Here is a 248,726-nt window from a genome sequence, read left to right on the forward strand (position 1 = left end):
AGGGTCTGCTCTGTGCTAATCTGATGCTGACCTTTACTTGTATGAGAACCCGCCTTGTTGCTGACCTCTGCTTTACCCAACTACATGCTCTGTTGCCAACCACTGCCTGTCTGGGAACATCCTCTGTTGCTGACTGCTGCCTCTTTGAGAACCCCCCCCTTGTTGCTGATCCCTTGCCTGGCCAAATAACAGCTGTTGCCAAACCCTTGCTTGGTTATTTGCTCTATTACTGACTCAACATCTGGCTGACTACCTAAATAGTTTTGGGCTTGACCTGTCTCAACCACCTGCATCAAGTCCATATACCTTTTGTCACCTTGAAGTCCCCCTTCCACTCCAGAGTCCCTGGATGGTGAGCCAAAAGAGAAGCTGTTCTCACCACTATGGTCTCTAAAGCTTAATGGTACTCTACAGATGTCAATATAATTTCTCTGTCTTAATATATTTATTGAACATTTTTATATTAAAGAGAACCTGGGGTGGGTTCTAAGAATCCAATTAGCACACAGAGGCTGGGTCTGCATATAATACCCAGCCTCTGTTGCTATACTGTTTGCCCCAGTCTCCCCCCTGCGCTCTGCTGTGCCCCCATAAATCAATCGCCGTGCTGGCGACACACAGCTTGTCACCAGCTGGCTGTTTACCTCCAGTGGTGTAGCAATAAGGGTTGCATCGGGGCCCTTGGGTCAGAGGGGCCCTCTCTCAAGCACAGTATTAGCTCTCTATTGGCTCTGTGTTGGTAATAATCACTTCTACAATTGCTGTAAATAGTAGTAATCATGAACAAACTGTTTCTTATCCCCTACTTGCACCTCTGACACTGTTGTTGTCCTTTGCAGATTTTGGTGCACCGTATCAATTGTAATGTATAGAGTGCTGGGGGGGGGGGGGGCATGTAGAACTTGCACCTGGGTCCATAGTTCTTAAGCTACACCACTGTTTACCTCTGAAGTGTCAGTCTCTGCCGCTCCCCCGCTTCCTCCATAGCGCCGCTCCCCGCCTGCGTCCCTTCCCTCCAATCAGCGGGGAGGGAAGGGAGGCAGGCGGGGAGCGGCGATATCAGAGGCGGGGGAGCGGCAGAGACTGACACTTCAGAGGTAAACAGCCTGCTGCTGACACGCTGCGTGTCACCAGCACGGCGTTTGATTTATGGGGGCACAGCAGAGCGCAGGGGGGAGACTGGGGCAAACAGTATAGCAACAGAGGCTGGGTATTATATGCAGACCCAGCATCTGTGTGCTAATTGGATTCTTAGAACCCACCTTCAGTTCTCTTTAACAGTATAATAACTGTTTCTCTCATGGGAAACAAGAATTCCAATATAGGACAAATCAAACAAACTTCAGAAAACCACTGACATTTTCCAGTCAGTGGAAAAAAGCAGAGCCTGATCAGGTGTGCCTGCACAGTAGCACAGACCCAATCAGGCTCGGCTTTTTCTGCCAAAGCCTGAGTGGGTCCATGCTACTGTGCTTTGGGGGAACCTGCGCTACAACGGCTTGATGGAGGAGGATAGGGGAAGCCTCCCCCTCCTGAGGCAAGTATCTAACAGGTAAGGACTAAAAAAAAAAAAAAAAAAAAAAACCTTCAACCAATATTGCGGTTTTTTTGCATTGGTTAGAATGTGCTAACACGTTGTGGTGTAGTCTTTAAGTTTTGAGGACTCCACCCCAGCTTCACTCACTCCCCCTCCCCTCCTCCCCCTCCTCCCCCCCACCCCAACTTTACTCACTCCCCCTCCTCCACCCCAACTTACTCACTCCCCCTCCTCCACCTCTCCCCCTCTTCCACCCCAGCTACACTTACTCCCGAACGTCACTCACTCTCCCGTTTCATCTTTTACCACCATAGTTTACTTTAAATAATTTTTCCCCACACAATAGTCATCATGTTGGACAATGCAGTACAGTGTACATCCTGCAGCATGTATGCATGCCTTGATCAGCGGATTGAGGGTGTTTACTGTTGCCCTGGATGTGTGCGTGTTGCTCGGTTAGAGGCGGAAGTCGCAGAGCTAAATAAGCATCTCGCAACACTGAGACGCATACACAACATGGAGATGAGCTTGGATCTCACGATCCAGACACTGGATGGAACCCTTGAAGATGAGGTGGGTGGAGTAAAGCCGGAGCAAGAAGCAGAGGTAGCCGCTAGTTGGGTCACAGTTAGAAGGGGTAGGGGAAAAAGTGGCAGGGAGGCTAGTCCCGAGTTGTCCCTCACTAATAAGTATGCTTGTTTGCGTAATATTGGTGAGGACGACTCTGGAGTAGCAATGCTGCAACAGGATGTGCTCCTTAGCAACCAAGGGGCAGACTGCTGTAACGAGAAAGGGAATAGGAGTGCAGCTAAGGCTAGACAGGTACTGGTGGTAGGGGATTCAATTATTAGGCGCACAGACAGGGTAATCTGTCGAAGAAACCGTGAATGCCGTACAGTCTGTTGCCTCCCGGGTGCTCGGGTTCGGCATGTAGCGGAAAGAATTGACAGATTATTGGGTGGGGCTGGGGAAGACCCGGCTGTCATGGTACACATTGGCACCAATGACAAAGTTAGTGGGAGATGGAAGGTCCTCAAAAATGATTTTCAGGTACTTGGAGATAAACTTAAAGCAAGGACCTCCAAGGTGGTGTTCTCTGAAATACTGCCAGTGCCACGTGCTACATCTGAGAGACAGAGGGAGCTTAGGGAGTTAAATAAGTGGCTGAGAAATTGGTGTAGGAAGGAAGGGTTTGGGTTCCTGGAGAACTGGGCAGACTTTGCAGTCGGCTACAGGTTCTACAGCAGGGACGGGCTGCACCTTAATGGGGAGGGTGCAGCTGCATTGGGGGAGAAGATGGCTAAACGGTTGGAGGAGATTTTAAACTAGGATCTGGGGGGAGGCGGGAGGATAAAGTCTCAACATATAGACAAGATAAGGTAAAAAGACAGTGGGAGCCTAACATTATGGGGGGTGGAGAGGGGGGTGGGGACAGTGTAAAGATTAAGGAGGTTGGTAAAACTTCAAGTAGCCCATTTCAGGTAAACAAAATTGGTAAATGTGGTGGTAAAAATATAAAGTGCATGATAACCAATGCTCGGAGCCTTGCAAATAAAATAGATGAACTAGAGTTCATTCTGAATGACAAAGGCTATGACATTGTGGGAATAACCGAGACATGGATGGATGAAAGTCATGACTGGATAGCCAATTTAAAAGGATACAATGTGTTCAGGAGGGATAGAACAGGGAAAAAAGGTGGAGGGGTTTGTCTCTTTGTTAAGAATTCTTTTACAGCTGTCCTCAACGATGAGATGGAGGAAGATTGCGAAGATGTGGAGTCCGTTTGGGTAAATATTCATGGTGGAAATAAAAGTTGCCAATTGCTTATTGGGGTATGCTACAGACCACCTCATATTAATGAAGCTGCAGAACTGCAATTACTACAGCAAATTGAAAAAGCGGCAAGTAAAAATGAGGTCATAGTTATGGGCGACTTCAACTTTCCAGACATTGACTGGGGTATTGAGGCTACCCATTCTGGTAAAAGCAGCAGATTTCTGGCAGCACTACAGGACAATTACTTGACTCAAATGGTAACGGAACCAACAAGGGGGAATGCGTTACTGGATCTGATCATTTCGAATAGACCAGATAATGTAACAAATGTGCAGGTTCAAGAACATTTGGGAAATAGTGATCACAACATGATAACGTTTGATCTGGTGACTGATAGGCCACGGGGCAGCGGGACCACTAAAACTATGAATTTTAGAAAAGCAAAGTTCAATCAAATTAGGCAGGCACTAAGTTTGGTGAACTGGGATAATGTACTACAAGGGGACGACACTGAAGGGAAATGGCAAGCTTTTAAACGTATTCTCAATCAATATTGTAGTATGTATATCCCATATGGAAACAAAATGTCTAGGAATAAAAAAAGGCCTCTATGGATGAATAGAAAGGTTAGAGATAAAATGAAGAGGAAAAAGAATGCCTATAAGGTCCTAAAACAGGAGGGGTCCGAGGCTGCACTCAGCAATTACAAGGAGTGCAATAAAAATTGTAAAAAAGAAATTAGGCTGGCAAAGATCGAAGCTGAAAATCAAATCGCTAGGGATATCAAATCTAACCCAAAAAAGTTTTACAAGTACATCAACTCTAAAAAAAGAAAGGTTGACTGTATAGGACTCCTAAAGGATGAAGGTGGAAACTCAATGGTGGATGACCAAGGTAAGGCAGAGTTATTAAATGCTTTCTTTGCTTCTGTCTTTACAAAGGAAACAGCACTGTTGCAAATTACAGAGGCGGAAGAGTCTCAATCTTCTAACTGTAATATTAAATACTTAACGCAGGAAGAAGTAAAGGCAAGACTAAATAAATTAAAAATAGACAAGGCACCTGGCCCGGATGGCATGCATCCTCGGGTCCTAAGGGAATTAAGTTCAGTTATAGATAAACCCCTTTATCTTATCTTTTGTGACTCTCTTGCAACTGGCAGAGTCCCAGTGGATTGGCGTACAGCCCACGTTTTCCCATTATTTAAGAAGGGCAAAAAATCAGATCCAGGAAATTATAGACCTGTAAGCTTAACATCAGTTGTATGCAAACTATTTGAGGGGTTACTAAGAGATACTATACATGACTTCATAGTAGAAAATAATCTTATTTCTCAGCATCAACATGGGTTTACTAAAGACAGGTCCTGTTTGACTAACATGCTCAGCTTTTATGAGGTAGTGAATGCTAATATGGATATTGGGAATGCTGTAGATGTGATATACTTAGACTTTGCTAAGGCCTTCGACACTGTTCCCCACAAAAGTCTGGTGCAAAAGATGAGGATGCAAGGACTGGGGAAGAGTCTGTGTGCTTGGATAGGGAACTGGCTAATGGACAGAAAACAAAGAGTTGTGGTCAATGGATCATACTCAAAATGGGAGACTGTTAGCAGTGGGGTCCCACAGGGGTCTGTACTGGGTCCAGTGCTCTTCAATTTATTTATTAATGACCTAGTGGATACAGTAGTGAGCAATGTTGCTATTTTTGCAGATGATACAAAATTGTGCAGAATCATCAACTCTAAGGAAGATAGTGTTATATTGCAACAGGATCTGGATAGGATGGCTATATGGGCACATACATGGCAGATGAAATTCAATGTTGACAAATGTAAAGTCATGCATTTTGGTCGTACCAATGGTCTAACACCATACAAAATAAATGGGATACAGTTGGGAACATCAAACTTGGAGAAGGACTTAGGAGTACTCATCGACAACAAGTTAAATAATCATACTCAATGCCAAGCCGCTGCAGCTAAAGCTAACAAAATTTTGGGATGCATTAAAAGGGAAATAAAAACTCGAGATGCTAGCATAATATTGCCCCTGTTTAACTCTCTAGTAAGGCCACATCTGGAATATGGAATTCAGTTCTGGGCACCACATTACAAAAAAGATATTGCAGTTTTAGAGCAGGTGCAGAGACGAGCAACAAAATTGATACGTGGGATGGAAGGTCTCACTTACCAAGAAAGGTTAGATAAACTGGGTTTATTTAGTCTAGAGAAAAGACGCCTTAGAGGAGATCTAATTAACATGTATAAATACATCAGAGGGCAATATAATAGCTTAGCGGATGAGCTTTTTGTCCCTAGGCCTTCTCAAAGGACTAGAGGACATGATCTGCGCATGGAGGAAAAACGTTTTAGCCATTTATTTAGGAAAGGGTTCTTTACAGTAAGAGTGATTAAGATGTGGAATGCATTGCCACAGGAAGTCGTTATGGCAAACTCTATACCTGCATTTAAAGGGGGCTTAGATGCTTTCCTTGCGTTGAATGACATCCATGGCTACAATTACTAGGTAATGCCAATGATGTTGATCCAGGGATTTTATCTGATTGCCATCTGGAGTCGGGAAGGAATTTTTACCTTGTAAGGGTTTTTTCGGCTTCCTCTGGATCAACAGGGATATGTGAGGGAGCAGGCTGGAGTTGTACTTTGTACTGGTTGAACTCGATGGACGTATGTCTTTTTTCAACCAAAGTAACTATGTAACTATGTAACTTGGTCTGTTGCTAAATCATGCATCTACAGTGCTAATTTCAGAAAAGGATTAAGATCCCTTTTAAAGAGTTGTACATGTCATTGAGAGGGGACACTTTTTTGTGGATATGCAGCGGCATTTACAACACGATAAAGTGGAGTTGGGGCCTATAAAACAAATACATTGTTTAGGCCAGATATGCATACATTGTTTAATATAAACATTGCACTGCAGACTGGCAGACGTCCAACTAGCTACCAATTAAAATATATGTAGTATTACTTGAACAGTGATAAGTTGTAGAATAGATTTTAGGGTGTTTAAAGAGAGTCTGAAGTGAGAATAAATCTCGCTTCAGAGCTCATAGTTAGCAGGGGCACGTGTGCAGACGGGGAGCGCTTCCTGGTTGGGGCAGGGCTAACCGCCGCAGCCCTGCCTCGCGCGCGTCTGTCAGCGCGTATCTCCGCCTCTCCCCCGCCCCTCTCAGTCTTCCTTCACTGAGAGGGGCGGGGGAGAGGCGGCGATGCGCCGCTGATAGACGCGACTGGAGGCAGGGCTGCAGCCATTAGCCCTGCCTCCAGGAGCGACCAAGTCTGCGACCAAGTGTCGCAGTGGGGGGTTTGGGGGTGAAGGGACCCCCGTTTAGCGGCGCTATAGTGGCGGTTTAGCAGAGGCACGCGTGCCCCAGCTAACTATAAGCTCTGAAGCGAGATTTATTCTCGCTTCAGAGTCTCTTTAAAGAGACGCTGAAGTGAAAAAAAAATTATGATATTATGATTTGAATGTGTAGTACAGCTAAGAAATAAAACATTAAGATCAGATACATCAGTCTAATTGTTTCCAGTACAGGAAGAGTTAAGGAACTCCAGTTGTTATCTCTATGCAAAAAAGCGATTAACCTCCCTGGCGGTTTATTAAAATCCGCCAGGGGACAGCAAATACGTTTTTAAATTTTTAAATTTTTTTTTCATGTAGCGAGACGACTCGCTACATGATAGCCGCTACTTAGCGGCATCCCCCCAGCCCCTCCGATCGCCTCCGGCGATCGGAGATCAAGAGATCAAGAGATCCCATTCAAAGAACGGGGCGGGATGACGTCATCGACGTCGTGACGTCAAAGAGGAATCCGATCCACCCCACAGCGCTGCCTGGCACTGATTGGCCAGGCAGCGCACGGGGTTTGGGGGGGGGGGGCGGCTGCGGCGCGACGGATCGGCGGGTAGCGGCGGCGATCGGAGGTTACACGCAGCTAGCAAATTATGCAAATCGGCCCAGCGGGGCCTGAGCGGTGCCTCCCGGCGGCATAGCCCGACCTCAGCTCGGGCTTACCGCCAGGGAGGTTAAGCTCTACGACTTTGAAAGTCATGGAGAGGGCTGTTTTCTGACTTTTATTATCTCAACTGTTCCTGAACTTTTTACTTTTTCTCTGCCAGAGCAGAGGTCATTAGTTCACAGACTGCTCTGAAAGAATCATTTTGAATGCTGAGTGTTGTGTAATCTGCACATATTATAGAATTATGCAATGTTAGAAAAACACTATATACCTGAAAATAAAAATATGAGAATATTTTCTTTGCTGCTAATCTTCTAGTAATTATTCATAGTACACAACCAATTCACTATATCATTTTTTTTCTCTTCAGTGTCTCTTTAAGGGTTGAGTCCTATGAATTGTGAATTATTTTTAAGCAAGAAGTTTTAAATCAGGATGATACCATTTATTGGCTAACTAAAAATGAATAAAACTAAGCAAGCTTTCTGCCTTGCAGCCTTCGTCTGGCTTATATCCTGTTAGTTAGTCCTCCATTCCCTAGGTGTAATCTACAGGATCATGTACTCCTGTCCTATGACAGTCTGTACTTGTATTACTGGGCCTACCTAACCAGCCCATATTGCATGATCATGTATTTTGTACAATTTGCATGTATAACTTTGTTCTATGTTGTATAACCTTGTTATGTCCGTCAACCTTGTATCATTGTATATATTTATTGTCCAGCGCTGCGTGATATGTTGGCGCTTTATAAATTCAATAAATAATAATAATAAATAATAATAGTTTGCAAGCTGGTGGTACAGACAGCTTTATACATGCAACATCAAAAGGGAAAACAGATATTTTTTTCAAGCATAAATACATGTCACGAAGATGCCTTAATTCAAACAGACCATCTAAATGGGGTTAGAGGTTGTTAGCTAAGATAAGGATCCTTATTTACTCCATGCTCACAGACCTGGGATTAGGATTGACCCAGAGGTATTGTAAATTCTTAGTTCACAAGTTCAGCTTGAATGGCTGAGAAAGTTCAAATATCATCAGCCTCATACCAATATAAAAAAAAGTTGTTGTCCTTATTCCAACCGTTCTGCACAGCTTTGAACCAATTTATAAATTTTGTTTCTGCTATTAATCGATCATTTGACGTTTTGAAGCCACCCTTCAGGGCAGTGACACAAAGATCATCTACGCTGTGTCCGTTGAACCGAAAGTGTGTAGCAACTGGGAGTCCAGATTTGGTATCATTAATAGTGTGCCTGTGTCCATTCATACGTTTGCGCAGAGTTTGTCCAGTTTCTCCCACGTACATAACATTGGGGCATTTAGCACACATGATCAGATATACCAGATTGGTGGAACCACAGGAAATTGTACCTTGCACTCTGTACTCCTGTTGTGAACCTGGTATCGTTACCCTGTGAGTGGAGTAAATGTGTCTGCAGGTCCCACATATTTTTTGTCGGCAGGGTGATGTTCCGTTTTATTGAGGCCTATTCAAAAAACTCCTGACAATCATCTGTTTTAGATTGTGCAGTTGCCGATATGACAAGAGTGGAGGTTTAGGGAATATCGTTCTCAGTCTGTGATCCTTGTGTAAAATGGGATGAAGTTCCTTAGCAATCCTCCTTAAGATTTCCAGGTGTGAGTTGTAGGTGACAACCAAAGGGACACGTTCCTCTTTCTGGACAAACTCTGCGCAAACGTATGAATGGACACAGGCACACTATTAATGATACCAAATCTGGACTCCCAGTTGCTACACACTTTTGGTCCAACGGACACAGCATGGATGATCTTCTTGTCACTGCCCTGAAGGGAGGCTTAAAAACGTCAAATGATCGATTAATAGCAGAAACAAAATTGGTTCAAAGCTGTTCAGAACGGTTTGAATAAGGACAACAACTTTTTATATTGGTATGAGGCTGATGATATTTGAACTTTCTCAGCCATTCTAGCTGAATTTGTGAACTAAGAATTTACGATACCTCTGGGTCAATCCTAATCCCAGGTCTGTGAGCATGGAGTAAACAAGGATCCTTATCTTAGCTAACAACCTCTAACCCCATTTAGATGGTCTGTTTGAATTAAGGCATCTTAATGACATGTATTTATGCTTGAAAAAAATATCTGTTTTCCCTTTTGATGTTGCATGTATAAAGCTGTCTGTACCACCAGCCTGCAAACTAACAGGATATAAGCCCGACGAAGGCTGCAAGGCCGAAAGCTTGCTTATTTTTATTCATTTTTAGTTAGCCAATAAATGGTATCATCCTGGTTTAAAACTTCTTGCTTTTACTGATGGCTAACACGGTACAATACCCTACTGAATTATTTTTAGTGACAAACTGAATCAAAAGCAATAACATGTTTATCTTCATATATTCTGTACCAAAATAAAAAAAACTTGTAAAAAGGAAACAAAGTGACAGAATTTAAAATAGAATACATAAATTGTCACCTTAGGTACCCATCTTTTTAAATATGTATGCCATGAGGTATATTGCAGTTATTTTTGCAAATAAGGGCTCGTAATTGTTTCTAGAGTACAATAAGAAAAGGAAAATCACAATACAAAAAAAATACATATTTATTTCCAAATAATATACAGTATCATACCCATACATTGCACTAGGGGCATCATGTAAATGTTTGGATAACCAGGATAAATGTTCAAAAAAAAAATGTGGGTTTTAACTGCAGTAGCATTGTTTATTTTAAAACTATAGTGGATGGAAATAGAGAAATAAGGGTTTTTTGTGTGTTTTTTTTTCTTCATTTTTCCCTTTAACCTCCCTGCTGTTCTGATTATATGCGGCGTACGGCCGCGTTTTTTTTTTGTTATTTTTTTTTACCATGTAGCTAGCCTAGCGCTAGCTACATGCTTCCCCCCCCCCCTTCGCTATCCCACCCACCCCTCCAATCCCCACCGGCGCAAATAACCAACAGGAAATCCCGTTCTGAACAGGATTTACTGTATGGGCTATCCGTCGCCATGGCTGATTGGCCAGGCTGCGCAAGGGGTCTGCGGGGGGGGGGGGGGGGATGGCACTCTTTCGCGACGGGTAGTGGCGGATCGTCGGCGATCGGAACAAACAGCAGCTAGCAAAGTGCTAGCTGCGTGTTTGGAAAATAAATTATGTAAATCGGCCCACCAGGGCCTGAGGAATCCTCCGCGGCGTCTTACCTCGAGCTCAGGATAACTGGCAAGGAGGTTAAAATGCATAGAGGATAAAATAATTCCCCCCAAAATAACACTTCAAAAAAGCCTAATTTCTGGTAAAAAAACATGATATAGATAATTTGGTGTGATAAGTAGTGATTAAAGTTATTGGCGAGGGAATGGGAGGAGCGCTGAAATGTGAAAATTGCTTGCATCCATAAGGTGAAAACAACCCGCTGGCTGAATTGGTTAATAACTACAATTAAGGCTACATTCACAGTAGTGCATTGCGGCCGCATTGCGAGGAGGCTTTCCACACAGCAATACACCACTTATGCAATGTTCACAGCGGCCGGTGAATTGCAGTATAACTCATCCCAACGCACTGCATTCATGTTTGTTAACAGTGACGGTGAAGCAAACTTTTAATTGGTGGTGTGCTTCTAGCGATTTGGCTGTGCATTCGACCATTTGATTTGATCATTTTATTGAATAGAGTGTGTTCCAATATGCTCAATTGATGAAAAGTGGCTGATATCACGTAGATTTAACCAGCTTTGTCGATCGAGTAGGATGCAAGATATCGGTCAATCGCACAGGAGTCAGATACTGTTCACATGCTATTTGATCGACTCTGAATCGGTTTCTGCATTCAAAGCATAGAGACACAACATTGGTCAGATCGATTAGTGAAGATGAATCGCATACAATATGGCTTGTAGTTTGTGGGTCACTAGTCAATTGACTTTCGATCACCCATACTGAAGAAGATTGCCCAATTAAGTCAATCGCTTTGTCAATTGAATCAGAATCGCTAGATGTATGGCTACCTTTAGTGTTTCTGTTTCATTCATGCAGTTACAAGGACCACTGTGAACGTTGTCTCAAACGTAACTGGCACTGGAATGTAGCTTTTTTAAAAATTAACTGGCATAACTGGTAGTCTAAAGCTGGCCATACACGCATTGATTTTTACAGGGAGATTCTATTGCCGTTATTAAATCTGCCAGTTATCTGCTACGCAAAGGGCTGCATCGATCGGAATTTCAATCAATTCGCTGCAAAAATCAATTGCAATGAAGATTGGACCGGACCGTAAATTTCGGTCAATTGGACACGGCAGTTGATTGACGGTGCATAGCGTTGCACTGTATCAAACAATGCAACGCTGCAGTGAGATAGATTTTCAATCGATTTCATGGTAAAATCTATTGAAAATCTGTGTGCAATGTATGGGAGGAATTGATCCCTTTCTGATCTGATTCAGATAAGAAGAATCAATGTTTGCCACATTGGGCAAAAATCTAAGTGTGTAATGGCCACCTTAATGTTGTACTTTACATTTTAATTTCATCATGAATTATAATATTGGCTAGGATGTCCTAAATTTCTATAAATATACAAAAAAATGGTATTTAGGTTTTAGAAAGGAGACTGCACGAAAAGCAAATATGATTTGAGTTTGACAGAAGGCGATTATGAAACACGTGTACGATCTCTTCAGGAGTGTAGAGCAGTTCATTGGTATATGTGAAAATCTAAAATAATAACCGGCTGGGCCAGCTGGGAGTAGAATTGTGGATGCTATCAGAGCAGCAACCCACTCAGTATGTCAGCCTGCTGTCACAGCTGTACACAAAAAGAATCACAGCAGGCAGAAACAATCACACGGGGGCGTGGACGGATGCATCACAAGCCCCACCCACCCCCGTTCACTGGTGTGGAAACTACAGCTCAAAAGTGCAGACTTCATGCACCAGTCATAACAAATAAAGGAGCGAGCTTGCACGGCGCCTGCGTACATGCCAGCCCCCGTGACCGACCAAAATATCAATATGAAAGGCTCCCGAATGTCAGGAAATGTCTGATTTACTGTCACCAGCAGCCCACGCGTGCTCGCAGCAAAGTTCTGTGTCATGTGGCTACTGAGGCGCCTGGAAACAATGTTACCTTCTGTAGATAATGACGTCACCGACCCTACTACTCCACAGCCAGCAATGCTTCCTTGTAGTTTGTAGAGCGGACCTGGGGATTATTGCTCGAGCCGTAACTTTTTGTATGGTCATTTTGGTGTCGCCGTTTTCCTCACGGACGCCTCCCCTGACAGCACAATGCCGAGCAGAGCAGCGAATAACTGAGGAGCCTTCCACTCCATCAGCCACCCTGTATCCCACAACTCACTCCTTCATAAAACATGGAGGCAAAGAAAGGATCTGGAAGAAGATTGGTGTGTAGCCGGGTCTCTGGTAGAGTCAGTGTGTTTGGGGGGTGCACAGGCTGGGGAAGTATTGGGGGGAGGTGGCACTGTGGCAGGCATTGATGTAAGCTCTGTTGTTGTTGTCAGGAGTTTCCTAATGTGGAATTGTACAGGTCTTCTTGTGAATGGGAAGGGTGGCTGATGGGCTTGTCTATTGTGCAGATGGCACATGCTGGAGGCAGGGGAGCAGGCTGGGGGCTCGGCTGCTTCCTCGCATGGCTTTGTTATTATTTGTTCATGCTAGCAGTTGGTGTGAACGTGCAGCTCTCAGTGTCCCTGCTGGCTGCCTGAGCAACAACTTCCAGCTTCCTTTATGGGAGGAAACAAGCTGATCATGGTGCTCTTGCTTGGGAAGCTCTACAGGCCTAGAGCACACGGCTCTGCCCTCCGACACAATAAATCAGTAGCCGGTCACTGTAGGCGGCCTGGGGAAGACGTACAAATGTTGTCCTGGGCCAAACGTAAAAAATGTTGTCCTGGGCCAAGAGATCCCATTTCATTATTGTCTGCTCGTCCAGGGCCACTGCAAAGCTCCAGCCCACCTCCCCTGTTTATATACACAAAGCTTGCACATGGCATTTAAATGTCCTGCGTGGGAGCTATTAACCTGTGCAGTGCCAGTGTACTGTAGCCACAAGTTACCACCTGGTTTATTGTATATAGTGCTGAGCTGCTAATGTGGAACATCAAACATTACTAACTATCGCATATAGGGGCTTATCATGTTATGTTTTCATTACTCTAGGGCTAAATTTTGGAGGAAAAACGCCAGTTTGCTATTTCTGGAGCTAAAATCCATTTCATATGATTTACCTTAACCCATTTCTGCCTGGTACCTAATATTAACCACTTCCCTCCTGGTACCTAACCTTAAGCCCACTGCCTGGTGCTAAAAGTACATCTGAAGTAAGAGGTATTTGGAGGCTGCCATATTTATTTCTTTTTAAACAATATACATTGTTGGAACACCGTGCCAGGCTGTCCTGCTGACCCTCTGCCTTTAATACTTTTAGTCATAGACTCCGAGCAGACTGCATGCTTGTTTTGGGTGTGTGATTTAGACACAACTTCAAAAAAAGAGATCAACAGGACTACCAGGCAACTGGTATAGTTTAAAAAGAAACAAATATGGCAGCCTCCATATCGCTCTTACTTCAGGTGTCCTTTAAACATAACCATAAGTGCTAAATTTAACCCTGTAATTAACTGCCTACTCTTAAACCAAACCTGAAGTGAGCATAAACTGATGAGATCAATGGTTGTATCTGTAGTACAAATTATTTTCTTTCGCTTTAATCCCATATTATTATTTCGATTTTAAATAGTACAAATGTAGGATTAAAGTGTTGACTGCCTCAGGTGAATGACCTCTGTTTTTAATGGGCAGCCCCCATACCGATAAGTCTTGAACTTTTTGTTGGTTTCCTGCTATCAGAAGTGTTTCTCAGCCATAAAAGTGTTTGAGCTCTAGCGTGAGAATTCTGCAATGGCGAGGATAAAGGAACATAGGCTATGTTGAACTAATGCTGTACATACATACGTTTATCATGCTACATGTCACTTTAAACTGTACCATTACCGCTTAGGAACAAATGGGCTTTAGCGGTGTAATTTCTAATCTGAAACAATTTTTTAACATAGCATTTCTTTGTATTTCTTTATGAATGTATGTTGTACTTGGGTCCTTAGTAATTCAACACAGATTGCTTAAAAGAATCTAAGTGCATTCCAGTCATACAGTGAGGTAGATATAAAACATGGCCCAACGCTGCTGTTACAGCTCATAGGACCTCTTCATGAAAGGCTAATAATATAGCAATCAATGTACTGTGATAACAGATGCATTAATCTCATAAATTGTACCAGGAAGGAAGGGAAGCGGAAAGAATGATGTGGCAGAAAAATTCAAATGTATGTAGCCATTGGCAGACAATTCCTCTATATGACCAGGGTTACTTATTGGTAGAGCAACATAAGCTGCCAACTACGCAGAGTCAACTCCCTTGTAATTAGTTCCCAAACTTTTTGGGACAAATTATATGTGTTGGGGGGGAGAGTATTCTGTGATTGTCTTGTTCTGTCTTTACCATTTAAACCTACTAAGTAGGACAGATTGACAGGTAGGCTGTTTTAGTGGAACACCTGCATACCTAGAGGACACTGCTGTAAATACAGGGTGAACGTATTATTATCTTTATGTATTTATAAAGTGATGACAACTTAAACTCTATGCACATAAGGATTGATTTATCAAGCCTGGAGCAAGGCAAGCAGGAGCTGAAGTAGAGCAGTTGCCCATAACACCAATCATGCATTGAGAGGAAAGAAGATATCATTACCATTGGTTTTTGCTTTGCCAAAGTCTTCACTTTCTGCTTTTGATTAGAACCATGTAAGACTGGGGCAGGAAGTGAGAAAATCTCTTCAAAGCAGCAACAACAATAAAAACATGATAGAAGATCTAACTCATCCTTATTCTATTAAAGGGACACTTAAGCCAGGAAAAAAATCAGTTTTACTTACCTGGGGCTTCTACCAGCCCCCTGCAGCCGTTCCGTGCCTTCGCAGTCACTCACGGAGCCTCCGGTCCACCGCTGCCAGCTAGTTTTGTTTTGCTGACAGGCTTTAACAGGGAGTCGGCGGGCTTTCTGCACCTGCGTAGGCCTGGCCATGCATATTCATCTTCATGTGCCCGTCTTGCACAGGCGCAGGATGCTATTGCGGTCGGGAACGCAAAGAAAAATGTGTGGCCAGGTCTTGCAGCGAAAACAAAACTAGCTGGCGGCGGGGGACAGGAGGCTCTGTGAGTGACTGCAACTGCACAGGGGGCGGCTGCTGGGGGCTGGTAGAAGCCCCAGGAAAGTAAAACTGATTTTTTGTTTTTCATTCCTGGCTTAAGTGTCCCTTTAACAATATTTTCTGTTTTTGTCAGTATCGCTACTGGAGAACTTTCATTCACTATTTTGTTCTTGGTGATAGAAATGAGAGGAAGTACCTACTTGCTGCTCATTCATTTAACCAGCAGCTGTCTAAATTACTTTTTTTTTTTTTTTAAGCTCTTCTGCTACTGGGGTGAAGCTTTTTATTAGGTTAGGTTTTTCACTAATAATTGTATATTGAAGTAAAGCATTTCTTTATGTGAACAAGACCTGAAGATTTCCTCTGTCTGTATGGTAGCTGTAGGATCTAAATGTGTCAGGAGACTTGTGCCTTAGCAGACAGTGATGACCTATCTGGATGTTTTCCCCCATAGCGTGCCATTGGCCGGACTCAGTATGCTGAGCATGAAGACCTGTCAGATGTGGAGGACGTGGTCTGTGTCCGTGGCTTCAGCCTGGAGCAGAAGGTCAGCAGCAACAACTACCAAGGGGACTACGTGCAGGTCATGGAGGGCAAAGGTACAGACAGCTTCTGCTTTCATCGGTGTGGATGTCCAGTGATTGTTCAGTGTATTATTATTTTTAGGGGTTTAGTATTGAGTATCATTTTCTAACCATGGTAACAGATCTAGTGAACCTCCTTTCAGGGAGGCAGAATCACACCTTTGTCTAAAGTCTGTTGGCTGAAACCGGTCCAGTAGGCCTCGTTTCAGCAGGCAGTTTGTAGGGGCTATTCTGCAGATGGTGCTCTAGCTGTAGGTGTTGGCTTACCTTCTGCAGTCTACAGTTTTGGGACTTTGCAATCTTAACCCTACTTTTTTTTTTTTTTAATACAGTCACAGACTTTCCTTGAGTTTATGTAGAATACAGGTCTGAACAGCGTCCATAGTTGTTAACAGGAACTAGTTTAACTATCTACACACGGATAAACCTCAGAAGTCTTTATAAGAAGGTGAGGGCAGCTGGACACATGAAAGCAGAGATGAGGAGAGTGGTAGCCTTGTATTCCATAAGACTCCTCTGGGTGCAGGGAGCCACTTGTGTGCTTTAAAGGGAACCTGAAGAGAGAGGTTCATGGAGGCTGCCATATTTATTTCCTTTTAAACAATACCAGTTGCCTGGATATCCTGCAGATCTTCTGCCTCTAATGCTTTTAGCCATAGACCCTGAACAAGCATTCAGCAGATCAGGTGTTTCTGACAATATTGTCAAATCTGACAAGATTAGCTGCATGCTTGTTTCAGGTGTGTGATTCAGACACTACTGCAGCGAAATAGATCAGCAGGGCTGCCAGACAACTGGTATTGTTTAACAAGATCTAAATGTGACAGACTCCATATTCTTCTCACTTTAGTTTCCCTTTAAAGTAAACCAGAGACGAAGCATCCTCATGTATTTTACCATATATATCAGTGGGAACATTAGAGAAAACACCTACCCTGCTGCCTGCTCTCTGTTTCATTATTTACTGTTCAGATTGCTTCTTATCAGCCCAGATAAAATCCCCGACTGAGCATTCAGTCTGGCTTTGTTATAATGACTCAGCTATAATGATTCCTGAGCAGAGTCACAGGGGGGCAGGCTTGGGCTTGAAAAGACAGCACAGAAGACAGACTCAGCTATAAAGATTCCTGAACAAAGCCAGACTGAATGCTCAGTCGTGGATTTTATCTGGGCTGATAAGAATAAATCTGAACAGTAAATAATGAAACAGAGAGCAGGGTAGGTGTTTTCTCTAATGTTCCTATTGATCTATATGGTAAAATACATGAGGGTGCTTCGTCTCTGGTTCCCTTTAATAAAGTTATAATGTTTAACTGAGCTGAACTTTAAATAAGAGTTTATGGCACATGTGTCGAACTCCAGGCCTGGAGGGCCAGATCCATGCCAGTGTTTAGGATGGACTAAGAAAGGAATGTGTTCTACCTGATGGAGCACACCTTTCCTGATTCAGACCCATCAATTCATTTGAGCTGTATCAAAAATGTGTGAGGATCTCGGCCCTCGTAGTACCGGTTTGACATACCTGGTTTATGGTGACTGCAGCAGTTATTTGTGTAGGTTGTATTCACTGGCCATTGCTGTAGGATTTGTCTCTCTTGGAGATTTCAATATCTTTTGGGGTTTTGAGCCTTCCATACAATCCCTTACTGCCATGTGGCCATGCCTGAGCCTAGCGATTTTTTTTTTTTTTTTTTTTTTTTTTTTTTTTTTTTTTTTTTTTTTTTTTTTTTTTAATGCTGGATCAGAGAATCCAAATGCACAAACTAGAAAGTGTCTGGGCTGTGTGTGACGTCTGATCTCTGCAGCAGTGGCCAGCAGGACTGGTGTCTGCTGTGTAAAGCCATTAATGGGTTTCACTTTTTAAATAGCTTTTGATTTGAAGACTTAATAATACATTTGGTTGGTTGAGGCCCTCCAAACTATAATTTTCCTCACCAGTCAGTGGATTGTTTTAGAAATGATGTGCTACTGAGCCACATAAAGTAAAACCATCAGTAATAGAACTGGGTCCTTTGCAGCAGCCCTACATAACCATGCTCCAACCTCTGCATTGGTGCTAAGGCTACAGTACTGGTAAGCTGAAATGTGGTTGTGTGTGCCTGTGTATCCACCTAGATTTCCGGGCAATAATAGGAGCATACTTTTAGGAACGATCGTGAGTAAATTCTAGCGCAAGATATAACTGATATTGAAAATGTCGTAATATATATGCTTTCTCTGCCTAACACTAATCTAACCCACAGGGCTCATCTATTTTGTAGCCAAGCCTGTTCCTATCCTCTCTGGACACTTTGGCTATCATTCATAAAAGTGTGTTCGGTAAAGAAAATCAGTGCGAGAAAACACCGCATTCGGTATTTTAGACTTCTGTGTGCTCATTCATAAAAATGTGTACAGTTGCGATAGCAATGCTGTGATTTCCCGAACTAGGCTGGCTGTAGGCTGGCGTAACAGGAGAAGCTGCCTGAGTCCAAGGGAGCGGTATTCCCCGTCCTCATACCGCTTGCTCTAATCTTTATGAATTGACATTTAATAACATTTGTTAAGATAATCACCGCACAAGGCGGGAATTTATCGCTCTGCTCGGGAATGTCAGCTTTTCGTGCGGAAACAGTCTTTATGAATAGACATTTTGCTATATGCTTGGTAAAGTCAGCTGTTTTCAGCTGTTTTCAGCATTTCCGCATGCTTTATGAATGATAGCCAATGTAACTAGACTCTCAGTTGTTCTGACCACTGTCCCTACTGCTATATCAGTTTGGCTACAGTGTAGCCAAACTAATAACTGTTCCATGTCCTACCTCTACTGCTACATTCGTTTGGCTACAGCGTAGCCAAACTCTCTAGCGCTGCATGCGCTTGGCTATATGAAAGCAGAGTAGTCACAACCAAACTAACCTGCCCAGTGCACCATAGATGCAATCTGCATTGCAGTCTGTGACTGCAGTAGTGTAGTCTGTCGCTATCATGCCCAATATCCCTGCTTCCATCATAGTACCCCCTAGGATGCAAAGGATTACAGTGTTAACAATCCAGCAATGCATGCCATAAGCTGGCTGCATATTAGGCTCCCTGCACACTGCATGCAATTCCGATTCCGCTTTGTAATGGGTTTTTACATCCGATTTTTAATCTTTACTGCATGCTGTGATTTTTTTTGATCCATTTTTCTGTTGGATGTATTCAGGGAAAATCGGAATTGAAAATCAGAATCGGAAACGGAATCGGAAAACAGATGTGCATTGTGCAGGGAGCCTTACACAGGTTTGCTCTTTGCATCATTTTTTTCCCCAAAGGCTGGATTAAAGAAATACTGTAGGGGGGTCGGGGGAAATGAGTTGAACTTACCTGGGGCTTCTAATGGTCCCCCGCAGACATCCTGGACACGTGCAGCCACTCACCGATGCTCTGGCCCCGCCTCTTGTTCACGTCTGGAATATCAGACTTTAAAGTCTGAAAACCACTGCGCCTCTGTTGCCGAGTCCTCGCTCCCGCTGATGTCACCTGGAGCGTACTGCGCAGGTACAGACCATACTGGGGCTGCGCAGTACGCTCCTCGTGACATCAGCGGGAGCCAGGACACGGCAATGCAGGGCAGGCGCAGTGGTTTTCAGACTTTAAAGAGAACCTGAGCTGAAAATAAAAAGGGCAAAATAAACATACACAAGTCATACTTACCTCCTGTGTAGTCTACTCCTCAATCTCTTTTTCCTCTCCTGCGTCCTGTGATCAGTGGAATTCTCCGTCCTTCATTTTGAAAATGATTATTACCCCATAACAGCTTCCTGGTCAGCACACTGTTAAACTGTAATATTGCCCACTTGAGCCATAGGGAAACATGAACATTACCTTGCACATTCAGTTGTAACTGACAGCAGCTGATATATAACTGACAGCAACTGGTATATTTCAGTTCTGACAAAATATTGTCAGAACTGGAAGGGATCACTGTAAGAAGAAAATGGTTAGTGTAACGATCGGTGTAACACAGAGAGGGTCTGATTACCAGTGAACTGCAGTATCACCGAGAATACAGAATGTACCCGATTATTGGTGATCTGCAGTATCACCGATAATCAGATATATCTACTAACCTCTGGACACCTGAGATAACAAGTGAGTGTAAGATGCAACAGCATACTTTGAGTACTGCACCTCAGGAGAAGGTACAGGAGCAGTAAAGCGTACTGCACAGAAGTAGGTTCCTTCCGATGGCCTAGACTCTCCCGGGGGAGGAGCTAGGCTAATAGTAGGAAGGACAGAGCGTGAGTGACACCAGTGAGTGGGTGTCACAAACAGATCTGTGAACTGCCTCTAACAGTAAGGCCAGTTCTCGAGGTCGGGCAAGCCAGGTCGTTAACACACAGATAGATAAGGTACAGATTCAGGAGACAAATACGTAATCCAATAGACAGGCAGAGTTTGGCAACAGGGAATCAAAATAGTGAGGTACAGAGTCAGGAGGCAAATACAGAGTTCAGGAACGAGCAGAGTTTGGCAACAGGATATCAGAAATAGCAAGGTACAGAATTAGAGTTCAGAGGAATAGTCAGGCAGGCAAAAGGTCATAACAAATAATACAGATCAATATTCCTAATGCTAAGGAGTGAGGTCCTTGATCGTCAACACCTTTGGAAACTATGCTAGAATATAGATACAGACAAGGTCTGAGTGCTACCACGTAGCGATCGCAACGCCAGACACCAGAGAAGTGACCAGCACCCAGTACATATACCATAGCGCTCACCAGCGCGACCCCTAAGTGCTGGACCAATGGATGGTGGTAAAAATGTCAGCTGACCAGCTTGGTCAGCTGACTCTTCTCTGGCTGTCATATAAGCTCTGCCTCTCAGCGCGCGCGCGCGTCCTTCTGAACCTGTGTGGACTAGCAGTCCCAGCCACACCAGACATGTCTTGCAATGTACCTGCCGATTCGGGCGTGGGGGTCGCCACACCGCTCCCCAAGCTAGCGGCGGCTTCCCCGTGTCCAACCACCATGTTTGTAGTATTGCCATGCGTGCAATCCGCTGCGTCCAACGCGGACTCCACCGCTCTGCCCATGCGGCATGCGGCGGTTTCTTTGCATTGTGCTGCCCTGTTGGACGCGGAAACAGCCGCCTCATTCTGAGTACTTGCGGCAGCTTTTCCGCGTTTCTTCACAGTTAGCTTCTGAGAGGAACTGACGGTGAGGTAAGTATGTAATCATTTGCAGCTACATCATGTGTTTATTTTAAATAATTTTACTCAGTTCAGGTTCCCTTTAAAGTCTGAAATTCCAGAAGTGAACTGTAGGCGGGGCCGGAGCATCGGTGAGTAGCTGCGCGGGCACAGTATTCCTTTAAAGTTGGTTTCTTATTTCAGGATGAAATCAAATCAAAAGTGCAGAAAAATGCCCGTACATTTTTCAGCATTTAGTACAACGCTGTTTCCGAAACAGTTGGAGATGGTTTGGGTGTGCAAAATGAAAGTAAAAACCGAATTCAACAATTTTGAAATTGCGTAAACCCTATATTTATAGTGAACCTGAAACATGCTAGAGGAAGAAAGCAGGTACTCGCCTGTGTAGAAGAAAGGTCCTAGATCCCATAGAGCCTTCCTGGTACTTTCTCTCTCTCGTTGTTCTACCGCATTCCCCTGTTGCAGGTCGAATACCTCTTTGAGACTCCTTATGCATGCCTCGGAAGTACTCACCACTTCTAAAGATAAGTAGATCCATGCTGCAGACGTGCGACTCTGGGCTCCCCATGCGCAGTGGGGATGCACTTTAACATCTAAGTAGACCATCAGTTTATTTGTGTCACCTCGTTCAACCCCCCCCCCTTCCCCAGCAGTGCTGCGAACCCTCTTTAAAAGCTCCGGCACAGCTACGGTGCATGCTTTGTTCTGTCGGTGTGCCTCCTCAATTGCGTTCCTGAGCCCGAGAGTGTTCTGCACATACAGAGATGCATGCACAGAATGCACCCGGGCATGGCTGCCATGCACAGCCACTCAGGAGCGCGATTGAGGAGGCCGAGAGTGTTCTGCACAGATGGAGTTGCATGCATGCACTGAATGCCCTCGGGCATGGCTCAGCCTCTCAGGAGCGTGATTGAGGATGGGCAAAAATGGAACAGAGCTTGCACTGTAGCTGCGACCCATTCAGCTGAGAGCTGTTAAAGAGGCCCCACAGTAGCACTTAAGCCTTGTTTCCATGTGTACGCTTCTATCCGCTTCTTTCCGCTTTTTATCAGCACATAAATGTTACAGATGGATACATGTTGCTGAAAAGCGGATAGAAGCGCACAAATGGAAACAAGGCCTTAGGCCTCTTTTCAACGGACAGTTGATAGGCAGTGAAGTGCCTCTCAAACTATCACAACTGCTTGCTGCTGCCTGGTAACTGCTCACTGCTGCCTGGTAACTGCTTGCTGAGCACACGGTTCAACTGCTCGTGGAAAAGAGGCCTAAGGTGGGAAGGGCAAATCTACTGACTGGCCACCTGTTTTCTTTTGGCGTTGTTCGGTTGTGCTTTAAGGCTAGTTACACACCAGGACGTTGCATTTAGGGGACGTTATAGGGCACATAACGTGCCCCTAACGCAACGCCTGGTGCTCTCTGGTGTGGACGTCGGAGTGAGCCGCGTTGTGCAGCTCACTCTGGCGTCCGTGATGCCGTGATGCGTACTCTTGGACGCATTCGGCATCACGTGGTCCCGCCCGGCCAATCGCCGCGCAGAGCGGCCGCTCCAGGAAGTAAACACTGCACGTCACTGAGTGCAGTGAATATTAATTAGCCATGTGCCCGGCCGCTCTCCCCAACATGACTGAGCATGTGCAAGCAGTCTAACGTGGCGTAGCCGCAAAGAACGCACAGCATGCAGCACTTTGCTGCGTTACAATGTAACGCAACGTGGGCAGTGTGAACAGCCCACTTGTGTTACATTGCTGTGCGTTGGGGGAGCGTTGCAGGCTGCACTAACGTGCGCCTGTAACGTCCCTGTGTGCAAGCAGCCTAAAAGGAATGTTTAGTGATTTTTTTTTTTATTTATTTTTTTTAATTAAATAATATAAGGTGAAGTTTTTATTGAAAAAAAAAACCTCTGCCAAGCAGTCTCCTGAATGGTTAATGTGTTGTAATAAGACACATTTAGGGAGATTTGATCAAATAAGGTGGTGACACAATCAGGTGTTCATATGTGCTTCAAATCAAGCAGCTTTTGATTTATCTAAGGAATCGGGGTGGTGTTTCTGTGCCTCCCATTCCTGGACAGATGACTGCCACAGACCGCTGTCAGCGTGACTGCAGTGTCATTGTACTTGCACTAAGTTTTATGTTCACAAGCACTACTGCAAGGAGTGGTTTGGTACAAGCTATTGCCACACCCTGTTCATTCTGCGCAGCTGAGAGGAATTTTTATGAAAGAAAGTTGTAAGAACTGTGGTTTGTTTCACTGAGCTTGTTTTGTGCTGCGCTGCTGCATAGTTAAGGTGATAAATCTCACCACTGATGCCAGTGGGCCCGTGGCATATCTTTATGCTACCTACACACTAGATATCGGTCACCTGAAGCAATCCTGATCGTTTCATTTGCCAGTCTAGTGTGTACAGATTTCTTCTGAAGTTTGCAGCCTCCTTGTTAGTGATTCAACAAGTTGTATAATACTAGGCTGATTGCTGCTGTTCTTCCTGCTGAAGAGTGTGGTGGGATACCTTCTAATTCTTCTCTCCCCTCGACTCTCCATGGGACAGAGCAGGCTGCTTGGCAGCAGTGTGTTTATTATGCTGTATAGTGACCATTACAGAAAAGATCATAACAACCATTTAGATTAAATAAACTCTTAAACCTGTGCATGTAACTTTTAAGGTATCAATTCAGAGGTGAGTCATTTTGCAGGGCAAACCTGTAATGTAACCTCAAGCTTTTTGCATACTACTGAGCAAGACCGTGATACAAGCATACCTGAAGTGACAGGTAGAATGATGAAATAACAGACTGTATGTAATACGAATCCTACTTAGAACTTGCTTGTCGTCTTCATTTTTTTCCTTTGCTGTTGGGTTAAGACTTCAGTACTGTAAATCTCAGTTTCGCTGCAGTGCGATGAAGTAAGGGCTCGTACACATGCCCAATACGTCGCCCATCGGGAATCAGGCATTCATCCCCTTTGGTTACAACGTTGAGCCCTGCTGCACACAGCTGATGATGCACTGTGTTGCTATGTGGCGGGGAGGGAGGCGACGGAGTGACAATGAGCGGCACATGTCACGCAGCAGGCAATGGGATCGTTTGGTGGGGGAATTGGCGTTGCTGGGGTTGGTACATCCATCCGGTGGATCGCTTTCGGGTTGGGCGTCGAGGGTCATATGGTGCCATATACACACCTAATCTCCTGTCAGATTGATGGCCATATCGATCATTTGTTGGGTCCAATCTGCTTTTCAGTTTTCTGAACAATTTTGTATAGATTCAACGGCCAATATAATGGGACATTGCATGGTGTGTATCCGGCATAAAACCTAAATAAGAATTTCGGATTCCAGAAAATACCTATTTAGCATTAGCGATAAAGACGCCCTTGTTTATATCCTCTGTTTATTCCTACTTTATGTCCACCTTAATTGGAAAACTGATGTGAGAGAAATATGGAGGCGGTTAAAGTACACCTCAAGTGAGAGGGGTATGGAGACTAACCGATTTATTTCCTCTTAAACAATACATGTTGCCTGGCAGTCTTGCTGATCCTCTCCCTCTACTTATAGCCATTGACCCTGAACAAGCGTGCAGCAGATAAGGTGCTCGGATTGAAGTCAGACTGGATTAGCTACATGCTTGTTTCAGGTGTGATTCAGACACTACCGCAGCTGTAGAGATCAGCAGGACTGCCAGGAAACTGGTATTGTTTAAAAGAAAATAAATATGGCAGCCTCCATATCCCTCTCAGTTCAGGTGTCCTATACAGTTTATCTGTGTTCTAAATAGTCTAGTTGCTTGGATGTACTGCATATAGCTTTTTGTTTTTTGTCAGTATTGAGTGAGTCACACATCTGTCTGTAGCTGGCATAATAACATATATTCTGCAGACTCTTTCTGAGTTAGTGATTCAGTTTGTATTTGAGCTAGATGATCAGCACTGCAGCTAGGTTATTAGACACGAGATTACAGCTATAATTATTATAATTAAGTAAGGCTGTAGCGGGGCTCAGATGGTAATTTGAGCGCTCGCAAAAGACTGAGCACAAATTATGATACAAAAACAGCGTAATTTGACACTTAGCAATAGTTGGCAGCCGAATTGCATCTTACCCTTGAGTCCATGGCGGCCTCGAGGGGGAATAGTAATTGGTTCCACTGGAAAATTTGCAGTAGCAGGGTGAACTGTTTTTCAGCTTCACCCTGTGCCCAAATTTCCCTGCGCCCTTTTTACATGAATGCGATTAGACAAAGACCTTTATATTGTGCTTGAGCTGCAGCCAATAGGGCGTGCTTAGTGGGCAGCAGAAGTGTTAGGAAGTCTAGCCCAGGGACTCCTTACTGAAAAGGTGCTGGCTTACTGAACAGAGCGGAGATTCAGACCCAGGTCTTAACCATTACACTATCCAGCACTGACACCGTCTGTATTCTTCTGTCTTCAAGCTTTCTTGAGTATATGTGTTCTGAAGAAATCTGTCTACAGAAGAAAGTAGTGTTCAAATCAGGGCTGTGGAGTCGGAGGTGAGGAGTTGGAGCAATTTTGGATACCTGAGGTCTGTGGTTTTAATAAACTGAGGAGTCTGAGTCTGATGATTTTTGTACTGAATCCATAGCCTTGGATCAAATAGCTGCACAGTGATATACTGTATGTGAATAAATGTTAGATGTGGTGTTGATGTAGTTGGTGATTGTGTGATCAAAGAGCAAACATTTATATGCAGCAAGTGATTACCTCTGGCAAGTAAAAGGTCTAATTGCCTATGGGTCAAAATACACCATTTATTATGTTTGGTGTTCCAGTAAAAGTAATATATATGGTATGATAACAACATTTTTTAAAGGTATAGTAAGGTGTATGCATGGAAGAAACAGACCATATATAGTACATTTTTTTCCCTGCAAATGTATTACGGGTTTACTGTATTTGGTTTTATTCAATGGCCCTGACTTCTGAGGGTTCTGCAGGACAGAAGAACATAAGTAGCTCAACAAAACCTGGCCTGGGTTTATCAGAAATTGCCTCTTATGCTGGGAATACACCATGAGATTTTTGGCAGATAGATGGTTTGATAGTTTCTGACATGTTTGATCTGATTTTCGATAGTTTTTCTGATTGATATCTCATAGAAGTGAATGGAAAACGTTCGAAAAATCTCATCGTGTATTCTCAGCTTTGGGTTAAGTGTTGGCAGTCCTTGCCAGTCATGTCAGATCATAGTAAGGCTTTCACATTTGCAGTGATAGAGAGCTCATTTTTATCCTGCATTATCATAATGTTTTTTGTAGAAAGGACACTGTCTGAAAGTGGCAATAGACTTCAAGCTGGAAAAATGTTTGTGACTTGAGAGTACTGTCTGGTTATATATATAATGTATTTGTCATCTCTGGTAGGGAAAATTAAGAAATGACTTTTTACATTTCAGACTGTGGCCAAGAGGCGTATGGATACATAAACATCCATGTGTGCTTGTTAAACAGTTTCTTCTCCTGGCACTGAACCAATGGTCTATCTTTGACTATAATAATTAAAGACAAATAAACTCTGAAGAAAGGTTTGTTGAAAATGCTGTAGTGGAAATGAATTGCTCTGCTGCAAATCCACTGGCAGTCTGCAGAGTATAGATTCCAGGCCGGAAAATAAGTTCGAGTTGTTTTTCTGGTCAGTTTTTTTTCCTGCAAATTGAAATGAACAATTCTTGATAACTCTAAACAACATGACTTGGGTGGCACATATTTATGGCACTTTTTAGTGAAAGTAGAGTTTCACAAATTGCCCCTACAATGAAAAACTGTGCCATGCATGCTGGGATATGGGGTTCTTCTGCCCCGTCCAGATTTATGCTGCAGACTTCCACATAGGATAATTCATCTCTCCAGAGAATGGATTTCCATTGCTCTAGGGTCAAATGGTGTTATGCTTCATTCTAGCCAACACTTGGTATTGTGCTTGTAGGTTTCTGGCTTATGGTGGCCATACACGGTACAATAAAAACGTTCGATTTTCCCGTTTATTCGATCTAAATGATCGAATTGAATGAAAATTGAAAATATTTTTTTTTTCGATCAAGAAATTCGAACGATTATCCCGTTTTTTCTGGAAAATTGATCGGACATGCTGGAAAAATCTTTATATTCGATCTAATGGAATAATCGACCTAAATTATCTAATTGAAAAATTGTACCATGTATGGCCACCTTTAGGCTTGCTTGGGCTTAAAAAGTTTATTACTGAAACTCCTGATGAATAGTCATCATGCTGACACTGGAGGCCAGTGACAGTAGGAAAGTGGCAGTGAGTGTTGCAGCCAATGACAGGCTGGCCTATTGCATCATGTTTGACCTGTTGTTGCTCCTAAATGTTTCCACCTCCTCATAATGGAGCTAATGAATTGCCATGGCAGGAATTTGAGTAACTGATTTGTTTGATAGATTGTGTCATACTGAAATTTTCAAAGTCCTCAAGCTGTTCACGATGACCCATTGTACTGCAAATATTTTTTGCATACATTGCTATGTATATGCTTTTATGCCACTGGATATGGGTGTGATCAGTCAAGACCCTCCCAGAATAGAAATTTAAAAAAAAATTGTGTGTAGGGAGAAAAGCACATACCCGTCTTCCCTCTCATGATTCCTGGTCCTGCTCTGTTGCTGTTATTATAATTATCATCTCCCCCCTCCCCCCCCCCCCCCATGGCTGTCTCTTACCCATTTCATTATGGTGAAGTGTTTGGTAAGTGTCTTCTTAATCTTCAGAGCAATCCACGCTGTCAATCACTTTTGCCGAACCCCTGGGAATAAGTGGGTAAAGGCAGTTAATCTTAGCTGTTCCTTTACGTTCCTCTAGAGCTGATTGCCAGAATTGAGGGCTGTTGTAGCGCGGTTAGAAGATGTCTCTGGGACACTGCAGGGGGAGTGATACCTGTAGAAGTACTGATAAGTGATGGATCAGGGTACTAAGAGAGACATCCTGGGAGGTGCTTATAAACTTTTCTCCCTACAATATAATCTTAATTCTTAGTTTGGAGATCCATTCAAATTAGTGGAGGTGTTGGCTCACTTTTGACCAATTAGTGTTTGGTGGATAAATAGCATGTAGATGAAGTGGAAGTTTGCATTAAGATAGAGGTAACTGCTTTATAAATTGTGATGCTTGTGAAAGTGACATTACTTTGTTTTTCCTTACAGATTTTACATACGAATATGCTCAAAGAGAAGCTCTTAAAGTCCCACTTCTTTTCTTGACCAAGGATGGACTAGGTATTAAGTAAGTTCATAAATCTGTAACCTGCATTATTTCATGTATTATTTTTCATGACCATGAGTGCTGTTTGCATGCTCTTTATTGCATGGATTTGCAGATTCCAGTCATATATACAATATCCACCCCATATGACCTGAGTACCATTTATCAACAGCATGGAATTCCACTTTTACCTGGTCTCAGGGACCCTATGAGTCTCTCAAACCATTCCCAATCCCTCTGTGCAGCCGAACTCTAATCTTCACCTCACTATCCCACCCCTCTGTGACATATCTTAAAGCGTACCTAAACTGACATGTGACATGATGGCATAAGTATCGGTATGTATAGTACTAATCCTACTTAGAACCTGCTTCTCTCCACTTTTTAGTTCTCTTTGTGAGTGTCAAAAAAAATCTGCATTTTGTAGGCAAGTGAGGCAATCATCCTGCAACAGAATATGCAATTAAAGCTTTCTTGAAAAGTAAACCGGAACAAAACACTTTTTTTTTTTTTCTGACTCGATCAATACTGATAGCAATACAGTGCTCTCAAGCTCCAACATTAGTTATTGCTTTTTGTTTGGAGTTGAATCAACCAAGTTTTACTCCACACTGATATGGCTGCTGTGCCCACTTAACAGTCACAATTTAGCCCCCTACAATGAAGATAAGACTATGAGACATCAGGACAGCTGCAACTACACATAATGTAAGAGTGAACAGAGGCGCCAGCAGGATAAAAGGTTCTAAAAGGCTTAAAATCCCTCAGGAGGTGGTGGTGGACTCGCCTTCCCGAAGCAGACAAGATACCGTCAGTTTTATGACAACAGGTTTATTAATATACTCCAAAACAAACAGTGCAACGCGTTTCACGGGTATGTTCCCGCTTCCTCGGGCAATAAACAGATAGGAGTACACAGTATAGTCTCAAGGTCACGAATAGCGCCTCTGAGACATGACAGAGGCGCTATTCGTGACCTTGAGACTATACTGTGTACTCCTATCTGTTTATTGCCCGAGGAAGCGGGAACATACCCGTGAAACGCATTGCACTGTTTGTTTTGGAGTATATTAATAAACCTGTTGTCATAAAACTGACGGTATCTTATCTGCTTCGGGAAGGCAAGTCCACCACCACCTCCTGAGGGATTTTAAGACAGACAGACAGACACAGAACATTTATATCGCGCTTTTCTCCTGGCGGACTCAAAGCGCCACAGCTGCAGCCACTAGGACGCGCTGTATAAGCAGTAGCAGTGTTAGGGAGACTTGCCTAAGGTCTCCTACTGAATAGGTGCTGGCTTACTGAACAGGCAGAGCAGAGATTTTAAGGCTTTTAGAACCTTTTATCCTGCTGGCGCCTCTGTTCACTCTTACATTATCAATATCCACCCCAGGTGGACGGGTGTTGCCCCTTATCTCCTTATCTACAGAGAGCGACTTTTAATTCTGAGTGAGGACAGGTCTAATCTTCTCACCTGCCTATACAGTGGTTACCTAAGCGGTAACCCACGTTTGTGAGTATATACATTATATACTTTTCATTTCCAACCCCTAGTTTTGCATACTACACTATATTGGGCTCTCGGTATTTCTTTTGTCTTTATCATTGCAACTACACATACTATTAATTATCTCATGCCTTTATTATAATTTCAGGTTTGCTTTAACTAAAATGTATCTCCTGCTGTAATCTTCCCCCCTAGCTTGACAGTTTTTGCCCATCTAGCTGCGCCTATCTTATATTGCATAATTCCACAGAGTCAGTATGGTACCGATCTGCTTGGCCACATGTACAGGATCTTCTCAAAAAATTAGCATACTGTGATAAAGTTCATTATTTTCTGTAATGTACTGATAAACATTAGACTTTCATATATTTTAGATTCATTACACACAACTGAAGTAGTTCAAGCCTTTTATTGTTTTAATATCGATGATTTTGGCATACAGCTCATGAAAACCCAAATTTCCTATCTCAAAAAATTAGCATATTTCATCCGACCAATAAAAGAAAAGTGTTTTTAAAACAAAAAAAGGTCAACCTTCAAATAATTATATTCAGTTATGCACTCAATACTTGGTCGGGAATCCTTTTTGCAGAAATGACTGCTTCAATGCAGCGTGGCATGGAGGCAATCAGCCTGTGGCACTGCTCAGGTGTTATGGAGGCCCAGGATGCTTCGATAGCGGCCTTAAGCTCATCCAGAGTGTTGGGTCTTGCATCTCTCAACTTTCTCTTTACAATATCCCACAGATTCTCTATGGGGTTCAGGTCAGGAGAGTTGACAGGCCAATTGAGCACAGTAATACAGTGGTCAGTAAACCATTTACCAGTGGTTTTGGGACTGTGAGCAGGTGCCAGGTCATGCTGAAAAATGAAATCTTCATCTCCATAAAGCTTTTCAGCAGATGGAAGCATGAACCCACTTTTGAACCAGAAACCGCGGCAGAAGCGCCTGACCTGGGCTACAGAGAAGCAGTACTGGACTGTTGCTCAGTGGTCCAAAGTACTTTTTTCGGATGAAAGCAACTTTTACATGTCATTCGGAAATCAAGGTGCCAGAGTCTGGAGGAAGACTGGGGAGAGGGAAATGCCAAAATGCCTGAAGTCCAGTGTCAAGTACCCACAGTCAGTGATGGTCTGGGGTGCCATGTCAGCTGCTGGTGTTGGTCCACTGTGTTTTATCAAGGGCAGGGTCAATGCAGCTAGCTATCAGGAGATTTTGGAGCACTTCATGCTTCCATCTGCTAAAAAGCTTTATGGAGATGAAGATTTCATTTTTCAGCATGACCTGGCACCTGCTCACTGTGCCAAAACCACTGGTAAATGGTTTACTGACCATGGTATTACTGTGCTCAATTGACCTGCCAACTCTCCTGACCTGAACCCCATAGAGAATCTGTGGGATATTGTGAAGAAAAAGTTGAGAGATGCAAGACCCAACACTCTGGATGAGCTTAAAGGGACACTTAAGTCAAACAAAAAAATGAGTTTTACTCACCTGGGGCTTCCAATAGCCCCCTGCAGCTGTCCGGTGCCCTCGCCGTCTCCCTCCGATCCTCCTGGCCCCGCCGGCAACCACTTCCTGTTTCGGTGACAGGAGCTGACAGGCTGGGGACGTGAGTGATTCTTCACGTTCCCAGACACAGTAGCCCCCTTTATGCTGCTATATGGTATATGATATATCCTATAGCAGCATAGATGGCGCTATTGTGGCCAAGAACGCGAAGAATCACTCGCGTCCCCAGCCTGTCAGCTCCCGTTACCGAAACAGGAAGTGGCTGCCGGCGGGGCCAGGAGGATTGGAGGGAGATGGCAAGGGCACTGGACAGCTGCAGGGGGCTATTGGAATCCCCAGGTGAGTAAAACTCATTTTTTTTTTTTTTTTGACTTATGTGTCCCTTTTAAGGCCGCTATCGAAGCATCCTGGGCCTCCATAACATCTGAGCAGTGCCACAGGCTGATTGCCTCCATGCCACGCCGCATTGAAGCAGTAATTTCTGCAAAAGGATTCCCGACCAAGTATTGAGTGTATAACTGAACATAATTATTTGAAGGATGACTCTTTTTTTGTTTTAAAAACACTTTTCTTTCATTGGTCGGATGAAATATGCTAATTTTTTGAGATAGGAAATTTGGGTTTTCATGAGCTGTATGCCAAAATCATCAATATTAAAACAATAAAAGGCTTGAACTACTTCAGTTGTGTGTATTTGAATCTAAAATATATGAAAGTCTAATGTTTATCAGTACATTACAGAAAATAATGAACTTTATCACAATATGCTAATTTTTTGAGATGATCCTGTATAGGTGTCTTTTAGTCAACACCATATTGGTGCTATTTTAGATTTTTAATAAATGTTATATTTTATGATATATAGACAGAGCTTTGCTGATATTCATTATAGCTTTGGGTAGTATTATCCTCTTTGACATTTTGTAGTTTGATCATTTTTGAGTTTCCCCGAGTATAGCTTAAATTGCTAAAGGTGTCCAGGTTTATTATTTTGTTTTGGCTACATCATGACCTAAAAGATAAATGAAAATGTTAACAGAGCTGTAAACGTAATGCCATATGACATTAACTTCAGATAAGGGAGACAAACCGACCTGATTGTCCAGCCATCCTACAGTTAGTAGGCATTGGTACATATGCCAGCAATATTTACCTCCCAAATTACAGTAAGTGACGATTAACCACTTGAGGACCACAGTCTTTCTACCCCTTAAGGACCAGAGCCTTTTTTTCCATTCAGACCACTGCAGCTTTCACGGTTGTAAATGGACAATAGTGTGGGAAAAAAAAAAAAAAAATCAAAAAATTGTCGTTTACAGAGAGAATTCTCCCACCCAGCATGGGTATGTGTAAAAATACACCCCAAAACACATTATACTACTTTTCCTGAGTACCGCGATACCACATGTGTGACACTTTTTTGCAGCCTAACTGCGCTAAGAAACCCAACGTCCTATTCACAGGTCATTTTGAGGCATTTGGTTTCTAGACTACTAACAGTTTAGGGCCCCTAAAATGCCAGGGCAGTAGGGGAACCCCACAAATGACCCCATTTTAGAAAGAAGACACCCCAAGGTATTCCGTTAGTAGTATGGTGAGTTCATAGAAGATTTTATTTTTTTGTCACAAGTTAGTGGAAAATGACACTTTGTGAAAAAAAAATCAATTTCCGCTAACTTTTGACAAAAAATAAAATCTTCTATGAACTCATCATACACCTAATGGAATACCTTCGGGTGTCTTCTTTTTAAAATGGGGTCACTTTTGGGGTTCCTATACTGCCCTGGCATTTTAGGGGCCCAAAACCGTGAGGAGTAGTCTGGAAACCAAATGCCTCAAAATGACTGTTCAGAGGTATAAGCATCTGCAAATTTTGATGACAGGTGGTTTATGATGGGGCAAATTTTGTGGAACTGGTCATAAGCAGGGTGGCCTCTTAGATGACAGGTTGTATTGGGTGATCTGATGGATAGGAGTGCTAGGGGGGTGACAGGAGGTGATTGATGGGTGTCTCAGGGGGTGATTAAAGGGGAAAATAGATGCAATCAATGCACTGGGGAGATGATAGGAAGGGGGTCTGAGGGGGATCTGAGGGTTTGGCCGAGTGATCAGGAGCCCACACGGGGCAAATTAGGGCCTGATCTGATGGGTAGGTGTGCTAGGGGGTGACAGGTGGTGACAGGAGGTGATTGATGGGTGTTTCAAGGTGTGATTAGTGGGGGGAATAGATGCAAGCAATGCGCGGGCGAGGTGATCAGGGCTTGGGTCTAAGGGTGTGGGCGGGCAATTGGGTGCCCTAGGGGCAGATAGGGGTCTGGTCTGATGGGTAACAGTGACAGGGGTGATAGGGGGTGATTGATGGGTAATTGGTGGGTGTTTAGAGGAGAGAACAGATGTAAACAATGCACTTGGGAGGTGATCTGCTGGTGGGTCTGCTGGCGATCTGATGGTGTGGGTGGGTGATCAGATTGCCCGCAAGGGGCAGATTAGGGGCTGATTGATGGGTGGCAGTGACAGGGGGTGATTGACAGGTGATCAGTGGGTTATTACAGGGGGGAATAGATGCATACAGTACACAGAGAGGGGGGGGGGTCTGGGGAGATTCTGAGGGGTGGGGGGCAGATCAGGAGCCCCCAGGGGGCAGTTTAGGGCATTAAAAAAAATAGCGTTGACAGATAGTGACAGGGAGTGATTGATGGGTGATTAGGGGGTGATTGGGTGCAAACAGTGGTCTGGGGGGTGGGCAGCGGGGGGTCTGAGGGGTGCTGTGGGCGATCAGAGAGAAGGGGGGGGCAGGATCAGTGTTTGGTGCAGACTAGGGTGGCTGCAGCCTGCCCTGGTGGTCCCTCCTGGGACACTGGGACCACCAGGGCAGGAGGCAGCCTGTATAATACGCTTTGTATACATTACAAAGCGTATTATACGCTTTGCAGGCGGCGATCGTGGGGTTAACAACCCGCCGGCGCTTCCGAACGGCCGGCGGGTTGTCGTCGCAGGTGGGCGGAGCCAGTTGCTGGGGGAAGCGCGCGTCACCAGTGACGTGATCGCTCCCCGCACATGCCGAAAGGACGCAACGCCAATGGACGTATTGCGATCCTTTCGGCGTCCACTTTGCCGCCGCCCATCGGCTGTGGGCGGTCGGCAAGTGGTTAAAGTGATCATTAACCATCTGGTCAAAACATAATAGGGCATATTAGCAGAGGTGTACCTAGGGCATTTGACACCTGGTGCTGGGTATTATAAGACACCCCCCTCCCCTCCCCCAAAAAAAGGTAAGGAGCGAGTGCGGCATAATAAGCGTGCCATGCCCGGTAATGCCAAGTATAGGTAGCATAGTTGCCCCCAGTATATGTAGTATTGCTGCCCGTAGTATAATTACCTTAGTAGAGCTAGTATAGTTGTCCCCAGTGTAGCTAGTATAGTTGCCCCCAGTGTAGTTAGTATAGTTGCCCCAGGATGGGGAAGCAGCGCAAGAAGGAGGGACAGTAGTGGGGTGGGGGGCCAGAACCCCCTCACCTGGGACCTCTCTTTCTCTCTTTCTGCACTTTTCCCATCCAGATATACAGGTGGCAGGCAGGCACGATAGACAGGGAATACCTCACGTAACTCCTGCATTCCAGGCGCTGGAGCGCAGTGTCACCGTCGCGTGCCACAGGTCTCCGCCTTGAATGCCGCTCACTGTGCTTCTACTAATCAGGAAGCTTCGTGGGCGCCATTGAAGGCGGAAACCTTTGGCGATGATGACGCTTTGTTCCAGCGCTTGGAATGCAGAAGTCAGGTGCAGAAGGAGGTGGCCCAGGTGAGGGGAGGGGGGGGTTCTGGTCCCCCTACCCGCCACTGCCCCACCTTCTTGCGCTGCATCCCCTCCTACTCATGGACTCTGTGGGAGGCCTTTGTGCCAACCCCCTCCCTGTCAGTCACCCGGTGTGCCATGCCCCCTGGCGCCCAATGGAAGGAACTCCCCTGCATATTAGCAATAACAAAGATTTACCAGAGATTTGAGCTCCAGTTCCTGAGAGCCGAGGTCCTCTCACATTTTTGGCGCAGCTCATGGGACAGAATCGGGAAACATTTGGTTCCTCAAGTAGAACACATTTCTCTATTTCTCAGTTCTCAGTCCACCCTAAACACTGGTATGGATATGGCCCTCAAGGACTGCAGTTTAACATCTATGGTTTATACATAAGGGAGTGCCCTAGTAATGGTGCCATATACTGTAAGTCATATATATTATATATATATATATAAGCTTTAGTGTCACTTTAAGTGCATTGCAAATGATGCTGTGTGGCTAAAAGATACTTCTTATGGGCGTTGTCTGTGGCTGTACCATTTATTGCTTTTAGGCTGCTTACACACTAAGACGTTACAAGCGCACGTTAGTGCAGCCTGTAACGCTCCCCCAACGTACAGCAATGTAACACAAGTGGGCTGTTCACACTGCCTACGTTGCGTTACATGTAACGCTGCACGTTCTTCTGAAAGTGCAGCATGCAACGGCGTTACGCCGCGTTAGACTGTTTGCACATGCTCAGTCATGTTGGGGAGGAGCGCAGAGCGGCCAGGCACATGGCTAATTAATATTCACTGCACGTTGTGACATACAGTGTTTACTTCCTGGTGCTGCCGCTCTGTGCGGCGATTGGCCGGCGGGACCACGTGATGCCGCATGCGTCCAAGAGTACGCATCACGGACGCCAGAGTGAGCTGCACAACGCGGTTCACTCTGACGTCCACATCGAAGAGCACCAGGCCTTGCGTTAGGTGCATGTTATGCGACCTTAACGTAGCACCTAACGCAATGTCTTGGTGTGCAAGTAGCCTTAAGCTTTGATGGTCTCATGATGGTATTTGCTTTCAGCTGAGATTTTTATAATCTTGCTATTCGGTACAACACTTTTTATGAAGGCTTATTAATATATTGTGTTTTTTGGGCCTGTAATGCTTACAGTCTGCTATATTTGGTTGTTCTGTTGCACATATTTATGGATCAATCTTTTTTTGCTTGCTGCAGAATGCCAGACCAGGATTTTACAGTTAGGGATGTGAAACTTCTAGTAGGTAAGTGATATACAACTGTTAATTTTCTTGATGATACAGTAAACATTTTTTGCACAAAGTAGTGTAGAGGTGGCTGCAAGGGTCGCCTGTAAGAATTAGGTTGCTTAAACCGGTTCCTAACCTCATGCCGAGCATGGCAGAGGGATTAAAGGAAACCTGTAATGTGCCAAAGAAAAAAGTTTCACTTACCTGAGGCTCCTGCCAGACCCCTGCAGCCTTCTCTGAACGATCCTCTAGCTCCCCGCTGTGGCGCAGTTTTGTTACAGCCGACTTGCAAGTTGATGGCTACTGCACCTGCATGGCCCTGGCTGTGCACGTCCTCGTTCACGCTTGTCATACTGCACCTGCGCAGGATGCTCCCGGCGAGGGGAACAAGGATTCGCGTGGCCAGGGCCGTGCAGGCACAGTGGACGGCGACTTGCGGTAATGAAACTGAGCCGCAGCAGGGGACCAGAGTATCGTTCAGAGATGCCGCAGGGCAGCTGCAGGGGGCTGGTAGAAGCCCCAGGTAAGTGAATTTTTTTAATTAATTTATTTTTTGGGCACATTACAGTTTTTCTTTTAACCAGCTAACCAATCAACCAACATGAATACAATCCCAACAGTCTCTTATCCATTGAATTGGTATAGGAAAAAAGCGATATCAGATCTATCAGGACTGGCCAGAAGTTGTTGCGGGCTAAAGATGTTAAGTGTGTAAAAATGGTGGTAGACTAGTGGCGGCAGAAGAAAGGAGGGAAAAATATTACATTGTTCTATTTTGGAAGAATGTTGTCAATGTCACCCATATAGTATTTGATAAAGTTTCGAATTTCAACCTTCTTATTTATATTTCTGAAGCTAAATATGGTTTATATTCATCAGAATCTTTGAAGTACATCCAACACATCCAGATGTTGGCAAATCTTTGGTCTGTGATTCTCAGCATCTGGGCTAATTTCCTCAGCCTGCATAATGAAGTTTCTTTTCAAATCTTTCTTTATAGGTTTTTTTTTTTTTTTTTTCTCTTCCGGGTTCTGTTCTTTATCTGTTATGTGTAATGGAGCTTTTAGCAGCGTAGAGAAAATAAGCTGAGTTGTTTTGGGATTCTGTAGGTAACTAAGCAATACGCCTTGGATGGTTTATTAAGGCTGCTTTCACAGTGGGACGTTAAAGTCCCACGTTACAGCAGCCTGTAACGCAGCCCAACTCACTGCAATGAAAAATCAATGGGCTGGTTCACAGTGCACATGTTGCGTTTGAGTATAATGCTGCACGTTAAATGAAAGTGCAGCATGCTGTGCGTTATACTCGTATTTGGCTGTGTTAGACTGTTTGCACATGCTCAGTACTGTTTGTATGTTTTTTGGTTTTTTTTAAATGTGCCGCATGCGCCGTGTTCGATCCTTTTGCATCAAAAAGTATGCATCACGTACACATCAAGAGACTCATAACGCAGTGCAATGTAACATCCAACTTCAAAGCTAACATGCGTTGCGTTGGGCACGTTATGGGACCTTAACGTCGCATCAAATGCAACGTCCAAGTGTGAAAGAGCCCTTAATCAGCCCAGCAGATAATAAAATGCTGAGTATTACTTCTTATGTCATTCTCATACTGTACCATTTTGCTTTGCTGCATTAATACAACCCAAGTGCACAGGAGAACAGTAAACAACCTTAAAGAGGAGCTGTCAGCCATACTATCTCAGAAAAAAACACATATATTAGTAGATAAATACTTGCTCTACTTACGTAACATATGTATTGCACTGTCCACGTTTTGATTTTATTGATATTTTTTTTTTTACAGTAAAAAATAGCCATTTTAACGGTGGCTATTTTGAAGCCAATCCGAATATAATTTCCTCCCTTACTCTCCTTTGCCTGATTGTGTATACATTGCCTGTCCTCCACTATAGAAAGTGCTTTGTCTCAGCATCAGAAATACTGGCCACTCAGAGAGGAACAGCGGTGTGGGAAGGGGAAACGGGAGGGAAAGAGGCTTCAGCCAATCAGGCTGCATTAGTTAAGTCTGAGGGGAAAGTAGAGAAGCAAAAAAAATGACAACCCAGCATGCCATGCAACTTCCTTTGTGTGCACCAAATAAGAGTCAAGTAAACTGGGGAATGATTATTTATCAAGAAAAGTAATAGTGATTTTAACTTTTGGATTGCCTGGTTAGCATCCTTATTACTTGTTTACCAGATAAAAATAAATAATTGATTTTATGCCCGACAGTTACACTTTAAAAGTTCCTGGCTCACAGCACAGATTGATAAAAGTGAAATAGCAGTCATGTACAGTATATGAAGTGTTACTACACAAACTAGAGGAAAAATCCAGTTCATTAGTAATTATTAAATGTGAAGGTAGAGCGTTAGAGAGACGGCACATTTATTAAAAGTATTTGTATTGTTTTATACAAGAGAGCAAACAAAGAAAAGGAAATCTTAAACAAAACTGACAGTGCATACCAGTAATTCCACTTACAATCACAGCAATATAGTTAGCAGCAGCATATGAGTCAAAGTACAAAACACTGTCTTCATAACAACATGTTATACAACAACTGATTCAAACATAATTCAAAACAGTGGGATTGGTATTAAGGTTTGTAGTAACTGACTGAGAACATTGAATCCAGAGACCCCACACTTTATTGGATTTATTGTATTGAATATTTGCCAGGTTGGCTAGTAGAGCAGCGTTAACTAAATGTATCTGAAGCTTAAAAGGAGCTTCCTCTTTATTTCCTGGCTCCAATGCAATTGCCTGGTTAGCATAGAAAAAGAACAACCTCACCAATAGTTTCCTATTGTGGCTTATTGGGTTTTTTAATTTATTTTGCATAAAATATACTTCTAGAGAAAACACCTTTTAACACCCACATTTTGACAGCATATTTTTCCCATCTTGTTTGAAGTATTCTCTTACTCAAGGGAAGAGTGTGAATAGCTAACCTTTACACACCTGCCCACTATTTCTTATTGAAAGCTGGTCATTTCCTCTCCCTGCATGAGTAATCAGTTGCGCAAAGTGACTTGCAGCAAAAGGTATACATGATGGATTCGATAGGGATGATCAATGAGATGTAAATAATTTCTCCTATACATTCAAATGTCATGTAAGTTATATGCACCTTGAAATTCGATCAGAATAACTACCTGTCAATATTTATTGGTCCAAGGACAAGCTGCATACATATGAATGCAAAGATAAATTTGCATCACATTGATCATCCCTTGCGTTGGCATCAGGATTGAGGGGTTATGTTTTAAAAGGTGGTAAGTAGAAGTGTTAACTAGATGCTGGATTTCACCTCTGTCATTCTCTTGTACCATGAAAGGGGTTGGACAATGTAAACACACATAGGCCTGAAACACACTAGCAGCACTTTTCTAAGTGCTTGTGATTTTGTAAAGCTCTTGCTAATGTAATGCTATGGGCTATTTTTAGAAACGCACATCCCTCAAGTGAAATCACACACATAACATTACATTAGCAAGAGCTTTACAAATAAGAAAGGCTCAGAAAAGCACTGCTAGCGGGTCTCAAGCCTTAAATACAGTTCACATGTGTTAGTGGCTTTGCTGTGTGCTAGGTTGCTTTGTTTCTTTGACTTTAGTCTTTCATTACCTAAATTCTGTGGAACAAATTTTTCATGTTTCTGCAAAAATATCACCCTATGCATCTAGAATTGCTGGTAATTGCATAGTAGTTGCTGCAGTTTCTCTAGTAGGGGACAGAATTCAGCAGTGCAAAATAAAGGTCCCCTAGCCCAGGAGTTTGGTCGTTCTAGATAAGGCTGGGAGCACACTTGGTGGCACGATTTCTTAGGATTTTGCAGTGCTCTGCATTTTTAAGGTGTTTCCTGAATGTAATTTTTCACGGACATTTGCAATTTTTCCAGTTGTGGTGCAATGTATTTAAAGTGGACCTGAACTTAGAACTCCTCTCTGCTCTAAAAGATACTCAAAAGCATAGTAACCTTTAGGCTGGTTTCACACCAGGACGTTGCGTTTTAGGGGACGTTATGGTCGCATAACGTGCCCCTAACGCAACGCCTAGTGCTGCCTGCTTTGGACGTCGGAGTGAGCCGCGTTATGCAGCTCACTCTGGCGTCCGTGATGCGCACTCTTGGACGCATGCAGCATCACGTGGTCCAGCCGGCCAATCGCCGCACAGAGCGGCCGCTCCAGGAAGTAAACACTGCACGTCACTGAGTGCAGTGAATATTAATTAGCCATGTGCCTGGCCGCTTTCCGCTCCTCCCCAACGTTACTGAGCATGTGCAAACAGTCTAACGCGGCTCTGCCGCTTACAAAGTACTGCATGCAGTACGTTATATTATGGCGCAGCGTTACACTGTAACGCAACGTGGGCACTGTGAACAGCCCATTGATTTTTCATTGCTGTGGGGTGCGTTACAGGCTGCTCTAACGTGCGCCTGTAACGTCCCACTGTGAAACCAGCCTTAAGCAAAAAACATGTATTTGTTACAGCTGATACAAATCCTAAAATAAATTTGCAGTTTATACTTCCTGATTCATGGCAGCAGACATATTGTTTCCAGCCTGTGCTTTCAAATGGGCTTATCTGCTGTGGCAGTCATGTGACACAGGGGATCAAATTACAACTGGTGACTAGACACAAATGAGGGGGAATTAAACAGGCTTAAAGAGAATCTGTACTCTAAAATCCTTACAATAAAAAGCATACCATTCTATTCATTATGTTCTCCTGGGCCCCTGCTGCGATCCTGGCTTGTAATTGCCAGTTTTAGGCAGTGTTTACAAACAAAAGACATGCTGCTAACCAGCTTGTGATAGGCTGAGAGGAGCTCAGTCTGTGACTCACACAGAGCCTGCAGGGGGCGTGGAGAGGGTATGTATAGCTTCTATCCTATCACAAGCAGAGTAGCATATACCTGCCTGAGTGCCTGAGCCCGACAAAGCCGTCAGAGGAAAGAAGATAAGGTTATATAACAGAGATAATACAGCCACTGTGCAACTAGGAAAGTCTGCAGTAAGACAGACAACATTAGAACAGGTATAGGAACTTATAGGATAGAAGAAATAAGGCTGAACATTTTGTTACAGAGTCTCTTTAACTCTCTAAATACATTCAGGGTGCATTTATCTACATTTTCCTTTTGTCCTGAGCAAGAGTTCAGGTCCACTTTAAGTAAAAAATGTATAAGCAGAATGCCATGTGAATGAAAAACACAAGCAAACGCATACGATAATAATACGATGTGCAATGCCCGAGTGGGCCATTGTCTTCAATAGCCAGTGGAATGTTGTACGTTTTGCTGTCGCCGGTTGCAAGAAATGAATGTGAAATTACACATACTGAAAGTCTATGGGCTGCATTGCAAATCGCAGTTATCTGTGATATGCAATGTAACATTTTAAAAACTCACATGTTGGATCTTCCTACACAATGTATGTGACTTGCATGCGACGCACGCACGTAGAGTCCATAAACAGGAGGAAGCTGAGGAGAGGCTCATCTCCCATATAGCAAGGAAAATTGACATTTTCTGCTAAGCATGGGCTGCTTAGCAGAGACCCAAGAAGCTCATCTGTGCATTAGAGTTAAATTGTCACTCAGTCATCACAAAAAAAAATCTGTGTGTGCAACTTTACACCACACATGGGATCTGAATGTGCCTGGATTCATGCACACTCAATATTCTGTGGGTGGTTACATTCACAAAACCCTAGAATAATGGCTTTTGCTGCATGACAGTGCCCTCCAGTGGCATTTCAGCATAATGCTCTATATATATCAGTTGTTCAGAGCCTTTAATTGTCCTTGACATTTTCATGGGGGCTGCTTCTTCTGGAGTCATAGAAGAAGAAAAACAGAGTTCAGAATTTCACATTCCTGGGGACAGCTGTACTGCAGCAGAGCTTTAAACCTTTCTGCCTGCATCCAAAAGGAATTCATTTAAAAACCGCAAATAAGCAGTACACTAATGACTTAAACCTCTTCATAGGACTGTACATGCTGCTTAGCAGAGCGTGGAGGATGTCTGTACAGTGACCACTGGAAGACAGACATCATTTGTGTGTTCAATGGTTTAGGTCTCAATCATAAGCTGTCATAACTTCTGGCTGTATTGTGAAATATATTATCTTAATGTGCAGGGCGGAAAAGAGATCTAGGTAGTCAAAGCCTGCTCACTCACTGTTCTAGGACATCTATCACAAAAAAATTAGTAAAAAATACACTTAAATATATATTTTCCTTAGAGTAAAATGCACTATAACCCCCCCCCCCCCCCCCCCCATGTTCCTGTTATTTATAGTAGGCAAATCTGACAGGCTTTTAACTAGTCCATCTCCTCATAGCGGATTCTCAGTTATTTCTTTATTTACAAAAGCACTTACTGATCTGCAGTTGCTCAGTCCAACTAAGTAAGGAAGCTTGCTGACCTCTATATAGATTCTTTCCAAGGAGTGCTTTTGTAAATTATTAAAGGTAATGGAGACAGACTAGTCTAAAATCTATCAGATTGTTACTACAGGCTGTAAAAGACTCTGGGAGAAATAGACCCTTTTATATTTTTTTTATTTTTTTTATTATTATTTCACTATTTCGGAATCACTGTTGTTGTATAGATCTTAGAAGAAACGCTTTGTTTTTCCTTAAATGCTGCGTGTGGGGTATCGTAAGTTTCCTTCTTGTATACAAATGAAGAATGTTAAGAGAATGCACCTGCTAGTTAATGTGCTTTTAGTTGAAGCTTCAGTGCCATAGGCTAATCTTGCAGTGTCTGTTCTCCTGCAGGAAGCCGGCGTGTGGTTGATGTGATGGATGTGAACACACAGAAGGGTACAGACATGAGCATGTCACAGTTTGTTCGCTACTATGAGACACCGGATACTGAAAGGGAAAAAATGTATAATGTCATCAGCCTGGAGTTCAGCCACACCAAACTGGAGAAAGTAGTTAAGCGACCAACGGTGGTAAGAATCACCTTTTTTGTATAAAATCATTTTTCTTTACTTGACAAGAATTTTAACAGTTTGCAAATGATGCACAAAAATGGATGAAAACCTTTTGCCATGCAAACTGAAGCAGTACATGATTATAAAATGTTTTGCGTGAGATTTATGACCTAATGCTGGATTCACACTGGTCTGTTGCATAACACATGCATTTTAATGATTGTGAACTTCAATGGAGACTGGACATACATTAAAGGAAACAATTAAACAATTACCTTGCGCTGGAGGGGAATAACTGTCTGCTCAGCAGCGTGCAAGAGTGAGGGATCCCTTCAACCCTCAATTTTCAACTAAGTTACACTTCAAATTTATTCAAGCACGCGCTCTGTATAAAAGTCAAAAAACTCTTTATTAATTCAAATTCACATAGAAACCATTAGTAACGGAATTTCCTACCTTCTCTCACACTCACTTCAACCTTCATTCATCCACACCATAGAAGGGCCCTTCTATCAAATATAAAAAATTAATAATATAAAATTAATAGAAAAAGGGGGAAGATATTCTCCTATATATGCAAAAAAAATGAAGAAATCTAAAATTGTAGAACGTTCATAACTGGCAGATAAACAGGCTGTCACTTAATCCGAAATACGGACAGCACAAATGAACGGAATAACGGCCCGTTTTCACTGGATTGCTTTTCACTATTGAACAATGTCCCATATGTTCATTCCATACCTCTAATGGGTAAGGGCTGTCCGGCTTATTCACACTAAAATGCTATTCCAGTTCTTCCAAACTTTATAATTGTCAGCTTCCCCTGGACATTGGACAAATGCAGGGGATTGTTTACTCAGTCTATCCGTGCGTTTTCACTGGCGGTGCTCACAGCTGTAGATCCTGAGCTGTACGCTCTAAGGTCATGTGTGTACCGTACTCCCGCTGAGCTTCACGTATAGCCGTTACGTCACTTCCGTGTTGAAGATACTGGACTCGCCCGGCCACACTTCCGTACTACTTCCTCTCACTCTATTGATTTTCGGGTGACGTCACCACTCACGGGGTTGCTGGAACTTGGTTGCTAGGTGACTGCTGCGCGCTCCTTGCAGTACACCTATATTCCTCGCTCTCCCCCAATCTTATTAAGAGTTGTCAGGAATAAATCCTCTACGCGTTTCAGCCACTAAACGGTGGCCTTCCTCAGGAGGGGTTTCATCAGTCTGATTAATAAGATTGGGGGAGAGCGAGGAATATAGGTGTACTGCAAGGAGCGCGCAGCAGTCACCTAGCAACCAAGTTCCAGCAACCCCGTGAGTGGTGACGTCACCCGAAAATCAATAGAGTGAGAGGAAGTAGTACGGAAGTGTGGCCGGGCGAGTCCAGTATCTTCAACACGGAAGTGACGTAACGGCTATACGTGAAGCTCAGCGGGAGTACGGTACACACATGACCTTAGAGCGTACAGCTCAGGATCTACAGCTGTGAGCACCGCCAGTGAAAACGCACGGATAGACTGTGAGTAAACAATCCCCTGCATTTGTCCAATGTCCAGGGGAAGCTGACAATTATAAAGTTTGGAAGAACTGGAATAGCATTTTAGTGTGAATAAGCCGGACAGCCCTTACCCATTAGAGGTATGGAATGAACATATGGGACATTGTTCAATAGTGAAAAGCAATCCAGTGAAAACGGGCCGTTATTCCGTTCATTTGTGCTGTCCGTATTTCGGATTAAGTGACAGCCTGTTTATCTGCCAGTTATGAACGTTCTACAATTTTAGATTTCTTCATTTTTTTTGCATATATAGGAGAATATCTTCCCCCTTTTTCTATTAATTTTATATTATTAATTTTTTATATTTGATAGAAGGGCCCTTCTATGGTGTGGATGAATGAAGGTTGAAGTGAGTGTGAGAGAAGGTAGGAAATTCCGTTACTAATGGTTTCTATGTGAATTTGAATTAATAAAGAGTTTTTTGACTTTTATACAGAGCGCGTGCTTGAATAAATTTGAAGTATACATTAAAGGAAACCCGAGGTGAGAGTGATATGGAGGCAGCCATATTTATTTCCTTTTAATCAATACCAGTTTCCTGCCTGTCCTCCTGATCCTGTCTCTTAATTCATTTAGCCATAGACCCTGAAGAAGCATGCAGCAGATCAGGTTCTCTGACTCAGCTGATTCAGGCTTTACTGGATTAGTCATATGCTTGTTCCAGGGTTTTGACTCCTACTACTTACGCCAGAAGATCAACAGGGCTGCCAGGCAACTGGCATTGTTTACAAAGAAATAAATAAGACAGCCTCCATATCCCTCTCACCTGGAGTTCCCTTTAATACAAAGCGAGTTAGAATAACGCTGTTTGTTACAACGCAGAGTGAGTCGACATGTAGAATCGTGTAGAATGGAGCTGCTGACACTGGGGAAAGTGTCGTCCTAGAGTGCGAGCCTTTATTGAACAACGTGGAACCGACAAACGTGTATAGCTGACTTAGTACTAAGGACCATTGTGTGTCTGAAACATGTCGGCTATACACATTTGTCGATTCCACGTTGTTCAATAAAGGCTCGCACTCTATTGGATCATTGTGCGGAACTTTACTTCTTTCTATGGACTTTGGGATTTGAGTTATCTGGTTCCTGCACAGATTCCACACAGAGGAGGTTGAGCGGACTTCACACTGAATTATTGTTATAAAGGAACCTGCAGTATAGTTAGACATCATATCTGCCACATCAAAAATCTTGATAATGGTCTATAAATGTGGCATTAGTCTTTAGTCATAAATTGTGAAGATTGGGAGGGCATGAGGTGACTGTCAACTTTCCTTTCATAAAATAAAGCAGTAGATATGATCAGTGCTAATAGCATGTAACTTGGAAAAGAGCCTAAGTTTGTTTCATTCTTTTCAAGTTGCCTGTGCTTTGCTCACAAACCTGCTATATTTTTTATCTTGCTGATCATTTTGTGTAGAGCAGCTTCTGCTCACGCAGTAACATAATTAATTTTACTTTCAGCTGTTTGCTGGCGCTTTTATTTGTCTGCTTCAGTTTTTAGAACTTAAAATTATTTGTTTGCTGAAAGTCAAGGGTGTCAAACGCAATCACATAGGAGGACAAATTGTTTATTAAGATTTACCATTTATTGTCTAAAACTAAGTGGTGTAACTATAGCAACCATCGGGGGTCTGATTCTCCCCCTTCTGCAGAGTAGCGTAGTGAAGCGGTTTAAAGAGAATCTGTATTGTTAAAATCGCACAAAAGTAAACATACCAGTGCATTAGGGGACATCTCCTATTACCCTCTGTCACAATTTCGCCGCTCCTCGCCGCATTAAAAGTGGTTAAAAACAGTTTTAAAAAGTTTGTTTATAAACAAACAAAATGGCCACCAAAACAGGAAGTAGGTTGATGTACAGTATGTCCACACATAGAAAATACATCCATACACAAGCAGGCTGTATACAGCCTTCCTTTTGAATCTCAAGAGATCATTGTGTGTTTCTTTCCCTCTGCAGTTCTCATGCACTGAAGTTTCAGGCTGCTCGTTTCTTCCTGCAAACAGCTTTGCCCTTGTCTAATTCCTCAGTATGTGAAAGCCCAGCCAGCTCAGAGGACGATTTATCCAGCTTGTAAAAGATAAGAGAGAAGCTGCTCTAATCTAAATAATACACAGGCAGTGTGCATAGAGGGGCCTGGAAGGGGGAGTTCATAGCAGAACCACAACACTGAAGAACTTGGCAGCCTTCCAGACACAGGCCGACAAGTCTGACAGGGGAAAGATACATTGATTTATTACAGAGACAGTGATAGTATAAAGTGCTGCAGTAAGCCAGAACACATTAGAATAGCTGTTTGAACTTGTAGGATGATAAAAAACAGGATGCAATTTTTGTTACGGAGTCTCTTTAAGGCCTCTTTCACAGTGGGACGTTAAAGTCGCACGTTATAAAAATTATAACGCAGAGTAACGCACAGCAATACAAAGTCTGTGCAACATTCACAGTGCACACGTTGCGTTGTGTGTAACGTGTAGCAATATTTAGAAGGTGCTGCATGCTGTGCGTTTAGCAATAAATTTGCTGTGTTATGTGTGTTGCACATGCTCAGTAATGTTTTGTTTTTTAAATGTAACGCATGCAAAATAACGTCCAGTTTCATAACCTACATGCGCTGCGTTAGGGGCACGACTAACGTCGCACCAAATGCAACGTCCCACTGTGAAAGAGGCCTAAAGGACAACTGAAGTGAGGTATATGGAGGCTGCTGTATGCATTTCCTCGTAAACAATACCAGTTGTTTGGCAACCATGCTGATCTATTTGGCTGCAGTAGTGTCTGAATTGCACACCTGAAACAGGCATTTAGCTAATCTTGTCACATCTGGCAATAACATCAGAAACCTCTGATCTGCTGAATGCTTGTTCAGGGTCTATGGCTAAAAGTATTAGAGGCAGAGGATCATCAGGGCTGCCAGACAACTGGTATTGCTTAAAAGGAAATAAATATGGCAGCCTCAATATACCTCTCACTTCAGTTGCCCTTTAATATTTACATGCTCCAGTGCTGCTTCAGGTCTCCTCTGATCTTCCTGACAGCCACATACTCTGTGCTGCATACCTCTGTGTCCAAATGCCTATCAAGTGATTGGGAGGAGGTATGGTAGCGTAGACCATGCAAATTTTGGAAAGAACAGAAAGAGACCTGACGCAACGCTGGAACAGGTAAATATTACATTGCGCTGCTCTACAATGAGGGGGAGGTGTGTGTGTGTGTGTATGTGTGTGTTTTACCAGCCACACAAGGGAGTTTGAATCCTAAGGGGGGTGAACATGGGTTGTTGTTGGCACCCTTGTTCAAACTGACAATGTTTCACCCAGAAACGCTGTCAGCAGTGTGCTCCTCTGGATGGGAAGGCATTGTGCGGTTATGATGCTTTTACTGCTTTCAGTGATGCACATTTGAAGCTCTGGCGGGCTACATAAAATGGCAAGGAGGGCTGCACTCGTCCCACTGGCCTGGTGTTTGACTCTAGGTTTTTGTGCTGTAAGGTTTAGGTTTGCACATGGTGGTAATATGTACCCCATAGACTTATGACATTTAGCTGACATTTTATATATATGTACATATTTAAAAAAAAAAAAAGCCTGTATGCCCTTTGTGTAAAGAACTGGCGTTTAATGCACTCTCTTTACATTCATGTAGGTGGATGCTGTGGACTGGGTAGATAACATGTGGCCTCAGCACTTAAAAGAAAGACAAAAAGAAGCAACAAATGTTATATCAGAAATGAAGTATCCCAAAGTAAAAAAGTAAGTTGCCTGTTTTTTATTACTTTTAGTTTCATATTTCTTCCTCCATCCTTACCCAAGCACAAACATTGTATCATAAGTTGAAACAAATTCAATAGCCATGGTTCCATTTTTTTTCCCCAGGAGATTTTTTTTTTTTTATGTACAAAATTACTTCCCAGCACCTAATTGAACAACTAAATAAATGCTAAATGTTAAATATTACGTTTTTACTTTTGTTGAATAATTTCTTCCTAGCTGAGGCTTTTTTTGTCAGTAAGAAAGCATCTCCTGTAAGAAAACATGGAAAAAGTTTTTAGTGAATCTACCCCACTGGCCTTTAATCAATAAACTGGGGTAAACCAAATAGTGTGTGTAAAGTAATGTATGTAAACTGTAATGATCGGTGTCAGCACACAGAGAGAATCTGATTATTGGTGATCTGCAGTATCACCAAGAATACAGATATATACCTGATTATTAATGATCTGCAGAATCACCAATAATACAGATATAGTACTAACCTCTGGACACCTCTAATAAAGTATATAGTGAGTGTTTGGTGTAACAGTATGACTTTGAGTAACCCACCTGAAGAGCAGGTGGCCCTAGGCAGTACAGGAAGTATTGCTATAGAGAGTACAGAAACCTTCCAGCCGCCTGAGACTCTCCAAGGGGTGGAGTTAGGCTGAAGGTAGGAAGGACCAGAGAGTGAGTGACACCTGGAGGTGGATGTCACTGACAGATCTGGAGACTATCTCTTAAGTGGAGAGAGATAGCTCTTGAGGTCGGGCAAGCCAGGTCAGCAACACACGGACAGACAAAGTACAAAAGACAGAAGGCTGATTCGGTATCCAGGGCAGGCAGGGTTTGGCAACGGTATATCAGATATGTGTGGTACCGAATCAGAAAGCAGAGGGATAGTCAGGAAAGCAACAGGTCATAACAAACATCAAACAATGCCTAGTCTTGGGTGTGAGGTCCATGGTCTCTACACCCTGGAACTAGTCTGATGTATAACAGAATAATAACACAAGTTCCCTAGTCTTGGGTGTGAGGTCCGTGGTCTCTACACCCTGGAACTAGTCTAAAGTATAACAGAATAATAACACAAGTAATCTGGCTCAGTGTGAATTCCCAGGTCCTCCTGGTTCAAACACACTGTAGGATCTGACTAAAGTTTGAGTGCTTCCACGTAGTGATCGCAACGGCAGACCACCAGCAACTGGCTAGCAAGCTGTACATATAGTTGCAGGACTCTGCCGCCCCGCCCAAGCCACTCAGCCAATCAGGAATCCAGCAGGGATCAGCTAATCGTCCTGATCAGCTGATACATCTCCTGTTGGTGTAAAGGTCCTGACTTCTGGCGCGCGCGCGCGTAGCTCTCCATCATTCTGTGTGAACTAACAGACCCAGCCACACCAGACGCACGCTGCAGCGCGCAAACCGCCGCGTTGGACGCGGAAACAGCCGCCTTGCTGCCAGTACATGCGGCGGCTTTTCCGCGATCTCTTACATAAATTAATGTTTGTGGCAGACATACACCGTAATGCACAATACTCTAGATTGGAGGGCACAGGCATGGGTGCACTCAGGCTTACTGCATAGAGGGGATGCACGCTATCCATAATGTCACTCACACAAGACAGATAAGATACGGGGAACAATGCACGGCCATATGGAAATGGGTAGAGCTATCCAAAGCAATGGGATAGGGGAGGGGTGATGGGAGAGGGAAACAAAATGCCACCCTCAACCCAGAAAACTGGCTAAGGAAAAATCTTAGATAGAGGTATATGTAAAAAATAGATGGACTTAGAAGAGGCCCAGGGGTGAAATCCGCTGTCCTCTGTGGCACTCAAAACGCTTCTGCAGCGGTACTCTGAATCGGTCGCACCATGGTCCGACCTAGGGAAGAGAGAGAAAGGAGAGGAAAGAAAGCTAAGGAAGGGTGAAAAAGAACAGGGAAAAAAGTGAGTCCCCTTCGGATTACAGTGTGACCTGGCCGGTTAGTATCCTGATGGCTGCTTTTGCCCCAGAAAATCCGGATGGTGCGGACCAGTTGGCGGGCCAGGTGCTGTTCAAGGAGACCAGCGCGAATGTTACCCCACTGGCAGCGGAAGAATCCTGACACCCTTGCTGATCATGGAGGGGCTGGAGAGGTGGCATGGCTGCAGCAGAACACTGCTGCCTGCCTCTGATGTCCTTATTTCCGGCAGCAAAGAGTTGGGGCAGCAGGCAGATGATGGATGGAGCACGGGACCGAGGGTGCAGTGGAGTAGCAAGGTTGGCCGGGCGCTCCAGCGGTGAATGGAGCAGTGCTGTGAGTGGCCCCGCCAGGCCATCGGGGATCCTGTGTGGCCTACTGCGTGCAGCTGAAGAGCTCGTGCGACGGCGATGCTGTAGAGACGAGTCGGCCAAGCAGACCCGCAGGAAGGATGGTGTAGCTTCTGGGTGGCCACGCTGGGAGCCAGCAGGGGATGGTGCATGCTTGCTTTGTGTCTGGATCCGTGGCGGCCTACATGGAGTCATCTGGCTGGTATGTCTGGAGTGCGGGGGTCGCTCTGCGTGGTCATCTTCGATGACGAGCTGTGGGGCCGTGGTGGGTTCCACACGATTGGCGACTCCGGTGGTCTGGCAGCAGCAGGTCCCTGCTCCCTTGTTTCTGCAGCTGTGCTTCCTGGGCCCTGCACGTGAGCCTTGAACAGCTAGTGTCCGTGTCGACTTGCAGTCCATGACTGGATGGCTGGTGCAGAGTGAGACCAGCATGCCTGTTTCCTCCACATCCAACCCCGGCGTGAAGAGAGGCTTGGAGGTGAGTAAAGTGAGAGATTACGGAAAAAAAGGCTGGAGACTTGTGGCTGCAGCATCCAAGTCCGGCACCATTTTGTGTACTATCGCACGTATGGTGTGCCACAGAGGTGTCATGTTTGTTTTTTATGTCCCCAATGTGTTCAAGTACCCGTTGTTTCAGAGGTCTGGTGGTTTCCTCAATATGCATCGTTTAGGGTTGATCGGAACAGCCAAATTCCGATTTTGTCGAGATTTGGTGTTCTGCAGAAAATGCCAAATTTCACATTTTGATTTTTCGTGTTCCAAAGGCATTTTCTATTGAAGTCAATGCCATAGATTTCCACGGTTAATAGCAAACCCCCTGTACATGCTATTGCCACCAGATTTGCCACACATGTTAGGGGGATCAATAGGAACATGGTAAAAATAATTTTTGAGAAAAGGCCATGTAGTTGTTGAGAACATTTTTAAAGTTTCATAGGAAAAATGTTTTTTTAAACTGTTTAAAATTACACTTTGCTGTGGTACACTCTACTGCATTCCGAGTTCTGTATACACATTGTATACATTTCATGAAAACTGAAAGCGTGGGGTTACTCTCCCCAAGCTTCTTTAATGCCTTGTATCCCATACAGGCTGGGATAGCCAGAAAAGTGGTGGCTGGACCACGTGGGGCTCCGCATCCTGAACTATACCAGCCCGCATGGTCCATGATATAGGGGTGGCTCTGGAAGAGACTGACAGCCAAGCCTCCTCCTCTTCCCCAGAGCCCTTGTCCAGTCCATGGACAAGGGGCTCTTCCCCAGTCCATGGACAAGGGGCATCTAGCGGTCCCCTTTTAACAAGTGCCCCCCCCTCCCTTACTAGGTGAAATGAGTATAGGGGTACTGATGAACCCACTTACCCATTTCCATGGTTCAGGGGGTACAGGGGACCAGGGAATTTCATATGGGGGGAGGCCTGGGCCGCCTATTGATTTGAAAAAACACTTGTTCTGCCATTCTAGTGTGGCCTTCGGGGACCAGGGAATCCCTGGCGGCCATTGCGTTCATGCCGTGGTTGGCAAAAATTCTTGTTCCTGAAGGCAATTTTTGCATTTACAGAATGGAACCCGGTACTTGAGTAATTGTTGTTGTTTTTTTACATTTTTACAGCTGAATTCCAATGCAAAAATCTGAACGGTTTTGATTCTGAGTTCATAGTTACAACAGATTATACTTACATTTGCAGACATAAACTACCTCTGGAGTATTCCGTTGATGAATGATCTAATTTCGAAAGACCATCCATTAGTGGTGCACGAAAATCTTTTCAGAGTGGGCATGTGGTCACACACTTTATAATGAACACATTTATAGGAACCATTAGGTTTAGGAGGCAGCCATGTTGATTTGGTCGGTCCTTACTCATTGATGGTACTGTGTATCAACATATATGCCACAGATTACTAGTGCACCAGTACATGATCACGGGTCTCGTAGGGAGATGTTTAGTTAGAGCTTTATCCTGATCTAGGAAAGGCCAATCATGTTTGATGATGCAAAAGGTCATGTGAGATTGGTTGGAGAATGACCCCATCAACTCCCAAGTATTTCTAGTGCATAGAGATTCCTACACACACGAGTTGCCTTTTTATGGGGCCAACAGACCTGATTAGTCTTTGCACAATAGGGGTAGCGCCCTACTCTCATTTGCAGGATATTAGAAAAGTGGGGGAAAATAGGAAAGACCCCCTTATGAATGCACATCCCTATTCAGGATACCTACACGAAGTTGTATATGTTGGGTCATATCAGGTGGTCAAGCGTACCAGTGCACATTATTGATGTTATAACTACTAATAAAGTTAACCGTTTTAATGACTAGTGTCATAAAAAGCCACCCTTTGTACCTAAAAGGTTCTGACCTGTTGGACCAAGTGTTGAATCCCATTTACCTGTGCACAGTTTGGTTGTTTGCAAGTCTATTGATTTTCTCATTGGTGTACCGAACATTACATTCCACTGAAAGAGTATGGCCTATTTGTCAGCCGGACTCCCCTCAGTTGAAGCCCTGACTGAAGAAGCCAGGTAGATGTTCCAACTCAATGCAGACTCACAAGAGGGAGCACAGACAAGTAGGTCACATACAGACATTGAACATGAATTCAGTAACATTTTTCAAACATACTAGGACTATACTCTGTCATCCTGGGGGTTTTCCAGTTTTAACATATACGGTACTTGAACAAACAAATTACTGTGAGGAGTTTGAGGAATCTTGCTAAACCTCATTCACATACAGAGGACAATTACTTTTTAACAGGTTGGGACAAACTTAAGACTAAACACACCCTGGAGCTTATGGAATACTTAGGTGACTATGAAATAAAAGTGACCAGTGCGACTAAGAGTAAATTGTGTGAAAAACAAAAAGTGATTCTTTAATTATCTGGCCTATTTTCTATGTTTAGAGTCCAAACTGCAAACTGAAGTCACCAACTATAGGGAAGATATCAAATATAAAAAACAGAAAAGGTTCCATAGGGACTGGCAGCACTTTAAACTGAATGGGGTTTATTTCTGGGCAAAACTATCAGGAAGGGGAGGTTTTTTAGGGCAACCCCCAGAGCCACAGACCATCGCCGACCCCCTCCCCTAGCTGAACCTCCAACAGGCACACCAACTGAGAAACCGGGCACAATGGGATTTATACAGCAAAATGGAGGGGGTAAGATGAGCCATCAGTGGTAGTACCCAGAGAAAAACCAAGTGACAAGGAAGAAAGCATGCAGATGAGGTTGGTGAATCTATTAAATGTGGAATTGTCATATGTACAGATCAATGTGTTTCAAAGGGGCATTGACCTTTCAAATTTTTGTCCTTTGAATGGAGCAAAGATGCACCAAGATAATTACTTTGCTAGAAAGTTGGTACTGATGAAAACCTATGAGACACAGAGCGTACAAGATAGGATAGCACAAGGAGAAAGAGAAACCATCAGTATTTGAAACAAATGACTAGCATAAAATGTCACAGGGCCCAATATACTTGCACCCCTGAAAAAATTTAAAGGGAACCTAAAGCGATAAAAAAAAAACAGTTTAACTTAACTGGAGCTTCTACCAGCCCTCTGCAGCCACTCTGTGCCCGCGCCGGTCCAAACGGATCCTCCGGTTCCCCACGACTCAGTTTCATTTTTCGGCGACTGAGCCTCTGCCACTAGCCACTGTGCCTGTGTGTTCCTGGCCTCGCGCATCCTCGATCATTCTCCCTTCACCAGGAGTGTCCTGCACATCTGCAATATGACATTTTTCTCATACTGGCACATATGCAGGACCTCCCAGTGATGGGAGCGTGATCAAGAATGTGCGCGGCCATTGCTGCGCAGGCGCAGTGGCCCTCCAATTCAACCATTCGCTGAAAATGAAATGGAGGGGCTGCAGAGGACCGGAGGATCAGTTTGTCCGGGAGCGGGCACAGGTGTCACTCTGCATAGGGCTGGTAGAAGCCCCAAGTAAGTTAAAAAAAAAAATGCTACAAAATTGCTTTAGTCAGTGATGATCACCAGATGAAGTCCGAATAGGTTTTATTCGGATTTCATCCAGGTAATTAAAGCACCTGTGCGGTTGGGCGAGGTGGGGTTGAACTTGCCCGGCGGGCGTCTTCTGTGGTCCGTCCCACGGCGCCTCCCACGCTGTGTTCCGACAGTCACGTGACTACAAACGCTTCCTCCTTCAACCAAGAGGGAGGAGGTGTTTGTGGTCGCGTAACCGCGGCTTGCAGCGCATCGTGGGAGGCGCTGTGGGACGGATTGTAGTGGACGCCTGCTGGGTGGGTTTGGCCCCCCCTCGCCCAACCGCACAGGAGACCAGGGTTCGAATCTCGGCTCTGCCTGTTTAGTAAGCCAGCACCTATTCAGTAGGACACCTTGGACAAGTCTCCCTAACACAGCTACTGCCTATAGAGCGCGCCCTAGTGGCTGCAGCTCTGGCGCTTTGAGTCTGCCAGGAGAAAAGCACGATATAAATGTTATTTGTCTTGTCTGGTCTTGTAAACTGTTCTGTTTTTGTTTTTTTTTTAAATCGCTTTCGGTTCCTTTTAAGAACCAGTTTGTTCTGTCCATTCATATGACAATTTAAGTATTTCCAGATCTTTGTCAACAAGGTGGTAAAGGATTTGAGAACCTTTGAGCGACAAATGGGCCACTTTACCGGCCTTGATAATCTGTCGGCAAAGCAAAGGAATGCATGAAAGCAACTCTGCGAGAATAAGGACACAATCATTAAGCCTGCCGACAAGGGGAAGGGGAGGTGGGATATTAAAGTGATGAATACAAGCATGTATAAAGATATGTGTACAAAAAAAAATTAAAAATAAATAAATCCTTGTTGACCGGACCTGAATGCAATGTTAAGAACTAACCCTCTCCGTGTAAATCAAAAAAGCCCTTCAGTCATTGCTCTTGGAAGGGTTAAACGCTGGGGCCTTACAAAGAGGCTACTATAATTTGCTGTAAATAATCGACTGAGCCCCCAATCATCTCTGTTTTTACACATTACCAAGTATTCTCAAACAAGCCCTCACCCCACTGGCAGACCAGTTGTGTCTGGCAGGAAGAATCTCACTGATACCACCAGTCAAAACATTGACCGCTTCCTAAGACCATTAGTTGAAGCATTCCATCTTACCTTTGTGACATCATGGAGGAGCTTACCAGATTTCGGGATTTGAGTGCGTCAAAGACGACACTCTTAGTCAACCTGTATGTCGAGGCCCTGTACAGCAATGCCAGGCACCACCTCAGCATCCAGGCAGTGTCATATTTTCTACGCAAATGGGGCACTCACCTATCTGCACACACCGACTTCCTCCTGAAGGCCCTTGAATTTGTCTTGGTCCACATTGTGTTTGCTTGGGGGGGACCTTCTACAACCAGCTCAGGGGCAGCGCGATGGGCACTTCGTGTGTGTGGTTGTATGCTAATCTTTTCCTGGGCTTTTGGGAGGATTTGTTTGTGTTCAGTAAGATTTGTCCTCTCTTACGCCTCGTGTAGCGTTTTGGGGCAGATTTATTGAAGACATTTTGATCTTGTAGGAGGGCCCTAGGGATCTGTTTATCGATTTTGTTGCTGTGTTAAAGGCAAACGATACTGGTATGCACTTAACTTACAAAATTCACCAGGACTCAATCACCTTCCTCGACCTTACCATCTTGAGTTGGGGGGGAGGGGGCCGTGATACCCTGGATACCAAAATATCCTAAAAACCCACGGCAACATATGCCCTTCTCCGTTGGGAGAGTGCTCACCCGAAATCATCAAGGGCAGGGATCCCAATGGGCAGTTTCTAAGGGTAAGGAGGAGTATTTCATTAGAAAAGTCTTTTTTGAGAAAGAGAGTGCTCTTTTGAAACAGAGATTTAGATAAAGCGGTTTCCCAAAGGGGTTTTAGAGAAGGCATACACAAGAGCAAAGTACACAGAGTGTAATGAAATTCTTTTCAACAGACCTAGGGATCTGACTACAAGCAAAACCTCTGAGATTAATAGGGTAGTTCTCCATCATCATCAATGTTTGCATCATAGAATTATTGGCCTGTCCTACATCAGGATTAGGAGCCAACTAAACATCTCCCTGTGAGGCCTGGGATCATGCACCGATACACTCGTAATCTGCAGTATATGTTGATACTAAGTACTGTACCTTCAATAAGCAAGGACTGACCCAATCACCATGTGCTGTGGCCAAGCGCCACAGACCCTTGTTGCTTTCTCCAATTAATTGCCTGATGAAGCAGGATTGAGACCTGCGAAACGTGTTGCACTTTGGAGTATCTAATAAATGTGAATTACAGTAATGTTCTATAGTCTGTTTTTTCTAGGAGGGAGCAAAGTCTACCAAACCTCCCCCTTTTAAACTGTTTTTAAACGTTTTTAACCTTGTTGGCACCTCTGTATACAAATTTGAAATCTGTCTAGTCCACCCTAGGTGTAGGGGTGTAAACCCTTTTCTACCCATCTACAGAGAGCGACTTCTTAAACCTGAGTGGGGTCAGGTTCTAATTCTCCCCACCCGCTTTGTCAGTGGTTGCCTGTGTAGTAACTCTTGTTTGTGAGTATAACCTTTGATATTCTCATTTAAATCTACATAAGTGACTACATACTACACTATAATTGGGCTCTCAGTTTTGTTCCTTGTTTCTTACTTTCTCCTTTGTGTAGACTTATAAACTGCTAAGTTAAGCAGAGAGGAGATTATTTTACACCAAGCCATATTTTGTTGCCATAGTTTCCAGCAAGTTTCCTAAAGTAATTCCAGCAGCTACAGAATGAAGATGAGACAATGACTTAAACAATGATTTATAGGTTTTTGTGATATAATAAAGTAACTCACTAGATTTGTCACTCAAGGATGGTTTTTTTTTTTTTTTTTATGCCTGAAATCGTTAATAAAAGTTACTTTCACTATTTCCTGGAATCTTCAGTGACTGCACCGACTCTGCATTCAGCTCTCAGCTGTCATGAGATTTCCTTTGTTTGCTGTACAGCGAGAAGTAGACAAGACTATTTGCTCAGCAATTGAGCAGGGAGGTTTTCTGTATGACAGCTGCATTAATTGGAAGCAGCAGAATGCTTCTCTGCCTCCTCCTTCTTGCACAGCTGTCTGATTGAAGTAGATATGAGCTACTCCTGGAATATGGCTGCTTCCAGTACTAGCTGTGCTGTAATCTGGAGGGAGATTGTAACCATTGAAGAAATGACATTACTTAGGGACCAAAGCAGATTGGATAACTATATAGTGACATGGACACAACATGGAAAGTGGCAGTTAAAAGCTAATACTCATGACCTAGGCAATAAAGACTGCTAGTCCAGCACTGGTCTAAAGGTGGCTATTAATGATACAATCCCACAGATAATCGATCAATTCTGACTACAATTCACAATTCACTTGTAGTCGATCGTAAATGATTGGTCATGCCCACTAGTGGCCAAAAACCTACTAACCAATGCAATCAGATTAATGGAATGTATTTGTTTTGTGGATCAATTCCATCAATTTGACCAAATTGGTTAGCAGTTTTTTGTCTGTTAGCGGAAAGAACAATTTTTTGCGATTGATTATAACAGTGATCGGAAATTATTAGTTGTCTGTAGAATTGTATAGTTAATAGCACTTTAACTAGTGACGAGACACTGCTTTAAAATGGACAGATAGGATACAATTTTTACAGTCAACATCAACTGGGAGATGCTTGTGGTGATCACACATACAGTGGCTTGCAAAAGTATTCGCTTCCCTTGAAGTTTTCCACATTTTGTCACATTACTGCCACAAACAAGAATCAATTTTATTGGAATTCCACGTGAAAGACCAATACAAAGTGGTGTACAGGAGAGAAGTGGAACGAAAACCATACATGATTCCAAACATTTTTTACAAATCAATAACTGCAAAGTGTGGTGTGCATAATTATTCAGCCCCCTGAGTCAATACTTTGTAGAACCACCTTTTGCTGCAATTACAGCTGCCAATGTTTTAGGGTATGTCTCTACCAGCTTTGCACATCTAGAGACTGAAATCCTTGCCCATTCTTCTTTGCAAAACCGCTCCAGCTCAGTCAGAGTAGATGGACTGCATTTGTGGACAGCAGTTTTCAGATCTTGCCACAGATTCTTGATTGGATTTAGATCTGGACTTTGACTGGGCTATTCTAACACATAGATATGTTTTGTTTTAAACCATTCCATTGTTGCCCTGGCTTTATGTTTAGGGTCGTTGTCCTGCTGGAAGGTGAACCTCCGCCCCAGTCTCAAGTCTTTTGCAGACTCCAAGAGGTTTTCTTCCAAGATTGCCCTGTATTTGGCTCCATCCATCTTCCCATCAACTCTGACTAGCTTCCCTGTCCCTGCTGAAGAGAAGCACCCCCAGAGCATGATGCTGCCACCACCATATTTGACAGTGGGGATGGTGTGTTCAGAATCATGTGCAGTGTGTTTTCCACCACCACATAGCGTTTTGCATTTTGGCCAAAAAGTTCCATTTTGGTCTCATCTGACCAGAGCACTTTCTTCCACATGTTTGCTGTGTCCCCCACATGGCTGGTGGCAAACTGCAAACGAGACTTCTTATGCTTTTCTGTTAACAATGGCTTTCTTCTTGTCTTCCATAAAGGCCAACTTTGTACAGTGCATGGCTAATAGTTGTCCTATAGACAGATTCCCCCACCTGAGCTGTAGATCTCTGCAGCTCGTCCAGAGTCACCATGGACCTCTTGACTTCATTTCTGATCAGCGCTGTCCTTGTTCGGCCTGTGAGTTTAGGTGGACGGCCTTTTCTTGGTAGGTTTACAGTTGTGCCATACTCCTTCCATTTCTGAATTATTGCTTGAACAGTGCTCCGTGGGATGTTCAAGGCTTTGGAAATCTTTTTGTAGCCTAAGCCTGCTTTAAATTTCTTAATAACTTTTATCCCTGACCTGTCTGGTGTGTTCTTCGGACTTCACGGTGTTGTTGCTCCCAAGATTCTCTTAGACAACCTCTGAGGCCGTCACAGAGCAGCTGTATTTGTACTGACATTAGATTACACAAAGGTACACTCTATTTAGTCATTAGCACTCGTCAGGCAATGTCTATGGGCAACTGACTGCACTCAGGGGCTGAATAATTACGCACACCCCACTTTGCAGTTATTGATTTGTAAAAAATGTTTGGAATCATGTATGGTTTTCGTTCCACTTCTCTCCTGTACACCACTTTATATTGGTCTTTCACGTGGAATTCCAATAAAATTGATTCATGTTTGTGGCAAAATGTGGAAAACTTCAAGGGGGGGCCTTAACTTTCTCATTAACCCTTGCAGAATAAAGAACAGTTAACATTCTTAACCACTTGAGGACCACAGTCTTTTCGCCCCTTAAGGACCAGAGCCTTTTTCTCCATTCAGACCACTGCAGCTTTCACGGTTTATTGCTCGCTCATACAACCTACTACCTAAATGAATTTTACCTCCTTTTCTTGTCACTAATACAGCTTTCTTTTGGTGCTATTTGATTGCTGCTGCGAGTTTTACTTTTTATTATATTCATCAAAAAAGACATGAATTTTGTCAAAAAAATGACTTTTTTAACTTTCTGTGCTGACATTTTTCAAATAAAGTAAAATTTCCTATACATTTGAGCGCGAAAGTTATTCTGCTACATGTCTTTGATAAAAAAAAAACATTCAGTGTATATTTATTGGATTGGGTAAAAGTTATAGCGTTTACAAACTATGGTGCCAAAAGTGAATTTTCCCATTTTCAAGCATCTCTGACTTTTCTGCGCACCTGTCAGAAGATTTTTTTTTTTTGTCACAAGTTGGCGGAAAATGACACTTTGTGAAAAAAAAACAATACATATCAATTTTCGCTAACTTGTGACAAAAAATAAAATCTTCTATGAACTCATCATACACCTAACAGAATACCCTGGGGTGTCTTCTTTCTAAAATGGGGTCACTTGTGGGGTTCCTATACTGCCCTGGCATTTTAGGGGCCCTAAACCGTGAGGAGTAGTCTTGAACCCAAATGTCTCAAAATGACCTGTGAAGTCCTAAAGGTACTCATTGGACTTTGGGCCCCTTAGCACAGTTAGGCTGCAAAAAAGTGTCACACATGTGGTATCGCCGTACTCAGAAGAAGTAGTATAATGTGTTTTGTGGTGTATTTTTACATATAACCATGCTGGGTGGGAGAAATATCTCTGTAAATGACACATTTTTGATTTTTTTTTTTACACACAATTGTCCATTTACAGAGAGATTTCTCCCACCCAGCATGGGTATGTGTAAAAATACACCACAAAACACATTATACTACTTCTCCTGAGTATGGCGATACCACATGTGTGACACTTTTTTGCAGCCTAGGTGCGCTAAGGGGCCCAACGTCCTATTCACAGGTCATTTTGAGGCATTTGTTTTTTAGACTACTACTCACGGTTTAGGGCCCCTAAAATGCCAGGGCAGTATAGGAACCCCACAAGTGACCCCATCTTAGAAAGAAGACACCCCAAGGTATTCCGTTAGGGGGTATGGTGAGTTCATAGAAGATTTTATTTTTTGTCACAAGTTAGTGAAAAATGACACTTTGTGAAAAAAACAATAAAAATCCAATTTCCGCTAACTTTTGACAAAAAATAAAATCTTCTATGAACTCACCGTACTCCTAACGGAATACCTTGGGGTGTCTTCTTTCTAAAATGGGGTCACTTGTGGGGTTCCTATACTGCCTTGGCATTTTACGGGCCCAAAACTGTGAGTAGTCTGGAAACCAAATTTCTCAAAATGACTGTTCAGGGGTATAAGCATCTGCAAATTTTGATGACAGGTGGTCTATGAGGGGGCAAATTTTGTGGAACCGGTCATAAGCAGGGTGGCCTCTTAGATGACAGGATGTATTGGGCCTGATCTGATGGATAGGAGTGCTAGGGGGGTGACAGGAGGTGATTGATGGGTGTCTCAGGGGGCGGTTAGAGGGGAAAATAGATGCAAGCAATGCACTGGCGAGGTGATCAGGGCTGGGGTCTGAGGGCGTTCTGAGGTGTGGGCGGGTGATTGGGTGCCCTAGGGGCAGATTAGGGTCTAATCTGATGGGTAACAGTGACAGGTGGTGATAGGGGGTGATTGATGGGTAATTAGTGGGTGTTTAGAGGAGAGAAGAGATGTAAACACTGCACTTGGGAGGTGATCTGATGTCGGACCTGCGGGCGATCTATTGGTGTGGGTGGGGGATCAGATTGCCCGCAAGGGGCAGGTTAGGGGCTGATTGATGGGTGGCAGTGACAGGGGGTGATTGATGGGTGGCAGTGACAGGGGGTGATTGATGGGTGATTGACAGGTGATCAGTGGGTTATTACAGGGAATAACGGATGTAAATATTGCACTGGCGTATTGATAAGGGGGGGTCTGAGGGCAATCTGAGTGTGTGGGCGGGTGATTGGGTGCCCGCAAGGGGCAGATTAGGGTCTAATCTGATGGGTAACAGTGACAGGTGGTGATAGGGGTGATTGATGGGTAATTAGTGGGTGTTTAGAGGAGAGAAGAGATGTAAACACTGCACTTGGGAGGTGATCTGATGTCGAATCTCCGGGCGATCTATTGGTGTGGGTGGGTGATCAGATTGCCCGCAAGGGGCAGGTTAGGGGCTGATTGATGGGTGGCAGTGACAGGGGGTGATTGACGGGTGATTGACGGGTGATTGACAGGTGATTGACAGGTGATCAGGGGGGATAGATGCATACAGTACACAGGGGGGGGGGGGGTGTCTGGGGACAATCTGAGGGGTGGGTGGGGGTGATCAGGAGGGAGTAGGGGGCAGATTAGGGACTGAAAAAAAAAATAGCGTCGACAGATAGTGACAGGGAGTGATTGATGGGTGATTAGGGGGGTGACTGGGTGCAAACAGTGGTCTGGGGGGTGGGCAGGGGGGGGGTCTGAGGGGTGCTGTGGGCGATCAGGGGGCAGGGGGGGGGAAATCAGTGTGCTTGGGTGCAGACTAGGGTGGCTGCAGCCTGCCCTGGTGGTCCCTCGGACACTGGGACCACCAGGGCAGGAGGCAGCCAGTATAATAGGCTTTGTATACATTACAAAGCCTATTATACATTGTTTCAGCGGCGATCCGGGTGCTAGTAACCCGCCGGCGCTTCCGAACGGCCGGCGGGTTACAGCGAACGGTGGGCGGAGCCAGTCCCCGGCGGCTGATCGCGTCACGAATGACGCGATCGGCGCATAGCCACTCCCGCAGCCACCCCCTGCCGATGGGCGTATTGCGGTCGTTTGGGCCCGGACTTTGCCGCCGCCCATCGGCTGGGGGCGGTCCTTAAGTGGTTAAAGATAACCTAAAGTCAAAAAAAAAAGAGATTAACTCACCTGGGGCTTCCCTCAGCCTCCTGCAGACGATCGGTGCCCTCGCAGCTCCGGTCCGATGGCCCAGGACCCGCCGGTGAACACTTCCGGTTTGGCCGTCACCGGCCGACAGGCATGGGAACGCGAGTGATTCTTCGCGTTTCCAGCCTGTATATCGAAACCGGAAGTCGTCGCCAGCGGGTCCAGAGGCATCGGACCGGAGCTGCGAGGGCACCGATCGTCTGCAGGGGGCTGAGGGAAGCCCCAGGTGAGTTAATCTCATTTTTTTTGTTGCCTTTAGGTTCACTTTAAGACGCATTTAAGGCTAATGTCCTTGTTCAGGCTGTTGGGGGTGACTGCGTCCCCAGCCTGTCCATACACTAGGCCTCCTGCCTAAGCAAGGCATTTCTGTGGTCCCTTCCTTTCTGACACTGCACTACTTCCAATACCTGCCACCCCACCTCACTGGCATTATGGACACATTTCAGAAAATGTCTCGCTAGAGTATATTCCCTATTTATTTCTGCTCTTTCTCCCCCGTCTTTTACAAAGACTCCTGGTTCCGTATATTACTTTTGTGTTCACAAAGTCTATGCGCATGTCAATGGTCTGGCGCACATAGGACAGGCCACAAGGGCATTTGATCAAATAAACCATACTCTTAAGGTGCGTACACACATGCGACTATATAGTCGTTTGAAACGATCGTTCCCCGATCATTTCAAACGACGATCGTTTAAAAAAAAGCAGCCACTGACCATTAAGTCTAACGACGGACAAGCTAGATCGTTAAAAACGAACGATCTATCTTGGCGGATTTTTTCCAACGACGATCGTTTGCAAAAGTAGTACATCGTTGGAAACGGTCGATCGTACTAGGCTTGACATGTGCATTTGGCTATTTCTCCGTGGAACTTTTCATTTTTATGCGCAAGCACAATAGTTGCTTTACGTGATGTAACGTTCGTTCTAACGATCAGATCGTTACACACCTTTAAAAGCTAACTTTACTTAGGCCGTTCTTTCGTCAATTAAAAGGTTTGTCGTATGTGTTTACGTAGCCCGCGCGTACAGGCAGTGGCGTAGCCATGGAGCTGTGGGCCCTGGTGCAAGTTTTACATAGGGCCCCCCCAAGCACTATATATGTAACACTTGATACGGCGCAACAAAACCTGCCAAGGACAACTAGTGTCAGAGGTGCATGAAGGGAATGGGGAACAGTTTATTAATGATCACTACTATTCAAAGCATCTATAGAAGTGATTACTACCACCACAGGACCAATAAATAGCTAATACTTTGGTTGAGGAAGAGCCCCATGGGGCTCCTCTGGCCCAAGGGCCCCGATGCGGTCGCTACCTCTGCAACCCCTATTGCTACGTCACTGCGTGCAGGGCTCGCGCATGCCCACGCACCATGCGTGCACATGCCCGCCCCTCTGGCCCTGCCCTCCTCCTGTCCCAACAGCCACCTGCGTGCCGCGCATGCATGGCAGTAAAAAAGCACGGACAGAGGGACACAGAGGAGGATGCAGGTACACAGGGGGTTTATTTATATAAGACGCTTATGCTGGTCTGATGAACTTAAGTTCCTGAGGCAAACAGATGGTCTGGTTAGACGTTGGTGTCAACCCATGGACTCGACCTGCCAGTTAACAGTAGAGGATGTGGTAAAATGGGAATTTCATGGTTTAAAATGCAGCTGACACATCTACAAAATGTTTTCAATAGCTTGTGAGGTACAGACTAACCAGCAAGCTCATGGTGAACCAGAACTCATTGGAGTGTGTGAGGGGCTACAATGATACTAAAAGCCCCCTTACTAAAATACTAAGGATAACAAAAGTTTGCTTTCTTAAAACAGAATTTGCAATAATTCAGGTTGGAGTGAGCTTGATATGTCTCCCAGTGCATCACTGCTGAATATATGCAAATTTACCATTGTTGCCCTTGGAAGCTAAACACACCTCCAGAACCGCTGGAATGCAATGATGTGTCAGCTTGTTAATTTGTACAGAGCTATAATAATCCAACATGCATACAGACTGTTTCAGATTGTTTGATTACCAAATTAATCCATGCCATGCACTGATGAGGATCAAACAATCCGAAACAGTCTGTATGCATGTTGGATTATTATGGCTCTGTACAAATTAACAAGCTGACACATCATTGCATTCCAGTGGTTCTGGAGGTGAGTTTAGCTTCTAAGGGCAACAATGGTTAATTTGCATATATTCCGCAGTGATGCACTGGGAGACATCTCAAGCTCACTCCAACCTGAATTATTGCAAATTCTTTCTATTTTAAGAGAGAAAACTTTTGTTATCCTTAGTATTTTAGTAAGAGGGCTTTTAGGACCATTGTAGCCCTTCACACACTCCCATGATTTCTGGTTCACCATGAGCTTGCTGGTTAGTCTGTACCTCTCGGTGTTACAAGCCCTACTCCGTAGAGCCAAATGACTCCATGCCATGCACTGATGAGGATCAAACAATCCGAAACAGTTTGTATGCATGTTGGATTATTATGGCTCTGTACAAATTAACAAGATGACACATCATTGCATTCCAGCGGTTCTGGAGGTGTGTTTAGCTTCTAAGTACAACAATGGTTAATTTGCATATATTCAGCAGTGATGCCTTGGGAGACATCTCAAGCTCACTCCAACCTGAATTATTGCAACTTCGATGGCTTGTGAAATCCATGCCACAATAGCTTGTGAAGTCCATGCTACCTTTAACGATATGCCTGCTGCTTTACCTCTGCTTTTATAGATTAGTGGATGAACCTCTTACTAGCTGCTGAATTTTCCAACAACATGGTCCAGGTGGTGTTATCCAGATTTGGCCTGTGTGATGGCTTTGGGGGAGGGGGGGAGATGAAGTTGGCATTTGAGCCATTTCTGGAGGACTTTGTTCCTGCCCTTCTTGCAGTCTTCTATCTTGCTTGAAGAATCTGTGGAAGAGGTCTGTCCTCTTCGAAGCCTGCTGCTGTTTATATAGTCAATTAGACCATGCTGGTGGGAGACCTAGCCAAATCTATAAATAGAGCAGCAACCAGGGGAAGCCTGCAAGTTGAGCAGAAGAGCTTGAGGCGTACAGACCTCTTCTACCCATGTTGCTTGCAGTATTTTATCAGTGAGACAGAAGTTATACTATGAATCTGGAGAGGCTGGTTTGCACCATAAATCCTAGGTTCAATGATTGGGTACCCAACTAGCCACTGGGGATTTGCCTCATAGAGCCTCCGTGTATACCAGTGTTGGGGCGAGAGCTTGGGATCATAGGGAGAGCGCTATGTCGCCCATCCATTTTGGAGCCATACGAGAAATTATTTAAGGTGGTGGGGCTATGCTGTGGTTTTTGTTTTTTAAATTTATTTTATTAGTTTTGAGCCACGGGGAGGCATGTTTTGCATTACAGAAGAATAGCTCCTCTGTGTTTTATCTGCTCTGTGCTACTTTTATAATATTGTAATAGCCTTTTAACCTTTTTACTGCTGCGTACGAGTTATCTAGTTAGAGATGACACAGTGCTGTGGCGCCGCAGGTTTACTCTGAATGTTGGTCATGTGATGGCGTGAGTGCATGATCATGTGACTTTAATTGGGTAGTAACAAGAAGTAGAAGGGATCCATCTGGTCCCATTTGTAAAAGTAAGCCAATTAAGTACAGTACACAGTGCACAGAGAGAACATTCCACCTCTCTCCCAAGGGTACCCGCCTCTTTTTACTCACCCCCCATATACCGGTAATTGCAGAGCAGCCACAGTGGAAGTAACATATGGTATCTGTTATAACTGGCTTCTCTCGTCTCCTCTTCCCTGAGGTCTGGTGACTGTGCACCAGAGCTCCCTGTATGCTCCTGTGCATGTCACATGACATCGGGAGACTATGGGGGGCTGCTGGTACATGACGACCAGACCACAGGAAAGCGCAGACTAGAGAAGCCGTCCCACCCCCTGTGGCGGCACTGCATATAGTATGGTAAGGAAAGGAGAAGCATGAGCTGTTGGAGTTTGGTAAAGAAGATACTAACTGCACTTTGGGGAAGGAGGCGGATACTGGCTGTATGGGGGGGGGTTACTGGCCACACTTTGCTGGGGGGGAGGTTACTGGCCATACTGATTAGATACTAGCTGCACTTGAGACAGAGAGTTTAATAGGTATAGTTCAGAGGTTTCCCATCTCCTCCCTGCCCCCAACGCTGCTGTGCACGGACCCTATGAACAGATCACACAAGAACTTGTCAGATATGTTCTTGTGGCAGCGCTCCCCACCACTCCTCCACATGCACCTCCATGCTACTGCGCATGTGCGGCCATGCTCTTGCAGGCACAGTATGGCTGCACTTGTACACCAAGAGGAGCATTGCCATGAATTTTCAGAGATGTGAGAAGCCTCTGCAGGAACCAGGGGCTTTCCTCTTTTTAGGAAAGTATCTCACTTTTTTAAACCGCCTCGGTTGTGCTTGAAGAGGGTCAGATAGTGGGGTGAACCTATATACACAAGGTCGGCTTATATCCAAACATGCATGCAATTTACTGACTTGGGTAGTGGGTAATAGTGCATGCATGGCACATGCATGGCAAACATTTCCTTCAGTTTTCCCCACAGAAAAGGACAGACCAGGAACTGCTCACTTAAAACTTTTCTAACTAGTTGATTATACTGTTTGTGATGACAAGTGGCTTTACAGGTCCAAAACCTTTGTTGTCATCTCTGAAGGAAGACTGGCACAACCTGATAACTGGATTCAGCCTGGTCATAAATGGCTGTTTCTAGCCTGGCACTACTTGACTGCAGTTAGTCTTCTCCTTTGTCTACTGTGTAACTTTCTGGCATCTTGATGCATGGAAATATAGTTTCACTTTTTCTGTATTTATGCTAGTACATCCATGTTTTATGAATGCATCATTTTATATTGTACTGTTATGGTGGCTAATTTCTACATTTTATTTTTGTGCTCACAAAGTACAAAGAAAAAAAATATACCATCCTTTCAGTGTATTGGTTGTAGCAGGAACTAGTGTCCCATCTAGCTAGGACGCTGTGCTCGCTCACTGTGTGTTTGTACCTGTCCTGTGTATTTGTCTGCTAAAGGGTGGTGGCTGCATAGAGGTTATGAAGCACTAATATCGTCTTCCTGACAGCATTGCGTATCATTTCGTCAACCCCAGCCCTGGATGTGGTTGCTAGGCAGCGAGCGCCGATGTACTGGAGGTGTCTCTGTTTTGCGCCAGCCTCTCGTTTTCCAGAGACTGTGCATGCCGTCTGCATTCTGCTGACATCTTCCAGCTCATGGTGTTTAGGGAGGAGGCGTGTAGAGCCACTGCTAAGTGAATTCTTTCCAAGGCAGTTGTGACCAATCATTCTTTCTGCTGCAGAGGTAATGGAGACTCAGGAGGGCTAATCCTTGTGGTGTTAATTTAGTGCTTTGCGTGTGGGGGGTGGGGTGTAAGGATGCTGCTCCTCTTGCTTCTAATTAATATTGATGGCTGGAGACCAGCAAATTAATTATCCTGGCTTTGCGCATGTTATAGGCTGTATTTGATCTGTTTGGAAACAGTCAGTGCGATGCCCGTATGGAATGAGTTGACGTTTGCAGTTTTCTTTTTCTCTTTAGAGCTACAAATACTGCAGACAGTTTTGCAATAAATTCCAGTTTAGGTATTGTGTGCATTTATTATCCCAGTGTTTTTTTAAATAGTCATAAGTGTGTATTCTCTGTATTTGCTATGTGATACATGAGATGTCTGTTTCTTGAAGGTCACAGGGAAGACTTTAGCATGCATGTGATTTTTAATTAAGCATCTTGGAAATACTGCATTCTATCACTCCGTGCAATGTGTAGCTGATTCTTCTGCGCGCACAGGACAATGGCAGTAATTACTATGATGTCATCTGCTGTACATCTAGTTTTATACTCCTGCAAACAAAGCAAACTACCCAGTTGACCAGTACGGTGATGACACAACAAATGTGCTATTAAACTTCTACTCTTGCCTGTGCTGGGAGATCTGTGCTTTTTCATGTGAGATTGGAAGAACTAGCAGACCCTGCTGAGATTTCATGTACAACAATGATGGATGGGACTTGTGGTGGCACAACATCCAAAAGCCACAGGTCATCCAAGTTTGGCCTTATTACGTCATGTCTTATAGTCAGTGCATAACATGCCTCTCTTGTACTGTATTTTACAAAACAAGATTGCAAAAGTCTTGAAGATGCCAAAACTGCGTAAGGTTGGCAAATACATAAAAAATAATAATATACCTCTGTAATATCAAATGCTCAGGTCATTTAAGGTGCTTGTAGCCCGAAAGCTTTTCTCCTTTTCTTTTGAGATTTGTAGTTGGCCACAGTAGAGGTCTCAGAATTGTTTTTTTTTTTTTTTTCTTTTTAACTGACATTTTATACCCAGCAAAAGAAACCTAAGGTTCTGTTACAAGTAGCAATGCTGTTGGTAGAAAGTGCTGATCATCAGTCATACGTTGCTTTCTAGTAACTCTCCCTTTTATGAATTGTTTACAAAATGACGGTACTCCATAACACCCTGTGCATCTGTGTCATTTTTCTCTTTCAATTTTGTTGCCTCTTTGAGACATTCATTGCCTTGACATTTAAAAAAAAAAAGTTGTAATAAGGTACATCCCTAATGCTGAACTACTGCTTCTTGCAAAAACGGCCTTTCTACTTTTTTTTTTTTTTTTTAGAAGGCTAACACTGTCCATTGTGATGTGACTGCATAGGAGCTTGTGCTCTCCAGCAAACGGAAACCTGTCTCCTCACAGGACTGACCCTTGGTCAAACTTTATCCACCATTTGCAGCCATTGCTTCCCCCCTGATTTAAGCTCCATACATATCTGACCAGCAGGCCAGCTTTTCCCTCCTTTTGCACACACTCTTGTGTTATACCCCTGCTTAGTTACTTTGGGTTCTCTCTTTTCTCTGCATCATCCCCACTTGCGTCCCATTAAACATAAACCCAGCTTTGCACACATTTTGATGACTTGCCCTGCTCACTTTCCCCTCTACAGATCATAATTTGTGCTGGTGGGGGGATGGGGCATGACAACGCAATGTGAGTGTAGGGAGGCAGAGCTGGCCACTGCATTCAGGTCGAGCTCTGTGAAACAGAAATGCACAGAGCATGCATGGGGGATAGTGGGCTATACTGAGGATCAGGTACCTGATGGCACTGTTAGAGCCACATAGCTATTTCAGTGTGACGTTATCCCAAAAAGCCGATGGGGAGTTGGTGACAGAAGGAAGATTGCTGCTAATTACAAAAGCACCTAATGCAGGGCCAGGTGTGAAGCAGGAATATAAATAGGACCCCACATTTCATACATTGTTGTTTCTTACTCATTTGGGTGACCTTGTTACATACTGTGCATCACTTTTTCCACATTTTGTTGTGTTACAGCCTTTTTTCAAAATGGATTAAATTCATTTTTCCCTCAGAATTCTACACTCAACGACCCATAATGACAACGTGAAAAACGTTTACTTGACGTTTTAGCAAATTTAAAACAAAAACGTAGAAATCACATGTACTGTACATAAGAATTTACAGCCTTTGCTCAATATTTTGTCGATTCACCTCAAGCCTTTTTGAACAAGATGCCACAAACTTGGGACACCTATCCTTGGCCAGTTTCGCCCATTCCTCTTTGCAGCACCTCTCAAGCTCCATCGGGTTGGATGGGAAGCCTCAGTGCACAGATTGAACATCTCTGTAGAGATCTTAAAATGGTTGATTCAAGTCTGGGCTGTCACTGGACCACTCTAGGACATTGACAGAGTTGTCCTGAAGCTACTCCTTTGATATCTTGGCTGTGTTCTTAGGGTCGTTGTCCTGCTGAAAGATGAACCATCACCCCAGTCTGAGTTTGAGCGCTCTGAAGCAGGCTTTCCAGGATATCTTTGTTTATTGCTGAAGTCCTCTTTCCCTTTATCCTGACTAGTCTCCCAGTTCTTCCTGCTGTGAAACATCTTTACAAAATGATGCTGCCGCCGCCATGCTTCACTGTAGGGTTGATATTTGCCTTGTGATGAGCGGTGCCTGATTTCCTCCAAACGTGACCCTGAAGAATATAAAAGATTAATTTCCTAGTGATACAAAAGAAAATACCTTTAAAAGGGAAACTTAAATGAATGTACATCTATACACCTCTTGACATGATTCTTGTATGTAATAATCCTATGAATTACGGGCTGAATTGGAATGGACTGGGCCTTGCTTCTGCACAGGGACCCCTTCACCCCCTACCTGCTACTCTTTCTTTATCCTATATACTTTTCCCACCCTTTACTCTCCCTCTGTCTTCGGCAGGTGGCAAGAATTCATCATGGGTACTATGCACCTTACCCCCACAGTATATTGTTTTTTAACCTCCTTAGCAGTAAACCCGCCTCAGGCTTGGGGCTGGAAATCTGCAGCTGAGAGCGGTAACCCCGAGCCTGGCTCATGGTAGCCGCTGCGAGGCTACCAGCGCACAGCGGGCGTTTCAACTCGCCTCCCCCGGGATCCAGAGGCCGGCAGCCATTCTCCATTCTGTCCTCGGAGGCTCTGGATCCCTTTGGTGAGATCGCTGTCTGTTGTAATGACAACAGCCGGCAATCTCACTATAGGGTTACAGCACCACCTGGAGGACGAAGGGAGAACTGCAGCACTGGATCCCAGGAAGGTGAGTAAGGGCCAGTGCACACCAAAAACCGCTAGCGTATCTGCAAACGCTACCGTTTTGTTAAGCGTTTTTTTAGAGCTATTCTAGGCATGTGCAGAGTAATTTTCTACACATGCCTAGTGCTTTTGGAGTGTTTTGGAGTAGCATATTTTATTTTTTTGTTACAGTAGATCTGTAACTGAACAGCTTCTGTAACAAAAATGTTTGGAAAATCGCTCTGATCTAGAGCTTTTCAGAGTGAAAATCGCCTCAGAAATCCGAAAAGATGCTGCAGAACCCGAGTTTGCGTTTGGGGAAAAAACAAATCGCTCTGGTGTGCACCATCCCATTGAAATACATTAGCCAAGCGGTTTTCATACCACAAGCATTTTTAAAAACGTTCAGAACCGCTCTTGTTGTGCACCAACCCTAAGTTCTGCGGCTGCTGCAGCTTAAAATCAGGAAGCAATCATACCACCAGGGAGGTTAGCTGCATAGGGCAATTATGACCATATTTGTTTCATTGTAAAAATCTGTTGATTGACTATTGTGCAACCCTGTTTATAACTATATTTATATCTCTGACATCTTCTAAATTTTTTGTATTAATAATATTCTGTCATTGTGACCCATTTATGTGTTTTAAACCCTTTTCTGTTCCTATGTACTTTTAATAAAATCTACAATATAATTAATTCTGATTGAGACATTCTATCAATGAATTTGTCCTATGTTTTGGGTTATTGTTATATTATACAAATACAAGATTTCCAGGACGTCTCAGGACAGCAACCCTGAGACTTGTCTCCCTCCATTTTATATTGGACAGGACGCTAGTTAAAAAATTAACATAATGAGATTAGGCAGGAACAGGCAACATATATAAGGCAGCATTCCCTTACCCTCCTCAGTTGTTTTCCTGTCCAGCAGGATGCTGGTTCGCTGGAGGGGCTGGCTACCCATGAGAGAGCTTCAGGAGCCGTGGCTGCCTGGCTTCCCGACTTGCGCTGGTCAGTTGGAGCCATGCGCAGACACTGGCCGCTCGCATCTGCCTCTCCCTACATTGTGCGCAAACGGAGGATTTCCGCCGGAAATGACGGAAAGGACGCACGCATCACATGACGGAGTCATGTGATCGGCTGGGAAGAAGCAGGAAGCCAGCCCGGCGTGCGCTCCAACGACTATTCACCGCTGTAGAGCTAGTCTGCTCAGAAACAGCGCGGAAACGGCACGGATCAGGTAAAACCTTCAGGTGCATAATCTTAATTTGGGGTCAAAACCTGGCAAGGGGATACATTATCAAAATCTAAACTATGTGGAGTTCCCTGTGAGGGCAATCTTCTCTTTGGTTCCAAGCTAGACGAGATTTTAGAAAGATCCTCAGACAGGAAAAAGAACTTTCCCGTCAGAAGACGTAACTTTCGGGCAAATCGTTCCTTTCGTGAGCGGGAAAAAACGGAGACAGAGAATAGATCAGCTCCCAGAAGGAAATGGCCCCCCAATAGAACCCACCGTTCAAAGCCCGGCCTACCCTATACCCCTTCCAATCAACAGCCAAAACAATGACGCCAGGATTCCAGTGGGAGGCAGAGTATCTCATTTTTTCGAACACTGGCAGGAACATTTTCACAACAGATGGCTATTAAACATCATTCTCCAGGGGTACAAGCTAAAATTTTCATACCCTCCACCAAGTCAATTTTTTGTAACTCCCCCACCAAGGGATCAGGTTCAAAATCAGGCTCTACAAGCAGAGGTAGTGTCACTGTTATCCAAGAGGGTCATTCGCCAAGTTCCCAAATGTCAGGAGGGTCAGGGTTTTTACTCCCCGGTTTTCCTAGTAAAGAAGCCACAGGGAAGCTATCGATTCATCCTCAACTTGAAACATTTAAACAAAGCGGTCCGATACAGAAAATTCCGGATGGACAACATCCGCTCAGTCCTAAATCTCCTGCAAGAAAATTGCTTTCTGGCATCCCTGGATCTAAAAGACGCCTATCTCCATCTGCTTATACATCTAAAATCCCAGTGCTACCTGAGGTTTGCAGTGGTGTTACAAGGAGAGGTAAGACATTTCCAATTTAATTCTCTCCCGTTTGGTATTTCATCTGGTCCATGGCTCTTTACCTAAGTTATGGCAGAAGTTTTGGCAGTTCTTAGACTTAGATCTGTTCAAGTGATTGCTTATTTGGATGACTTACTTATCTGGGGTCCATCTTTTGATTCAGTAAATCTCCAAGTGGAGTTGACTCTTGAGTTCCTGATCAATTTGGGGTGGTTGATTAATTGGGAGAAGTCATCCCTACTCCCCAGACAGTACATGGAATTCTTGGGGTTTGATATATGTTCTGTCAGTAAAAGACTGTATCTACCATCACGGAAATCTTCACTGATATTAAATTCTGTTCTTTCTTTTCAGAGCTCAGTCACCATCACTCTGAGAAAGGCTATGGCATTATTGGGTACCATGACAGCATCCTTTCCGGCAACACAATGGGGTCAGTTGCATTCCAGGACCTTGCAGAACTGGATCCTATCAAAATGGGACAGAAGCCTAAGGTCTTTGGACAAAAAAGTGACAATTCCCTGGAGAGTGAAACAGTCTCTAGACTGGTGGTTAGATCATGAACATCTGAATGTAGGGAATCTCTGGGAATTTCCTCAACAGACTCTGATCACAACAGACGCGAGCTCCTGGGGATGGGGAGCCTATCTGGAGCAACTGCCGACTCAAGGTCAATGGTCTACACTAATTTGCAGCAGATCCTCAAACTACAGAGAACTGCCGGCTGTTTGGGAAGCTCTTCAGGCCTTCTCCCTACCTATCTATCAACATCATGTTGTAATCAGGACGGACAACAACACGGTAGTGGCCTACCTCAACCGTCAAGGGGGGACAAGGAGCAGGTCTTTGTGGAGTCTAACCTCGAAGATTCTATTTTGGGCAGAAAGGAATTTAAAGTCTCTGAAAGCAGTTCATCTGAAAGGAACTCTAAATTGCATAGCAGATTATCTAAGCAGGAAGAGGATTTATCAAGACGAGTGGTCTCTAAACGATCAGGTTTTCAAGCAGATCTCTCAGCGGTGGGGAACACCAGAGGTGGACATGTTCGCAAGAAGGAACAATGCCAAATGTCCTCGATTCGCCTCCCTGTGTCCACAGGACAATCCCTGGGTCCTGGACGCCTTTTCAGTCAGTTGGAACAATCATCATCTTTACCTTTTTCCTCCCTTGGGGCTGATTTCAAAAGTACTGAGCAAGATTCAACGAGACCAGGCCCAAGCAATTATTATTATTATTATTATTTAGTATTTATATAGCGCCGACATATTACGCAGCGCTGTACAGTGTATATATATATATCTTGTCACTAACTGTCCCTCAAAGGAGCTCACAATCTAATCCCTACCATTGTCATATGTCTATATTATGTAGTGTAAGTACTGTAGTCTAGGGCCAATTTAGGGGGAGCCAATTACCTTATCCGTATGCTTTTGGAATGTGGGAGGAAACCGGAGTGCCCGGAGGAAACCCACGCAGACACGGAGAGAACATACAAACTCTTTGCAGATAGTGCCCTGGCTGGGATTCGAACCAGGGACCCAGCGCTGCAAGGCGAGAGAGCTAACCACTACGCCACCGTGCTGCCCACCGTGCTGCCCAAAAAGCAATACTGGTAGTACCATTCTGGCCCAAGAGATCCTGGTTTGCTCTGCTACGAAGTTTAGCCTCAGATCACCTGATCCTGCCGGATCGCACGGACTTGTTGAATCAGGGTCCGGTTTTGCACCACAATCCAGGAATCCTTCATCTTTCTGCCTGGAGCCTAAGTGGCAATTATTAAAGAAGAAGGGATTCTCTAACAGGTTGTCTGAGACACTTATCCAGAGCAGGAAGAAAGTGACAAGACAAATTTACGCTAAAGCCTGGGATACCTATAGCAACTGGTGTACATCTACAACTAAAGACCCAGCCCTCTCTTCTTCAGTGCTGGAATTCTTGCAGGAGGGATTCCAAAAAGGCCTAAGCTCTAGTACTCTGAAAGTTCAGACCGCGGCATTGAGTGTTTTCTTAGAGAGAAGGCTGGCGGAAGAGGAATACGTTGTCCGCTTCTTTAGGGCACTTAACCTCCTTGGCGGTATGAAAAATACCGCCAGGAGGGAGCGCAGCAGTTTTTTAAAAAAAAAAAAAATTTTTAATCATGTAGCGAGCCGAGGGCTCGCTACATGATAGCCGCTGCTGAGCGGCATCCCCCCGCCCGCTTCGATCGCCTTCGGCGATCTCCGATCAGGAAATCCCGTTCATAGAACGGGATTTCCTGGAGGGCTTCCCCCGTCGCCATGGCGACGGGGCGGGATGACGTCACCGACGTCACTGACGTCGGGACGTCATTGGGAGTCCCGGGCCACCCCTCGGCGCTGCCTGGCACTGATTGGCCAGGCAGCGCTGGGGTCTGGAGGGGGGGGGGGGCCCGCGCCGCAGCAGATAGCGGCGATCGGGCAGGGGCCGGCGGCGATCAGAGTGCTGGCGCAGCTAGCAAAGTGCTAGCTGCGTCCAGCAAAACAAAAATTATGAAAATCGGCCCAGCAGGGCCTGAGCGGCACCCTCCGGCGGCTTACCCCGTGTCACACACGGGGTTACCGCCAAGGAGGTTAAAAGACTAAGACCTGTAGTACAGATAAAAGTACCAACTTGGGACTTGAACACTGTGTTGCAAGCTCTATGTGAGCCTCCTTTCGAACCAATCTCGGAAATCTCAGAAAAACATCTCACCTTGAAAATGGCATTTCTTCTAGCCATAACTTCGGCACGAAGAGTGGGAGAGTTACAAGCGTTATCTATCAATGAACCATACTATATCATTTCCGAAGATAGAGTGACTCTTCGCCTAGACATCTCTTTTTTTACCTAAGATTGTATCCAAATTTCATACATCACAGGAGATCCTGTTACCAACTTTCTGCAGTAACCCATCAAATCATAAAGAGGAAAAGATGCACTGTCTAGATGTGAGGAGGTGTTTAATACAGTACATTCAACAATCTAAGTCATGGAGGAAGTCCAACGCCTTGTTGATTCTCTTCGCGGGGAAATGTCGTGGCAAACAGGCCTCTAAATCATCCATAGCAAGATGGATCAGACAGGCCATTGCATTATCCTACGTCCAACAGGGAAAGCAATTACCTGGACCGGTGAAAGCGCATTCAACTAGAGCTGTGTCAACATCATGGGCAGAGAGGGCAGGAGCTACTATAGAGCAGATATGTAAAGCGGCTACCTGGTCAAGCCAAAATACGTTCGTTAATCATTATAGACTTGACTTATCATCCAATTCTGATTTATGTTTTGGTAGACGTGTGTTGCAGGCTGTGATCCCTCCCTAATAAAGTTTCTTGTTTATCTTCTCAGGGTTGCTGTCCTGAGACGTCCTGGAAAGACAAACTTACTTGTGGTAACGTCTTTTCCAGGAGTCGGAAGGACAGCACCCTTGCTACCCACCCGAATAATATTAAAAAAAATTTTTGTTGAAGCATCATTCTGTGTGGAGTCTTTTTTATTACTGAGGAGGGTAAGGGAATGCTGCCTTATATATGTTGCCTGTTCCTGCCTAATCTCATTATGTTAATTTTTTAACTAGCGTCCTGTCCAATCTAAAATGGAGGGAGACAAGTCTCAGGGTTGCTGTCCTTCCGACTCCTGGAAAAGACGTTACCACAAGTAAGTTTGTCTTTCATATACCTGGACTACCAGAACATGGAGAACCTGATGCTCCATTTTTTATCATTTTTTTTTTTAAAGGGACTCCGAGCTCTAAATAAAAACGAGTTTGGTACTCACCTGGGACTCTCTGCAGCCCACCGTAGGTCGAGAGGTCTCACGGCGTCCATCTGGCTCTTTTCCCAGGGCCTGGCCAGAAATGGCTCCCCGGGGGCTCCCGGCGACACTGGACCCGAATGTCGGGCTTCTTCTTCCTGAAACGTCACGTCTGTCATCATCACGGTGGCCGGTGTGACAGTAATGCGCATGCGTGAGTACTGACATTCTTGAAGATCAAAAGTGGTGAGAACTAGACATGGTAATACCAAATACTTCAGCAACTGAAAGCAAGATAAATGTCTGGGGTATCAGTACTGGCCATACACCATACAATCTCTGTTGTTCAATCTTACCGCAGTATGGAGCGGCCCGTCTTCGCAAGTACTCAGGCTCCCAAAGAGTTTCCGAAGTCACCTTCGCCAGCGGAAGGAGCAGTATTTGACCAATTTAGTCAAATAGTGCTCCCGTGGACGACGCAGCACCGCAGCCACCGGGAGAGGAGAGGGAATGCTCATTAGGACTCAGAGCCTTCCCTCTCCTTAGGTAAATATATGGTTTCTTTTTTTTTATAAAGCGGTTCCCAATGACTTTAAAGAAGAGCTTTAGCCTAAACAAACCTACTGTTATTAAGTTACATTAGTTATGTTAATTAAAATAGATAGGTAATATAATCTCTAATCCACCTTGTTTTAAAAGAACAGGTTGATTTCATGAGGGCAGCCATCTTTTTGGTTGAAAGGAGGTGATGGAGCATGAGACACAGTTCCAACTGTCCTGTGTGCTGATCACCCCTCCCAGTTGCTAGGCAACGTGAACAACAACATAGGAGATCCCATCATGCTTTCCACAGCATCAGGGGGGAAAAGCCCGGGCAGTTTTCTTTGATGGGGCGGAGCTTAAGCTTTTGTGCAGCTAAAAATAAGGCTTATGTAAGAAAAACAAAGTTCTGATGCTGTGAATCTGTTCAAGAAACACCAAGCCTTTTTTAGTCCTGCTGAGTAGATTTTTAGTCTGGAGGTTTACTTTAATAAGTATGTCATAAGGGTATATTACTATTGAAGCTATAGTACTGTTCTTTTAGCAAATAAGGATTTGTAATTACCGGTATTAATGGGGTACAAACACAAAAAACACATCTTTATTTCCAAATAATATATTGTCGACGTACATTGTAGTAGGAACATCATTTAAATGTTGTACAATAATCGGAATCCAATACTGCTGCGCTTGTAGTTCTCAAAGATCCAACAGTAACACAGGTAAGGGAAAAGAACACAGGGGGGCAAACATAGGGCTCCGCCCTTGGACGCACGCACAGACGCTTGGGAAGCAAGGTTGATCCACTACACCCGGCCGGCGGACGCGCTGATGTTGCGGTGCAGTATGTTACTGTGATATGCTGTTTATCAAGAATGCACACTGTAAGCAGATTTTTAGCAGATTTTTAATGTTTAATAAATAGGATTACGCTATGTTCACTTTTATACTGGCTCTAGGAAGTTTATTCTGATGGCAATGGCAGCCGGGGACTGTGTTTGAACACAAGAATACTGCTGATGAGCAGCCAATTCATAGGGAGAGGTGGTGGCTGTCCCGGTGCGTTTGGGGCTTATTCACCCTTTCTGGTAGTGTGTGGAGTTGCACTGAGGGTGAATTCAGCATCTACGATACACCCTATGTTTGCCTCTCTGTGTTCTTCTCCCTTACCTGTGTTACTGTTGGATCTTTGAGAACTACAAGCGCAGCAGTATTGGATTCCGATTATTGTACAACGCCTACACAGAGGACACTGCTTGCAGGTCGGATTGCAATCAAGTACTTTTACTATATTGTGCGCAGCATTATCATTGAATTTCATTTAAATGTTGTGATGGCGGAACAATGGGCAAATAAAATGTGTGCGACTTATTGGCCAAATAAAATTGAAGGTGTTTACCAGGCTTAACACAGCTTATAATCCTTGGCACCTGATCTGGTGCACCTGATTCTAATGTAACGTTTACACTTGTAGTAAATATAACAGCGTACTTTCGTTTCAACATCTGAATCTTGCCTTTTATGCTTATTTAAATTACTGAATGGACTACATTGGGTTGATGTGGCTCTGTAAAATGTATAAGATATAGGCTTAACCGTTTTAGGCAGTGTTTACAAACAAACTAACCAGCTTGTGATAGGCTCACATAAACAGAGTGTGTGAGTCATACAGAGTGTGCAGGGGGCCTGCAGAGGGTGTGTATCGCTTCTATCCAATCACAAGCAGCCCTGCACATTCCACACATTCAAGCCTTAGCCCGACAGAGGAAAGGAGATAAGATTTATTACAGAGACAGTGCAATTAGGAAAGGCTGCAGTAAGCCAGAGCACATTAGAACAGGCATAGGAACTTATAGGATAGAAGAACTAAGGCTGAAAAATGTGTTACAGAGTCTCTTTAAAATGAAGCTGAAACATTTGATTGTTGAAAGTTAAAGGGAACCTAAACTGAGAGGGATATGGATGTTTCTTTTTAAACAATACCAGTTGCTTGGTAGTCCTGCTGATCTCTATTGCTACATTAGTAGCTGAATCACACGCCTGAAACAAGCATGCAGCTAATCCAGTCTGACTTCAGTCAGAGCACCTGATCTGCATGCTTGTTCAGGGGCTGTGGCTAAAAGTATTAGAGACACAGGATCAGCAGGAGAGACAGGGAACTGGTATTATTTTAAAAGGAAAAATCCATTTCCTTCTCAATTTCCGGTCCCTTTAAAGTGAATGGGATCCGCTATTTAAAAAAAAAAGAAGCAAATACTTACCTAAGGAGAGGGAAGGCTCTGGGTCATATAGAGCCTCCCGTCTCCTCTCTCGGTGCTCTCTATCCTGTGCTGGCTCCCCCCCCCCCCCCCCCGTTTCAATCCCCTGCCGAAAGGGTATTTGGAAGTCTTCAGGAGCCGTGTCCTCCCGAAGACGTGCGGCTCCATACTGCACAGGCGTTAGCGTGCAAGAGAGCGTGCTTGCGCAGGCGCAGTACAGGGCCGCCCTTCTTCAGGAGCACTCGGGCTCCCTGAAGACTTCTGAAGCCTCCTTCGGCCGGGTAAAGCAGTATTTGACTAAATTAGTCAAATACTGCTACCGGGTGAGCCAGCACTGGAATGAGGGGACCAGGAGAGGAGCGGGAAGGCTCTATAGGACCCAGAGCCTTCCCTCTCCTTGGGTAAGTATGTCTAATTTTTTTAAATGCAGTTCCCATTCACTTTAAGCCATATTTCTATAGGATGTACTCTTTCACATGGCTGCAAAACTCTGTATTGAATCTTATGAATGTTTCATGGCACAGATATATTGCAGCTTGAATGTGGCTTAATATAGAGCGCAAAGGATCACTTTTTACTCTCCATTTTTTACTCTCCAAGGATCCCGATCACTTTTTACTCTCCATTGTCATTTCATGGTTACTATAGAACAATATGAATCCTAATTTGCTCAGTTTTGTACAAAATCAAAATGTAAATATTAGCCTATAGTAGTTAAAAGCAAGTATATTGTTAATTTGGTTGTTGCAAATTCTCTGAGCAGCAAACACTGAATTATGTGTTTCCATCGTTCTCCAGTACACTTTGTGCATTTTTGTTGTTGTGCTCTGAATCTACAGATTTATGTATTGATTCGAACAGATGATCTATTTCACAGGTACTGTTTGATGAGCGTGAAGGGCTGTTATACTGACTTCCATATTGACTTTGGTGGGACGTCTGTGTGGTACCATGTTTTTCGGGGTGGCAAGGTAGGTCGGCCCATTCTTTTTTTCTCCTCTAAGTAAATGTGAGCTGCAAAAGTAAGATAAGCTGCAAAAGGAGCTGCAAAAGTAAATCCCCATACATACGCTCAAAAGCGGTCTTTTATGCAGCACAATTATCAAACAACTTTTGTTGTGAAACAAGTTGAAACAACCAGAAAAAGTTGTGTGCTATTGTTCAAACAACTGACAAGACTGATAAGATGTCAATCCAACTGTTGGATTGAGGTCTTCTCAGTTGTTTGAACAACAGCAAGCAACTTTTTCTGTTTCTTCCTACTTGTTTCACAACAAAAGTTGCCGCATAAAAGACCGCTGTTGAGCGTGTGTATGGGGCTTAACCAGGGGGGCCCCAGGCTTTGCCACTACCCCGGATCCCTACTCCACTGAGCTATCTCATGTCTGACCGTCCGTTTTACCTCTTGCTAGATTTGGTACTGCAGATACAGGTGCATCTTTTTAATTTCCGACAGGGCTGTGGAGTCGGTACAAAAGTCATCCGACTCAAATGCCAACTTCGACTCCTATTATGAAACCACCAACTCCAGGTACCCAAAATTGCTCTGACTCCTCGACACCGACTTCAACTCCACAGCCCTTGCAGCGGTATGAAGTGGGTACAAAAATCATTAGACTCCTCCGTTTATGAACCCACTCTGTAACGATCGGTGTCAGCAACCAGAGAGAGAATCTGATCCTTGGGGATCCGCAGTATCACCAAGAATACAGATATACCCGATTATTGAGGATCTGCGGAATCGTCAATCAGATATGTCTAACCTCTAGACACCTGAGAGAGTGTGTTTGGTGCAACAGTAACAACTCTGAGTGAAGACCACCAGAGGAGCTGGCGGCCTGAGACTCCTGAGGAATTCACCCCTGACTGTGGGTGATATTCCTGTAGCCTGTGGACCCCTGAGCGAGGGACCGAGGCTGGGGTTGCAGGAAGCCCTGCTGCTGATATAAGGTCTTGCCCTGAACTGGGCTAACGTAATACAGTAGTAGCACAATCCTAGTCTTGGGTGTGAGGTCCGTATTCACAACACTCCGGAACTAGTCTGGAGCATAACATAAAAGACAATACAGTTCCCTAGTCTTGGGTGTGAGTTCCGTGATCATCAACACCCTGGAACTAGTCTAACAAATAATACAATTCAATTAGTACTTTAAGCTATCAACAGAATCTGGCTAAGTGTGAATTCCTAGGTCCACCTAGTTCAAACACACTGTAAGGATCTGACTATGGTCTGAGTGCCTTCACGTAAGTGTTAGCAATGGCAGACAACCAGCAACTGACAAGCAGCAGAATATATAGTTGTTGGACTCTGCCGCCCCGCCCGAGCCATTCAGCCAATCATGAGTCCTGCAGGAATCCGCTGATCTTCCTGATCAGCTGACACTTCCCCTGCTGGTATAATGGTCCTGAGTTCAGGCCCGCGCGCGCGTAGCTCTCCATCTGCCTATGTGCACTAACAGACCGAGCCACACCAAGCGCACGCTGCTGCATGCAAACCGCCGCGTTGGACGCAGAAACAGCCGCTTTGCTGTCAGGACATGCCGCGGCTTTTCCGCATTCCACCATACTACCAGACGCGTGTCTATGCGTGCAAACCGCCGCGTTGGACGCGGAGTCAGCTGCCTTGCTCTTGGTACAGGTGGCGGCTTTTCCGCGTTTTCTCACACACACATTCTGACTTGTCGTGGTACCCAAAAATTACTCAGACTCCTCAACTCTGACTCCACAGCCCTGGTTTCCTGATCGTTATGATAGATTGGTCATGCCTACTAAAGAAAAACCTGCTGACCGATTTGATCAGATTCATGGTATCAGTCCAAAAAAAGTGATTGAATCCATCAATCTGGTGAAATTGGTTAGAAGGTTTTTGGCCTGTAGTCATGCCAATTGATTGTTTCCGATCTATCATAACGATGATCAGAAACGACCGATCATCCATGAGATTTTGTTGTTTCTGGTTACCTTTAGAGAGGTTCCAGCCCTTCTACAAAAAATAAAATAAAGTTATAGCCAACGTTCCACTGTACTAATGATATCCCTGTAAATAGGGGCATATTTCCAACATTCGATGTGTAGGCATGGGCTGATCATACTTTCCATTGGTCACATAACATTTCCTATCTCTCTTACAGGTATTCTGGCTGATTCCTCCCACTGTATATAATTTGCAGCTTTATGAGGAATGGCTATTATCAGGGAAACAAACCGATATATTTTTAGGAGACAGATCACAAGGCTGTCAGAAGATTGAACTCAAGCAAGGACACACCTTCTTTATCCCATCAGGTAATAGCCGCTGTGCTCAAACAATTGTGGTCATATTCATGACATAGGTGAATAGTGCAGTGACAATGTGAAAATAGCAGTAGTTCCTTTCAACCATGGTCTGTGTATGTAAATAGAGAGTGTAAGCTGCTACAGGCAGGGGTCAGCCTCTCCTTGTGCTTTTTGGTATTGCTGTATATCCCTATTATTTCATCTCTGTGTACATTTTAGAAGGCGTGCTGCACCACTGTGTATATGCTGTATTTTTATTTTTATGTGAACATGAAGGACCTAAAAAAAATACTCACTTATATAGAGAGAAGGCTCTGGATAGCATAGAGCTTTCCCAGTCCTCTCTCTGTGACCTTAAAGGAATACTATCGATTTACATATTTTTTTCAATTGACACAGGAATTGTTTGGGAAGTGCTGCTAAGTATTGGTGTATACATTTTAGTAGCAACGTCATTGTTTACTGTTATCAAAATACATTCAAACTTTACTGACGCCAAAACTGACGGCTGACTGAGCCATGAGGAGAGGGGAAATTCCCCTCACACTTGATCAGTTAACTCTGTGTAGCTCTGTGTGTGACAGAGACAAAGCTCCCAACAGCTGCAGATCCTGTGTCCTGTGTTTCTGACTGACCTGTCTGAAGAGAGCAGAGGAAATGTAACTAATTGTCACAGCTTTTCATACTGTTTTGTGCTTTCAGAGTTTGATATGTTTGATATTTTCTTTCTGTAGTCTGATATGCAACTCTGGCTGTGCATTGAAGCAGACACCCCTTCTGCAATTGATTTGTCCCAATATAGCTAAATCCTACCCTCAATAAATTACAGCTTTTGCCTCTGATATTTAACATGAAAAGTAGGAAGATGTTTACACAGCTACTTAGACATTATTTGCACACTGTCATTTTAGAATACTTGGGTATCAATAGTATTCCTTTAATCCAGTGCTCCCTCCCAGTTAATGTTGTTCGACCTGCAGGTCGAATAACTCTGAGGCTAGGTTCACAGAGGTCCGTTGCATTATAATGCATTATTATCGCTTTGAACTGTAATGGGGACTGGACATAGACTTAAAAACAAGGCCTGCATGCAGCGAGTTAGAATAATGTGCTCAGTTACAACCCTGTATTGTGAACAGGACCATAGAATTGTATGAGCAGTGAGTTAACTATGCAGAATTATTCAGCAACACAACTGACCACTGTGAACAGGGCCTAAAACCTTACTCACCGCAATGACACAGGAAGACATCCAGGGATTCATCTTCCTGCTGGTGGGTTAGATGACGGGCGTGAACGGGAAAGTGAAGCGATCATGTTACTTTGCAGGTGTCGTCAGAGATCTTAAAGATCCGGTCCGCCGTACCAGGCGTTTATCGCCATGCGACATTCGCATAATCGTGCACCTGTACCCATGTCGCGACGCCGCGTAAACGACCATCAGAAGTACTAGTCATCGGAAGTACTAGCGTCCCTGAGTACTCCCAAAGGTGAGCGGATCCGTACTGTGCATACGCGGGTCCAGGTGGCTTCTGAAGCCTGCCGGAGTCACTCGAATTTTGAATGGGGGACAGTGGGGGAACAAAGACGTGGAGAGAGGACCAGGGAAGCTCTATGGGATTTATTTATTTATTTTTTACATTGCTTCAGGTTTGCTTCAAGCTGTGTCTGTTGTACAATGCCGCAAGAGTCCTCTAGATTGTAGGTTAAAAAGCTGTGATGTAGTTTTTTTTCAACGTGCAACAGGAAACAAAATCTAATCAACATTTGGTTTGACTATACTTTTGCCTTTAAACACTAAATCAGTTGACAAAGCTATCCTTTGTTACGGATTTTTCAGGTATGTAGTCCAGTGCATGGTTAATCAGTTGTAACATACAGGTGCTAATGATCAGCAGGGAAAACCTGTGCAGTAGGTGGAAACTCAAATCATTAGATCAAAATCAGCTGTGTAGGAGGAGTGAAACTGGGTCACCAAAGAAAGTTAATTGTAAAAAAAAAAGGCTGAAATTTTACAGAAGACAGGTATTTCTCATGCACTATTCTAGCCATTCTTCAGAAACGCAAAGAAATGGACGATGACAAAGCCCCCAAAACACAGGTACAACAGACTATAAACTTAGGAAGAAGACATACATTATAAAATTTTCTAGGCATACATTATACAATTTGTGGTTGAGAGGTAAACATTCAATGTCTTCTAAAATATTGATTGTATACCTTGTCTAGCACTTTGCACCATTAGTAAGTAGACAGAATTATTGTGTCTAGGGATGGCAGTTCACTGCATCAAACGTGTTTTTAAACCCACGTATATTGACATTTGCAGGATTGTGAATCTGTGTGTCCACGAGTGCTTGAAGGTTTGCTGTTTTCCCCTCTACAATGCAAGATGTTTTTCATTCCAACTCTCGATCCCTGGCCAGAGTTGCTCCTTCCTCTGCTTGGTGTACCAGCTCTCTCACCTAGCAGAGGAATTAGGCTGATGTCACCGCCAGTGCACAAGTAGCAGGTGAATGGGCTGGTGTGTAGCTGATCAGCTTTGCTTACAAAGTTACAGCCAAACAGCGGCCTTTTCTCCTACACATTGCCCATCCAACCCACCCATCCAGTTCCCTATGCTCTCTCGCAAGTAATGTCAGTCTGTCTCGCTTGAGGTGAGTGGGTAGGCAAGCCAGGCAGGAGAAGGGGCAGAGATTGGGAGCTGGAGATCGGGAAGCTGTTTGCAGTGTGGTTTGCCAGGCAAACATAAACCCGTGTTTATATTGGAATTTGCTGGTCCATAAACCTGCCAAGTCACCAGCACTAGTTTGCAGGTTTGTCGGTCATGCAACAAACCACAGTGCAAAAAGTGTGAACAATATACTAACCAGATGAACTGCACCGCAAGAAGTGCGCCCATCACGAATTGTGTAATAGCAGTCTCACTGCTGCAGTTGATGTGGCTTTTGACCTTTTCCACAGTGATCTGGTATGTAATTAAAAAATAAATAAATAAATAAATGTCTGCTGTGTTAAGAAAACTGGACCGACCATCTTTATTGTTTGGCTGCACCTGAAAGAAATTTGTTTGCCAAAGGCCTGAAGAGCAGAATTTGGATGAGAAGAACCACCTCTAGTGAAAAGTAAAATGAAGGCATTCTAGAAGAGATGGTATGGCCCTGACAAAGCCCTGATCACAAGATCATGGAGTTTGTCTGGGATTACATGAAGCAACTGAGACAGTTTAAATTTATAGCCCACAGAATTGTGGTCAGTTCTTCTAGATCAATTGATCAAATGCCACTATTAACATTTTATTCAGCACAATAATACAGGTGTAAAAGGCTCTGACACATTGGAGAAGCATTGTTTTTAAAAAAACACTCTGTAGTTTGTCAGGGCCTAATGTGATAAAATTTCAACAGTGATGTAAAATAGGTAGAGAAAGACATATTAGGAGGGGCCCACATTTTCTAATGGGAGTTTGCCTAGTTGGGCAAAATCTCCAGGTGATGAGGGTCCAAAATGTCACCTCGAGTGCCTTTTTTACCATAAGTTAAAAAAACTCCTTGTGGAGGTTACAGGAGGTAGTTCAAACTCTGTTTTGTGCAAATTTTTAGAAGAAAGACTGTGTCCAGCCAGACCCTCTTCAGACAAAAGCTATCGATCTTGGATTGAAAATGCTTCAACTGCTGCCCTGTTAGCCTTGCTCTGTATCATGCAGTGCAAAACTATGGGACCAATTATCTTCTTGCCACTACAACCCCAATCCGTGCAATAAAACGTTTCACAGCGGATGCTCATTTGATATTTTGTTGATTATTCAAGTGACCATAAATAGGTTATTGTCTAGGCTCCTTTTCATCAAATAGAGGTTTTCATGATTTTCAGAAATGTTTGCCCTCGCCTCCTTTGGTGTAAAAGACAAAAGTGGATAGGTGATGTGAAGCCTTGTACACACACTAGATAGTTCTCTACTAACCAGTCAGGGTTGCCTCTACTTAGTATCAGGGGTGTATACAGTGGTTGCTGATCCCTCTCCATGCGTCGCCATGCAATCTGCCTGGTGGATTGTCTTGATCGAGCGCAAGTCAGGGGTGTTTATCTCCTACTTGCTCTTCTTGCTCTGTGCTGCTCAATTGTGCACTGCACCATTGCCCCCTCAATAGCTACAGAATGCGTTGCTAACCTCCTATGTAGTACACACTGTCCAAGATCTCCTCTTGCCCTCACATTGGTGCAGAAGGTGGGACAGAAGTCCCCAAACAGACTGGCATTCACAGCTGTACTTTTACATGACATACATGATGATGTCATAGCGCTATTGTTGAGCAGAAACTGGGGCCTAATAAACTGTTACAAAATGGAGCACCTTGCTTCTTTATTTTCTCCAAGATGGAAGTCCTGTATGGTCACCCTTTCTGCTTGTATTATCTCATTGTGTTTAAAGGGAACTAAGCACCCTTTTTTTCCCTGGAATTTCTTCTGGTTTGTAATACTATAGAAGCTGCCATATTCCACCTGCCATTCTCTCCATCCTTATTTACAAAAGTCACAGATGCTATCTTCACACATTCCCTCTGGATAAGCTCTTTGAAGAAGTGTCCTAATTACCCACCCCCCTATGTTGATGAAAAGGTATTTACTTCTGGGTAATGTGTGCAATAATCCATTAGTTCTTAGCTGCTTGAAACCTCTGCGGTCGGGCCGTCTGGCTGAAGTAGGCTAATAAAACCTGTGCCAAACTTTAAATGTAAAAATGAAAGGTAAAATTGAAGTTGTTTTTTTTAATAATGAGACACGTTGGCATGTATTTTTAATGTGCCGTTGAGATGTCCTGGGTGCTAAAATGGTGCTTGGTTCACTTTAAGCTACGCACTTATTAATGTCCAGGATAATCAAAGGTGATAGTTTTGGGCAGGAGTTTTAGGAACAGATCCCTGTACAGACACATTGCTTGGCTAAAGCAATGCACCCTGCTCTAATCTATGGGGGGAGGGAGTAATAAGCAGCAGACAAGCAAGTGGAAATACGCTCAATCGCATACATAGGGCTTATTTGTCACGACTGATTGCTAACTGATGTCATGGGACAGGTATACTAACACTACATTTTGCATGAGTGACAGATGCTCTAGCTCTAAAAGTTTGGCATCTGTACATACCTTTTTAGAAAGGTTACATGTGACTGAAAACAAGAGTGACCTGTGTTGTGACTGCAGTCTGTCAAAGCATGGAACACCCTTGTTGCTTCTAATCATATTCTTCTGCCTAAGCTGCAGTAAAAATGTTGGTGCTTGTTTTTCTTTTACTTAGAACAGTGATGCCATGTAGAAGCGTTGCCACAGACCCTTTTGTTTATTTGGAAGTGTGCTTTTAGCAGTAGGACTTTTAAAGGATAGTTAAATATATGAATATGGAAGACATGATTGCTAATTGCTTCCTGATTGTTTACCTTGTCTGCCACCTTGTACCCTTTTAAGGTGTCCATTATCCCTACAATCTCTTGAACGTTCAACTGCCTGATGGTATTGAATTTCTGAATCGGAAATGATAGTTCGGGCCCATCAGCAGAGGGTAGAATAAGCAATCCGATCAGACTAATAGAATTGATCCGAAATTCGGATGGACTAAGGAAAATGAATAAGTGGGAACAATTGTTTTACTGATCCTAATGGGCACCTTAAGATATAGGGTTAGTTAATCCGTTTCTAATACTTTTTGTTTGCATGCAGATTCAGTGCAAATTGTATGCAGCTTGGAACAGGGCGAGTCAGAATTGGCAGGAAGTGAAAATGCTTGGCGTAAACGGCGTACAATTTGCATGCAAGTCAAAATTATTTGCATCTCACTTGACTCTAAATAGATACTAGACGGTATTTCAGCAGAGCTGTCATCTAATCCCCATTACATCCTTACCACCGCTGGTTTTGTACTGCATGAGTTAATACAAATCAAGAAGTTCAGTCACAATCGTCCACTTCATCTCCCCACCGCTCACAAATAGAATAACCAACATTTATTGACAACCTACCTTTATTTATTCATAGATTCTGATTTCTAGTCTATGAAAAATGGTTAATGGGCAGTACGTGGGGGGCCGGGGTTAGCACTCTCGCCTTGCAATGCAGGGTCCCTGGGTCCCAGCCAGGACACCATCTGCACGGAGTTTGTATGTTCTCCCCATGTCTGCGTGGGTTTCCTCCCACCCCCCCCCCCCCCAAAAATACAGATAAGTCCTCTGAGGGACAGTTAAAGAGAGTCTGAAGCGAGAATAAATCTCGCTTCAGACCTCATAAATAGCAGGGGCACGTGTGCTATAGCGCGGCTTAACGGGGGTCCCTTCACCCCCAAATCCCCCTCGATACACCCGGGGAGCGCTTCCTGGTTGGGGCAGGGCTAACCGCCGCAGCCCTGCCCCACGCGCGTCTGTCAGTGCGTATCTCCGCCTCTCCCCCGCCCCTCTCAGTCTTCCTTCACTGAGAGGGGCGGGGGAGAGGCGGCGATGCGCCGCTGACAGACGCGACTGGAGGCAGGGCTGCAGCCATTAGCCCTGCCTCCAGGAAGGGAAATTCTGCGACCTTTCTACGACACACTTTTGCGGGGGGTGGGTTGGGGGTGAAGGGACCCCCGTTTAGCCGCGGGATAGCGGCGTTTTAGCAGGGGCACACGTGCCCCTGCTATTTATGAGCTCTGAAGCGAGATTTATTCTCGCTTCAGAGTCTCTTTAAAGGGGCACTACAGCGAAAAACTGTAAAATTTAAAATATTTGCAAACATATACAAATAAGAAGTACATTTTTTTTTCCAAAGTAAAATGAGCCATAAATTACTTTTCTCCTATGTTGCTGTCACTTATTATTATTATTATTATTATTTATTGTATTTATAAAGCGCCAACATATTACGCAGTGCTGAACATTAATTTAGGTTACAGACAATATTTAGGGGTGACATACAGCAATATGACAATACAGGAATACAAGAAAGACCAGATCATGCAGCACAGTATGAGTACCAGGTAATGCTTAGTCAGTCACTGGATGGAGCATGGACATTAGGCAAGTTAGGTTCATTCAAGTGCATAGCATGGGTTCACAGTAATGGAGGTGCATGATCAGGTAGGACACAAAAGGAGGAGGACCCTGCCTAAAGGCTTACAGTCTAGAAGCAGAGGTAGAGATATGAAAGGTAGGGACCAGAGTTCCGTTGTGGGTTTAGAGCAATTGTGAGGGGTGGTAAGTTGAAAAGGTGAGTTTTGAGGGCCTTCTTGAAGATGTTGAAGGAGGGGGCTGCTCTAATGGGTGGAGGTAGAGGGTTCAAAACTGTTGGAGCAGCTCTTGTGAAGTCCTGGAGGCGTGCATGGGACTGTGTGATGCGGGGGACGGTCAGGCGAAGTTCATTGGAGGAACGGAGTGAGCAGCTAGGTGTGTACCTCCTGAGTAAGATCAGAAATGTAGGTTGGACAGGTTTTGTAGAAATCTGACAAAAGTGATAAGTTTTGGATTAGTCCATCTCTTTATAGGGGATTCTCAGGGATATATTTATTTTGAAAAGCACTTAGTAAATGGGAGTTGCTCTGTCCAACTGCCAAAACACTGTGTAGGGCGCAGGGAAGCTGGCCAGCATCATTGTTTAAATCCTTTTTAGGGAATATCTTTATAAAGAATAAAAGCCTGGCTGAGAATCCCCTATGAAGAGATGGACTAGTCCAAAACCTGTCACTTCTGTCAGATTTCTACTGTCTACTGTAAAGTGACAGCATTATAGTAGAAAAGTAATTTATGGCTCATTTTACTCTGGAAGAAACTTACTTCTTATTTGTATGTGTGGACATATTTTACATTTTACAGTTTTTCGCTGTAGTACCCCTTTAAGTGATAAGACACTATACTGTGCACAGCGCTGAGGAAGATGTCGGCGCTATGTAAATACTAAGTAATAATAGTATATGGCCACCATTGCATACTTTGGTTGAAAGAAAAATTACAATTGAATTTGGCCCATGAAAACTTCATCTCCCAAAAAAAAAAAAAAAAAAAAAAAAGCAAAAAAGAAAAAAGTCTTTTGAAAGCATGAGGTAATTTCCTTTAAATTTAAGGTAGAAATACTTATTGACTCTACATGGCAATCCAGCACAATCCATGGATCAGTACTTTACTGTTTTTGGAAAAGTAAGTCTAAAGGCTCATACACACATCAGACCATAGTCTTTGGAAAATGAAAGATCACAGACCAATTTTACCCCCTTCCATGTAGTATGAGAGCCATACCTACACAGTCTATTCTATGGAGCTGAACTCCCCATCAGACAGAAATCTTTGCAAGATGCTGCACACAAAGATGCTGTAGACATTCAAAAGATCAGTATCTGCAAAAGATCTGTTCCTGCAAAAGATCCGTTCCTGCAAATTGCATTCATAGTCTATGAGATCTGCAGATAATCATACACACCTTGTTTAACAGACATTCATTTGCAGATCAGTTCCACCAGGATGGATTTTCAGATCTGCAGATGATTGTCTGATCTGCAGATGAATGTCAGTTAAACAAGGTGTGTATGATGAGTTGCTGGGCATGTGATGTTGCTAGGAAGTTTTAATATCACATTGCAAATTTTCATGTGAAAAACATGCATAAAAACGCATGCGTTTTAAAAAATGCATGCGTTTTTTTATGGATGCGATTTGCAATGTGTGCTAGTGGAAATAGGCCCGGACGGAACAATTCTATCATCCGATGCGATCTTTTAACACACTTTTTATGATCAAATTGTACAGAAAACTGTGCAGTGTGTGGCAAAAATCGATGTAAAATGATTAAAACAGAAAATGTAATCTATTCAAAAGTTGAATTTTATGATAAAATGCTCTAATTGACCCATTTATGGGAACAATTGATAATTACCTTCTGATTAATTATGATTGTAAAAAGTGCGTTTGAAACATCGCATCTGATGAAAAAATTGTAGCGTTAATGGGCACCATAGAAGTGGCCACACACCATACAATTCTTTTTACATTTCTTTTCAATTCAAGCATTACAATCCATTTTTCCGATTGATTGTAACGTAAAAAATCTGACCAATGTACCACAATTTTTCCACAAATTATGAAACAAATTGGATTGAAAACGTAGAAAAAAAACATTACATACATTAATAAATTGACAATCTTCCCTATGCCATTCAATTTTCATTAAAATTGATCAGAAAAATCCAACACTCCCAATCGACTTATGTAATAAAAAAAAGTGAGATCGGTTGAATATCTCACTCATAAAAAAAAGCTTTACATTTTTCGGGACAGCTGATTGTTTGTTTTTATCGAATTGCTGTAAAATCGTATAAATCGAATTGCTGTAAAATTGTATAATTTTATTGTATCGTATGTGGCCATCTTGTGAATATATCTAGTTCAGCCAGTTTTTTTTCCTCATAATTGATCCATTAGCAAATTCCGGTTTTTGTGAATGCTTGTAATGGCTGAGGCAGGTCTGCAGCCATATGTGACAGGAATGCTGTGATCAAGCCTTTGGCTATGTGGAGATGGGTGCCTCCATAGTACCTGAGCTCCATCTGCTTCTGGCTGCACTCAATGTCCCTCCCTGTGCCTCTAGGGTTCACTGAGCCTTGTGAGCAGCCCTTATGAAATCCATACTGGCGCGTGAATGTTTTGCTGAGTATAGTGGAAAGCATTTAAAAACTGCCCTCTGCCAAACAGTAAAGTGTCAGGGCGCATGGCAACACTTAACAATGTTTCAGTGGTGTGGCACTGTAAAATAATTGTCTGATTGGTAAACACATTTTGTATTATTCTGATGAAACATTTTTTTTATTCCTTCACATTCCTTGCTTTGGAGAAGGCGATTACAAAAATAATCAAACATCTGATCCTTGTGCCAAAAAACACAAAGCTCTAACTGATCTGCTTGTGTATATCTTGTGCTTAGTGTCTAATAAACTCTAATCCTTTCGCACTTTTTTTTTTTAACTTCCTTTCCCTATGAACTGCCCTGGAATTGCTTCCTTGAAGCTCCTCGCATAGCTCTGACCGTGTTTAATGGCTCAAGTGTGTGTTTTTCCCTTCGGGTAGGGGGTTGGGAGAGTGAATCTTTTCATTCTTACTGGTCTGAGAGTCCGCCTGTTTTCTTCCTGCTGGTTAGCTGATGAGAGGCAGCCTCCCTGCATTACATATCTTGCTAAGGAAAAAAAAAGCCCCACACATTTCTAGCTGCAGAGCTGAATGAGAGCACAACGTGGAGGAGGGAGAGCAGTTTTAAGGCCATAACCTGTGCCATGAAAAACAATGTGCGGCTCTCTATTGATCAAGTTGCTGGAAGAAGCCAGCTTTCTCCTGCCGCAGGCCACCTTTGCTCTGAAGACACGTTCTATCTGCGTCTGCAGCCCTCCTCACAGCTGCCTACTTTCTGATTTCAGGATGGATCCATGCTGTGTACACTCCGGCAGACTCTCTGGTGTTCGGTGGCAACATACTTCACAGCTTTAACATTCCCATGCAACTTCGAGTTTATGAGATAGAAGACAGAACACGGGTAAGATGACTGTATTGTTATGGGGGCAATCATGAGGGAATGGTCCATTCGGAGGAAATCTGTCGGTTTTATTTCAGTTAAATCTTAAGGGTTTCACTCCTCGTGGATAAATCTAATCCAAAACCAGTAATTAGCTGAACTTGATTGTTACTATTTGTTGAGTGGATATTATTTATTCTCATTGGAGCATACAAATGTGATGTCACATGAGATGCCAAGGATAAACTGACATCTGTTTTCCCTCTGACGGTTTGTCCCAACGCATGGAGTGTGATCCTTGCTGCAGGACCGCCGTGTAATGAATTCAACCTTCTATGACCTTTCCTTACAAGTATATATCCTGACCTAAACAAAGACCGAAAAGTGTGATGATGATGATATTCTGTGGCCATGTGACATTTGATCTCCCTGTTGTTATGTGTGTATTAGATGCGTTAAAGGGTTTGTGAGCCTAGCTTTACTGAAGGAAGAAAAAAAGGCCTAAATTTAGCAGCGCTGCTCCTATTTAAGCTAATGATTTTCTGACTATCGCTAGAAAGGAGAAAAGTGGTCTGTAAAGTATTACCGAGGCACTTCCACTGATGACAGGCGAAAGAGCAAGTCTCGCCTAAATGTAGAATATACTCAGAATCCCAGCATATAAAAAGCAAAATAAAGAAAAAGTACCCTTTCCCCAGGCTTACTTCAGCATGTGTTTCACATCACATATTCTGTAACAGGGCAGGGGCTGAGCTGAGCTATCTACACCAATAGATCTGCCCTGTATCCCATTCTACTCATCTGCCAGTAGGCAGTGAAATAGTTTTCTAATGGTACTTGGTCACAGTGTTGTATTTCGTGTATATATTATATATGTTCATACATTTTTATTTAGGCTGAATGCCTGCATTAACTTAATCACTTAATGCTGTATTTGATTTATTTCTAATGAAATCCCATTGCCGTAGAAAGCTTTAATGACTGGTTAGATGTTGCCATGGTGGCTGCCGGTAATTAAATCATAGGGGTAAAGGTGCAGACAGAAGACAAATGTACCCACTATCTCAAAAAGAGACATCATGCTGCCGAGACTGCTAAAGATGAAATGAACTTTAGCATCAAACAGTCATTTACCCAATTACAGCTGCTATGCTGATGATGTAATTCCCATCGATTTTATGTATTTTTTCCCTCCCTCTTTAGGCAGCAGTTTCTTCATTTTTAACCTTATTGGTGTATTGCCACTAATGCTTCCTACATCAGGGGTACATGTTCTCAGGGATAGTGAGTGTTATGGCTGCTATTTGTCACTCATACATTAAATGGACATGATATGTGATTATTGTACTTTTCTGGAGTCATAAATATACAATACGTAGGTTCTTTAGAAGCAATGTAAAGGGGGTAGGACTGACAACATGGCAAGTGTTCATGGTTACAAAATAATTGTAAACATGATAATGCTTAACAAAAAAAAATCATAATGCAAGCTTCCAGAGATCTACTCTCTTTCTTTAAGCACGTTTATAAATAAAGGAGTCTGTAAGGAAGTTAGATCACGGTTTTGCTAGTTTTTCTCCTCAACAAGTAGTTCTCTTACCTGATGTGAACTTACTGAGATCTGCAGCTCACCCCTGCCCTCTATCTGAATTACTCCACGATGCAATTATTGTATGAAAGTTTTCTGAAGCCCCTTATGGTCTCACATTGTGTCAGCCTGCATAAGAGCCAGAAGACTGAACCACCTGATCTCTATCCATCTAATCTGTGGCTTGTCTGACGTTTTATAGTTCCACATTACATTAATTTTTTTGTGGCGCTATACATTGCAAGAAAAATAATGGCAAATGCTGGGCTTGATTCGTTTTATTTATTGGCATATAATGATTGCCCATCAATGGATTGCTGCAAGTGACGAAACTGAGTAAGAAAGCCTCTTGGCCTATGCCAGTGATCTGCAAACTTGGCTCTCCAGCTGTTAAGGAACTACAAGTCCCACAATGCATTGCAGGAGTCTGACACCCACAGTCATGATTCATAAAGGCAAATGCATTGTGGGACATGTAGTTCCTAAACAGCTGGAGAGCCAAGTTTGCAGATCACTGGTCTATGCAGATGATTATTCTTGCAGCAAGGTAGGAATTTCTGGACAGTCTCATTGTAATTGTATCCTTAAAGGAAACCTAAACTGAGAACGATATGGATTTTTCCTTTTAAAATAATACCAGTTGCCTTACTCTCCAGCTGATCCTATGTCTCTAATACTTTTAGCCACAGCCACTAAACAAGCATGCAGATCAGGTGCTCTGACTGAAGTGAGGCCCAGTGCACACCAAAAACTTCTAGCAGATCCGCAAAACGCTATAGGTTTTTTAAGCAGATTTTCAGAGGAATTCTAGGCATGTTTAGAGAGGTTTTCTAAACATGCCTAGTGTTTTTGGAGCGTTTTTGTGTAGCAGATTTCATATATTGTTACCGTAAATCTGTTACTGAACAGCTTCTGTAACGAACGCCTGGAAAACCGTTTTTCAGAGCGGTTTGAGCTTTTCCTATACTTAACATTGAGGTAGAAACGCATCTGCAAACCGCAAAAATGCTGCAGGAGCCACATTTGCGGTTTGCTAAAAACCTCAAACCGCTGGTGTGCACCATCCCATTGAGATACATTAGCCAAGCGTTTTCACAGGCGGCAGCAGTTTTGAAAACGCTACCAAAAACGCTTGGTGTGCACTGGGCCTCAGACTGAATTAGCTGCATGCTTGTTTCAGGTGTTTGATTCAGCCACTACTGCAGCCATAGAGATCAGCAGGACTGCCAAGCAACTGGTATTGTTTATAAGGAAACATCCATATCCCTCTCAGTTAAGGTTCCCTTTAACAAGTAAAAAGAGGACTGTTGCCAAGGCTGAAAAGAAGAGAAATTTGAGTTTACTTTCCATTTAGAAAATGCATAGCTGGCTACAGATGGGTAGACGCGGCTGCTATATAAGTGTCCGTGTGCCGCTACCCTTTGGTTGATGACACTGTTGGGTAGCCTGTGATTGGTGGCAATTTGCCGCTTCCCTATGGTTCATAGCATTGAGTCGAAACTATGTGGTCGGTGGCGATGTGCTGCTTCCGTATGGTTGGTGGCATTGTGTCGCTACCATGTGGTTGTTGGCAGTCTGTCGCTACCCTGAGGTTGGTGGCTATGTGTAGCGCTACTCCCTCAGCTTAGGAGATTGCAGCAGACATATTTAGGCGCTTAGATCAGCTATGTCTGTAGAAATTTCGTTTTACAAATTAATAAATATCTGGATTAAACAACGGCTTTTTATGCTTGCTCGGAGTTTGAGTAACTTTTTTTTCGTGTGTGTGTGCACATCCAGGCTAAGCTTCTAATCTTCTCTTTAAAATATATTTTAAGCATTTTGCAATTGAATAAGTAGTAAAAGGTATGTGAAAAATGTACTACAAACATTTTGAATATTGTTTTTTACTTGTTAGTGTATTTTTAGTGACAACTGGGAAATGTATTACCAAGGGAAAAGGTTAATTGCACATGGGCTTATGGGCACCATACAATTCACTTTTTCTCCTATGTTTTCTCCTAGGTGACATTTTCACATCTATCAATGGAATGCCTTTTTAAAACATGTCTGAAGTGATTTTTAAAATAAAAAACTAATACTCACCTGTGGAGAGGGCAGGCTCTGGGTCCTCTAGAGCCCGTTCTCCTCGTTCCCCTGCAGGCTCCTTCGTTTGAATCTCCAGCTGCGGGAGAATTTGGCAGTCTGCGGAAGCCCTCAAGCTTCTGAAGACCGGCTGCTCTGTACTGCGCACACGTGTGTGTGCGACAGAGGTCGCTCGCGCGTGCACAGTACAGAGCGACCCGTTTTGGGAAGCACGAGTGCTTTTGAAGACTGTCAGAGCCCACCCAACGTGGAAGAGAGCAGTGCACGACCGAACAGTGGCGGACTGCCAACGGGGGAGGCTGTGGGGGAATGCAGAGACTGGGAGGAGAACGGGAAGACTCTATAGGACCCAGAGCCTTCCCTCTCCTTAGGTGAGTATCTGAAACTATTTTAAAAATAAAATAAAAAACAGATTCGCTTTAAAGTGTACCAGAGACGACCGTTCTTAAAGATTATTACTTACCCGGGGCTTCCTCTAGCCCCATAAGCACAGATGCATCGCTCGCCGTCCTCCGTTAACTGGCAATCAGTTCCGGTATTCTGTTAAGTGACGTCAGCAGGGGGCCTTCTGCGCAAGCGTGGACCTTCTCCACTAGCACAGAAGACCCACCGGTGACGTCACAGAGTCTGGGCCCGACTGAGCAGAATACCAGAGCTGATCGCAGCCCTTAACGGAGGACTGCAGGAGGACAGCTAGTGACACATCTGTGCTTATGGGGTTGGAGGAAGCCCCTTCTGCTTGAAGGGTAGTTCAGGAAGTGAATGATCCACTATTTTAGGAATTCATCATTAACCCTTTAGCCTGATTTCAGTAGGCCTGTATGTTGCTTCATAGCACTTTATTAGGATTATCAATTGGCATTTATGACACAATTTTGGATGCTTTTTTGCATATTTTTTTTTTGTTTTGTTTTGTTTGCATGAATTTTTCACTGCACACTTTTGCATTCAGTGCTACTGCCACTTGCACATATATTTATGAACCCAGATACATGAACAGTTGATTTTATACTTTTTCTATGAAGAAGGTCTCCCATTTTTGTTTTTAATGTAGTTTTATATTTTGGAAGTGGAGATAGTAATGATAATAATGGAAGGTGCACCCTTTATGTCATTTCTTATATGTGTTACGGCCAGAACCCGAAGTGTGGCCACTTCTAATTTTGGTCGGCCACTTCGGGTTCTGGCCGGCCAATGTGCGAAGTGGCCGCAGCGCAGCGGCCAATGTTAGAAATGTAATGTTTACGCCGTCTTGCTGCGGCCAAATAGATGACAACTTGCTTAATTTAATAAAATATAGCCGGCGGAAATGTAATAGATGAAGCCGCCGGCTTTCGCACAGCCTCTCTCCTCTTCCCCCCCCCCCCCCCTTCTCTCTCCTCTCCCCGCCTCCCATACAATATACGTAGCAGCCGGGGACATGCAGCCGGAGAGTCCTTCATCGCAGCAGGGGCAGCAGAGTGGGGAGGCTGCAGACATCGCTTCTGCCAGCACCCGCTCTGCAGGAACGGCAGGATTCCCCTGCCGCGACGAACGACTCTCGGGACACGCATGTCCCCGCTGGCTGCTACTTATTGTATTTATTGTATGGGAGGCGGGGGGGGATCAGGGAGAGGAGAGAGGCAGTGCGAAAGCCGGCGGCTTCATCTATTACATTGCCGCCGGCTATATTTCATTAAATTAAGCAAGTTGTCATCAATTTGGCCGCAGCGAGACGGCGTAAACAAAACATTTCTCACATTGGCCGCTGCGCTGCGGCCACTTCGCACATTGGCCGGCCAGAACCCGAAGTGGCCGGCCAGAACTAGAAGTTGCCACACTGCGGGTTCTGGCCGTAACATAAACATAACTATCGGTTTGTTTTTGTAGTAACTGCAATGTTATGTGGATGGCACATCCTTTTTTTTTTTTCTCTATAGTTATTAGGATGTAACTGTGCACAGTGCAAAATGCAGAGCACACAGTACAGAACCAATGCACTGTTGCCACAAAATTATACTGTTGCCACCAAGACACTGTTGCATACATTTTTGCAGACAGCAAATGTGCTGCTATTTATCTTGGAATGGAAGATCTGAATGGAACGTGTCCATGCAGCTTCACAACAAAAAGATGTGCGTTAAGTTAAACCACAATGGAAAACCTCTGGTTATAGTGTGCATGGCACATAACAGGTGACCTTATGCCTAACATGAATGTTTGCCTCTTTTCAGGTGCATGCCAAGTTCCGCTATCCTTTCTATTATGAAATGTGCTGGTATGTCCTGGAGAGATATGTTTGCACTTTAACCAACCGCTGTTACCTTAATAAGGATTTTCAGAAGGAATCAATGTTATTTGGTAAGTTTTCTGTGAGTTATTTGATGATGACTGCATACAGTTTATCTTTATTTTACATGATTTGTCAGGGCTTGTATTGTGATTGAAGCTGCCATAAAGCATGCACAGATTCTGAAATCACACTTCTCCTTCTGCACCAGCTCACAGCTGCCTCGAAGCAGAAATAAGGTTCTCCAACTAGTAATGCTCTGTGTCAGAACTTGAAAATAAAGATATATATGTTTTGTAGTAGAAGACCCTGATTACCGTGTAATGTGTGTGGTTTCTTTTACCTGCTGTCTTTGTCAGGGAGCCCAGAGCAGTGAGGAAGGAAAGATTGAATGTTAGATAGCTAAGTAGTGGGAAGTCTCAGGATTGTCCAGAGGCTTGCCAGATCCTCCTCAAGCCCACCGCTGTGTGCAGGACCCTCTTGTTCTTTATGGAAGCTCTCCTGTCTGAGTATGAGTGCATCCATGCTGCACATGTACCAGTATGGTCTGTGCATGCCCAGTACGGTCTTGTGCATGCCCAGTACGGTCTGTGCATGCCCAGTACGGTCTGTGCATGCCCAGTACGGTCTGTGCATGCCCAGTACGGTCTTGTGCATGCCCAGTATGGTCTTGTGCATGCCCAGTACGGTCTGTGCATGCCCAGTACGGTCTGTGCATGCCCAGTACAATGTATCTGCTCATTCATGAAGGAATAGGGAAGCTTCTGGATGACCCAGAAGCTTTCTACTACTAAGGTAAGTATCTATTTTCCTCTGCTACAGGTATGCTTTAAGAAAACAACTACTATTGCTTAAAGAGAACCCAAGGTGGGGATCTTAGAGTTAAATCTATACACAGAGGCTGGGTCTGGCTATAGGGCCCAGCCTCTGTTGCTAGTTGAATCCCCTGTAAGTCCCCCCTGCGCTCCGTTCTAGCCCATAAATGACAGCCGCGCTGTCGGGTTCTGTTTACCTTTCTAGTGCCACTCACGCCGCTCCCCCTGCCTCCTGCAGAGTGCCAGTCCCCGCCCGTGTCCCTTCCCTCCAATCAGCGGCGAGGGAAGGGATGTGGGCGGGGATCGGCGCTCTGCAGGAGGCGGTGGAGCGGCGTGAGTGGCACTAGAATGGTAAACAGAGCCCTCTGCGACACGCTCAGTGTCGACAGCGCGGCTGTAATTTATTCTCTTTAAAGCGGATCTGAACACAGAACTTTCTCTCTGCTCTAAAAGATAAGCAACAGCATAACATAAAAAAAAACATTTCCCTGTTACAGGTTATAGAACTCCACCTGAGACTCTGCAGAGTGGTTACTTCATGGTATCTTGGGAGCACAGAAAGGGTTAAACTCCTGTGTCTACACATTAACTCAGTTGGGCAGAGTCGGCAGACAGCTCAAATTACACAAGCTCATTACTTGCTGAGAAGGGAAAAATGCACAGGCCGTTCTCTATAAACACGCACAGGGTGGACTGTGCATTTCTCTGTTTCCTTGTCTCCTGTGCAAGATTTTTTTTCTTTTTTGGGGGAGTGGGGGGCGACTTAAATGCAATATTTGCTTACTCCGATAAATGTCTTTTCTCAGCAGAGTGCTCTGGCCATTACCAACTGGTGAACACAACAGCCTATTTAAAGGTAGCCATACACTGAAAAATGGCCACCAGATTCTAACAAGGGATAGATCCCGCTCTAAGAGAAATATGATTAGAGAGGGATCTATTAGATGCTTAGATTGAAAGCAACAGCAGGGCAGGGTCATCCCTTTCCATAGAGTATTCTACATATATTCGTGTGCTCCTTTCCTATGACCGCCTCGTACTTATACTACACTACAGACTACTGTATTACTGGACCTACCTAACCAGCCTCAGTCTGTCAGCCATCCCTGCGTGGTGGCAGTGGTTTCTTAGATTATTATTTTTTTATTTTTTTATAAATTTCAAGGTGAAATCTATTAAAATCTATTTGCAGTGTGTGTCAGTAATAGATCCATCTCTGATCAGATTTCGATAATCTGTCTCTTGGTTGAATATGGTGACCATCTGTCAGTATAGGCACCTTTAGGGCCTGTTCATGCTGTCGGCATTGCTGAGCAGTGCACATTGTGTATACACACAATGCACCACTGACCTTGCTGGAACTTTTAATGCATCAAAGGGAACTCTAACTAAACTCTCAGCTATATACTGCAGGCTCAGTCTGACTTTTATTTTTTAAGATAAAACTGTAGTAGTATAGTGCAATCTGTTATGGCCTGTTCAGACTATGTGCGTTTCTAGCCGTTTTTCCAGAACGTGTACAGGCAGACTTTCCGCATAGAAATGGCTACTAATGTTTTCTAATGGCCTCGTTCACATGTATGCGTATGAGACGCATACGTTTCTCATCCGCATTGCTGCACGCAGTTCTGTGCGTCACGCATAGAAACGGATGCAATGAAAGTCTATGGACGCGTATCAAAAACGCGTACTATTGCGCTTTTTAGCGTACGTTTCCCTCTGTGGTTCCCATAATTCTTTTTTTCCTCCCCGGGTCACGTGTGTGTGCAAAACGCAATAGAAAACGCATTTGAACGCAAGAAAAACGCATGCATTTTTCAACTTGCATTTCTTTTCATTTCAACGCGTTCTACAAACGCAGACAGTCTGAACAGGCCCTTAGTTGGGGCAGACTTAGTATGCTAGTAGTGAGATCACAACAACAGATAAATATAACCGATCCTCACCCAGAGGTAGCTGCAGGTATCCTCGCATTTCTTGCAAATGGCTCTGGTGACCGGAATCACTGGACTTTTCAATCACTGTTTTCCATTATAGTTGTTACCGCTGCCCTTTCCACAGTTCACACTTTACCTCCAGAGTTTCATAAAAGGTTAGTGAGGCTGTCCGTCACAGGTCTATAGAGGATATTCAGATTTCCTCAAGAGGATACAGGACAATTTTAGTGGTTTTGAAGTAAAGCAAAATACAGAAAACTTGTAAATAATATATGCTTTATTCATTTGTGTCCTAGATTCATCAGGAAAGCCCAGCACAGAAAGCTTGTCCTCAGATTCCTGGTTAGAAATGGAAGACGAATCTTGTGATGCGCACACGCTGGATGAGAAAGATGACCATGGTGAGAAGATATCCAAGCTATCTGGTGATGAACCATTAACGCCCAATAGCACACAGTCAGATGGCAAAGAGGCAGCAGAAAAGAAACAAAAGGCTACCTTAATGCAGTACTTAAAAAGAACTTTATCTAATGACTCAGATGAAAGCTCCAGGTCTGTTGTGCATAGTGATTTCCCGAAGACCCCAGCAGAATCCCCATCTACGGAGATGGCTTCCCGGTGGACACACCTCACAGAGTTTGAACTGAAGGGCTTGAAAGCCCTTGTGGAGAAATTGGAGTCTCTTCCTGAAAATAAGAAATGTGTCCCAGATGGGATAGAAAATCCACACGCCCTTCTGGAGGATATGAAGGTTGGTATATTGTTGTCACATAAGGTAATCTGATGAAGAAACACTGTAAACTGTGGCCATCATTATAATGAATGGTGTGTATTGTGTAGTTAAGGGTTTGGTTTCCAGTACTGGTTGATGTATTTTATGTCATTTTCATATTATTTCATGTTTTGTGTACAGTTTAGTAACAGAAGGTAAAACAAATGGGAGTATTTAAAGGTCAGTAGAGTTTGTATATGTTGTTGGCTGTGTGATATCCGTTCCACACGTAGAGTGCCGTCATGGGCACAAGCCAACTGCAGGGGGCCGGTAGAAGTCCCAGGAAAGCAAAACTGCCATATTTTTAGCGGACTTAAGTATCCCTTTAAGTTTGACTGCATTTGCTGCATGCTTGTTTTACATGTGTGATACAAACACTACTGATGCATGAAAGAGCAGGATGCCAAGCACCTGGTAATGTTTACATGGAAATATATATGGAAGCCTCTATATTCCACTTTAGTTGGACTTTTTTTTATTGCTGTGAACAGAATAAAAGGACATGGCTTGCATTGATAACTGGCAAATTGTGTATAAGTTGGAATACATAACTCTACAAAAGGGAATGATTTGCACAGATCTCCATTGTCCTGAAGTGATGCATTAAAGGACAACTGGCAGTCCTGCTGATCCTCTGCCTCTAATACTTTTAACCATAGACTCTGAACAAGCATGCAGCAGATCATGTGTTTCTGACGTTGTCAAATCTGACAAGATTAGCTGCATGCTTGTTTCTGGTGTGATTCAGACATTACTCTAGCCAAATAGATCAGCAGGGCTGCCAGGCAGGAAATAATTATGGCAGCCTCCATATTCTTTTTCAAACATGTGCGTTGTTGACCTGACTTGAACAATTGGTACTTGAAAAGTTGATCTGAAAAGGTTGTTGTATTATGTGCACTTTTTGAGTTAGTGCCCTGATGTGTGTGTGATCCTTGGATATTGATTTCTAAAGGTCTGTACACATGCTAGACAAAAGTCGGTGCGTTCAAACGAGTGACGTCGCACAAACAACGTTTCCAGGCAAAAAGAAATAACACGTAGTTAAAACAATGTTTTATACACACCCACCAATATTCCCAACAGTTATGTCGTTTGTAAACTGTGTGCTCGAGCGGAAAGTAACCCTTCGCAGGAGTTGTTCACATGCTCTGGAACAACGTCCTTTAAACGACTAGTACACACTGGCTAAGTGCATGATATCTGCCCAGGAGTCATCCGAGTTGATCCACCAGTTGGATAGGGCAAAAAACCCAATATTGGACTATCTGTTGTTTTGTTTTGCTACATTTTTTACGATTATTGTCCAAAATTGTAAAACCTGTAGTTCATTGGACGTTTCAAATGACTTTTAGCTAATGTGTGTACAAGGCTTATTAGTAATGAGCGCCATGGATGTTACACTAGGGCAGTGATGGCTAACCTTGGCACTCCAGCTGTGGTGGAACTACAAGTCCCATGAGGCATTGCAATACTCTGACAGCTCTAAGCATAACTCGGGGAGGCAGAGGCATAAGGGGATTTGTAGTTTTGTCACAGCTGTAGTGCCAAGGTTAGCCATCACTGCTCTAGGGCCTAGGCTTGTGTATATGCACACTTTAAGGCCCCATTCACACCTCAAAGCGCAAAACACTGGCGAGTACCGCCAGCGTTTTGCGGGAGTGATTTTTCCGTGATTAATGTGGAAAAATCACTGGACACTGCAGCAATTTGTTTTTGTGATTAGCGCTTCTATAGCACTAAACGAAATCGCCGGGAAATTGCCTGAAAATGATGCAGGCTACACGTTTGCATTCGGCGATTTGCGTTAATCGCCGGCGAATTAACGCAAATTGCCCAAGAACGGGCCCATAAGGTATAATTTGCACTAGCGCTTTAACCATTTCCCCTCCCCCGGGATGAGTAACTATGCCCCTGCAAAATGCCACAACTCTGTGCAGGGGCATAGATACTACGTCCCTTCCGCCGCGTCCCCCAGGTCACGACCGCCCCCACCCCGCGCTTGGTACCACCGCTCATTACCGCCGATCGCCCGCTGCTAGATCAATGAATGGGAAAACAAATCCCATTCATTGATCTAAGTTCCCCTGTGAATGGCTGCAGCCATCTATTCAGACTGCTCTGCCATTCATGAATCCCGAGCACGTAGTGCTTCCGTTTCTGTACTACAGTATGGAGCTGAAGTCACCACTAAGGGCATCTTGTGGCCAAATTGTAATATTACATCCCCTGTTTTTTTCTCAGTTTATCAACCCTAGTTACCTTTTTTTTTTTTTTTAATTAACCCCTGACCTCCCACACTCCCCTAAAGTTACCATTTTTTTTTTTTTTTTATAAAAAAAAATAAATAAAAAAAAATACATAAATAGTTACCTTAGGGACTGAACTTTTGTAATATGTATACACAAACTGTATACTACAATTACTTTATAAATTATGGGCTTGTAATTAGGGATAGGCGCAAAACTTAAAAAATGCACCTTTATTTCCAAATAAAATATTGGCACCACACATTGTACTAGGGAGAAATTTTAAACGTTGCAATAACCGATACAAATGGGCAAATACAATGTGTGGGTTTTAATTACGGTAGCATGTTTTATTTTGAAACTATAATGGCCGAAAACTGAGAAATAATGAATTTTTTTCATTTTTTTTTCTTATTATTCCCATTAAAACTGAGTTAGAATAAAATAATTCTTAGCAAAAGGTACCCCCAAAGAAAGCCTAATCAGTGGCAAAAAACCAAGATATACATGGTTTCGTTGTGATAAGTAGTAATAAAGTTATAGGTGAATGAATGGAAGAAGCGCTGACGGGTGAACATTGCTGTTTTTTTAAGAGGAAAAATCCTTCGAGGTGAAAAGGTTAAAAAGCGGTAGCGCTGGAGCGTTTTGCCAAAATCGCTGGCAAAACGATGTAGTGTGAATGGGCCCGAAGTCTGGACAGGGGTTCCGATCAGTGATTAGCTCCAGAGAAGTTACAGTAAGCTGAACATTGCATACTCTAGTGCAGTGATGTCCATATGCTTCTAGAGATGTCGCGAACCTCTGATTTTCGGTTCGCGAACCCATTCGCGAACTTCCGCGGAAGGTTCGGTTCGCGTAAAAGTTCGCGAACCGCAATAGACTTCAATGGGGAGGCGAACTTTGAAAAATAGAAAAAATTATGCTGGCCACAAAAGTGATGGAAAAGATGTTTCAAGGGGTCTAACACCTGGAGGGGGGCATGGCGGAGTGGGATACATGCCCAAAGTCCCGGGGAAAAATCGGGATTTGACGCAAAGCAGCGTTTTAAGGGCAGAAATCACATTGAATGCTAAATTGTAGGCCTAAAGTGCTTTCAAACGTCTTGCATGTGTATGCATCAATCAGGGAGTGTAATTAGAGTACTGATTCACACTGACACACCAAACTTACTGTGTAACGCACCGCAAACAGCTGTTTGCGTAGTGACGGCCGTGCTGGACTGGTGCTCAACATGGCCAGAGTGCAGGCCGTGGCAGTTTTCCAGCCCATATGGTCGCCGGGCTGTGGTAGCTCAATGATAGAACAACAGTGATTGTCAAGATGATCAAATTTGGTCTGTCCACAATGAAGCAATGACCTTATTATCTTCTTGTATGTAGGTAGGCATAGGTAGGAGTCCCAGTATAGGTAGGTAGGCATAGGTAGGTCCCCTAGTATAAGTAGGTAGGTGTCCCCGTATAGGTACGTAGGTGCCCCAGTAGTTAGGTAGGCATAGGTAGGTGTCCCAGTATAGATAGTTAGGCAGGGCCTGGCTGGCACAGTAATAACAATTACCAAGGTCCAGCTGCAACAGATAGGGCTGTATAGTGTCAGTGTCAGTGAGCAGCACACAAAAAAAACACATCAGGAAAACATTAGAGCTCTCAAAAGAGCTGTTGAGGGGTGCTATTTTAGCAATAGCAATCAGCCAGGAGCAAGCCAAGAGCCTAACTAATCTTTCCCTAGGAGAAAAAATCTGCAGCAGCTCTTCCTAGTCTGTCTATTTGCAGCAGGCACACGAGTGAGTGTCATGGCCAGCGAGCCTGCCTTATATAAGGGGGGGTGGGGCTCCAGGGCTTAGTGTAGCCTGAATGGCTACAATGTGCCTGCTGACTGTGATGCAGAGGGTCAAAGTTGACCCTCATAGTACATTATGGGGCGAATCGAACTTCCGCAAAAGTTCGCCTGGTCCAGGCGAAAGCGAACCACCAAAGTTCGCCTGGAACCGTTCGCGACATCTCTATATGCTTCTTGCCTTACAGCTTCTCAATAGCAGCTGCTGTTTGCATTGCACTAAAGTGCTGTTTAATTGCCCTTGATTTTTTTGTTACAGGTTAAAGAGACACTGAAGCGAAAAAAAATGATGATATTATGATTTGTATGTGTAGCACAGCTAAGAAATAAAACATTAAGATCAGATACATCAGTGTAATTGTTTCCAGTACAAGAGTTGAGAAACTCCAGTTGTTATCTCTATGCAAACAAGCCATTAAGCTCTCCGACTAAGTAAAGGCCCATACACACGTCGGATTTTAGCGAACGACCCGTCGTTTGAACGTTCCGTCGTTCGGACGTTTTCGCGTCAAATCCGACGTGTGTACAGACTATCGTTCGGGTGATAAGACTGGTTACCAGCGATCCGCCCGGCGGATCGTTGGTAACCAGTCTTATCACCCGAACGATGGTCTGTACACACGTCGGATTTGACGCGAAAACGTCCGAACGACGGAACGTTCAAACGACGGGTCGTTCGCTAAAATCCGACGTGTGTATGGGCCTTTAGTCGTGGAGAGGGCTGTTATCTGACTTTTATTATCTCAACTGTTCCTGGACTATTTACTTTTCCTCTGCTAGAGGAGAGGTCATTACTTCACAGACTGCTCTGAAAGACTCGTTTTGAATGCTGAGTGTTGTGTAATCTGCACATATTATAGAATGATGCAATGTTAGAAAAAACACTATATACCTGAAAATAAAAGTATGAGAATATTTTCTTTGCTGCTAATCTTCTAGTAATTATTCATAGTACACAACCAATTCATTATATCATATTTTTTTTTCGCTTCAGTGTCTCTTTAACCTAGCTGTAAGGTTTAATATACAGTCAGGTTTTTTTTTTTTTTTTTGCGTTGTAGGGGGTTATTGAATCATTTGTATCTTTTTTTTACACCACAGTACAGGGGAAGATATAAACTGTAACATATAAAATTATACAGCACATCAGATCGCATCCTCCCCTTTCTTTCCACTCCCCTGCCTCCCTCCCTCCCTTGTCCAGTGCCATAGTGTTGTTCATTCGTGAGATAAACAGTCAGGATTGTCAAGAACAACTAGCACCATGGTATTGTACAATTCTTGTATCTATATGTAATGGAAATAGGGAAGATTCCTGGATTTCTTGGAGCACATAGTGAATGATTTCCTGTTTAAGCAGGATAAACATGTTGGTTTTGGTGAAGATAAGCATAAAGGGAGGGCATTTCTGGCAACTTTTTTTAGTAATATTTGTAAACTGCCTTTTTTAATCAAGTATTGAAAGTTTACAGTTTTGTATTCTGTGGCCTCTTATGAATGAAATACTGTTTAATGACAAGAGTCCTAGAATGCCTGCTTTACCTCTGGATAAATGGCTCTAGTGATCTGCTTCTCTAGATTTTCTTAGGGTCTTTTGAATGGTCTGGCACTTCATGCTGTTTGAAAGCAGAGAAAGGAGCCAGATTGGCAGCTAGATGAAAACGACCCCGGAAAAACATAATGTGCTCCAGTACTTGTTGGCCTCTTCAGATGTGCCTCTTCAGTGCATGATGCTCGGAGGCTGCTGAACACGAAGATGCTGAAATGTTTTGTTTCTGAGTTGTACTTTTGCAGAATGCATATTATGGGGGAAAATACATCCTTTGAAAAGTATCTTCAGGTTTGGTCTTCTAGAAACATTTGAAGGAGTTTTTGGCACTTGAGTTGATAATGAAATTAAAATAGTAAATGCAGAAAAACTGTCTGCCGAACACACTGTGCTTCTTCCCCCTGCAGACAATGGCATTGCTATGTGAATATTCATACACTTGGGCCCATATGCAATTCACTTTTTCTCCTCAGTTCTCTCCTAAGAGATAATTTCATCTTCTCTTTAAAGTAACTTTTATGCTTTTTACAATTGAAAAAGTAACAAAGTAGGTGAAAAATTACTATCAAGATTATTTTCTTTTCTTGCTCGCTGGTGGTTTAAAGGACATTTTATGACAAGGTGTGAACATATCACTTGGGAGAAAACTCAAGGGAAAAGGTATATTGCATCCAGGCATAATCTTTTATTTTCTATAAATGTGGGCTTATAAACCTTTTACTGGCACCCAGGCAGTATATAAAGTCAATGGTGAATCAATTGATCAAAACATAAACTTTTTTTTAACTCTGTATACACTCGGTACTACACCCAACCAAGTCAGGCATGCTTCATCAAACCCATCTATTGTTGGGTTCATTTTGCTATATTGTTTGATAAATTATTTATTTTGTGTATTAAAAGTTCAATAAACAGAGAAATTGTGCATACCATTGTATTATATATATCTCATGTATTACCTAAATACCTATGTACCCCTAGCTACTTTCAGCCGTGAGTGCGTGCGTGCGTGCGTGCGTGCGTCTGTCTGAAACCTCTCCTACCCTATTCATCCATCTCTACCCTTCGGACAGACCAGTCATTTATTTTTCGACAATCATTTTCTTCTACCTTAGGCCTTTCCTTTTCCAATCTATTTTATTGTCCACCTGCCATTTCCACCTCTGGGGCCGTTACTGCCTGTTCCCATATCTCTTCAGATTTAAATATTTTACTTGGCCCTGCCTCTTCCCCAAGCCTGATTCAGTTAGTAATTAGAGTAAGGATTGTTTTATCCAGTCTTTTATACAGGATGTAGTTGTAGTTTTCCAATTCTCAACTATTAGTTTCTTTGCAGCTGAAGAGAGAATATAAAACAGGTTTTCCATAACTTTGTTGTTTTCTTTAATCCTGAGCCCAAAAACCGTCATTATGACATCTATTTCTTATTAACGAAGAAAATGTATACAATATAAACATATCTTCAAATATATCAGAAATCATCAATGCATTAACAGACAGTACATAATATATGTCATTCCAATAATTGCTGCTATTCTGAACACAGTTATACAGCTTTCTCAGTTTAAAAAAAAAAATGTAATAACCCTCTCTCATGGAAAGAACAAGTAACAAAATAAAGTTTAAAGGTAGGGCTCTGATGTACCTATCAGCAGTGATACTGAGGTAAAATTATTACTATAAAAGGAGGTGATTGCTCCCGCCTATCACCTCAAGTATGAACCAACTGGGGGCCCCGCCAGTTTTCAACACCAGCTTTTTAAGGCCCAAAGCCGATTCATGTTCTTCTTATATCAAGGAAAGACTACAGCATCCACCGATAGGAAATATCAAAACTATGATATCCATATCAAAGCCCAATCTACAACTTAAACTCAACTAAACAACAATAGCAGCACCATCTGATACATTCCCTTTTGATAACATCCAAATCCACTTTTATATCTTAGGGTTTTTTTCAATTTGCATGAGGGGTCACACAGAGTTTCAGCGTTAAGAGTAGAGAGGACGCTTCAAAATCTATCCAAGATGTAAAAAAAAAAAATCTATCCCCGATGTAAAAAAGTCTGAGTTCCTGCAATTTTTTTCTTAAGATACCATGTCGTGTATACAAAAGATTTCAATATATTACAGAATTCAATTCGTGTGGTATATTTTTTAAAAAATGTCCCCAGGTCTTGAAAAAAGCTGCTGTAGCCTTAGACTTGCGTTGTTCAGTATCAAACTTAGATATGTACATCAATGATTTTACTGTATCTATTAGGTGTTTTTGTGATGCGGGGAGGAACTGATCCAAAGTCTCAGAATGCATTTTTTGGCTGCTAAAATAATATGTTCAATGCGAGACAAGCAATCATCTTTTTTGTGAGTAGAAGGATCAACACAGTGGAATAGGGCTTCCCAATTACCATATTTACGGTGAGAAGTGGTAAGCATAGTACACATTCTCCAGACCTTAACCCAAAATTGTTGTATAGATGGACATAGCCATAGTAAGTGATATAGGTCTGGGGAGGTAGTTTTACATTTTGTACTAGATAATGTGATTCTGGATGGGTACATTTAAAATTGAATGCATAATAACCTTAATATTTTTAAGCTGCATCTCTCTCCATTGTTCTCCCACAATCACCTTCCTGACCTTGTCCCATCCCAAATCTAAATAAGTTGTTAAGGTGTCAACTGGAGCATCAAAGCAGTTTGCCCAATAGACCAAATGTCTCGTGGGTTGAGTCTTAGCCTTAAAGCAGTAGGATTAGCCATACTATGCCAGGGAAAACACATATATAAGTATATAAATACTTCTACTTGCATAACACATGCATTGTACTGTCCATGTTTTGATTTCAGTGAATGTTATATAGTAAATGAAGAGAATTCTGTTCCTGGTGAGAACCATGTCTTTTGCCCACAGTTTAAGCTAAATCCTGATGTCATTTCTGCCCTTTACTTTACAGGCTTAAATTAATTCTACATTTATTTTTTGTATGCTGTGAGTACAAGCCAAAACTAAAGCTTTTACAGAACAGAAAATATGGGACCTACTATGTGCACTGCTAGAATGAAATTAACCAAGTTACCTGTTGAATTAAAGTTACCAGACTCTCTAAAGATACATCACAGTATTTTATGTGTTTTGTCTTTAGAAAATGGGACAGGAATGCTACTCTGGAAAGCCTGGTTATTAGAACAAGAGCCTATTCCTTTTAATACTTTCAGTGACCAAAAGAAAATTGTTGGGAGCTGGAACAGAGTTCATACAGTGGCTTGCAAAAGTATTCGGCCCCCCTTGAAGTTTTCCACATTTTGTCACATTACTGCCACAAACATGAATCAATTTTATTGGAATTCCACATGAAAGACCAATACAAAGTGGTGTACACGTGAGAAGTGGAATAAAAATCATACATTATTCCAAACATTTTTTACAAATCAATAACTGCAAAGTGGGGCGTGCATAATTATTCAGCCTTTGATCTGAGTGCAGTCAGTTGCCCATAGACATTTCCTGATGAGTGCTAATGACTAAATAGAGTGCACCTGTGTGTAATCTAATGTCAGTACAAATACAGCTGCTCTGTGACGTCCTTAGAGGTCGTCTAGGAGAATATTGGGAGCAACAACACCATGAAGTCCAAAGAACACACAAGACAGGTCAGGGATAAAGTTATTGAGGAATTTAAAGCAGGCTTAGGCTACAAAAAGATTTCCAAAGCCTTGAACATCCCAAGGAGTACTGTTCAAGCGATCATTCAGAAATGGAAGGAATATGGCACAACTGTAAACCTACCAAGACAAGGCCGTCCACCTAAACTCACAGGCCGAACAAGGAGAGCGCTGATCAGAAATGCAGTCAAGAGGTCCATGGTGACTCTGGACAAGCTGCAGAGATCTACAGCTCAGGTGGGGGAATCTGTCCATAGGACAACTATTAGTCGTGCACTGCACAAAGTTGGCCTTTATGGAAGAGTGGCAAGAAGAAAGCCACTGTTAACAGAAAAGCATAAGAAGTCCCATTTGCAGTTTGCCACAAGTCATGTGGGGGACACAGCAAACATGTGTAAGAAGGTGCTCTGGTCAGATGAGACCAAAATGGAACTTTTTGGTCAAAATGCAAAACGCTATGTGTTGCGGAAAACTAACACTGCACGCAAGTCTAAACACACTATCCCCACTGTCAAATATGGTGGTGGCAGCATCATGCTCTTGGGGTGCTTCCCTTCAGCAGGGACAGGGAAGCTGTTCAGAGTTGATGGGAAGATGGATGGAGCCAAATACAGGGCAATCTTGGAAGAAAACCTCTTGGAGTCTGCAAAAGACTTAAGACTGGGGCGGAGTTTCACCTTCCAGCAGGACAATGACCCTAAACATAAAGCCAGGGCAACAATGGAATGTTTTAAAACAAAACATATCCATGTGTTAGAATGGCCCAGTCAAAGTCCAGATCTAAATCCAATCGAGAATCTGTGGCAAGATCTGAAAACTGCTGTTCACAAACGCTGTCCATCTAATCTGACTGAGCTGGAGCTGTTTTGCAAAGAAGAATGGGCAAGGATTTCAGTCTCTAGATGTGCCATGCTGGTAGAGACATACCCTAAAAGACTGGCAGCTGTAATTGCAGCAAAAGGTGGTTCTACAAAGTATTGACTCGGGGCTGAATAATTACGCACACCCCACTTTGCAGTTATTGATTTGTAAAAAATGTTTGTAATCATGTATGATTTTCGTTCCACGTTAGCACTTTGTATTGGTCTTTCATGTGGAATTCCAATAAAATTGATTCATGTTTGTGGCAGTAATGTGACAAAATCTGGAAAACTTCAAGGGGGCCGAATACTTTTGCAAGCCACTGAAGTTGTGCTCCCGGACTTTTGAAAGCATTCCATGATACCCACCTGGGAAAACTCGGACCCGAGAGTATGGTGATGCTACACCACTTATTCCCAGGTCCTGTATCATGTCCGCATATCCTGGACATCCTCTGGGACAATGCTGTTGGCTCTGAGCCCTCTCACCTCTTAGTCCCTTTAAAGGCAACTGAAATGAGAGTGATATGGAGGCTGCCATATTTGATTCCTTTTAAGCAATACCAGTTGCCTGTCAGCCCTGCTGCTCTATTTGGCTGCAGTAGTGTCTGAATCCCGTCAGAAACAAGCATGCAGCTAATCTTGTCAGATCAGACAATAATGTCAGAAACCCCTGATTTGCCTATTGCTTGTTCAGGGTCTGTGGCTAAGGGCTCGTTCAGACTATGTGCGCTGCCATGCGCATTTTGGCAGTGTGCATAGTGTGCAACATGCAAGAACGGTAAAAGGGCATGGACAGCCCTTCTACCGTTCCCATTGTATTGAGCTGCGGAGCAGCGCTATCGCGCTGACGCTGCATTTTCAGGAATCGCAGCTCAGATCCCATTCACTGTAGTGAATGGGATCTCTAGCGCAGCGCATAGTAGCGCAGATGGCGTGCGATCGGACGGGTTGCGTTCCGATCGCACAGCCATCTGCACTAAATGATGTGAACGAGGCCACAAAGTATTAAAGGCAGAAGATCAGTGAGGCGAATTGGTATTGTTTAAATGGAAATAAATATGGCAACCTCAACATGCATCTCACTTCAGTTGTCCTTTAAAGGATACCACAACTGAAATGTGACATAATGAGATAGACATGTGTATGTACAGTGCCAAGCACACAAATAACTCTGCTGTGTTCCTTTTTTTTCTTTCTCTCTCTGAAAGAGGTAAATATCAGGTATGTAAGTGGCTGACTCAGTCCTGACTCAGACAGGAAGTGACTACAGTGTGACCCTCACTGATAAGAAATTCCTCTTTTTATCTCTTTCTTGCTCTCAGAAGCCATTTTCTGCTAGGAAAGTATTTTATAGGTGGAATTTCTTATAAGGGAGGGTCACACTGTAGTCACTTCCTGTCTGAGTCAGGACTGAGTCAGCCACTTACATACCTGATATTTAACTCTTTCAGGCACAGAAAGAAAAAAAAGGAACACAGCATAGGTATTTGTGTGCTAGGCACTGTACATACACATGTCTATCTCAACATGTCACATGTCAGTTGTGGTATCCTTTAAGGTCTTTACCCACAACGTGATTTTTTTTTTTCAGCAACTTTTTTTTTTTTTTTTTTTTTTGGCATCATACTACCTATTTTATGACGAAATCATCGTTTTTCATGATATCTTTTAATTAAATGATGTCAGCCTCTTGAACTCCCTATACATACTCCCCACCCCGCTCTGGGCTGATTTCTCGGCCAACTGGCCAACCTGCCACAAGATCATAACTGATCGTCCCTCTTAAGTCTTATGTCACAATTTCTAAATGTGTGTTGGTGCTCTGTACATTGTCATTTCCCTGCCTGTGTGAGGCTGTGTACTTATTTATTTATCTACCTGTCTTCTACTTGAGCTATGTAATTGTGCCATGTACCAGTAATTGTGCCAAATCCAATTTTGAGCATGACCTAGTCATGCTTGGCAAAATAAAGTAATTGTATTTTTTCGACGTGACCGTCATTTTGGATCATTGAACAACAATCCTTCAGATACCCGTTGACGGCTGTGGACAATTTACTGTGATCATTTAAAGTATTGCTTAAATGATCGTTCGCACTGTTGTAACTTCAATTGTGAAGATCGATCGGGGAGCGATCACTGGTCACCGTTGACCCCCAATCCATCTTCAAATGGGTACTTAGCTCTAATGCTGTTTGGTCATAGCGCTCCAGTGCTCTCCATTCTCTCCCTTGCTCTTGCCCCATCTCACCGCAGGCAAATGGCATATGGTGGGGTGGATAAGTAGGAAAGCCATGTGCTTGTTTATTGTTAGTAAGGACGGATCACTAATTGTTGTGGTTAGGCAGCTGTACACATGTTCGATACTTGGCAGATCTGTCGCAGAACGATTGTCTCAGCAGAGCCTATGTGTGTACAAGTCCTTATTTCTGCATGCATGTATATGTTTTGTGTTTAGGTAAAGGTTCCTTATTATCGCAGATCTCTCTCCCCCCCTCCCCCCCCCCCCCCCCCCCAACAAAAACCATGGTGGTAGCAGGCAGAAAGTATCATTTACTGTGTAATGCAGTACATATGAGAAAGTATAATTAGTTCATTTATTCAAAAGATTTTATAAAAAGGTGTATGTGCCTGCTGCCAGGGAAGGGTAAAGTCACCTATATGATTTTGCATGTACACAAATTCATTCTGTATAATAAACAGAAAGTAGAACTCCTTGTCTCATGAGACAACAAAGAAAATGTAGAACCTTTTATCGTCACCATTTTAGTGTTGAACATGACAAAAAGATGGGTGCTATATCTGATAACTTCCAGTACCCCATTTTTTTTTAAAATGGGGATCAAATTGTGTGGTGAGATGTATTAAAGATGCATCAAAATCATACAGATTGATTTATATTAAAACAGGATTGGAATACTCTTTAGTTTCTCGTTTTATTGAATACATGAAATTGCTTATATTGGTTACTGTATATTAAGATTTGTTTATTAGAGCTTTATGGTGTTTTGAGAAGCCTTTCCATGTGCACTAATGAGATAGAAAAGCACTGGCATAATAAGAACATTTTTTGTAGTTCGGTAATGAATACAAAAGTGTGACAAAAAATGAGTGTATACAGAGCTGTATGACAGTAATGAACTCATTTTATGCATACCCTTTATTATAATATGCTACCAAAAAAGTGATAACTATCCTCGGTAAATCGCAGCTGTGCATGAAGGCAGCCAAACAGCTAAAGGATATTTGTAGATTAGTAGGGAAAAAGTAGATTAGTTGAATCTAAACACTTCGGATAGCAGAATTTTCTCTGATCAAGGCAGTTTGAAAAACTTGGTCATGAAAGGATTACCCTGGAGACTTATATAAGGTGCCACTGCTGACTGTTATATCTTAGCAGCGGACACATGGGAGATTTTGCTGGCCTAAAATGATCATTTGTGATAATCCTCCTCTGTGTGAATGAGTGGTTTCCCAATGTTGGACTGTTTCTTTTCAGCAATCTGATGAGTTGGAAAATCTTCCACTGTTACTGCAACTGACAGAGTGAAGCCCTCTGCAATGGGCACCTGTTGCCTGGATACATGAAGGACTTGCTGAAGCTGCACCACATCTCTCACAACCTCAGATCAGCAAGTTCTATAAACTTGGTCACTCCCAGAGTGCACCTCAAAAAATCTGGAGATAGAGCCTTCTGTCATGCTGCCCCTACTCTTTGGAACTCCCTGCCACACCCAGTAAAAACAGCACCATCCTTGGAGCTATTCAAATCCAGACTGAAAAGCCACCTGTTTAGCTTGGCATTTCCGGACTTATAAAATTCTTCCTCTGTACTACGATGGTCTGAGCCATGCTTATGCGCTTTGAGTCCTACGGGAGAAAAGCGCTTCACAAATGTTATTTGTTGTTGTTGCATTCCAGCTACCATTGAACACAATATGACTTTGTGGCTATAGAGTGATGGGGACCTGGATTTTGGCGTACACTAGCGGTGCTCGACCAAGAGATAGCCAAGCACTTGGTTATTATATAGCTGATCTTGCATTTAGTGGGTCATCAGATCAGCAGAGAGGATAATTGTGATACTCCTTCCCCCACTAGACCTCATTCACAACACCATACTGCGCACCAGAGCAATGAGGATTGTCAACGATCCTTCACATCCAGGCCATCATTTCTTCTGTCGGCTCCCGAATGTTCCGGGCCATGGCTACTCAAGACCCGTACCCACTACACAATTTCTAAGACTATTTTTTTGAGTGATGAGCAATCGTTCTCGCGACGTGGGTACAGGCACTTGATTACATGAACAATGGCCATCAGATCTTTAAGATCCCCAATGACTCTGCGCAAAGTATCGCGATTGCTTGACAGATGTTCCCGTTTGCCCAGCAGACACAAGGTTTGTGCCAGGACTGACAGGAGACCTATGTGTAATTGTAATACAGTTCATAGAGCAACAGATTCAGAAAGGAGCTTTGGATACAAGTGCTGTAGTAAGAAGTCTGCATTAGCAGATTCAATGTTAATCTAATGCTGAGTACACATGTTAGGTTTTTTCGTGCGATTTTTACAACCCGATCATTTTTTCAGCACGATTCCACACTCGATTTCGCACTCAATTCTCTTATCTTCATTCATTTTTTCTTATCTTTTTCCATTCACTGCTATGAGAAATCGATCAAAATGATCGGGAGCAATATCGGACATGACGGATTTTATCTATCTTTTCCATCTGGCGCACGGAAAATTGTAGTGTGTTCCTAGCATTACACACTGTCTCTTTTACGCTGGCCACTAATGGTCCAATCAATCTTTTTCATCCAATCTTACCATTTCTATGTAATATAAGGGAACTGCCTATATTATTCAATATATTTATTCAATTTACCCTTATACTACAAACATTTTGGTAAAATTGGATGAAAAAGATTGGATCATTAGTGGCCACCTTCCCACTATACGCTAATAAACTGATGCGTTTTAACTTTCCATAGCAGTGCATTGTGAAAAAGCTTTATTTTTCAGGATACAGTGTGAAAGAGGCCATAGAAAAACACTTAGGAAACATGGACAGTTACCTCCACCTAAACTGCTCATCAGTTGTCCTTTCAGTTAAAGAGAAACTCCGACCAAGAATGGAACTTTATCCCAATCAGTAGCGGATACCCCCTTTTACATGAGAAATCTGTTCCTTTTCACAAACCGACCATCAGGGGGCTCTGTATGGCTGATATTGTGGTGAACCCCTCCCACAAGAAACTCTTGAGTACGTACTCTTGGCAGTTTTCTGTCTGTGAACCTTGCTGCATTGTGGGAAATAGCTGTTTACAGCTGTTTCCAACTGCCAAAAAAAGCAAGCAGCAGCTACATCACCTGCCATCAGTAAAAATGTCACCATGTAATAAATGTCAGAATGTAAATCAGGGATTTAAAAGATTTTACAATGGGCAAACACTGACTAAATCATTTATACATAATTATTGTAAAAATGAAGCACTTTTTTTATTAAATTATTTTCACTGGAGTTCCTTTTTAAAACTGGAGGCAACGGATACAGTGTAAAAGGAGCTTTGCACTGTGTCAGTTGCTCTCAGTTATAACTGAAAGGACAGTTGCTGTGCATTGTAATGTTCCCCTATGGCCTCTTTCCCACTGTACGCTGCAAGACTAATGCAGAAGAAACTACGACCAAGAATTGAACGTCATCCCAATCAGTAGCTGATACCCCCTTTTACATGAGAAATCTATTCCTTTTCACAAACTGATCATCAGGGGGCGCTGTATGGCTGATATTGTGGTGAAACCCCTCCCACAAGAAACGCTGAGGACCATGCTCCCGGCAGTTTCCAGTCTGTGAACCTTGTTGCACTGTGGGAAATAGCTGTTTACAGCTGTTTGCATCTGCCAAAAAAGCAAGCCGCAGCTACATCACCTGCCAGCAGTAAAAATGTCACCATGTGATAAATGTCAGAATGTAAATCAGGGATTTAAAAGATTTTACAATGGGCAACCACTGACTAAATCATTTATACATAATTATTGTAAAAAGGAAGCCCTTTTTTATTACATTATTTTTACTGGAGTTCCTCTCTAACTGATCAGTTGTTCCATAGCAGTGTATTCTGAAAAAGCTTTCAGTTAAAACGCATATCATGTGAACTGACCTTATAGGTAAACATGGACATTACCTTCACCTGGGCTCAACATGTTTAGTTACAACTGACATAAACTGATTCAGTGTGAAAGGAAGTGGGGGGGACTGTACTGTGAGCCAGTCATGTTCCTCTGCATTCCACAATGCTGTCAGTATAGAATGATTATAGAAAAGAAATAGTGGAATGAGGGTTTAGTTGTTTTAAGTCCAGTCAGCAAGCAGGGAAAGGGGGTTTGCCTATGCTCTTTTTTCCAGGCTTAGAAGGGAGAGCAGAGAGCTATTTTTTTGTTGCTTGGTGATACGAATTACAGGAATGACTGTATAGAAATACAGATCTTAAAGGAATAATGAGCCGAAATGAAATAAATCCGCTTTTACTTACCTGGGGCTTTCTCCAGCCCCTTGCAGTAGTTCTGCACCTGCGCAGGAAGCCACGGACAACGTCGGTTTGATTGACAGAGGCGATTCCTGCAGGCGCATTAAGCGGAGCGGTCAGCGTGGGACAGTCGGCTGCAAGGAGCTGGAGAAAGCCCTAGGTAAGTAAAGCGGATTTTTTTCATTTTGGCTGATGATTCCTGTAAAGTGGATCTGAAATGAAAAACTAACTATAACAAGTAACTTTTCTATATATCTTATCTAAAGTTTAGTTTACACAGCAAATCTAGCTGCAAACAGCTTTAATAAAATATGATTATTTCTTCCTGTGATACGACAGCAGCCATGTTGTTTGTAAACATTACACAAAGGTAAGCTTTTCTGCATCTTCAGCACTCAGCCTAATCCCCCCTCCTCCTCCCTCCTCCCCTCTGCCTCTGAAATCTCTGGCTAGTAATACCTCACTCTCCTCCTGCCCAGACTGAGCTCCCATGAGCCCTTGCTACTGTCTGAAAATGCCAAGGCTCTCTAAAAGGCTGTGGGTAAGGCTTGTTTAGTTTATAGGGAATTAGAGTATTAAAACAAAGTATTTGGCTTGAGGAATGCCCTATAAACAATAGGAAAGGAACACAATTATGCAATAAGTAAAAGTTCATCTCGGATCCACTTTAAGGCAGGTAAGAAATGTTATAGATAATGGCTTCAATTCATCAAGCATTACCGCATTCGGTAATGCTGAGAACAGCTGACTTTACCGAGCACTTAGGAAAATGTCAATTCATTAAAGAGGAACTGTAACGACAAAACGGCCCCTGGGGGGTACTCACCTCGGGTAGGGGAAGCCTCAGGATCCTAACGAGGCTTCCCACGCCGTCCTGCGTCCCTCGGGGGTCTCGCTGTAGCCCTCCGTACAGCCGTGACGCAATATTTACCTTCCTGGCTCCTGTGCAGGCGCTCTGATGGCTGTCGGCGCCGAAGTAGGCGGAAATACCCGATCGCCGTCGGGTCTGCTCTACTGCGCAGGCGCAAGTTTCCGGCGCCTGCGCAGTAGAGCGGACCCGACGGAGATCGGGTATTTCCGTGCCGAAAGTCGCCACAGCGCCCCCGCTGGAGCCAGCAAAGGTAAATATTGAAGCTACAGTCGGCTCTGTCGCCGGCTGTTCGGAGGGCTGCAGCGAGACCCCCGTGGGACAGAGGACGGCGTGGGAAGCCTCATTAGGATCCGGAGGCTTCCCCTACCCGAGGTGAGTACCCCCCAGGGGAGGTTTTTGTTGTTACAGAGTCTCTTTAAAGCTGTTACCGCATGAAAAGCTGAAATTACCGAGCAGTGAGGTAAATTACCGACTTGTGCGGTAATTACCTCAACACATGTCAGTAAATGTCAATTCATCAAGGTTACAGCATTTGTTAACCCATTCGGTGATTACCTCCAGCTCTCCGCTGTCGGTAACCAGCTTTGAATGCCTTCCGTGTTGATGTCCCCATGTTTGACAGGAGCAGGCAGCCAATAGAAAGAGTCCCTGTCTCTTGCAAGTGCTGCTGATAGGTTGCGCAGGCTTCTCGGGTGGAACAAGCTTTTAGACCCCCCAGGCAGTGAGCAGAGATGAAAGTACAAAAGATGTTTACCTGACACCCTTCGGTAGTGTGTAACCCCTTGAGTGCCTGTTTGAATATGTGGAGATGCTAGTGGGAGCTGGTAGGGAAATGACCTAAATAGGGCATGTGTAATGTTTCTTGGCAGTTCATCTAAGCTGTGACAAGTAAATAGAATGTTAAGACCAATGGGACAGATTCAGAGCAGATTCAGAGTGAGCAGAGACAGTAGAACGTGCACATCTAAAGGGAAGTCGGGGATGCCTATTTTTTTTTTTTTTTTTTTTTTTTTTATTGTAATGCCTTCACTGCACACAGAACAGCGTTAACTACACAGAATTGCTGTTACCACTTCAGTGAATTACCAAACCTCTACCACACATGAAAATATTGATGTATTAGCACACACACGTCTAAAATACCGAACACAGTATTTTAACGCAGGGCTGTGGAGTTGGAGTCGGGGCAATTTTGGGCACCCGGAGTTGGAGTTGTTGATTTCATAAACTGAGGAGTCTGGAGTCGGAGTTGTATGATTTTTGTACAAAACCCACAGCCCTGTTGAGTATTAGGCTAAGGAGTCGGAGTCGAGGAGTCGGAGTCTGAGCCATTTTGAGTACTCGGAGTCGGAGTTGAAATCGTGGTTTCATAAACTGAGGAGTCTGAGTTGGAGGCGGAAGATTTTTGTCCCGACTCCACAGCCCTGTTTTAACGACTTAGTTTTTGTTATAGAACAGCCTTTGGTGAATTGAAGCCAATGTGTTTCAAAAGCCTGTTCAGCTGTCCTCCTGTGTTTGAGCTTAAAGGGACTCCGAGCAGTGCAGAAACTATGGAAAAATGCATATCATTTTAAAGCTCTCTTTCTCCTCTTTCCAATGATATATAAACCACCGCCCTACGCCTTTTAGTTTTCGCTATTTTCGCGATTGAAATTGCCGCGGCCGCGATTTCAATTGCGAAAATAGAGAAAACTAAAAGGCGTAGGGTGACGATTTAGGTGTCGCCAGAAAGAGGAGAAAGAGAGCTTTAAAATGATATCCATCTTTCCATAGTTGCTTGTATTACACAGGACGACACTTTCCCCAGTGTCAGCAGCTCCATTCAGCAGAATTGAGCTGCTGACTTTAGGAAAAAGTCGCTCTGTGTAATACAATGTAACTATAGCCCGCTGCGTCCCCGTTCGCCGCGCGTGCGCCACATTCGATTCCCCGCTCGTCCCCGCCGGCGCCGCTTATCTTCCGCTCGATTCCCTGCCATTGTCCCCTCGCGGGGAGCGAGCAGGGAATCGGCGGAAGCAAGATCCGTCCTAAAACACATAAACCAGATATTACTGATGATGATTCAGATATTACTGATGCATAAAAGATCAACAGGACAGCCAGGCAACTGGTATTGTTTAAAATAAAATAAATATGGCAGCCTCCATATACCTCTCACTTCAGGTTTCCTTTTACCCCTTTGTGTGCTTGTGAAGCTGAGCAGTGTGATATAAACACTTTATCCCTTTCACAGTTGTATAGTAAACATAGAAGCAATGCGGGTAATATTTCAAACTGAACTACAGTCTGGCAAAACATACATATAAAGACCTGTCTCCCAATTTTTTTTATCCTACTTGACTTTGTCGCAAAGTAATGGCATTTTTGGAAAAATCACAATTTACTCCAGGTTACAATCAACTAGTACTGGAAGCAGCCATCTTGCATAATAATATAATATCCAGTCAAACATGTAAGGTAGGCGCTGGTATGTTCCTTCATGCACAGCATTCTAGTGTTGCTTGAATACAGAAAGTCCCCAGTGTTAAGCAGGCCATACACTGGCCCGATTTGCGCCCGTTTCGACAGCAGATTCGATCACTGGGATCGAATCTGCTGCCAATCGTTCACGCTACACGCCGAATTTCGATCCATTTCGTCCGATCCCGTCGATCGTGCCGTGCGGAAAATAACCGTCGATCGCCCGCGGGTAAAGAGCGCATCGCTAGCGGCGTTCGAGTGCCCGACGACCGACGCAATAGAGCCCGCATACATTACCTGCTCCGCCGGCGCGACTGCAGTCTCCCGGTCACCGCTGCTCTGTCTGCGCTCTGGTCTCCAGGTCCGGCATGCCTCACTTCTTCTAGCCCGGCAGGAAGTTTAAACAGTAGAGCGCCCTCTACTGTTAAAACTTCCTGCCGGGCTAGAAGAAGTGAGGCATGCCGGATCTGGAGACCAGAGCGCAGACAGAGCAGCGGTGACCGGGAGACTGCAGTCGCGCCGGCGGAGCAGGTAATGTATGCGGGCGGGCGGGGGCAGCAGCAGCAGTACCACCACAACAGATTGTGAACGGTTTCAGGCTGAAATCGGTTCACAATCTGTTTGCTGTAAAGGTAGCCATACGATCCCTCTCTGATCAGATTCGATCAGAGAGGGATCTATCTGTTGGTCGAATCTGATGGCAAATCGACCAGTGTATGGCCACCTTAACTCATATCACCTCTCCTGCTCTCAATGTCCCCTTATCCTGGAGAGCTCTGCATGATTGCACAGCTCAGTGACTGTTCAGGCCTCCAGGGGATAAAGTTCTTAGAAGTTATAATAGTGTGGCTAATCTATAAGAGATTGTCAACTGAACCACTAATGGAGAAAAAGGGGAATTTTGACTGTGTATTTTGTACACAGTGTCTATACAGGGGGGTTGATAGTTAGAATGATATCTATGCTGCAGAACTGGAGAGCAGTGTTATGTAAGTGTTCTGCATGCAAATATCAACTCCATGTTTTTGACTATTTTATGTAGTCAAAGCAGTTTGCTTTTACTTTCCTTGGACTTAACACAACACCCTTTCACCTTAACCGTTTGCAAATGTTGGAGTTGGACAGATTTTGATACATATTTCTAATGCAAACAATGTACATTTTCATTAAGGCAGGGAACACACTTGTCTTTCAGTTTTCTGCGCGCGTTTTTCTGCATACTTTTTCTGCACACCAAGTGTGTTTCTATGCAGGAAAACGCACACGTTTTTTCACAGCAGCTAATGTAATTGATAGAGAAAACTGACGTGCAGATTCTTGATGCAGAATGTCATTTATTTTTTCTGCGTGTGAAAAACATATATGACGTGTGAACTAGCCCATTGATTAACACGAGTTCTCCGTTTTTCTGTGCAGAAAACGCGCACAAAAACAGTCAAGTGTGTTCCCTGCCTAATTAGCAACATACATTTTTTTTACAATAAATATACTAAGGCTCAGTTCACATTGGCATTTTCAGCCAAATCGATCCGGTGAAGCGTATCCGGTTTCCGCTTCAACAGATCTGTAAGGCTTGGTCACACTGGCAAATGGATCCATTTTTATTCCATTGCACCTCCTTGTTGCGAGTGGGTGAGGGAGGGTGCAGCACCTGGGCGGTTGAGGGAGGGTTAAAACTTACTCAGGCTTCCATCTTCAGTTGCTGCCGGGTAGTTTCTTCCAGGCTTCAGTTTCTTCTGCCTCAATTGCGTCCCACCTCGCGTCACTTGACTACGCTTCCTCCTTCAACATGGAAGGAGGAAGCTTGTTTTAGTCACATGACATGAGGTGGGGCGCAACTGAGGCGGAAGAAAACTGAAGACTGGAAGAAAGACGGAAGCCTGGGTAAGTTTAACCCTCCCTCACCCGCCCACCCGGCTGCTGCACCCTCCCTCCCCCTCCCGCCCTCTCAGGTACAGCCCGGTTCGCCTCCCCACATCCCCTAGACCCCCACCCCCCAGTGGATTTTGCCCCTTAAAGAGACACTGAAGCGGAAAAAAAATTATGATATTATGATTTGTATGTGTAGTACAGCTAAGAAATAAAACATTAAGATCAGATACATCAGTCTAATTGTTTCCAGTACAGGAAGAGTTAAGAAACTCCAGTTGTTATCTCTATGCAAAAAAGCAATTAAGCTCTGCGACTTTCAAAGTCTTGGAGAGGGCTGTTATCTGACTTTTATTATCTCAAGTGTTATTGAACTATTTACTTTTTCTCTTCCAGAGGAGAGTTCATTAGTTCACAGACTGCTCTGAAAGAATAATTTTGAATGCTGAGTGTTATGTAATCTGCACATATTATAGAATGATGCAATGTTAGAAAAAACACTATATACCTGAAAATAAAAATATGAGAATATTTTCTTTGCTGCTAAACTTCTAGTAATTATTCATAGTACACAACCAATTTATTATATTTTTTTTTTCTGCTTCAGTGTCTCTTTAATGGTCTGTTTCTGCACTAGTTCTCCCATTGCCCCCAAATGCAGTGCTTAAAGGGATACTGTAAGGGGTCGGGGGAAAATGAGCTGAAGTTACCCAGGGCTTCTAATGGTCCCCCGCAGACATCCTGCGCCCGCGCAGCCTCTCGCCGATGCTCCGGCCCCGCCTCCGGTTCACTTCTGGAATTTCAGACTTTAAAGTCTGCAAACCACTGCGCCTGCATTGCCGTGTCCTCACTCCCGCTGATGGCACCAGGAGTGTACCGCGCTGTCACAGACCATACTGGGCCTGCGCAGTACGTTCCTGGTGCCATCAGCGGGAGCGAGGACACGGCAACGCAGGTGCAGTGGTTTTCAGACTTTAAAGTCTGAAATTCCAGAAGTGACCCGGAGGCGGGGCCGGAGCATCGGTGAGTGGCTGCGCGGGCACAGGATGTCTGCGGGGGACCATTAGAAGCCCCGGGTAACTTCAACTAATTTTCCCCCGACCCCACTACAGTATCCCTTTAATCTTCAGTTCCTGGTCCGCTGGACTCAGCAGTCTGGAAAAATTGGTGCTGCAGCAAACTTGCGGTCCGTTCAGCGGAACGTACGGAATGGATCCGTTTGAGCGGACATATGTGAAGGGTTCCATTAGTTAACATTGGATCCGTTTGCATCCGTTCCATTAGGACAGTATCCGTTCGTTCCTCAAACGGACTGTTTTCTAACAGAAGTGTGAACTGATCCTAAATGTATCTCACTGGCTGCTTCCTGCAGCTTCTCTTCCAGTCAAAAGTACAGAGTGCAATATTACTGGGCAAAAAGGAGGAGTCAGCAGCAACCCTCCCTGTGAGTACATATAACCTAAGAACACTTATTACCTTCTTTCTTTACACTGGGGATGAGCTGTTTTTTTCCAGACTGAGCAGGGAGGAACTGTAGCTGCAGTGTTGGCCAAATAGTTGATCTTTCCCAGCAGGGAGAATTGGTGGGTGGGATTAGGTGATCTGTTCTGGGCTGGGAAAGCAATTCTTAATCTGCAAGTAACTAAAGGTGCCTATTAACAGTACAATTCCGCAGCCAATTGATTGTTTCCAGTTGCCACAGTAATCAATTGGAAACGATCGGCTGCGCACATTAGTGGCCGAATTCCAGCAATCCGATCCGATTAATGGGATCAATCCCAAAAACTGATCGATTCCATTAATCTGAATGGCTGCGGCGTTTGGAATCAATTGATTGGCGGTGAGATTGTACGGTTAATTGCTAGCTTAAGCAAGCATGCCAGCCAGGAATCTGACATATTTCTAGCAAAGAGTATAGATGTGCAATGCACTAAACGTGTCTAAACGTAATTAATACAAATTTACTAATATGTATATTCAAAAAGGAGTATGGATACATCTAGTATTACAGAAAATGGGTACTCATAGATATGACATGAGCTTACAATTGCTTACCACTTATTATTGTAACTACAGTGTGCTGCTAGTGTTGTCCCTGAATGGATCTACAGGATCTTCTAAAAAAATTAGCATATTGTGATAAAGTTCATTATTTTCTGTAATGTACTGATAAACATTAGACTTTCATATATTTTAGATTCAAATACACACAACTGAAGTAGTTCAAGCCTTTTATTGTTTTAATATTGATGATTTTGGCATACAGCTCATGAAAACCCAAATTTCCTATCTCAAAAAATTAGCATATTTCATCCGACCAATGAAAGAAAAGTGTTTTTAAAACAAAAAAAGTCAACCTTCAAATAGATAGCGGCCATAAGCTCATCCAGAGTGTTGGGTCTTGCGTCTCTCAACTTTCTCTTCACAATATCCCACAGATTCTCTATGGGGTTCAGGTCAGGAGAGTTGGCAGGCCAATTGAGCACAGTAATACCATGGTCAGTAAACCATTTACGAGTGGTTTTGGCACTGTGAGCAGGTGCCAGGTCATGCTGAAAAATGAAATCTTCATCTCCATAAAGCTTTTCAGCAGATGGAAGCATGAAGTGCTCCAAAATCTCCTGATGGCTAGCTACATTGACCCTGCCCTTGATAAAACACAGTGGACCAACACCAGCAGCTGACATGGCACCCCAGACCATCACTGACTGTGGGTACTTGACACTGGACTTCAGGCATTTTGGCATTTCCCTCTCCCCAGTCTTCCTCCAGGCTCTGGCACCTTGATTTCTGAATAACATGTAAAAGTTGCTTTCATCCGAAAAAAGTACTTTGGACCACTAAGCAACAGTCCAGTGCTGCTTCTCTGTAGCCCAGGTCAGGCGCTTCTGCCACTGTTTCTAGTTCAAAAGTGGGTTCATGCTTCCATCTGCTGAAAAGCTTTATGGAGATGATTTCATTTTTCAGCATAACCTGGCACCTGCTCACGGTGCCAAAACCACTGGTAAATGGTTTACTGACCATGGTATTACTGTGCTCAATTGGCCTGCCAACTCTTCTGACCTGAACCGCATAGAGAATCTGTGGGATATTGTGAAGAAAAAGTTGAGACGCAAGACCGAACACTCTGGATGAGCTTTAGGCCCGGTTCACACTTGTGGTTGTTTGCCAAACGGACCGGATGACCTGACCGGATCCGGATCGGAACCGTACGGTTCTGATCCGGATCCGGTCAGGTTGCATCAGGTGTTCATCAGGATGCGATCCGGATCCGTTTGGCAAAAGTAACGTAAAAAACAAAAAAAAGTTGGGGTCTGGGAGGTCAGCAGAAGGGGGACCTGTGGAATCAGGCCCTCTGCTGTTTAGCACTCACCTCCACCTGCGACATGCTGCCAACATCTCCGGATCCGGATCCAGCTGTGCTGCTCCACTCCAAAATGCTTGCCCATGTGTCCCCATCCAATATCGCCGCAACAATCCGCATAGGAAGTGGGGTAGAACATCCGGATTTCTCAGCCAGTGTGTTGTGCGCTCTCCGGTTCCCATTGGTTTGTATTGGCCGGATGGTGCAGTCCGGCTCCGCCCCGGATACGGCTGCCGGAGGAGCCGGATCAAAAAATAGCGCATGTTGGAACGGAGGCCGGAGTCCGGATCCGGCCCGGATCCGGTCCGGCTCCGGTCCGGCAGAACGGACGCATGTGAACGGACGCATAGGCTTTCATTGCTATGCCGTGCGTCCGTTCCGTCCGTTCTGCAAGCGGTGCGGCTCCGGCACGGCGATTCCGGACGGCCACCGCTAATGTGAACCGGGCCTAAGGCCGCTATCGAAGCATCCTGGGCCTCCATAACACCTGAGCAATGCCACAGGCTGATTGCCACCATGCCAAGCCGCATTGAAGCAGTCATTTCTGCAAAAGTATTCCCGACCAAGTATTCAGTGCATAACTGAACATAATTATTTTAAGGTTGACTTTTTTTGTTTTAAAAACACTTTCCTTTTATTGGTCGGATGAAATACCGTATGCTAATTTTTTGAGATAGGAAATTTGGGTTTTCATGAGCTGTATGCCAAAATCATCAATTTTAAAACAATAAAAGGCTTGAACTACTTCAGTTGTGTGTATTTGAATCTAAAATATATGAAAGCCTAATGTTTATCAGTACATTACAGAAAATCATGAACTTTATCACAATATGCTAATTTTTTGAGAAGATCCTGTAGAACGTTTTTCACAGATGCCAGTATACTGTGTATACGGTACACCACCACCTCTATAGTGTGTGTGTGTGTGTGTGTGTGTGTGTGTGTGTGTGTGTCTCGGGGGTGCTTGATGGGAGAACCATGGGTGCACTGGCACAGACAATAGACCTAGTATACAAGGTATAAAGGCTACTGTGAAAAGGAAGTGTATGTTAGCAGTAGGTAGGGTGTTATATAACATTCAGCTCTGTTTATTTTAACTCTATGGCTGGACTGTTGCCCTGAGCTTATGCCAGCATCGGACATATAGATCACTCATGCTTTCCTATGGGCCCTTTCACACTTCTGTCTTCAGGGTTTCCTGGTTTGTCCAATGCATTTCAATAATGTACAATCCCAACCTGCACAAGTTTTTTTTTTTTTTTTTTTGAGACGCAAAAGTGTTGGCATTCGTCCTCTACAACGCCAAGTGAAGCAAATACTGCGATGGCCCTCCAGAGTGGTACAGCGTATCCGTACTTCATGGATACCCTACCAGTCTGGCAAGCTGTAGCCATGCCTTACTGCTATACTGATCAAGGAACAATTTGGGCGTTAATATATTTGTTATATGTACTTTGAATTTGTAATGTAACGTTTAGTGAGAAGGTCTACATTCTATGTCATGGCACAACTTTGTGCAGAATAACTGTGCAATCAGCAGAGATAAAGAATTTTGCTTTTTTTTCCCTTTAAATTCTTAGTTCCTAACAGTTTGTTTTTGATATCTCTTATATTTGGCAGTAACACTGCAGTAGTTTTGTTGTCTTTGTAATTTTTCTAGATAAGATGTAGAGTAATGCATATGCAATATGTCTACTATGATGCTGGAAGTTAACAAAACTTTCCATTGCACAGACTGTACTCAAGGAACACGCAGATGATGACCAGAATCTGGCCATTTCTGGAGTACCTGTTGTGTCTTGGCCCAAGAAACTTCCCAAGGTGAGCTTAAAATTGTTTACATTTTTTTTAAAATATATTTTTCCATTTATACGGAAGGTTACTCGAATGATTATGGAACCTCCACAGTAGTCCATGGAACCCCAGCTCGTACAGTTTTTACCAGTGAAAACCCCTTTGAGGTGCTCAGTATAAAGTTTATGTATGGGAGAAGTGCACTTCTAGTCAGTCCCAGCTGGTATTTAAAATGTAGATGACAATTAACAGGCTTCCATTAGGTCCATAATGCTTTGCAGCGGTGATGGCTGGTGCAGTGATTGCTCCACAAGGATAACTGTCTTGTCGGACTTTTCAGGCCTGTAACATCCTTGCAGAAAAGTAGTCCGCTAGCCATTCCCCTACTCTCTGCTGTCCAATATACAAGGCTACAGCTGTATTGGGCATAGCAAGTAAATCGAGCCATACTTGGTAGCTAAAGATTACCTGTATATAGCTGAATCTGTTAGCAGTAAAACATAACAAATAATCATATTATATTTCAGCAGCAAAAAGTGTTATGGCCTCTTTTTTTTGCCCTCTCCACATAGGGTAAATTAGAAATATTTAGAGTTAGAAAAAAAATTAAAAAGGGGTACCATTTTTTTTTTATTATTCATGGTTTTACCAAAATTCAGACAACGCTCAGACTGGAATCTAGAAATTAATTTTAGGGAAGATGCTCCAAAGACCAGCTACAGGAAACTGGAATTGAGTCATACTTAGAACCTGAGTTGTTATAGGTATCCCAGACCAGGTATAAGGTACTTCCTGCAGCTACTGGAAAGTCCATCATACAACATTAGACACTTGTAATGGATTCAGTGTAGTGACAATCAATGATGTTCTAATTTACCAAGTTGATGCAAAATGTGTTGCGATCTGTATGCGACTAGGAACTGGAGCGATTTTAATGCAGTTGCTGCCATTAGATTGGCCCAAGTCAAAGCTCACATCCACTTGGATAATTTGCATCACACTGATGACCTCTAATTAGGCCTTGGTTTCAAGAAAAACATAGAATCTAATGAAAAGCTAATAAAAATTAAGGCTACTTTCAACAAAGGTAAATCATTTAATTGGTTGAACTTTTTTTTTTATGTTGGAGACCGATCCTTTATTTAGGAGAGGGTTTGCAAATGAGAGAGGTGTGATATTGACGTTTTCTATAGCTTTTATTATGTTACTTGGTACAGATCTGTTGATAATATCTGTAGGTAAACAGCAGCATCTGAGGGAATAACCTATTTCACCGGGAAATCCATTGCATGCCAAATGTAAGGCCTTTCAGAATGTTAGCATCAGGATTAACAGTGGAGAAGACATTCATAATTCTTTCCAGAAATAATGAAAGCCGTAACAAATAATCTTTTTTTGGATTGCAGCCTTAACACAAAAAAGCAGCAATAAAAATCCTTCAGGTCACTCAAGCTTCTTAGTGACTCCTACATCATCAATTCTTACCCCTACCTTCTGATGACTCATGCTGTCTGCTCTCCACCTAGACCGCATTGTTCATCAGAAGGGGAAGAGTGAGGAGGGATCATGTGGGAATCAGAAACTTGAGCCAAGACCTCGGGTTTCAGTAGTTTATTTGAACTGCAGTGTAATTATATGGCAAGAAGGCCGAAAGGAAGGGCATTCAATGTAAGAAACTGAATCTTCTTGTAGTTAAAGCAGAACTATAAAAACAGAAAAAAAAATAAGCGTTTCACTTACCTGGGGCTTCTGCCAGCCCCCTGCAGCCGACCAGTGCCCTTGCCGTCCTGGACCGTTCCTCGGTTCCCCCGCCGTGGCTCTCATTTTTTTCTAGCAATGGCAGTCAAGCTGTAAGTCTACCTCCATTGTGTCCTGGCTGTGCGTATCCTAGTACGCGTTCCTGTAGCCAGGAGCGCCCTGCAAAGGCGCAGTACGAGAACATCTCTACTGCGCCTGTGCAGTACGCGTATGGCTACTGGAGCGTGAATGAGGATGTGCGCAGCCAGGGCATCGGCGAGTGACTGTGTAGTTAAACACTTCTGTTTAACATTAAACACTTCTGCTTCAAGATGTAGAATTGCATCAGCATGCATGCAGTTGGTTGCATTGCCATAGGTTTGGCTAAGCTTTACAACCAGACCTGTTGTTTGATAGACTACAGGAACATGCCATCAGCTCACATTCACCAGTAGATGGCGCTGCCTGTGAATTTATTGATAGACTGCTTGCAGTGGTACTATTGGTACATTTTATGAAGGAGGCTGGGTTTTTTATTTCAACTTCTTAAGTTTAGTGATAGTCTTGTAAAGTTTGCTCTATCTGTTTTCTTTGACAATGTTGTTTAGAACACTTTCACATGCTGGTAAGTGAGAAGGGACATTTTAAAATTCCACAGTAAAATGATGGTAAATGATAGTTGTTAGTTTCCTAAAACCTAAGAAACAATTTTCTAATTAGATTAAAAAATAAAAAATGAAGGCCGTGTCACACAAGTCATTCTGTTGTTGTAACATCTCTCCATATATCTAGGGGATGCAACATGTAATTAACCTATTGGCATAATTTGTTATTTGAAAGTTTTTGGTGTTTTTCCTTGGCAGCAACACTGTCACTGGACAGTTTTCATTGCCCATTGACTTGCATTGCTGCATGATCCGTGTGGTAGGCACTAATCATGCAGCAACGCTCTGCAGCCTTTGCCTCGACATTGCGGCGGTTTGGATACTTAGACTTGCATGGCCCTTGCGGTGGGGAAGCGTGATGAGGGGCAAAGCAGTGCGCTAGTGTAAAAGGGGCCTACATCAGTCTGCTTTGCGGGAGTATAGATGGTCAGTGAGATGGGGAAATTGTTGACTTGCATGGAAGTTCAATGCAAACTGTTTGCAACTTTGAATTGAACTAGTTAATGCACTACCTACTGATCTGTACTGGCACTCCTCCTGGGTGCATACAATTTGCATGCAAGCTGGAATTATTGTCATCTCATTGACCATGTCCATTCAGGAGCAAAGAGACTGCAGAAAAGCCATGCACAAACAGGTTGTTGTCATTGAAGAACTGAAAACACATCTGACACCATGGAAAAAAAATACTTTTTCATCTTTGTACTATGCATTTTTTTTATTAGCTGTATGGCTGGGTTTGCAATGTTGACTTCCTATGCTGTCATGGACCGATTAGTAGTGTTTGAGCTGTCTAAATTCCTCCCACTATCCTAGCATCACCCATAGGAAGAGGTCAGGGAGGAGCTTGAGGTATAAGCCAGCCTTTTCCTGTGAGCTGTCCCTGCCCACAGGAGGGAGCAGAGGGAGGAGGTGGGTGGGGCTAGGTGATGACTGTGTAGAGGAAGAAATTCTTCTGGCAGCTCTAGTGGCCAGTTCAGAAGTTGCCGGGTAAATTCCAGCTGAAGCGAGGACGTGCTGAACTGCATCCTGCAGCACATTACAATGCGCGCTTTGCATAGGGGGGCCCAGATCTTGGTAATTCAAACCCCCCCCCCCTCTCTCGCGCGTGCACACACACATTTTACAGCCAAGATTTGGATATAAAAAAGTCAGCTTATCTGCTGTGATGTATGGTAAATTTTGTGTTCTGGGAATACAATACAATAACATTTGTAAAGCGCTTTTCTCCCATAGGACACAAAGCGCAGGGAAGGCACCAGCCTCTGGGTTCAGAGCTGACTAAAGTGCGGAGGGGGCTGCCTGCCTAATACTGGGGGCACAGCACATCTGGCTATCTATACTGGGGAGTGGGGGCTGCTTGCCTAATAGACAAGACACCGAACGTTTATATTGCACTTTTCTGCTGGCGGACTCAAAGCGGCAGAGCTGCAGCCACTAGGGCATGCTCTATAGGAAGTGGTAGTGTTAGTGAGTCATGCTCAAGGTCTTCTTGCTGAATATGTGAAGTGGTGGGGGTTTCTTGACACCCTGGAGAAAAAGACACGGGAGACAAAAGAACGCTAGCCTTAATAGTGCAATATGTTTAAATGCGGGCTAAATTGCCCCCAGGGGGAGGGTGTAAAATTGCACCCCCACCCCGTGGACTCGCGAACCCTTACTCTTTACGGACAATCACACAGCCACAGGTAGATCTGCCTACTTACTAGTGACTAACCGCTCATCCAGTAGGGAGCAGGGACTGCCTGCAGTACCGCTATAGGACATTAGGTGTCATCATGTGGTGGTGATCTGATGGTGACTGGACGTCGGACGCAGGCAGCCCAGGTGGAGTCAAAGAAGGTGATTGAGCTTGTAATCTTTCTTCTTCCATTTGGCTGCACCGCGCGTCACCAGCTCCCTAGCGGTTATGTCCTTCTGCTCCCCTTTTCATACTTGCCAGTCTGCGCCCCAAGGTGTTAGCACTGCCCAAAAAAAGTCCCTGCTGGGGGTGAAGACTTACTTAATACTGGGGGCTCATCTGGCTACCTATACACATTTGGGCACCCTTTGGAATCTTCACCTCTAGTGCTGGATAATCTTGATCTGGCCATGTTGCAGCAAGTTTACAACATGAAACCTCAGAACAAGTCTCGGTTAGATCTTCCACATCTGAAATGGACTTTGTACTGGAAGAGGTTGACATAGTGAAGATTATAAAGTGTAAACAATAGCTTCCTAGGGATAGTCCTTGGGAACTTTGTTAGGATAGAAATTCATTGACTGACTTATGTTGGACCTCAGTTAAATTCCATTGCATCAGCCTTCCAGAGACTGACAGGAGGAAGTACAGGAGTCTGTGTTCTTTTTTTAACTTTGGCTCACTTTTAAGCACAAACATTAAGATGTAGGTTTCCTCAAAAGAATCAGTCTACATAATAAAAGCACTAATGATATGATTAATGACATAAAGCAGGGATGTGGTCTAAGGAGATTAACTGGTTCAGTTATTCTCTTGTCTACAATGGTGTTTTTTAATATCAGTCTGTTTTGATGAGTACACCATGCACAGGCTACAAATGTGTCCAGCTCAGGCTCATAATTGGTTAAAATGATACCAGAGCCGAATGAAGTAGGAGAAACGGGGAGCAGGGATGTGCTAGCAGCTGTCCTGATGCTCACCGCTCCCCCCGTTCTCCACTCTGCCCCTCTGATCCTACTTAAAAGCCCCCCTGGTAGCTCCTTTCGGGTCGCCAGAGTCAGCATTAGGGCGCAGGCACGACTGCTTCATGCGCGTACTGCTCCTGGCCGCGGGTGCGCTCTGGTATCCTTTAAATACTTGTGTAAAATACATTTTTGGCTTGTTTTTTTTTTGGGGTCATCTTTCATAATTGTGGTACAAGCTGGTGAAGTAATATACAAATATTTTCACCTTTTTATCAGTTCTCATCACCGCCTCAATATGTTTTCATAGGAGATGGCCTATATGGATGTGTAATCTGTTAATCCACTTTTAAAAACAAACAAAACCTCTCTCTGTTTAAGCCAGTGGCCTCAATTTACGGAGCTTTACCAAACACTTTATCAAACGTTTGATAATTTTCCTCATGGGTAAAATCTAATTTTGAATTCACTAAGGTGTTATAGATTTATCGAATGTTTTATCGATGAAATGATCAATAAATCTATAACACCTTAGTGAATTCAAAATTAGATTTTACCCATGAGGAAAATGATCAAACGTTTGATAAAGTGTTTGATAAAGCTTCGTGAATTGAGGCCAGTGTATACTAGTTCAGCAACCCGGACTGTGTCATTGCTGTGTCTGATGTTCCTGGATTTATTCATGAATTAGGTGGAGAACTGCTCCTTCCCAAGCCTTCCTCCATACATGAGCTCTGGATGGACCGCACATGGCCGGCTGGCACTAGCTCTCCCCTATAACCCCTCCCCCATGACTAGTCCACTATTCTCATATTGGAAACAGTAGGTATGCTGGCAAGTGGCCTACAGGAAACCATGGTGAGTGGGCAGTGGCATAGCTACGGAGCTATAAGGCCCCAGTGTGAGTTTTACATTGGCCCACCTCAAGTATTCTTATACATAATAATTATAGAACATTAATCCTGCCAAGGACTGCTCAGCTTCAGCGTCACAGGGGAAAACAAGGAAGGGGGACAGTTTAATGATGATCACTATTTAAAGCACATATAGATGTGATTATTACAGTACCTGTATAACACTAATGAAGAGCTAATACAATGGGTAGAGATGGGGAATTCCTAAGTAGGTAACACAAGTGGTGGCACAGGGGTAACAGAGGAGACACAGGTAGACAAGAGATGCACAGCGGGGACAAGAGGTGGCACAGGGGTAACAGAGGGGACACAGATAGACAAGAGATGCACAGGGGGGGCAAGTGGTGGCACCGGGGTAACAGAGGAGACACAGGTAGACAAGAGATGCACAAAGGGGACACAGGTAGACAAGAGATGCACAGGGGGGGGCAAGTGGTGGCACCGGGGTAACAGAGGGGACACACGTGGACAAGAGATGCACAGGGGGGACAAGAAGTGGCAGAAGGGTAGCATGGGAAACAGATAGACAAGAGATGCACAGGGGAGAAAAGAGGTGGCACAAGGGTAACAGAGGGGACACAGATAGATAAGAGATGCACGGGGGGGGGGGGGGGGAGAAGAGGTGGCACAGGGGTATCAGAGGGGACACAGATAAGAGATGCACGGGGGGGGGAGAAGAGGTGGCACAGGGGTATCAGAGGGGACACAGGTAGACAAGAGACTCACAGGGGGGACAAGCACTCCTTGCTCTTGTGGTCAGAAATAGTGCTATGTTGATATAAAACTTGCATTAGACCTCTTACACTAACAAACTTAATTGTTTTTAAACAATAATAAGGCGTACTGCATTAGAGGCAAACAGCCTGTGAACGTGGTGGTACAGTATATGGCCTACACATGGCTCTAGACCCGTATACGACACTCACCCCAAGCCCCGCATAATCTTAGGGCCCTTTTACACTTAAACAGTTGCTCTCAGTTAAAACGGAAAGAAAACTGATTTTCAAAGTAATGCACATGTTTTCCTATGGCACCTTTCACACTTAACTGAAATCTTCTTCCCAATGCACTGCTATGGAAAAAACGCGCACCAACGCGTACTAACGCACACTAACGCATACCAACAGATTAAGTGTAAAAGGGGCCTAAGGCTGCCTCTGGTGGAGCAACATATGGAAGAGGGGAGCTTCTGCAAACATTTTATTGAATTTGATATGCAAGTATGTATGGGCTTTAACCAATCTTGTGGCACAGCACAGAATAATCAACTGATCCCAGACTCTCTACCTTCTCTTCTGTAATCTGATGTGAGCAGGAAATACCTCAGACTTTGTTTCCATGCCGAGAAAGAAGTTGGGAGTGGTGAATGGTTGGCGATTGTCTCGATTGACTTCACACACGGCAATCTTTATTCCTTGTTACATGGACAGATGTTTTCTCAGGGAGCAATTCTTACATTGAACAGGTTGGTGTAACCAAGTAAAAGTTTACACACAAACATTAAAGATCAGGTGTTGTTCAGCTGCAGGAAACTTCAGTTCAGAACTGTTGAATGCAACATCTTGGGTGGAAAGTTGGCTCAACTGCCACAGTGGTAGGTACTGGGCATAAATATAAACTCTGTGACCTATTACAGGAAAGCGGGAGTGGTAAGGGCCCCTTTACATTTCAAGGGAACCTTAACAGAGAGGGATATGGACAATACCAGTTGCCTGGCAGTCTTGCTGATCTCTTTGGCTGCAGTAGTGGCTGAATCACACACCTGAAACAAGCATGCAGCTAATACAGTCTGACTTCGGTCAGAGCACCTGATCTGCATGCTTGTTGAGGGGCTTTGGCTAAAAGTATTTGAGACACAGGATCAGCAGGAGAGTCAGGTACCTGGTATTAATTTAAATGGAAAAATCCATATCCTTCACAGTTTAGGTTCCCTTTAATCATTTGTTCTCCGTTATAACTGAAAGAAAACTGATTTTCAAAGTAATGCCAATGTTTACCTATGGCTCAGTTCCCATTCTACGCATTTTAACTGAAATCTTTTTCACAATTCACTACTATGGAAAAAAGTGCGCCAACGCATACTAAAGCACACATATAAACGCATTAAGTGTAAAAGGGCCCATGCAGAAACCAAAGGCACATAGAGACACCAGATTACTGTTGCACAGAAGAATGATTGTTGGTGAACATTCCAGATGATAGATTTTGGAATGATTGCTGAAAAGACAAGATGCTTGGCTACAGCTGACCTGCCTGTTCAGGGAGAGTGTATGAGGTGGTGAACAGGAGCATCCTGCAGTGGGGGGGAAGGAAGACTATAGTGTTAACTTCCTGTTTAGCCATCTATCATGAATGATGATCAGAGGCGTGTCTAGAGGGGTACAGGCATGACTCGTACCATGGGGGCCATGCCTGCCCCGTGCCTTACTGTCACTCAGGCCTCAGATCAGATTAATTCTGTTACCTAGGGAACATGGCTACTTAATTTATGTACGAAGGGCTCAATCCGCTAAGTGTTAGGCCCCATTCACACTTGCGGTTCGAGTCCGCAAGTGTCCGGGGGCTGCAAAGAGACCGTACGGGTCTCTGCGGTGGCCACAAGTTGCGCCGGATGCATGTATCCGTTCCAGCTACAATAAAGTAGCCGGAACTAGATACATTGTAGTGCCGGAAAGGCACCGCAAGCATGGGGGATACCGGCGTGTAGTCCGGGCTCCCCAAGTGGCATAGGACCGGTGCTGGAAGCTTCCGGTCCTATTGACAGTGTGATGAGAAACATCCGTTTCTCATTGCATAGTATGGCTGCATGTTCGGGGCAGGATCCGGCCCGGGTCCGCAGCCGCACCGGGACGGACTGAAAAATGGAGCATTGTTGGAAAAAAGCCGGATCGTCCCGGAGCTGCGTTCCCGGATTGGATCCGGACGTCGCACGAGTGTGAATGGATACATTGATTAACAATGTATCCATTCACCATCCGCTGTGTACGGAGTGTTCCGGGTCCGGGGAAGCCGGACCTGGAACGCTAATGTGAACCGGGCCTTAGGAAATAGGACCGAGAGGGAATAAGAAGAGATATTTCCAATAAAGTAACTTCAGCAATATCCAAAGCCAAAAACCCCACAGGCAACCATAACGCACGCACACGAGAAAAGGATGCTGTTTTCAGAGGGGAAGGGGGTACAATTTCAGTGTTTGCTATAAGCTCTGTATTACCCAGATACACCCCTGATGATGATGATGAAATAATGCCTTAGGATAGGTACACTATATTTTCACCCGGGACTTTCAGTCTTATCTAAAGCTCTGTACACACGCTCAATCACCTTTGTTGTAAAACGAGCGATAACCGGCGATATGCGATGTCTGTGATTTCAACAATGTCACAACAGTCTACCGATTGGATTGTTAGTGCTACACTTGAACAACCATAAGTGCGTAACCACATTTGAGTTTGAAAGGAGCGATTGTATATTATTCAATATGAATGACTAACACTGATTCTTGGCCTGACCCATTGTTGCTTTCGGACCATGGTGGTCAAACTTAAGCCTGGTACACACTTTCAGTTATGATAGGCCAATCACTGACCATCACCTCCATGTATACTACATGGAGGTGGCGATTGGCCAATTATAATTGAAAGTGTGTACCAGACTTTAAGGGCTTGTTCACACCTAGGGCGTTTTCGCCTTTTTTTTAAGCTGTGATTTTCGAAATCACCCTAAAAGCGCTTGTGCAATGATTCCCTATGAGAGTGTTCACATCTGAGCGGTTCGTTTTCGATCCACTCAGCAAAGTGCTGCCTGTACCATTTTCTGAGTGTTTTTCCTCAATGGAAGGTATAGGGAAATCGCAAAGCGCTTGAAAAAGTATAGCAATTTCTCCAGCGCTTTTAAAGAGTAACTGTCAGGCTGCAGAAGCTAATTTAAACCTCTATTCTCCTGTGTTAAACAGTTTAGAAGGAAGCCAGAAAGGCATTAGTGAAGATAAAAATCTCTCTTACCTTTGATGTGTGCTTATCAGAAAAGCTAATTAGACCCAAGAGGACGCAAGCCGCATACTATACTGCAAAGCATTCTGGGGCCCTCCCCTCGGCTGCTAATGAGACGTTACAGCAGCTTGTAATCAGTCCAGCGCATAGCACTGATAAATCTCCGGGCAGAGTACACTGCAGGAGTCAGCTATTGTTCCTAGCCACATGGCTCATTAATATTCACTGCACACTGTGTTATTCAGTAGGAGCTTTTCTGTGATCAGGAAGCAGGCAGGACATGACGACACATTTGACAGAAAAACATGGAGCCTGCCATGAGCTGTCAGGAGCATCTATCTCTGCATATACTATATACAAATTCTTTGAAATCCAAACGTGGACAGTGAAATGCATATGTAATGTAAGTACAGCCAATATTTAGCTACTGCTATATGTGTTTATTTTCTCTGAGACCTTATACCTAACAGCTCCTCTTTAAGAATAAATACATTGTATGTATTCTTTTCCGGGTCAAAGAGTTCACTTCCTGACTTGCGTCAGGAAGTGAAAAAAACAAATCACTTTGCAAAAGCGCTTCGAAAAACGCTTTACACAAAATCAAAGCACGCAGGTAAGCACCAGGAGGGGAATAAAACGTGCAAAAAAAAAATAATAATAATCGGAATTCGCTGCCATCAGCGATTTCGATTTTAGATGTGAACAAAGCCTAAGAGACAATCTGTCATGCATACACAACTATGCATGTGGTAAGGATGCTAAGAAATAACAGCACTATACTGAGCCCTAGCCTAGACCAAAGCTGTATAGATTTACAGATACCGTGTTTCCTTGAAAATTAGACCATGTATTATATTAATTTATGCTCCAAATGTTGTGCTAGGGCTTATTTTCAGTGGATGTCTTAAATTTCTATGAACACACAAGTTCCTGTGCCGTCTGTCCTCCTGCCTTCCCCACTGTGCGATCTCTTCCTCTGCTGGATCCACCTCTTGTGTGCCCCTGTGTCCCCCTTGTAACTTTAGTGTACTCCTCTGTACCCCAAACTCCTGTGTCCCCCTGCATCCTACTCTTACCCCTAGCTCCATGTCGTGCTGCCCCCCAATCCTCTTCTCCCCCCCCCCCTCCCCATGCTGCTGTGTCCCCAATCTTCATCCTATGGGTAAGAAGTACAGCAACTTGTTTTTGTAATGGAGCTGATGATCTTGTGGGCAGGACCATGGCTCTGTCATTGGGCCGATCACTGCACTCCCTGATTGACCCAATGACAGAGCATTGGTCCTGCCCATGAGACCATCAGCTCCAGTAGAAACACAATTTAAAAAAAACACAAAATCCAGGCTCATCACCTCAAGCTAGGACATTTAAACACTTGTAGATTTAATGGGGAAGTGCTGGAAGAGGTGTGACAAGCAAAACAGCAAAATGAACTTCTGCACACTCACGCAAATCCTCATGCGAATCTATTTACAAAAATCATGCCGCAATAAATGCTGTCCCTACAGCTAAGTTAAAAGCTGGGATCTTCGTTACAAGAATAAAGTCTCTTGCGTAGTCACATAAGCCATGTAGAGGTAGCCCAGTGTGGTATGTGTCCTAACTCTGGCCCTGTAACATGCATAGCACAAACATGCAGGCATTCAGCGCATCAAAACCTATCTAAGGAATAGGAGCACATATCCTTAACGTCCTCCCTAGGACAGATAATGCATCTAACTATTGCTGCAAGGGAGCTGCTAGTACTTACATATGTACCATGCGAACACACCAGCAAGCTGTGTGTTAAGATCACTAATAGGGGAAGAGGGAGAACACTAGATAAAATCCTAGCCACAAAGGATCAAATACAATTTAAAAAACACAATATCTAGGCTCCTCACCTTGAGCTAGGACATTTAGCCCTCCTTTCCACGGACCGCTGATAGGCAGTGAGATGCCTCTCAAACTCTCTCAACTGCTCACTGCTGCCTAGTAACTGCTTGTTGCTGCATGGTAACTGCTTACTTCTGCCTGGTAACACAGGCACACCGCTCAACAGTTCCTGGAAAGGAGGCCTTAAGGCCTGTTACACATATAACGCGTGCAGGAGCCGTTCTCCTGCACGCGTTTTATTAGCCTGCGGCTGTCGTCGGGAACCTGCGGTGCGATGCTGAGTGGCGGCGGTAGTATCAATTAACCCGACGGGGAAACGCCGATTCCCGACGATAAAATGCGCCGGGATGCGTCGTACCGCAACGCATCGAAACGCAGCAATGGGGAGGTGCTGGAGGGGGTGTGGCAAGCAAAACATCAAAATGAACTTCCGCACACTCATGCAAATCCATTTACAAAAATCATGCAGCAATCAATGCTGTCCCTTCAGCTAAGTTAAAAGCTGGGATCTTCGTTACAAGAATAAAGTCTCTTGCGTATTCTGTCCTATTCCTTAGATAGGTTTTGATGCGCTGAATGCGTGCATGTTTGTACTATGCATGTTACAGGGCCAGAGTTAGAACACATACGCATAGCCGGCCTTTGACCGGAGCGGTCGCTCAGGGCGCCGGCTTCCAAGGGGGTGCCTATCGCTGGTTGCCTATACTGAGGGCACCTACACCTGATTTCCTATACTGAGAGCATGTGGCGTGATGTGTCATGACTTCAAAAAGGTTGGGAACCACTGTCCTAGGAGATATCTCAGGAGAAAAGGTGAATTGCATATGGGCCTGTGACTGTGTGCGTGCGCAGAGGATGAAGGGGGAGCACATAAATCAGGTTTCGCTCAGGGCGCTGTGAAACCTAAGGCCGGCCCTGCACATACGACACTGGGCTACCTCTACGCGGTGTATGTGACTACGCAAGAAATTTTATTCTTGTAACGAAGATCCCAGCTTTTAACTTAGCTGTAAGGACAGCATTGATTGCTGCATGATTTTTAGTTTCAAAGGTATTTTATTGAAATAATCAAGTGATTACAAGGTTGCTTTTCATAAGCCCTTAACATAGGGCATGGTATAACTAGAACAATATAAAGTGTGAGAACACAGTCCACTTACAGCAAGAACAGCAGTGTATCAGGTACATATTTTAGGTTAGCTACAAACAGTCATATATTATGAATTTGAAGTTTGAAGTCCGGGTTAATGCACTGGCCCGTCAAGGGCACTGCGGAATTTTATTTCAGAAGGAAAGGGCACAGGAGCGAAGACCTATCGTGTGTGAGCACGAGAGCCAGGGCTGCCAAGTTCTGGTGAAGGCATCTGTGGTATCGTTAATAATGGCTAACGTTCGTTCAGAGATTAAGATGTCGGTGATGATGTGATCAGTGAGATCAATTGATAATGTTGGTTGCCTCCACTGGCGCGCAATGTGGAGTCTAGCTGCCTTGGCTATGTGTTGGGAGAGCCTGTGCTGAGGATAACTCCAACCAGGGGGCCTATCTCCGAAAAGTAGGAGCAGGGGGTCCGGAGAGAGAGGTTTTTCAAGAGCTGTGCTGAGGAAGGAAGTAACTTGGGACCAGTATTTTTTAACTTTGGGGCAGAACCACCAGATGTGGTCAATAGATCCGGGCAGGCCACAACCTCTAAAACATAGGTGGGAGTTGGTCTGGGATATTGCATGCATTTTAATGGGAGTTACATAGGTTCTGTGTAATATTTTGTAGTTGGTTTCAATGTGGGAAAAGTAGCTACTGCCTTTTGTAAGTGTTAAGCAACATTTGGACCAACGCTCAGTTGTTGGAGTGGTGCCTAGGTCTCTTTCCCATTGCAGCATTGTACGTGTTTTTATGAATTCCGTTGGTTGGGAGAGCAAAGAGTAAATATAGGAGATAAGGCCACCTTCTAAGGGGTGTAGAGCACACCAGGCTTCATACGTGGTCCTAGGTGGGAGTGTGACATTGTTGGGACAAAGCGATTTTATGAAGTGGTAAATCTGGATAGCATGGAAGTACTCAGAGGGCGGGAAAGAAATAGCTTCTTTAAATTGCTCCCAGGTGGGTAGCTTATCGTTTATTAGGCTCCAGACCAGGGGGAAAATTGGGGTTACCAAACAGAAGGGAATCTGAAGGGGAATAGTTGATTGCAATCCTTTTTGAATTTTGAGTCTGTTCCAAATCGATAGGGAGTGTGCAGTTTGCTGCATGATTTTTGTAAATGGATTTGCATGAGTGTGCGGAAGATCATTTAGATGTTTTCCAGTAGAAACACAAGTTGCCATGCTTTTACCCCTTACTGCAGCTAGGGCTTATTTTCGGGGTAGGGCTTATATTTCCAGCATGCTCAAAATTCCTGCTAGGGCTTATATTCAGGGGATGTCTTAAAGAGAATCTGTATTGTTAAAATCGCACAAAAGTAAACATACCAGTGTGTTAGGGGACATCTCCTTTTACCCTCTGTCACAATTTCGCTGCTCCCCGCCGCATTAAAAGTGGTTGAAAACAGTTTTAAAAAAGTTTGTTTATAAACAAACAAAATGGCCACCAAAACAGGAAGTAGGTTGATGAACAGTATGTCCACACATAGAAAATACATCCATACACAAGCAGGCTGTATACACCCTTCCTTTTTAATCTCAAAAGATCATTTGTGTGTTTCTTTCCCCCTGCAGCTATCTTCCACTGAAGTGTCAGGCTGTTTCTTCCTGCAGAGTGCAGACAGCTCTGCCTGTATGTAATTCCTCAGTATGTGAAAGCCCAGCCAGCTCAGAGGAGGATTTATCCAGCTTGTAAAAGATAATAGAGCAGAGAGAAGCTGCACTAATCTAAATAATACACAGGCAGTGTGCAGAGAGGGGCCTGGAGGGGGGAGATGCATCACAGAACCACAACACTGAAGAACTTGGCAGCCTTCCAGACACAGGCTGACAAGTCTGACAAGAGAGAGATAAGTTAATTTATTACAGAGATGGTGATAGTAGAACGTGCTGCAGTAAGCCAGAGCACATTAGAATAGATTTTGGAACTTGTAGGATGGAAAAAAATGGATGAAATTTTTGTTACGGAGTCTCTTTAATTTCAGGGAAAAGGGGTACTGTTATCTGTATATATAAAAATACACATACTTCCACAACTGGATTCAAATGTTGTGACATTCGATTAAACATATTCATATTCCTGAGTGGAAACGAACAAATACACCAGCGAGAAATTGTGACAACCGTGACATATATATTGATGTTGGTCTTTATTGTAGACATGACATATGTGTGTGTGGTGGTGGCTTTGTTGGTGGTAGTGGTAACAGTCTGGCATTGCCGTGTGCAGAGCAGCCAGCGCTCCGTATCCCTGTGCAGCTGCTGGAGCAGATGGCGGTAGCGGCGGACTGTGTTCCGTTCTCTGCTGGATGGATGATGCTTTCTAGAATGGTTCCGTTCATCCACAGCACACACTCCTGCTCGCCTGCGCTCATACCTGCCCTTCCTCTGTTCTGCTGGCAGCTCTGCCAAGCCCAGCACGCTGATTGGCGAGCAGCAGGTGGCAAACCCTTTCCTGGGCAGAGCTCATGAATAATCCCTAAGCTAGCAGCCCTCCTCCCCTTTGTGCAAGCAGTGTGTTTCTCCGGCCCTCCTCCTTCCACTAGCCGTGCAGGCTGAGTCTGCAGTGTCCCCTGATCTATGTCACACTGGGCCCGGATGAGAAGACATGGCCCTCTCTCTCAGCAACGATGAGGAGGAATACGATTCCGAGCAGGATCAGGTATGTGCCGATGGATGGATGCCCTTCACATGCTGGCAGCGGAAAGTTGCGGGTCGCGCAATAGGAAGAGCTGCAGGAAACGGGGCTTCAGTAGAAATTGCTTTGGAGGTGGGGGAGGGACTTAAAAGGAGCAATTAATGATTGCTTGCTTCGGCTTTTTTTTGCTATAAATGTTATATGTTGGTATAATCCGTCTATACAGCACATCCATACACGTGACATCATCGTAGCTGAGACAGCTCTTCCTTTGGGTAAAAGGCAATCTCGCCGCTGTATCGGGTGTTGTGACCCGTGTCAGGATTATTGGTGAACGTATCATAAAATGCAACGTTGGCGGATTCATTATTGTGCACATCATGAATATTTAATGAAGCCCAGGTAACCGTTTAGGATCGGGATGTGTGTGGCTTTCCGTACACATTGCATACCGTACAGGAGCATATCTTTTACTTTCCAGTGCATCGTACGATCTATGAAGTGCAATGGAGGAGACTTTTGTTTATTCCAAAATTACTAATTTGGCTAGGAATTTCAGAGCTCAGCATAACCGATGTAAAGAAGAACCACAGGATCAGAAGATGTCAGGGTGAATCAAAGGTTGCATGACAAATAGTCTATTCTGTCAAGATTGGACAATGATCTGATATCTCCTGGTCACTCCCAGCTGTGTGTTTATTATATGTCTTGTGCTTGTTGGTAATCATGTATGTTTCACATCTCTTGTAATTGCTGCTAATGCTAGGTACACACCAAGCAATTTTCTGACAGATTTACTGTCAGATCTATTATTTCCAACATGTCTGATCTGATTTCCAATTGATTTCTCGTTCACTTCTATGGACAATCGATCGGAAATCAGATCGGACATGTTGGAAATAATAGATCTGAAAGTAAATCTGTCAGAAAATTGCATTGTGTGTACCTAGCATTAGGGCTGGTTCGCACTGCAAGCGCCAGTGATTTGTTCATATAACCCTATGAGGCTGTTCCCCCAGCAGCATTTTGATTTGGTTTAGATCACAATCGATCCACATGAACATTTTTGGAAGTGATTCAGCTTGATGGCATGTGCAAAAGCACACATTCCTTCAAAAAGTGCTCTGCAATTTGCAATGTGAACTAAGCCTAAATGGGTGTTTATCTAAGATCTCTTGCGATCACTGCTACTCAAGATTGCACAAGTGTCTGGCAACTCTTGTGATCGTTTTAACTATGTAAGTCTCTTAACCCCTGTGAACACTGCTGTTTTTTGTCAACCAACTTTTGTCACATTTGGGTTCCCCGCCAACAATGGCCTCGATTCATAAAAGTGCCTGCGAGCGGGGAAAGTGGAGCGGGGAAACACCGCTGTCGGTATTTCCGCCTTCAGGGTGGTAATTCATAAAAATGTTGCCTGTTCTGACAGGCGTGCGGAGATACTCCGCTGTAGGCAGGCGTTAGGCTGTCGGGAGACATGCGGAAGCCGGAGAAGCAGGCGGAATCCCTCCGTGCGGTGTTCTCTCTGCAGCTGCTTGGGAGGTCTGTCCCATTCACTGCAACGGATTCCGCACGCTTCTCGCCACATCAGAGGTAGCGGTAATACCCGTCCGCATACCGCTACCTCTAATCTTTATGAATTGACATTTGTTACTTTTGCTGTGATAATCACCGCGCAAGGCGGTGATTGATCACTCTGCTCGTGGATGTCGGCTTTTCATGCGGAAAAAGCCTTTATGAATACATATTTTGCTGTGTGGTCGGTAAAGCGAGCGGCTTTCTGCATTTCCTCATGCGGAAATGCTTTATGAATCGAGGCCATTGTGTATGTTGCATCTCCTGTGATCGCCACTAATCATGCTTGTGTGTCACATCTCTTGTGCAAGTCACCAACTGTGAGTGTCTCATATCTCCTGTGACCACCCCTAACTGTGTGTTTACATCTCCTGTGATTGTGTGTGTGTGTGTGTGTGTGTGTGTGTGTCAGTGTCACATGCCCTGTGCTTGCTACTAACTTTATGTGTGTGTCACATCTATTGTGGCCATTGCAAACTCTGTGCATCTCCTATGCCCTGTAGTTGCGCGTGTGTGTCTGTGTGTGTCCCTTACACCTGCTGTGAGATTGCCACTAATTGTGTATGTCATGTCTGTAGTCATTGCCAACTTTGTGATCACTGCTAACCATTTGTATCTTACAAATCCTGAGTCCTGTGATAATCACTAACCGTGTGTGCCACCGTGTGTCGCTGCTGTGTGTGTCACATCTCCTGTGGTCAACATTGTGTTTGTGTGACATCTCCTATGTTAGTTGCCAGCTGTGTGTATCTTACGTTTGCTGCTGTCGCTGTCAACTGTGTGTCTCACATCTTCTGTGAGTGCTGCTATCTGTGTGTGTCTCACATCTTCTGTGAGTGCTGCTATCTGTGTGTGTCTCGCATCTTCTGTGAGTGCTGCTATCTGTGTGTGTCTCGCATCTTCTGTGAGTGCTGCTATCTGTGTGTGTCTCGCATCTTCTGTGAGTGCTGCTATCTGTGTGTGTGTCTCACATCTTCTGTGAGTGCTGCTGTCTGTGTGTGTCTCGCATCTTCTGTGAGTGCTGCTATCTGTGTGTGTCTCGCATCTTCTGTGAGTGCTGCTATCTGTGTGTGTGTCTCACATCTTCTGTGAGTGCTGCTATCTGTGTGTGTCTCGCATCTTCTGTGAGTGCTGCTATCTGTGTGTGTGTCTCACATCTTCTGTGAGTGCTGCTATCTGTGTGTGTCTCGCATCTTCTGTGAGTGCTGCTATCTGTGTGTGTCTCGCATCTTCTGTGAGTGCTGCTATCTGTGTGTGTCTCGCATCTTCTGTGAGTGCTGCTATCTGTGTGTGTCTCGCATCTTCTGTGAGTGCTGCTATCTGTGTGTGTCTCACATCTTCTGTGAGTGCTGCTATCTGTGTGTGTGTCTCACATCTTCTGTGAGTGCTGCTGTCTGTGTGTGTCTCGCATCTTCTGTGAGTGCTGCTATCTGTGTGTGTCTCGCATCTTCTGTGAGTGCTGCTGTCTGTATGCGTCTCACATCTTCTGTGAGTGCTGCTATCTGTGTGTGTCTCACGTCTTTTGAGATTATCGCTGTGTGCGTATGTCACATCTCCTGCATTTGTTGCAAAATGTCTGCCTTGCATCTCCTGTGGTCACCGCCAACTATATTAATCTCCAGTGGTTGCCAACTGGCTTTGTATCTCATACATCCTATGGACACTGCTACCTGTTCTCAAGGCATAGTGCCTAGTACAGTGATGGCTAACCTTGGCACTCCAGCTGTGACAAAACTACAAATCCCATCATGCCTCTGCCTCCCCGAGTTATGCTTACAGCTGTCAGAGTATTGCAATGCCTCATGGGACTTGTCGATCCACCACAGCTGGAGTGCCAAGGTTAGATATCATGGGCCTAGTAGGTGCTCAGTCTTGAAGCACATCTTTGTGGAAGGGAGGGTGGAGAGGACATTCTTGAGGACACACTTGCACTGCAGAAAGCCATAGCGATCAGGCATGATTTCCTTTAATCCCTTTACCTCCAATATCACAGCTCAAGGAGCACACCGATTTGAACTTGACACCAGCTCCAGCTGGTGGAGATGGCCCAAGGATCTGCAATATACAATGGCCTATGTGTCCCTGACCAGAGGTCTTTAGTTGCCAATCTTGGGAGTACACACAATTGTCAGTTGTCTTCCTAATACACGGTAGCAATGCAACCACCTGGTCGATGCAGCAATTCCTCTACCCATACACTCAATCACACCATGAGGAATACGACTCCCCACATAGGTGGGACTACAAATCACAGTAGGCAGATGCACAGAGGGCCATTAATTGGGCTTGTCTTGTCTGCTCGGTATTCCCCTCAGGTGAATTTGCGATATATACCTTTCCATGGGCTCTCATCCCATAGCAATACCTCAGTGATGATCAAAATTTATCATAGTGCAACACCATAATTAAAATCAGACCTTTATTATAAAAGAGCTGCTCCACATACTGTCGGTTTATTGTAAGGCATTCGGGTTGTTTTGGAATGGGCTCTAGCCCGCATGGTCTTCTGGTCTGACCCTCACGTTGCATTTCACCACGCTTCTGATGTCCGTTCTATAGTACTTAAGTTGAAGACTTCAGATTAAAGCCCCATACACCCAATAGACTTTTGATGTCCAAAAGGATAGTTAGGTATAATTTCAGTCAATTTTGGTATGAATCTTAACAGGTATTCCTGTACTTAATATTTGACATGGCTTAGGAACAGATTTTCCCACCCACTTGCCTCATTCCTGCTCACAATGACAACTCTCCTTCCCTCTGCCTAGGATAGTCCGTGCCTCCTGCAGGAGCCCACCATGCACAACTGTCACATGCTGCTAGGGAGGCTGTCACCCCAAATTATCAGAAATTATAATTTTAGCAATCAAAAACTAATGTCTTTACAGTGCATTTGAGGCATGAGGGCAAAGAAAATGTTTAATTTCAGTGCCTTCATGCTAACCTAGAGTTTGCTAAACACCCAAACCAACCAAATACTTAGGTGGATTATCTGCCCCTTGCCACAATGCTGCTGGAGCTTTTTCCATGCTGTATCTTCTGAGGAGGTAAACAGTCAGTGCAGCAGCATGGCCTCATACAGTCACTGCAGGGTGGGATCATGGGACACACCACTCACCCCTTCCATTCAGTGGAGGGGATGTGGTTCTTGCTGCCATGAAGCTTCACCTCCCATTCTGTCATTGGGTGTCATGGCTATTGCATAATGATGGGTGAAACACCTAAGGACAATGTGGAGGACTTATGGAAGGGGGTGTGGCTGACCTGCCACTCAGGCTTTCTCCTGTTTCCTATAGGAGGGAGCTGTGAACTCCAGACAAAGGCAGTGTCGACTGTGAGGAGGAGTCCAAGGGGCGAGTGAGGTCTACTTGGTGAATTAGAACCTAAATATTCAGCTAATGATCTGTGAAAGCTGGGATTGTTGCCCACTGAAACCTGATTGCTTTTGTTTCAATTTAGTGTTAAATATGAACTCTAAGACTCCTACTCACTCTCAATTAATGTTGCCCGAAACAGTCATGGATGATCTTATCCATTTAGGATCGCCATATGGACAGGTTGCTTGGCTATCTGTCAAGATTTTTCCAAAAGCTGTCCTTTGAGTGAATGGAGCTACTGATCACCATCAGGGGCATTATTTATTGTAGGTGATCAAAGCATTGCTTGCTACCTAAAAAAGTCAGCAGAGTGACAATCAAAGGAGTGGTGATCTATTAATGAATTGCCATTTCTTAATTAACTGGCCCCATAGGTGCCAGTGTCAAGTGCAGAAACCCAGTGCAAGAAGAAATCTTCAATGGCAGCTTTTTGAATTCTCCGGCAGTCAATATGAAATCTTTCTACCCATATGGTATGTGGGTTGTTGATACTCTGAGTGGCTGTAGTATTTATAGTCAGAGACAAATATTTTCTGGCTGTCCAATCTGATGGCACATTGGCCTCAATTCACTAAACTTCTCTCCTGTCTTTAATAACTCTTCTAGAGTTGTTACCATGGTGATAAGGCATGTAGTATTCAGGAAACATTTTACCTCAGGCAAGCCTAAAGTTAACTCTTCTGTCTTTAAATTAACTCTCCAATCCTTAAAATAACTCCAGAGTTAAAGACAGGCTGTTAATTAGCTGCATGTGAAAATAACTACAGAAGAGGTAAATTAACTACAGGAGAGGTAACTTAAGGAATGACGTGTGGAGGTAAGTTTTCTCTTGCCTTATTATCTCCAGCATGATCTTAGTGAATTGAGGCCATTGTCAACTACGTTTATAGCCAATCACAAACTCTGGGTATTTGTAAATAATTTACATCAAAACAGTGCTTTGTATCTCCCAATAGAAGGTTTGTTTATCACCACTGAGGTAACAGACATAGCTGAACAGCAATCTTTGCAGTTTCTCTAGTGCTAGCGGTATGTCTGAGATCTGCCCTTTTTCTTTCCTAGCCAAAGACAGACTACCAATATGTGAAAAACAAAAGGTGTGCTACAATACATGTAGAAAGCCTTTCCTGGAATTAAAGCAGCCTACCAAAACTGCAAGAAGAGGCAACCACAGACCCATTTAATTATTTCCCATAGAAACTGCCAGTGATCTGTTGACAATAAATGTCAGATCAATTTCAGATGATTTATTGATTAAAGCTTTGATCAGGCATACATGTCATTTGTATTGACGGTTGGGAGGAGTAGTGGTCAATAGCCACACAGCTTTATGTGGTGTATATATCCTAGATTCTCAACATTTGGTACTGTCTGGCATGCAAAACCTTCACATTTGACTTGAAAGCTCTCAGTAGGATGGCAGGCCAAAATAAATCGGAGAACTGTATAGGGGAGTGAGGTGGCCACTAGATATTAAATGACAGCTAAAATGTGAGGGATATTAAAGGAATGCTGTAAGGGGGGGGGGTTGAACTCAACTGGGGCTTCTAATGGTCCCCCGCAGACGTCTTGTGCCTGCGCAGCCAGTCATGCTCCTGGGGTGACGTCGGCGAGGACGCGGCCGCACAGGCACAGTGGGTCATAGGCCGTACTATAGTACTCTTTGGATTTAATTTTTGCATGCATGATCTGCTTCAACACATATACTGGACCAAAAAATAGGGTTGCCAGAAATGGATCCTCACCAAGGGGCTGTTGTGGGTCATGGTATAGGTTTTCATGGAATATTTTCATCCATTTCACTTCTTTCTGAAATCTGCTGGTTGCTTATTATATCTCTACATCCCAAATTATTCCTGTGAGAAGTCTGGAAAATGGACAGTGACAGAAACTCTTCCTGTTTCACTTGGATGAAAGGTTGTTTTTGTCTCCAAGTTAATGTATGAAATTAGTAGTAAGAGTTTTTATACAATCCCGTCACTGCCGTGTTTTCTCTCACACAGTTTTCCACAAGGGCTGCCAGCTGTTGTGATCATTCTCTCACTATATGTGGGGAGATTGTTGTCCGATTATGAAGAGATGTTCTGACTGCGCAGCAGCTTACACTATTATGTTCAGCTTGTGTCTCCCAAAAATGATTACGGTAACTATTATAACAGCCCCAAAGCCTGCAGACGTTTCCTGTGTTGTTTTTCAGGAAATGTAATCGTCCATTTTAAAATAATTTCTGTGTCTTTCCTTTTCTGTAGCTGGAAAGCATCTTTCTCACATAGTTTTCTGTCCAGTCCTGTGAATATTGAGGGATGGATTCTGCAGATTCTCTGAATACTTGCAGATCTTGACATCTGAGCATTTCTTAAAGGACAACTGAAGTGAGCAGAATATGGTGGCAGTCTGTTAAACAATACCAGTTGCCTGGCAGCCCTGGTGATGTATTTGGCTGCGGTAGTGTTTGAATAACATCAGAAACAAGCATGCAGCTAATCTTGTCAGATCTGACAGTTCTATCAGAAACGCCTGATCTCCTGTTCAGGGTCTATGGCTAAAAGTATTAGAGGCAGAGTATAAGCAGGAGAGCCAGGAAACTGGTATTGCCTAAAAGGAAATAAATATGGCAGCCTCCATATCCCTCTCGTTACAGTTGTCCTTTGAATTTTAAATGTGCTTCCCCTAATTGTCTACCCACATGTCTGGTCACCCCCTCTGCTCCAGGCTACACAATTATGGCAAATACTGCTGGAAACCATAGCTGTCTATGATGAAAAGGGACCAGGATGGAGCTGAGCCATGGTTGATCTTAGGGGCCCATTCTCACTATGGCGATTACGGCAGTGATTCCCGCTAATTGCCAAATCGGTAGCACTTTTTAAGGTGCTAGCACAATTATAACTGTATGACAGTGATCTCACTGCCGCGATTGTGGGCATTCCGCAATTAATGGCAATTGCGAAATGTGTTGACTGCAGCATTTTGCCGCGATTCTCGAGCGGTAAAAAGTTTAAACAAGCGCTGATCATGATTGCTGGAGATCGCAGGAGTGTACAGCGATCACCTGATGACGGCGGAAGGCCAAAACTAGTCGGACGAGAGCGGGCATCGCTGCACAACTGATCGCAAGTAATTACATTCAGTACCACATTGAGTGGAAAGTGTGTTTTGCCAAGAGGGTCTCTACTGGAGTAGGACCCTTTGAATGTGAGTGTTTTAATTGCGTTCTTGTACACCCGTACTTGAATAAAAGTTTGCCTTGTGAACTTTCCACTGAGATCCCTTTTTGACTCTTTCCTGTGCACTGAGTTGCAAATTTAGGAACACTACAAACCTATATGGGATCTCTGGAGGTGGAAGAGGCATATGGTGATAATCTGTTGAGGAGCATATAGCGCTACTGAGTGACTTTGACACATTGTATATGGTGACCAGGATACACCCTGCAGTGGCTGCTGTGTGACAAGTGGATATTAGCCAAGCTATCATCTTGGGGCGCCACTCACACAATAGTCACTATTTCTGTACAGTGCTTTTACCCCACTAATCGCGGTAAAATCACCCGCACAAAACTTTGTAATGAGAACGGCCCCTAAACTAACTCTGTTACAATTACTCAGTGAGTTTCTGTTGCCTAGGCATTAGAAGGGGACCAACAGATTCCCTCGCGTGTCTATGCATACAGCATGTACAATCAAGTGTGGCTAATACAAGATGACAGTATAGTTCATAGTACGCACATAATATGGGGCTTGGAAGAAGAGGATAAGGGTCAGCATACTGGCCACCAACACATGATTGAGTACAGTGACAGTCTGACATGAGAGGTGATGGACCAGTCTATGTATATGTGAATCCTCAAAAACTTGTGCAATTTCTTTATGAATCACATCTTTAAGTGGAGCTCTGCCTTGTTTTCTTTTCTCGCAGAATCGAGCAGTGGGAAGACCAAAAGGGAAAATTGCCACCTCTCCTGCTGTCAAGTTATCTACTAACAGGACCAGCGCCGGTGCGCGCCGGAGAAGGACGCGGTGCCGCAAGTGTGAGGCATGTTTACGTACAGAGTGCGGAGAATGTCACTTTTGCAAAGACATGAAGAAGTTTGGTGGACCGGGGCGGATGAAGCAGTCGTGTATAATGCGTCAGTGTATAGCGGTATGTATCCATGTATATAGCTGCTTGCATGGGAAGGCAGAACTTTGTGACTTGACCCCAGATGTGCATATATGTAATGGGGGGAGAAGCATGGCATGCAGGCTTGGGATATTGAAATGGTTCCTAGAATGCTCCGAAGAATTCAACAAACAACAAGCAGTGTACTGGGGTCTGATTATCTTTTTCTGTTTGATTTCCTGTCTATTAGATAGGTCAAGTTTGTGTTTATTCTGCTGTACTTACTTTGTTTTATGTACTATTTTTAGTGGCCACTAAAGATAGCAGGTGCTAAAGCATCTAGGGATTAATAAATAGATGTCCTTAAACTAAACTTGCCTTTCACTAAATTCATGATGCTCTGCACTATATACAATATAGCAGAGAGGGGGGGGGGGGGGGGTATATGAATATAGCTTTCAGGAGGCAGTGTGTTCAGTTGTAGAGCCAGTAGCAAATGATTTAGCAGCCAGCTTCACTGACAAGTAGAGAAAATGCGAATGTCAAGCACTAGCTGTGATGTGTAAAGAGGCACCGTAGTTACATAATAGATGGGAGTAAATTATTCAAGATACCCACTTTTATGGTAATTTTCCTGGTTTCACATCAGAAACACTTTCTATAGCTAAATATTGCTGTAACCCCACCTTCCCAGTGATGCTTAGCCTTGGCCAGTGGTCTGCAAACTTGGCTCTCCAGCTGTTAAGGAACTACAAGTCCCACAATGCATTTGCCTTTATGAATCATGACTGTGGCTGTCAGACTCCTGCAATGCATTGTGGGACTCGTAGTTCCTTAACAGCTGGAGAGCCAAGTTTGCCGATTACTGCCCTAGGCTGATATGTGGAATTATCACCCCAAAGCATTTTGGGAGACCAGGTACACTTTGTACTGGCTTTGGAATTTTCAGAAACAAACATTCTGCAGAGATCACCTGCCAGTACTAAAGATGCTGCCGCCTGTAAACAATTTCAAAAAGTAAATCAGAGAGCGGAAAGATTTTACATTGGGCAAACACTAACTAAATCACTTATAAATTAATATAGTAAAAAAAACAGCAATTTTATTTATTGTTATTTTGACTACGGTTCCTCTTTAAGAGATCACGACTGCCTGACGCATTGTTTACATACTATAGATCTGCATCTTGTTTTAATATTGGCAGCCAGTGCAGAGACATGTGCTGCTGTGTTATCTTTCTAAATCATGTTATTTCTGATAACTGACTCACCAGCTTCTCCATTCTGAGTAAAGGTCTTGTCCTGTAGACTGCAGATGATGATGTGACTCTGCTGTAAGCTGCAGCAGTAAGCGGTCATTTGTCAGACTTGGCAATGCGCGTTGCACAAATAGGGTAACGTGCGCTCATGGCTGTGAAGTCGGAGCAATTTTGGGTACCTGGAATCTGCGTTGGTGGTTTTATAAACTGGTGAGTCTGATGATTTTTGTACCGACTCCACAGCCCTGTGTGCGCTTCTTCTCTGGCATTAGTACCTGTAGAATTGCCATGCATTGACTGCGCACTGCAAGTTTACCACTGCCTTGTGTGTCAGGCCCTTGGTTTCAAAGTACACCTCAAGTAGGGCTGGTCAGTGAGATTCTAATAATTTTGACTTTATGCCAGCTATATGCAGCTTGAAATTGGACTAATCAAATTCAGCAATAGCATATCCAAACTGCTAAAAAAAATGCATAAAATTTGCATAAACTGTGAATTAACTGCCTCTCATTCACCATCCCTAATCTCCAGCAAACACTGTATTTTCCATTTCAGTGGAAATATTCTGTCTATTTTCTTATTGCAGTCTGTTACCCCCTTTGGGAGTCTCCCCTTATTTCTATAGTTATACCAGAGATGGTCAAAAAAATAATGGGTACTGTTTTTACTGTGAAACTGAAATTTTCTGTAATGCGCTGAATGATGAAAACACTTATTTATTTATTTGTTTTTGCTGCTGCCATGGGAATACATATATGCATACCCATTGGCTATTTGGTAAAGAGGAGACACTCACCGGCCCCTTATCCCTCCTGCTCCCGGGCTGGCCGCTATAAATTACATTGGTTCACTCGCACTATGAGGCACGGCAGATGGATGGGGAAGAAGCACGTGCAGAGAGAACCCACAGGCTTGCTGTTCTGGGTCACAGCACGACTTTATGTCAGAGTCGCTGGTTACAATGTAAATTCTAGCAGCCAGCTTGGGAGCAAGGAACCCTTAGATAAGGGGCCAGTGAGTGTTTCCTCATTACCACATAGCCGTGGATATGCTTATAAGCGTACCCACAGCATCTGCTCAGGGCCTCTCAAAATTGACTTTTGTACGATATTCAAATTTTTCCAGGTTCGCCAATATGCTTTGGCTGTACCTCGCTTTTGAGTACAGACCTTTTGTGGGTCACGTTTGGAAATGTGCAGTGTTATAGATGTGCTGTTTTTTCTTTTTTTCCAGCCTGTTTTGCCTCATACGGCCGTTTGTTTAGTGTGTGGAGAAGCAGGAAAAGAGGATTGTGTGGAGGCACAAGAAGCAAAATTCAATGTCATGCTGATGGAATGCTCCATCTGTAATGAAATAATCCATCCAGGATGCCTTAAGGTACCTTACAGTAGTTAAAGATAAAGTTATTAGTTTGCTGTACATATTTACCGTGAGTTGATCTTGAGTAATTGTGCCACAGGGCAATAAGCTGGCAAAGTACTTAGCGCTAATACTTTGCAGAGATAATGTCCTGGCCTTAATTCTCTCTTTTAGCAATTTACCGTTCTTTGCATTCTCTAAATGTACTATTTGTATCATTCCATGTAGATTGACTTTGTTTTGTAGTTTGTATGTTACAATTGTTTGTAGGGATGCTGAAATATGACCACAGTAGCCGCTCTGACATTTGTGTATTAAACTGCTGTATGATTTGTCTGTATATTAAAGCAAGAAATGATTTATACATTCCCGGAGAATTGGTAAGTTGCTTCTGCTGCACGGGGCGGGGTTAGTGCTATTTCGTCCGGCACGCATTCATATCCGGCATCATGCAAACCCCTCCTGTACTGGATATTGGGGGTCTTACTGTAAATAGGGCCTCGCGCTTTCTGTACGTTACCTGTACTTTACAGCGGTGAAAATGCATCTAACTAGAAAAATTATGGTGAGGGGTGTGGCTTAAAGTGTACCGGGAAGCTTCTGGATGGTCCAGGGGGTCTCCCTACTTCCCTCCTGCGCTTTGCTAGGATCCCAATATTGATGTTAGTGGAAGCATATAGTCTAAATATACAGCAATATATAGCCAAGTTGAACATTACTGTCGGCGACGCTCCCCTCCATGTACGAGTGCAGGTGCAGACCATTGCTTGGCAGTAGCATGGAGCTCCTCATGCATAGGGATATGGTTATGCACATGAGGGGTATGGGGGAAGCCCCGGGTAAATCTTTAGGTAGCGATGTCTCTGGTTTCCTTTAAAGGGAACCGGCAGTCCTCCTGATCATGTATCTCTAATACTTTTAGCCATAGACCCTGAACAAGCATGCAGCAGTTCAGGTACTCTGACTCTGCTGACTAAGGTTTTACTGGATTAGCCATATGCTTGTTCCAGGGTTTTGACTCAGGTGCTACTTATGCTAGAGAGATCAGCAGGGCTGCCAGGCATTTTGCATTGTTTACAAGGAAACAAATATGGCAGCCTCCATATCACTCTCACCTCAGGTTCCCTTTAACTAGCATGCCTGGAGTACAGCTCAGGATTGACATGTAGCTTGATCCCATTTGTGTAGGTCAGAGCACCTCTGGTGACTTGCATTGCACGCCGCTGTTTTCTAAGCAGTGTTGTGGCAAAGCCTTTATTTATTGTACCCTCAGATGTAGAAGCAGAAAAGTCCTGGTTCATCAACCTTTCTCTCTGGCAGTACGATTACTGTTTATTTGGCAGCGTTCCATTGTTAAATAGTCTTTCAAAAATTTTCAATAGCTTTCTATGGCTATAATTAGGTTTTTATGCAAGTACAAACATCTGCTCTGCTGCTTCAACTTATTAGATACAAAGAAGTAAATAATGCAGAAATCATGACTTCTGCCATATGAAAGGACCTCCGTGACGCAGAGCATAGCGCTGATGTGGAGGATTCTTTGCAGCTGCTGTGTCAGAATGTTACTCATTTATTTCCCTTTTTTGTAATTGCTAAACTGCGAGGGCAGAAACTGCAGCAGGATATGATTGGAAGGGATACTCAAGGTTCTGGGTGTCCTCTTGTAATCCTATTGTCTCTGGATACTGAGCTGACCTTTGGGTGGACAGCTAAATACGAACATGAAATACATTTATTTGAAGTGGCTCAGCCTGTCAAAAGAATTGTAATTCTCAACCAGTCTTGTGACCCAGGCAGCCAAGCCTTATACAGGAACCTCCCTTTTCTGCATTGCAGTACGGATTGGCCACAGACTCTCCTACTTCCTGTTGATTGGGCAGTAATGGGAAATTATCAAATTGATATGCCCAGAAATGTGGTGTCCTTTATCAGGAAATGTAAAACGTTATCAAAATGAAAGACAATGCCTCTATAGTGCTTTGGCGGCTTCCAGGTAAGGGGCTGTGTCACTGTAGGTTTTGGGCACTCCTCTCACCTGGCCCTGCACAGTAGGGTGTCATGGCTTTACTTGCCTGGGATGCAGTACCTGCTTCAGAGATGGGGGATGCAGCGGTTGCGACCGCACTACATCCCCTGGGCTAGAGAGGCCCACTAGGGACCCGCCTTCAGTCATCTTATTAACTTTTCATTGGTGCTATGCTGGTAATGAACACCTTTATATGTACATTGCATAGTGGTAATCAGTTGTTTACATACTCTGATCTCACCTCTCTGACACTGTTGCTGTCCTTGGTAGGTTTTTGGGATCCATATCAATAGAGTACTTGGGGCTCCATGTAAGACTCACACTGAAGCTCAAAGCTCCTTAGTTACACCATGGAGCTTTCATGCTGACTGAACATTTCCTCACTATTGAGGGACTGGTTCCTCCGCCCTCCCTTCTCCTCTTCACTCGGTCAGAGCCCATAGTCACTGCAGTGCAGCAGGAGGAGAACGAGACTACTTTCACCACTGAAACCGTACCTCTTGCTAATGTCACTGATGGCCATAATGGTTGTCACTTTGTAGGATGTGTAAAACACGGGAATCAACTGAGAGAAGAGGAGGAATTTAGGGGTTATCAGTATTTTGGCAGCGAGAAAATTGGGAACAAGCGAACTGCTGCCACAGGTACTTTAAAAAAAGCAAAACAAAGCTAAAAAATGTTATTCACTCTTTCATCTCTTCATGTGAATTGGGTGGCTTCTTACACTTATCACTGTAGGCCACACTTGTTCTTGTAGAAGATTAGCTATTTATATCTATATTTGAACGTGAAGGTGATACCTACTGTTCAACACTCTTCTTACAGAATATTCTTATTTACATCATGTGTGAGCCAGACATGTCCTAGAGAATACATTGCAGACTGCCACTTCATGTTCACTGATTGCATGCTAAAAATACATTTAGTGATGGTACTTGTGGAAGAGGATGGCACTTGAAGCAAGACGAGTGCTGCCATTCAGCTTCAGATGTGACTTTCTGTGTGGAGAAAAATTTTAATGCATTATTTCCATAGGTAAAGGAATCTGATGGAGTGGTGAATGATGAGCTTCCAAACTGCTGGGAATGTCCAAAATGCAACCATGCTGGGAAAACGGGGAAAGTGAGTATATAGTTATTGCATGTGACCTATAGGTACGCAGTCTTTTTATCCCTGCTGCTGTGCAATTAGTACACTGGCTCAAGGGAGAGCTGCACAAATATCTGCCTGATTACCTCATCTCTGTTATAGGGCATAGATTTATACTTCAATCAAGTTTTCAGTGTTAGCTGTGCATGTTCTCAGCACTGAGGACTGGGCGTCCATGTGGTCAAAACCTACTTCATTCTTCTCAAATGAGATGGTCCTGTGTGATATCTGCAGATTTGTGCAAAGCTTAATTGGAAGCAGTAACTAGCTAAAATATATAGAGGTGTTCCAAAAGAAGAGGAGTGAGCCAGGAGCATCATGCATTTAAACTTGCAACTTGTCAGGCACAGCAACATACAGTCTTGAAGAAGTCCATATTGCTGGGCGAAACAATCGTCTATCCGCCGCACCTTCCTTTATGTTGCTGTGCCTGAAAGTATACCATTTTTATCTGCTGTTATTGCTTTTAACATCCTAAGAGTATCCATTAAAAGTTGCAATTTGGACGCGTGACGCTCCTGCAGTGCTCCTCTTCTGATGGAATATATGCATACTGGTTTTCTGTGTGATCTGGAGGTTGCACCACAGTGTGCAAAGCAATGTGCATTCATCTCTATCTCCCTTGCCTTATTTAAATGTATGGAGGAACCAGATTGAAGGGAGCTTTTTAGGTAGGAGTTAGAAGTATGAGGTGTTTGTTTGAGGCAACTAGTGAAGGGGCTGATGGAGAAAAGCTAAATGTGTAGAGCGAGAAAAATGGCAGAGTTCAAGATGCACTGGAGAGGTGGCAGCCAATGTACTGCTAGGCCACGGAGCAGGGTGTTGAAGGTACTGCAGTAGTGTACCCAGCATATGATGATGACAGGGCCTAGCAGTCTTGAAGGATTTATGTTCTTTGGTTGTTATTGTTATAAATTGAAATGTCAGGCAGGGAACATAAATTAGAAGGCAGAAAAATTATTATTTTTGTTTCGACCATATTGAGTTTAAATGTCATCTCCTCCTTCATTCCTCTCACTAGCTTAGACAGTCAGGAGAAAGAGAAGTCAAAGCAATAAGCTCTTGAGTGGACAGAGAGCCTGAACACATGCCTGACTTAAGTCGGCAGAGGTGGCTAATAACAACCGACTCAGCCAATATCTACTCACCCCCAGTGATGCTGATCCCATTGTACTCACCGCTTTCCCGCCTGCCGCATGACTTCACACGCCGCTGGTTGTAAATCCCCCCCCCCCCCACATAGCAACACAGCGCGTCGTCCGCTACACAGCTGACACGCGTGTGTGTGCAGCCCAGACCAGCAGTCGCTCAAGGGGATTCAGTCCTGATCTCCAACTGGTGACCTGTGTCAAAGGTGTGTACACACCTTAAGTGTCATCTATCTGCATGTAACTGATACATTAAACCAAAAAAAGACAATGCACTGGACAAGATGATAGTTTGATGGAGTAAACAAGTTTTCTAAGAACTGAGCCCTGCTTGTGATTCCTTAGCAAGAGAGGATCAGGGATTAAAATGGGTTTAGAATGGGCAACAGTGAAGGAGTAACAAGAGGGGTAGATGGGGGAGTACCAGATCTGCACGTCTCAGCATGATTAGCTTCCTGTTTACAAATGAAAATTGAACCATTGCTGCTGTGTAGAATGATCAAAGCACACTGGCCACCGCTAGCTGTACAAAGATGTAAGTCTGAAGGTCACCAGCCTGTACAAGATTTTTCGTACTCAAACTCCATTAGATGTTAGATTTGCAAAAAAAAACAACAAAAAAAAACCCCCAAAATATTGAAACCAGCCAAAAAAAACCTTAGTGTATAAATATTTATGGAACATTGATTGATTGAGAAATTTGAGTTTTCTCAATCGGGGAGGGAGCAATGGGGGATGGACAGTCTTATAGTTTTGCGCTGCATCTGTGAGTACAAAGCTAGTAGGGGTGTCTGTTCAATTGATTTTTTTTTTAAAGATTTCTGCCAGCATTCATGCACCATTAGCAAGGTTATTTTATTTGTTTGCAGTAAATGGAGGGATGTTTGTAGTGATTTTTTTTTTTTTTTTTAATTAGAAAATGTTACTTCCATTTCATGATCAGCAGAATGATTTCACTGGGGTACCCCCTTTCACCCCAGTGTTTTACCGCTCTGTTGGGAGTCATTGAACTTCTGCAGTAATATGAATTACATATTTGAAGCTCCAGTGTACAAATCCATTTAGAATAGCTACTTTCCTGGACATTCAACACATATTGGTCACAAACGCTATACAGTAGTGCCAGTTTATTTTGTCATTCATACTGTATACACAAGCTTGGCCATTTGTTCATAGGCATAAGATATAAAGTGTTTTGTGCTTTTTCCCTTTTTGGCCTACAAGCAAAAAAGAGGTCCAGGATTTAAGTACGCTTCCAACCTGCCTGGGTCGTTGCTGAAGGAGCAAAAGATGAATCGAGATAATAAGGAATTAACTGAACTAGTAAAGAAGAAAGAAAGGGAAGAACCCCCCAGGCAGACCCTAGAGGAACCACCCAAAAAGAAAATCATTGAGGGAATTGTGAAACGAAAACCTGAGGATGGCCCCTTTAAGAGGAAACGGCCTCTAGAAAAAAGTACAGATCCTGCCGTCAGGAAGAGGGTGAGTTAGCAACTAACTTCTGCTAAGTAATATTTTTAGCAGGCCTGTTTTGCAAGGATGGAGGTGACATAAACTAGTAAGAAGAATTAGCATGCCCACCTTTACATCATAAAGTCAAAAGCAATAAATCATTTTCTTCTGAAAACAGCCAAGCAGCATGTTCTGCTTTATGGAAAGCAGAACTGGGTGGATGCTAAAGCATCATTGCGCTGCAGGATCCGATAGAACGAGACCTCAGGCAAGGGAGATACCTATATGCACACTTAAGATTTCAGGAGGAAACTGTCAATACCAATCACAAGTATGGACATAGCTTTAGGGCTGGTAGATGTGGACAGACCAACTTTAGGGCTGGTACATGTGGACAGATCCACACAGTCAATCCATAATCCATTGTTTTCTTGATTGGTGATGAATTAAAGGGAATACCAAAATAAATGTATGCATGTGTACTATGGCTTTCGTCCAAATCCTGTTGTAACGCAAAAGAAAAACAAATCTCTGTCCAGGGCCATTGCTCTTTGAGGAGAACGTGTGTCCTGTAGCAGATCATTTGGTAACTGGTGGCTGGCTGGTAATGTGGGCGCAACAAAAAGAGCAATATTTATTGCAGCTACAGTGACGCCCAGTGTATAATTTCTGCACCAGGGTTCTTGTGTGAGCAATTGGCTGTGGCGGTGTAGCAGAAATTGGCGCTCGGCTACACCATAGCTGAGCGCTAACGGGGTTAACTTGGCGTATAGCTGAGCGCCAGATGTATTGAAGGTCAATAAAGGAGGGTAAGTTACTGGGTGCCTGGGGTCTGGTCATTATGTAGCTGAACCCCACTTTGGGGGTTTTACTTTCGTGTTAGGAGTGTGTGTGTTGGATGTCAAGGATAGGGTTAGGAGTAGGGAGGAGGGTTAGTGTGAAAATTGGGTTAGAGTGAAAGTACAAGATCTGTAAAATTACCAATATAACACATATTAGTAATATCCGGTGTCCCAATTCTTGTGCGTGTTTTTTAGATCTATAAATTAGATCAATTTTAAAATTTAAATGGCGCTTCTATTCATTTGGCAATAACTTTATCATTACTTATTACTTTTATTTGCCATTTCAACTGGTTATTACAAAATTAACATTATGTCCCTAGTACAGTGTATGGTGAAATGAAGGTGTATTTTTTCCATTCTGTATTTTGGTTTTCTCATTGTACTCTCAAAAATATTAATACACTCTCATCGCATGCATATTTACAAAGCTAAGCCCCTAAAGTAACATTTTATTTGTTCTCTTTTATATTCATCATTATAATAATTATAATTAATTAAATTAAAAATATTTTTTTTATGCATTATGAAATGCATCCAATACATGACCCCACATAGTCTCCTGGTTACTTAGAACGCTGAATCACAGTGTTTAGCGTTAACAGGAAATCTGTTTACAAACCTTTAATGAATGATCACAGCCTCCAGCGGCAGATGTGTACCAGGGAAGAGTAAGGGGTTAATGAAGTTGCAAGTACACAAGTACATAACCTGAATTTATCATCTGTGATCATACTAACATATAGGATGCTACCAGATTAACAGTCATCAACCATATTTCCCTAGAGTGGGTATTGTCTACCAGCCAACTTTTATGAGAGTTACTGTATTTTTTGGAATATAAGACGCTCCGGACTATAAGACGCACCTAGGTTTAGAGGGCAAAAATCGGGGAAAAAAAAATACTAAACCTAGTGCGTCTATGGTACAAGGGCGTCTTATGGATCTTTTCCCCTAAAACTGTCTCTAAGCTTCCTTCAGGGCCAGAGATGTTCGGTCCCTAAAGGGTTAAACCGCCAAGTAAAATGCCTGGAGTATGTTTCGTGTAGAAGTCTGTGCTAATGATGGCGTCAGTGTTCGTTGGTAGTATTTTGCTGGCTTCCAGTTAACTCTGTGGTAGAAAGTAGCTGAAATGAATTTCTGGTGAAATAACTGTAGCATTTTCCTGACATCCAGGAAGTACCTTGCTTCCAAAACCTCAAAGAAATTCTCACTAAATGCCGCTAGCATTTACTGCTTGTTTTATTTGTGTTTATTCAGGAAGAACAAACCCCCAACACTGTGCCAAGAGTACATGAAACCTATTCAGCTCTCCTAATAGGGTTCAGTCATTTGTTGTCTTAAATACTCAACCAAGCTGGTAAAAAGAAAACCTCCACTTTTAATCAAGGGGGAATCCGCATGCCATGTTATTGGAGGTCAGGCTTGCATTTTGCTCATATCAACCCTAGAGCTGCAATTTAAAACAACTGATTTTGGTCCAGGACTGTGAAAGTTGTCTTAATAATGCCAGTATAAACCGGGATATGAATTGTGCTTGCTGTGTGGTGTGAAGGAAGATGCATGCTGGGATATCAAACATGATCTCAGAATTAGAAGTCTACTATTAGCAGAGAGCAGTGAATCTTGTTAATGACCCTTCATTTTTACAAGTCCTGAATCATGTGCAGATGGTAAAATAGTGACATTGATTTTATTGTAAACTCACTTTTTTTTCTTTTTTCTTTTTCCAATGCAGTTAAAACTTGTGAAAGATGAGAAACTCCTCAAGAAAAAGGTACATTATGTTACAATATAATTAATCTCAGTAACCGGATTTAGTGGCTTTGAATGTAATTTTCTTTATATTGGAATCTACATAATAGATAACATGAACATTGACTTATCATGATAGGTTCATATGCTGCGGTTATCCCTTCTGTCCCTGACAGGGTTAAGGTTTGGGTTTCAACCATAGCTGGGCGATAGCTGAGACTGGGAGAAAATATGCAGTGGGGCGCAGCAGTTTTTAATTTTTCGGCGCAGCAGTTTATAATCTTTCTGTCCCTGTGTTGCTGGAGAGCATTTTTTTTGGGTAAAAATGCTCCCATTGACTTGCATTAAAAGATACATCCGAGAAAGGGAAAAAAAAACAAAAACCGCCAAGTTGGCATCTGCTGCGCGAGCACATGGACACGACGTTCGCGATCGCGCTCACGTAGCCTGGAGCATTCTGTGCAGGTGCAGAAGTACTGCGCCTGGGTAGAACGCTCCTTGCTATGGGAGTGCGAGCGACGCCCTTGCACAGACGCAGTAGACACCGACCTGGGAAGGTCGGCATCTGCAACAGAGGGGATCTGGGGACACAGGAGCTGCGGCAAGGGACAGATAGGCTGCCAGGGGCTGAAGGAAGCCCCAGGTAAGTAGATCTTTTTTTTTTTTTTTTTTTTTTTTTTGCTCGGAATGTATCCTTTAAGCCAGAGGATACACTTTCTGCTTGCATTTTCTGCACACCTTGTGTGTTTGTATGCAGAAACATGCACGGTTTTCGCAGCAGCTAATTCATAGAGGAAACTGATAAAATATGTGCATAATTATCCTGCAGGGTGTTTTTTTTTTTTTTTGTTTTTTTTTCTGCGCTCGAAAAATGCATGAACTAGCCTATTGATTAACTTGAGTTCTCAGTTTAAATGTTTTTTTTTCTGTGCAGAAAACACACGAGAACAGTCAAGTGTGTCCCCTGCCTAAAATTGTGTGATTTTTCGAATAAGTGTAATGCTGAGAATACACCATAAGTTTTTTCAGCAGATAGATGGTTCGATAGATAATTTCCAACATGTCCAATCTTATTTTCGATTGTTTTTCTGAATAATTTCTCATAGAAGTGAAATGGGTAATGAGGCTACCCATTCTGGTAAAAGCAGCATATTTCTGGCAGCACTACAGGACAATTACTTGACTCAAATGGTAACGGAACCAACTAGGGGGAATGCGTTACTGGATCTGATCATTTCTAATAGACCAGATAATGTAGCAAATGTGCAGGTTCAAGAACATTTGGGAAATAGTGATCACAACATGATAACGTTTGATCTGGTGACTGATAGGCCACGGGGCAGCAGGACCACTAAAACTATGAATTTTAGAAAAGCAAAGTTCAATCAAATTAGGCAGGCACTAAGTTTGGTGAACTGGGATAATGTACTACAAGGGGAGGACACTGAAGGGAAATGGCAAGCTTTTAAACTTATTCTCAATCAATATTGTAGTATGTATATCCCATATGGAAACAAAATGTCTAGGAATAAAAAAGGCCTCTATGGATAAATAGAAAGGTTAGGGATAAAATGAAGAGGAAAAAGAATGCCTATAAGGTCTTAAAACAGGAGGGGGCTGAGGCTGCACTAAGCAATTATAAGGAGTGCAATAAAAATTGTAAAAAAGAAATTAGGCTGGCAAAGATCGAAGCTGAAAATCAAATCGCTAGGGATATCAAATCTAACCCAAAAAAGTTTTACAAGTACATCAACTCTAAAAAAAGAAAGCTTGACTGTATAGGACTCCTAAAGGATGAGGGTGGTAACTTAATGGTGGATGACCAAGGTAAGGCAGAGTTATTAAATGCTTTCTTTGCTTCTGTCTTCACAAAGGAAACAGCACTGTTGCAAATTGCAGAAGAGTCTCAATCTTCTAACTGTAATATTAAATACTTAACGCAGGAAGAAGTGAAGGCAAGACTAAATAAATTAAAAATAGACAAGGCACCTGGCCCGGATGGCATGCATCCTCGGGTCCTAAGGGAATTAAGTTCAATTATAGATAAACCCCTTTATCCTATCTCTTGTGACTCTCTTGCAACTGGCAGAGTTCCAGTGGATTGGCGTACAGCCCACGTTTTCCCATTATTTAAGAAGGGCAAAAAATCAGATCCAGGAAATTATAGACCTGTAAGCTTAACATCAGTTGTATGCAAACTATTTGAGGGGTTACTAAGAGACACTATACATGACTTCATAGTAGAAAATAATCTTATTTCTCAGCATCAACATGGGTTTACTAAAGACAGGCCCTGTTTGACTAACATGCTCAGCTTTTATGAGGTAGTGATTGCTAATATGGATACTGGGAAAGCTGTAGATGTGATATACTTGGACTTTGCAAAGGCCTTCGACACTGTTCCCCACAAAAGTCTGGTGCAAAAGTTGAGGATGCAAGGACTGGGGAAGAGTCTGTGTGCATGGATAGGGAACTGGCTAATGGACAGAAAACAAAGAGTTGTGGTCAATGGATCGTACTCAAAATGGGAGACTGTTAGCCGTGGGGTCCCACAGGGGTCTGTACTGGGTCCAGTGCTCTTCAATTTATTTATTAATGACCTAGTAGATGCAGTAGTGAGCAATGTTGCTATTTTTGCAGATGATACAAAATTGTGCAGAATCATCAACTCTCAGGAAGATAGTGTCATATTGCAACAGGATCTGGAAAGGATGGCTATATGGGCACATAAATGGCAAATGAAATACAATGTTGAAAAATGTAAAGTCATGCATTTTGGTCGTACCAATGGTCTAGCACCATACAAAATAAATGGGATACAGTTGGGGACATCAAACTTGGAGAAGGACTTAGGAGTACTCATCGACAACAAGTTAAATAATCGTACTCCATGCCAAGCCGCTGCAGCTAAAGCTAACAAAATTTTGGGATGCATTAAAAGGGAAATAAAAAATTTGAGATGCTAGCATAATATTGCCCCTGTTTAACTCTTTAGTAAGGCCACATCTGGAATATGGAATTCAGTTCTGGGCACCACATTACAAAAAAGATATTGCAGTTTTAGAGCAGGTGCAGAGACGAGCAACAAAATTGATACGTGGGATGGAAGGTCTCTCTTATCAAGAAAGGTTAGATAAACTGGGTTTATTTAGTCTAGAGAAAAGACGCCTTAGAGGGGATCTAATTAACATGTATTAATACATCAGAGGGCAATATAATAGCTTGGCAGATGAGCTTTTTGTCCCTAGGCCTTCTCAAAGGACTAGAGGACATAATCTGCGCATGGAGGAAAAACGGTTTATTTATTTATTTTGGAAAGAGTTCTTTACAGTAAGAGTGATTAAGATGTGGAATGCATTGCCACAGGAAGTCGTTATGGCAAACTCTATACCTGCATTTAAAGGAGGCTTAGATGCTTTCCTTGCGTTGAAAGACATCCATGGCTACAATTACTAGGTAATGCCCAATGATGTTGATCCAGGGATTTTATCTGATTGCCATCTGGAGTCGGGAAGGAATTTTTCCCTTTAGGGGCTAATAGGACCATGCCTTGTAAGGGTTTTTTCGCCTTCCTCTGGATCAACAGGGATATGTGAGGGAGCAGGCTGGTGTTGTACTTTGTACTGGTTGAACTCGATGGACGTATGGTCTTTTTTCAACCAAAATAACTATGTAACTATGTAACTATGGAAGTCGATAAGAAAAGAGAAGAAAATCGTTTGAAAATAAGATCGGACAGTAAATCGACTGAAAAATCTCATGGTGCATTCCCAGCATAAGGGTATAGCCAGCTTTACACCTTATCAAATGGATTACTTCTTTCCTTTTTAATTACCCTTCAGATTGAGTCATGTAGGATAAAATGTCAATAGAATAAATTGTATATTTTTACTGCTATTGCATTATAATTTTTTAGTCAGTTTGCCTATTGTAAAATCTTTCCTCCCCCTGACTTACTTTCTGAAATTTATCACACCTTTACTTGCTGGCAGGTTCATCACGGCGGAAAGTTTGTTTGTCTTCAAAAGTGAGCAGAAATATTACCAGAGGCCATATGCAATTCCCCTTTTCTCCTAAGTGTTTTTCAGCCAGTGCATTTTAAGCCAGTTGCAAAGTGCTAAAAAGTTATTTTAAATAGATGAAAATGATCTCCTAGGAGAAAACTCAGGAGAAAAAGTTTAATTGCATATGGGTCCAGGTCTCCCAGAATGCTCTGGGAGGAAAATGCTGCATAATAAACAGTATAGGCTTAACATCACTGGGAGGGTGGAGTTACATAACATATACTGTATTATATAGGAAGTGAACCTAGGAAGAGTTTATGATGCTGAAATTAGGATAATTACCAGTAATGTACAAGTGATTATTCTGAGTATTGTACTACATTGTACTATATGTCACTGGGAGTTCCTTCTCAAAGTGTACTTGAGACTAAATTAAAGTGGTGCATTTATGCTTGGTGCTTCCACCAGCCCCCTGTGGACTGTGGCCTCCGTTGCTATCCTCCCGGCTGCTCTGGTCTTTCGCTGGCCAGGCCTGTCTCTTCCTTCAGTCGGCCCAGTCATGCTGCACTGCACATGGCCAACCGCGCTGCCCCCATCGTGGTCCTGTCTCTGGGAGTGGTCCAAGTTTGCTTAGTACTAATTGCACAGGTACAGAACGCTCCCAGTGACAAGACCGCGATGAAAGCATATATATGGACAGGCCACGCATGCACAGTACAGCATGACTGGGCCAGCTGAAGGGAGGAGACCTAACAGACCAGCAGAGGACCAGAGCGGCCCAGGAGGATGGTGAGGTAGCCCATGTGCCACAGGGGGCTGGAGGAATCCCTAGGCAAGTATAAATATGGCACTTTGATTAATCTCAGGTTTCCTTAAATGGAGTTAAGGAAGTTTAGTGAATCCACCTCATTATATCTGTACATTTTATGTCACTAGTGAGTCCATTTTTTATGCAAACCCACTATGAACTCCACCACCTCACGCTAATTATGTCCCTCTTATCCTTGTGTTTGCTTGTGGCTGCGGGAGAGCGGGTAGGATTTGTAGATGTTTGGCAGGGCAGAGATGAATTGCAGTGCTAAATGACAGGTCACACCTAATGCATGCACAGTATTGGCACAGTATTGCCATGGTGCTGTGCTAGCGTCAGACTGCATAGAGGCATAATGGACTGTGGTATGTATTAAACATGCTGCCTTTTTATTATGTAAAATCTCAGGCATAGCATTCTCCCCCTTCTTCCAGCCTGATTCACAGCATTTGTTTGCGTAATAAGTGCAGGTGTGGTTATGCGACTGTGTAAAGAACATGGAACTAAGCAAATGTTTCCTCATTTTTTTGGGCTGGCATTTTGTAGTGTAGTTAGGTGCTGTTTTATCTTTGGTCATGATTGTTTACTTATTTCTGTATCCTGCTATTTGAGTATTGACCATTTTGTGGATTCATAAAGATATTTGCAGTGTACATCCTACATTAACTTGTTAAATTTGTTGGTTTTACACTTTTTTTTTTTTACACTGTGATGCGATGGTCTTGCTGCGATCGCTTGTCCCTGCAGCAGAGTGCACTGACACTCTTTCATATGCATAGCGCCGCCCCCTGTTCAGTGATGTACTCCCTGCTGGACAGGATGTATGTCACTGGGATTCCCGTCGGTCCATGCATGCGCTCCGGTGTCTACACTGCGTTGCCCCATAGACTTCCATTACCCCAATCACTATGCATTAAGTGTAGCGCTAGCGCTAACACGCTGCTGCCCTGGCATCGGCTCAGATACTTCCAGCACACCGCAACAGATCGCAATAAGTGTGAAAGTCTATAGACTTTCATTGCTTTTGCGCCCCCTTGCCATAAAATAGGGTAACACAACACAGGATTTAGCTCCAAGTGTAAAAGGGGCCTTAAAGATCTTTTAAAGTATAGTTTTTCAAAAATTATTGTTAATATCTTTAATTACCCCTTTTTTCAGTCTGACTGGTTTGGACTGGATCGGTTTTTGATCTTTCAGAAAAAGGACAGTAGGGTGTGAGAACGCGGAAAAGCCGCCGCAAGTACTCAGAGTAAGGCGGCTAATTCCGCGTTCAACATGGCGGCTTACGCGCAGGGACCTGCATTTACTGGCCTGACGGAACGCGGAGAAACCGCCGCATGCCCAGAGAACAGGGCGGCGGATTCCGCGTCCGACGCGGCGGTTTGCACACATAGGCCTACTCCTGTCTGTACTGCTGAACGTGGAGAAAACGCCGCACGCTCAGACAGCGGTGCGTCAGATTCCGCATCCAAAACAGCAGAGGCATTACAACACGTCTGGTGTGGCTGGGACTGATAGTCCACACAGGTTCAGAAGGACGCGTGCGCGTGCGAAGAGGCAGAGCATTTATAACAGTCACAGGGGTGTCAGCTGACCAGGCCGGTCAGCTGACAATTCTTTCAGTTTTCATTGGTCCAGCACTTAGGGGAGGTGCTGGAGAGCGCTTGTGTATATATACTAGGTGCTGGTCATTCCTCTGGTGTCTGGCGTTGCGATCACTACGTGGTAGCACTCAGACCCTGTCAGTATCTGTGTTATATTAGACCAGTTTCCAAGGTGTTGATGACTACGGAACTCACACCTTAGTCTAGGAAATTCTGTTATCATCTGTGTTATTATCTAGACCAGTTTCCAAGGTGTTGATGACCACGGAACTCACACCTTAGTCTAGGAATTGTTGATTATTTGTTATGACCTTCTGCTTTCCTGGCCAATCTTCTGATCTCTGATTCTGTACCTTTGTCATTCTGATACTCTGTTGCTGAACTCGGCTAGTCTTAGGATTCCGCATCTGTCTCCTGTCTCTGTACTTGATCTGTCAGTGACACTTCACCTTTGGTGTCACTCACTCTCTGATCCTCTCTACTCTCAGCCTGGCTCCGCCCCTTGGGGAGTCTCAGGCCTTGGAAGGAATCTGTTCTCAGGGCAGTACCTCCTACTGCCTCGCACCCACTGTAGGGTGCTGTCCTCAAAGTATTACTGTTGCACCAAACACTCATTTATTACTCAGGTGTCCAGAGGTTAGAGATATATCTGATTATCGGTGATACTGCAGATCATCTATAATCGGGTATATATCTGCAGTCCCGGTAATCAGATCCTGTCTGTTACACCGATCGTTACATAGGGTGAATAAGTGGCTATTACAGTCACCCTGCAGCACTGGAGTCCCAGGTTAAATTCTTGGCCAGGGCATTGCTGCATAATGTTTGTATACCTTATATACTCGCGTATAAGCCTACTTTTCCAGCATCAAACATTTGCAGAAAAGTTACCCCCTTGGCTTATATGCAAGTCAGTGGAGCAGGTTTTGTTACTGGCAGAGAAGCGCAAGGATCGTGCACTAGTGATCCTGCTCTTCCCAGCTGGCTCACTGCTGTGTCTGTGTCCCCCATGCCCTGCAACATGATGTGCAAAGTGCGCTGCTCAAGACTACCTTTGTCCCCTGGCTTGTGGAGCAGAGCATGCAAGCAACCTGTCAGCAGTGCATTAATCAGGGATTCTTTCTGTGTCGCAATCTCTGTGTCTCATATCTATGACACCCTCTAGTGGTGTCTTGAGACACAGCTGTATCATCCTCGGGGCACATCTGGCTTTGGGGAGGAAGGGTGGGCTGTGAGCCCTTTTGGACAGCTAGGCCCAATGGAGCCACAATTTCCAATTTTGAGGAATCACTGGTGATTCCCAAAGTGCTAGGCTAATGGAAGCCTATTGCCTTGCTTACACTACCACGGCTGCGATTTGCTGAAATTGCGGTACCTGCAGTATTTTTAGAGCGATTTGATTCAGGTAATGGAGGGCCCAACATCATAGTTTCTGAAATCGATCCAGAAATTGCTCTCTGCTTTTGAGAGGGATTTGTGATTTTTTTTTTATTTATTTTTTTTTTTTTTTTAGTTGATTCTGGGCTCATGTGACATAAATATTTTACCATACTTCTGGAAAGCGCTGTGAAAAATGTCAGAGCTATACAGTTGCCTAGGTTGTGCAGATCCTGAGTGAATAGTGCTGTTTTCCCGTGATAAGCCCAGGAATATCTGCTTGCCTCTCCCTTCTCCATAGGTAAACACAGCCAGCTAGAGCGAACCTATGTTTATGAACATGTTTGCAGATGGTATGCCTCTGGCGATTTGAACCTCCTTGCATGACCTTCACATAATTTGAAGGTTACATTTATTTCAAATGCTTTTTGTCTGCAGAGAACCCACCTTCAGTATGTAAGCTCTGTAGCCTGTAAGATAGCTAACCCTGACACCTGCGCCCTCCATCCACTAGAGATTGCTGTTGGGAAATTGGAGATGGAATATTAATGTGGTACACCTGAATGCCCTTCTCCCATATGTGGCTGAAATTACCTAATTCTATCAGCAAGGTTAGAACAGGCTACATGCTCCCAAGATTACTTAAAAAGGGCACTTTCTGCTGCTCTTTTTGTTTTTAAACACGTCCAGTTTTCGAGAACATGAGGGTTAATGGTAAAGTGATGCTAAACACACTGTAAATGTGTAAAAGACAGCTGTTATGATTTCAGACTTTCAGAGCTTTGTGTAGAAAAAAATTGTATAAATGAAAAATGAAGATGCAGCTTATTAATTCACTTTCAAACCAGCTGTACTAAAATAAATAAATAAATAAAGACAGCTGTGATCCGGTTACTATGGTTAATGTCGCCAGGTTGTTAGTTGCTAAGCATGTTAGAGCTGTCATGCAGACTTTGTTTTTAGCTGCTTTCTTGGAAATGTAAAAGCGATGTACTTGATACTTACTCATCTTTTGCATTCTGGACTTTAAATGAGTGTCTGAGGTAGGTAGGGATGTTAGATGCCAGGTGCTTTCAGATATATGTGCATCGGGAACATATACTCCAGGGTTATTCGGGCTGTACATAGGAATGAGAGAAGGGTGAATTGTGCAGGCATGCTGAGCTCTCTCTGAATGCCTTTTACTGGAAAGACTACGTCATACACAAACACTGCAGCTAGTAATTGTACCGATCTGGAAGTAAGGAGTTTCCCTGGTCAGATGAGAATCAAGCAAGCTTGACTTCTTAAACCCCCACATGGCAGCAGCCTGGTCTTGGTAATGGTGCAAAGGCCAAGTACTGACGTCACCAGGATGGGGGAGGGGTGGACATGAGGAATTAGGGGGCATGACTGAACCAGGAAGTCCAGCCAAACAATGGGGCCCAGCATCACCTCAGTGATGCCAGCAGCCTACACTGCTGAGGTGAGAAAGCTTTTACAGTATACAGTCTTGCCGCCACTTTGCTGACATCTAAGTGTCAAATAGTGACCCTTTCCAATGAAAGCAGCTCCGTGGTGTGCAATATTCATGACTCGCACCAAAGTCTTTCTCCATATACATTAAATAAAAAAATTTATTTCAAAGCAAAATAAAAATAACCTTGGAGTCAGACATGGTGCAGTTCTAATTGGCAAAAGGCACTCTTGCAACTTGTGTTGTCCTAAACAGTTGTTTGTAGCTATTTTTTGGTGCCTTTTCACAGTGTGTGTAGGTGTCTTCAGATGTCCACCAGCTGCTTATTAGCAATCGAACATGCTGGAAGACCTTTCCTTTATCATTATTCCCCACTGCAACACCTTCTACTCTCTCCTGCCTGTCCCCACCCCTTTCCATAGAACAGAAGACACTGCTCAGCAGATACTTGAGCAGCATATTTACATTGTAAAAATTGCCTGGAACGCAGGTCTGTGGAGTCTGTACAAAAATCATCCGACTCTTCAGTTTATGAACCCTCAGACTCCAGGTACCCAAAATGACTCCTTATTCTAATACTTACCAGGGCTGTGGAGTTGGTACGAAAATCATCCGACTTCTCAGTTTATAAAAACCACCGACTCCAGGTGCCCAAATATTACTCAGACTTCACAGCCCTGCTGAAATTATCAACAATGATTGTTTTGGGTGATCATTATTGCCAGAGTTGTTTGCAATGTGTAATGCTTTCATGGGTTTGCTTTACATCACAGGATTGTGAGACAGGATCAGTTTAGGTGAAAACAACTTTAGAAATGTATTATATAGTACATTTGTGGGAGTCAGAAGCCAGCAGAAGACCGTTATCAGCATGAGGGATAGCAGCTGTCCTAACACACCATCCTACAGTTTATAATGTGTTGCATAGTTTGAAGAGGGGAGATTTACTGTCTGAGATATGCAGGGAATTCTTACTGTGCTTGTTTCAGACATGCAGTCATAGGCACACAAGATCTAGTCCATCCCTCGAGTGGGATTGGATGGTTGATGTGAACAGAGCACAATGTTAGTGTGCATTTCCGCTCATTAGTCAGTCTGAGTATCTGTGTGACATGTTGGGACTTTTGCTTCTTGCTTCCAAAGCCTTTTTGTTTATACGTGTTTCTGTTTGTACAGTATTTTTCTCCATTGTCTGTCATTTTATGTGATGGCTGTTAGTGCATAGCCCCACAAGAAATCGTGTTGTCGGTGAATGTTCCTTCTGATTCAGGTTTTTTGTTTGGGGTTTTTTTTGCATGATATCTTGATTCTGGTTGTTGGGTTTCTGCAGTGATGTGTATATACAGTTAAGCTCTCTGTACAAATAGCCTGTGGATATGTACATTCTACTTCCAAACGGATAATGAGTTTCTGCGTAGCTGTATCCGGCTTCGGCTTCTTAAATCCTGTTCTTAAAGTTGGTAAATCCCAGGTGCCATTCTGCATTAATGAGTGCCCCGATAGAGACACTTAACTTGCTTGTAGATGGCATAACATTGAAGCTGAAGTCTAGTTTACCATTTTGCATTATATTAACAGACGGTCTATAGTAGTGTTAGATATGATAATAATGAATTGCCTTCCTTTGTTTTGTTTGTACGGCTTAGCTTACACAAGTGATTTCCCAGTATTTTTAAAGCCTTCAGGATGCTCCCATGTGACATCCCCACTAATATCAGTGTGCCAGTACATGAGTGGTGCTGATGGGCATTCCATGTCTGAGTAACCCTAGTATGCACCAGCCAGAAAGTGATGAGTCCATACAGATGTGCCTCCAGGGAAATCTGTGGGGGTAGTCTTAATGTTTCAGTATTTGGTGCACAAGCAGTTCATTGGCATGTTTCCTCACTGTTAAATTTTAAGGGCCCATTCACACTGGGGCGATAAGTGGGCATTTACCACTAATCGCCGGTGATCGCTACCACTTTTTAAAGCGCTAGTGCAGTGCAAACTATCTCCGGCAATTTGCTGTAAACGGAAACGCACTTCATGCAGCATTTTTTTTTTATTTTTTATTTTTTTTCAGAGCGATTGCAATGTATTATAATTGTGAATAAATGTACGAAAATTGCAAAATGTACAGTGTTTTTTTAAGCGCTTATCGTAAAAAATCGATTCGGCAAAATGATAGGGATAATCACTAGCGTTTTTCGATCATCAGTGTGAATGGAGCGTAAAACACTTATGTAAACAAAGCCTGGCATTGTTTGTTAATCTGCTTTGTAAAGTTTTGTGTACGTGCTCTAAAGCCTCATCTACACGAGGCGATCCGGCGGCTCGATTAGCCGCCAGATCGCCTCTTCCGCATCCCCGCGCGTGCGTCGAATTTGATTCCCCGCCGGCGCCGCTTATCTTCCGCTCGATTCCCTGCCATTGTCCCCTCGTGGGGAACGAGCAGGGAATCGGCGGTGGCAAGATCCGACCTGTCGGATCTTATCAATCGATAAGTAACATCGGCACTTTCCATTTGGATCCATTTGTGCCAAGAATCTATGTACATAGCCACCTTCATCTAGCAGTCAGGCTTGTTTCCCATCTCTCCTTCAGACCAGGTGCGGCCAGCGGCAGTAGACAGTGTAGCTTCCCCTCTGATTGTATGCTGTGGTCCAGCTGGAGCTCGGGATGGATGCGGTACCACCATAGACTATATGGGGAATGCATCTATCTGCCTGGGATTATTGTGGATGACACAAAAGTGCGGTCCATTTCCTGCAACGGATCCAGTGGATCCATTGCAGACTGACAAGTGTGAATGGCTCCTTTTATATAAAATCGGAGCTGTTCACTGTCTGTTTTACAATGAACGGAGAACAGATAGAAAATGTCCATTCTCAGCTCAAGTATGAACACATCATCAGTGGTGGAGTCACACACCTGTCTAGCAGGTAAAAAAGTCATTCTACTGCATCTAGCATACAGACAGTGAAGTCACACAACTGCATGTAGGAGGTAGCCAGTGAAGTTGGACACCTGCATCTGACTCCACTGTCTGCATGCCAGATACAGGTGTTTGACTCCACTGTGTGCATGCTAGATGCAGTAGTATGACTCCACTTTCTGCCTGCTAAACACCTGCATCTAGCATGCAGACAGTGGAGTCACAGTCTGAACACCTGATTAGGATAATAGATGCTGAGTCAGTGCTTAAAAAAAATGACAGCAGAGAATAACTGATACAGCCTCAAAGAAAATCAAAAATATTCCTTGTTTTTATCTTCGACTCCAAATTACCCTAAGGTGTATAATAAAACGGCAGCTTTATTTGATATCACTCACTAAAAGTTGGCACAGACTTGAGATGGTTGTTGACTGTGTAATGCACAATGTGAGAACCATCAGGACAGACCAGTATAAGGGATTTAGTAGTTTATCCTGGCCACATTTGTATTCATCTCTGTGGAGAGAAGGGCGACAGAAACCTGGACCTTCCACTGTGTGGGAAGACGTTCTGGCCAAACCTCTTTGTTTCCTTTGTTAGGGAGGTAGTCCTAAAATAAGTAAATTGTCTTTTGTTTATAATTTTAACAAAATGGTGGTTCAGTTTAGTATGGCTGTGTGTGTGTGTGTGTGTGTGTGTGTGTGTGTGTGTGTGTGTGTGTGTGTGTGTGTGTGTGTCTCTGTGTGTGTCTCTGTGTGTGTCTCTGTGTGTGTCTCTGTGTGTGTGTGTGTGTCTCTGTGTGTGTGTGTGTGTGTGTCTCTGTGTGTGTGTGTGTGTGTGTGTCTCTGTGTGTGTCAGTAACAAGTTGTGTTCCCGCCAATCATTGCCATATGTGTTTGTACACTTATCTTTGCAACTCAATGATTCTTGAACTTTTGTTTCAGAAGAGACCCTGGAAGACCCCTGAAGAACGAGCACTCCTAGCCAAGACATTAAGGCGGATTAAGCAGGAGCCAGATGACGAGGTGGGAGAAGCTGTCCCAAAGTCTAAGGAAAGTGACCAGTCCAGGTCTAGTTCACCTACTGCAGGCCCAAGCACCGAGGGGCCAGACTCTAAGGAAAAAAAGAAAATCAAAAGGAAAAGGAAAGTTTCCAACAAAGAACTAAGCAAAGAGCTGAGCAAAGAACTGAACCAGGAGATACAGAAAACAGAAAATAGCCTGGCCAATGAGAACCACCATCCTATCAAATCCGAGCCAGAGAGTGATGAAGAGGAGCCCAAAAAATGTTTGAACTCCAATGGGGAACCTGTGCATCGGATTAACAAAGAAGTGAATGGCACTCCAAAAGACTTCAAACATCAGTCTCTTCCAAGCCCAAAGTCAACGCCAAGGGCTACGAATCGTCCTCCTCCTTCCTTGTCACCCCCTAAATGTGTGCAGATGGAACGCCATGTAATACGGCCTCCCCCTATCAGTCCCCCTCCAGATTCTCTTCCTCTGGAGAATGGTGCAACCCATGTAATGCAAAGAGAGGTCTGGATGGCCATCTTTAGCTACCTCAGCCACAAGGATCTGTGTATCTGTATGCGAGTCTGCAAAACCTGGAATAGATGGTAAGCTGGCGTTTAGCTAGTCACTTAAAGTGAGGTGAGAGGCATATGGAGGCTGCCGTATTTATTTCCTTTTAAGTAATACCAGCTGCCTAGGTTGTCCTGCTGAACCTCTGCCTCTAATACTTCCAGCCATAGACCCTGAACAAGCATGCAGCAGACCTTGGCCTCGATTCATCAACACTTAGCAAATTTGTTAACAACAGTTTGGTAAAATACCGAATTTGTTAACTTCATTTCAGGATTCATCAAAGTTATCTACAGCTGTTAGCGAACATTCGGTAACGATTCGGTAACGATTCGCTAAAACGGAATAAAGTGCAATTCATGAAAAAGAAAGTGGGTGTGGTTTAGCGTTACATTTAGGATTAGTTATCTCCTTCACTGCTCTGTCGTTATTACTGTCAGATCACTGCTGACAGAGAAGATGGAGCCATTTGAAGTGGTTATGTATCAGCTGAGAGTGATTCAAAGGCGCAGAAGGGCAAGAATAAGGTCTGCAACCATATAAAATTGTAAGAGAATAGAATTATTTGCTATAACACGACATCTGCATTTCTCTTGAATCATCTTGTAAGAGAACACAGGCAGTGTCAGGGTTAACTAATTTGCTAGCTGCACTATAATTTTTTAGAAAAGGCTCCTATCAAATTGTGGGATTGTCCCAACCACTTTCAGAATCCTGGTCCAGGTGTTAAGCCCTATTCAGAATGTTGCTACGTAGTGCTCAAAGGACTGCCTTTTACCCAGAATTCCATGGGAATCTTATGGCCTTGTGTTAAAGTACCACTGTAAAATGGAAATATCGACACGTTACCGAATTGTTATCGAATTCACACCGAATGAGGAAAAACTTTGATGAATACAACTAGAAATTGCTAAACTTCGAATTCGGTAATTTAACAAACTGGAAAAAGTTATCTCAAAGAGAATGATGAATCGAGGCCAAGGTGTTCCTAACAATATTGTCAGATCTGACAAGATTAGCTGCATGCTTGTTTCTGGTGTTATTCAGCCACTACTGAAGCCAAAGGGCTGCTAGGCAACTGGTATTATTTTAAAAGGAAATACATATGGTGGCCTCCATATTACCCTCAGGTTAACTTTAAAGAGTGCATGACCTCTGGAGGTTTTTTTTTTGTTTTTTATTATTAAATCACCTGAAATTTGAACGATATACTTTTACTTTGTTTTTGCGCTGAGTATAATTAACCTTCTTAAAACAAATTATTTGCCATAATTAAGCCTCAAGTGAGCAACTGTGGTTTCCCATGATGCATAATTCTTGAATATGCACATTATCTCTTTATCCCCCTAAAGTAAGGCTCACATCCAGAACTGCTGGTGTATAGCAAGCCTATAGCTTATACATTTTAGAGAGCCACATCACAACATGGCCACATTTATAAGCTATAGGCTTGCTATACACCAATGGTTTTGGATGTGAGCCTGGCTTCAGGAGCATAAAGAGATAATTAGCATTTTCGAGAGTGATGCATCATGGGAAGCCACAGTTGCTCACTTAAAGTGAACCTGAACTCTTGCGCAGGACAGCAGGAAAACAAAGAGAATTGTACCCTGTATGTATTTAGAGATTTTAGCCTGTCTAATTCCCCCTCATTTGTTTTTTTAATCACAAGTTGTAATTTGATCTCTCCACTGAGTCAGCTGACTGCCACGGCAGAGATTGCAGATAAGCTCATTTGAAGGCACTGGATGTCAACAATATGTCTGTTTCTTTGAAAGCAGGAAGTAGAAACCATGTAGAGCAGATGTATTGTAGGATTTGTATCAGCTGTAACAAAGAAATGTTTTTCTTTAAAGGTTATCATGCTGGTGCGTATCTTTTAGAGCAGAGAGGAAGTTGTGAGTTCAGGTCCGCTTTAAAGTGAACTTGAGGTTGGAGAGATATGAAGGCTGCTATATGCATTTCCTTTTTAACAACACCAGTTGCCTGGGAGTCCTGTTGATCCTCTGGCCTCAGTCATGTCTGAGTCACAACCCTGAGACAAGCATGCTGCTGATCTAGTCAGGGTTGTTCAAGGTCTATGGCTAAGGTTTTAAAGACAAAGGATCAGCAGCACGGCTGTGGAGTCGGTGCAAAAATCATCCAACTCAGACTCCTCAGTTTATGAAACCACCAACTCAGACTCCAGGTACCCAAAATTGCTCCAACTCCAATAAATATGGCATCCTCCATATCACTATTACCTCTGGTTCCCTTCAAAGCTGAATTATCACAAATACCTTCTGTTTTAAGAAATGGGAAATGACACTTCTCTTTTTAGTAGGAGGACGTTTCAATTTCTTTTAGCCCCCCCCCCCCCCAGTACTTTTTTTTTTCTGGGTCATCATGAGCTATCTGGGTGTTACTTTGTTTTCATGATGTCCCATTCCTCAGATATTACCACTTCCTATATTCTTGCTGTTTCTTCTATTAGCCATCAGCATTAGCTGGCCTTCTAAACCTAATTCCTCACTTTCTAATATAGAATTCACTTGTTTTTCAATCACTGCCCTCTTGCAGTCAGCAGAAGCTGGATACCAGGACCTCTCTGGCAAGAAAACCTGGTATACACTTCAATTATAATTGGCCAATCACTGATCCGTTTTACCAACTCCATGTAGTATGTGGGGTTATCTACACAATTTGCTCATTGAATTCATATTATCTGTTAACCAGCACCAGGCTTAAGCTGAATTTCTTGTGTGTCATCTGAAATGTGTTGTCAATGAAATGTAAATAATTCTGTGTTGATGCAAATGTGTGCAATTTGAAAATGGACCAATTACATGCAATTACTGCTGCTTAAAATGACCATAAATTGACATTAACACAGAATGATTTGCATCTCTGTTCTCAGTCTACTCCTTTGGAGAGCCACCTAGAAGCTGGTCACATGGTTTGCATAGATGAGGAATTAATTCCACAGAGGGCCAATGGGGAAGCTGTGTCAAAGAAGAGTTCTTGGAAGGTTCAATGATTAAAATATCTCCCCAGATAGAGCCCAGCTATAACAAGCTGCAGGTTTTTGCCCTTCTCCCATTCAATACGGACCTAAGTGTTGGTTGGAGTTGCTCTTTAAGTACATGTGCACCGCATCTGTATGTGTGGCTGCTTTGTCTCTGTCTCGCATGACCTAGATATTTGTATGGATGCTGTAGTGGTGCACCTGAAAGCAGCTGACAGCAGCGCTATACACAGTGTGTGCAATCTCTAATAGATGCCAGCACATCAGCATTTATAAGCCAACCGCCTCACACTGTGCATGGCTATATATAGACCCTACGCTAAAAATACACCTGGCTTTTTAATAAGGCAGCACACGGCTCCTGTGCAGCATCTGCCTGAGGCAGTGCATAAATAAGATAGGAAGAGGTCTTCTATCACGCCATTACAGCAAAATCTGCTTTCTATTCACCATATTGTCATTTCTTACAATAAAATTCAATACAAATGAGAAATAGAAAAAAAGAAATGCTGCACATAAATAAGATACAATAAGTACAATTAACAAGCTGACACAGCATTGCATTTTCAGCAGTTCTGGAGGCATGTTTAGCTTTCAGTGCTAACAAAGGGGTGATTTACATATTCAGCAGTGATGCATTGTGGGAGACATCATATGCCCACTCCAGCCTGAATAATTGCAAATACCTTGTGTTTTAAGTAGGCTAAATTCTGTTGTAAATAAGATAGATGTTTCTTCTATAGTCTCATCAGGTATAAGTATAGGTCAGTACTCTGCAAGTATTCTGAGATAGCTGTGGCATGGATGATGATGTGATATGAACTATATGCTATATTATCTGGGTCCTCAGAAGCTGTTACAGATCGCATCCTGTTTAATTCCCGTACGGGAGTGATGTGACATCAGGACAGGTCACCCTGTGCAGGTTACCTGCAAGCAGTGCTGGCAGCCCTCTGTAAATATACACACAGTATGGGAAAAAGGATTTCAGCTGTAAGGCCTCGTTCACATCATTCAGCGCAGATGGTTGAGCGATCAGAACGCAATGTGTACAATCGCACGCCATCTGCGTTACTATGCGCTGCAGATCCCATTCACTATATCTGCGCTGGGATTCCCGAAAATGCATGCAGCGGTGTGATAGCGCATCGCACTGCTGCGCAGTGCATATAGGAATGGTAGAAGGGCTGTCTATGCCCTTATACTGTTCTTGCGTGTCACACACTATGGGCCTGATTCACAAAGCGGTGCAAAGTGTTTGCACGCCAGTGAAAAGCCCTTTATCACGCCTAAACTCAGTTTAGGCATGATAAGAAGAAACTCTCGCGAATTTTCCGCGCGCAAAATTTTGCGTGTGCAGCGCACTGCACTTCGCGCGCAGTGCCCATTAACCTCCTTGGCGGTAATCCCGAGCTGAGCTCGGGGTATGCCGCCGGAGGTCGCCGCTCAGGCCCTGCTGGGCCGATTTCGTTTCTGAAAAAAGCAGCACACGCAGCTGGCACTTTGCCAGCCGCGTGTGCTGCCCGATCGCCGCCGCTCCGCGCCGATCCGCCGCGTGCAGCGGCGAAGAAGGGTCCCCCCAGCCGCCCGAGCCCAGCGCAGCCGGAATAAACAGTTCCGGCCGGCGCTAGGGGCTGGATCGGGCGGCTCTGACGTCAGGGCGTCGACTGACGTCCATGACGTCACTCCGCTCGTCGCCATGGCGACGAGGAAAGCGAAACAAGATAGGCCGCTCATTGCGGCCTATCTTGTTACTTTCGATTGCTGGAGGCGATCGAAAGTACGCTTCCGGAGCGCCCTCTAGTGGGCTTTCATGCAGCCAACTTTCAGTTGGCTGCATGAAATATTTTTTTTTTAATTTAAAAAAAACCACATTGCAGCCTCCCTGGCAAAATAAATAAACCGCCAGGGAGGTTAAGGCCTATGGGACTTTGCGCGCGGGACTTTGCGCGCGATAATCAGCACAAAGCGGTGCTAACTCAGCGGTACAAAGGTTATCATGCCTAAAGTCTTTTAGGCGTGATAACTGAGTTATCACCGCTTTGTGAATCAGGCTGAATGTGTGCTGACAAAATGCGCACGGCAGCACGCATAGTCTGAACTGTGATTTTCTCTAAAGTGCTCATAAAAAACCCACACCATGCAACCTTGCTTCAGATTCTATGTCCCATTGAGCAAAAGATTGGATCAAGCAAAAGAAATATACAGCCCACTGACTATCGAGCAATCCCAGCCCAAAATCGATCGCAGGCAGATCGGGCATGCTGGAAAATATTGATTAAAATACTGTGTGTGTGTGTTGTCCTTTCAGTCCACTTTCAAATGATATCCATTTGGAAAAATGATTGGATTTTGAAAAAAAACACATAGCAGTACGTGTGTATGATGGCTTTCTTTTATAGCTGACCAATGTCATATCCGGAAATGGATCTTTTTCTCAATTGGGAATAGAATCTAAACTAAAATTGCATGGTGTGTACTAGTTAAGGCCATTGAGTTGGAAATAATTTCAAGTTCATGATAATTATGCACATTTTTGTATGCAGCTTGAAATCAGATTCTACCTCAGCAGGATTTGATTTTCATGTACAAGCTGTGTATATTTGCATACAAAATTTGCATAATATACCAGTATGCATCAACTCAAAATTATTTGCATCTCCTTGCTCTTCCTTAGTGTGTGTCAGCCTTAAAGGGGCCATTCACTAATTGTTTCAATAGACCAGGCACTGGATATACACATCAAATCTAATGAATATCTATTGAAACTATGGCATTTTTGATCAGGTTAAAATATAAAGTAGTTTAATATTTAGGTGGCACTGCTCTCTGCAGCAGTTTCCTTCTCCCATCTGCTTCACTCTCCAGCTTGTATTCCCTTATCTGTGATGTAATATCGGTGCCATCAGCAGAACATGGATGTGAGGATATAAGAGCTGGGAGGTAAAGCAAAGCAGATGGGTAGATGGAGGGAATTTCTGCAGGGCGAAGTGACGGGTAAATATAACTCCACTTTATGTGCTGCTCTACAGTATTTTTAATGGAGGAGCAATATGGGGGAGGGGGGGCGGAGACTATGCTATCCTGGGGAAGACAATGACACCAATGATGGGGAGATGGGCAATAGGGTTGAGGACATGTCACTGCTGGGGGTTATTGCTGTAATGATGGGAGAAATGACACTGCTAGGGAGAATACGGCTATTAGGCCATTATCTAACACTGCATACACTGGGTAGATCAGTGCACAACTTTGTAACTTTTACTTGGACATTAGGCGTACTGCACAGACACAGTATGAGAAATCTTTATACTGCGCCTGTGCGTCCTTCTCCCGGCGACGGTAGAACGAATGAGGATGCGTACGGCCTGGGCCGCGCAGGCGCAGTGACTGAAGAAAGTGAAACTGAGCCGCAGCTTTCTGGTGGGCAGAGTAAGTAGAAACCATGTACTAATTTGTTATTTAGTTATTGTGGCAAGCCAGACCACTAAACTAGATCATGTATCAGCTTTACACATGCTATGAAATCTGGCTGAGACAGGACAGCACAGTCTCTGCTGAAGATTTTCTGGAGTGTGTCTGAGCCTATATTGTAGAGATGGTCAATGAGATGCAAATAGTTTTGACTTCCATGCAAATTTAAATGCAGATTGTATGCAAATTAGAATTGGACCAATCACATGTACATTTTGCCAATGTGCACGGTCCTTGTCCCATGCTGCATACAGTGTGCATTTAACTTGCACGCAAGGTAGATTTATTTTCATCTCATTGATAGTTGTATAATAAGGCCATGGAACTGTTTGGAGGGACATGACCACTGCTGGGGGTGGCCCTGCACTTGTTTAGGGTGGCATGATTGTTGGTTACATTCCTGGATTCAGGGTGTGACAGTCTGATTAACTCTTCCCTCTACAGATTAATGTGGTGGGCTTGACATTTGGTTCTGCTGTATATTGGTCAGATAATTCCTGTGCAAGCATTGTCAGTGCTATTATAACATAAGATATCTTAACCTTTTTCTATTTTTTTTCTTTTGCATTAGGTGTTGTGATAAGAGATTGTGGACGCGAATAGACTTAAACCGCTGCAAATCCATAACGCCCCTTATGCTCAGCGGGATCATCAGGAGGCAGCCGGTGTCTTTAGATTTAAGTTGGACAAATATATCAAAGAAACAACTCAGCTGGCTCATGAACCGTCTTCCAGGTACTGCAGTGCCTGCCTTCCATGCATATAATGTGCTATGGAATACTGATCCTGGAGGCTACTCATGACTGAGGGCACTTGTGGTGTCCTCAGTGCCGGACACATAGTTGGGGAAGATCCTGTAGTGGATTGTAAGCCTGCCTGCTTACATGCCTGGTGATCAGCATCCCACAGCCATGTGCAGAATGCAGGAGAGGAGCATTAAAGCATTGCTTCTCATACAATTCAGACCCCATTAACTGCCTTTGGTCTAAAGACTCTGTTGAGTAAGACTTTACGTAAAACATATTTTAAACTGTCTTTATTTAGAATGAGAAATGTTTTCTTCTGTGTGTTTGCTTTGTATGGCTACATGAATAATAGAACATTAAAGGAATACTATCGAACTTCATCAACTTCTGGCAGTAGCATAAATCAAAATTCCATCAACAGTCTGAGCGAACACAGCATATCTTTTTGCTGTGCAGTGTCTTATTTTATTTATTTTTTACCTTATAGATTGCGTCCCCTGAGAAACTGACGGGGAATGGGGCAGCTCATTATATGAAAGGGGATTCCTATATTACAGTGTAGCAGTGACCCACCGAAGTAGCCTGCTATGAGGAGTGAGAGACAAGACAACCGCTCTCGCTCCTACTCTGCCCAGCCAATCCGCCCCAGGAGGCTTCCGTGTGTCGGGCTGCCGCCACATCATCATTGCTGTTTGCTACGCAACGGCAAACACAGTAGCTGGAGGAGGGCGCGTCATGATCCTTCCTCCCGTTCACGCCCTCCTCCAGCTAATGTGTTTGCCATTGCGTAGCAAACAGCAATGATGCGGCGGTGGCAGCCCGAGCCCGACACACGGAAGCCTCCTGGGGCGGATTGGCTGGGCAGAGTAGGAGCGAGAGCGGTTGTCTTGTCTCTCGCGCCTCATAGCAGGCTACTTCGGCGGGTCATGCGCTGAATAATGCGCTATGATGTGGGGAAAGTAGGATAGGCACTGCTACACTGTAATATAGGAATCCCCTCTCATATAATGAGCTGCCCCATTCCCCGTCGCCGTCAGTTTCTCAGGGGACGCAATCTATAAGGTAATATAAATAAAATAAGACACTGCACAGCAAAAAGATATGCTGTGTTCCATCAGACTGTTGATGGAATTTTGATTCATGCTACTGCCAGAAATTGATGAAGTTTGATAGTATTCCTTTAAAGAGACTCTGAAGCGAGAATAAATCTCGCTTCAGAGCTCATAGTTAGCAGGGGCACGTGTGCCCCTGCTAAACCGCCGCAATAGCGCCGCTAAACGGTGGTCCCTTGACCCCAAACCCCCCACTGCGACACTTGGTCGCAGACTTGGTCGCTCCTGGAGGCAGGGCTAACAGCTGCAGCCCTGCCTCCATTCGCGTCTATCAGCCGCGCATCGCCGCCTCTCCCCTGCCCCTCTCAGTGAAGGAAGACTGAGAGGGGCGGGGGAGAGGCGGAGATACGCGCTGACAGACGCGCGTGGGGCAGGGCTGCGGCGGTTAGCTTGAGCGATGTGATTTTATAAAAAATCCCACATGGCATTGCATTAGCAAGAGCTTTTTCAAATCACTAGCGCTTAGAAACAGCTGCTAGTGGGTTTGAGCCCTCGAGCACATTTCTCCCAAAGGACCCCAGCGCACATGAAGGCCTAAAGAAATGTATTGCCCCAAAATATCCGATCAATGTAATTTAGTTTAAATTTTGACCCAAAATCAATATACTATCAATCATCGATGGAGAAGTTGATTAATAGGCCATAGTGTTGCATCGCACTGTGCAACACTGCAGTTTAATTGATTTTCATTAGATTTCCTCCTGACATCTCTCCTGTATAATAAAACCCCTGTGTCTCTGCGTCCTGTCCCTGTGTGTGTGTGTTTCTGCTTCCAGACTTGACAGTTTGCTATCTGTGAACCTCATTGCATTGTTGGAAATAACAGCTTTTTCCAACTGCCAAGCAAGCAACATCTCCCTGTGTGCATATACGGCAGACAGCGGTGGAGGACTGGCGACCGGGACGCATCTATGCTCGCGTTGCTGGGGGCGGGGGGGGGGGGGGGGAGGGGGACGCCGCCTTTAGCCTGTAGACAATTAGTGAATTGTGAACTACCGGTAAGTTCTGCTATTTTTTTATGACCTTGTGCTCTCCTGTCTTCCGCAGCCCTTCGGGATCTGAATTTATCCGGTTGCTCTTGGATTGCCGTTTCTGCACTTTGTAGTTCCAGCTGTCCATTGCTGAGGTCGCTCAACGTTCAGTGGGTAGAAGGGCTGAAAGATGCACAGATGAGAGATCTCCTGTCTCCACCCACAGACAATAGGCCAGGTATGAGGTGAAATGTTACTAAAGGTACAAGGATACTGTTTTGAAAGAGGTTATGCCAGTAATGTTAAACAAGAAGCTTACAGTGATCGTGTGTGCAGCCCCAGTCTCTGGTCCAAGCAGAATGGGCTGTGGAGAAAAATGCTGGGTATCCTCTTCACATGTTGCATCAATTCCATTTCCTCCTCCATTCAAGGACACTATAGTCAAGTGACTGTCACATGACCTTATTGCTGCTAAGCAGAGGAGGAGATGGCCACACAGGGAGCCGAGGTAAAGCGAGGTGTTGGCACAGGGGGCAGATAAATAACAGTCACTTCCTGTATGCTTCAAAGCACATTCTGATGGAGAGGGGAGCACAATAATGGATACTGGGCCAGATTTATCAAGAGTGTCTGAGACAAAACATCTTAAGAAATCATTAGATGGTGCAAATTCCTTCTAAAACTATTGTAAAATAGGAGGCGCTAGAAAGGTCTCTCAGACGGTGCATTGTGTGAGGGGAATTGCTGTTGCTGAGATAACCAACACACCTGCTGTATTGATAGCAGCAGGCTCTGAGGAGGAATTGAGCAGGTGGGAGGAGCAACACACAAATCATTTCTAGCCTGCACTCTGCAATCATGTCCATCCTGCAGTTCTACATCTGTAGAACTGCTATCAAGCACTTCTTAATCTGCGCCAGTTTAGGGATGAACTTGCATTTTTCTTAACTGTAGTGCAGCTTTAGAAATTCATGATAAATTGCCACTATTACCTAGGATTTAAGAAGGTTCTTATTATCATGCAGAACTGTTCTCCCTGCTGGTTAGAACAGATTAAGAAGAAAAAACTGCCGGTAATACGTTGATAAATCTCCCCCACTGTGTATAAAGCACCATTGGGAACTGAACAGTTAAGGAAGCAAAAAATGAATAAACTATTATTTGGGAGGGGCACCAATTTGGGGCACTATACAGGGAGTGAATTATTAGGCAAATTAGTATTTTGACTACATCATCCTCTTTATGCATGTTGTCTTACTCCAAGCTGTATAGGCTCGAACGCCTACTACCAATTAAGCATATTAGGTGATGTGCATCTATGTAATGAGAAGGGGTGTGGTCTAATTACATCAACACCCTATATCAGGTGTGCATAATTATTAGGCAACTTCCTTTCCTTTGGCAAAATGGGTCAAAAGAAGGACTTAACAGGCTCAGAAAAGTCAAAAATAGTGAGATATCTTGCAAAGGGATGCAGCACTCTTAAAATTGCAAAGCTTCTGAAGCGTGATCATCGAACAGTCCAAGCGTTTCATTCAAAATAGTTAACAGGGTCGCAAGAAGCGTGTGGAAAAGCCAAGGCGCAAAATAACTGCCTATGAATTGAGAAAAGTCAAGCGTGCAGCTGCCAAGATGCCACTTGCCACCAGTTTGGCCATATTTCAGAGCTGCAACATCACTGGAGTGCCCAAAAGCACAAGGTGTGCAATACTCAGAGACATGGCCAAGGTAAGAAAGGCTGAAAGACGACCACCACTGAACAAGACACACAAGCTGAAACGTCAAGACTGGATCAAGAAATATCTCAAGACTGATTTTTCTAAGGTTTTATGGACTGATGGTATGAGAGTGAGTCATGATGGGCCAGATGGATGGGCCCGTGGCTGGATTGGTAAAGGGCAGAGAGCTCCAGTCAGACTCAGACGCCAGCGAGGTGGAGTACTGGTTTGGGCTGGTATCATCAAAGATGAGCTTGTGGGGCCTTTTCGGGTTGAGGATGGAGTCAAGCTCAACTCCCAGTCCTACTGCCAGTTTCTGGAAGACACCTTCTTCGAGCAGTGGTACGGGAGGAAGTCTGCATCCTTCAAGAAAAACATGACTTTCATGCAGGACAATGCTCCATCACACGCGTCCAAGTACTCCACAGCGTGGCTGGCAAGGAAGGGTATAAAAGAAGAAAAACTAATGACATGGCCTCCTTGTTCACCTGATCTGAACCCTATTGAGAACCTGTGGTCCATCATAAAATGTGAGATTTACAAGGAGGGAAAACAGTACACCTCTCTGAACAGTGTCTGGGAGGCTGTGGTTGCTGCTGCACACAATGTTGATGGTGAACAGATCAAAACACTGACAGAATCCATGGATGGAAGGCTTTTGAGTGTCCTTGCAAAGAAAGGTGGCTATATTGGTCACTGATTTGTTTTTGTTTTGTTTTTGAATGTCAGAAATGTATATTTGTGAATGTTGAGATGTTATATTGGTTTCACTGGTAAAAATAAATAATTGAAATTGCTTATATATTTGTTTTTTGTTAAGTTGCCTAATAATTATGCACAGTAATAGTCACCTGCACACACAGATATTCCCCTAAAATAGCTAAAACTAAAAACTACTTTCAAAAATATTCAGCTTTGATATTTAGTTTTTTGGGTTCATTGAGGACATGGTGGTTGTTCAATAATAAAATTATTCCTCAAAAATACAACTTGCCTAATAATTCTGCACTCCCTGTAATGGGGGTATTTCTATAAGGAGGCACTAAAAAGTGGAGCCCATAGTAGAAGACTCAAGCTTGTGCAAAGATCATAGTTAAATGCCAAAAACATAATAGGCCTACTATCTCTCCATGCACAAGCAATCCCAGGACGTGCCAAACATGCATTCATTAACTGTGGAGGGGAGATGGGGCAGAAGAGTGGGTGACCTGTTTGATTGAAAGAAAATCCAGCGTAGCTGTTAAATATAGATTACTGGCATCTTCTGTGCAGACATAATCATCCAATCACACCATAAACAAACTTCATGTCTGTATGAATACTTTAGTCTGATGCTGGTGACAACTGAATGGAATTGATTTTGACCTTTATAAAAGTTGGTAATGAATTCTACACTTTTTTTGGGACACATTAAGTACTCCTGTGACCAAATTGTCCTGGTTCTATGACAATGTACATTTTCTTTCATTTACCAAGTTTTCCGTGTCTCCTCACAGGCCAAATAGACAACCGCAGCAAATTGAGGAACGTTACAGACCTTCGTCTAGCAGGGCTGGACATCACTGATGCCACACTGCGCCTCATGATCCGACACATGCCTCTTCTCTCCAAACTGGACCTGAGCTTCTGTAACCATGTTACCGATCAGTCCATTAACCTGCTCACTGCAGTGGGTACCTCTACCAGGGATTCCTTATCAGAGATTAATTTATCAGGTAAATCCCAAGAGAAAGCTGCATCACTGAGGAGATTCTGCAACTGTGTTTTCAGAATCTAAATTGTAAAAAAAAAACAAAAAAAAAAAAACCTGGCGCTTCTTCCGGCCCCCTGAAGTCTTCCTGGTTTCTCTCCATTATCCCACACTCCGCTGTTCCTCCCATGGTCAGGAGCGCCTATGTGCTTGCGCATTAGTCAAAAATTGCTACCGTGATTGCGCAGAAAGCTCCTGGCTGCGGGATCGTATGGCCTAACCTCTCCCTACTCTAACACAGAACCCTCGTGTGGTGGTGCCTAACCTTGACGCCCCACCACCTTCCCTGTGGGCAACTAACCTTAATTACGAACATAAGTAACTAACCTTGACCTTAGTTTCATGCCATAATTGGCTGGACGTTATTTCACTTTAACCACTTCCCGACCGCCGTATAGACAATTGGCGGCCGGGAAGTGGACCCCGCAAGGACCGCCGTATTGACAAATGGCGGCGGTCCTTTTACGGGCATGGGCGGCGCGATTGCGTCATTCGTGACGCGAACGGCCGCCGGGGACTGGCTCCGCCCACCTCGCGCTGTAAGCCGCCGGCCGTTCGGAAGCGCCGGCGGGTTACTTACACCCGTATCGCCGCATACAATTTGTAATGTTTACAAAGTGTATTATACAGGCTGCAGCCACCCTATGTCGCACCAAAGCGCACTGATTTTCCCCCCCCTGCCCCAGATCGCCCACAGCACCCCTCAATCACCCGCCCACACCCTCAGAACGCCCTCAGACCCCAGCCCTGATCACCTCGCCAGTGCATTGCTTGCATCTATTTCCCCCTCTAATCACACCTTGAGACACCCATCAATCACCTCCTGTCACCCCCTAGCACACCTACCCATCAGATCAGGCCCTAATTTGCCCCGTGTGGGCTCCTGATCACTCGGCCAAACCCTCAGATCCCCCTCAGACCCCCTTCCGATCACCTCCCCAGTGCATTGATTGCATCTATTTTCCCCTCTAACCACCCCCTGAGACACCCATCAATCACCTCCTGTCACTCCTCTAGCACTCCTATCAGATCAGGCCCAATACAACCTGTCATCTAAAAGGCCACCCTGCTTATGACCGGTTCCACAAAATTCGCCCCCTCATAGACTACCTGTCATCAAAATTTGCAGATGCTTATACCCCTGAACAGTCATTTTGAGACATTTGGTTTCCAGACTACTCACGGTTTTGGGCCCGTAAAATGCCAGGGCGGTATAGGAACCCCACAAAGTGACCCCATTTTAGAAAAAACACACCTCAATGTATTCTGTTAGGTGTATGACTAGTTCATAGAAAATTTTATTTTTTGTCAAAAGATAGCGGAAATTGATTTTTATTGTTTTTTTTTTCACAAAGTGTCATTTTTCACTAACTTGTGACAAAAAATAAAATCTTCTATGAACTCGTCATACACCTAACGGAATACCTTGGGGTGTCTTCTTTCTAAAATGGGGTCACTTGTGGGGTTCCTATACTGCCCTGGCATTTTAGGGGCCCTAAACCGTGAGGAGTAGTCTAGAAAACAAATGCCTCAAAATGACCTGTGAATAGGACGTTGGGCCCCTTAGCGCACCTAGGCTGCAAAACAGTGTCACACATGTGGTACCGCCGTACTCAGGAAAAGTAGTATAATGTGTTTTGGGGTGTATTTTTACACATACCCATGCTGGGTGGGAGAAATCTCTCTGTAAATGGACAATTGTGTGTAAAAAAATCAAACAATTGTCATTTACAGAGATATTTCTACCACCCAGCATGGGTATGTGTAAAAATACACCTCAAAACACATTGTACTACTTCTCCTGAGTACGGCGGTACCACATGTGTGGCACTTTTTTACACCCTAAGTACGCTTAGGGGCCCAAAGTCCAATGAGTACCTTTAGGATTTCACAGGTCATTTTGCGACATTTGGTTTCAAGACTACTCCTCACGGTTTAGGGCCCCTAAAATGCCAGGGCAGTATAGGAACCCCACAAATGACCCCATTCTAGAAAGAAGAGATCCAAAGGTATTCCGTTAGGAGCATGGTGAGTTCATAGAAGATTTTATTTTTTGTCACAAGTTAGCAAAAAATGACACTTTGTGAAAAAAAAACAATTAAAATCAATTTCCACTAACTTGTGACAAAAAATTAAATCTTCTATGAACTCACCATACTCCTAACGGAATACCTTGGGGTGTCTTCTTTCTAAAATGGGGTCATTAGTGGGGTTCCTATACTGCCCTGGCATTTTAGGGGCCCTAAACCGTGAGGAGTAGTCTTGAAACAAAAATGATCCGTGAAATCCTAAAGGTACTCATTGGACTTTGGACCCCTTAGCGCAGTTAGGGTGCAAAAAAGTGCCACACATGTGGTATCGCCATACTCAGGAGAAGTAGTATAATGTGTTTTGGGGTGTATTTTTACACATACCCATGCTGAGTGGGAGAAATATCTCTAAATGGACAATTGTGTGTAAAAAAAAAATCAAACAATTGTCATTTACAGAGATTTCTCCCACCCAGCATTGGTATGTGTAAAAATACACCACAAAACACATTATACTACTTCTCCTGAGTACGGCAATACCACATGTGTGGCACTTTTTTGCAGCCTAACTGCGCTAAGGGGCCCAAAGTCCAATGAGCACTTTTAGGCTTTACAGGGGTGCTTACAATTTAGCACCCCCCAAAAATGTCAGGATAGTAAACACACCCTACAAATGACCCCATTTTGGAAAGTAGACACTTCAAGGTATTCAGAGAGGGGCATGGTGAGTCAGTGGCAGATTTAATTTTTTTTTTTTGCCGCAAGTTAGAAGAAATGGAAACTTTTTTTTTTGTCACAAAGTGTCATTTTCCGCTTACTTGTGACAAAAAATAATATCTTCTATGAACTCACTATGCCTCTCAGTGAATACTTTGGGATGTCTTCTTTCCAAAATGGGGTCTTTTGGGGGGTATTTATACTATCCTGGAATTCTAGCCCCTCATGAAACATGACAGGGGGTCAGAAAAGTCAGAGATGCTGGAAAATGGGAAAATTCACTTTTTGCACCATAGTTTGTAAACGCTATAACTTTTATCCAAACCAATAAATATAGGCTGAATGGGGTTTTTTTTAATCAAAAACATGTTTGTCCACATTTTTTGTGCTGCATGTATACAGAAATTTTACTTTATTAGAAAAATGTCAGCACAGAAAGTTCAAAAAATCATTTTTTTGACAAAATTCATGTCTTTTTTGATGAATATAATAAAAAGTAAAAATCGCAGCAGCAATCAAATGGCACCAAAAGAAAGCTTTATTAGTGACAAGAAAAGGAGCCAAAATTCATTTAGGTGGTAGGTTGTATAAGCGAGCAATAAACCGTGAAAGCTGCAGTGGTCTGAATGGAAAAAAAGTGTCTGGTCCTTAAGGGGGGTAAAGCCCGCGGTCCTCAAGTGGTTAAGTGTGATCCAGGCAAGTTATTTGGCTGTATATATGTATTTTCAATGAATGGTATGGAGAAGAGCAGCAATAAGTCTCCCGTGAGGGAGTAGCACTTAGCCAGACAAATTGCCACCACCACCAATGCTAATCCTCCAAGCAGGGGCTTCTGTAGCAGACAGGTGACTTCCATGTAGACAGGATGACGGTCGTCCAGTCATTTTATAATTTTAGCGTTATCGTAGCATGTTGGCAGCCACATTCTGACAACTGGAATGCTCCTTTCCTGCCTGATTCTTTGTGGGGGAGGGTATCCTGTTGTGTTGTTACTTTATATATTTAAAAAAAAGTATGTCTGACAAAAGCAGAAGTGGAGATATCTGCACAACCAAATGGTACACATTATTCTGTTTTTACTTTAGATGATAGTTGGCTTGTAATTCTCTCTCTGATGCCTGTAGCTTCCTAGGAAAATGGCATTACTTAGTTCAGATATACTTATGACTACTTTGATTCAACATGTCAGGAAAGCATCACTCTTCTGCATTTCATTTGTCACGTCAGCTAACCACCTCTCTTGTCTTTACTTGCAGACTGCAATAATGTTACAGACCAGTGCCTGACTTTCTTTAAACGCTGTGGCAACATCTGCCTGATCGACCTCAGATACTGCAAGCAGGTTACTAAGGAAAGCTGTGAACAGTTTATAGCTGAAATGTCAGTCATTGTACAGTTTGGACAGACAGAAGAAAAGCTCCTTCAAAAAATTAGCTAGTTTCATGGGAAACACAGAACATCTAGATTACTTTCCTTCAAGCTGCACCTGAAAGACAATATTGGCCTTAAAAGAAGAGAGGTTTGAGGTCCAGCAGCCTCTGTAATATCCAGTATTCCTCCAATGGTCTCTCCAGCACTGCAACACACCAGCTGTTAAGGTTGACACTGGAACAAGGGTTTGACCTTTCAAGAACGATTTTGGTTTTTTTAATGTTGAAAATCCAAGGGCATGAGCTTGGTATTTATTGTATTGGCTCTTAAACTGTTTAACTTCTGAGCTTTGGAGGTCTTTAGAAGTGGACCATGCAGGACACGGAAGCCTTCCAAAAGCTGGTGAAAAAAACAAAAATACTTTGTCATACATTATGCAGAAATATTTTTCTATTCAAGTGTTTGAAAGTTATATTTGCAATGTATGATACCAGTGTACTTTTCTGGCGGGATACTGACTGGGTTAAACGGGGGGAGGGGACTGCCAGTCTTTCCATGTACAGTTACCGAAGGCAGTGCTACCAACTTAATGAGCCCACATTGTGACCACTTCTAAAGCATGTTTAAATTTAGCTTTTTACATGAGACATGTGCATGCGGAGCAGACATGTATGTTTATTTGTTTGACACACCCTCTCTGCACACCGGGATCCAGCATAGCATGACATTTTGTGGCGGCCTGTTGAACAAATCTATTGTAAGGCCAGAAACCCACTAGGAGCGCTTTTCTGAGCGCTTTGTGATTTGAAAAGCTCTTGCTAATGTAATGCTATGGGTGTGATCCCACTTGAGCAATGTGATTTTATAACCATCCCCCATAGCATTGCATCAGCAAGAGCTTTTTCAAATCACTAGCGCTTAGAAACCGCTGCTAGTGGGTTTCTGGCCTAACACGGCAACCCCACCAGGCAGTCTATGCTATTGTGCCATTGCGCTAGGGCCAGACTGTAACACACTTGCCTTCAAAAGTGCCATTGTTGTAAGGTGTTTTTTTCTTTTAAGCAGTTTAACTGTTCACAGGACAGAGCAGAACATGTTTACCACCATTTTCCTGGCTACAGATTGTTACGTGAGAGCCAGATCAGGTACAAAGAAGAACTGGGGTCTCTTCAATCACCACTTTTACATCTCCTTTAGTAAGATTCATACCCCTTGCACTGGAAACTTAAGAATGGGGTTATTACTATATAGGAGATTGAACAGGTAAATGCATTTACATCGATGCATTGCAAGCCTATCCCACTCCGAACATATGGAGTCAGATGTATACTTTTTTAATGTAAGTAATATTGTTGGAATTAAAGTGTATCATGTTTATTTATGGACACATTTATTAAATTGTTTTACTAAAGGGTTTGAGTTTTATTTATCGATTGGGTCAGTGGTGTGTGTGTAGCTTTTCAGTTTGGACTTACGGTAAATGCTTCCAGGGATGGAAATGTGCTGCTTGGGTGTGGCAGATTTCCAAAGTGTAGGGGCAGCATGACTGAAGTCCCTGTCTCCAAAGATTTTGGGATGGACTCTGGGGGTGACCAAGTTGTTAAATCCCTTTGATCTAAGATTGTGTGTGTGTGGGGGGGGGGGGGGGGGGGGGGAGGGGGCATGCACTTGCATAATCTGGGCCCTGGATTCCTCCAGGATTTGTTGCAAGGATTTGAATGTCAATAAGATAATCTTACATAGAATTCTCCATTTTATGGGTACAAGATGTGGAGCAGTTTAAGGGAGCTGCAGCCAGCTTGGGCGTGCTCAGTAAACTAAAGACATAATTAAATCGACAGATATCACGCACACACATACACACGTACACGTTACCTGATGTCTGCCACCTCTTCTTTCACCTGTCTTCTTTAGCCAAACTTGCTGATTTTTCATGCACAAAGTGTGAACAGGTGATCTTCCATGTAGATGTATTTAATTGAAGAGTATACCTAATGACCCTTGTAGGCCCCTGCATGACTCTCTCTTCATACCCATCTTCATTCCTGCTTCCCTTGCTACAGCCTGCTCTGCTCTTCCCCTCAGTATAAAGGTGGGTTGTAGTATGATTGGAGCTCAGGGCAAAGGCAGAGGATCTCTGAGAACAGACCTGCTCGAATATGCTAGCTGCAGCTGAATTAGATATTCCTAGGCCTGCACTCTTTACGGGCTGCTTTTACTGTTAAAGGTCATCTGAAGTGAGAGGGGATATGGAGGCTGCCATATTTTTTTTCTTTTTCTTCAATGCATATTGCCTCTGCCTCTTACTTTTAGCCATGGATCCTGATCAAGAATGCAGAGCAGGTGTTTCTGACTGAATTAGCTGCATGCTTGTTTCAGGTGTGAGATTCAGGCAGTACTAATACATGAAGGTTCAGCAGGACGCCAGGCAACTGGTATTAAGAGGAAATAAAAATGTCAGCCTCCATATTTCTTTCGCTTCAGGTTTACTTTAAGGTAACTGCAAGCTGCTGACAGACTGAAACTTGTATTGACAAGCAGTATATCTGCAGCAGCAAACATACTCCAGAATGTCAGATATTAAAGTCAGATTATGTGGTGATCAGCAGCTGGTTGCCCACTGCTCGAAAGTGTACCGAGGTGGGACCCAGAGGTCCCTGCTCCCTGACATGCCCCTGTGTCCCCCTCGCTCCGCTCTCTGCCCCCTCAGCACCGTGCTTGTCAGCAGCTAACAGGCTTCTGCAAAACGCCCGCTCTGGCAATAGGAACGCCCCTTCCCCAGCTGTCATTGGCCCTACACTGACTCTCCTTTGCCCATTCCCCACCTCCCTGATGAGACTCGCAGAGCTTGCAGCATAGTGACCCCAGGGGCGCAGCCTTTTTTTTTCTTTAAACTCTGCAATTGCAGGGAGAAGGAGCAGCAGTAATGTAGCTACTGGCATAAGTCTATGAATGTGTCATTGAACAAAAACAATAAAACCGTAAAAACTTAAAAAGTAGATTTAATTATAAAATAAAACTGGAATATCTTAGTCATTTTTAGGAAAAGGAGGATAGATACAATTGTTTATGTCATTAGTTTATTTTCACCTCGGGTGTCCTTTAAGCTCTTGTGATTTGAAAAGCTCTTGCAAATGTAGCGCTATATGTGTGATTTCACTTGAGCAATGTCATTTTTTTTTTTTGAAAAGCACTTGCTAACGTAATGCTGACACCTAGAAAAGCTCTTTTAGTGTGAACCAGCCCCGTGTGAGGATTAAATATACTCTGTGCAGCTGTAACATCTACATATCAAGCTTGTTTGCATCTCTGGAATGATACCGGGTTGGCCGGGTTTCTGAGGTTTTCTCTATATGCTCTGCTCCTACTATCCAAGTGACATAGCAGCATCAGTGTTACAGATCTAAAATCCTAATCCACAGTGCCCAGATGGTACCATTCTGCGTAACGATAAACTGGGCTTCTGCGGTTCATAACCCTGCATACACCCAGTTTTCCATGTAAATGTGAATACAGCTATAAACATGTACAAAGCCTGTAGCTTGAAACAAGCTTTTGGGATTGTGTTGATGATTTGTTACATGTTCTATCCTATGGAGACAGTAGGAGGATGATGACTAGTAGGGTTATGTTGCAGAAATACTGTAGCATTAGAGGCAGAGCTCAGCTGCTCAGCCAGGTCACATTCCATATCCTTTGCAGTACAGTTTTGCACCAAAACCCATGCTTGCTGCAGTCTTGCACCTACCAATACAGGATTCCATTTGAGTTCTGAAAACTAGTGACACTGTTAATAGCAAAGCGACACTCACATGTGGATGTATGGTTTCTGCTGTAATGCAGGGATTCTGGGAAATGTATTGTGTATCACATAGTCACTCCTGCCTGACCAGCAGCTGTATCCAGAGATAAGGAAGGAGGCTACAGTGCAGTTCCAAGCATATACAGTGGCTTGCAAAAGTATTCGGCCCCCTTGAAGTTTTCCACATTACTGTCACAAACATGAATCAATTTTATTGGAATTCCACGTGAAAGACCATTACAAAGTGGTGTACACATGAGAAGTGGAATGAAAATCATACATGATTCCAAACATTTTTTAAAATAACTGCAAAGTGTGGTGTGCAAAATTATTCAGCCCCCTGAGTCAATACTTTGTAGAACCACCTATTGCTGCAATTACAGCTACCAGTCTTTTAAGGTATGTCTCTACCAGCTTTGCACATCTAGAGACTGAAATCCTTGCCCATCCGTCTTTGCAAAACAGCTCCAGCTTAGTCAGAGTAGATGGACAGCGTTTGTGAACAGCAGTTTTCAGATCTTGCCACAGATTCTCGATTGGATTTAGATCTGGACTTTGGGCCATTCTAACACATGGATATGTTTTGTTTTAAACCATTCCATTGTTGCCCTGGCTTTATGTTTAGGGTCGTTGTCCTGCTGGAAGGTGAACCTCCGCCCCAGTCTCAAGTCTCTTGCAGACTCCCAGAGGTTTTCTTCCAAGATTGCTCTGTATTTGGCTCCATCCATCTTCCCATCAACTCTGACCAGCTTCCCTGTCCCTGCTGAAGAGAAGCACCCCCGAGCATGATGCTGCCACCACCATATTTGACAGTGAGGATGGTGTGTTCAGAATGATGTGCAGTGTTAGTTTTCCACCACACATAGCGTTTAGCATTTTGGCCAAAAAGTTCAATTTTGGTCTCATCTGACCAGAGCACCTTCCTCATGTTTGCTGTGTCCCCCACATGGCTTGTGGCAAACTGCAAACTGGACTTCTTATTCTTTTCTGTTAACAATGGCTTTCTTCTTGCCACTCTTCCATAATGGCCAACTTTGTGCAGTGCACGACTAATAGTTGTCCTATGGACAGATTTCCCCACCCGAGCTGTAGATCTCTGCAGCTCGTCCAGAGTCACCATGGGCCTCTTGACTGCATTTCTGATCAGCGCTCTCCTTGTTTGGCCTGTGAGTTTAGGTGGACGGCCTTGTCTTCGTAGGTTTACAGTTGTGCCATACTCCTTCCATTTCTGAATGAACGCTTGAACAGTGCTCCGTGGGATGTTCAAGGCTTTGGAAACCTTTTTGTAGCCTAAGCCTACTTTAAATTTCTCAATAACTGTATCCCTGACCTCTCTGGTGTGTTCTTTGGATTTCATGGTGTTGTTGCTCCCAAGATTCTCTTAGACAACCTCGTCACAGAGCAGCTGTATTTGTACTGACATTAGATTACACACAGGTGCACACTATTTAGTCATTAGCACTCATCAGGCAATGTCTATGGGCAACTGACTGCACTCAGACCAAAGGGGGCTGAATAATTGCGCACACCCCGCTTTGCAGTTATTTATTTGTAAAAAATATTTGGAATCATGTATGATTTTCGTTCCACTTCTCACGTGTACACCACTTTGTATTGGTCTTTCATGTGGAATTCCAAAAAAATTGATTCATGTTTGTGGCAGTAATGAGACAAAATGTGGAAAACTTCAAGGGGGCCGAATACTTTTGCAAGCCACTGTATGGCCCATGAGAACAGTCTTCATTCCAGTGGTTTGCTTCTGTTAAGAGTTTATATTTAGTTATCCTAATTGCTGTTAGAATTTGCATTATTCAGTTTTAAGTTCCACCTTGGAGCTTTGTTTTCATTAAGGGCTGGTTCAGACGGACGTCTGCGTGTCGTCGCGTTTGGGGTGTTGCGGCGGCTGTGCGGTCAGGCTTTCAGTAGCCTTCGGTCGCATTCCGATGCGGTCGCGTTTTTTTCTTCCCCTAGGGGAACATTAGCCGTCGCGGTTGGCCGCTCCCTGGAAGCTACATGTCGCTTCCAGGGGCAGCTCGAACGCTAACGAAAATCGGAACCCGAATGCCGCGTTTGTGTAAAAGCGCGCAAAAGCTCGGTGTACCGCGACATTCCGAACGCTTGCGGTAAACGCTCCGCAAGCGTCCGTCTGAACCAGCCCTAAAGTGGACCTTTAAAAAAAAAAAAAAAAAAATGCTAATTGCCTGGAAATCCTGCTGATCTCCTGGCGTCAGCAGTTTTGGTCACAAGCCTGCAACAAGCATGTGACTAACGTAGACATAAGGTTGGCTCTGTGAAGCCTGAACACCTGGCTGGCAAACTCTGGCTTAGGATGGATCTATGGTGGATGCGCTATGCCAGTGTCTCTGTTGCCACCCAGATGTGGTGCCATTGTATGAAATGGCAGCACTGCTAGAGATGGTCAGTTAGATGCAAAGTTTGTATGAAAATGTGTGTAGCTTAAAAATTAAGCAATCAAAGTCTACATTGGTGGGATTTGATTGGTCCATTTTTAAGCTGAAATAATTTGCAAAATCCTGCTTCAGTTTGGAATCATTTCTTAGTTGCTGCACAGAACGCACTACTATATTTATTTTTATTGTACAGCACAGGTGTTGCTGTTTTCTATTAAAGGAGAACTGTAGTGAGAGGTATATAGAGGCTGCCATATTGATTTCCTTTTAAGCAATACCAGTTGCCTGGCTATCCTGCTGATCATTTGCCTCTAATACTTTTTGCCCTAGATCCTGAACAAGCATGCAGCAGATCAGGTGTTTCTGACATTTTTTGTCAGATCTGACAAGATTAGCTGCATGCTTGTTTCTGGTGTGATTTTTGCAGGCAGATAGCTCATCAGGGCTGCCAGGTAACTGGTATTGCTTAAAAGGAATTAAATATGGCAACCTCCCATATACCTCTCACTGCAGTTCTCCTTTAAAATTGCACAGTATGAAATAAAGGGGATCCACAGCCAGAGAAGCAGCAGATTTTAGATTGAGGTCGGCTGTGGCAGCTTTTAGATTTCCTCAGTATCCACTTTCATTAAGCCTGTGGCAGATCAGTGCAGCAAGAGTTCTTTTGTAATTTGTTATATGTTTTTCCAGATCAGTTTCCAGGAAGCAAACTATGTCTGGAGCTGCCAGGAACTGAAATTGCAAGTTTTCCAGTTCCAGAAATAGTTTTCCTTTGGTATACAGATGTGAGTGCAGATTGCTTAGTGTTCCCCAGTAAGGAGGAGTAACAAACTTCTACCATGTAAATGTACATTGAAACCGCACGTTACTCAATGGCAAGTATAGCTTCTAGTGCATTTGACTGGTACAGTGCCAAGCTGTATTAAATCCGCATCAATCTGGAATTATTGGCATCAACTTGTCTATTCCTGTGTGATTAGATTTGTTTTCTGCAGTAACTCCCATTGCTCTGCATTAGTGGACACATCTACCACTCTTCCTACACAGCTAGCACACGTTGTGAAGCAATGCCACTCTTCCTACACCCCCAGCACACATCAGGAAGCTCTGCCACTCTTCCTACACACCCAGCACACGTGAGGAAGCACTGCCACTCTTCCTACACACCCAGCACACATTAGGAAGCACTGCCACTCTTCCAACACACCCAGCACATGTGAGGAAGCACTGCCACTCTTCCTACACACCCAGCACATGCTAGGAAGCACTGCCACTCTTCCTACACACCTAGCACACATTAGGAAGCGCTGCCACTCTTCCTACACACCCAGCACACATCAGGAAGCACTGCCACTCTTCCTACACACTTGGCACACATCAGGAAGCTCTGCCACTCTTCCTACACACCCAGCACACATCAGGAAGCACTGCCACTCTTCCTACACACCCAGCACACATCAGGAAGCACTGTGACTCTTCCTACACACCCAGCACACATCAGGAAGCACTGCGACTCTTCCTACACACCCAGCACACATCAGGAAGCACTGCCACTCTTCCTACACCCCCAGCACATCAGGAAGCTCTGCCACTCTTCATACACACCTAGCACACATGAGGAAGCACTGCCACTCTTCCTACACACCCAGCACACATCAGGAAGCACTGCCACTCTTCCTACACACCCAGCACATCAGGAAGCTCTGCCACTCTTCATACACACCCAGCACACATGAGGAAGCACTGCCACTCTTCCTACACACCCAGCACACATTAGGAAGCACTGCCACTCTTCCAACACACCCAGCACATGTGAGGAAGCACTGCCACTCTTCCTACACACCCAGCACACGCTATGAAGCACTGCCACTCTTCCTACACACCCAGCACATGCTAGGAAGCACTGCCACTCTTCCTACACACCCAGCACACATTAGGAAGCGCTGCCACTCTTCCTACACACCCAGCACACATTAGGAAGCACTGCCACTCTTCCTACACACCTAGCACACATTAGGAAGCGCTGCCACTCTTCCTACACACCCAGCACACATCAGGAAGCGCTGCCACTCTTCCTACACACCCAGCACACATCAGGAAGCACTGCCACTCTTCCTACACACCCAGCACATCAGGAAGCTCTGCCACTCTTCCTACACACCTAGCACACGTGAGGAAGCACTGCCACTCTTCCAACACACCCAGCACCTGTGAGGAAGCACTGCCACTCTTCCTACACACCCAGCACACGCTAGGAAGCACTGCCACTCTTCCTACACACCCAGCACATGCGAGGAAGCACTGCCACTCTTCCTACACACCCAGCACATGCGAGGAAGCACTGCCACTCTTCCTACACACCTCAGGAAGCACTGCCACTCTTCCTACACACCTAGCACACATTAGGAAGCGCTGCCACTCTTCCTACACACCCAGCACACATCAGGAAGCACTGCCACTCTTCCTACACACCCAGCACACATCAGGAAGCACTGCCACTCTTCCTACACACCTAGCACACTTGTGAGGAAGCACTGCCACTCTTCCTACACACCCGGCACACTTCAGGAAGGACTGCTACTCTTCCTACACAGCTAGCACACATCAGGAAGCACTGCCGCTCTTCCAACACACTCAGCACATGTGAGGAAGCACTGCTGCTCTTCCTACACACCCAGCACACATTAGGAAGCGCTGCCACTCTTCCTACACACCCAGCACACATCAGGAAGCGCTGCCACTCTTCCTACACAACCAGCACACATCAGGAAGCTCAGCCACTCTTCCTACACACCCAGCACACATCAGGAAGCACTGCCACTCTTCCTACACACCCAGCACATCAGGAAGCTCTGCCACTCTTCCTACACACCTAGCACACGTGAGGAAGCATTGCCACTCTTCCAACACACCCAGCACCTGTGAGGAAGCACTGCCACTCTTCCTACACACCCAGCACACGCTAGGAAGCACTGCCACTCTTCCTACACACCCAGCACATGCTAGGAAGCACTGCCACTCTTCCTACACACCTCAGGAAGCACTGCCACTCTTCCTACACACCTAGCACACATTAGGAAGCGCTGCCACTCTTCCTACACACCCAGCACACATCAGGAAGCACTGCCACTCTTCCTACACACCCAGCACACATCAGGAAGCACTGCCACTCTTCCTACACACCTAGCACACTTGTGAGGAAGCACTGTGACTCTTCCTACACACCCGGCACACTTCAGGAAGGACTGCTACTCTTCCTACACAGCTAGCACACATCAGGAAGCACTGCCGCTCTTCCAACACACTCAGCACATGTGAGGAAGCACTGCTGCTCTTCCTACACACCCAGCACACATCAGGAAGCACTGCCACTCTTCCTACACACCCAGCACCCATTTGGAAGCACAGCCACTCTTCCTACAAACCCAGCACACATCAGGAAGCACTGCCAGTCTTCCTACAAACCCAGCACACATTAGGAAGCACTGCCGCTCTTCCTACACACCCAGCACACATCAGGAAGCACTGCTGCTTTTTCAACACACCCAGCACATGTGAGGAAGCACTGCCACTCTTCCTACACACCTAGCACACGCTTGGAAGCACTGCCATTCTTCCTACACACACAGCAGGAAGCACTGCCACTCTATCTACACACCCAGCACACACTAGGAAGCACTGCCACTCTATCTACACATGTCTAGCATAATCAGGTTACTACAGCAAGCTGTTGACTATATGGCATTTCTTGATTTAAATGGTGGAGAGATTGGCTGTGTTTCTCTAAGAAGTTAAAATTAGGAAAGCTGAATTAAGTCTCTCAACAGAACTGCTCATTTTCCCCACTTAGTAAAAGTGGAATATTACTTTGAACTTCACTACTATGTGCCTCATGCCTCCTCATACTTTATAGTATGTCAGCGTTGTCTTTGCCTCATTATACAGAATTCTGTCCCTCTGACCCGTTCCTGTAACTTTCTCTCATGATGGAAAGCAGGTACTAGGGCCAGGGGTTCCGGTCATGTGGTGGCAAGTGTGATAATGGCATGCCAACATCTCTTCAGTCAAGCAAGAGCACAGATAAATAATAAAAAATTCCCTCAGCTTAGAATTCCTTTCTCTTATATTAAATGTGGTTATAAAAGGATTGTTTGAAATAGTTGAGTGTATTTCTTTCATAAACGCCATAGGAATAAGTAAGAGCATCTCCCCCTTAACTCACCCCTGGAGACCATATAGCAACAGGGGTCCTCAAAACTTTTGGGTCGAAGGCCGGGGTCAACATACTTCAGACTGCTGGGGGGCTGGAGTATACATAAAATGATATTTTTGCGGGCCAGACAGTGATGCATATCTAGGTGACAACCTGAAGTCCAATTGGACAGCAGTGTCACCTGATGTGGAATTTGATTGGAAACCAGCAAATTACTGCTTTCTGGCTTTTATGTGGATGCGTAGTGCCAGCACTACTAATCTATATGTGGACCACCAATTTTTAAAGATGTAGCTGACCGCATCTATAAGTAATACATTTTGTGTGTGGGGGCTGGTAAAAAAGCCTCAGGGGGCCGCATTCGGCCCGCGGGCCTTAGTTTGAGGACCACTGATCTAGCACAAAAAGGCTACTTTCACATTGACACATTTCAGTGTGGGTGAATATAAACGTGATGCCATTATACTGTCGTTCACACTGGTGCGTCAGCAATGCAGTGAAATCCGTTGGAATAACGTGAGGTTTTAACCGTGGCAGTGAAGAATCCTTTCATGCATTGTATGCGCTGCATCGCACAATGTCCCTTTTCTTCTCCACTGCAATGCTACTCAGTGTCAACTAGCCAGAGAAGTTGATGTTGCAGATATTTTTTTCCCTAAGTCTCAATTTAGCCTTCCATATTTATAATGCATACATACAATAGGAAATGGTTATGCACAGAGCTTTCTGAATTGCACATACTGTATGTACTCTTCAATAAGGATTTTTAACATACCTGGCTGTCAGGGTCTTTTACTTCTTGTTTCTAGGAGACAGAGTTGCTTCCCCAGCACAGAGTCAACTATCTGACTTCACTCATCTCTTCCCTATACTCTTTATGACCACAACAGATACAGTTTAGCACACATCTTCCTACCCATATTTTAATAAAGGCCTGGTGCACACCAAAACCCGCTAGCAGATCCGCAAAATGCTAGCAGATTTTGAAACGCTTTTTCTTCTTTTTCTGTAGCCTTTCAGCTACCGTTTTGCGGTTTTGTGAAGCGTTTTTGGTGTAGTAGATTTCATGTATTGTTACAGTAAAGCTGTTAGTGAACAGCTACTGCAACAAAAACCGCCTGGCAAACCGTTCTGAAGTGCCGTTTTTCAGAGCGGTTTGCGTTTTCCTATACTTAACATTGAGGCAGAAACGCATCCGCAATCCAAAATCTGCAGCAGCCCGGGAGTATGCGTTTCTGCAAAACGCCTCCCGCTCTGGTGTGCACCAGCCCATTGAAATACATTACCCAAGCGTATCCGCAGCCGCAAGCGGATCGCAAACCGCAGCAGAACCGCTCTGGAGTGCACTAGGCCAAAGTGAGTAAAATAATCATTGAACCCTCCCCCATGTTCTTTTAAAAACACATACTAATCTCTGTTACAGCAATAGGAATGGGTTCCCACATTTTTATAAGGCATTTTAACACAAAAATGAACAAGGCAAATGTTAAAAGCAATTAGGAGGATTATTATAAATGTTTAAGTATAAACCTTTAGAAATGTACTTTTCAAAAATTGAAAAAAATAATTTGTGTAGCTGTGCTTGTTGCAGCTATACCCCTGTAACCAGTTGTTTCATGTTCGAGATTAGAACCACCAAAGTTCACCGGTACTCCCTATGAAATACAAAGTCCCGCCTCCTCATGCACACATGACTTCTACAGTAATGCTGGGATTCTGGGAAACTCAGGCATCTATTTTTCTTCCTTCTGTACTGACCCACCCAGCAGCAGAACTATAAAGAGGAAAGAAGACCAGCTGAACTGCAGTTCCAGGCACATTTGTCCCATGAACCTGGTATGCTGTCCTGCACTTGGCTTCTGTACACAATTTATACACCCTTATCATGACTGTTATTAAAATAGAAACAGGACTGTATTGCTTTCCACGTGGTTTGCATGAAAACAAATAGCCCATTATTATTTGAACTCATTTTAATGTCATCCTCCTGACCTCAGATTACTGTATTTTCTGCCCGAGATCCTTCTGATAAGAGCAGCACTGGTAGCCTCTCCTCTGAGGGTGCCTGTCTGCTGTGCCTGTCGCCAGCACTATGACTGTACCCCTCAAGTGAGAGGGATATGGAGGCTGCCTTATTTGTTTCCTTTTAAACAATACCAGTTGCCTGGCAGACCCGCTGATCTCTTTAGTTGCAGTAGTGGCTGAGTCACACACCTGAAACAAGCATGCGGCTAATCTAGTCATACTTCAGTCAGAGAACCTGATCTGCCTGCGTGTTCAGGGTCCATGGCTGAAAGTATTGGAGGCTCTCACTTCGGGTATCATTTAAACAGAGAAATCAGCAGTCTGTCAGAAGAAGGAGGGGGGGTTAAAGATAATAAAGTGTATGCTAATGCAGACATTTGTTGACAGCATGTTACTGTGATTTCAGGGTATCAAATGAAAATATTCAGTTTTGTTTTATCTACATACCGACCACCTAACGCCAATTGGCGTTAAGTCCTAGGGCTCTGTTTTGCAGGAGATTGTGCTCAGGCTGCGCGCGCATCTCCTGCTCGGGGGGCAGAGTTCCGCCCCCTCCTCAGTCTCCGAGCAGCAATCGCTGCTTGGGAGACTATTAGACAGCGAAACCGCCGTCTAAACACATAATACAGCGCTGCGATCAGCAGCAGCGCTGTACTGGGGACAAGAGAGCGATCGGCTCTCATTGGCTGAAGCTTTGCAGCCAGATTGGCTGGCTGCAGGGAGGGAGGGGAATAAGTAGGAAAAAAAATGTTAATTTTGTTTAAAAAAACAAAGAAATAAATATTATATATATATATATATATATATATATATATATATATATATATATATATATATATATATATATAAAAACACCGGGGGGGGGGGGGGGCAATCAGACCCCTCCAATAGAGAGCTCTGTTGGTGGGGGGGGGAAAGGGGGGGGGATCACTAGTGTGCTGTGTTGTGCAGCCCTGCAGCTTGGCCTTAAAGCTGCAGTGGCCATTTTAGTTAAAATTGGCCTGGTCTTTAGGGGGGTTTACCCCTGTGGTCCTCAAGTGGTTAAAAGGAAATACCATATTTTTTGAACTATAAGACGCACCTAGGTTTAGAGGACAAAAACCAAGGGAAAAAATAATTTACTAAACCTGGTGTGTCTATGTGCAGGGGCGTCTTATGGACCTTTCCCCCCAATTATTATGTCCCCCTTGTACCTTCCTTGAACCTTCTGTGTCCTCTTCCCCCCTCCTCTGTCCCTCTGTTCCCATTCTCCATCCCCCTGTCCTGTTTACTCTGTGTCCTCTATCCCTCATGTCCCTTCTACCCTCACCATGTCCTCTAGTGTAAGTAAATACTTGCAGTCTGGCATCTCTATCCGTGTCCTCTATCCCTTATCTCCCTTCTATCTCTATGTCCCCCTCCTCCATCCCCATGTCCACCAGTGAGTTAGATACATACTGTACTTGTAGCTGGGCATCTCAATCTCTGTATTCCCGTGTCCTTAATGTCCTCTGTCACTCATCTGCTGGGCATCTTAATCCCTCTATTCCTGTGTCCCTATCTCTTTTTTTTTTCCTGTTCTATTGCAGATGTCTTCTTCCTCTGTCCCCATGTCAGCCAGTGCACGTAATACTGTACATACTTGTAGCTGTTCCCTTCCTTCGTGTACTCCTTCTCTTATATCCCTTCTATCGCTGGCGCTCATCGGTACACCTGGCCGATGTCCTCCTCCGCCGCGCCACGTGTCAGCCAGCGTTTGAGATTCAAACTGGCAACCACGCAGCTTCCTCCATTCAAAAATCACAGCACAGCTTTGCTGATCTATGGGCGGGACAACAGCTCCATCAGTGGGCCCAATCCATGCACTCCCTGCTACTGAGGCAGTGCAGTGATTGGCCCGAACGACGGGCTGTGCTCTTGCCCTTGGGACTATCGGGTGCTGTTTTGATTAGAGCAGAAAACATTAAGCAGTGTGATTGGCGGTCTGGCTGGAGCAGCGCCCCTCCCCTCGCCTGGCTCATAGATCGGCAAAAGCTGTGCGCGTTAATGTAGGGAACTGTCAGCTGCTAGTTTGTGTCTAAAATGCTGGTGGACACGGGGATGGAGGAGGACGTCAATCAGGAAATAAGTGATGGGGGACACCTAGGACATGGCAACACAGCTCAGCACACTGGCGGACACAGACGGAGGAAGACATCAGGGATAGAAGGGAGAGGCGAGATAGGGGACATATAGAAGATGGGAACACAGCGAATGAGATGCGCAGCTGTATGCACAGTATTTATGACAGACACTGACTGAGGCACGGGTCCAAATATGTAGTATTCGGACTATAAGTGCGTCTTATAGTCCGAAAAATACGGTAACTGGCAGCCTCCACATACCTGTTACAGTTGTCCTTTAAAGCAGACCTGAACTCAGAATTTACTCTCTGCTCTAAAAGATAAACAAGAGCATTATAACTTTTAAATAAGAACCTGAGGTGTGAGACCTATGGAAGCTACATTATTTATTTCCTTTTAAACAATACCAGTTGCCGGGCAGACCTGCTGATCTTTCTGGTGAGTAGGGTCTAAATCACACACCTGAAACAAGCATGCAGCTAATTTCGTCAGACATCTGATCTGCTGCATGCTATGGGTGCGTACAGACATGCGACTATAGTCGTTTAAAACGATCGTTACCGACGGCATTGCCCGACGATCGTTCGTAAAAAGTGCACGAACGATCATTAAAACGACCGACCAACGAGATATGCCGTTGGTAAAGAACGATCCATTCTGCCAGATCTTTTCCAACGACCATTGTTCAAAAAGTAATGTCTGTACAACGATCGGTCGTTGATCGTTCGTTCTCAAAGCTTTGCACATGCTTAAACAGTTCTTTTTGACACTTGTGTTTGAAATCAGTTTATACATCATGTTGCGCACGCAACACTCGTTCCAAGATCGTTCGTACACGAACGATGTTCAATGTAGCCTTTCTTCAAATGATCACCGGCCGATACCTCCTTTAACATCGTTCGTCGTTCAGAACGAACGATCGTTATCGTATGTCTGTACGTACCCTATGGCTAAAAGTATTACAGGCAGAGGATCAGCAGGATAGCCAGGAAATATGCAGCATTTTAACCACTTGAGGACCCACCCTTTACCCCCCCTTAAGGACCAGCGCTGGTTTGATTGATCTGTGCTGGGTGGGCTCTGCAGCCCCCAGCACAGATCAGGGTGCAGGCAGGGAGATCAGATTGCCCCCCTTTTTTCCCCCCTATGGGGATGATGTGCTGGGGGGGTCTGATCTCTCCTGCCTGCTGTGGGTGGCGGGGGGGGCACCTCAAAGCCCCCCTCCGCGGCGAAATTCCCCCCTCCCTCTCCTACCTGCTGCCTCCCCCGGTGATCGGGGCTGCACAGGACGGCTATCCGTCCTGTGCAGCCAGTGACAGGACGTCCCCTGTCACATGGCGGCGATCCCCGGCTGCTGATTGGCCGGGGATCGCCGATCTGCCTTACGGCGCTGCTGCGCAGCAGCGCCGTACAAATGTAAACAAAGCGGATTATTTCCGCTTGTGTTTACATCTAGCCTGCGAGCCGCCATCGGCGGCCCGCAGGCTATTCACGGAGCCCCCCGCCGTGATTTGACAGGAAGCAGCCGCTCGTACGAGCGGCTGCTTCCTGATTAATTAGGCTGCAGCTGGCGACGCAGTACTGCGTCGCTGGTCCTGCAGCTGCCACTTTGCCGACGCACGTTATGAGTGTGCGGTCGGCAAGTGGTTAAAGGAAACAAACAGGTCAGCCTCCGTATCCCTCTCACCTCAGGTTCACTTTAAAGAGAACCTAAACAGAGGGATATGGATGTTTCCTTCTAAACAATACCAGTTGACTGGCAGTCCTGATGATCCCTTTGGCTGTGGTAGTGGCTGAATCGCAGACCTAAAACGAGCATGTAGCTAATCCAGTCTGACTTCAGTCAGAGCACCTGATCTGCATACTTGTTCAGGGGCTGTGGCTGAAAGGATTGGAAATGCAGGATCAGCAGGAGAGTCAGGCAACTGGTATTATATTTTCAAAGGAAAAATCCATATCCTTCTCAGTTTAGGTTCTCTTTAAAGTAAACCTGAGGTGAGAGGGATATGGAGGCAGCCAAATTTGTTTGTTTTTAAATACTACCAGTTGCCTGGCAGCCCTGCTATCTATTTGGCTGCAGTAGTGTCTGAAGTATGCCAGAAACAAGCATACAACTAAGCTAGTCAGTTCTGAAAATGACAAAAACGCCTGATCTGCTGCATGTTGTTCAGGGTCTATGGCTAAAAGTATTCAAGGCTAAAGGATCAGCAGGACAGCCAGGCAACTGGTTTTGCTTAAATGGAAATAAATATGGCAGCCTCCATATAACTCACTCCAGGTTCACTTTTTTTTTAATCCGTTTTATTAATGAAAAGGCAGAAAAAATTATAGTACAACAGAGGTGGGTGGAGGCAACATACCAACATCCCACCTAATATTTAAACTACAATATCACATACACAGAGAATGGGTAGTTACATACATTATACAAATGTCTGGGTGTTGAGTATAGTCTGTTCGTTCTTAATTGTAGAAACCATATACTGCAGAGGTGTTTTGTTGAAAATTATTATGTTCCATCCTATATATGAACAACTGTTCCGTACGGATTAACCTAGCTATAAAACTTATAGCTTAAAGGTAACCTTAAGTCAAAAATAAAAAAATGAGTTTTACTCAACTGGGGCTTTCCTCAAACCCCTGCAGCTGATCGGTGCCCTCGCCGCCTCGCTCTGATCCTCCTGGACCCGACGGCGACCACTTCCGGTTTCGCTGTCACGGCTGTCAGGCTGGGAACCCGAGTGATTCTTCGCGTTCCCAGCTACAATAGCTCCCCCTATACTGCTATTGTGGCAAGGAAGTAAAATGATTCAAATGATTTGGTTTAAAGATCCGGATCTTTTCAATGATCCGATTCAAATGATCCGAATCCTTAAAAAGAGCCGGACTTCCTATCACTAACCTGGAGCGGCTACTTTGAGAGCCGGATAACGCAGCTCAATCTGACGTCAAACTTCAACTCCACCATACGTTGCGTTAGAGGCACGTTATGCGACCATAACGTCCCCTAAAACGCAACGTCTTGGGGTGTAAGTAGCCTAACTGAACCTGAGAGAAGGAAAAGAAAAAGAAGAAGGAAGAGAACGAGAGGAATGGGAGTAGAAGAAGCTATAGGTAGAAGAAGAAAATAAAGGAAAGAGAAAGGTAAGTAAAGGTAAAGGTGGAGGTAGTGTGGGGGGAGGGGGGTAACCCCATAATCATCTTAAAATTAGGTGTATATAAGAAACTTTCACTAAACATCTCTGAATTTAGACAGTGCTCTGAGAGTCAAGCCAATTCTGCCATATTTTCCCAAATTTTTGTGGGCATTTTCTGTGGGATTACAGTACTTTTTCAAATTCAATCACTTCATTAACCAGGGATTGCCATAGGGATACTGTAGGGCGCTCTGGGGAGATCCATTTTAGTATAATTGCTTTCCTGGCTAGGAATAAAGTTTCACGGATTGCTCGGATACCTCATTATCCTATTCGAGTTTGGTCGAATTCGGATAGTAAACTATCCGAATTCACTCGAAGTTCAATATCCGATTTAATCGAATATCCGATTCGACCTCGGATATCCGACGTCACTATCCGAGTCTGTATTCGAGTAAAATATTCGAGCTGGCCTTAAATAGCTTGTAAAACTTGTATTGGAGGTCAATGATGCATGAAACCACCTTTTTTATGAAGAAAAACATCAAGTGATTATGTGGTGATGTAGTAGTTATAAAAAAAGGTCTCATAAATAGTAAATTAACTTCATGAAAAGTGTTTGCATGAGAAGGTGTGTCCAAAATGGTTGTTGGAACAGTCTTCATTTACGTCGTCTTCATCTTCTTCTTCTATATCTTCTTCTTCTTTTTCTTCTTGTTCTATATCTTCTTCAATTATATTTTTCTTCTTCTATATCTTCTTCTTCTTCTATATCTTCTTCTTCTTCCTCTTCTTCTTCTATATCTTCTTCTTCCTCTTCTTCTTCTTCTATATCTTCTTCTTCTTCCTCTTCTTCTTCTTTTATATCTTCTTCTTCTTCTATATCTTCTTCTTCTTCCTCTTCTTCTTCTATATCTTTTTCTTCTTCTATATCTTCTTCTTCTTCTATATCTTCTTCTTCTTCTTCTTCTATAGCTTCTTCTTCTTCTTCTATATCTTCTTCTTCATCTTCTTCTTCTTCTTCTTCTATATCTTCTTCTTCTTCTTCTATATCTTCTTATTCTATATCTTCTTCTTCTTCTATATCTTCTTCTTCTTCTATATCTTCTTCTATATCTTCTTCATCTTCTTCTATATCTTCTTCATCTTCTTCTATATCTTCTTCATCTTCTTCTATATCTTCTTCTTCATCTTCTTCTTCCTCTTCTTCTCTATCATTATATTATGTGTCTTGGTTTTCCTTTCTTTTGTAATATTTTTTTTTACTTCATTTGTGGAAATATGTTATTTTAATAACACCATAGTTATATTTGTGTTGATGGCATAATAGGTAGGTAGTGGCACATTGCAAGCCACAGCGCCTTTTTCTGTGTACCCTGGCGGTGGTAAAACACAGACATCAGCAGGAGGAGGAAGTAGTTGCAGGCTTGCAGCTATTTGTAGTGTGTGGTAATAGTCGGTACTCGGTAGGAGAGTGGGTGGGCAGGTGGCAGCAGAAAATAGTTCTTCTTCTGTTCTCCCTGGCAGTGGTAGCAGCACACAGACAGCAGAAGCTCAATGCAGCTACAGGAGGAGGAGTAGTGTGTGTCAGGCAGTGTGATGTGACTGACATAATAGGCCCTGGTTGTGTTACCAGGGCTGTAAATAAACAGCATGAGGTTCCAGACAGCGGTCGTGAAGCCCACATTGTGTCCAATACACAATTGGGACAGCACAGTTTTCAACCTGGACACCTCTAAAATAATTACAATTTTTTTTTCAAATTAATGCAGCTATTGTTGAGCGTAATAGCTGGTGGCACATGGGCAGCAGCACCTTGTAATGTGTTCCCTGGCAGTGGAGACACAGACAGCAGGAGGAAATGCAACAGCAGGCAGCATGAGGAGGATGAGTGTGTGTGTGGCAGACTGGCATTTGGCAGCAGGCAGGAGGGCAGGCAGCGAGACATAGTAGGCCCTGGGTCCTAGCGGTGGTTCCAGGGCCGTAAATACACAGCCTGAGGTTCCAGACAGCGGTCGTGAAGCCCACATTGTGTCCAATACACAATCGGGACAGCACAGTTTTCAACCCGGACACCTCTAAAATAATTACAATTTTTTTTTTTCAAATTAATGCAGCTATTTTTGAGCGTAATAGCTGGTGGCGCATGGGCAGCAGCACCTTGTAATGTGTTCCCTGGCAGTGGAGACACACAGACAGCAGGAGGAAATATAACAGCAGGCAGCGTGAGGAGGATGAGTGTGTGTGTGGCAGACTGGCATTTGGCAGCAGGCAGAAGGGCAGGCAGCGAGACATAGTAGGCCCTGGGTCCTAGCGGTGGTTCCAGGGCCGTAAATACACAGCATGAGGTTCCAGACAGCGGTCGTGAAGCCCACATTGTGTCCAATACACAATTGGGACAGCACAGTTTTCAACCCGGACACCTCTAAAATAATTACAATTTTTTTTTTTTAAATAATTAAAAAAATTTTTTTTTAAATTAATGCAGCTATTGTTGAGTGTAATAGCTGGTGGCGCATGGGCAGCAGCACCTTGTAATGTGTTCCCTGGCAGTGGAGACACACAGACAGCAGGAAGATATACAGCAGCAGCAGGTGTAATGTGTGTGTGCGCCACTTCATGTCCCCCTGTCGCCAACAACAGGGGCCAGGAATTCGCCTTCCACCCAAGCCTGGTTCATTTTGAGAAACGTCAGTCTGTCCACAGACTTGTGAGATAGACGAGATCACTTCTCAGTGATGACTCCACCGGCTGCACTGAAGCAACGCTCTGACAGTACGCTGGAAGGGGGGCAGGAGAGCACTTCCAGGGCGTACTGCGCAAGCTCGCTCCAGATCGGCAGGTGCTTGACCCAATACTCCATGGGATCAACAGGGGCCACGCTGTCAAGCCCGCTGAAGGACCCCATGTAGTCAGCCACCATGCGGGTCAAGCGCTGCCTGTGACTGGAGAAGGATGCTGCTGCAGGCACCTCCTCTCTAGTCCTTGGCAGCTCTACACTCATGTAGAGCTCTTGGGTCAGAGACAGCAGGTCTGTGGTGCGCGTGCTGCTGGTGGATGCAGGCACCTGCTGCTGTCTCTGTGCTGGCTGGACAGTGGGGGTGGATGTCTGAGGGAAGGCTTCCTCCAAGCGCTCAACAAGGGACAGCTGCAAATCCCTCATTTGTTGCGCACGGTCTCCTCCTGCAGGCAGGAACTGGCTGAGCTTCCCCTTCAGACGTGGGTCCAGAATCATGCAGATCCAGATGTCCTCCCTCTGCTTCATCTGGATCACCCTTGGGTCCTTGCGCAGGCACCTCAGCATGTGCGCTGCCATTGGGAAGAGTCTGGCCACATCTGTTGGCACATCATCGGCAGCCCCAGAGCCGACATTGCTGTCCTCCTCTGCCTCCTCCACCTCATCCTCTCTCCACCTCCGCACCAGTCCAGCTGCGCTCTGCTGCTCCCCCTCATCAGCAGCAAGGTCAGGGACCTCCACCAACTCCAAGCCCTCCTCCTCCTCAGAAGTGGCCTGTAAAGCTGCCTGCAGCTCCTGCTGGTCCAAGGCTGCCGCTCCCTCTTCCACCAGTGCATACAGGGCCCTGTCCAGCACACACACCAAGGGGACCCACTCGCACACCATTGCATGTTCCCTGCTGACCATGTTGGTGGCCTGCAGGAAGGGTGCAAGGACTGAGCACACCTGCTGCATGTGCCCCCAGTCCTCTGTGGAGATGATGGACAGGAGGTTGGTGGCGGCACGCCCAGTTGCAGTGATGGAGGCAACTGTTGCACGTGCAAGGTACTGGCTGACAGCCTGCCTCTGTTCAACCAGACGCTCCAACATCGCCAGGGTGGAGTTCCAGCGAGTTGGAACATCGATCATGAGCCGGTGCTGTGGCAGGTGCAGCTCCTTCTCCACCTCTTCCAGGCTCGCTACGGCTGCAGGTGAGAGCCGGAAATGACGCACGACCTTCCTTGCCGCCCTCAAGGAGTTGGTCCATCCCCTGGTAGGTCCGCAGGAACTTTTGGACTACCAGGTTCAGGACGTGCGCCAGGCAGGGGATGTGGGTCAGGTCTCCCCTGCTGATGGCAGCAACCAGGTTTGCCCCATTGTTGGACACCACCTCTCCGACTCTGAGGCCTCTGGGGGTCAGCCAATTCCTCTCCTGCTCTCGGAGTTTGGCCAGGACGTTGTTCGCCATCAGTTTGGTCTTCCCCAGGCTGACCAATTCCAGCAGCGCTTGGCAGTGGCGGGGCTTCACGCTGCTGCTGAGGCGGGGGGTTTGGGCTGGTGTGCCAGAGGATGGAAGTGGATCAGAGGAACCTGCTGCTGTTCTGCTGACCCTGCATGGTGGCACCACCCACTGCATTGTTGGTGCTGCTGCTCTGACAGTGCCCGATGCTGCTCCCCCCTCCTCACCCCCTTCCACCAAGCTGACCCAATGCGCGGTGAAGGTCAGATAGGGGCCTGTCCCACACCGGCTGCTCCACGAGTCCATGGTGACGTGGACCCGTTGACCCACCGCGTGCTCCAGCCCTCCCCCGACATTGGCCATCACAGAGCGGTGAAGTGCAGGGATGGCCGTGCGTGAGAAAAAATGTCGGCTGGGGATTGGCCAATCGGGGGCTGCACACGTCAGGAGCGCACGCATGTCGCTCCCCTCCTGCACAAGGGAATAAGGCAGGAGTTGGGAGCACATGGCCCGTGCCAGCAAGCCGTTCAGCTGACGCACGCGACGGCTGCTGGGAGGCAGAACCCTGACCGCCCCCTGGAAGGTGTCGCTGAGCAGGGTCTGGCGAGGCCTTTTGCTGGCACAGGAATCAGTGGAGGGAGCAGAGGAGGCCACTGAGGACTGGCTGCCAGAACAGGCCTCAGTGTCGGCGGCAGGAGTTGCAGAGGGAGGAGGAGCAGTGCGTTGCTGACGCACTCCTGCTGGTGCTGCTGGAGGAGGTGGAGGAGGGCGGGTGGCTGCTGCCGACGGCTTCGCAGTGGTGGCGGGTCTGCCACTGCCACTGCCAGCTTTCTTCAACTTCACGAACTCCTCATCCTAGTGAAAGTGTTTCCCTGCAAGATGGTTGACCAGAGAGGTGGTGCCAAACGCAGAGGGCTCCTTCCCTCTGCTGAGCTGCTTGCGGCACTGGATGCAGGTGGCATACTTGCACTCCAAATATGGCAGGGTGAAAAAATTCCATATTGGGGAGGTGAAGTTGCCCCTTCGGCTGGAAGGTGCTGCTGCCGCTGGTCTCCCTGTGGTGGTTGCGGGGGGGAGGGGGGGGGGGTCTTGGTGCGGCTGGTGGTGGCACTGGCAGAACTCGTCTCCTGATCAGCACGCTGTGTGGCCTGCATACCACACCCACTTGTGATCCTGCCCATGCCTGCGATGCTGATCCTTCGAGCAAGGCCCACAGACGCATCCTCCTCCTCCTCAGAGCTGATGAGATCCCCACTCCCAGGACCTGGCACCTAGTCTTTGTCCTTCACCCTGTCATCATCATCCTCCCCCTCCGCAAACATGTCCTGCTGGCATACCCCAAACTCCCCTTCTGCATGCATGGGCGGATGGACAGTCACCACTGTCTGACTGTCCAAAGCATCATCCCCCAAAGTGCCCATGAGCATTCCTTCCTCCGCCAATTCTGCCGCAACAGCATTCCATAACCCCACTGCGCTTGGGGATAACAAGGTGCTGAGTGACAGGGTGCTGGTGTCGCCCGCTGGGGCTGGAGAACTGCACTCCTCCTCCTCCTCCTGCTCCTCAGGCAGTGCTGGTCGGCTGCTGCTGCTCTTGCGAACAGGAGTGGTGGCGGGGGTGGAGGACTCGGTTCCAGAGCTAATGGTGGCCTGCTCATCCACCATCAGTTCCACCACAGCGTCTGCATCCTTCTCCTCAATAGGATGGCTACGACCTGGCGGTGGGAGGAACATCTGGGCCACACGCTGCTGCTGCTGTGTCTCTGCAGCGTGACTCCCAGCCGTTGGGCAGCCAAGGCGTCCACGGCCAGTGGCTAATGGCGGAATAGCCACTGGTGCAGATGCAGAACTGCACATGGTGGTGGTGGCGCGGCTGCCACGCCCACGACCTCCTCTCTTGGCGATGCCCTTGCTGCCCCTGCCCAAACCGTGGCTGCCAGTGCCAGACATTGTATATTTTTAATATTATACAAATGAAAAAAAAAACGTATGTATGTAAAGGCGGGTGGGACAAGTGGGGTACTTTAATGGGGTGGGACTGGTGGTGGTGGGTGTGTGAGGTGACGAACAGGTGTACTCTACAGCATAGATCGGTGTAGTGCTAACGAGAGAGTGTGCACTGCGCACACAAAAACCCTAGCTGACGCTGACTGACGGCGTCCCTATACACAGACCACAGTACAAGTCAGCAAATACACAATAGAAGTAATAGAAAAAAATAGGACGGGTGTAGCACTAACGAGAGGGTGCGGACAGCGCAGATGTGCACTGCGCACACAAAGACCCAGGCTAACGCTGACTGACGGTGTCCCTATACACAGACTACAGTACAAGTCAGCGAATACACAATAGAAGTAATATATAAACAATAGGACGGGTGTAGCACTAACGAGAGGGTGCGGACAGCGCAGACGTGCACTGCGCACACAAAGACCCTAGGTAACGTGGTGACGGACGGTACCTATACACAGATTAGAGTACAGTGCACTACAGTACTACTAACAATAGAAGAATCTAGCTAAATAATAGAACAGGTGTGCAGTGGCGTCCCTACCATGGGGCGGCCAGGAGCGCTCCGCTCCGGGTGTCAGCTCCAGGGGGGGGTGTCATCAAGGCCTCCCCAGAAGCCTTGATGACACAGGAGGGGAAGCAGCGCTGAAGGAGGGGTGGCAGCGTCGGCGGGGAGGGGGGAAATACCCCCCCACATCTCCCTCCCCTGGGTCCCCTCCTTCGGCGCCTCCCCTCCACGGGCGCCGGCAACGGACACTGACCCTCAGTTTACCCGAGCAGGGCTACGGGAAGATGGCTGCCGACGCCCGCACTGGAGACAAAAATAGACGGCAAGATGGCCGCCGACGCCATCTTGCCGTCTATTTTTGTCTCCAGTGCTGGCTTCAGCACTTCAGAGGTTTCATCTGCAGGTAAGTGAATGTTTTTTTTTTCTTTTACAGGTGCACCGGCCCGGCCACCCACCGCTGCTGCTCACCTACCCACCTACCCACCGCTGCTGCTCACCTACCCACCGCTGCTGCCCACCTACCCACCACTGCTGCCCACCTACCCACCGCTGCTGCCCACCTACCCACCGCTGCTGCCCACCTACCCACCACTGCTGCCCACCTACCCACCAGGCTACCCAGCAGGCTACCCACCGCTGCTGCCCACCTACCCACCGCTGCTGCCCACCTACCCACCGCTGCTGCCCACCTACCCACCACTGCTGCCCACCTACCCACCAGGCTACCCAGCAGGCTACCCACCACTGCTGCCCACCTACCCACCACTGCTGCCCACCTACCCACCAGGCTACCCAGCAGGCTACCCACCACTGCTGCCCACCTACCCACCGCTGCTGCCCACCTACCCACCACTGCTGCCCACCTACCCACCGCTGCTGCCCACCTACCCACCGCTGCTGCCCACCTACCCACCACTGCTTCCCACCTACCCACCACTGCTACCCAGCAGGCTGCCCACCTACCCACCAGGCTACCCACCACTGCTGCCCACCTACCCACCACTGCTACCCACCTGCGCACCACTGCTGCCCACCTACCCACCACGCTACCCAGCAGGCTACCCACCTACCCACCAGGCTACCCAGCAGGCTGCCCACCTACCCACCACTGCTGCCCACCTACCCACCACTGCTACCCAGCAGGCACCCACCTACCCACCAGGCTACCCAGCAGGCTGGCCACCTACCCACCACTGCTGCCCCCCTACCCACCAGGCTACCCACCTACCCACCATGCTACCCACCTACCCACCACTGCTGCCCACCTACCCACCAGGCTGCCCACCTATCCACCAGGCTACCCAGCAGGCTGCCCACCTACCCACCACTGCTGCCCCCCTATCCACCACTGCTACCCAGCAGGCTACCCACCTACCCACTAGGCAATCAGGCTGCTCACCCTTCACCACCTACCCACCAGGCTATCAGCTTGCCAACACTCAAATCTGCTACCGATATTGTGTATTTTGTGGTCAGATCTGCTACCGACATTGTGTATTTTGTGGTCAGATTAACTGCCGACATTGTGTATTTTGTGGTCAGTTTAACTACCGTCATTGTGTATTTTGTGGTCAGTTTAACTACCGATATTGTGTATTTTGTGGTGAAATCTGGTGCTGACATTGTGTATGTTCTGGTCAAATGTGCCGCAAGATTGAATGATTTTTTTCTGGTCAAATCTGCCGACATGATTGAATGTATTTTCTTGTGAAATCTCTCACTTAACGTGTAATGTCTGGTGAAATGTTCTCGCATTGCGTGTATTTTATGTTGAAAGCTTCTGACATTTTGTGTATTTTCTGGAGAAAAGCTGCGCAATGATGTGAATTTTCTGGAGAAAGGTTGACTAAAACTTGGGTGCACTTTTAAATTAGCTCCGCCCCATCCGGTCATAGCCACACCAATTTTTTCGCCGCGGCGCGCTTCTCGCGCCGCAGGTGGTGTACCGTGGGTGGGGGGTGTCTTTCAATACCTAGCACCGGGTGTCAAATGCCCTAGGTACGCCACTGCAGGTGTGACTAGATTACAGAGAGCAGATACAGCAGGACAGGTATAGCAGTAAAGCTGGGTCTTGCTAACTACAAAATAGTACAAATCTATCTAACACAGAAGTAGTAGTAGTAGTACAGGAGTAGAGTAGGACAGGTGAGAGCACAGGTAAGGTAACTAGAGACTAGAGCACAGAGCAGGGCAGGCTGCCTTGCCTAGGCACAGGGCCTAGCTGCTGGCTGCAGGCCTGCAGCAGCACCAGTGACAGTCTCCCTCCCTAGTCCCTAATCACACAAACTAAACTGCCTAAAATACAATCTATCTACAATACAAAGCAATACAGTTGAATATCAAGTGTTGGAGTGTAAAAACGCTAGGTTTAGAACAATAGCAATGCACTTGCACACAGACAAAAAGCACTGGAGCAGTCTCTCAGTACTATCAGTCAGTAAGTCGCAAGCAGGACGAGTGAGGCAAGATGGCGCCCGCTATTTATAGAGGGGGGCTTGGCTCTGTGATTGGCTGCAGTCAGAGGGCTGGGAGCCCTCTGATTCGCTTGTGAGGACTCGAGGTGACGTCTTCCGTGACGCTATCCGAGCTCGTGACGCTATCCGAGCTTGGATAGCTAGGATATCTCCGGATAGCTGCTTGCTATCCGAGTGCGCTCGGATAGCACAGCCCGGACAGCTAATACTATTCGAGCTCGGTATTCGATGAGCACCACTAGTGTTGGCCATGTATTTCATCCATCAAACCAAACAGGCATAATTTGGGTTCTGGAGTGAGCACACTCTCTGCAATAGTTGATAGCTGCAACATAACTTGCTGCCAGTATTCTGTTATTATTGGGCATTGCCGTATGAGGTGAAGAAAATCTGCTCCTCCATTACCACATTTGGGGCATATATCATTCTGCTTCAAACCTTTGGCTAGCATAGTTGCTGGAGACCATTAGGCCTGATGTATGATAAGCCTGTTATGGGCGGCTGTGGATGATAGTTTGACTGAAAGAAAGAAGTCTTCCCATTCATCTTGTTGAATTATAATACCATTGTTTCCCCATTTAGTTACTCCTGCCATGGATTGATGTTCTATTTTCCCATTCAGCAAATGAGTATATAAGTAAGAAGTTAGGCCCTGAGCTCCCTGGGTTCTGAGTATTCCTTTCAGTGGGTAATCAGAAATTGGTAGGTACTGTATTCCAAATTGGATTTTAAGGGCATGCCTTAGTTGAAAGACTCGGAATTCTGCAGAATCGGGTACCTGGTAAGTGCGTTTAAGTTCAGGTAGGGTAAATATACAATTGTCGGAACCTTTGATTTGGCGTATTGTGTGTAGACCTCTAGTTTTCCAGAAGATAAGATCTGGTAGTGACATCAGATGGGGGAGAACTGGATTGGACCACAAGGGCGTTTCGGGTGGCAAATCTGTGTATTTGTAATTTCTTTTGCAGCTTCTCCAGACTTGTATAGCCAATTTATGCAGAGGAACAAGGGGAAGTGAGCCCCCCCCCCCCCTCCCCCTAGCTCCAGACTCTAATAGAACAAATACATTTTGGTGAAAAGTGATTCTGATGGGTCAGGTGTTTGGTCAGGCATCCATGTTTGTAGGTATCTTAGCTGTCCTGCTAGATAGTACAAGTGGAAATCAGGAAGGGCTAAGCCTCCATCAGTGATGGGTCTCATTAAAGTTTGTAACTTAACACAAGCTCTCTTATTTCCCCATATAAAGGAAGACACTATACTGTTTAATTGGGAGAAAAATGCTTTTTTAATTGGAATGGCTGAATGTTGAGTAACATATACAATTTTGGGTAGGGAAATCATTTTGAGGTTAACCCTTCCTATTACAGCAATTGGTAATTTTTCCCATACTTTGCATTTATGTGTTAGTTCAGTTATCAATGGTAATAGGTTGGCAGAGTAGAAATATTTGGGTGATTTTGTGATAATAATTCCCAAGTACTTGAATTGTTGTACTATCTGTAATGGGCATTCAGCTTGAGGTAGACTTATTGAATCTTTATCCAATGGTAATATGCATGATTTGTCCCAATTGACACGTAATCCTGATTGCTGGCCATATTTACTTAGAATTATCATTGCTTCTCGTAGGGAGGTATAAGTGTCTTCCAGATATAAGATATCATCCGCATACAGACCTATAATGTCTGTATGCGATCCCATAGACAGTCCTCTTAACCACTTGATGACCCACCCTTTACCCCCCCTTAAGGACCAGCGCTGGTTTGATTGATCTGTGCTGGGTGGGCTCTGCAGCCCCCAGCACAGATCAGGGTGCAGGCAGGGAGATCAGATCGCCCCCCTTTTTTCCCCCCTATGGGGATGATGTGCTGGGGGGGTCTGATCTCTCCTGCCTGCTGTGGGTGGCGGGGGGGGCACCTCAAAGCCCCCCTCCGCGGCGAAATTCCCCCTCCCTCTCCTACCTGCTGCCTCCCCCTGGTGTTCCGGGCTGCACAGGACGCTATCCGTCCTGTGCAGCCAGTGACAGGATGTGGTCTGTCACATGGCGGCGATCCCCGGCCGCTGATTGGCCGGGGATCGCCGATCTGCCTTACGGCGCTGCTGCGCAGCAGCGCCGTACAAATGTAAACAAAGCGGATTATTTCCGCTTGTGTTTACATCTAGCCTGCGAGCCGCCATCGGCGGCCCGCAGGCTATTCACGGAGCCCCCCGCCGTGATTTGACAGGAAGCAGCCGCTCGTACGAGCGGCTGCTTCCTGATTAATTAGGCTGCAGCTGGCGACGCAGTACTGCGTCGCTGGTCCTGCAGCTGCCACTTTGCCGACGCACGTTATGAGTGTGCGGTCGGCAAGTGGTTAATAGTGGGGAAGATCTAATCTTTATGGCTAGGGCCTCGATTGCCAGAGCAAATAAGAATGGAGACAGCGGGCACCCTTGGAGCATGCCAAGCCGCAGTCTGAAAAAATCTGAAACCTGGTCATTAACCACTTGCCGACCGCACGCTTATAACGTGCGTCGGCAAAGTGGCAGCTGCAGGACCAGCGACGCAGTACTGCGTCGCCAGCTGCAGGCTGATTAATCAGGAAGCAGCCGCTCGCGCGAGCGGCTGCTTCCTGTCAAATCACGGCGGGGGGCTCCGTGAATAGCCTGCGGGCCGCCGATGGCGGCTCGCAGGCTAAATGTAAACACAAGCGGAAATAATCCGCTTTGTTTACATTTGTACGGCGCTGCTGCGCAGCAGCGCCGTAAGGCAGATCGGCGATCCCCGGCCAATCAGCGGCCGGGGATCGCCGCCATGTGACAGGGGACGTCCTGTCACTGGCTGCACAGGACGGATAGCGTCCTGTGCAGCCTCGATCACCGGGGGGGGGGGGGAACAGGTAGGAGAGGGAGGGGGGAATTTCGCCGCGGAGGGGGGCTTTGAGGTGCCCCCCCCCCCCCCCCGCCAGCCACACGCAGGCAGAAGAGATCAGACCCCCCCCCTGCACATCATCCCCATAGGGGGGAAAAAAGGGGGGCAATCTGATCTCTCTGCCTGCACCCTGATCTGTGCTGGGGGCTGCAGAGCCCACCCAGCACAGATCACTAAAAACCACGCTGGTCCTTAAGGGGGGTAAAGGGTGGGTCATCAAGTGGTTAACCTCCTTGCCAATTTATCCCGAGCTCAGCTCGGGGTAACCTGCGCAGGAGGATTTCTCAGGCCCCGCTGGGCCGATTTTCATAATTTTTTGTTACATGCAGCTAGCACTCTGCTAGCTGCTTGTAACATCCGCTACCCGCCGCGCCCCCCCCCCCCCCCCTCCAGATCCCTTGCGCAGGGGTGGATCGGGATTCCCTCTGACGTCCCGACGTCGGTGACGTCATCCCGCCCCATCGCCATGGCGACCGGGGAAGCCCAGCAGGAAATCCCGTTCTGTACGGGTTTTCTTGCTTACTCTGATCGCCGGAGGCGATCGGAGTGGGTGGGGGGATGCTGCTGCTCTGCGGCTATCATATAGCGAGCCCTGGGCTCGCTACATGATTTAAAAAAAAAAGATTTAAGAAAAAGTGCTCTGCTGCCCCCTTGCAGCTGGAATTAGATCGGCAAGGGGGTTAATCCCTATTCTGGCTTGAGGTGCGTTATATAGTTTTTTAACCCAGTTTATATAATTAGGACCGAACCCAAATCTCTCCATACAAATAAAAAGGAATTCCCATTCTATGGAGTCAAAGGCTTTCATGGTATCTAAAGATACCAAAGTTCTGTCTCCTGTAATGTTATGATCTATTTGGGAGTGAATGAGAGTACGTCGTATGTTAATGGATGTACTTTTGCCTGGCATAAAGCCTGTCTGATCTGAATGGATAATGTCTAGGATATGCTTATGGAGTCTGTTAGTAAGGAGTTTAGCAAAAACTTTATAATCTGCATTAAGCAGAGAGATGGGTCTATATGAACCGCAACAGAGAGGGTCTTTACCTGGCTAGGACAATAATTGTGGCTTGGTTCCAACTTTTAGGGGCTTCTGTTTCCGTATTAATATTTAAAAAGGATCTAAGCAGCTCTGGAGCTACTTGTTCCTTATATCGTTTATAAAAATCTACTGGGATGCCATCAGGGCCCGGGGCTTTATTAGATTGTAGAGATGAGATGGCTATTTCAACTTCATCTAAGCTAAAGGGGGCCTCCAAATCATTCACCTGCTCCTCTGTTAATGATGGAAATTGACAATCTGCCAGATATGCTTTAATATCCTCTGGCGTCTTGGTTGTTTGAGAGGAATACAAGTCTTGGTAAAATCTTACAAAAGATTGTAATATCTCTGGTGTAGAATGAACTATTGTGCCATGCTGATTTGTTATATTTGTAATTACTGATGAGCCTCTGTGACCATGTGCCATTTGGGCAAGTAGCCGCCCCGTGAAGTTGCCATTTTCGAAAAAGGACTACTTATTAAAGAGAACCCGAGGTGGCCTTGTATTACGTTAGTGGGGCACAGAGGCTGGTTGGGCACACTAACACCAGCCTCTGTTGCCCCATCGTGTGTCTCAAAGACCCCCCTGCTCGCCGGTATACTCCCCGCAGTGCTGGCGACACGCAGCGCGTCGCCAGCACAATGTTTACTCTAGCGCTGTCTGTCAGCGCCGCTCCCACGCCTCCTCCGCATCGCCGCTACCCGCCCTCGTCCCTTCCCTCCAATCAGCGGGAGGGAAGGGACGAGGGCGGGTAGCGGCGATGCGGGGGAGGCGGCGGAGCGGCGCTGACAGACAGCGCTAGAGTAAACATTGTGCTGGCGACACGCTGCGTGTCGCCAGCACTGCGGGGGTATAGCGGCGAGCAGGGGGGTCTTTGAGACACACAATGGGGCAACAGAGGCTGGTGTTAGTGGGACCAACCAGCCTCTGTGCCCCACTTACGTAATACAAGGCCACCTCGGGTTCTCTTTAAAGAAAAGCTTCTGTTTGGACTTGTGATTGAGGAATATATTTAGCTCTCTCTGTGGCAGCAGCCAGGTTCTCCTGGAGCCGTCAGATGGTTGGCGGATATATTCCTGTTCCAGATTGGTGCACGTATGCATGAGTGTATTCTCTTTTTCTTGGCTTTGTCTCTTTATAAATGAAACTGTGGAGTGTAGTGCGCCTCGCATATAGCATTTAAAGGTATCCCAAACTGTTTGTATGGATGCAGAATCTACATTATTAATAAAAAATTGAGTTATTTGTTGGATTGTGCGATCAGGAAGTGGAAATTGGGAAAACCAAAAAGGATTGAATTTCCAAACTGGCCTAACCATAGACTAACTTACTTTCAATATTAACAATAGAGGCGAATGATCTGAAATGCTTCTTGTTAAGTATTCAATGCGTTGCATGGCTATATTATTGCCTAGAACGTGATCAATTCTGGATAATGCTTTTTGAGCCGGGGTATAGCAAGAGTATTCGTGCTTGTCTGAATGTAATATCCGCCAGCCATCCAGCCAATCAAGTGAGGATGTCCATTCAGCCAGCAGGGATCTTTTCCTATTTAGCTTATTGTCTGAATATATAAACCTGTCAATATTGTCGTCCATTGTTAAATTTAGATCACCTATACATATCACAGAGGTAATACCATCATTGAGCAACATAGGAATAACAGGACGAAGTACATCCAATAAGGCAGGCGGGGGCAGATAGACTGCCAGGAGTTTAAAGTACCCAGTCCTCGCACATTCCAATATATTAATTTAAGTTCTCTACCCATTAGACTCAAGTTTTACGCAATATATAAGCTCCCAGCGGCACACAGTAGTAGTTGTGGCAGTAAAAGTAAATACATATCTAAAAATATCAGGTCCCTCACCCCCACCCCACCCCAACCCTCCAATTAACTGTGAACTATATGAACATTAACATTTGGCTGCTAGGGTACCAAGCAACCCAAGAGAAGATGCTAGTATAGGTGTATTTGTTGAATTAACCACTCGAGGACCATAGTGATTAACCCCCCTAAAGACCAGGCTTTATAATGAAAATGGCCACTGCAGCTTTAAGGCCAAGCTGCAGGGCCACACAACACAGCACACAAGTGACCCCCCCCTTTTCCCCCCACCACATTAAAAAATGTGTTTAACATGCTAGCCCTACCTAAACCACTGCATCCCCACTGCTGAAATCTAACTAAATCCCTCCTAACTCCCCCCTCCCTCGCAAAATCCACAACTTTCTTGGTTGTGGATTTTGCTGCTATAGGAGGCAGGCAGAGCTATGGCAGAGCCACCATTTGCGTCTATCAGCCGCATATCTCCACCCCTCTCAGTGAAGGAAGACTGAGAGGGGCGGTGGAGAGTGGGCGATCCGGGCTGCCAGACGCGCGGAGAGGCAGAGCTGCGGCTCATAGCTCTGCCTCTCACGGAAGTGCTGCCCGGATTGCCCCCCGGCGAGTTAGGGGGGATTTAGTTAGATTACAGCGGCGGTTTAGGTAGGGCTAGCATACATGGGCGTCCGCAGAAAATTTTCCAGGGGGGGGCAAAAAGTGGGGAGTTAAAAATTTGGGCTGGTGTTGTGTGGCGCGCGTAGCGCGCCAAAAAATGGAGCTACGAAATGGGTGTGGTCATGAACCAGAATGTGGGTGTGGTCGTGGGTGGAGACAAGTTTACATGAACTAAGCAATGGTGGGACATTAGATTAGGACAGTGGTGGCGAACCTTTTGGAGGTCGAGTGTCCAAACTGCAAAGTCACTTTACTATCACAAAGTGCCAACAGCAATTTAAACTAAATACAAACGTTTTAACTCATACATGAACATTATGGAAAATTAAGTTGAAAATAAACTGTGAAGATAAACAATTTCATCCATCGTACTCCTGAAAAAAATTATTCATTTTTTTTAGAACCTCCCAGTTTCATTTTCTGTTTTAAAAAGCAGAAAAAGTAGGTTTAATGCTATTGTCTCATATGATGATGATTCAGCTTTTTCCATAGTCTCGCAGTTAGCAATCATGTGACCCCCAACAAGACAAATTCAGCAATCATGAGGCCCCCCCCATCAAGACAAATTCAGCAATCATGAGGCCCCCAACATGACCAACTCAGCAATCATGAGGCCCCCAACAAGACAAATTCAGCAATCATGAGGCCCCCAACAAGACAAATTCAGCAATCATGAGGCCCCCAACAAGACAAATTCAGCAATCTTGAGGCCCCCAACAAATCATGAGGCCCCCAACAAGACAAAGTCAGTAACCATGAGGCCCGCAACAAGACAAATTCAGCAGTCATGAGGCACATAAATAGACAGCTTTTCACATAAATAGGCAGAATGCCCCCTTAATATGTAGACACCTCTCACCTGGCAGCAGTTCCCCAAAATACACTCAATCTGACAGCAGTGGTTCCCCTAAAATAGGTAGCCCCAGGTCTATAGGTGTCCCCAGAATAGGTGGCCAGTGGTATAGATGTCCCCAGAACTGGTAGCCAGGGGTAGAGATGTCCCCAGAACAGGTAGCCAGGGGTATATGTGCCCAGTATATGTAGGCAAGGGTATATGTCCCAGTATATGTAGGCAGGGGGTATATGTCCCAGTATATGTAGCCAGGGGGATATGTCCCAGTATATGTAGGCAGGGGTATATGTCCCAGTATATGTAGCCAGGGGTATATGTCCCAGTATATGTAGGCGGGGGTATATGTCCCAGTATATGTAGGCAGGGGTATATGTCCCAGTATATGTAGGCAAGGGGTATATGTCCCAGTATATGTAGGCAGGTGTATATGTCCCAGTATATGTAGGCAGGGGTATATGTCCCAGTATATGTAGGCAGGGGTATATGTCCCAGTATATGTAGGCAGGGGTATATGTCCCAGACAGTATATGTAGGCAGGGGTATATGTAGGCAGGGGTATATGTCCCAGACAGTATATGTAGGCAGGGGTATATGTCCCAGACAGTATATGTAGGCAGGGGTATATGTCCCAGACAGTATATGTAGGCAGGGGTATATGTCCCAGACAGTATATGTAGGCAGGGGTATATGTCCCAGTATATGTAGGCAGGGGTATATGTCCCAGACAGTATATGTAGGCAGGGGTATATGTCCCAGACAGTATATGTAGGCAGGGGTATATGTAGGCAGGGGTATATGTCCCAGTATATGTAGGCAGGGGTATATGTCCCAGACAGTATATGTAGGCAGGGGTATATGTCCCAGACAGTATATGTAGGCAGGGGTATATGTCCCAGACAGTATATGTAGGCAGGGGTATATGTCCCAGTATATGTAGGCAGGGGTATATGTCCCAGTATATGTAGGCAGGGGTATATGTCCCGGTATATGTAGCCAGGGGGATATGTCCCCAGAAAAAGTGGCCATGTGTGCAGGAGGAGGGGAGCAGCGGAGAGAAGAGGGAGAGCTATAGGCACTCACCTTAGGGGGCTCTCCCTCCCTCTCTCGCTCTCCCCTCCGGAGTCCGGAATGAAGTGTGCAGCGGCTGGCAGCGGTGGGCGGAACTTACCTCCTCTCGTCGCACGCGCCGGATGGATTAGCCGCTACTCTGGCCTGATCCAGACCAGAGTGCGGCACCAGAACTTCCGGCGCAGGAGCGAGAGGAGGTAAGTTCCGCCCACCGCTGCCAGCCGCTGCACACTTCATTCCGGAGGGGACAGCGAGGGAGAGAGAGACCCCTAAGGTGAGGGAAGGGGGGGGAGACGTCCGCCCTTCCCCACTGTGCCCATAGCGCTCTCTCTCTTCTCTGCGTGTTCCCCTCCTGCTGGCTGCACGGGCACGCGGCCAGGGGGGGGCAGCGGGCGGCCAGGCTCGGGCAGATGCCCGGTTTTGCCATATGTGCGGACGCCCATGCTAGCATATTAAACACATCTTTTAAATAAAAAGATGATTTTCCTGAGACTTCAGAGTCTCTTTAAGGACCACAGGCTTTTGCCCCAGGCCCCCTTCCATTGACCAGGCTATTTTTTACAAATTAAGGCTCTGCAGCTTCAATTGCATGCTGCAGAGCCACACTTGCGTGCACACAAATGAATCACCCCCCTTTACTGCCCACCAACACAGTTCTCTGTTGGTGGGCTCTGATCGCTGCTGCAGGCAGTAGTTATTTTTTTATATTAATTTGATCGCTGCAGGGAGACTGATAACAGAGCGGCGCTCAGTCATTCAAGCAGGAATGCACGCGATCCCCAGCAAAACACGCCCCAGGACTGGCATTACGCGGTCCTGGGGGAGCTGCCGCGTTCACACCAATCGGCATGACACAGTCGTAAGAAGGTTAAAGTGAACCTGAACTCTTGCACAGGACAGAAGGAAAACAGAGAAATGCACCGTGTGTATTTAGAGAGTTTAGACTGTCTAATTCTCCCTCCTCTGTGTCTAATCACCAGTTGTAATTTGAGCTCACCCCTGTATCACATGACTGCAACAGCAGAGATGGCAAATAAGCTCATTTGAAAGCACAGGCTGTTAACATGTCTGCTTCCATAAATCAGGAAGTAAGAGAACCATGCACTTTGGGTCAGGGACATTTAAAGATCTGGCGGTCCGGATTAAAAAAAAAAAAAAAAAAAAAGCTTGTGGGACACTTCTATTTTTGACTGAGGCAGCCATGAACAGCCACCTTGGCCAAATTCCATATAGCATGTACACACCTTAAAAGTACCTGTAGTCTCAACTCTCCCCCCTCCCAAGAAAGAGAGCTGCTTACCTCTGGATGGTCCAGAGGCTTCCCCAATCTTCCTCAGCCCTCCTGCACTGAGTACTTGACATTAAAGTTGAGAAATGTCTGGCCTATGCAGTTGCACAGTCACTCTTGTACAGCTTTTTCTCCATGCACGAGTGGCTTTGTGCTACTGTGCAGGCCATACTGTGGGGAGTGCAGCCACACAGAGGAAAAGGATCCCAGCTGGGGCAGAGGGGTCATAGACATCAGGGAAGCCTCTGGAGCATCCAGTGGCTTCCACCCACTTAAAGAGACACTGAAGCAGAAAAAATATATGATATAATGAATTGGTTGTGTACTATGAATAATTACTAGAAGATTAGCAGCAAAGAAAATATTCTCATATTTTTATTTTCAGGTATATAGTGTTTTTTCTAACATTGCATCATTCTCTAATATGTGCAGATTACACAACACTCAGCATTCAAAATGATTCTTTCAGAGCAGTCTGTGAACTAATGACCTCTCCTCTGGCAGAGAAAAAGTAAATAGTTAACTAACAGTTGAGATAATAAAAGTCAGAAAACAGCCCTCTCCACGACTTTGAAAGTCACAGAGCTTAATGGCTTTTTTGTATAGAGATAACAACTGGAGTTTCTTAACTCTTCCTGTACTGGAAACAATTAGACTGATGTATCTGATCTTAATGTTTTATTTCTTAGCTGTACTACACATACAAATCATAATATCATAATTTATAAAAAAAATTTCGCTTCAGTGTCTCTTTAAGGGAACTCGATGCGAGAGGGATATCGGGGTTGACATTTATTTCCTTTTAAATAATCCACATTGCCTGGCTGTCCTGCTGATCCTCTGCCTCTATGTTTAGCCATATACCCTGAACAAGAATGCAGATCAGAGGTTTCTGACAAAAATATGACATTAGCTGCATGCTTGTTTCAGGTATGTGATTCAGATACTACTGATGCCAGAGAGATCAGCAAGACTGCCAGGCAACCAGTATTGTTTACCCTCTTCTGGACCATGCTGCTTGAAATCATGCCCTGTTTTGCACCTGTTATCTCTGCAAGGGAAAAAATGTCAATCCTCCCTGCTGCATGCTCCCGATGATCGTGCTGCTGCATCTTCCTCGCTGTGCTGGAGAGCTCTGTGAGCCAGTCAGGAGACGATTTCAATCACATTGACAGCGTCAGTAGCCAATGAAATTGGCTCCTGACTGGCTCAAAGAGCTCTGCCTCCATGGTGACGGCAGAGCAAGGGTGCTACAGCGATGGGACATTGGCATGAATGGCGGGTCAGTGCAGCGTGACGCCGGTAAGCATCTTTTTTTTTTTTTTTTTTTTTAAACAGCAATTTCTGGTCCTTAAAAAGGACCACTATGGCAAAAAATAAAAGTAGGCAGTTAAGGTGAACCTCCAGACTAAAAATCTTCTCAAATGTATAAAAAGTAAAAGCGCTCCTGCTGTGTTCACTGTCCTAGAGTTATTGCATATAGAGTCCCTTAATCCACGTCCTTGCCAGATTTTTCATCCAGAAGCGTACGGAATGACCACCATCACCTCACCCTCAGAAGTGGGCACTCACCCTTAGAAGATGACCCCCGGCTAGATGGGTCACAAACGCCTCTGGGATATTTTCAGGCAATCCCCTGCCTATACTGGCTCCTTTAGACGGTGTTTTGAACGACAGTATATCCACAGCATTCACCTCAAATAAAACACATGGTCCTTTCCATAGCGTAAAACCATACCAACAATTTATTTATATTAAAAATGCACACTCACATTCCAGTAGGTTATTGTAGCGCATAGAGTTTTATAGGGCTCTACCCCTTCACGTTGGCTGCCTGGCTGGCTCTCCGTGTCCGCATAAAGGATCTTTCCCCGATCTCCCCGCACGCCACGCCGGCTTACTTCCGCCTCTGCCGTCACGCCCTACTAGTTTCGTCCTATTGGACTCATCAGGAGCATGCGCAGAGACACCCGTACAGCGTATTTGTAGCCGCGTACCCGCCCACTTTCCTCCCACCGCCCTGATTGGCTCTGCCGTCGCTTCCGCGTCCTAGCCACCGTGGAGCGCAAGCGGGCCACCAGGGAATAGATGCGCGACCTGCTCATTCAGATGACGCATCCTAGCAACAATCAAAGATTAAAAAACGCACATAAAAGTTTGCAGAAAACAAAGAATTTTAGAGCCAGCCAACCTGGCCCTCACGAGAGGTATACTTGTACATTTAATTTTTTCAAAGCTTTACTATTCATCCTACCAATACTTCGACTATACTTCATATAGATTACAACTCATTATTTTTTTGGTTTTTTTGTAGTAGGCGCAATTACAATGGGACATAGGCCCAAAAACAGTGATCAAAATAAATTCATTACACCCCATATATATATATACAGAATAATTAACCCCAACCATACCCCAATTCAACCTTTCCCCAGTAATAATCACCATCTCTATTATTTAAAGTGACAATAACCCCATACCAAAAAATATGGGCTCAGTCCCAGTCCATTCCGCCCACTATTACAATAATCAACCCACATCTCTATTGTCAATCATTGCTCAAGTAACATATAAGATCAATCTCTGCATTTAACCCCTTCGGTTTCAAAGAATTCATATGGTGTATCCACCATGTTTCCCTCCTCGAGACCTCCCTAGTTATATTCCCCCCTCTCCAATGTGGATTCACTTTTTCCAGGCCACAAAAGAACATCATAGATGCGTCACAGCTATGTACCTCCCTAAAGTGCGAAGATAACGTATGCCCCTTTAAACCCTTCCCCACATTGCGTATATGCTCTCCTATACGTTCCTTCAGAGTTCTGGTAGTCCTACCTATATATTGGAAGCCACATGGGCACCATATCATGTAGACTACATTCTTGTCATTACATGATATAAACTGACGTATTTTCGTTCTATTATTATTAGAGTGGCTTACTACTTCCTGCATACGAGTTGTATTTATCTCCCTACACCCCTTGCATTTTCTACAAGGATAGAATCCCGGTTGCTGCCACCCCTGTAATCTTTCTCCTCTGTTATTTTTGGGTTCAACACAGCTTGGCGCTAAGTAATTTCTCAAATTGCGGCCTTTCCTGTATATAAACTTAGGATTTACAGGTAGAATCTGAGTTCCGTATCGGACATAAGGATGTCCCAATACTTTCCTATTATCCCCTGTACTGTTCTATATTGTTCATTATAATCTGAGATAAAAACGCAACTTCATATTTATTATCTTCTCTTCCCCTTCCATTATCCTGCAATAGTTCCCTCCTATCTTTATTTCTGACATCATTAAATTGTGTCTGTAAGAGGGGGCGTGGCCGGCACGCAGTGTGGATGGCTGCTTAGAGAGGGAGCTCCTCATCTCAGCCTGATAAAGCAGCTTTCACAGCATGGCCAGCGAGGATTTTTCCCCACCAACCGATATGGGAGAGGAGATGGAGGCCTCCAGCACCCCTCAGCCGCAGTCCCAGCGTGTGAAGCGGATCCCCGACATGTTTGGCCGGAGGAGGCCTAGATCACATGAAGAGCAAGATGGCGCCGGCTCTCCGGGAACGCGTAAGTCCGCATTGCCTGTCCGCATTACGAACGCTTCCCATTCGCTTAAACTGGCAGCAAGCGAACGGAAATCCGCATCAAATTCCGCATTCAGCCGAGATACTGCCACAAAGCCATCTGCATCCCAGGCTTCTAACAAAGCCCTGCCTCCTAGCCCAGCAGCATCAGATGTCTCTGATCAGGAGGCCCCCTCTCCCACTTTCCTCAGCCCTGCCAAATCTAAGCCCAGGCTCTCGGGCCCTGCTGATCCAAACATAGTAACCTTTCCACAGCAAGTCTCTGCTTCAGACCCTTCTACTACGCTTGCTGATATCCCTGTCTCAGACCAGCCGATTGATCGTGCTTTCCTCAAAGACTTGATTATTGCTCTGGAAACCTCCATTTCTAGCAAAGTGCTGTCAATTACAAATTCTCTGCAGCATTCTCTGGATTCCCTGGGACAACGCACTTCTGACAACGAGGATTGCATTGCTTTATTGATAGACGAGCATAATAATACTGTCACGGAATTTGAGCGACTCGATGCACACAACGAGGACACTCAGCTTAAGATAGCAGATCTGGAAGATCGCAACCGACGATGCAACCTCAAATTCCGGGGAATTGACGAATCGGTAAACAACTCTCAGTTGAAAGACTTCCTTGTTGACATGGTGAAATCTGTGGTTCCTCAGTTTTCCAGCGTGGAATATACTATCGCTCGTGCTGACAGACTGCCCAAACCTGCCCACCTACCAGACAAAGTACCCAGGGATGCTATAGCATGCTTCCAATTTTACCATGTCAAAGATACTTTTTCATCCTACATAAGGCAACACAAGAAACTCCCGGATCCTTACAGCGAAATCAAGGTTTTTACCGATCTGTCTCAGTTTACACTGCAGAAGCGCAGATCTCTTGCTCCTTTAACTGCTTTTCTGAGAGAACAACAGCTAGCTTACAAATGGGGTTTTCCTACTAAGATTCTCCTTCCCCATGGCAGTAAAGTCCACCCCATCTCCTCACTGGAAAAAGGTGTTTCTTTTTTGCGTTCCATCGGCCAGCAGGTCTCCCTGGCTCAGCTAGAGAAATACCGAAAGCAACCTCCCCAGAATCTTCCTCGCACCTGGCGCACCAAAACTTGAAAGGCTGGGATGCGATCCCCCTTCTTCGCGCCAACCCTTTGGTTTTGTGCTATTTTCCATCTCAAGCTAGATTGCTTGTCTGATACCTCCCCCTCTCAGTGTGTTCCTGGTTATGCCGCTGAGAGTTCCTGGGCCCTATAGTGTTGGGACAGTGTGGAGAGATTGCCCAGTGATTTTGAACTGTCTGATTATTATGTTTGCTATGTTTCGTAGTTTATGCAAATTTTTTTGTTGTTTTTTTTATTATACTTTTATCCATAGTCGAGTTTATCTCATCTTTACAAGAGTCCTGTATACAGTGTTTTTCGCTCCAAGTGCCATATCTGACAATTTGATGCTTACAGACACAACTTTACTATGCCTAGGTCATTTAACTTAGTCACACACAATGTCCAGGGGTTAAACGAGCCAGTTAAGCGCAGGAAAGCTTTTCAACATTATCAGAGCCTTAAAGCCTCAATTCTCTTTCTTCAAGAGACTCATTTTGTTCAATCCAAGGCACCCACATTTCTTCATAGATCATACCAAAGAGCCTATTATGCCTCATTTACTAAAAAAGCTAGGGGAGTGGCCATAGTTTTCCATAACTCAGTTTCATTTACTCTCATCGATTCCTATGTGGACCCGGAGGGTAGGATCTTAATTCTTAAGGGTATCCTGGAAGGGAAAGCAGTTACGCTAACCAATTGTTACGCTCCTAATGCCTCTAAAACTGCTTTTGTTCAACTTTTGTCCTCTCAGTTAGATAGACTGACATCATCACACCTGATTATATCAGGAGACCTCAATGCAGTAGCTAATCCTCATTTAGACAGATCGGTTCACACACCATTTGCCCAGACATTTCCGAGAAGACTCACTAGATTTCTTTCGAGATCCAGTGTCATTGATATTTGGAGAGCACATAATATTGGATGCAGGCAGTATACTTTTTTTTCACATCCCCGACAGTCCTATGCCCGATTAGATTATATTTACTTATCTCCAATACTTGCCTCCAACTCCTCCTCCTCAGACATTATCACATGCAGCTGGTCTGACCATCATATGGTTCAGTCCTCACTGGTCGGTTTCGGACTTCCCTTCAAACCTAGCAACTGGAGACTCAATGACTCTCTATTGGCAGAGGAATCGGATAGATTGTCTGTGATGGGCGAGTTGGAGGAGTATTTTTTCTTTAACAACGATGACAACACCTCACCTATCCTTAGATGGGCAGCCCACAAACCGGTTTTAAGAGGTGTTCTTATAGCTAAGGCGGCCCGGGCAAAACGGCTTAGATCACAAAAGATTTTAACTTTATCATCGGAACTTGACCTGCTCTATAAACGTCACTTTAGATCTATGACCAGCGATGTTCTACATGAGATAAATCTAAAACGAACCGAACTAAATTCTATATTAGATAGTTCTCACGCTAAAGCATTGAAGTTTTCTAAGGCTAAATTCTTACTGAGAGGCAACAATCCTTCTACTCAATTTGCTCGTAAACTTAATCAATATTATAAACCTCCTCATGTTTATCAATTAAAAGGTTCTAGAGGTATAGAGGAAGTACTACCCCCCAAGGTTCTAAAAATCTTCGAAGATTATTATCAAAACCTTCTGGGCACAGAAATCTCATCCAATGTTACTGAACTTAAATCATGGTTGAACACTCTTCATTTACCTACTTTGACAGCTGAGCAATTAAGTTTACTTAATGCCCCGATCACAACCGCAGAAGTTCTGGCTTCCATTAAATCTCTTAAGTCCTCCACTGCTCCGGGTCCAGATGGGTTCTCTCCTTTGTATTATAAGAAATTTGCCAATATCCTTTCGCTACCTTTAACCTCTACGTTCAATGCCATTCTCAAGGGAGACAAACTCCCGGCCGAAATGCTCATGGCCAACATGTCCCTGATCCCTAAACCAGATGCTGACCACTCTTCTCCTGCAGGTTATCGACCTATTTCTATTCTTAATAATGATATTAAACTATTTGCCAAAATCTTGGCTCTTAGACTGGGATCCATGGTGGGTGACCTTGTAGATTCTACTCAAACAGGATTTATCCCTGGCAGACAAGGCTCTGATAATGTTAGACTGGCAGTTAATATTCTCCAAGATGCTGAACTAAAGAAGTCCAGATTTTTAATGCTAGGTCTTGATATAAGTAAGGCATTTGACTCGGTGGGATGGCAATACCTAACTACCGCTCTAGAGGGCTTTGGCCTGTCTGGCCCTATAATTACTGCTGTCTCAGCTTTATATGATTCCCCGTCCACTATCATATGCATCCCTGGAGCTTCTTCTGCTCCTATTCGTCTCCAACGGGGCACCCGTCAGGGATGCCCTCTCTCCCCACTGCTATTCGCACTTGCGTTGGAGCCTCTGGCGGTAGCGATTAGACGGCACCCTGATATACACGGGTATGGTACAGACAATGTGAAATTGACTCTATATGCTGATGACGCTCTTCTGTTCCTAACCAGACTCTTGACATCTTTACCCAATTTGTTTCAGCTGTTAGATCTCTTTGCCAATTTCTCAGGTTTAAAGGTTAACCCATCCAAGTCCACAGCCCTTCCACTTAATTTATACCCTCAAACGATCAATTGGTTAGACTCAAACTACGGTTTTAAATGGAGTAGATCCAAGTTTAAATACTTGGGAATCTTTCTCACTCCTTGCTATGGGGCTCTGTATGGTATCAACTTCACACATGTGACTAATAATATTACTCAACTTTTGAAATCTTGGTCTACATATCGAGTCTCCTGGCTCGGAAGATGCGTGGCATGTAAAATGATTATTCTTCCTAAATTATTGTATCTGTTCCGCATGCTTCCAATAACCTTAGCTAAAAAATCCTTGCTCAAACTACAATCTCAAATTAACAAATTTGTTTGGGATGGCAAACCAGCGAGAATTCGAGCACAAGTCCTTTACAGACCCCCCCTGCAAGGTGGCATTGGATTACCTAGTTTATGGCACTATTATTTAGCCTCCAAACTCAATCAAATTTTAGATTGGGGCATAACTTCTAACCCTCCTGCTTGGTATCGATTTGAGTCTACCTCAATTTTTCCCTTTCATCTATCCTCATTGGTTACAGTCGTATCTAACAGAGACATCGCAGTTCTCAATGGCAGGAACAGAATTGTGTCTTCATTAGCCAGATTGTGGATTTCAGTGGCCACTCCATACAAACTCATGACCTTTCCCTCCTCCAGGATTTCTATTTTCGGTAATCCTCGATTCGTCCCTGCCTTTAGGAGCCCACAACTGTTTTCCTGGTGGAGGGAAAAAGGCCTTTTTACGGCCAACAAATTTTGGATCAGGGATGTCCCAGTCACATTTAACATGCTACGATTTGGACAAGAGGCTCCCCTGGAAGAGGCATTCAGATTCTGTCAAATTAAACATTATTTCTCATCCATTTTTCCCTCATTTCCAGTGTATGACCCTACGATGTTCGAATCACTATATTTTGAATTTTCCCGACGCAAGGGCCTAATCTCTTTACTGTACGCTTTGCTGCTTGGTCGAGAGAGTAAAGAAAAACTACCATACATGAGGGCCTGGGAGCAGGATCTGGGAATCCAGCTAGACCACACTGATTGGTCATTTATTTGGACCGCTATCTCTGGGGTAGTCAAATCTAACATGGTAAAAGATACTGCAATTAAGCTCATGTGTCGGTGGTATTATACCCCGACTAAAATACATAAAATCTATCCCTCAGCCCCCTCGACCTGCTTTCGAGGTTGCAATATGGAAGGAACCCTGATGCATGTTTTTTGGGACTGCCCCATTGCGCAGCAATTTTGGGATTCATGGAAAACTCTGATACGGGAGGTGTTCGGCTTTCCGGTCTCCTTGGCTGCTCCCCAGGCCCTCTTGTATATATCCAACGATGATGTTCCAGGCAGACTCAGACTCCTATATAGATATATGTTACTGGCCGCCCACTGGTCAATTGCCTTCAAATGGAAATCCTCTGATCTAGAGTTAGCACTGGTTATTCAGCGTCTTGATCTAATGATGTTGATGGACCGTGTGTATTACTACAGTATTGAGAACATGTCGAGATATGACCTTATCTGGGATACTTGGAAGGCATACAGGCACCTTTAGTTTCCCCTGGACACATGTGTGTATAAATTATATGGTAGCACGCAGACTTTTTGTTACTCAGGACTCTTGTATTTTACTATACTAGGTTGTTTCTTTTCTTTAATTTTTATTTTTTATTTTTTTTCTCTCTTTTTAATAAAGAGAGCACTATGACTCCATCACAGAGATTCAAGATATGGACTGATCCCTGGGATCTCAGCTGGAGGTACCCCTGTACCCCATTTCCCAGGTTGATGCGGTTCAGCGCTCTGGACTGTGCTCTCCACTCATCTTTTGCATCTATTAGCAACATATCTATGTTAGTATATTAGCCTTTTGTGTTTATCTGTGTTAATTGCAAATGTGATGTTATTTTTGCTATTCCAAGCATTTTTATATTTGATAATCTGTTCAATAAAGCTCTTTAATACAAAAAAAAAAAATTGTGTCTGTAAAAAATCCTCGTTATACCCTTTTTCAATAAACCTATCCATTATACCCGTGCCTGTGAATCAAAATCCTCCAACCCCGTGCAGTTACGTTTCACCCTCATTAGTTGTCCCCTAGGGACATTTTTTATCCAATTTGGATGGTGTCCACTGTGTACTGAGATATAGCCATTACGGTCTGTCTCTTTAAAATAATTTTTAGACACTACTACCCCTTCCATTATTGACAGTGTTAAATCCAAAAAGTGTATAGTTTCCCTATGAGCTTCATAGGACAATGTGATATTAACATCATTATTATTAAGTGCTTGAATATATTGTGCCAGACCTTCTTCAGTGCCCCCCCAAATTATAAACAAGTCATCTATATACCTTTTCCAGGTCAATACCTGGTTTGAATTTTCCGGTGAACTAAGACAGCTCCTACGGGAGGGCTTGGATGCTGGGTACCTGGGGGATGGAGAGTTTAGGTACCTCCTCCCCTCGGCGCCAAGCATCCCAGTCATATACCAAATACCCAAGATACATAAAGAATTGCAGAACCCCCCAGGGAGGCCCATTGTCAGTGGGATCGATTCCTTGACACATCGACTAGGACAATATTTGGATATTTTTCTGCAGCCACTGGTGGAGTCCTTGCCACATGTCCTTAAGGATACTAAACATACTATGCAGTGCATCGAGGGTACGTTGGTTAGAGATGGAGTTTGGTTGGTTACAGCCGACGTATCCTCGCTGTACACAAATATCCCCCAGGACAAGGGGATTCAAGCAGCAGAATATTTTATGAAGCAACAAGGAACAATACCAGGTGATCAAATGAAGTTCCTTATGAAAGTTCTAAGGTTTGCAATGGAAAAAAATTATTTCTGGCATGGGGGTGAATATTATAAACAGCACAGGGGTTGTGCCATGGGGGCGGGGTTTGCCCCTAGTCTGGCAAACCTCTTCATGGGGAAATGGGAACAAGAGGTGTTAGCACAGGAAAATTCAAACCAGGTATTGACCTGGAAAAGGTATATAGATGACTTGTTTATAATTTGGGGGGGCACTGAAGAAGGTCTGGCACAATATATTCAAGCACTTAATAATAATGATGTTAATATCACATTGTCCTATGAAGCTCATAGGGAAACTATACACTTTTTGGATTTAACACTGTCAATAATGGAAGGGGTAGTAGTGTCTAAAAATTATTTTAAAGAGACAGACCGTAATGGCTATATCTCAGTACACAGTGGACACCATCCAAATTGGATAAAAAATGTCCCTAGGGGACAACTAATGAGGGTGAAACGTAACTGCACGGGGTTGAAGGATTTTGATTCACAGGCACGGGTATTAATGGATAGGTTTATTGAAAAAGGGTATAACGAGGATTTTTTACAGACACAATTTAATGATGTCAGAAATAAAGATAGGAGGGAACTATTGCAGGATAATGGAAGGGGAAGAGAAGATAATAAATATGAAGTTGCGTTTTTATCTCAGATTATAATGAACAATATAGAACAGTACAGGGGATAATAGGAAAGTATTGGGACATCCTTACGTCCGATACGGAACTCAGATTCTACCTGTAAATCCTAAGTTTATATACAGGAAAGGCCGCAATTTGAGAAATTACTTAGCGCCAAGCTGTGTTGAACCCAAAAATAACAGAGGAGAAAGATTACAGGGGTGGCAGCAACCGGGATTCTATCCTTGTAGAAAATGCAAGGGGTGTAGGGAGATAAATACAACTCGTATGCAGGAAGTAGTAAGCCACTCTAATAATAATAGAACGAAAATACGTCAGTTTATATCATGTAATGACAAGAATGTAGTCTACATGATATGGTGCCCATGTGGCTTCCAATATATAGGTAGGACTACCAGAACTCTGAAGGAACGTATAGGAGAGCATATACGCAATGTGGGGAAGGGTTTAAAGGGGCATACGTTATCTTCGCACTTTAGGGAGGTACATAGCTGTGACGCATCTATGATGTTCTTTTGTGGCCTGGAAAAAGTGAATCCACATTGGAGAGGGGGGAATATAACTAGGGAGGTCTCGAGGAGGGAAACATGGTGGATACACCATATGAATTCTTTGAAACCGAAGGGGTTAAATGCAGAGATTGATCTTATATGTTACTTGAGCAATGATTGACAATAGAGATGTGGGTTGATTATTGTAATAGTGGGCGGAATGGACTGGGACTGAGCCCATATTTTTTGGTATGGGGTTATTGTCACTTTAAATAATAGAGATGGTGATTATTACTGGGGAAAGGTTGAATTGGGGTATGGTTGGGGTTAATTATTCTGTATATATATATATGGGGTGTTATGAATTTATTTTGATCACTGTTATTGGGCCTATGTCCCATTGTAATTGCGCCTACTACAAAAAAAACAAAAAAATAATGAGTTGTAATCTATATGAAGTATAGTCGAAGTATTGGTAGGATGAATAGTAAAGCTTTGAAAAAATTAAATGTACAAGTATACCTCTCGTGAGGGCCAGGTTGGCTGGCTCTAAAATTCTTTGTTTTCTGCAAACTTTTATGTGCGTTTTTTAATCTTTGATTGTTGCTAGGATGCGTCATCTGAATGAGCAGGTCGCGCATCTATTCCCTGGTGGCCCGCTTGCGCTCCACGGTGGCTAGGACGCGGAAGCGACGGCGGAGCCAATCAGGGCGGTGGGAGGAAAGTGGGCGGGTACGCGGCTACAAATACGCTGTACGGGTGTCTCTGCGCATGCTCCTGATGAGTCCAATAGGACGAAACTAGTAGGGCGTGACGGCAGAGGCGGAAGTAAGCCGGCGAGGCGTGCGGGGAGATCGGGGAAAGATCCTTTATGCGGACACGGAGAGCCAGCCAGGCAGCCAACGTGAAGGGGTAGAGCCCTATAAAACTCTATGCGCTACAATAACCTACTGGAATGTGAGTGTGCATTTTTAATATAAATAAATTGTTGGTATGGTTTTACGCTATGGAAAGGACCATGTGTTTTATTTGAGGTGAATGCTGTGGATATACTGTCGTTCAAAACACCGTCTAAAGGAGCCAGTATAGGCAGGGGATTGCCTGAAAATATCCCAGAGGCGTTTGTGACCCATCTAGCCGGGGGTCATCTTCTAAGGGTGAGTGCCCACTTCTGAGGGTGAGGTGATGGTGGTCATTCCGTACGCTTCTGGATGAAAAATCTGGCAAGGACGTGGATTAAGGGACTCTATATGCAATAACTCTAGGACAGTGAACACAGCAGGAGCGCTTTTACTTTTTATACATTTTAATTTTTTTTTAATTTTAAGGAGCGCACCACCATAAACATTGACTATAACTCTCATAGGTCAGCGCAGTGTGTTAGATATTGTATTAAAAATCTACTCAGCAGCACTGAAAAGACTGTTTCTTTAACAGTTTCACAGCATCAGAACTTTGTTTTTCTTACGCAAGCCTCATTTTTGGCTGCACAAAAAAAACTGTTTTTCCCCTGATGCTGTGCAAAGTATGATGGGATTTCTGATGATGTTGTTCTCCTTCTGCTGTTTTAGCGCAATTTTTTTTTTTTTTTTTGAATTTGAGATTTGAAGCCTAGCGCGTGCAGCTGAGAAGAGTGATCAGGACAAAGGACAGTTGGAACTGTGTCTCTTGCTCCCTGTTACCTCCTTTCAACCAAAAAGATGGCTGCCCTCATGAAATCACAAACATTTGCCTGTTCTTTTAAAAACCAGGGTTGGTAAGAGATTATATTACCTATCTATTTTAATTAACATAACTAATGTAACTTAATGATAGTATGTTTGTTTAGGCTGAAGTTCCCCTTTAAAATCTGACAGAACAGACAGGTTTTGGGCCAGTTCATCGTGGGGGATTCTCAGGGTTTTCAACAGCATTTCCTGAAAAGCAGTTTAACTGCCAAAATAGTAAGATACCAGCCAGCCTCCCAACTCACTTGCACACTATTTTGTCAGTTAAGACTTAGCAACTGCGGTTCAGAAAATGCTGTTCAAAACAGCAAAACAAAGCTAACCCTGAGAATCCCCCATGAAGAGATGGACTGGCCAAAAACCTGTCAGTTCTGTCAGATTTTAACTGCCTACTTTTTTCGCAATAGTGGTCCTTTAAAGAGGAACTGTGGCAAAAATCTTAACCTCCCCAGTATTCAATTTTTGCAGGATTTCTGTGCAAAAAGTGGTTCAATTAATTTTCGTGAAATTTTTGCTTACAACTTACTAAAATTCATCAAGCGAGGGTCTGGTATCCATTTGGAGTATAATAAAAAAAAGTTTCAAAACAAAATCATGTCAAAAAAACTTAAATAAAAATTTCAACTTTTTAACCACTTGCCGACCAGGGGATTTTTCAGTGATCGGTGCTGCGTGGGCTCTACAGCCCGCAGCACCGATCAGGAGTGCAGCAGGGCGATCAGACTACCCCCCTTTTTTCCCCACTAGAGGGATGTCCTGCTGGGGGGGTCTGCTCGCCGCCGGCTGCATTTGCTTAGCGGGGGGGGGGGGGCTCTCCCTCCCCCTGTGAGCTGCGCAGGACGGATTTCCATCCTGCGCATTGAAGGATAGGCTTCAGCCTATCATATGCCGGCGATCCCCGGCCAATCAGAGGCCGGGGATCGCCGATCTGCCTTACGGCGCTGTTGCGCAGCAGCGTCGTATGATGTAAACAGCGGGGATTTCTTCCCCACCTGTTTACATTTTGCCGGCGAGACAGCCTCCGTGAACTGACAAGGAAAGGCCGCTCGAACGAGCGGCAGTTTCCATGGAAACCCTCAGACAACCAGTTTACGCCAATCGGCGTTAGCTGGTCGTCAAGAGGTTAATCACAAATAGAAAAGTCTTCCTCAAATATGGATGAAGTAGATGCAGAAATAAATACCGTACAGTGTTTACCTAAAACATCTCGTGTGGTACAAAAAATAAGGGCCAGTTCACATGCACACTTGCACGTCATTTACCGCCGTTTATGCAGAAACAGCATTTTGATCTCTATTTTTCCCACTGTCTGAAAGCAGCGGGGTCTGGTCGTACTGGGGTCCATAAGAGCCGCACTCCTGTGTCCCCCTGTGGGATAAAAAAAATGGGAATCGCTGTTGAAAGTCTACAAATGCTTTTTTGCAGGCATGCAGAAAAGCATTTGGATGAGACTCTGGGCAGGTGACTGAGATATCCGCCTTAACCAGCCCTAAAGGTCCATACTCACACTGGTCTGAACACTGAGTGGTGCACTGTAACGACTGCCATGGCAGGAGTGGTCATTATGGTGAGACCAGCGTGACTGCATCAGGCGCACAACGATTGCATGAAGATCCGGCGTGTTAGATTTTTAGCAAAGCACAATAACATTGTTCTCGCTGCTCCCACCACCAGAAACTTCTCCATTACAAACGCTCATCGCTCCTCCCCCTGCATAGCAAATGATGCATGGTGTGCAAAAGGCTGATAACACGTCTGTAGGGTCGTTAGCGCATGGTCACCTTTGGCTGATGACGCCTCTGTTGCGATGTGCGGGGGTCAAAGGGACGGCACACGCATCTGATTTAGCGGCTTCCAGCCGGTGGGGAGGTGCAAAGAACAATGCCAGATCTTTAGGGATAGTCATTG

At 44.4% G+C, this 248,726-nt stretch overlaps 1 protein-coding gene across 6 annotated transcripts; it reads left to right on the forward strand.

The window, feature by feature from the left end:
- The first annotated feature begins 12,248 nt into the window (after positions 1-12,248).
- On the forward strand, positions 12,249-198,774 carry KDM2B (lysine demethylase 2B). 6 transcript variants are annotated; one of them, XM_068245065.1, is made up of 22 exons: positions 12,249-12,693; positions 15,977-16,121; positions 28,464-28,542; positions 36,558-36,604; positions 43,381-43,559; positions 48,748-48,854; positions 81,653-81,746; positions 83,907-84,060; positions 94,470-94,585; positions 100,451-100,577; positions 103,555-104,009; positions 131,022-131,108; positions 155,550-155,774; positions 158,224-158,367; positions 161,411-161,497; positions 163,888-164,154; positions 166,705-166,743; positions 179,835-180,505; positions 187,520-187,683; positions 189,854-190,015; positions 192,992-193,210; positions 197,249-198,774. In XM_068245065.1, exons 1-22 carry the CDS (start codon positions 12,661-12,663, stop codon positions 197,428-197,430), a joined length of 3,783 nt encoding a protein of 1,260 aa, XP_068101166.1. In that variant the 5' UTR covers positions 12,249-12,660; the 3' UTR covers positions 197,431-198,774. The 6 variants fall into 6 exon arrangements, with proteins under 6 accessions (XP_068101166.1, XP_068101176.1, XP_068101185.1 ...); XM_068245075.1 differs by having other exon boundaries at positions 179,838-180,505; XM_068245084.1 differs by having other exon boundaries at positions 163,897-164,154.
- The last annotated feature ends 49,952 nt before the right edge of the window (positions 198,775-248,726 follow it).

This window comes from Hyperolius riggenbachi, chromosome 1 (assembly GCF_040937935.1).
Source record: "Hyperolius riggenbachi isolate aHypRig1 chromosome 1, aHypRig1.pri, whole genome shotgun sequence".
NCBI classification, from domain to species: Eukaryota; Metazoa; Chordata; class Amphibia; order Anura; family Hyperoliidae; genus Hyperolius; species Hyperolius riggenbachi.

Bases quoted from the DNA above. Each gene is read 5' to 3' on its own strand.
- KDM2B (XM_068245065.1), top strand. From the start codon at position 12,661: ATGGAGGCAAAGAAAGGATCTGGAAGAAGATTG. The intron at 28,543-36,557 runs GTAAGTTCATAA...TGCTTGCTGCAG, and splicing joins AAGGATGGACTAGGTATTAA to AATGCCAGACCAGGATTTTA. The intron at 180,506-187,519 runs GTAAGCTGGCGT...CTTTTGCATTAG, and splicing joins TGCAAAACCTGGAATAGATG to GTGTTGTGATAAGAGATTGT.